Source organism: Hylobates moloch, unplaced genomic scaffold (assembly GCF_009828535.3).
Source record: "Hylobates moloch isolate HMO894 unplaced genomic scaffold, HMol_V3 SCAFFOLD_21, whole genome shotgun sequence".
In the NCBI taxonomy this organism is placed as follows: domain Eukaryota; kingdom Metazoa; phylum Chordata; class Mammalia; order Primates; family Hylobatidae; genus Hylobates; species Hylobates moloch.
In genome coordinates, this window is record NW_026652296.1 from 16,672,166 (window position 1) to 16,932,283 (window position 260,118).

At 46.2% G+C, this 260,118-nt stretch overlaps 1 protein-coding gene, 1 long non-coding RNA gene and 1 pseudogene across 7 annotated transcripts; 1 reads left to right on the plus strand and 2 right to left on the minus strand.

Annotated features, from left to right (window-relative positions):
* Positions 1 to 1,523: 1,523 nt before the first annotated feature.
* Positions 1,524 to 155,586, minus strand: TOX2 (TOX high mobility group box family member 2). Of its 6 annotated transcripts, none has more exons than XM_058433117.1 (9): positions 155,451 to 155,586; positions 97,012 to 97,077; positions 63,784 to 64,029; positions 19,347 to 19,586; positions 16,563 to 16,790; positions 6,284 to 6,364; positions 5,034 to 5,429; positions 4,284 to 4,411; positions 1,524 to 2,487 (listed from the first exon to the last, which is right to left on the minus strand). In XM_058433117.1, the coding sequence occupies exons 1-9, from the start codon at positions 155,547 to 155,549 to the stop codon at positions 2,451 to 2,453; spliced, it is 1,521 nt and encodes a 506-aa protein (XP_058289100.1). In that variant the 5' UTR covers positions 155,550 to 155,586; the 3' UTR covers positions 1,524 to 2,450. The 6 variants fall into 6 exon arrangements, with proteins under 6 accessions (XP_058289100.1, XP_058289099.1, XP_058289102.1 ...); XM_058433116.1 differs by having other exon boundaries at positions 1,524 to 2,287; positions 155,451 to 155,573; XM_058433119.1 differs by lacking the exon at positions 155,451 to 155,586 and adding an exon at positions 154,229 to 154,307.
* A 19,385-nt stretch (positions 155,587 to 174,971) lies between these two features.
* Positions 174,972 to 175,717, minus strand: LOC116461405 (uncharacterized). The gene is made up of 2 exons (XR_004246054.1): positions 175,638 to 175,717; positions 174,972 to 175,416 (listed from the first exon to the last, which is right to left on the minus strand). It is a non-coding gene; the product is annotated as an uncharacterized LOC116461405 (long non-coding RNA).
* A 22,354-nt stretch (positions 175,718 to 198,071) lies between these two features.
* Positions 198,072 to 199,432, plus strand: LOC116461228 (Y-box-binding protein 1-like; annotated as a pseudogene).
* The last annotated feature ends 60,686 nt before the right edge of the window (positions 199,433 to 260,118 follow it).

Sequence of the window (260,118 nt, forward strand, 5' to 3'; positions counted from 1 at the left end):
GAAGGTGACTGAGTGGAGCCCTCAGGATTGGGGTGAGTGCTGTTAAATTCTGGAGAGCGCCTTCCCCTCCTGCCCTGTCGGACACAGCGAGAGGATGGACATTTATGAACCAGCAAGTGAACCCTCACCCAACGCTGAAGCTGCCAGCGCCTTGATCTTAGACCTCCCAGCCTCCACAACTGAGCAGTAAGTTTGTGTTGCTGTGAGCCACCTGGCCCATGGCACTCTGTTATGGCAGCTGGGATGGACTAAGACAGTCGCTGTCCACTCCATGTCCCTGAAATTGGCCTTTAGGCTCTATTCTCACTCTCCGGGCCCCAGAACACACCCATGCGACAGTCCCTGATATCTGCAGGCAGGGTGCTTAGGTTCTGCTTGGGTTATCTGCAGGCAGAGTGCTTAGGGATATCTGCAGGCAGGGTGCTTAGGTTCTGCTGAGTGTCCCGTGCAGCCTAGAAGGAGTGACCTTGGTGTGTGGATGCTTGGAAAGGACTCCTGAGCTCCTGGTGCAGCTGTGAGGGGCGGCAGCAGGCCTCCGCCTCAGCACCACTGTACAAGGAGGGCCTTGTACTCTTGTCATTGTGGGCTGTCTGCGTGGATCCCAGTGACGCTGTTTTCACAAACATGGAAGCAAGAGTTGAATATTAAACTGTCTAAGCCGTCGTGTTACTGACAAGCCCCACATAGAAAAGGAAATTGTAACCACATGAAATATTTATGCTGCACATTGCAGTGCTGCTGCTGACGGGACGGCAGGTGGCTGGTTTGTTTGGGGTTTTCTTTTTTCTTTTTCCAAAGTGGATTACAAAATGCCCTCCAGTGGGGAAACTGCACTCCAATCCTGGGCTGTCATCTGGAAGGAGAGGGTTTACCGTGATTGGAGGGTGAGAGGCTGGGAGAGCTGTCCTGAGTGTGGGGGCTCCTCAGTCTGGGTCCCGAGCCTGGCTGGGAGCGGGGACACCTGCCCCACCTCAAAATGGCTGCATCACAGGGTGCAAGAGTTGCAGCCTCCCACCAGGCAATTGGTATTTTTCCAGATGTAGTTAAAACAGTCAACTATTATTTGCCTTTTGTTGTTGTTTGTTGTTGTTAGTATCACCATCTAAGGTCTGCTGGGAAACCTGGTTTAAAGAATCCCCTGTCTGGGATGCTTCCTACACTCAGGTTTGAAAAACCGCTTGGCCTCCTCCCTGGATTCCCACCGCTCACCTCCACAAGCCTGGGAGGCCCCATCCTCTAGAGGAAGGGCTCGCCACTGTCACCAGCTCTTGCAAGTTCCTTTGTGGTGGCATTCTTGCCCACACCCCTTTTCATCATCACAAGAGCCCTACGGGTCTGTACCACTGTTACCCCCTTAGAGGGCAAGACTGAGGTCAGAGTGGTCCCATCACCCACACAGAAACCCACACGGGCTGGTAAAGGTCAGGCAAGACTTCGACCCGTGTCCGTCTGGCCCAAGGGGCTCTATGCCACTTTAGAGGGTTCAACCCTGGCTCACCAAGGGCAAGGAGACACAGACTTGCTTTCAGCTTTTCAGAAGTTTTATTATAAAGAGATTTGAGAGAAGCACTGGGCACCAAGACAGACACTCGCCAGGGCCAGGAAACAGCTGCAAACGACGTCAAGAACCCAAACCCAAACCAAACCCCAAAACCACGCACACGGTAGGATAAGCTGCAACTTTGTTCTCAAGGTTTCTTCATAAATAGACAAAAGTCGTCGCCGGCAATTTAAAATAGATGAACACATGATTAAAAGGAGAGCGGTGCTCTGGGGGGGCTAGCAAGCGTCCGGTCCTTGCTGTGAGGATGACGAAACGGTTTGGCAGCCGCTTTTGTGCACGTCTCCCTTAAGATAAAACTTAAAAATGTGCTAAGGATCATATAAAATGCTTTTTACCTTAAAGGAAACTACTTTTTTCCCCCACAAAATAATCTTACAGATGTCTTCAGCACAGTTCTAAAACACGTAGTCAACTACTTACACGGAACCAACAGTTTCTAGGTTTCGTAATCTTTTGTTCACACTGGAAAACCAATGTGCACGTCTATGCCGGGGGCCGGCCCTCTGGCCCATGCATCTGGGGTGAGTTCCGTTGGTGAGCAACCCCGCCAGGGGCAGCCCACGTGAGCTGGGGCTGGGGCTGGGGCCGGGCGTCCAGACATAGGGTACCGTGCGCAGGGCGAGGACAGGGTCCACAGTTACCCTGGAGCAAGCAGGTCAGCGGGCAGAAGGTTCCTGCAGGTTCTTTGGGCTGGCGGCGGGCAGTGGGCTGCCTCTGCAGAGTCTGGTGGGAGGTTGAGGAAGAGACTCAGCCCCCGGGCAATGGGTGTCTCACTGCTCTCTCCGATGGGCCACCTGCCTCTGGCTAGGGCCTCTTTTCTGCTGTCAGCCCTTCAGGCTCTGAGCAGTGCCTTCCAGCGAGCCTCAGGGATGGTGGGGAGGTGGGATTAGGTGAGGTAGAGCGATTTGTCCCTGGGGAGCAGGCTGTGAGAGAGAGGAGGGGCTGTCAAAGCTGTTGGGTACCTCCCCAGGCCAGGGGAGCATCAGGACCCCTGCACTGTACGCCCCCACCCCAGCCACTGGATTCAGCTGCCCCTCTGTGGCTGAATGAGGGACTTGCAGCTGCTCCCCCACCCTCACCCACCTCTGCACCAAGCAGAACCAAACCCCTCCTGGAAACCCAGCAGGGGACCACCCGGTCCTCAGCTCTGGGTGAAAGGGCAGTAGTGTGTCTGTCTTTCATCGAGGTGCACGCCGATGTCACCATTGCTCTCACATGGGTTTTTAATCACAGGAATTTGTAAATCTCAAACTGAATTAAGGGAGGACAGGTGCTTTTTATGTTTTTAAAATAGGGCCCTGCTGGAGTCCGACCTCCATGCTGGATGTGGTGGGCCAGCCTCAGGAGGCTTGGACATTGTGTGACACTCCCCTACATACCCTAAGTATTCTGACTTTTGAGAAGGAAACTTGGGGACAGGAAGGGGCTGGGGTAGGAGGGTCTGCACCTGCTTGGGATGCAGGGAAGGGATTCTTGCTGAGCTGAGTCCGCCCACCCACGTAGAATCTCACTTCAGGCATGTCAGAAATGGGCATGCGCAGTGGTCACTTGTTCAGCGTCCAAGGGCGCTGGCGGGATCAGCAGAGGAACGAGCCCTGTGCTGGGAGGCCGAGGCTAGGGCTGGGGGCAGCGGTTCTCAGCAGCAAGGTGGCCACCCGACAAGTGTGCTGTGCCTTCCAGGGTGTGGCGCTATTGCTGGGACGGCTGCTTGGCACTACGTCCCCCAGGTGTGGCTGCGGGACTCGTTTTTGCCAAGGGAATGGGAACCCGGCTGGCGGGTTTAAGAAGCAAGTGTCCCTCCTCACTGCATTCTCCCTCTCCTGCTGGCTGCAGTGAAAGGTCACTCTTCCCCGGAGTTGGGGTGGCGTGGATCCAGGAAGACTTTCTAGAGGGAGGTGTTAGCATAGGTTTGAAAGGTTGAGTGCAGGATAGGAACAGAGGCCTGAGACAGGAGGACCACAGGAGGACTAGGGAGGACACTGGGGTGCAGGGGGAACGGGTCTCTAAGGTGTCTGTAATTCCTTGGGATAAACAGTGGGTCCCTTCTCCCACCATGTCCCACTGAGGTCTCCTGTCCTGCATTCTTAGCTGTTCTAGTCTTGGGAGCTGCCCTGCCCAGTGGGCTACACTCCCCCCGGCCCGGGGCAGCCCACAGCCAAGGTCTGACTGATGAAGGGGTTCAAAAAGCCAGTTCCCTGCCCTCCAGGTGGGAGCCACTCTAGCACCATTCATGCTCCAGGGCTCCTATGGGATGAGGCAGAAGCAAGTCTTCAGCTGAGGCCACATCCCCCCTCAGCTCCTTCCCCCACCCCATCCTGCCTCCCTCACTCCCTTCTCCTGCAAGCTTTCCCCAGTGCATCCCCAAAGGCACCCAATCCCTGTTGCCTCAGGCTCTGCTTCTAGGGAACCGGCCTAAGATGCAGGACTCATCTGTGAATGTCATGTGGAAGCACTTGTGAAAAAAACAGAAGCAAGGAAGAAGCAGCAAGACTGAAGACTAGTCAGTTTCCCAAGCAGGCCTCAGCATCAGGCCAGCAGAGTCCTTCTGGGGCCTGGCTCTGCAGTGTCATCTGAGATATCGATTCCCCTTGGCAGGGCTGACAGTGACTGCAGGGTTCTCCCCTGTCGGCGTTGCCCTTGGCCATTTTCCCATCCCTGGCCATCCTTTTCCCACTCTCCCTGGCCGGCAGGACAAAGGCAGGGACGGGTGAGGACTAACCTGCAGGTGCTGATGCCACACTCCCCACTGGGGTAGCTGCTGTCCCAGTCCCCGCTGCTGGTGGGGTTGGATGGGCCAGGTGAGCAGGATCCCGAGCTGCTGGGGAACTCAGAGATGTGCGGGAAGTCCTACAGAGGGGGAAGGAGGGGGCCATGAGCCAAGGAGAGATGAGGCGGCAGACTGTCCCAGGCCTCCCGGGGTGGGAGCCCATGTGTCCGGGGGTGTCCACATGGAAGAGATGCTGCCTCCAGGGCTGCTGCCTTGCTCCCAGTAGAGCACCTTCCAAAATGTTCAACCCTTGTCTTGGCTGAATCAGGGGCTGAAGGACTTGGCTTTCAGGGCCTTTCCCTTTCTGGGCCTCAGTTTCTCGATCTGTAAAATGGAATTACTGAGCCCAGTGACCTCTAAGGGCCATGTGAACCTTGTAGCAATCTCCGTGGAACAATTAGCAGGAGTAAGGTCTCGAAGGCTTTGGGAAGGGCCAGGGCTAGGGCTGAGGATGCAGGAAGAGGGGACTGGAATATCCTAAGAGTCAGTCTGGCAACTTGTGAACTGTTCACTGCAGCCAGTGCATTTCAGGTAAGGTGTGCGAGACCCACTTCCTAGATGTGGTAACTGAGGCTCAGAGAGGTCGGGTGCCAAGGCTGAGGTTGTATCACTGGTGAGTGGCAGGGCCAGGGTTTGAAAGGGCAAAGCTGCTTCCCCTCCCCACACGGTCACAGAAGGGCTGTTCTGCTCTTCCCTGCTTACCTGTGGCCCTGGAGGTGAGGGGCTCATCGCCAGCTGCACCTGGAGTGCCATGGGGGTGGGCAGGACAGGGGGCTGGGGGGCTGGGGACATGCTAACAGGTGGACTGAGAAGGGCGCCCTGGGCATGAGGGGTCAGTGACAGCTGCTGGTGCAGTGTGGGGCTGAGTGGGAAGGAGGGTGGCGGCGGCGGGGACGCACTGAGGCCTGGCAGCAGAGTCTTGGAGCCCAGCGTCCGGGCGAGGCTGGCCGGGGAGGCCCCGCTGCGGAAGGCCTGCAGGTCCGATGGCGTCAGGAAGGAGGCCAGGCCTGGCATGGCATACATGGGCTGCTTGGGTGGAAGCATTTTGGCTGGCGGGTTTGCCTGAGTGCTCTTGGTCTCACCTTGATCCGGGGAGCTCTGGAAGGAGACAGATATCAGTCACTGGAGAACAGAAGAGGGATGAGCCAGAACTTGGGCTGTGAGGCCAGGAGGCTCTGCAACCCACTGAGACGGCTGCTGGCTGGATCTCTTGGGAGAGAGCTTGGACTAACCAGAGATAGCACCGGGTCCTTAGTCCCCTTGGCTCTGACCATCCAGCCACCCACTGCTTTTATCTTTGGGGGGCTCCCCTGCCCATGGGGGAATCCATGCTCCTCAGCCTGGCCAGTGAGACAAGCACCATCCCACTGAGCCAGCTCTAATCATGCTCCTTCCAGCCTCTGTGCCTTTGCAGATGTTGTTCCCTTGACTTTGGACCGCCTTTTACTTGGCCTTTTATGGACCAATTTGGATGCCATCTCCTCTGTAACAGGAACAACACCCACCTCCACTTGGGCCACGCATCCACAGCCACACTTAGCTTCCTACATTGCTGGTGTTGACAGAGGAGGCCGATGGTGTGGTGAGGAGGTGCCATATTTTGGGGTAGCATGTCCCAAGCCCCATCAGTGGTCAGAAGTGAAGGCCACATAAAACTGGCAAAACTGGGTTTGAATCCTGGTGCAGCCACTTTAACAAACTCGATCTTTTCAGGCAAGTTGCTCAACCCCTCTGGGTGTTGGGTTCTTGTTGGAAGAAGCCAACGAAATGCATATAAAGTGCCCAGAATGAGCCTGGCACACTGTAGGTGCCCTGCAAACATGACCATTTAGGTCTGACCCATCCTTTCTAAGACCTGGGGTGCTGGCCCTTCCCACAGGCCCCAGTTATTGCTCCATTCCTCAAGTGGCCCCACTCTGATCAGGGCTGTGCCTGGAGATTCCGGGTGTTACCTTGGAGACGAGGCTAGCCCGGTAGGCTGCCAGAGCCTTCAGATATTCCTTCTTTGCTGCTTCTGTCTTCCTCTTATAGGCCTGGAAGAGTCAACACATGAGCAACACTGGAGAGAAAGTTACAGAGGGCATGCGGTGCAGGGTCCTGGGGTGGGAAGGTATGGATTCAAGGATCATGAATGGACGAGGGTGGTGGGGTCAGAAGCTGAGTCAGCCAGCCACTGGCCCCTTTCTGGGAGCGCTGCAGAGAAATTTTGGAGACCAGGCCGTATCCCAGTTCCTCAGCCAAGTCACTGTGTGGCCTTGGCCAACATGCTTCACCTCTCTGGGCCTCCAGGTTATATCAGTACAACTGATCACAGAAAGACAAGGCCCTTTGAAGCCCCCATTCTGAGCCAGCACAGTGCAGATTTCTTAATGCTGAACCACCTTCACAACCTAGAATGAACCTACTTGTTCATAGTACGTTAGTCTGGATTCGGTTTGCTAATATTTTTTATTAAAAATTTTAGACCTAGGTTCATATGTTATTGTAGGATTGGTCCCAATTTGTTTGCACCTCCTTGTTTTCCATGGTTTTTGGTAGAAACAAGGAGGTGCGAACGACTTGGACCTTAGCCTTATGTGACTTGTGTTGGCCAGTAAGACAAGCACAAATGTGATGCACGCAGAGACAAAGTGATCACATATTGGTGAGCCCTCTTGCTACTCTTGGAACTCTTAATTAAAAAAATTTTTTTGTACGTGAATAAGTTCTTTAACGGTGATTTCTGAGATTTTGGTGCACCCACCACCTGAGCAGTGCACACTGTACCTGATGTATAGTCTTTTATCCTTCACCGCCATCCTTTTCCCCAAGTCCCCAAAGTTCATTGTATCATTCTTATGCCTTTGCGTCCTCATAGCTTAGTTCCCACTTACGAGAACATACAATGTTTGGTTTTCCATTCCTGAGTTACTTCACTTAGAATAATTGTCTCCAATTTCATCCAGGTTTGCTGCAAATGCCATTATTTCCTTCCTTTTTATGGCTGAGTAGTATTTCATGGTGTGTGTGTGTGTGTGTGTGTGTACATATATATATATATGTGTGTGTGCCACATTTTCTTTATCTACTCGATTGATGGGCATTTGGGCTGGTTCCATATTTTTGCAATTGCAAATTGGGCTGCTACAAACGTGTGCAAGTATCTTTTTTGTATAATTTCTTCTCCTCCGGGTGGATACCCAGCAGTGGGATTGCTGAGTCAAACAGTAGATCTACTTTTAGTTCTTTGAGGAATCTCCATACGGTTTTTCATAGTGGATGTACTAGTTTATATTCCCACCAACAGTGTAAAAGTGTTGCCTTTTTGCCACATCCATGCCAACATCTATTTTTTGATTATGGACATTCTTGCAGGAGTAAGGTGGTTTTGATTTGCATCTCCCTGATCATAATGATGTTAAGGTATTTTTTAATATGTTTGTTGGCCATTTGTATATTTTCTTTTGAGAATTGTCTATTCATCTCCTTAGCCCAGTTTTTGATGGGATTGTTTTTTTTCTTGCTGATTTGAGTTCCTTTGTAGATTCTGGATATTAGTCCTTTGTCAGAAGTATAGATTGTGAAGATTTTCTCTCACTCTGTGGGTTGTCTGTTCACTCTGCTGGTTATTTCTTTTGCTGTGCAGCTTTTTAGTTTAATTAAGTCCCATCTATTTATCTTCGTTTTTGTTGCATTTGCTTTCGGGTTCTTGGTCATGAAGTCTTTGCCTAAGCCAATGTCTGTGGAAGGGTTTTTCCAGCGTTATCTTCTAGAATTTTTAGGGCTTCAGGTCTTAGATTTAAGTCTTTGATCCATTTTGAGTTGATTTTTGTATAAGGTAAGAGATGAGGATCCAGTTTCACTCTTCTACATGTGGCTTGCCAATTATCCCAGCACCATTTGTTGAATAAGGTGTCCTTTCCCCACTTCATGTTTTTGTTTGCTTTGTCAAAGATCAGTTGGTTGTAAGGATTTGGCTTTATTTCTGGGTTCTCTATCCTTTTCCATTGGTCTATATACCTATTTTTATACCAGTAACATGCTGTTTTGGTGACTATGGCCTTATAGTATAGTTTGAAGTTGGGTAATGTGGTGCTTCCAGATTTGTTCTTTTTGCTTAGTCATGCTTTGGATATGAGGGCTCTTTTTTGATTCCACATGAATTTTAGGATTGTTTTTTCTAGTTCTGTGAAGAATGACGGCGGTATTTTGATGGGAATTGCACTGAATTTATAGATTACTTTTGGCAGTATGGTCATTTTCACACTATTGATTCTACCCATCCATGAGCATGGGATGTGTTCCCGTTTGTTTCATCTATGATTTCTTTCAGCAGTGTTTTGTAGTTTTCCTTGTAGAGGTCTTCCACCTCCTTGGTTAGGTATATTCCTAAGTATTTTATTTATTTATTTTTATCTTATTTTTTTTTTGCAGCTAAAGGAGGTTGAGTTCTTGATGTGATTCTCAGCTTGGTCACTGTTGGTGTATAGCAGAGCTATTGATTTGTGTACATTAATTTTGGGTCTTGAAACTTTGCTGAATTCATTTACCAGTTCTAGGAGCTTTTTGGATGAGTCTTTAGGGTTTTCTAGGTATATGATAATCCCATCAGCAAACAGCAACGGTTTGATTTCCTCTCTACTGATTTGGTGCCCTTTATTTCTTTCTCTTGTCTGATTGCTCTGGCCAGGACTTCCAGTACTGCATTGAATAAAAGTGGTAACAGTGGGCATCCTTGTCTTGTTCTAGTTCTCAGGGGGAATGCTTTCAACTTTTCCCCATTCAGTATAATGTTGGCTCTGGATTTATCATAGATGGCTTTTATTACCTTAAGGTATGTCCCTTCTATGCCGATTTTGCTGAGGGTTTTAATCAAAGGGATGCTCAATTTTGTCAAATGCTTTTTCTGTGTCTATTGAGATGATCATGTGGTTTTAAATTCTGTTTATGTGGTATACATTTATTGACTTGTGTATGTTAAACCATTCCTGCATCCATGGCATGAAACCCACTTGATCATGGTGGATTATCTTTCTAATACACCACTGGATTCAGTTAGATAGTATTGTGTTGAGGATTTTTGCATTCGTGTTCATCTAGGTATACAATCATAACATCAGCAAACAGCAACACTTTGACTTCCTCTTTACAGATTTGGATGCTCTTTCTCTTGTCTGATTGCTCTGGCTAGGACTTCCAGTACTCTGTTGAATCGAAATGGTAAAAGTGGGCATCCTTGTCTTGTTCCAGTTCTCAAGGGGAATGCTTTCGATTTTTCCCCATTCACTCACTATAATGTTGGCTCTGGTTTATCATAGATGGCTTTTATTATCTTAAAGTATGTCCCTTCTATGCTGATTTTGGGCATAGAAGGAATATTGGCCTGTAGTTTTTTTTGTTATTATGTCCTTTCCTGGTTTGGGTATTAGGGTGATTGACTGGCTTCATAGAATAATTTAGGAAGGATTCCCTCTTTATTTCGTGGAATAGTGTCCTTTAAAAGTCTGATAGAATTCAGCTGTGAATCTATCTGGTCCTGGACTTCTTTTGTTGGTAACTTTTTAATTACCATTTCAATCTCACTGCTTGTTATTGGTCTGGTTTAATCTAGGAGGGTTGTATATTTCCAGGAATTTATCCGTCTCCTCTAGGTTTTCTAGTTTATGTACATAAAGGTGTTCATAGTAGCCTTGAATGATCTTTTGTATTTCTGTGGTATCAGTTGTAATATCTCATGTTTTGTTTCTAATTGAGCTTATTTGGATCTTCTCTCTTTCCTTGGTTAATCTCATTCATGATCTATCAGTTTTATTTATCTTTTCAAAGAACCAGCTTTTTGTTTATCTTTTGTATTTTTTGGTTTCAATTTCATTTAGTTCTGCTCTGATCTTTGTCATTTCTTTTCTTCTGCTGGGTTTGGGTTTGGTGTGTTCTCTCTCTTTAGTTCCTTGAAGCGTGACCTTAGATTGTCCATTTGTGCTCTTTCAGACTTTTTGATGTAGGCCTTTAATGCTATGAGCTTTCCTCTTAGCACCACTTTTGCTGTATCCCAGAGGTTTTGATAGGTTATGTTACTATTATCGTTCAGTTCAAAGAATTTTATAATATCCATCTTGATTTCATTGTTGACCCAACAATCATTCAGGAGCAGGTTATTTAACTATTTCTATGTATTTGCATTGTTTTGAGGGTTCCTTTTGATTTCCAGTTTTATTCCACTGTGGTCTGAGAGAGTACTTGATATAATTTCTATTTTCTTAAATTTGTTGAGACTTGTTTTATGGCCTATTGTATGGTCTATCTTGGAGAATGTTCCATGTGCTGATGAACAGAATGTATGTTCTGCAGTTGTTGGGTAGAATGTTCTATAAATATCTGTTAAGTTCATTTGTTGTAGGGTATAGTTTAAGTTCATTGTTTCTTTGTTGACTTTGTCTTGATGACCTGTCTAGTGCTGTCAGTGGAGTATTGAAGTTTCCCACTATTGTTGTTTTGCTATCTTATCTTTCTCATTTCTTAGGTCTAGTAGTAATTGTTTTTTAAATTTGGGAGCTCCAATGTTAGATGCTTATAAATTTAGGATTGTGATATTTTCCTGTTGGACTAGTTTTATTATATAATGTCCCTCTTTGTCTTTTTAAACTGCTGTTGCTTTAAAGTTTGTTTGGTCTGATATAAGAATAGCTATTCCTGCTCACTTTTGGTATCCATTTGCATGGAGTATCTTTTTCCACCCCTTTACCTAAAGGTTGTGTGTGTCCTTATGTGTCAGGTGAGTCTCTTGAAGACAGCAGATACTCAGTTGGTCAATTATTATTCATTCTGCCATTCTGTATTTTTAAGTGAGCATTTAGGCCATTTACATTCAGTGTTAGTATTGAGATGTGAGGTACTATTCTTCCATTCGTTGTGCTATTTGTTGCCCAAATACCTTGTGGTTTTTTAAAAATTGTGCTATTATTTTAGAGGTCCTGTGAGATTTATGCTTTAAGGATATTCCATTTTTGTGTATTTTGAAAATTTGTTTCAAGATTGAGCTCCTTTTAGTAGTTCTTGCAGTGCTGGCTTGGCAGTGGCAAATTCTCTCAGCATTGCTTTGAAAAAAAGAACTGTAATGAAGCTTAGTTTTGCTGGATACAAAATTCTTGGCGAATTGTTTAAGGAGGCTAAAAATAGGACCCCAATCCCTTCTAGCTTGTAGGGTTTCTGCTAAGAAATCTGCTGTTAATCTGATAGGTTTTCCTTTCTGTCTTTTTGTGATAAATTTCCCAGGTGTTCTTTGAACTTCTTGTATTTGGATGTCTAGATCTCTAGCAAGGCCAGGGAAGTTTTCCTCAATTATTCCCTCAAATATATTTTCCAAACTTTTAGATTTCTCTTCTTCCTCAGGAACACCAATTATTCTTAGATTTGGTCATTTAACATAATCCCAAACTTCTTGGAGGCTTTGTTCATTTGTTAAAATTCTTTGTCTTTGTTGAATTGGGTTAATTTAAAAGCCTTGTCTTTGAGCTCTGAAGTGCATTCTTCTACTTGTTCAATTCAATTGCTGAGACTTTCCAGTGTATTTTGCATTTCTCTAAGTGTGTCCTTAATTTCCAGAAGTTGTGATTGTTTTTATTTATGCTATTTCACTGGAGATTTTTCCATTCATATCCTGTATAATTTTTTTTATTTTAAGTTGGACTTCACCTTTCTCTGGTGCCTCGTTGATTAGCTTAACAATCAACCTTCTGAATTCTTTTTCTGGCAATTCAGAGATTTTGTCTTGGTTTGGATCCATTGCTGTTGAGCTAGTGTTATCTTTTGGGGGTGTTAAATAACCTTGTTTTGTCATATTACCAGAATTATTTTTCTGGTTCCTTCTCATTTGGGTAAACTATGTCAGAGGGAATATCTGGGACTCAAGCGCTGCTGTTCAGATTCTCCTGTCCCTTGGGGTTCTCCCCCTTCCCCTAGGGATGTGGTTTCCTGAGATCCCTGCTGCAGTGATTGTTATTTCTCTTCTGGATCTAGCCACCCAGCGGAGCTACCGGGCTCCCGGCTAGTACTGGGGAGTGTCTGCAAAGAGTCCTGTGATGTGATCTGTCTTCAGGTCTCTCCTCCATGGATAGCAACACCTGGTCTGGTGGAAGTAGCAGAGGAGTGAAGTGGACTCCGTGAGGGTCCTTGTTTGTATTTTTAAGTGCACCAGTTTTGTGTTGGTTGGTCTCTAGCCAGGAGGTGGCACTTTCTAGAGCACATCAGCTGCAGTAGTAGAGGGAGGATACAAGCTTGCCCTAGAGTCAGGTGGTGGGCGGGGCCATGGAGTTCCCAAGAGAGATTATGTCCTTTGTCTTAGGCTAACAGGGCAGGTAGAGAAAGACCATCAGGTAGGGGCAGGGTTAGGTGTGTCTAAGCTCAGACTCTCCTTAGGCGGGGCTTGCTGCAGATGCTGTGGGGGTTGTGGTTCCCAGAGTGATTATGGCTGACTCTGCTGCATCACACAGGTCGTCAGGGAAGTGAGGGAAAGCTGGCAGCCACAGGCTGGTCTCATTCCCACCATGCACCCCCAACAGCACCAAGTTTATTTCCAGGCAGCCAGTGAACAGGGCTGAGAACATGCCCCAGGCTACAGGCCTCCCAGCTGAGAAAGCAAGCCAACTCACAATTCCTTGGCTATCCCAGAGAGCCTGCAGTAGCAATCTCCACATCCTTCAAAGGGTCTGTGGATTCTTCTGGCTTTCCTAGTATGTTCCTGTGGTAGTTCTTGGAGCAAAAGTTCACAATGTGAGTCTCCATGCACTGCTCTGTCTGTCCGAGTGGGAGCTGCAAGTTAGTCCTGTCTCCTTTCTGCCATTTTTCTGCTCTAAAACTGCTCTTGGAACTCTGACTTGCTATGTGAATAAGCATGAGCTAGTCTGCTGGATGATGAGAGACACATGGCCCAGTTTGGCTCCACTGCTCCAGCTGACAGCCATCCAACTCCCAGAAGCAGAGATGCCTAATTTACTGTAGTTGACCACTGATGCAAATGGGTGAGCCCAGCCAAGAGCAGCAGCAGAACCATCCTGCTGAGCCCAGCACAGTTCATGGACCCTCAGAATCATAAGTTGAATAAATGATTATTATCTTAAGCCATTAAATTTTGGTATTGTTTATTACACATTCAAAATTAAATGATGCAGTTAGCTTCATTATGTTTTAGTGTCAAGGTTACATTGTATATAAAGACTTGTGAAGGTTTTCTTATTTTTCTAAGTCTTAGAATTATTAGCTCTTTGATGATTTGAAAGAACTTTCCTATCCATCACCTAGGCTTGAAACTTTTGGGGGCTAGGCGGGGGTTTTTTTATTTCGTATAATTTTCTCAACACTACCTCTCTTGGTTATTAGTGTATTCATAGTAAAATAGGAATATAAGTCACACTTCTAAATGTGATTTCAAAAACCGACACAAGCTAACATCCCAGCTTTATGCTTAATAGTGAAACATGACAGGTAATGCAAAGTAAGAAGACTACTATCCCAACCATTGCTGAACATCTCTTAGAAGTCCTAGTCAACATAACTGGGAAAAGAAAACAAAATTAGAAATCTGAGAAGTGAGGAGACAAAATAAGGAGACATGGCTGGATGTAGTGGCTAATGCCTCTAATCCCAGCACTTTGGGAGGCCAAGGTGGGAGAATCATTTGAGGCTAAGAGTTTGTCAGCCTGAGCAACAAAGCAAGACCCTGTCTCTATAAAAAAAAAAAAAAAAAAATTTTGTGGGGCATGGTGATGCATGGCACACCTGTAGTCCTGCTACTTGGGAAGCTGAGCTGGGAAAATTGCTTGAGCCCAGGAGTTCAAGGCTGCAGTGAGCTATGATCATGCCACTGACCTCTAGCCTGGGTGACAGAGCGACACCCTGTCTCTTAAAAAAAAAAATAACAAAGGAGACAAAATTATCATTTGTAAAAGATATATGCGTGCAAATATGTATATATAGACACATCTTTTTTTAAACCTAGAAGACTCAGGAATTAAAAATGATCAGAAATGATACAATAGTAAGCTTGGCAGTTACAAAATGAATTCCTAACTTTTTATACATCAACAACAATTTGCTAGGAAAATGGGGAGAAATGTGCCATTTATAATGCATTAAGTAAAAGGAGAGAGATGCCCATTATTGGATGGAAATAAATATATGCCAAGTTCTTGGATTAGAAATAAAACGCCAGACAGGTAAGCAGAAATGAAACCGACACAGGAGCTGGAACTCTCAACCACCTTTGCTTGCCTCTGGGCTGTGCTGAATGAGGTCAGAGAAAGCATCGGTGGAGGGAGTGCCTGGGGACACAGCACTTGAGACCACTGTCTCCCCAGACTGTATAAAAGGGCAAGGAAATCCCCCCACCAAACAAAAACAACCTGAAGTCTTTTGAAAGAGACTTGGTTGCCAACAAAACACACAAGTGAAAATGACAGACGTCCCTATAGCAAAAGCCGCAGTGCCCTGCCAATATCCCCCAGTCCTTACCCCTGTCCTACAAACATGCTCTACTTCCAGCTGCCACCAGCTATATTCCTTTGCCTGAGGGTCCCTCTGGTGGCAGGAGCCTGGCATGAGTAGCAGGCCAGAGGTGCTGCAGAAGTAATGTCCCCTGGAGCAGCTCTGAAGGAATGCTGGTGTCCACCCCAGCACGCTTGCCCCTCAGACGGGATGACCCTGAGGCCTGGCACGTTCTAAGCAGGCTCCTGAGTTCCCAGCGGGATTGTGCTTCAGTTGCCCTTGGTGGATTCTCCTGGGACAATGTGCTCTTTCCTGGCTGCCCTCCTTTCCCTGTCTCATTTCCCCGCTCCCCTACCAGAGGTGGGGGGCTCACAAAAAAAAAAAAACTCCACCTTATAACATATTCCAAAATTAGCTAAAATTTTAGAATATGGTAAAGGAGATGTTTCAAATAAGTCAGCAATTCATCTCTCTGCCCCAAGCCTGCTACTTTCCCCGTATTTCCCATCCAGTGACTGACATCTCCATTTACTCAGAGTGGAAGCCAGATGCAAGGAGGCTCCCAGGACATGCTCTGTGTCCCCTACCCCAAACCATTCTGGAAGATGCTCCAGACCCTACCTTCCCCCACCTGGATCACTGTGCACCCTCCACATCCACTTTTACCTGCCTTATGCTGCCGTTCCAGTCTCTCCTCTGCATAAAACTCTTCACTGGTTTTCTCTCCTCTTAGAACAGGGCCTGACTACTTCCAAGGTCTGCAAAGCCCAGTGTGGTCTGGCCCCTGCCCTCCTTTCCAGCTCCATCTCTGCCATGGGGACTCTTATTGTCTCCTCTCTGGCCATCCTGGTCTCCTTTCAGTCCCCTGTGCTTTTCCAGGCTCTTTCCCTTACCAGGCCTCCCTGTCTGGAACACTTCCTCTCCTCCAAAGAGAACTCACTCTTCAGGTCTCACCTGGTGACCTGACCCCCGGGACAATGTCCGTCCCTGCTCTTTCCACTCTCATGAACCATGTACCCTCCTGGTACATGGCACAATCACAATTGTCATTTTACATTTACTCATCTACTTATTTGATTCATGTCTCTCATGCCAACAACTCAATTGAGCCTCCTGCTTCTACAGATGTGAGTTCAAATCCTGACTCTACCTGGATTCACACTGGTGACCGTGGGTGAGTCACTTTACCTCTTGGTGTCTCTACCAAACAGGAAAGCAATGGCTACTCCACAGGGTGTTGTAAGGATTCAGTGAAATACCAGAGGGAGAGCCCAGCCCAGACATGAGCTCAGAGAATGAGTAGCCAGCACCCCTGTTTTATGACATGAAAACTGAAGCTCAGAGCGTTTAGGTGGTCAGGCTGAGGTCACACAGCTGGCAACTCCATTTGCCTACCAGCTAGTTCTGCTCTCTATTCTCCCTGGAGGCCTTTAGAGGAGGCCACAGGCAGATGGCCAGTGGGATAGGAAGCTCTGGCCTGAACTGCAGACTTTTAGGGTTGGAGGGACAAGATGGTTGGAGATGCTTGTTCTCATTTTATCAATGGGGGAAGCAGAGGTTCAGAGTGGTTAAGTTGCTAGTAAATGCAGTTGGCTAGTAGAATTGGAAGGCAGCTAGCTTCCCAGTTTACAGATGGGCAACCTGAGCCCAGGAAAGACCTCTGCAAGAGTCTCTAGTTCCAGAGCTGGGCCTGGTTTCAGACCTTCAAAGTGTGTCCTTGGCTCCAGGACCACAAAGCCTCAGGGGATGGCCCAGAAAGAGAGGGAGGCTCACCTGCTTCTGTTCCTCTCCCAGGCTGTCCCACATGGAGGCCACGATTTTGGACACGTCACCGAAAGTGGCACTAGGGTTCTGACCCTTGATGGCGGCCTGAGTGTCTCTGAAGAAGAGTGCGTAGGCCGACACAGGCTTCTGTGGCTCATTGGGGTCCTTCTTTTTCTTCTTCTTTGGGTTCTTGGCCTTTTTTCCTGGGTCGGCTGAAGGTCTCTTTTCTCCCGAGATCTGCCCGAGTGAGAAGAGTCAGAAAACCAAAGAAGCCCAAGGGCCTCCTGCCAATGGCGATCAACACAGACTCAGGCCGAGCTGCACTTGCCAGCCTGCTCACACACAGATAACCACTCGCGCGGTGGAGGGGGCAATGGACACAGACACACACACACACACACACACACACACACACCCCGGGTGGGTGTTTAACTCATTAAAGAGAATCAGCCTGATGGTAAAGTTGATTCAGAGAAATGCAGGAGAAGATGACTGTATAGTCACTGAAAGAATGGAAAGAATGCTGGAATTAGATTACTAAATTACACGTGAGACTGGTTAGTGCCCAATAGTGCGCTAAAACTATCACCTTTGGGACTTTTAATCTTTTCTACTGGACAGAAATTTGCATTTCTACCAGGCAAAGTTAATTTGCCTTATAATCAGACAAAAATCACTTACATCTCTTATCACTTTTCCCCCCCCAAGGTAACATCTTCTTTTACAGAATTGTAAAATCCCCTAATCAATAATGAATAACGAATCAAAGCAAAGGTCCAGTTTCCTAGAGAATCAGATAATTATTGAGTGAGCCAGTTAGCCAATGCTTTGGTATGACATTGAAAAAATGTGCAGTCATTTGGGGACCTATTTCCAAGTTTGGAGTGTGTGTGCATGTGTATATGTGTATATACGTGTGTGTGTGTTTGTGTGCGTGTGTGTATATATCTGCCCTTCCACTTGTGATCACAATCCCCAAAAGGGATCCTGCATTACAAAAGGCTGGCCTCCACCACCATGTTTCAGCTGTGCAGCTTTGAGCAGGTGGCTTAGTCCCTGGACCCTGTGAAGTGGGGAGGGCATGAGGCTAAAGCGACTGTTACTGCGTCAGCCCTGGAGCCAGTGGCTTCACGCGGGACAGACTGCAGGACCACGATCCTGTGAACACTTGACTTAGGGCTTCCAGGATGGGGTGGTGGTTGGGATGCCCACCACAGACCTCAGTGGGTCTCTGTTGGGTCACTCAAGCCATGCAGCAACAGGGGACTTTGGTCAAAAGCCAGTGAAGACTCTGGCTCTAGGAGCCAAGAAGATGGAGGTGACATGTTGAACTGATGATAAAGCCATGGGCCAGTAAGCATGATCAGGCATCCATGTCTGAAGGACATGGTTCTGTTCCTGAGGCGTATTCTCTGCAGCCACTCCCTTCTCCAAGCCCCAGTTGTGTTAGCACTGTGGTGTGGCCTTAGCAAGATCAGGGATGAAGAGGCATGTTGTCATTGATAAAGTCCTGAACAGGCACAGCAGGGCAGGGGGTTGAGGGCACATATACTGGACTGCACCTGCAGCCTCCTGGGTTTGAATCCTGGTTCCCCCCACTTACTAGCTGTGTGACACCAGATACATTACTTAACCTCTCTGTGTCTCAGTGTCCCCATCTGCCAAACAGAGATAATAACAGTCCCTGCCCCACAGGACTTTTATGAGGATTACATGGACGTATACTTGTTATGTGTTTAGAGCAGTGTCTGGCCCATAGGGAGTGTTTGTTGAATAAAAACCGTTCCTGCACGGACTATAATAGAGGTCGAGTCATCCTTAGGATGAAGCTGGGCCAGGATCCAAAAGTAAACCCCCTCTTCCCCCGAAGTCCAGGGTTACTGCCCCAGGCCTTAGGAGGCCACCACGTGGAAAGGACACTGGATCGACAGAGGTAGGAGGCACAGAGGGAGGTAAGTCTTGATTCTGCCACTAGCTCGCTGGGAGGCCCTGGGCAAACACTTCTGTCTTTGGCCTTTCTGGGCCTCTGTTTTCCTCCCTGGTAAGACAAGATGTTCTCTCACTGGGAGGTGGATTTGGAGTCAATGCAAAGAAGGGCCAGAGCCTGGACAGGTGGCGGGCTCTCATCCCTACCATGTTCTGGAGGAGGTCAAACCACTCTAGACTCCAGGAATGTTGGGAGAATGCATGTTCCCAATGGGGGGGTTCATTTTTGCACCCCACCCTCAAGGTCAGTGAGTACTCTAGGCCCAGAGGTGCTGTCTTCTGGACCACACAGTTTTGTCAGAATATTTTCTCCTGAAAGGGCCAAATGCGACCCCGATGGCCTTGCTGAAGCCGTCCTTCAGGAGTCAGGCTTTGCCAACTTTCACAGGATCTTCTCACCCCGTCCCCTCAACATTTGTTGGAATTTTCTCTGCTTTACGCACAAGGCTGTGGGAGCCCCGAGGGGACACAGCTTGTCAAGGACGCTCAGCACATGGAGCAGCCAAAGCCCGATGCCACAAAGCCCCATAGGTGCCATCCCCCCTGACCAGGTGCTCCACCTGCCAATGTGCTTTATCCTTGGCTTCCAGCGTGGCCCGGGTGTCTTAACAGAAAACCACTGAGCTCTGCGGCGGACATCCCAACCGCCACCAGGAACGCCTGCTCGGTGGGGGTAGCACCTACGGGGCCTTGGGACATCGGCCTTTTCTAGTCTTTACTAGAGGGAGGTGATGCCCATTTCCCCACAGGACCCCTTCCCTGCCGACAGGAGGGCAGCTTCAGGCTCTGTTACTCCACCGCACATACCTTGAAATGCGCTTCCGACTCCTCTTCCTGAGTGGAGCTGGAGGGAGAGGGGGTCGCTGACTTGCTCCCCGGCGGTGATGGGGAGCTGTGGGCGATGCTGCTCCGGATGCCCATCTGCGAGATGAGCTGGGACTGGCTGAGGGCACTCATGTGGCTGGCCAGCATTGCCGGGCGACCCAGCAGGGGCCCAGGCCGGCCCGAGTCATAGGCGGCCACCTCCGAGTGGACCATCTCCTGGATCTAAGAGAGGAGGAAAGGGGGTTGAGTTAGGAAGGATCTGAACTGCCACTCCATCACATCTGTGCTAGCGGACTTGGAGGAGGGAATGCAGAGGAGAAGTGATGGGTGCAGATCCTGCTCGGATCCCCGACAGGTGAATCTCAAGATGGAGCCTCATGCTACTTGGGCCTCGGCGTGATTAAGTGCACTCGTGGGAAACCGGCAGCTCCGTGGCTGTGTGCCATTCTACTGACATTCACCTCGGACAGACGCTTTGCATTTCAGCCCCTGCCAGAGAGCTCAGTCCGGTTCTGTTGGATCATTTGATGAGACTGAGTCTTCCCTCCTGGAATGTGATACGTCTCTGCATGAACCGAGCAGTCAGCGTGATAGCAACGCACACAGATGCTGGACGCTAACTACATTTTGAATCCTGGTCCTGCCATCTACCAGCTGGGTGACTTTGGCCAAGTTACCTAACCTCTTTGTGCCTCAGTTTCTTCATCTGTAAAATGTGAATATGAGCAAACCTACATTCTAGGGTTCTTAAAGATCAAAGTACCTGGCATACGGTAAGCCTATATTGTATAAGCATATGTTAAATACATTGAATAAATAAATTTCTTGATAAACTTGAGCACTTTTAGTCCTACAGTCAGCAGTTTTGTTATTAACTCCATTCCCCATGATATTTTCTAACTGGTTACTTTTGGAAAGTTATTGGTTTTTACATATAAGCATTTCTCACACAAAACACACATTGAGAATAGGACTTTGGACCTAAATGTGTGTCCACACCCTGTTGAGTGAAGCATACCTATTTGCATACTCTTACGATTTTTATTTCCTCTGCATCTGCGGTTATTTCCCCTTTCTAATTTCTAACATCAAGTATCTGTTTTTCTCTCATTTTTTCTTCATTAGGAAAGCAAATGGGTTTTCAGTTTTACGTGGGTTGTTTCTTTTCTCCTCAAAAGAATCAAATCTCAAGTTTATCACTTCTGCTTCTCTGTTTTCTAATTCTTTAATATCTCATTTTATCTTTAGCTATCCCTTCCTCCGCATTTTAAAGATTTATAATTGCTGCTTCCCCCTTAATTTTGAGTTGTATTTTTTAATTGACAAATGACAAATTGTATATATTTATATGTACGATATGTTTTGATGCATGTGTACACTGTGAAATAATTAACATATTCATCACCTCACATAGCATTGCTTAGATGAGAACATTTAAAATCTACTTTCTTCTTTGATCCAAGAGTTGTTCAAGGATACCATTTGACCCAGCAATCCCATTACTGGGTATATACCCAGAGGAATATAAATCATTCCATTATAAAGATGCATGCACATGTGTGTTCATTGCAGCACCATTCACAACAGCAAAGACACGGAATTAGCCCAGATACCCATCAATGACAGACTGAAAGAAAATGTGGTACATATATACCATGGAGTACTATACAGTCATAAAAAGGAACGAGATCATGTCCTTTGCAGGGACATGGATGGAGCTGGAAGCCATTATCCTCAGCAAACTAACGCAGGAACAGAAAACCAAACACCTCATGTTCTCACTTACAAGTGGAAGCTGAACAATGTGAACACTTAGACACAGGGAGGGGAACCACACACTGGGGCCCGTTGACGGGGCGAGGGGAGGGAGAGCATCAAGAAAAATGCTGATGCATACTGGGTTTAATACCTAGGTGATGAGTTGATGGGTACAGCAAACCACCATGGCACACATTTACCTATGTAACAAACCTGCGCATCCTGCACATATACCCTGGAACTTAAATTTAAAAAGGCTAACAAAAAGAAGAGTTCTGGAAATTCTAAGTGGCTCTTTTTCTTTTGGCTACAATTTCCAGTAAAAAAAAATTATCAAAGTATGGGGTCTGTACTATTCACAAGTTTGAGATTTTGTTAAGGTTTTCTTTGAGACCCAAATATGATTAAATTGTGTACATATTCCACAATCCTTACAAAGAAAGAATAGGCTATGTTTGCAGATGAATACAGCAATGTAATATTTTTCCATTCCATCAGTGATTATTCTTTAGATTCCTTACCTTTTTGGCTCTTTAATCTTACACAGACTTGTCTAGATTGCCTGCAATTTTTCTGCTTCCATAAAAAAACCCTTTTAATGCTTAAAGTGTTTGTTTTGGGAATCTGATGTCGGTTTTGTTTCGTTTTTGAGACAGAGTTGTGCTGCATCACCCAGGCTGGAGTGCAGTGGTGCGATCTTGGCTCACTGCAACCTCTGCCTCCCAGGTTCAAGCGATTCTCTGGCCTCATCCTCCCAGGTAGCTGGGACAAGAGGTGGCACCACCATGCCTGGCTAATTTTTGTATTTTTAGTAGAGATAGGGTTTCACCATATTGGCCAGGCTTGTCTCGAACTCCTGACCTCAAGTGATCTGCCCACCTCGGCCACCCAAAGTGCTGGGATGAAAAGCAGCCACCACACCCAGCCCTGGTGCTGGTTTTTATTGCAAAAAGAAGACAGACAATTGTGTCTTCATTATGGATTAAACTTCTTATTAAGTGTCTTTTTTGTCTCATTTTTTTTTGCCTTGAAATCAGTGGAGTCTGATATGAATAATGCTGTCCTTGCCTGTATGTTTGTTTGACTATGTCTGGCATATCTTTTTTTAATTACAAATCTCTTAGTTTTTATTTTTTAGGGTTACTTTTGTCAAATGTTTTTGTTATGATCAGCTTTAGAAAATGAACTTTTCCCTTATGCCCTGGAACAGTATAGATAACATATAAATTACATTATCCTTAGAGAATGAAAGAGCTTAAACAGAAAACCATCTGAGGCCCAGTGCTTTTTGTTTCACAATATCCTTCAGGCCAAAAGGTCTATTTTAGTTTCCATTTTCTCTTGAGTCAGTTTTGGTAAATTATATATATATAAAAATTCATTTTATCCAGATACTAACATGTACTAGCATATAACTGGATAATATATTTTTAAATATACTCTGTGGTTTTCATCAGTTCCCATTCAAAATTGTAATATTGTGAATACATGTTGCTTTTTAAAATTTTCCTTCTCAAAATTTATTTTTTTGTGATGCAGTCTTGCTCTCTTGCCCACACTGGAGTGCAGTGACGCTATCTCGGCTCACCACAACCTCCGCCTCCACCTCCCGGGTCCAAGCAATTTTCCTGCCTCAGCCTCCTGAGTAGCTGGAATTACAGGTGCATGTCACCACACCCGGCTACTTTTTGTATTTTTAGTAGAGACGGGTTTTTGCCATGTTGGCCAAGCTGGTCTCAAACTCCTGACCTCAAGTGATCCACCCGTCTCAGCCTCCCAAAGTGTTGAGATTACAGGCATGAGCCAACACACCCAGCCAAAAAGTTTATATATTTCAACTGTCTAGCCAAAGAAGCAGCTCTTATATTTTTTAAAAAATTGACAACTTTCATGATAATTCATTAAATCCTGCTTTCTTCTCTATTAATATTGACTTGAGGTATCATATGTTGTTTTTTTACATAGGTTTTCAAAGTAAGCTATTTTCACATTTTCTTTTTTAGTAATAGAAACATCTAGGGCAGGAGTTGAGACAAGAGCAATTTTACCTTGCAGGGGGCATTTCTCTGAAGACATTTTTGGTTCTGACAACTGGAGGGTGGGAAGCTACTGGCATCTGCTGGGTAGTGGCCAGGGATGTCCCCACTAAACAAAGAATTATGCATCCAAAAATGTCAATAGTGCTGAGGTTGAAAAACTCTGCTCGTAACTATGATTTTTCTCCCAAGGAGAATTTTAGCTACATCATATAAGTATTTTTAAAATATTCTACATTGATGATTTTATTTTCTTTCTTACCCTAAAACTATTTGGAAGAGTGTTTTTATTTAATGTATCCTTTGTTATCATGATCAGAGACCATGACTCCTAGAATTTTATCTTTTTGGAATGTACTGAGGTTTTCATTATAGCTTAGGATATGATCAATTTTTTTTTTTCCTTTTTTAAAACTTTTAGGTTCAGGGGTATATGTGAAGGTTTGTTATACAGACAAATTGCATGTCACAGGGGTTTGGTATACAGACTATTTTGTCACCAAAGTATGATCAATTTTTGCAAAACCGTTCATGTATATTGGAAATAATACTGTATATTGTATACATTTCTCCATATGTCTATTAAATAAACAGTTTTGACTACTTCAGGTGTAAAATCTCAAAAAAATTGGCTTATTTCACTTAGCTTAAGGTCCTCAAGGTTCATCCATGTGGTAGCTGAATTGGAACTTTCTTCCCTTTTTAAGGCTGAGCAATACACCCTTGTATGTATAGACTACATTTTGCTTATCCATTCATCTGCTGGTAGGCGCTTGGTTGGGCACTATGAATAATGCTGCTAGGAATGTGGGTGCACAAGTATCTCATGGAGACTCTGCTTTCAATTCTCTTGAGTAGACACCCAGAATTCCAACTGCCGTATCATATAGTAATTGTTTTTTAATTTTTAAGAAACCACCATACTGTTTTCCACAAAGCCTGACATTCCTATTGTGTTTCCAGCAGTTTCTCTCTAAACTTTAAACAGATTTTCTGCATACATACTAATGTGAAGTTCTTTATTCTGTAAATGTCCCAGAATGTTATGTCTTTACTGTGGCTTCTCCTTGCTCATAAAAAATAAGCATCTTTGCCTTAATTGATGTTTCTGTCTTACCTCCTACTTCATCTGCTATCATTATCACTCTAATTTTTCACTGTTTTATTTTTGTCCTGCATAATTTTAAGTGTAAACAGTGTGTAGGTAGATATTGGTTTCTAACCCAGTTCTTAATATATTGTGACATATGTATTTGATTCTTAATCATACAAATATCTGAGAAACAGATTTAAAGTGAACTGTTTTATAGAAGGTATTAAAATGTATTCTCCAAACATCCCCCTCTTCCCACCCCACAGCTTATGCACTCTCACCTTCTATCAGCCTTAAACAAGAATCTGGCATTAGCTCCTCAAGGTCAAATCGGCCTTAGAGCTCTGTCTTAGGGCTTGTTTTCTTTTTCTTCCCAGAGGCCTGCTTTAGAATTCTTCCATCAGATATTCCTGACTCAGTGGTTTAATATTTTTACCAACTCTTGATAATGGCGGATTTTTGAAGTTTTGCAAACCTGCTAAGTGTGAAGTTCTCTCAAAGTCATTCTGATTTCCAGCATTCTGGTCACTAGTGAGGGTGACCACCTTTTCATAAGTTTACTGGACCATTTATGTCTCTGCGTATACTGCTGTTAGGAGTGTAGACTAGTATTTAAAACGCTTTAGAAAACAACCTAGCGATACTCAGTATATTGAAGATGCAGACATCCTATAACCTAGAATTCTACTCCAAGATGGCTACTATAAAGAACTTTCGCACATGCACAAGAAGACGTACACACAGTGTGGAAAACTGCAAAAGACTTCGAAATAGACAAATGAGTGTCATTCAATGAACTGCGGGGCATTGTCCAGCGGACCTCTGGGGTACCTGCTTCTATAGGAGTATACGTCTTTGTCTAGGCTATTTTACAACTTTGTAAGCTCTAAAAAGGTGGTATTAATGCAACTGATTTTTTTAATCATTCAAAAATTTAAATTGTGATAAAATACACATAAAATTTACCATCTGAGCCATTTTTAAGTGTACAGTTCAGTGGTATTAAATACGTTCACACCATTATGCAGCCATTACCAGCAGCCATCTACAGAATTCTTTCCATTTTGCAAAACTGACACTCCATCCCTAGTAAGTAAGAAACTCCCCATTCCTCTCTCCCCCCAGCCCTGGAAACCACTCTTCTACTTTCTGTCTCTAGAAATACGACTAGTCCAGGTACCTCAAACAAGTGGAATCACACAGTATTCTTTCGTGACTGACTTATTTCACTTAGCATAAGGTCCTCAAGGTTCATCCATGTGGTAGCTGAATCGGAACTTTTTTCCCTTTTTAAGGCTGAGCAATACACCCTTGTTTGTACAGACTACATTTTGCTTATCCATTCATCTGCTGGTAGGCACTTGGTTGGGCATTATGAATAATGCTGCTAGGAACGTGGGTGCACAAATATCTCGTGGAGACTCTGCTTTCAATTCTCTTGAGTAGACACCCAGAATTCCAATTGCTGTATCATATAGTAATTCTGTTTTTAATTTTTTAAGAAACCACCATACTGTTTTCCATAGTGGCTATACCACTTCAATTCCCACCAGCAACACACAAGGGTTCCGGTTGCAGTTTCTACACGTCCACGCCACTTGTTTCTCTCTCTCCCTCTTTTCAATAGAAGCCATCCTAATAGGTGTGAGGTAGAGTGAAACTCATTCTTGTCCATAAAAATGCAAACAAATTTTGTCTGGTAGGGATATAATTGATCCCACCCTCTAAAAAAGATGATTCCAAACATTATGTTTGGTTGCTCCATAGCCATTAAGCAGTTTTGCATTTCTTAGAAAATTTATTTCACCATTCCTGTTTGCCTGTATATGTGTCTATTCTTCAGATTCACCTTTGAACCTGTTGTCATATCTTACTGGATTCCTCATTAATCATGACTTAAATAAATTTTTGGCATGCTTTCACCTTACATTTGTATGAGAGTTATGATGTTACCTTTAGAAAGTTATGTGTTACAACAAAGATGATCATTATGGCATTTAATTCCAAAAAAAACCGGAAATAATGTAAACATTCACTAATTGGGAGATGGCAAAAACCTGTGGTGTATTCACATAATGGAATTCTTAGAGGGTTAACCTGACCAACCTGGACCTACAGCTGCCAATGCAGATGAACTCAAAGACAATAACCAGTGAAGAGAGTTTCAGAAGGACACATATAGTATAATGCCTTCATGAACACGTTTAAAATATAAAACATCACTGTCAGGTGTTCAAGGATATATGAAAATGTAGTAAAAGCATAAAAACACTCACTGCAGAATAGTGGTTATTTCTTTCTGAGAACAGAGAGGTACAAATGGACCTTAACTTGTACCTGCAATATTTATTTCTTCAAAAGCAGATCCAAAGCAGCAGCAACAACAATATGGGCTCTTCCAAGCAGAGTGTTAAACTTAAATGTGATGGGTTCCGGGAAGTCTGGAATGAAGGGAAATGGCTGGTACCTACATGACTTAATTGGCCATATTAGGCACCCTGAAATATCTGAAACAGGGTCAGCCTTATCCCCTCATCCCCAACCTGGGCTCCAGACTCCCACATCCAGTTGCCTGAGTGACATCTTCCCTCGGATGCCCCGCAAGCATATCAAACTTCACATGCTGCAAATGGAGCTCGCTCTTCTCCTGAAACCTGTTCCTCCTCCAGTTTTACCAAAATAGTAAAATGGCACTGGCGTTCTTGCTGTCACCCAAACCACAAACCTGAGCATAAACCCTGACTTCTCCCTTTCCCTTACAACCCCAACCTCAAGTCTCTGTGGAGAAGCTTCATTCTTGCTATAGTTACAAATATATTCTCAATATATGGTCGGAGCTTTCATGAGTCCATGCTTTGTGATGGACACAATGGCAAGCTTTGGGGGTGACAGCGCCCACTTCCCCAACTGCACTTCAGGGTCTCACAGTCAATTAGAGAGACAGTTCCCTTCATAAAGACAGTACATGACTGGCTATTCACAGATAAAAACCAGCAAGACATGGGGACAGCCACTAAGCAGCCCAGGTTTTCTAGGACATTTAAAAAGCTTTGTCCTAATTTCCCCAAGGGAAAGATGTGCCCCTAATTTGAGGCCTGCCAGTTGAGGACGCTCGCTGTAGGGGACACTGTCGGTGCCGGACCCCACCCCCTTTACCATGCTGCTGTAACCATTCCCCTGTGTGCTGGGAGCATTGGCACCTGCCCCCATCTCCAGAAAAGTGGCCAAATGGGAACTGCTTCCCCCAGGAGGCTATGACATCTCCTTAACGCCAACAGCCCACCTTGCAGCCGACCTCACTACTGCTTGACTGGCACAGGGGTGCTAAAGGCCACCCTGCTGGCTGTGCAGTGAAGCTGCGCTCCAGGGCTCCCTGTGGAATCAGGCTGAAGCGAGTCTCCAGCCGAGGCTACATCCATGCTCAGCCCCTTCCCTTGCAATCCCTGATTCCTGCAGCCCCTCCCTCAGTAAAAAACCTTCACAAGAACCCCATCTCAGGCTCTGCTTCTAGACAGCCCCCAACTCTATCGGTTCAGCTCCTGTCTCCCCTCTCTGTCGGCTGCATATCATCAATATCACTCCTCTCCCATCTTAAAATTAAAATCTCTCTTAGCTCCAGGTCTCTTAAAAACTTCTGCCCCAACTTTCCTTCTTCTCCATGCAGCCAACTGTGCAAAGAATTGTCTCTCCTCACTGTCCTTGGGCCACTCCTCCCACCAGCGACTCACCTGGCATCTGTCCTCATTACTACCCATACCGTTGTAATCAATGTCCTCACCACCATCCTCATCAGGAGGAACAGAAAGAGGAAGAGGAGGAGAGACTTTTATTAAGCACTTAATATGTGCCAGACACTGTGCTGAGCATGTCCACATGACTCATTTAATCACAACTACTACAGGAGGTGGAATATAATCATCCCCAGCAGAAAAAGCCAAGACTCAGGCCCATAATCACACAGCTACTAAAGGTGGAGCTGAGCTTCTCCAAAGTATCACCCTCCTCCCTAAGCTACGATGCCTTCCCCAAGACACTTCTCCATCCTCAACTCCTGGGCCTGCTGCCTCCCCTCCCAGCCCCCTTCCCTTTGTCCAGGGTCTGGTGCTTGACTGTCCAACCACCTCTCCAGCCAATCCTTCCTGCTCTTCTTCAGCCCGCCCACTAAACGCTGGTGTTCCTAAGGTTCTGTCTGACATTTCCTCCCAACTTACTTTCCTTCCAAGTGAGTCTGTGGCTCCTCCATAGACACCTACAGATAGGGGCATCCCCGTGATGATTCTAAAATTCCCAAGTTTCACCTAAAAACATGTTCTGCTTAAAGTCAATTTCAGCCTTTAGAAGAAGAAAGGTGAGCTCACAAGAGAGGGACACAGAAGTGGTGAGACCCTGTCCATCCCTCCATGCATTCTAGAATGCTCTACCAGCTCACGAGACCCCTACTCCAATCAGAACCCACACCCTGCTGCCCCAACACTTTTAGCAGCTAAGGCCTTTTGTCCTGATCAGCTGCAGCAGATGCAGTGGAGACCCTGCCCCCCGACCCTCGGCCCACCTCGGGGGTCCCTACAGAAGGTTACTGTGCGTGCGGACAGCTTCCCTCAGCACTCTGCCTGAGGGTGTTCTCTGCCCCAAACAGCCTGGAAGTGCTGACCAACTGGGGCCCCAAGAATGACCCTTAGCCAATGAGGAACAAGACTTTGTAGATGAAACCTTGACTTCCTCTCCCCTCAGTGGGATGATTCTGAGTTGTGTCCCGGAAGACTTGACATCCTTCCCAGATCACATCCACAAGTCTCTCAGAGGGTCCACAGCAGGACCCCGTTCCTGTTGCCCACAGTGGTAACAACCCATGACTTTCTTTCCTTTCAATCTCACTTGCCTTCTTCCCTCCAAGGGCTTCCTGGGTTCACCCCGAGACAAACTTCTTGCACCCAAACCTTTGGGTCAGGGTCTGCTTTCGGGGCTATCTCAAGCTACGCAGCTCTCGTCCCAGCCTCCAGCATGGCCTCCTGAGTCCCGGCACCATGCTGGCCCCTGCAGTGACCCTTCTGGGGCATGAAATGTCGCCTCCCTGTTCTCCATCTCTCAGCAGCTCCCACGTGCCCACTTAGCAACGGCCTAGCCATGTAAAATGCCCCATGAGGATCTATACAATCTCTCTCCTCCTGACCTCTCCAGTCCCTTCCCAGAGCTCCCTGGGGACATGTGGGCTTCTCTCTAGACTGGACACCTGCCCTCTGTGTCATCCTCCTTTATGGCTTACCTGAAACGTCACCTGCTCAGAGAAGCCCCCCGTCTCCTGCTCCATCCTCTGGCCTCGCCCTCTTTCCAAGCCTCTCACAGAGCTCTCCATGTTGCCTCCCGGCATCTGCTCAAGTGCGGAGACACCTGCCTCCCAGCACCAGGGAGAGGGCTGGGCAGGCAGCCGGCACTCATGAGATGTCTGGGAACAAGTGAAGCCAGCCTCCTGCTTCCCTCATGGAAACATATGGCCACGCTCCTGAGCCACATCTGCACCCGCCCCAGTAAGGAGGAGACATGGAGGCAGCAGGAACGAGGCGGCTGTGAACGTAATTAGGATCGCAGAGCTTAATAGCTTCACAGGGCTGCAGGAACACAAGGGCGTTTTTCACAAATTCCCTATTTGCAGTCTCTATGGAGAGCAGCCCCATGTGCTCAGCGTAACCCCACACAGTGAGGAGAGAACAAGAAAAATCACACCTTCCTCCTTCCCGCCTTCTGCCGATTCACAGAGCTGGCAGCCGCCCTGTGTCCTCCAAGGCCTGAATGAGCTGTCATTCAACACAGCCTCACACTCAGCCCAGGAAGGTGGAATGTTTTTTTTTTTTTTTCCGTTTTTCCACAATTAACTTTTTTTTATTTTCTTCAGCCCGGAAAGGTGGATTTCCCCCCACCCCCCAATTAAATTTTTTTCTTTTCTTTTTATTGACAAGTCATAGTTGTATATATGTATAGGGTCCAATCTGATGTGCTGACAGATGTATACAATGTGGAATCAATTTTCTGATGGCAACAAAGGCTCTGTTCAATTGTGCTCTTATTTAAGTCCCTACTTCGAGAGGGTTCAGAAACTTCTCCTTAATTCCTGGACTCTGTTGCCCAGGCTGGAGTGCAGTGGCATGATGACAGCTCACTGCAGCTGCCACCTCCCGAGGCTCAGGCAATCCTCCCACCTCAGCCTCCCAAGAAGCTGGGACCACAGGCGGAGCCAAGGAACCCGGCTAATTTTTTGTATTTTTGTAGATACAGGGTCTCTCTATGTTGCCCAGGCTGTTCTTGAACTCCTGGGCTCAAGCAATCCACCCTCCTCAGCTCCCCAAAGTGCTGGGATTATAGGTGTGAGCCATGGCACCCAGCACTTCTCATTAATTTCTGAGCACAATCAGAAATTAAAGCATAGCAAGAGTGACCTTCATTCCAGTTTTCAATAGGTTCCTCATCTCCATTTGAGACCACTGAACTTCATTGTCCATATCATTATCGGCATTTTGGTCAAAACCACTCAACAAGTCTCTAGGAAGTTCCAAACTTGCCCACATCTTCCTGCCTTCTTCTGAGCCCTCCAAAAGATTCCAACCTCTGCCTGTTACCCAGTTCCAAAGTTGATTCCACATTTTCAGGTATCTTTATAGCATTGCCCTGCTACTGGTACCAATTTTCTGTATCAGTTCATTCTCATACTGCTATAAAGAACTACCTGTCACTGAGTAATTTAAGAGTAGTGCTTTCCAATAGATCCCAATGTCCTTGTTTTATAAAAAATGGTAGCAATAATAATGATAAGAATATCCAGTATTACAGTGAGTGAGGGCTCACTACACCCCAGGAATCATGCTAGGAGAGTCACCAACAAATCTTTGATGTAAGCACTCTTATCACCCTGATTTGACAATAAAGACACCGAAACCCAGAGACGTTAAGTGACTTGCCTAAGATCACACAGCCAGAAAGTGGGAAAGCCAGAATTCTGCCTGTCTTCTGAGTCTGAGATGTTTTTCACTGCATCCATACAGATCTTAACAGCTTCAACATGGGGTAACAATGACCCTGCCCTCATGGGGCAGCTGTGAGGATCAAACGAAAAGGTAACTTTGTACAGGGTCAGACACCTAGCGGGTGTTCAAGACAAAAGTTTTCCTTTCTTCATCCCCTCATGAACTTAAGGTATGAGCTTGAACTGGATCTCAACTGGGCTAAGAAGAGGTGAGAAATGACTGGGCGCCATGGCTCATGCCTGTAATCCCAACACTTTAGGAGGCCAAGGTGGGTGGATCACCTGAGGTCAGGAGTTAGAGACCAGCCTGACCAACATGGTGAAATCCTGTTTCTACTAAAAATACAAAAATTAGCTGGGCATGGTGCCGGGCTCCTGTAATCCCAGCTACTCGGGAGGCTGAGGCAGGAGAATCGCTTGAACCCGGGAGGTAGAGGTTGCAATGAGCTGCAATTGCACCATTGCACTCCAGTCTGGGTGACAGAGTGAGAATCCATCTCAAAAAAAAAAAAAAAAAAAAAAGAGATGAGAAACAATAGAAGGTTCTGAAATCTGAGAGGAGAGGGATGCCAGGAGGGAGGCTCCAAGGACACCAAAAATGACAGCACACAGCCTGGTACAGGAGGGCACTTCACAAATATTTTCTATATTTGTCAGATCCAGGGGTTGGCAAACTCTATAAAGGGTCAGACAGTAAATATTTTAGGCTTTGTGGGCCAGATGGTCTCTAATCACTACTCAACTCAGTTCTGCTGCAGGAGCAGGAAAGCAGCCATAGATGAGAATGCAAATGAAGGGCTGTGGCTGTGTTCCAATAAAACCTTATTTACAAAAATGGGCAGAGGGCCTTTGGCCCAGGGCCACAGACTGGCAATCCTTCTGGTAGTGGAGTGTGGTAAGTAGAAGCAATGGTAGAAATGCTATCCTTTATGTGGCAGGTAGCACTTGCCAGACACTGACCTGTTGACCACAGTTTCTTCTTACTCAGGCATGCGAGAAAGGGGTGCTTATCATCAACATTTTACAGACGAGGAAACTGAGGCTCAGAATGAGAAGTCACGTGCCCGAGGTCATTTGGCTGTAGGCGGCACAGCTGGATTCACATGAATGTCTGTGTGGCTCCCAGGCCTGTGTCCTCAGCCCTACCCCCATTGCTGCACCCACTTGCCCAGCACAGCCTCAGTGAACACCTACTCAGTGTGCTCTCACTTGGCCAAGCCCGGCACTGGCCACAAGCTGAGCTCTTGCTCTGACCTTGCGTTGCAGCCTCTCTAAAATCAGTGCAGCTGTGACCCCTGCACGCCCCGATGGCCCCCTCAGGACCACAGGACTCAGTTCTCCAGCTGCCGAGCATATGGGCTTCTGACAGCTCACAGCTGCCACCCTCTCCAGGAATTGCCTGTGGCTGATGGAGCTGCTTCCCCCATGGTTACAAGCCCTTCCAAGGGGTGGTCTACATTCAGTGATGTGGGGGTTCAAAGGCCCAGCCCCGTTGACTCAATTTGGGACATCTCAGAAGGCACATCCTAGCATTCCAGAGCTCACTGGATTGGCTGAGGCCTCTGTAGCAATGCACGTTGGTTCAAGTTCTCTCTCTGCCCCAGGCTGCTTCCTTTACTTCTCATGGGTGACGTTCCTGAGAGTGCTCCCCTAAAACTTGCTGTGCACAATCTCCATCTCGGAGTCTATTTCCAGGGAACCTGACTGATAACAGCCACCTGGCTGGCCCATGTTACCCCATTACCCAGCACATTCAAGCTCTCTGCATCTCCCAGGCACTGAGCAGGGTCCCAATGCCTGGGAAAGAACAAGCCTCTCCCCATGCATCAGCCACGTCTCCCTCCAGCCCTTCAGCAACCCTTGTTGAGCATGTCCAGTGCCAAGTGCAGATGCTGGGTTAGAGGACACATGGCTGACCAGAACACAGTTCCTCCTTCAAGAGGCCTTGTGTGGTGGTGGTGGTGGGGGAACAGGAGTAAGACGTGTACAGAGACCTTCCCACCTAGTCTGCAGAAGGCAGTGGCCACCGAGAGGAAGTGGAGTCTGGCCTGACTCTTGCAGCTGCTCAGGAGTTAGCTGGTGAAGACGGTGAGTGTGTCCAGGAAGAGGAAACAGCCTGTGCAAAGCCTGGGGCTGACATGGACCTGGCAGGACCCAAGGTGGCTTCACTGAGGCTTCAGAGGCCAGCAGGGATGGACAGCAAAAGGCCTGAGAGCCAGAGTGGGGGAAGGTTCTCCCAGGCCCATGGGGAGCCATCAAAGGGATTTCAACAGGGGAGGGATGTGTTCAGAATTGCCCTATGGAACCATTCTGGCTGCACATGGATGAGGCAGTTGAGAGAGGAGACAAGAGGTCCCAGAGAGGGGGCTGGTACAGTCTATGGCAGTGGCCAAATCTACCAGGTAGGTCCGAGAGGCACTGAGGAAGATTGATATTGACAGGTGATTGAGTGGAATGTGTGGGATGAGTAGTGGCTGAGTCAAGCAAGACTCTTGGGATGAAATGGTGATAAGGGGTGGCTATTGCAGTTCTCTGAGGTGGAGACATAGAAGAAGGGGCAGGATTGGGCAGGGTGAAGGTGATGAGCACAGGCAGAAATGTGTTAAGTTTTGGGAGCCAACAGGGTGTCTATGGAAGCTAACATGTTCACAGGGTCTGGGGATTAGGATGTAGACATCTTTGGGGGGGATTCTTATCCAGCCTACCATGCTTGGATCAATGATATGAGAAGTCAAGACAAAGCTCCTGCATGCCAGTCCTGGAAGGAGAAGAAGAGGTCACAAGTCTGGAGTCCAGCCTAGAAGTCTAGACCTGGCAGAGAGGCCTGGACGGTGACAGAGACCCAGAAGTTGGCCACTGTTCTGTCCTCTGACTGTGAGCTTCCTTGAGTCACTGCCTTGAGCCTCTTTCTCATGTCTTCTGCAGGCCTCTGTCTTGAGCTGCCCTCATCACAACTCTTTCTGTGGCCATTTCACTTCTCTAGACCTCTCAGAGCTCCAAGCTGCTCCTGGTACTCCATTCATTCATTCATTCATTCATTCAATAAACATTCCCTGAGGACTGCTATGTCTGAGACCTTGAGCTAGAAACACCCCATCTCAGGAGTACACATTCTGCTGGGGGAGGCAGAAATGAACCCATAATTTTAAACAGTGCAGCAACCCAGGTGTGCCTGGGGTCCTGTGGGGTGCCAGAGAAGGAGCCCCTTCAATACCTGGACAGCCAGGAAGCCTCTCCACAGGAAAAAAACTGGGCTGACTCTTGAAGTCTGCAGAAGATAAGGAGGGTGCAGAGGGTGCACTAGGAGCAAGAACGGCACATGCAAAGGCACTGAGGCACAGGCCAGTGTGATGAGCTCTGCAAGCCGCCTGGAGCCTGGCAGGGCTGGAGTGATAGGTAGGGTGGGAGATAAGGATAAAGGGGTATCCAGAGGCTGGGACTTGATGGAGGGTAAGTGTGCTTGCAGGTGCTAAGGGGATGGCCACAGGCAACAGGTCTGGGCACTGACAACTGACAAGAAGCCCTATGATCTGCAGCATATCTGCCTTCCCAGTGAAAGTCGACACATCTCAGTCCTCTGAGAAGGCAGCAGAGACTCTGTGTATTAATTTCCTATCGCTACTGTAATAAATTACCACAAACTTAATGCTATAAAATAACACAAATTCCTTCCCTTGCAGGAGCAAGAACAGCACATGCACCTCCTGGAAGTCGGAAGTCCAAAACGAGTCTCACTGAACTAAAGTGAAGGTGTTGGCAGGGCTCGTTCTCTTTGGAGGCTCCAGGGGAGAAGCATTTCCATAATTTTTTTTTTTTTTTTTGGATGAACCGTATCCTCATGCCTTGGCTTGTGGCCCCACATCACACGACCTTTTTGCTCTCTGCTTCAGTGGTCTCATCAGCAGTCGTTCTGTCTGTTGGGCCCTCCCATCTCCCTCTTGTCTGAAATTACATCATTGAGCTCACACAAATAAACCAGAGCCATATGCCCATCACAAGATCTTTACCTTCAACACATCTGCAAAGCCCCTTTTGATATATAAGGTAACACAGTCACAGGCCCCAGGGATCAGGACATGGGCATCTGGTGGGGCATGATTCAGTTTACTGCAGCCCAGAATCAATGATATGGGAAGTCACAATTAAAGCTCTTCCATGCCAGTCTTCCCAGGGGAAAACTGCTCTCTGAGATGTCCCGGGGTTTTAAGCATCAAATAATTGAAAATTATCTCCTCTTTGGAAAAAAAAATCTAGCACAAAAGAGAGGAAAGAGAACCAATAGGAAGCCTCCCCCGTGCCTGCCCCTGGCCCCAAAGCCTCATCGGTACATATTTCTAATACACTTTCATGCTTGGTGGGAGATCCTTCTCACGCTGACAAATTTCTCCTGAAATTTAGATGTCTTGTTCAGAATAATAGCTGTAGCGCACAGGTGCCCAGCTGCTATTGTAAAATCAGTAAGCATTTAATTGAAACAAACGACTATAATAATAGTATATTATCCCTGCAGGCCGAGTGCCATCACAGTTTTAATTATTGAGTTAAGAGTCAGACTAATTTATCCTTTAAGGCAACAGCCCCATTCCTGGTGATACTGATCATCGTGTTATGAATATGAAGCCACCGGCGGAGAAGCAGAGAAATGAAAAGCAATTTGTCCCCTTTGGGGGCTGGTTTTGTCTTTGAAGAAAGGTTTGCAAATACGGGCCACTGAGCCCCTGGGTCTGGGATTGCTCAGCTGGGGGTGTGAGGTTTCTGTTCAGGTTGGGATGGGGCTGTGGGGGGTTCCCGTGCTCCCCATCTCTGCAATACAGACCCTCTCTCCTCTGCTCAGAGCCAGCTCTAGCTCCCTACTATATCTCAAGTAAAAGCCAAGGTCCTTACTGAGCCACAAGCCCCTATAACAATTCAACCACCACCACCACCTGGCACCTCTCTGGCCTCCCCCACTCCAGTCCCCTCCATCACCCCTCTCCATCACATCCACCCCCTTGCTCTTCCTTCAACACTCGAGCAGGCTCCCACCACAGGGCTCTCTTCTAGCTCAGTGCATTTTTGCCCCCAGGAGATATCTGGCATTATTTACAGACATTTTTGTTGTTACAACTGCGGGGACACTCCTGGCATCTGGTGGGTAGAGGCCAGAGAAGCTGGTCAACATCCTGCAATGCACAGGACAGCCCCGCAATGAACAATCCAGTCCAAAATGTCAGTAGTGCTGAGCTGGAAAACCCTGGGAGGTTAGCTACTGCCTCTGCATGGGATGTTCTTCCCCCACCCAGCAGGGGATACTCACCCTGCTCCCTCCCTCACCTCCTGCAAGACTTCCTTCAAACCACAGTTTTATCAGAAGGCCTTCCCTGACCATCCTACCCAATACTGCAACCCGCTCCCCTGCCCCACACACCGGGCAAGCATTCCGCATCCCATTATGCTTCTGTTCTTTCTTCCAAAGTACTTAACATCTGCTAACATACGCATGACTTATTTAGTAGTTTACTGTTTATTATCTCACTCCCCCTGCTAGGATGTAAATTGCACATGGGCAAAGATCTTTGTTTTGTTCACTGATGTATTGCTGGTATCTAGACCAGTGCCTGCTGGTATCTAGACCGCGACACCTAGCAGGCGGTTCAGTGAATGTTGAATGAGTTATCCACCAACCTCCCCCTCCCTTCACCCTCCGTGTCGGCTGGGCCTCCAAAAGCACATGCCACCTCCTCCTGGTCTCCCAAATCCACCCCTTCTTGCCAAGGTTCAGAGCCCACTTCATTTCCTGGACTATGGTAAGTCTCTTGATGGGCAGCTTAGGCATTTCTCCAGCAAGTGCTTTTGGGTAACTCCCACAGGCCACATGGTGCATTCTCGGTTGGTTCTTTGAGGGCAGAAACAGTGGCCTGTGAACTGTCACAGCCCCAGGACCTACACGGTGGCAGTCAATGAGCCACAGGACCTGAGACACAAAGAATGCAGGCACAGACCTTGCCATGCAGAAGGGGCCACCAAGTCCAGCGGGACAAACAAATGGAAAGAGCTAATCGCACCAATATAGCACAACCCATGCTACTAATGCACTCACCCACTCGACAAATGCAGCATGCTCCTGTGACACAAGTATCTCACCCCTTCCAGTGAATGGGGAAAGTGGCATTGCAGAGGAGTCCTGCTCAGTCATACAGGCTTCTTCCAGCGCAGTACTATTTTATGCTACCAAGGAACAGCGTCTAAACACAGAGGGCGCTAATAGAGCAGGACTCAGCAAACAGTGGAGGAAGCAGCCCTGCTTCCAATGCCCATTTGCCCACCTTCCCCCACCTGCTCTTGTGTACCACTTGGCCCACCTTCATACCACTTGGCCACCTGCTGTGGCATAAAAGCGCCAACTGCTTGCTTCTCCATCTTTGTGCATTTTGCCTTTGTCTCCATAACTCAGCAGTGAACCTTACACCTGCTTCCATCAAAATGCCTCCCCACACTTCCTCAAACCTCCTTCCATCAAAATGCCTCCCCAGTTGTTACTGAGGGTTTTTAAGGAAGAATTTAACAAATGCTTTTTAATTGTACAGACATATACATTAGGAATGTAATGGTTTTCTCTTAGTGCTCTGCTTACAAAGTTGCATAGACCTTGAGTAGTTTGTCCCAGCTCTATTTTTCCCATAAACTCTTGTTCTTAGGATTTTGCAGGTTTTTCAGGAAGGCATGTGTCACTTTATAGCAGGCACATCTGTATTTATGAAGTATCTGCTATGTGCCAGGCCCTGTGCTGAGCACTGGGACTCCCCTGCCCTGTGGAGCTCATCTACACCCAAATCAATACACAGTCACAGTGGTGGTGAGGGCCGAGATGGAAGCCACAGGCCAAGTGAGGCTGTAAGATCAGGGGTCAAGGGCACACTGGGCATCAGGAAAGACCCTGATTTGGCAGGAATGAAGGATAGTGGGAGGGCTGAGGAGGGTTGGGGAAGGAGGAGCTTAGACACACAGGCAGGGGCCAGGCTGGGTGGGCCTTGAACGCCAAGGGAAGACATTGGACTTTATCCTGAGGGTCACTGGAAACCCAAAAGGGTTTTAGGCATAGCAGTGACTTGTATTTCAGAAAGGCCAGCTTGGCTGCTAAGAGTAGGTGGCAACTTCCAGCTGAGAGATGATATAGCCACCATCTGAGACTCAGATAGATGGAAGGCAAGAGATGGAGGGAGAGACGTAGGACTGGGGACTGGTTCTGGCAGATGATTAAGGCTCACACCAGATTACTGATGAAATCCATGGGCTGCTTACGTAGGAGAAGAGACACATCCAGCCAGGCAGGGGAGAGTGGCCAGCTGTGGACAGCAGAGCTTGGGGATGACATCCAAGTGGGTGTCTCCAGGTGGGGGCCGATTGCATGGTCTGGTGCTTAGGAGAGGGGATAGAGCAGTGGAAATGGCCTGGACTCCCTTGTGGTACCCAGCCATGAGTGTGGAGCATCAGGAGAGTCCTATAAAGGAGGGTGCAGAAGGGTGGCCTGAGCAGTGGAGGACACCAGGAGCCTGGTCTAATACAGCCAAAGTCAAGGATGATAAAGACAGAAGGTGCCCAATGGGTTTGGCAATGTGGAGGCCATCGGTGCCCCTAACCAGAGGAGTTTTATAGTCACAGGGAGGCAGAGGCCAAGGCGAATGGGAGGGGAGGAAATACAGACAGCCAGAGTCAATGACCCCCCGTTGGAAGCTCTGCCGGGACCACGAGGGGAGAAAGGAGACAGTAAGCAGGTGTCAAGGGACAACTTTCTATTTAGATGCTGAGCAGAAAGCGCAATTGTGGAGGGCAGGTGTTCCCATCACAGCAATTCCCCATGGGGATCCCAACTGCAGAACCGGGTGACTGTAACATGGCTTTGCCACTCACAGGCCATGTTCTCATTTTGGGGGTCAAGTGGTTCTTTTAACAACCCTGTGAGGTCGCTGCTGCTGTTTCCACTTTACAGATGAACAAATGGAGCCTCCAAGAGGTGAGGTTCATGGCTCCCTGTCTGCAGCACACACAGAGCAGGATCAGGATCCAAACCCAGGTCTGTCTGACCCCAAAGTCTGAGCTCTTTTCACTATTGAGGGCAGAGGGGCATGGTATAGGCTGGGCTGGCCTCACCACATCCTCTTACCTACAGTTACAGAGTGCCTGAAAGGGTATGGTGCTTGTTATCGCCAAGCAGGTCAGCACAGCGATATCCGCCTTGTTTTGACAAATCTTTGTGACTTATCTTTCTGTATCTTTGTGAAGAACTGAGAGGGAACCACTGGTCAAAAACAATGACAAACCGCAGAACTGCTGTGATGGAAGCAGAGCTGGAGGGCGAGGCTTGCTGTTCAGCATCAGCACGGTGGCAACTCTGAGTGTCAGGGGGCTGCTAGGACTTCAGGGTTCACTGTGGCCAAGTAAGGGACGAAGCTTGGGGAGCCAGGAGGGGCAGATCACAAGGGGATGAGGACTTGGTCTGGCAGTCACTGGGGGGCCAGAGCAGTGTGTGAGTGGAGGATGGCCCAGCAGGTTTCCCTGTGCTCAGGGCAAGAGGCTAAAGGCAGGGTTAAGAGGCACATGGGGCAGATGTCATGGACAGGAGAGAGCTGAGGAGGCAGAACTGGCCGCCCTTGGTCACAGCAGGTGGATAACTAAAAATGACCTGTCCAAGCTGTGAATCCTCCAACTTCCTGAATTTGATCTTCAGTTTCTATTTCAAAAGGGGTCTGAGCGCCCTGCCCACAGCACCAGGGCTGGAAGGGGGCATCAGAGAATCTGGCAGGGAACCTTTCCTCCCCCATCTAAGTGACAGGGAGGGCACATCTTACTCCTTTGTGTCTTTGTCTGTTTCACTGGAATGTAAGCTCCATGAATCAGGGATTGTCATCAGTTTTGTTTACTGCTCAGGGCTTGGAAGAGTGCCTGGTACATAGTAGGGGCTCAATAAAAGTGTGAGGGCTGAATGAGTGTGTGAGTGATCCTGATGGAATGAAGCAGAGAAACTCCAATGTCTTGCTCAAGGTTTGCAGATCTAAGCGCTGCAGCGAGGGTTTGGGAGCAGAAAAGTAGGTAATTTCCTCCTCCAGCCATGAGCTCCCCATAGACAGATGCCCCTCTCCCAGAACCAGTCCAGCCCCACCCTAGGCTGCTGCTGGAGGCTCTACTAGACCCCCTCACCCCTCTGCCCAGCCACAGCACCCCCTCTGGGAATGGGGCAGCTCCTTCCACCTGGGACCAATTGGCCTCCTTCACCCCTACTCACTTTTGGACTCAGTTCAAATGCCCTTGCCTTCAGGAGGCCTTCCCTGGCTCCCCCACCTAAATCAGGATCCCTGCTGATTCTCTCTCCTGACACCCTGTTATTTTTTCCATTGAACTTGTCACAGCTGTAGTCGTACCTTCAACTGAGTGTGTACATGGCTCTGGTTGTGTGCTCCATTTATGAAAGCGGGAGCTGTGGCTGGTGCTTTGCTCTGAGCCGTTTCCCCAGTGCCCAGCCTGGGGCCTGGCATCTGTCAGGCACTCAACACATGCTGAGGAATGAGCCAGGTGGGCTGGGAGCTCTGGGCCCCAGACTGGCAGCCTCCATGATCCCCTAAGTGGGACCTCCCTCGTACATCCTCCACCTCGAAGCATTTGAGGCACGCCGCAGTCGGGCCCCCGCTTCCTCCAAGCCTCTGCTTGTCCTGCTCCCCACTGGCACCCCACACACTGAACATTCCTGCCTCCTCACCTGTGCCTGTGCACTTCCTTCTGCCAGTGATGCCTCACCCATCCCCAAGCACCTAGGCACTGGCTGAAGTCAACTAGTCTCTGGGACCTATTTGAGCTCGACCAGCCACTTCATCTCTCTGGGCCTCCTCAATTAAGGATCTCCAAATGGGGCAGAGATGGAATCAGATCTGCATCCAGTAAGTTCCCACTGGCTGCCCCCATGAGGATGAACTGGAGCAGGAGACACAGAAGCAGGGAGACCAGGTCAGAGGCTTCTGCAGCTGCACGGGCTATGGCAGAGAGGCCTAAGCTGGGATGGGGCAGTGGAGGCGGGACAGACTCAAGGCAGGAAGCCTGGTGGTGGGTTCTGGGTGGGCTCAGCATGGCTCAGGGATCCCAGGCAGGTGGTGGGACCTCCGCATGACGGGGAAACGTAAGAAGGAGGGGAGGGTGACCCACCCCCTTCCCCGAATGCTGAACATTCTCCATCCTGAATTGGCACATGTGCTAATTAAAACCATCTTTCCAAAGAATTTATTATAGGCTATTCTGAGCTAATTATAAATTCTCTGAAGCTGATCCTGAGCAGTTTGCTAATGCAGTGTTGAAATCTCTTTGGCCACCCTCGTTTAAATTATTCATCAGGCCCTGCAACAGTTGTGAACTGTAATTTAAACAGTCAGCTCATGAATATTCAATTAACACAACAAACACTGCCGTGTTTTACTGCCTCGCCGCTCAATATTTTGTATCCTCACCCGTGTTTACATGTTTTTATGAACTCTCGAGAAAAGTGTTGCCTGTTGAAGTGCCTGGTTAAGCCGAGATTGAAATGCCCAAAGTGGGGAGGAGGCGGCAGGAAAAGCTTCCCAGATCCTTTCCCAGGAGAGTTGTGGGTGCTCAGGGATGGGGCTCAGTGGCCTCACCCCACAGAAGAGGGAGGGAGGCTCAGAGAGGGTCAGAACCCGCCCTGAGGTCACACAGTGGACCTGAGGCATAGAAGGACTTGGAGTTCTGGGGTGGTTCCTACCGCCTAATTTACCACAAATTAATTGATGAAGCGGGTCTGGGGAGGTCTGGCCTGAGACAATGTCAGGGAGGCAGAAGAAGCCACACATTTCCTGCTCTCCAGCCCCCGCTTTTTAGGTTTATTATGGTTTATTTTTATTTTTGAGGTAAAACAAATTCCTAGGGTTTTTTAATCCATAATTTAAGAGGAATGCCCACTATTAATATCAAGGAGTAATTTTTAATTCAAAATATGCTGTTTATCTTCTTTTTCCCCCTCTTCCCACCCTTTCTCCCTGGGTCCCCAAAGTCCACTGGGTCATTCTTATGTCTTTGCATCCTCATAGCTTAGCTCCCACTTATGAGTGAGAATATACGATGTTTGGTTTTCCTTTCCTGAGTTACTTCACTTAGAATTATAGTCTCCAATCATACCCAGGTTGCTGCAAATGCCATTAATTCATTCCTTTTTATGGCTGAGTAGTATTCCATTGTGTATGTGTATATATATATATACACATATATATGTATATACACCACAGTTTCTTTATCCACTCCACCGATGGGCATTTGGGTTGGTCCCACATTTTTGCAATTGTGAATTGTGCTGCTATAATCACGTGGAAAGAAGTCATTATCCCCAGCCCCTTTTGGGCAATGGCCAAATGTTGACCAATCAGGTACAGCCATTCAAGGCAACAGGCCATCTTAGAATCCAAGCTGGCTTAAAGATCAGAGTTCCCCCTATCCCAGACTCCATGGCCACGTCAGAGGACTATATGTCCCCACCCCACCCCACCAGGAGCTTTAGGGCCTCTCAACCTGTAAACAGTTTGGAAGGCTCCACAAATGGCTCCTCATTTATCCTCACATCCCTCCTCTGAGGCAGGTGCTATGATGGTTACCATTTTTTACAGATGAGAAAGCTGAGGCTGAGAGGGTGAAGAAGCTTGCCCAGGATAGAGCTGGGGCTTGAGCTGGAATCTTCTAGCCCTAAGGTCCCTGCTCTCCTGATGGCATCAAATTGCTCCTCCACTGAGGATTTGGGCTCTGTCTGAGGGTGGGGGAAAGCTGTAACTCATTCCTCCCAAGGATCCAGACATGTGGTGGGAGGGGGGAAAATAACATTTTTCACACATAGGATTAGTTCAGATTTTTTAAAAGTTCTACAAAATTTAGTGCTGACACGGGCGGGAGAACTCTGGTATCTCTGGCACCATGAGCAGGGGTGCAGCTGATGCGCCCATTTGCTGGGTGGTGTGTAGGGATTCAGTGCAGTGATGCTGGGCAGACCCACCTGGTCCGAACATTTCTCCAGAACACACTGCACAGCTCCATCCCCTCAGCTGCCTCATCCATACAATGGGATGACAATAGAGTCTACCTCGAAGGTTTCATGAGAATTAAATAATGCATGAGGAAGCACTCAGCACAGGGCCTGAGAAATAGTAGAAAAGACCTCGATCCACTAGAGCTCCCACAATCACCACCATCTGTCATCCGAATCAAAATTACTTGGCAATATGCTTCAAAATGTGCATGTCGTCTAGCCCACAACTCATTCCAATTTTATTCAAAAGTAATTATTGAGTGCCTCCTGTGTGCCAGGCACTGATTTTGGTTCTGGGGATACAGCAGTGAACAAAACAGACCTAGTCCCTGCTCTCAGGGCACTGGCGTTCCAGTCAAGGAGACAGAGGTGACACCTGACACACAAATAAATATATCTTGCTTTAGACAGTGGCAAGTGCCAGGGAGGAAAATAGAGCAGGGAAGATGAGCTCAAGGTGCTGGGTGGGGGATGGGGTGCAATTTTAGAAGGGGTGGCTAGAAAGGCCGCCTGAGAATGACAACTGAGTCACTTTTTAAGAAAGACAGAGGTATGAGAATATACTCTGCAGATGTCTGCGGAAGAGTGTTTCAGGCAGAGGGAACAGAATGGCAAAGAGCCTGAGGCAGGCTCGTGCCTGGCACGTTCAAGGACTGGTGAGGCTGGCAGGGCTGGAGCCGAGTAAGCAGTGGGGGTGGGGTGGCATGCAGATTATGTGGGGTCTGGTGGACATTATAAATCACTGGCTCTCACTTTGAGGGAGATGTGAAGGCACTGGGAGGCTGTGAACAAGGTCCTCACCTAGAGCTCTCTCACTGAGAAGAAGGGTGGTCCGGGATGATGACCCCTAGCTGTGTGGCCTGAGCAACTGGGAGGATGGAGCTGTCTTTTGGTGAGATGAAAAGGGGTGCAGGGCAATGGAGGAGCAGGGCAGGGGAAGTGTTAGGACCTTGGTTTTGGAGAGAGTATGTTTCAGAGGCCTGTTAGACAACCACAGAGATACTTGGGGCTGGAGATAAAATTTTGGGAGTTCTCAGGATATAGAGGGTATTTAAAACCACAAAACTAGATGGGATCATGGAGCACCTGTGATAGATAAAAAGAGGACTGAGCCCTGGGGCCCCTTCAGTGCTCAGAGGTAAACTCAGGAGACTCATACGGAGGGCGCAGAGAGGAGCAGGAGAGTGTGAGTCCCAGCAGCCAGGTAAGGAAAGCATTGCGCAAGGCTGAGAAAGTGACCAGTTGTGTCAAAGGTTGATGCGTGAGCAAGTAAGTCGAGGGCTGAGCACTGACCCCAGAATTCAGCAACATGGAGGTCATTAAAAACCACAAAGTGGGAAGTGTCAGTGAAGGGCTTAAAACAAAAGCCAAGAAAGGGTGGGAGGACAGAATTTGGGAAAAATGAAGACACATGACTGTTTCAAGAAGTTTTGAAATCCCAAAGGAGATAAACGTACAAATAGAAAAGGTAAATCCACAAAAATGTTTGACTGTGTTTGTAGTGCAGGGTCTCACAGCCTTGGCATTAATGATATATGGGACCAGATAATTTTTGGTGGCAGGGGTTGGGGGCGCTGTCCTGTACATTATAGGATGCTTAGCAGCATCCCTAGCCTCCAGTTGTGACAATCAAAAATGTCTCCAGACACTGTCAAATGTCTGCAGGGGGGCAAAACTGCTCCTGTTAAGAACCACGGATGTAGTAGAAGTTCTTGGCCCCTTCCTGGGCCCCCTTCACTGGAGCAGCGCCCTGTCCCCCAGCTGCCAGGAACATCGGTTGGTGAAGGCTCTCAGCTGCCCCCTTCTTCAGGGGACACCCCTTGCCAACAGGTACTGCAGCCCCAGGAGGTCACTCCATCCCCCAATCTCTGGCCAATGACAAATGGACATGGGGGTGCAAAGGCTACCCCTTTACGCTATGATGGGATCAGCTGTGCGGGTGTAGTGCAGTTTATGCTCCAGAACGCCCCTGGGGGCAGGCAGAGGCTCGACGCATCCGAGGGAAACTTCTTTGTCTGCCTTAACATCTCTCCCTCCCTCTCCTGAGATCCCACCCTCAAAATATAATAATACTAAAATTAAAAAAAAATCCTTTTCACCACTCCCAAAGAACCCATCCCAAGAGGATTTATAATAGAAAAGATCAGAAATAGCCTAAATGTCCATCAACAGAAGGTTAAGTACATGATGAAACACCCATATGATGGAATGTTATCTAGCCACTAAAAGGAAGATCAAGACCTGTAATTATGCACGCGGAAGTATACACATGATACACGGCTGCAGAAAATTGGCAGGTCCTAGAACTGCTCCAATAGAACACACTGGAAAGTACAGGAAAAGGCATCACATTTGGGTCCCATTTATGTAAATTTTGTATATATTTGTATATATTGTGTATATTATCTTTGTATATTGTATATATTATTGTATATATTATCTTTGTGTATAATGCACAAAGACCTAAAAGATACTTAGTAAATGGTTGGGTTAAAAACGATTATTTTTTGGATGGTGCAGTTTTAACAATTTTTACTTCTTTGTATTTGTTGGTTTAATTTTTTTTTTCACAGTGAACATGGGCCATTTTTAAAAAATCAAATCCACAAAGCTATGCTTTGGGAAGAAAGTAAAAGATGTAAGAAGACTTCATTTCAAAATTTATAGGATACAGCCAAAGCCATACTAAGAAAAAATGTACAGCCATAAACTTTTTATTATTAAACAATAAACAATAAAAGTAAATGAACTAAAGAATTCAAAATAAAAAATTTAAACATCTACAGCAAGAAAGAAGGGATTCATAAACATAAAGGGGGAAAACATTAAGAGAAAAAAAGTAATAGAATTGGAACATAACTGTGATGCTTAGTCCTCTGAATAAAATGAATAAAACAATGTAGATAAAGCAATAAGACGGATAAACCCCGGGTAAAGATGAACAGAAAAGGGAGGGAGAAACCACCAATATATGACTTTAGCATTATGAATCAGGGTGTAATTATAGATACGAAGACCATAAAAGAGATAAGGTAATACTATATACAACTCCATGGTAATAACCGTATAGATCTCAATGTAATAGTCATCTTATGAAGATGGTATAACCTCAGTACGGAAGTATGAGATCTCAGTGTAATAGTCAGTAGATCTCAGTGTAGTAGATTACTCAGGAGATCTCAATGTAATAGTCATCTTATAAAGATAGTAGAACCTCAATACAGAAGTATGATAAAGCTATCTTATAAAAAGCCACCACCGGATCAGAGAGGGGACGGGCTAAGGGAGAGGGGATGTGGCTGAGGAAGGAGGGAAGGGGGTGAGTGCTGGTGGCAGCCCCAAGACCAGAGGCAGCAATGAGGTTGTCATTTGTTAAGGTTTCCCTGCAGAAGTGAGAGCCCATGGGACGTGGAGGTGCTGCTCACTGTCCTGCATGAGAAGCAGAGCTGTGTGGCAAAAGGGATGGACCGTGCTGGCCACAGAAATGTGGGACTCAGACCTTCTGCACCAGCTGGCACTGGTGCTGAGAGCACCAGCCGCAGCTCCTCGGCTCCCTGAGCATGCGCCTCCCAGGCCACGCTGCTTGTGGTCATGCCCAGTCAGTGTCTGAACACACTGGGGCTTAAGGCAGGTCCATTTGGGGAAGGTGTGCAGCTCTTCTGATGGGCAGCTTCGGTTTGAGGACTCCCCATTGGCCTGGCCAACCTTTCTTAAAACATGCAGTCCAAGATGCTTCCTGCCCAGTCCTTGCTACCCAGATCTTCCTATCCAGTCAGTCCTTCTTTCCCTCCTTTTTTTTTTTTTTTTTTTTTTTCTGAGATGAAGTCTAGCTCTGTCACCCAGACTGGAATGCAGTGGTGCGATCTTGGCTCATTGCAACCTCTGCCTCCCAAGTTCAAGTGATTCTCCTGCCTCAGCCTCCCGAGTAGCTGGGATTACAGGTGTTCACCACCACATCCAGCTAAATTTTTGTTGTTTTAGTAGAGACAGGGTTTCACCATGTTGGCCAGGCTGGTCTTGAGCTCCTGACCTCAGGTGATCTGCTCGCCTCGGCCTCCCAAAGTGCTGGGATCCCTTCCTTCCTTCCCTTTTGTCCATTCCTTCCTCTATCTTTCCCTCCTACCTCACTTCCTTCCTTCCTTCCTTCCTTCCTTCCTTCCTTCCTTCCTTCCTTCCTTCTTTCCTTTCTTCCCTCCTTCCCATCCTTTTTCCCTCTGGTTTCAGACCTATATCATGGTCTGAAGCTCCCCCCTCTGGCCTTCTCTTCCTCCCCCCATCTCCCTTTCCCTCTCTCCTCTTACATATCTAATCCCGTCTGGTGCCTGCTTCTTGGTAGACTCTAACTAATGTACAACTAGAATCTGTCTTTGGGAGAAAAATTGTACCTGTTTGATAGAAACACACTGAGGACCTGCTTGGGGTGGAGGGTGGATCCCAAGGGCACCCCGCTCAGGGGTCACTAAGCTAATTTCTAACGAAGGCAGGTCCTGCCCATGGAGGAGCTTTGGTTTCATGGGCACAGAGGTAAGTATATGGGAGATGCCAGGGCTGAGGGGCTCACAGTGTGACAGACAGAACCCAGAGAAGTCCCAGGCAGGGAACATGCCACAGGGCAGGGATACACTCACAGGCTCACAGTGACTGTGGCCACAATAAGACATGGAAACGCAAAAATGAGTAAACTGTTGGTGCCAGGTACCCCTGTGAGCCCACGTGGGCATCCACTGGCAGTTCACCAATGCTTGGGAAGGTGGACTTCCTGGGGGAACCAGGAAGGATACAGAGCCCTCTATGTGGTTGGCAGGGAAGAAAACAGAGACAGCTCACATGTAAAGTGCTTAGAGACAAATAATAGCATTGCCATGGCTCCCATGCTGAGTACTTTATAATCATGACAGCATCTAATTTTCAAAGCAACCCACAAGGTAAGGATGAATAACACATCTATTTTACACACACACACACAAACACTAAAGTTCAGAGGGCCTGGGTAACTTCCTCAACACACAGGTAGCTGGAGAAACTCAAAATCCAGTTCTCTCCAAGTCCAAGGCCAGTGACATTAATTCTGGCAACGTGCTGACCCCCTCTCAGCAGGGCCACGGGCACAGAGAAGACAGCGAGAGTCCCGGTTAAAGGGCTGTTCCCAAAGGACAGTTTTGTCTCCAGCATCATCGGGCTGGCCGTTGCTCACTTGCGCTGTGGACGCACGTGTGGGTGACGGGCCTTCCGCCACGTGCTGACGGCAAAGTGAGCCTGCTCCCTACCACATCTGGAATTCATTTTGCAGTGGGTTATGGGAAGGTACAGTTCTGGTTTAGTGTGATCAAAGTCAGTTAGGCCAGGTGTGGTGGCTCACACCTATAATCCCAACACTTTGGGGGGCCAAAGTGGGAGGATCACTTGAGGCCAGGAGTACAAGACAAGCCTGGGCAACACAGGGAAACCCCATCTCTTAAAAAAAAAATCAAAAAAATTAGCCAGACGTGGTGGTGTGTGTCTGTGATCCCACCTACTCAGGAGGCTGAGGCAGGAGGATTGCTTGAGTCAGGAAGGTAGAGGCTGCAGTGAGCCATGATTGCACCACTGCACTCCAGCCTGGGCAATAGAGTGAGACTCTGTCTCAAAAAAAAAAAAACAAAAAGTCGACCTAGTGGAAGCATGCAGGGCACAGCCAATGTATTGGCTAGAGTTAATCTGCTTTTTAGAGCAGGGATACAGAAGCAGAAGGTAAGAAGGTGTCAGGTTCACAAGGCAGACAAAAAGGGAGTGGTTGGGGGTCTTGTGTGCACAGGGACAGGGGCCTCAAGTCTGGGGCTCCCAAAGGAGAAGAGGAGTCCTGTGGGATGGGGTAGCGACCATCTCAGGCTGATCCTTCAGTCTTAGAATCTCGGCTTATGGCCCCATAATTTGCTGTTACCCTGTGCTTCTGACCAAGGTCCAGTTCTTCTGGGCCAGTTGCTACCAGTGCTGCAAATGTCTGAGTCTGTCTACTTGCTCACACTCTGTCCTCCTATGATCTCAAAGAACAGGCTTTGCTGATCCATCCCTTCCCTGGCATATGCACACCCCTCTCCCCCATAAGCAGTGGGAGGAATCTTGCGTTCTGGTCACACAGACGTCCCTGATACCTCGCCTGTCCTAGGCCCCCTTTCTCTTCCCTGTTGCATTTTGTTCCTGGTTCTTCTTAGACCCTTTGCACAATTGCCCATGAAGCACCCCAGGATGAGGCGTCATGCGATTCAGGAAAACCTGGAGTCTTTCTGATCACAGGCTGGGACTGTCATCATGCCAGAGGGTCCACTTCAAGGCCTGTGCCAATGGGAGGTGCACAGGGTAGGAAAGAACCAGGAACCACAGGCAGAGGTGTCGGTCCTCGAGTTCCTCTGGGGGGAAAAAGTCTGCAACCATCCCAAGTGTGATGAAATCCTCAGGGCAAACAGAAACACAAGTGCATCCCATGTGTCCTAAAACAACTGAGAATTCAGGGCTCAACGGAGGATGACCACAGCCTAGTGGTTCTGGGCTGGCATTAGAAGCCCCTGGAGGCGTGGTTAGGCATGGGCTGCTGGGCCCAGCCCAGTCTCCCAGTCACCAGGTCTAGGGAGGGGCCTGAGAATCTGCATCTCTAACAGGTCCCCAGGCAATGCTGCTGCTGCTGGCCTTAGGACCACGTTTCCCAAAGCAGCTCAGCAGTAGTCTGTCTTGCTGGATCCCCTGCTGGGAGTGTGGCTGCCAAAGGCACACACCTACCCCTTTCTTGAAAACTGCCCTTGGCCAAGAGGGGCCATCTTTTTATTTTTATTTTTATTTTTACTTTAAGTTCCGGGTTACATGTGCAGAAGGTGCAAGTTTGTTACATAGGTGTACACGTGCCATGGTGGTTTGCTGCACCTATCAACCTGTTATCTAGGTTTTGAGCCCCACGTGCATTAGGTGTTTGCCCTAATGCTCTCCCTCCCTTGGGGGGGCCGTCTTACGTAGGAAGTTATGCAGGAGCTCCACCTACTTCTGGCCTGTGACCCACGACTGATTCACAGTTCACACTGGGGAACAAATGCCAGCAACTCCGTGGCCTAATCCACGCTGCAGTGCTGCCTGTGGGACCAGGCAGACCTCCCTCTAGGGCAGCTCCGGATAGCATGTCTAATGTCTCATTTACTCTTCACAACAACCCTGGGAGGAAACTGTGGCACAGAGAGGTTAAGCAGCTTGGCTGAGGTCGCACAGCTGGTTACACGTGCAGCTGATGCTGCCTGACCTTGGAGCCCTACCTCCTAACCCTGTGGTTCTCCTGAGCTGGCTGTGATCCACACCCTCCAGAGACTTGAATCGCTTGAGGAGCTCATTCATGAAATGCTTTAGAGGCCTCCTCTCCCTTGATCCTTTCCACAACTCCCTGGGGTGATTTGGGTTTTGTCCATTCAACAGGTGAAGAAAGTGAGGCTGGAAGGAAAGTGACTTGCCTCCCACAATCTCTTAGTGGTGGCAGAGACAGGAAGTTAAACCCAGGCTTCCTGACTCGCGGTCTTGTTATCAGTTTCCGGGGTGACAGGAAGAACTAACCATGCTTAGTTAGTTAGTTAGAGATTCCTCAGGGCTCCAGCATCCCAGTCCCACAGCTCCGCCCATGACAGGTTCTGACTACTCACCTGATATTCCTTCCCTTTTTCCTTGCTACCAAGAGTTTGGAGACAGAGTCATTGAGCCAACACTTTTGCCCTCCTAACCCTGTCTGGCTGAGAGCTTTGACCAACACCCACACACGACAGGGAGACAGGGCCAAGGGTCCCACCTTTGCCCACCATCCCAGCTCAGAGGCCTGGGCCAAGGATAGGGTGAGGGATGTTTTTGTGTTGAGGACATAAAGCACTTGGGGTCAAGGAATCAGGATCCCATCCTGTCTTCACCACTTCCTAGCTGTGTGTCTTTGGACAAGCCACCTGCCCTTTGGGTCTTGGGAACACATCTGTAAATGAGCAGAATTTTATCTCCCTTAAAGTCGACGGGAGGGTTAGAAGACACGAAGCAGACTGCAGTGTAAGACAGAAGACGCTATAGGGTCCCCACACGACTTACTCTCCAAAAATGATGTAGCATTCTAGTTTGAGGTGTTTACAGAGGCATTTATTTTTCATTCATTCATTCATTCATTCTTCAGTCAGTCGGTCAGTCAACAAACCTTTTTCAGACACCTGCTATATGCCACACATGAAGCAAAGCATCAGAAATATTCATTGGCACGTTTGATTCTCACACTCTGTGGAGTAGACAGCATCAGCTCCATCTTACTTGAGGCTCTGAGAGAGACAGTAATTCACCCAAGGTCACCCACTGGGGTAGAACAGGGACCCAGGACCTCAGACTCCCAGTTAAGTGCTATTGCTTGGGCAAGCGGCTGCCACCACCATAGCCCGGGCCCCAGCCCAACCCAGCTGCTGAGCTGAAATCTCTGATGGGACGCGCTTGTCCTGGAAACGCTCCCAGCCTCCAGTCTTCCATAGTGCCCCGACACTCTCTCCTAGAGCTTTAATATTTAGATGAGCTGTATTTGTCTTGCTACCTTTTATAAAGACTCCGAGTTCTAAATGGACAAAGCCACAAGATGAGAGAAAGAGAGCTCATGAGACTGACTTTTTATTATCCAGGCAGAGCAGGGGGAAAATGACTCCAATAAATCTCAAGTTTTATGTGCTCCAGACATTCTGCCGAGCCAAAGATGGCTTCTCAGCAATGCCGATGGTACATTAAAAGCTCATTTTCCCAAACATGGTCCTGAATATGCACTCAGAGGAAAGAGCCATTACACCCAGTAATATCGAGGCTGCAGCTGACGAATGTCGCTGTGATTTTCCCTGAATTCTCCCTCATGACTCAGGAGCAGCTCTCAGAGTTCATACTCTGTTAGGCTGGGCATGCTGCCTGGAGTGGAAGTTAAACACCTGGCCCTTGCACTCAGCCTCGAGTGCTCTGATTAGGAGCTCAGCAGGGGATGGAAAGGGTGGGTACCACAGGGCAGCTGAGCAACCATAAAACATCACAAATTGTTTTATGAATTTCAGCGGAAGGGGTGGTGATCAGGTTTGAACAGGGAGGTCCATGCACATATGAAATTTCTTCCTCTCAGGCTTTCCCACTGTCCTCTGGCCCCCAAGGTTACCACCTTCAGGAAGCCTTCGGTGCCTGGACTGTCCTCTGAGCTCAGCACTTCTTCCATTTCTTGTTCCAAGCTGCAAGTGCCTCACATTTCATGTTGAGATTATTTATGAATATGAATGGCTCGACTCAGAGCTGGGCAGATAAAGTGGGTCTCCATCTTGTCCCGCTCACTGCCTTGCTCATTCACTCATTCATTTTGGAAGGCTACTTGGGCTAAATATGGAGAGCCCAGGCTGGGGATTTGGGCTGCCTGGGTTCAATTCCTGGCACCATCATTTTGATAGCTGTGTAGCCAGGTCATTTACCCCTCTGTGCCTCTGTTTTCTCATCTGTAAAATGGCAACAATAACAGTACCTCCTTCTCAGGGTCAAGGATTAAGTGAGATTATAAATAGAAAGGATTTAAGTAGGTGCCAGTTCCATAGTAACTGCTAAATAAATGTTACATGACAGTTATAAATAATTCACCCATTCGCTTAAGAAAAGTTCACTGAGCGGATACAAGGTCAAATAAGGTGTGGTTCTTGACCTCCAAAGGCCAAGGTGAAGCATCTGGCCCCACGGGCATGAGCAGTGCTGCAAGGGGCTGGCCATCGTGACGTTCTTGGGGATGCTCCACAGGTCACTGAGCTGCCCACGTCAGCTCTTGCCAGGCACAGAGGTGGTGAAGCTGAAATAATAGCCCCAAGGAAAGCTGGGTTGACACCAAGCTGAAATCATAGCCACTGTTCCCTGCTCACCACTTCTAGATGCTGTGCACCCCAGAGCATCTTTTAATCTTCCACAGCTTAGATCCCTACTCGGCAGACAACAAAGATTCACCCCATACTCATACTCAGCCAGGCGGGTGCAGGAAGAACTGGGCTTAGAGTCAGAGGTCCAGGTTCAAGTTCCAGCTCTATCCTTTTTCTGGCTATGTGACCCTGGACAAGCAATTCCCTTCTCCCATTCATTCAGTAATTAATAAACAGACATTGAAGGCCACCTGCTAACCAGGCTCTTTGCTAGATGCTGGGCCTAGAGAAAGACACAAGGCCCTGGCCCAGCCTTCAGGCTGTCCCAGGCCAGTGGCCCCTGGTAAATGCACAACCACACATTGCCATGAATTCAGACCGACCCCACCTTAATTTAAATTTCTGATATGTTGTTCATCATGATTTTCTGTGTTAATTTTGCCTTTTCAAAATATTTCATTAAAACGCTATTTTTATCTTGATGACTGAGTTTTTGGACACACCCTTAAATTTTATGGGTGAGGCACGCGTCTCACAAGGCTCACCCTAGTTCCAGCCCAGAGCATCCAGGCAGCCTCTGTGAGAAGATGACTTCTGAATTGGGTCCTCATACAGGAATAGGTGGACAACTGGGTCCAACTATATAGTGTTCACTGGGTGGACAAGGTAGAACAGCCTTCTCAGCAGAGCGAACAGCATGCGGAGGCTCTCAACCAGGGATGAATTTGCTCCCAGGGGACGTTTGGCAATGTCCAGAGACATTTTTCATTTTGATTTTGACTAGGGTAGTGCTACTAGAGGCCAAGAATAGTGAGTAGAGGCCGGGAATGCTGCTAGACATCCGACAAGGCACAGGACACCCCCAATAACAGAGAATCATCCCACCCAAAATGTCAGTGGTGCCGAGGTTGGGAACCCCTGTGCTAAAGAACACAGGTGGGAAACACCATGGTTTAAGATGCTACTTCAGGCCAGGCGCGGTGGCTCACACCTGTAATCCTAGCACTTTGGGAGGCTGAGGCAGGCGGATTGCATGAGCTCAGGAGTTCGAGACCAGCTTGGGCAACATGGTGAAATCCTGTCTCTACTAAAAATAAAAAAATAAAAAATAAAAAAGATGCTACCTCAGCCTGATCCCTTGGCCTCTCTAAGTCTCAGTTTCTGCATATGAAAAATAGGTACCCTAATGGTTCCTACCTTAAAGGGTGCTGGGAGGAGGGAACAGCACCAAGGTTCTGCAGAGCAGGTGCTCAGTGAATATCTGTGCCCCATCCTCTCCCAGTGTGAACACATCCCAAACTGCAGAGCAAACAGTTCTCAAAAGAGACAGCATCCCTGGTTCCAAAGAAAACTGGGACGTGGAAAAGAACATGTTTTGTTCCTTTCCGACCTTTCTTGTAGGGAAAACCCTGAATCTTATCTCGTCAACAAACGTGATCCTGTTCACAGAAAACCAGCCTGCGTGTTAGCTTATCACTGGCCTGAGTTTTAACAGGGAGTGAATTTTTATGACCGAGTTGTAAACCTTTGCAAAAACCATTTTTAAACTAAAGAACGCTGACAGATTCTTAAGTACTGTAGCTGCTAAATTAAGCATGAGGGATGGGATGGGGGGTTTACGAAAGAAAAGAAAAAGTACCCTAAAAGAGTTAGTGGAGGTAAAATAATGTTCATTAAAAATAGAAAAACAAACACATACGAAAAAATCTTTTGTGTTCAACTTCACACTCGTACATCATAATGTTCCAGTAAAAGGCCATTTCCCCCTGAGATAATAAAAGAATTGAATTTTTCCTTATCGGTCATCTATTTTTCTAGCCAAAGCTATTACTCCCGCTCTGGGGTTGCTAGGCAACAAGAAATATTAATAGCAGCTTTTATTAGCTTAGCTTTTGCAGCTGAGTACCAGAATGAGAAAATGGGAAACATAAATGTGTTACATAAATCTTTCAACCTTTCAGAGCCGGTGTTAGTCTCTGTTTCCATAATGATTTATTGAAGTGATGGTTCATTTATGAGAAAAAGGAGTTCAGGGTAAGAAAATGGAGCGGTCCCCTGCAGGAGTGTTTGAAAATAAATAATTATAGCAGGGGAGCAAAAGCTGTTTAAAGCCATTTTTCTGAGTTTTATAAAATGTAAAAAGACATTATTTCTTTCGCTTAATGTCTCTGAAAAACAGGGGCCAGGAGTTTCATCTGGACTCTGATAAATACAAAGGAAGCCCTGGGCCTCTAGTTACCACTGTTTAGGACCCTCAGAGACCTGTTTTGGAGATCAGTGCTCCCCCTACTTCCATCCCCAGAGGGATGTTAGACAAAAACATGGCATCTTGGAAAAGCCCAACTCAGAGGTGCCCCTGGTAACCCCCTGCTTCGACTAAGATGGATCCTTCCCTTGGTCACGATGCCAAGAAGCATTGCATCTTGGGCCCCCGCTTTCTTGGCAAGCAGTGGAACTGTCACTCCACTATTGCTTTTAAGCTCTGAGCCCTGACCGAGGTCCTAGTGTAATTAATATGCCTTCCCCTGCCTGTGCCCCAGCTGGGGCCCTCCCACCATCTCTGGCCACCTCAGCCCGCGACAAAGTTGGTAACCAGCAGGTCAGCCTGGACAAACTTAGAGACGAGGCTGAAGCCACCCCAACCCTGTCAGTAAAGTGGATAAAGTAATAAACAGAGCAGCTTACATTTACCGATTGCCTAGGTGTGACACTTCACCTGCATCAGATCGCTGACTCTTTATAAACTCCTATGAGGCAGGTAACAATATCTCCATTTACAGATGAAGAAACCGAGGCTCAGGGAGGATCAACCCCTTGATCTGGGTCACAGGGTTGGGGGTAACGAGGAGGGGAGCTGGGGTTTGAACTTAGGTCGGCCTGACCACATAGCCTATACACCTGACTGCTAGATGATGCCGTATGCCAAGAAATCAAAAATGCACAGAGAAAACCCAAAACGTCATCACGGTAGGTTACAAAATTAGCTACACATTCTTGCCTCTCTGCGTCCACACCCTCCTATGATGTGACTCTACCATTTCTCTCTTCGAGAGGTAGGATCTATTTCTCCACCCCTTACTCTGGGATTTGCCATGTGACAGGCTTTGGCCAATGGGCCAGGGGCAAACAGGATGCATGCAGAGGTTTGAAAAGTACTGCACATTGGGGTGTACCCTCTCTTGCTACCCTGGGCACCCTGTGTCCATCACCATGTGAATGATCCTAGGACACCAGAGAGACACACATCTCTCTTTTCCTTTTTTTTTTTTTTGAGATAGTCTCATTCTGTCACCCACGCTGGAGTGCAGTGGCGTGATCTTGGCTCACTGCAACCTTGGCTTCCCGGGTTCAAGTGATTCTCTTGCTTCAGCTTCCCGAGTAGCTAGGATCACAGGCGCAAGCCACCATGCCCAGCTAATTTTTGTATTTTTAGTAGAGATGGGGTTTCACTATGTTGGCCAGGCTGGTCTTGAACTCCTGACCTCAAGTGATCTGCCCATCTTGGCCTCCCGAAGTACTGATATGACAGGCAAGCCACGATGCCCAGCCTTGAGACATACAGCTGTCATCATGAGATATGAGAGTGGCCAAATCATTCCCCTTTGGTGTCAGCTGACCCTGGGCCAACCACTGCAATGTCAATAAGGCCATCCTACAATAAGCAGCTGCAGGCAGGCTGTAAGCTGGACCTCAGAAATCACCGGAATCAGTCCAGATCAAAAGAACTACATCGCTGACCTGCTAAATAATGAGAAATCATAAGAACACATTGTTTTAAGCCACTAGGTATTGGGGTAGTTTGTTACACAGCAAAAGCTAATTGATACATTCATAAGACATGACCAAACCAAAAATGTTATGCATTAAGAGTTATGAAATGACTGGGTTGGACTAGGGGGTCCCTACTGCCCCCTGTGTTTCAAAGACCAGAGGACCAAGGGTTGAGGGTCTTTTTTCCTTACATCTGCAACTCGGGAGGGGATTCCTATGTCTCAACTTGTGAGAATCCAACAGAGATAGACCATGCCTTCTGCAGGGAGGAGGAAAGTGGCAAGGAAGAGAAGAGGAGAGAGAAAGGAGATTGGAGGGGAATAGTTCAGAACAGGAAGAAAATGGGGGAGGTGTTAGGAGGTATATCAAGCACCTCCCAGAGTCAATACCCAGACCCTGTCCCTAACTCCAAGGCCCTTGCCCCTAGGATCAAGTCCCCACTCCAAGGTATATCAAGGACCTCCCAGAGTCAATACCCAGACCTTGTCCCTAAGTCCAAGGCCCTGCCCCCAGGATCAAGTCCCCACTCCAAGTTTTAAACCCTGCCCCCAGGCTCCGGGCACAGGAACCATCTCTAAAGCAAGGCAGTCAAGTGGCAACTAAGGTACAGCTCAGCCTCTTCCCCAACAGCCTAGTCCAGGGCACCAGCGTGGAAAGGCCCTTCGCTTGGGGCGGGGGACCCTGGGCCACAGCCCCTAGCCCTGTGTGTGCAGCATGAAGGGCCTATCCTGGCAAGATGCTTTAGGACGGGGACCTAGAACACAAAGAATCTGAAACGCAGCACTAAGTACTGCATTTGATAGGATTTGAGCCCCCTTAGGCCAGTGATATGTGTGACATTGGTAGTGGGAGGACTATTGAACTTCAGATCCATATACTTGTCTAGTATGTCACTGCTAACAAAACAATTCTACCCATTTTCCTATTTGTGAGTTCATCAGAGCTGAAATCCCAATCCTCATTTCATAGATACGAAAACTGAGGCTGGGAGAGAAGTAACTTGTCCAAGATCCCAAAGAAAGCAAACAGGAGTCAGAGCTGGGAGGAGCATGCATGAATGACACTGCATACCTCTCCTGCACTAAGTGAGTCCCACAGCAAGACCACACAGCTCCAGAGACCCACGGGGCTTGGTGCAGGAAAAACCCACATTTCCCTGATCACCAGAATCTATGGCTACTGTCGGGGGAGCTTTGCCAGCATTCGTTTCTGGCTGGGCCCAGCCTCCATCTGCCCGAGGCTCTCCCAGGAGTTTCTCTGGTCTCACAAAAGGTGCAGGTTCCCCAGGAACCTGTCTGGAAACGTCTAACTCTGTCATCTCCCAGGGTAATTCCTCTCCTGGGTAAGCCAGGAGCATAAGCTCAAACACTTCCCAAGGACGACTCCAAAATAAATGATTTCAGACTTAACAGAAGCAGCTTAATAAATTCCACTCTTCGAGTTTCTTTGGGTATTTTAGAAACTGATTTATACATACAATATCTCTCTCGAAATGAGACAATCAACACAGGATTAAATTATTGAGTTATGAAAATCAGGGTCAGACAGAGGTACAGCACTTTAAATTAAACCGGCAAAATATATCTTTCATACTAAATTGACTCTTTTTGTCTTGGAAATGAATGTTTAATCAGTTAAGACGCTGAAGTTGAGGGAGAAGCCTTAAGCATATTTAATTTTGTAAAAGGGGTTCAATTCCAATACTGTACATGACTCCTGCTAGCTGCCATACCTTTAAAGCAGAAGGCTAACTCCCACGTGTGCCCACAAGGCTGAACAGGCCAGGGCAGGGGACCGGAAAGAATCGGTGGCCTCCGGGATCACAGCCAAGGGGGCTTTGGCATTTATGAGATGGCTGTCAAATGCCTTGGCCTAGCCCGCCTCTCCAGGGATGACATCCTTAGTGTATCTCGACCTGTGCAGACAACGCCTGAAGCACCCTGGCCATCAGCGCATCCTCTGTGCCACCTGTGGCCCTGCAGCCCGGTCGCACCATCCCTCAGCCATCTGGTAAAACTGAGAGGTGGATGGCAGGGGATAGAGCTGGGTTTGCATTCTGGCCTTGCTGTTTAAGAGCTGCATGACAGTAATTCATTCACAAAGTACTTACAGAATCTACTCTGCATCAGGGGACACTTCCTCTAGGAAGTGATAACCCCACATCTAAGGGGCCTCTTCCGGGCACAGAGCACCACACACTGATGCTATTATTTACCACAGTCTTAGAAATAGGCTTCTTACCTTCTCTCCATCTGCACCAGGAGTCCCTCAAGGGCATCTTGTAGATCCCAAGCCTAGAACAATGCCTGGTACCTAGTGGGCGCTCAATGAAGGCTGTCACACAGCTGAGGATCATTGTGGTAGGTTGAAAACTGCCCCCCAAAGATACCAGGTCCTAATCCTTGGAACCTGTAAATGGTACTGTATTCAGAAAAGACGGTCTTTGCAGATGTGATTAAGGATCTTGAGATGGGAGATTATCCTAGATTATCCCAAATGCCCTAAATGCCATCACAAATGTCCTTAGAAGAGGGGAAAAGGGAGTTTTGCTGACAGAGAGAAGGCCATGTGAAGATGGAGGCAGAGATCAGAATGATGCAGCCACGAGCCAGGGAAGACCAGCAACCCCCAGGAGCCGGAGGAGAAGCAAGGCTGGATTCTCCCCGACAGCCTCTGGGGAAAGTGAGTTCCTCCTGACACCGTGATTTCAGCCCAAGGAGACTGCTTCTGGACTTCTAGAGGTGTGATAGAATAAATCTCTGTTTTTTTAAGCCCCCAAGTTGGTGGAAATCTCTTAAAGCAGCCATGAGACACTAATATAATCACCTGCCACCTTGGGGTCTCCATCCCTTCATGATACTATTATCATTATCCCTCGGTTTGCTTCTTGGGGTGATTATGCAAGAAAACATTTGAAAGCCCTCTGCATGGTGCTTGACACCCAGCAGGTGTTAACACCAATTCCAGCGTCACCCACGTAGCGTGTATGCCCACGCACACACAGAGCCACGCCCCTTTGTCCTGTGGTTCAGATGAATTTAAAAACTGTCTTGAAGAGTCCCTTGTCTCTCTTCACCAGATAGTCCCAATGCATGTACATCTTCTTATCTGGTTTTCCCAGTTGGTCCGGGTGCCCTCCCCTGGGTAATAGAGTTTGGCTTATCTTTCATGACATAAAGAGGGAATATGAAATTCAGTGAACCCTTGCAAATTCTAATGGAAGAATTAAGGCTATCTGAATTTGTGAAGCCTCTTAAACATGAGCTAGTTTTAAAGAAAATCTGGAAAACGACTGCAAGTGCCTATTTGGACAGAGCCCAACAAAAGCATTTCCTAGGAGGGGCGATTAGGGGGTCATCTTTGATAAAAAGATAACATGCTTTGTAATTATCAGAGCTATTATAATCAGGTGGCCCTACAAATGTACCTGAGGGTGCCTGCAGTCTGCTCCTTTAGGTAAATGAGACTTAAGGGAAAACACTGCCATTTAGTTATAGTGGGAATTCATTTTTATTACAAATAACAATAGCAAATGCTCACTGAATGTTCACTCTCTGCCAGACATTTGCTAAGACTTTACATTCATTATCTCTGATACACTTCATCGCAATCTTCAGGTGGGTACGATTATGACTCCAAGACAAGGGAACCCAGGCTTCAAAGGTGAAGCCAGGATCTAATTCGGGTGTCTGGGACCAACCACCACCCCACACTGTCTCCATTCACCCCAGTACCAAAGGTGGCAACACAGTGGCCCCAAACTGTAGCCATGCTCACTCCTGCACCACAGCCCTCATAGCAGATGACAAGGTGCCCACCTGGCCCTGCTTTTGCTTGTATTACCATAAATCCCAAACAGGGATGGTCCGGAGCAGTGAGGTTTCTGCTAGAAAATGAGCCTGGTAAGCAAGAAAGGCACAAGCATTCTAACGCACTGGAAACCCATTTATGCCTAGTGTTCCATTATTGAAACGCTAAGCCTGTGGGAGTTATTTATATCTACTGCTCAAGCTCATCGCCAAGGTCTGATTGCAAAAATTCAAAAAATTGCAACCTCAGACATAAATGGGTTAAAACCATTCCAGACATGGTGGTGTGAGTCTGAATCGCTAGGTTTGAGAGAGAGAAGAGGAAGCTGAGGACTTGCATTATTGATGGACCCACAAGGAAAAAATTTCTGGAGAAAAGGAGCATCCATTTTCATTGAACTCTTTTGTGAGAACCAAACACTATAAAATGGGGATCTCGAGTTGGTTTCCTCCCACCCTCCTTCCCTTCCTTGTCTCCTTTTATTTCTCACCTAACTTCAAAAACAAACCAAAAAATGGGACATGCCTTACAAAAATACACAGAGGACACCAGCTTTTTTAAACAAGGAAGTTTGGTGGCAATAAATGAAGAGTAAACAAAATACAGTTGAGATCATTTGACTATAAAGCCATGTCCTAAGGTCTCACGGGTCTGCTAGAATTGGGCCACAAATTTGACTGTGGCTTCTGAACAGTCATGGCAGAGGTAGACACAAGCCACCCCAAACCATGAGATTCTGCTAGGAAAATCAACTAAGCAGCCCTCCTCCTGTGCCACAGGTGTGTGTGTGACTCAAGCTGACAAAATAGTGAGCCGCTTCCTCCTAGACATAGTGGTCTGTCCAGCGATGCTGTCATGGTCCTCTCTGCCAGAAATGTCAGGGAAGATGCTGGCTGCCAGCAGCCATCAAGCCTGTTGTGTGGAAATGGGCCTTGTGACACTGGTGGAGTTCCTGGATTGAACCATGCCTGAAACCCTGTATCCACCCCCTGGATATTTCAGACTCTTTTGTATAAGTTTGGTCCCTGTCACTTAAAAATGAATGTAAGAGTCATGACTAGTATGTAATATTAAATGTGAAGGGAAAAAAAGCAAAAATAAGCACAAGTCACAGTTGTTCAGAAGAAGCACTAGAATTCCCTTAAGGAGATTTTTCTATGGTATAAAAAAAATGCTCTACTGTTCTACCATTTTTCTATACATTGTGATGGTTCAAATCAGCCATTATTTTTTTTTTTTTGAGACAGGGTCTTGCTGCGTGGCCCAGGCTGTAGTGCAGTGGCACCATCTCGGCTTACTGCAACCTTTACCTCCCAGGTTCAAGCAATTCTTGTGCCTCAACCTTCTGAGTAGCTGGTATTACAGGTGTGTGCCACCATGCCTGGCTAATTTTTGTATTTTTAGTAGAGGCAGAATTTGGCCATGTTGACCAGGATGGTCTTGAACTCCTGGCCTCAAGTGATCCACCCGCCTCAGCCTCCCAAAGTGCTGGGATTAGAGTTGTGAGCCACCATGCCTGGCCTCAAATCAGCCATTCTAAGGATATATATCTCTTTAGAATGGGATTCAGGACCCTTATGATCCAGGCCCTGCTGAGCTCTTTCATCTCCTCTCTCTCCTTGGCTCCAGGTCCTTCCTCTCCAGCCCAATAAAAAGAATGAACCACATGCTGTTCCCAAGCATGGCACAAGCACCATTGCCGCCTCCTTTTGGACCTGATATTCCCCCAACCTGGGAAAGGTTCTTTCTTGCCTTTGTCTGCCTGGTACATTTTTACCTATCCCATGAACTTTAACTCAGTAATCACCCTCTTCTCTGGCAGCTTAAGCAAGATACAATTTTTTTAAATTATATGATTCCATTTCTATGAAATGTCCAGAATAGGCAAATTTATAGAGACAGAAAGTCAATTAGTGGTTGCCTAGGGCTGAAGATTTCAGGGAGTGGGTTGGGAGTGATGGCCAAAAATATGATGTTTCTTCCTGTTTTTTTTTTTTTGAGAAAGGGTCTCACTCTGTCACCACAGCCTTGACCTCCCGGGTTCGAGTGATCCTCCCACCTCAGCCTCCCAAGTAGCTAGGACTACAGCTACATGCCACCACACCTGGCTAATTTTTTGTTTTGTAGAGACAGGGTCTTGCTACGTTGCCAAGGCTGGTCTTGAATTCCTAGACTCAAGTGATCCTCCTGCCTCAGTCTCCCAAAGTGCTGGGGTTACGGGCGTGAGCCACCATGCCCAGCAATAGAGCATTTTTCATTTTTCTTTTCTTTTCTTTCTGTGATAGGGTCTTGCCATGTTGCCTGGCGTGCAGTGCCTTTTCACAGGCACGATCCCACTACTGGTTAGCATGGGAGTTTTGACCTGCTCTGTTTCCGACCTTGCCCAGTTTACCCCTCCTTAAGCAACCTAGTGGTTCCCCACTCCTAGGAGGTCACCATACTGATGCCAAAGCTAGTGCGGCCAACTGATTTGCATAGTGCACTACAGCCCAGAACTCCTGGGTTCAAGTGATCCTCCCATTTAGCCTCCCAAGTAGCTGAGATTATAGGTACACACCATTGTGCCTAGCTAGTGTTTCTTTATGGGGTGATGAAATGTTCTAAAATCAATTGTGTTAATGGTCACACAACTCTGTGAATATATGAAAAGCTGTTAAGTAGTATACTTTAAATGGGTGGATTGTATGGAATATAAATTATACCTCAATAAAACTGTTAAAAAATAAAAATGAGATTATACTATTAACAAATAATGCAAACCAATACCAAGATATTGTACCCAGAGCTCCAGAAGGAAACAGCGTGCTGACATTAGATTTCTCTCCATGCCCACCCACCGTGTCCCACAGACTCCCATGCAAGCAACCAGGTGAACTCAGACCCTGCCCATGAGCAGAGGGTTCTTATCAAAGCATCAACATTCTTCTGCTTCCCTCTCAAACCCCTCCCTGCTGTCATCAGCAGAAACTGCAGCAGGTGACAGGGACTCACCGTGGGCAGCTGGCCCGACAGCAGGTGGCTGTCCTGTGCTAGCATGTTGGATACCATGATGGCTGGGAGGTCCATGGCCTGATAGGAGTAGGCAGGGAGCAGACCGTTGGGGGTGAGGCCGTGGCACAGCGAGTGGTAGCTGGCTTCGTGGTCCCCCAGGTGCAGGAGGGATGGCTCCGGGAGGTTGGGAGGTGTTATTGGGGGGATCTCATAGTCTTCGTTGTTCTCGCTCTGGCCGTTGTAGGTCTAAAACATCAAAAAGACATGTCGGTGGGGGCCAGTGCCTTACAACCACAGAACATACCCAACAGCAACAATAACGATAGCAACCCCTTGACAAAGGAGAGAAGCGATGATGCCTCTGCAAAGCAGAGGGTCAAGACAGTGCCCTGACTCGGTCAGACTCCTGCCCTATCCCCAAACAGATGCTTCCTCCCACCAGAGGCTCTGCACACAGAAGCCTGCCCTCCTGGAGAATGGGGGCCGGCTCCCCCTGTTCCTCTCTGGTTTCCCACCAGATCTAGCCATCACAGCCCACCTTGGATCCATCTTTCCTGCCCACCCATTTCACAGATGGAGACTCAGGTCCAGGGAGGAAAGCAGTCCATCTAAGGTTGGGGGAAGAGTTGGGAATGGAGCTGAAGTGTCCTGATTCCAGGCCTAGTGATCTTTCCAGGGAAGCCAGGCCATTTTCTCTTGTGCTCCCAACACTCAGCCCAAGGCTTCTCAGTCTTTCTCATCTTGGTAAATGGCACAAACATCCTTGCAGGAGCGCAAGCTAGAAACCAGGAGTCACCTGCGCACCTTCCTTTCCAATCCTTCCTTGTTTATTATTTCCCACCTCGCCAAACTGTCCAGGAACCTCCAGGACAACGCTGAATAGAAGTGGTGAGAGCAGACATCCGGGCCTTTTTCCTTATCTTAAAGAGCTCAATATTTCACCACAAAGGATACCATTTGCCACGGGTTATTGGAGGTATTCTTAAGCACGCTGAGGGACCTCCTGGTGGGTCAAAGTGTGTGGCTTTATTAAAATCATGCATGGCTTTTCGATTTTATCAAATTATTTCCCCCTGCATCCACTGACAGGCTCAAATGACCTTTCTCCTTTAATTCAGTTAATATAGTAAATATGTAATTTGGTTTTCTAATGGTAGATCAATCTTGCATTCCTGGAATAAGCCCTATTTGGTCATGACATATTATTCTTTCTATAGATTGTTGGGTTTTGTTAGCTGTTTTGTTTAGAACTTTTGTATCAGGTTCACAAGTGCGACTGGCCTATAGTTTTCCTGTCTCATTCTGTCCTTGTTGGGGTTTTAGTAACAAGGTTACTTTAGCTTGAGGAGTCATTCTTCCATTTCTACACTCTGGAAGAGATTAGACCTAGCAGAAGAGAGGTGTGTCAACTGGAAGATGACTCTGAAGAAATTATCCAGAGTTCGGCATGGACGGTCAAAAAGGAAATATGAAAGAGAGTTTATGTGCACAGTGGACAGAGTAAGAGTGTCTAATGGATGCCTGTTCAATCAGCATTCTGGAAGGAGAAGAGTGAGAGAATAGGTCAGGGGAGAACTGAGGAGATAATAGTTGAGAATGTTCCAGAACAGAGGAAGCATATCAAAGGCATTGGTAAATATAAAAGTAAATGTATTCCACACTTTTTCTTTCATTTTTTAAATGGACGTAAAATAATGGTACTTACTTATAGAGTACACAGTGATGTTTTGATACAAATAACGCATAACGGTCAGATCAGGGTAATTGGCATATCCAGCATCTTGAACATTTATCATTTGTGTTGGGAACATTCAATATCTTCCTTCTAGCTCTTTCAGACTATATAACTATGTAACATATATTGTCACCTACCGTGCTAAATCCTAAATCAATCAAGAAATATGCGTAGAGGTGGGGGAAAACCTAAACCACAATAGCATGTAAGAAATAACATCTTCTAGCATCATTGTATTGTTTGTTAAGTGCGTGTGTTAAAATAGTGAAGGTCACTGAGCCTGGCACAGGACCTGGTTGGTGGTAGCCAATTCCCTGAGTGTCTGCTGGATGAAGTTACTGAGCAGCGGGGATAGCTGGGTGTGTGTACTGCCTGTGGCAACAGCAGAAAGCACAAGATACCTAAATTCCATGGGGGAGAGCCCTAGACTATCCGTTACAGTCATAGAACAGACTGAGAGGGTAAGTGCCTTGCCACCCTAGGACCCACCACTGGGACCCAGAGCCCACATGGCCCCTTGCTCATTTCCTCCCTCTGCAGGGCTGCAGCGGGATGATCTCATAGATGGGCAGTCATCTGGGAACAGGCCATGACCATGCCCACCTTTCTGCTTCACCTTCTCCTTCTCTGTTCTCATGCTAGGATTCCTCAGGCTGTCCTGAACTCCCCTCTCTTCCTGTCCTACATTGCCTCCCCAGGTGGACCTCAACCAGTCTGGGTTTCGATTCTCATCTAAGTGCCACATTTACCCCTCCAGCCTTGGTCACTCATCTGAGCTCCAGGGCTGAGCCCCTCCATGCCCAGTCAATGTTCTCATTTGTTGATCATAAACTACCCCTTCCTCTGCCGTGTCCCTGTGTCCTCCCCATCTCAGCAAGTGACACTACCTTCCATCCAGTTCATAGAACCATGAACCTGGGACTCACCCCCTGACATCTCTCAAATCCAATGAAACGCCTCCGAAATATCTTTAAAATCTGTTTCTCTCCCACTGCCACTATCCTAATCCAGGCCACCACCACCTCTTACCAGCCCCTTTCATTGGCCACTCGGGCTGCTCTATTCTCTTTCTGTAGCCAGACTGATCTCTATCAAGATGATCATCACACGATGTCAATCCCACATCAAATGATGAGCTCCCTACTGCCTTCAGGATGAAGTCCACAGTCCCAGGTCCAGCCCCGGAAGTCCTTGCATGGCCTGGCCCTGCCACCCCTCTAACCACAGTGACCTCTCCTGCCTCTGGCTCTCCCCTACAGAGTTCCCCCTGCTGCACTCCGCCCGCCACACGTTGTCCCTCCCGTGGTTCATTCCTACTCATCTCTCCACAATAGGTTTTGTTTAAATGTCTTCCCTGATACTCCAGGGTAGATCAAACCCCATTTCACACCCCAAGATTGCCCAGAATTTTTCCTTGGAAGCACTCATCGTTATAAGTAGTTAACTGACTTCTTGTGTGATTACTTGTCTGATATTTAATGTGAGTTTTGCTCCCTATATCCCCAATGCCTTGGTCAGAACCTGGCACAGAGTCGGAACACAAAGTAAGAGCTCAGAAACAATGAGTTGGCCTATAATCCCAGCACTTTGGGAGGCCAAGATGGGAGCATCGCTTGAGCCCAGGAGTTTGAGACCACTCTGGGCAACACGGTGAAACCCCATCTCTACAAAAAAAAAAAAAATACAAAAATTCGCTGGGTGTGTTGCCATGCGCCTGTAGTCCCAGCTACTTCGGGGGCTGAGGTGGAGGATCATTTGAGCCCAGGAGGTCAAGGCTGAAGTGAGCTGTGATTGTGCCACTGCACTCCAGCCTCGGTGACAGAGGGAGACCTCATCTTTAAAAAAAAAAAAAAAAAAAAAAAGAATTGAACGTACAGCCAGGTCCTGGGGCAGACGCCGTAAACATGCATCTCACTCAACCTCCATGACTGCCCTGGAGGTGGGAACTACTGTCCCTATCACGCAGGAGGCAGTGCAGTGCAGTGGTTACGAGCCAGGCAGCTTGGGTTTGCATCCTGGCTCTGCAACTTACTGCCTGCATGTGACTCTGGGTGCATTACTTACCCTCTGATACAGTTTGGATATTTGTCCCCTCCAAATCTCATGTTGAAAAGTGACCCACTGTTGGAGGTGGGGCTGAGCCAAAAGTGTTTGGGTCATGGGGCAGATCCTTCAGTAGTGGCTTGGGACCCTCCCTTTGGTAATGAGTGAGTTTTTGCTCTATTCATTCATGCAAGAGCTGGTTGTTTAAAGAGACTGGCACCTCTTCCCCTCTCTCTCATTCTCCTGCCATGTGACATGCCTGCTCCCCCCTTCACCTTCTCCCAGGAGTAAAAGCTTCCTGAGGCCTCATCAAAAGTGAGCAGATTGGGTGCCATGCTGATACAGCCTGCAGAACCATGAGCCAATTAAACTTCTTTTCTTTGTCAAAGATCCAGTCTCAAGTATTCCTTTATAGCAATGCAAAACAGACTAAAACACCCTCTCTGTGCCTCAGTTTCCTGATGTGTGAGAAAGCGGGTAATGACAGTATGTATCTACAGGGCTGCTATGAAGAATAAATGAATCAATAACATGTAAGTTTCTCAAGGCAATGCCGAACACACAGTGAGTGATGTCAGCGTTAGTTATTGCTATCCTTGCTGCCCTCATCTGGAGTTTCACAGAGATGGTAGGGACTTCCTCAAGGACACAGAATAAGCAAACAGTAGCACAATGGGATATGGGGGACAGGGACACACGCAAAAGGTAAGTAGAGTCAAAATGGTTGCAGGTGGTCATGAATACTATGATACTATGGAGGACACACACAAGGGATTGTATAGGGAGCATCAAAGGAGTAGAGTCTTGCCTTAGAATGGGCAGAGGGGTTGGGAAGGCTTCCTGGAGGTGGCGACTCTGAACTGGAAAGCTGGCAGTGGGACTCTACTTTCTGGGGTGATATGATATCTGTGGCTTATTACCACCTAAAGGCAATCGGCCCCCAGCCCATCTTGGTGGTCAGGCTGAAGACACACGTCACCCTGTGGTGCTCAGACCTGTGTTGTGCAAGTTAGGAACACTCACGAATGACGATCCTGAGCCAATGAGCTACTGTTTACTTATTCTGTGTCTTTGGGGAAGTCCTTTAACTGTCTTGTCATCAGTGCCTAGCACAGTGCACAGTAATGACTCATTACAACACAATAAATGGGCATGGGAAATGGGGGAATGTCCCGGGCTCTAGTTTCAAACCACAGCTCTCCTTCCCAGCATACTACACGCCCCTCAGCCACCTGCTGTTCATGTGTTTTGACCGCCACCTCCCTCCCTGTCCCTCAGCACCCTTAAAATAGGTGCTGGCACAGAGCAGGTGCTGGCACAGAGAAGGTGCCCAGTGAATGCTAACTGACTGCTCAAGTCCATTCCTTTCAGTCAAAAAACAAAACTTCAATCCACTGGAACCAGCCCAATTGACCAGAAGCCTTTTGAAAAAATAAGCATATGCTGTATCAAAATATTGGAATCACACAATTATGACAATTCACTTAAAGAGGCAATTAGCACACTTAAAAATAACTAAGCATGCAAACATGAACATGCCGCTTCTGAATGCAGTCAAATCCTACATGCATGACACTAAACACAAAACAACTTGTCCTGAGTACCTACTATGTGCCAGGCACTGAGCCCAGCATGTCCATATACATTCTCCATTTAATTCATATGTGTTCTGTAGAGAAGTGATTATTATCTTCATTTTGCAGATGAGAGACATGGAGCTTAGAGAGTGGAGGTGTCACATAGCTAGTAGGTCCTGGTTGTGATTCAGACCCTGGTCTTGTGACTCCGAACCCAGCATTTTCCTGCAGTAGAATTGGCCGTTCCATGGTGCCTAATTTTCTCTATACCACTGGCATCCTCATGAAAATATAGAAAGAGATGCTAAGTCATAAGAGCTTTGCCAGTTAAAAATATTAGTAAAATCTTACAGGAAATCTGCAAAGAGTTACCTCTTCATTTCCATTCATTCTTTCTTAAACCCACTCCAATCATGTTTTCATCCCACTTCCACCAAAACTGCTTGGGAAGGTCATCAATGACCTCCATCTTCCTAAATCCAGTGTCCAATGCTCAGTCTTCATCTGGCCTTCATCTTGACCTTATCAGTGGAATTTGATATAATTAGTGCATCCTCCTCCCTGAGAACAAACTTCTTCACTTGGCTTCTGGGACACCAGAGATATTGGTCCTTCAACATCACAGGCCATTTCTTCTGTATGTCCTTTGTTGGTTCCCATTCCTCTCCTTAATCTATTGATGATGACATTCCCAGAGCTCAGATCTTATACCCTCTAAACACACTCATTCCCTGGTGCTCTCATCCAGACTTGTGGCATTATGGACCATCTGTATGCTGCTGAGCTCCAGTTCTTACCTCTAGGCCAGACCTTCCCCTGAAATGCAGACTTACATAGCCCACTGTTATTTGTCCTTCCCTTTGGATGTTAATTGATATTAACAACTTAACACATTTAAGAGAGAACCTACCCCTCCCACAGTCTTCTCCACCTCAGCTAATGGCCACTCCATCCTTCTGGTTGCTCAGGCCAGAAACCAAGGTGTCATCCTTGACCCCCTCTTCCTCTCACATCCTACAGGAAATGTGTCCAAAAATGCCATCAGCTCCACCTTGAGCCATCACCCTCTTTGCCCTGGATGACTGCAGCAGTCTCCTCCCCCTGGATGACTGCAGCAGTCTCCTCTCCCTGGATGACTGCAGCAGTCTCCTCCCTGGCCTCTTGGCCTCCCTGCCTCCACCCTTGCTAAGGTCCATTCTCACCCCACAGCCAGAATTACCCTGCTAAAATATAAGCTCTGCTCACAACCCTCTAGGGCTCTCCTTTTCACTCAGATAAGGAACAATGGCCCCCACACCATGCTATGTAGTCTTGCTCTCCCCAATCCCACATCCTTTTTTACCTCTCTGATGTCATCATCTCCTATTCCCCTTGTTCATACCACTCCAGCTACTCCAGGCACATTTCTGCCCCAGAGTCTTTGCAATGGCTGTTCCCACCCTTTATAATACTCTGCTGTCAATATCCACACGGCCTACTGTTCTTTCCCCATTGAATGGTCTTGACACCCCTATAGAAAATCAACTGGCCATGCTTGTATTGGTTTATTTCTAGACTCTCAATTCTATTGCATTGGTCTATATGTCTATCCTTATGTCAGTACCACATTGTTTTGACTACTGTTGCTTTATGGAAATTGGGAAGCGTGAGTCTTCCAACCTGTTATTTTTCAAGATTATTGGTGTTATTCAGGCCCCCTGGCAATTCCATATGAATTTGAGGATCAGATTTTCCATTTCTGCAAAAAAGACCAGTGGAAATTTGATAGGGATTGCACTGAATCTGTAGATGCTCAGATAGTATTACCATCTTAACAATATTAAGTCTTCCAATCCACAGACATGGATATCTTCCAATTTATTTAGATCTTTAATTTCTTTTGGCAATGTTGTGGAGTTTTCAGTTTAGAAGTTTTTCCCCTTCTTTGTTAATTTATTCCTACATATTTTATTCTCTTAGATGTTATTATATATGGAATTTTTTTTTTAGTTTCCTTTATGGGTTGTTCATTGCTGGTTTACAGAAATACAAATGATTTTTCCATGCTGATCTTGCCCTGAAACTTTGATGAATTCATTTATTAACTATTTTTTATAATTTTAAGGAAAAGCAAAAATTTTACACCATTGGAAGAACCAAAGAAAGTAGAATAAAACAGAACTTTATCAATCTAGAAAAATCTGCAAAGAAAACAGGAATGAACTATTAAACATAATATTCATAAAATGGCAGCATTAAGACTATTCATAGCACAATAGGAATGATTTCAATTGCTTTATTAAAAGACAAAATATTTTTATTAAAATACATACAGCATATGATTTATAATAGACATGCCTAAAATAAAATGACCTGTAAGGTAAAAATAAATAGATGTCAGCTGAGCATGGTGGCTCACGCCTGTAATCCCAGCACTTTGAGAGGCCAACATGGGTAGATCATCTCAGGTCAGGAGTCCAAGACGAGCCTGGCCAACATGGTGAAACTCCATCTCTACTAAAAATACAAAAATTAGCTGGACATGGTGGCGAGTGCCTGTAATCCCAGCTACTCAGGAGGCTGAGACAGGAGAATCCCTTGAACCTGGGAAGCAGAGGTTGCAGTGAGCTGAGATTGTGCCACTGCCCTCCATCCTGAGTGACAGAACGAAACTCTGTCTTAAAATAAATAAATAGATAGATGGATAGATAGATGTATCAGGCCAATAAAAAGCAGAGTGGCAAAATTAATTACAAATTAAGTACAAATCAGGGCAAAAAAGCATTAAAAATATCAAAAGGAACACTTAAGTCAATAAATGATATAAATCTACTAAGAAGAAACAACAAATTTTTATGTAAATTGATAAAACCACAGAAATATAAAATGTAAAAAACTGTTAGTACAAAACCATAAACAAAATGGGCAAATCAGTCAGAATGAGTGAGGATTGAGGATTTGAATAACACAATTCACTCTTTTGATTTATTCCTTTCAAATGTCCATAGAACACTTACAAAATATAACCAGGTAAGCAACAAAGAGAATCTCAAACTCTTCAAAAGGTAGAAATTAGATAGATCACATTCTCTATTCTAAGACCTAAATACACTGATATGCTTTGACTCTGCATCCCCACCCAAATCTCATGTCAAATTGTAGCTCTCAGAGTTCGGGCTGGGGCCTGGTGGAAGGTGACTGGATCATGGGGGCTGATTTCCCCCTTGCTGTTCTCGTGATAGTAAGTAAGTTCTCACAAGATCGGGTTGTTTGAAAGTGTGTAGCCCTTTTCCCATCTCCCTCTCTCTCCTGCTGCCATGTGAATATGTGCTTGCTTCCCCTTCACCCTTCTACCATGATTGTAAGTTTCCTGAGGCCTCCCTAGCCATGCCTCCTGTACAGCCTGCAGAACTGTGAATCGATTAAACCTCTTTTCTTTATAAACTACCCAGTCTCAGGTAGTTTTCTAGCAATGTGAGAACAGACTAGTACCTGCACCAACCTAGTTATTAACAAAAACAAACAAGCAGAAAAAAAAATGGAGGGAGGGAAATCCTCCTACATACTTAAACACTTTAAGAGCAATCATCTAAGTAACTTCTGTGCTAAAGAGGAAATTGCAACTGAAATGATGAAAACACTACCTGACAAAAGTTATGAAAGATGGACAATGAAAAACTATACTTTCATCGAAATGAATTTATTAGAAGGCAAGAACAACAAACAAACTCAGCACTCAACTCAAGAAGGTAGAAATAGAATAACAAAATAAACCGAAAGTCTGTAGGAGAAAAAGTAATAAAATAGAAAACAAATTTTAGATAAGAAATACAAGGAAGAGATGGTTTTTTTGAAAAGGCTAATAAAATAAGGAACCACTGACAAGAAAAAAGAAAAAGATACCCAAAAGGGAATGAAAAATACATTAATTCTTTAAAAGCCATTGAGAATTCCTTTGATACAGTATCAGGCTAATTTTGATCAATATTTATAATTTTCAGCTTGTTAATTCTATCATTTACATCTTCTAAACAACTATTACTTTTCTTTTTCTGCTTGATCCTTTGGTTTCTGAGAAATGTGTTAAAAATTTCCACTGTGATTGTGATTTTTATCAACCTGCTGTATTGCTTCATATATTTCAAAGCTATGTTGTTAGGTATTTACAAATCAATTGTTATTGTATCTGCTTGGTGAAGTGTTCCTTTTATTAGTGATGGCTTTCTACTTTATCCCAGTTAGTGCTTACATGAAAGTTCTCAGGCTGCCATTTTGACTATCGATCTCCATTTCCCACCACAATGCTGTATAAGAAAGAGGTGAAGATTTACTGAGGGAGTAGTGGGTGATTTGACCTTTCTCCAAAGAGCTTGTTGAGAGTTGGCATATAGCATAAAAGGAGAAGTGGCATTCACTCCCAGTGATGCATGGTGAGAAATGATTCTTGGGAGAACCCAACTTGTGTCCCCAGAGTTGAATCCTGATTATGTATTCCAACAACCTTCCAGCTTTGTTGGGAGGAATATTTGAAATACATGGAAACATGAGGTGCTGTAACTCTCATGTATTGAGAGTTACATTGTTGATCTGCAGAAAGAGCTCTGGCTTTGGAGTTACACTGACATGGAGAATCTTACTTGCTGAGGGCTTCTGGCAATTTATCCAAACTGCCTACTACTCAGTTTCCTTGTCTACAAAACCCCACCTAAGAGCTGAGAGAATTATACAAGGAAACAGATGGGAAAACACATTAACAGAAAGTCAGCATAAATCCCACACACACACCCAAGGAAGAAAAAAAGCCCTTGGATGACATGCAGAACAAGTAGAAAATGGCATTTCCATTTTACAGATGAGGAAACTGAGGTTCAAAAGGGAAAAATGACTTATCCAAAGTCATATGGGTAGCATTGATGAAAATGAGGACAAGAAGCCCTGCCTACCAGTAGCCAAAGCTTTGCTCTGCCACTGTTCAAGCTCCTCCCAACACACACGAGTCCTAGCTAGGCCAGGGCAGGCGTGCTCCACGCCTCTTGTTCCAGTGTCATGTTAATAATGTTTTCTTTCACTCTAAACAGTGTCCTGGTTTGGCCAATAAATTATATGGTCACCCTACCACCTTGCCATTTTAACAAGTAAAACCCACACCAGCAAGAACATCTCAGCTACAACATCACTGATCATTAGAGAAATGCAAATCAAAACCATAATGAGATACCATCTCACACCAGTCAGAATAGCTACTATGAAAAAGCCAAAAAATAACAGATCCTGGCAAGGTTGCAGAGAAAAGGTAACACACTGTTAGTAGAAGTGTAAATTAGTTCAACTACTGTGGAAAGCAATATAGCAATCACTCAAAGAACAAAAAGCAGAACTACCATTCAACCCAGCAATCCCATTACTGGATATATACCCAGAAGAATATAAATCATTCTTCCATAAAGACACATGTACGCAAATGTTCATTGCAGGACTATTCACAACAGATATGGAATCAACCTGAATGACCATCAATGACAGATTGGATAAAGAAAATGTTGTATGTAGTACATATACACCATGGAATACTATGCAGTCATAAAAAAGAACGACATCATGTCTTCTGCAGGAATATAGATGGAGCTGGAGGCCATTATCCTTATCAAACAAATGCAGGAACAGAAAAGCAAATAACACATGTTCTCACTCATAAGTGAGAGCTAGATGATAAGAACTCATCAACACAAGAAAAGGAACAACAGACACTGGGGTCTACTTGAGGATGGGAGGAGGGAGAGGAGCAGAAAAAATAACTAATGGGTACTAGGCTGAATACCTGGGTGACAAAATAATCCGTACAACAAATCCCCATGACACAACTTTACCTATATAACAAACCTTCACACGTACGCCTGAACCTAAAATAAAAGTTTAAAAAAAAACCATCTCGGCTAAAAGACTGTAGCGCAATTCCATGTTTCTCAATTCTGTTTTCACAACAGAAAATGGCATCTTATCCAAACTCCAAACCCCATCAACTGGAGCTGAGCTCCTAGCACTGTAACTTCTTATCACGGGTATAGTGATTTTATGAATTCTGCGGGGAATGAAATGCAATTTTGTCAGGCTTGTCTGTGTCCATAATGACCGAGTCAAATTAATCATCTCAGATAATACCCCTGTGTCACCCATCCCAGACATGTTTAATAGAATCTTTCTGATTCGAGTCTTACCATACATCAGATCTGGAGTATTGCAGCACTTCTGAAAATCAGGACAATTATGCCTTTTGCCTGGCCTGTCATTTTCCTGGACCAAAAATGCTTCTTAAAAAATAAAAAACTGAAAGTCCATACCATATATAAGCCAAATGGGAGAAAAAAGCCATACCGTTAAAATGAAGTGTGGATTCTGGAGGAGGTGGGGGAGGGGAATGTAATATCTTTTTTCAGCCTTTATCTACAGGCAGAACCTCCAAGCCGAGCCAGGGCACTCACACAGGAGCACGTCTAACACCCTCCCGCCGGCAGTCTGCCACGCTGCCGGCCACGGTTGCTCTGTGGCTGTTCTTGACCCTGAAATGCTTGGATCAGGGCAGAGAGAGGCATCATAATGGGACAATGACAGGCAGTCACATTAGACAAGAGTTTTGTTGACTAATACCCTATCTGAGAACAAACATGATAATCCCCACGTGTTCTATCTCAGGACACAATCTGACGCAAGCTAAGATTCCAGCAGCATCCTGGGTGATTCACCGTGCAGGGATGGGGAGGCTCTGGAAAGATACATGATTGGTGGGTGGGTTTGGGGGTCCTTTTCTTTAGGAAGAAGCAGTCCCAGCAGAACTTAAGTAGCAAAAGTGGCAAGGCTGGGGATAACTTGTGGGCAACAGCATTTGAATGAGAAGAGGCAGGCTGAACCAGGCATTGCGCCCCATTTTACAGATAAGGAAGCTCACTTTTCCAATAAGTGGTAGACTTTTTTTTTTTTTTTTTTGGAGACAGGGTCTTGCCCTGTCACCCAGGCTAGAGTGCAGTAGCATGATCTTGACTCACTGCAGCCTCTGACTCTCAGGCTCAAGCCATCCTCCCACCTCAGCCTCCTGAATAGCTGGGACTACAGGCACGAGCCAACACACCTGGTTAATTTTTTTTGTAGAGATGGGGTTTTTGCCATGTTGCCCAGGCTGGTCTCAAACTCCTGAGCTCAAGCGATCTACCCACCTTGGCCTCCCAAAGTGCTGGGATTATAGGCGTGAGCCACCGTGCCGAACTGTTTTTGTTTTTTTTAATTTTCTTTTTTGAGACAGGGTCTTGCTCTGTTGCCCAGACTGGAGTACAGTGGCATGATCACAGCTCACTGCAGCCTCAATCTCCCGGGTTCAAGCGATCTTTCACCTGAGACTCCCAAGAAGCTGGGACTACAGGCATGTGCCATCATGTCCTACTATTTTTTTTTTTTTTTTTTTTTTTTTTGCAGAGACAGGGTCTTGCTATATTAGCCAGATTGGTCTCAAACTCCTGGCCTCAAGCAATCCTCCCTGCTTTCCATTCCCAAGTGCTGGGATTACATGCATGAGTTACCGTGCCCAGCCTCAAATGACATTTTTATAGCTACATATCCAACTGCCTCTTTGATACTTTTCTTCCCTTGGATGTCCTACGCAAAAGCCCAGCAAACTTTTTCTGCAGATAATATGTATTTTTGGCTTTGTGAGTCATATGGTCTCTGTCGCAACTATTCAACTCTATTGCTATACATGAAAGCAGCCACAGGCAATATTTAAACTAAGGAGGATCCCATGTTCCAGGAAAGCTTTATTTACACAAAACAGGTGGAGGGTCAGATTTGGTCCAAGGGCCGTGATTTCTTTGACATGTCCAGAACTGAGCTTGTGGTCATCCTTGTACCCACCAAGTCCGTTTCCCCCTCAGTATTCCTCTATCGGTGGCTCAAGCTGAGAACCTGGGAGTGATGTTCAATTCCTCCCTCTCTCACCCCCATCTCCAATCAGTCACAAAGTCCTGTCAGCCCCACTTCCCCATGTATCTCAAATCTTCCCACCATTATCCGTCTGCAGAGCAACCATCCTAGTCCAAGCGGTCATCACCTCCCACAAGGACTGCTGTAATCACCTCCTCAATGATCTCCTAACTTCTAATCTCTTTCCTTCCAAATTGTTCTCTCCATAGCAGCCAGGGTAGAAGTTTACACACAAAACTGATGGTGACACTCCCATTAGCTGATGTCCTCTTTACGCTCAGGATACAGTGTGTGTGAAACCCTCTCTGCAGCCTGCAAAGTCCTGCATGATCCAGCCCAGTCTCCTTCCAGTCTCACCTCCTATGACACCCCCTCATCGCTATGGCCAGCCTGGATGTGTCTGACATGCCAGGTGTCTTCCTCATTCAGAGGGGACTCGAACATCACTCCCAGGTTCCCATCTCGAGCCACTGGTGGAGGAATACTGAGGGGAAAACATGCTTGGTGGGTAAAAGGACGACCACAAGCTCAGTTTTGGACATGTCAACTTTCCTAATGAGTTCGGATCAGCAAATCACAGGCCGTGGACCAAATCTGGCCTTCCACCTTTTTTTTTTTTTTTTTTTTTTTGTAAACTCTGCATGAATGTGTTTCATGTTCTAAAACCAGCATTACCTCTGCCATTTTTCTATTGTTTTATTCTATGTATTTGCATGTTACATGCTACAAATATTACTCCCAATTTGTCACTTGATCTTATTTATAACTTTTGCCATATCAAGGGCTTTACATTTATGTTAATAACATTAAACGTATTAATGTATGATTTCTGGCTTTCACATCGTGCTTAGAAAATGGCTTCTCCATGCTGGTATTACTAAGACATTCAACCATGACATTTTTCAGACATGGGCCTGGCTCGATCTGAAGGCCATGATCCTTCCTTACGCCACATGACTTTCCCACAGTGGCCTCAAAATGGGAGCTCTTTTGGCTCCAAGACATTGCGAGATACTGAGACTTCCCTTTAAATCACTGCAAGGGATGCCACACCGCATGCACGTGCCCTGCCCACATGCCAATGCTGGGAGGCCTTACGAGGGAGGTAGGGGTATCCTGGCTCCTACACGATCACTCCTGATGCTGTCCTGGGTCACTTACCTCTGTCCATGCCACACATGGTTGGGAGCTGCTCTTGACCATCCCAGCCGTTGTTCAGAAAAGTCTCCCAGTTCTTCCACCTCCCTCCCTCCACTCCAGCCACGTTCTTCAAGCATGCCCGGCACACTCCCACTGCGGGGCCTTGCTGCTGGCCGTTTCCTCTACTGCAATGTCCGTTCCCAGATCTCAATTCCCTCAACCCCCTTCAAGTCGTTGCTCAAATGTCACTTTCTCAACAGCACCTTCCCTGGCCACCCTGTTTGCAAATGCAGCTCCTGCTGGCACACCCAGTTCCACTACCTGCTCAGTTTCCCCACAGAACTTTTACCTGCAGACATACAGTATACTCTACTTTTTAAAAATAATGATTATGGATGGTTGCGGTGGCTCATGTCTGTAATCCTAGCACTTTGGGAGGCCAAGGCAGGCGGACCACCTGAGGTCAGGAGTTCAAGACCAGCTTTGCCAAAATGGTGAAACCCCGTCTGTACTAAAAATACAAAAATAAGCCGGGCATAGTGGTGTATGCCTGTAATCCCAGCTACTCAGGAGGCTGAGGCAGGAGAATTGCTTGAACCTGGGAGGCGGAGGTTGCAGTGAGCTGAGATCGCACCACTGCACTCCAGCCTGGACGACAGAGCAAGACTCCAACTCAAAATAATAATAATAATGATTATTGCCTGTCCCCTTCACTAGGATATAAATTCCACCATTTTGTCACTGATATATTCCAAGGGCCAAAGACAGTACCTTGCACATAGTAGGCCCTCAATAAACATTTACTGAATAAAAGAATGCAAGAACAAGTAAGGACTAGGAGTGTTTGACTGCTTTGTTCACAGTTTCATCTCAGCACCCACACCACTGCCTGGCACACAGTAGGTGCTTAGTAAATATGTTTTGGAGTGAATGAATGAATGAACATCCTAATGGTCTGCTATGGCATTGGGCTCAGCACTGCACCATCTTTCCTGCAAGCTCTAAGAAGTCAGAAAATGTCTGAAGCAGCCTCCTGCTCAGTGATGCTGTTCAGCATGAAATCATTCTAACTTGGCCCATCGGGGTCTCCTGGTTCCCTGTCCTTATCTTAGCATCTTCTCATGAAGATCTGAGCCCCTACCTCTGACAGGCTGTGTGACCTTGGACAAATCACTGACCCCTTTCTGGGCTTCAGTTACACCAACTGTAAAAAGAGGCAATTGGATCAAGGGATTTTTAAAATCAAATTCAATTCATGCCTGTGCTCCTTGTGTGCAGGTACCCAGGCACACACAAGGCAGTGCTGATTTTAAAAGCAGCAAAAATGATGAGTAGGCTCTCTAGTTGTTTCTGTCTTAAAATAAGCTTCTGGAAAAATGATGTCTATTTGCAGCTTTTTTTTTTCTTTCCCATTTCTACCTTCTGAAAATGACAGAAGTAGCATTGCCTAAAAATGTGCCACGCGCCAGCTGCCTGTGGATGAAGGCACTTAAGTTCTCCAAGAATGGTCCTCATGAGTGCCCTGAGATCCCAGGACACCAGGCTGAGCAGTGAAGTCCCCTAGCGCACACTGCTCCATGGACACTGCCCTGCTCAGACCCTTCAGAACAGGGTCCCAGCCTCTGCTTGGCATCCAAGGCCTCCTGGACCAAGTCCTGCAACCTTGCCTGATACTAGCCACGGTGAACCCACTGTAGCCCCCAGACACTGCATTCTGTGGTATCACCATGGCCTTGGGTGTGCTGGCCCCTCTGCTCATGCCATTGTCCTCCCAGGTGACAATGAGAGGACTTCCACAATATCCTACTGCCTTCCCAGGTGGTGGCACCACAAATGGGGCCCAGTGATCTGGGCAGATTAGAGCAAGGCCTGGTCCTCTTGCAGCCTGGACCCCATGCTCCTGTTACTATGCCCCAAATATCCCATCGGGGGCTGTCACCTAGAGCTCATCCACTCCCCTAAAACGTAGTGAGCACCCACTCTGAACTAGGCTTGTGCTGCAACCTACAGAGTTACTAGTAAAATTAAAAAAAAATAGCTCAGCCCCCATCCTCACATTGTTCTGACCTGCTTTTCTACAGCTTTTTTCAAAAAATAGCAGAAACCATTTATATAGCACTTACCATGTGTAGAGGTATCCTTATCCTATGTACTTTTCATACATGAATTTGTTAATCTTCACAACAACTCTATGAGGCAGGTGTTATTATTGTACCCATTTCACAGAGAAGCCACAGAGATGGGAAACTTGCACAAAGCCACACCAACTGGTAAGAAGGGATGGAGCCAGGATTCCAACTCAATGGTTCAGCTCAGGGGAGCTGAATCTGGCCAACAGCCAATAGAGGGAACTTGGAAGTAAATCCCCCTTCAGTCAAGCCATCAGATGAGACCACAGCCCTGATTGTCACATTGAGCACAGCCTCCAAGAGCTCTTAAGCCAGAGGCACCCCATGAAGCCATACGTGATTCCTGGGCTGCAGTAACTATGAGATCATTAATATATGCTGGGTGGGTTGTTGTTTTTTTTTTCTGAGACAGAGTCTTGCTCTGTTGCCCAGGCTGGAGTTCAGTGGTGTGATCTCGCCTCACTGTAACCTCCACCTCCCGGATTCAAGTGATTCTCTGGCCTCAGCCTCCTGAGTAGCTGGGATTACAGACACACACCACCATGCCCAGCTAATTTTTGTATTTTTAGTAGAGATGGAGTTTCTCCATGTTGGCCAGGCTGGTCTCGAACTCCTGACCTCAAGAGACCCACCCATCTGGGCCTCCCAAAGTGCTACGATTACAGGCATGAGCCACTGTGCCTAGCCCTAATATATCCTGTTTTTAAAATTAAAAAGCCTAGCTCATGAATTGGCACCCTTAACGACCATGGGATTCTGCTTCTTTATAAATAGAAGGGACTGGGCTCCCGCATGTGTGATGCTGAGCTTCCATGTTGATTCTGTTTGCATAGCTCCCGACTGCCTCCTCTCCCATTCTCTAACTGCTCCTCAGGGTGGGCATGTGCCTGTGCCCCACCAGCTTATGAACCCCCTCAGCATGGGCTCTCTAATTGCTTGCAGTGCTTGGGGAAGGCAAAGTACACTAGGCCAGCACTTCTCAACCTGTAATGTGCACATAAATCAAGTAGGGATCTGTTAAAATGAAGATTCTGATTTAGGAGACTCTAAATCAGACTCTGGGTGGGGACTGAGATGCTGCATGCCTAACAAGCTCCAGGGGATGCTGCAGGTCCATGGCCACACTGGGGATAGCGCGGCCTGAATCATTAAAAGCACTTTGACTCAGACTAACCATGGTTCAAATTCTAGTCCATCACATGCAGCTGGGAGTCCTTGACCTCTGAGAAGAGAGACTTACTCAAGGTCACATAATAAATTAGAGTTACCTGGAGCCACAACCAAAACCCAGTGTTCTCACTTCTAGTCCAGAGTCCCCAAACTGCAGATAAATCCACCCTCCTAAGTTCTGAGTCTGGACACATTTGAGTGTGTGCGTGTATATCCCTGTATGCACCCATACCCGTGAATGAGTGTGTCAGATGTGCTTGTGAATGTGTCTAAACAGCATCTGTACCAGTGGGTTTGTGAGAGTTGTTCATCACCAGATATTAGCTCACCAGGTACCAACTCCACTCCTACCCTGTTGCCAGGTCCCTGCTCACATGAAACCCACAGTCTAGGAGGAAAGCAGCCATTCAGCAAATAAACAGAAACTAAAATCTCATTTGTGTGTGCTTGTGCACATGTGAGAGTATTGCTCACACTAGCCCAAGAGCCAGGTGATTTATTATCTCCATTTCACTGCAGAAACTGAGGCAACGAGAGATTAAGCAACTTGCCCAGGAGCACACAGCAATGCTCAATGTGCCTTTCCATACACTGAGCATGCCTACAAGTTGTGTTTGCATTTGCTTGTATTTGTGCATGAATGTGTCTGTATACAAGCATGTGTGTGTCTGTGCCCAGAGAAACTTAGACATCTTCACATATTCCATTAACAAGATTTTCTGGCACCGTAGCACAGCATCACAAAAACCACACACACACACACACACACACACACACACACACACACACGTGCTTTAAGATGTTGATGTTTCGGCCGGGTGCAGTGGCTCACGCCTGTAATCCCAGCACTTTGGGAGGCCGAAGTGGGCAGATCACGAAGTCAAGAGATCGAGACCATCTTGGCCAACATGGTAAAGCCCCGTCTCTACCAAAAATACAAAAATTAGCTGGGTGTAGTAGCATGTGCCTGTAATCCCAGCTACTCAGGAGACTGAGGCAGGAGACTCACTTGAACCCGGGAGGTGGAGGTTGCAGTGAGCCAAGATTGTGATATCGCACTCCAGCCTGGCGACAGAGTGAGACTCTGTCTCAAAAAAAAAAAAAAAAAAAAAAAAAAAAAGATGTTGATATTTCAAACATTTCCTAAAACTCTGTCCACAGGGATATATAAGTGGAAGGCCAGAGCCTGCAGAGCTGAGCAGATCTAGGGAAGCCCGTGCCACCTGCTTCCCTGGGGCAAGCCACAGCCAGAGCAATTTCACAGCTCATCATCCATTATGAGGCTAAAATAATTCTTCTCCTCCCAGGATGTTAAATACATTGTTCAAGCAGTAAAAGGCTCGTCCATCCATGCTCCCAGTGGGAACTTACTACCCTGGTGACCGGATTAACACAAGATACAAATGACCAAACCTGGCTAGGTTCCCTTCCCTGCCTGCCCTGTCTCTAAAAATTGAGATACTTGTAAAAATACAATGCCTTGATCTTTCTTTTTTTACACCTTATTGAAGCATAGAATACAACAGAAAAGTGCACAAATCATAAATGTACAGCTCAATGAATTTTCATAAAGTGAACAGATTTGTGTAAACAGCACTCAAAGGAAGGGAGAAAACCTTCCCAGCACCTCTGAAGCCCCTCAAAGCCCCTATAGTCACTCCTCAACCCCCTCTAGGTAACTGCAATTCACATTCTATCTCCATTGATTAGTTTTGCCTGTTCACGTGCTGTATGTCAATGGCATTGTCTAGAATGTTCTGCCTTGTTGTCTGGTTTCTTTCACTCAACGTGTTTGTGAGACTCATCTGCTTGGTGGCATGTGGTTACACATCATTCATTCTCATTGCTGCATAGTATCCCACTGTGTAAGAATATTTCAGAATCATGTATCCAGTCTACTGTTGATGGGCATTTGGATTGTTTTCGGTTTTGAGCTTTAATGAAAAACACTCCTATAAACTTTTTTTTTTTTTTTAAGAAACGATCTCACTCTGTCACCAAGGCTAGAGTGCAATGGAGCAATCATGGCTCATTGCAGCGTCAACCCCCAGGGCTCAAGTGATCTTCCCACCTTAGCCTCTCGAGTAGCTGGGACTACAGGTATGTACCACCACACCTGGCTAATTGTTTCATTTTTTAAAACAGGGGTCTCACTAAATTGCTCAGGCTGGTCTTGAACTCCTGGGCTCAAGTGATCCTCCCACCTCAGACTCCCAAAGTGCTAGGATTACAGGCATGAGCCACCATGCCTGGTCTGAACATTCTTACGAGCATCTTTTGGTGAACATATGAAAGCATTGGTGGAGTTGAATTACTGAGTCACAGAGACATATGTTCAGCTTTAGATACTGCAAAATGGCATCTGTGGTGGTACCAATTTACACAGCAGTGGGTGAGGGTACTGGTTCCTCCAGATCCTTGTCAACTTAGTCTTTTACATGTTCTCCGTTTCGGTGGGAGTACATCATGTTAATAAATTTTAAAGCTGGGCACAGTGGCTCACACCTGTAATCCCAGCACTTTGGGAGGCTGGGGTGGGCAGATCACTTGAGATCAGGAGTTCGAGACCAGCCTGGCCAACATGGAAAAACCCTGTCTCTACTAAAAATACAAAAATTAGCTGGGCGTGATGGCACATGCCTGTAATCCCAGCTACTTGGGAGGCTGAGACAGGAGAATCACTTGAACCCGGGAGGCGAAAGTTGCAGTGAGCCGAGATCACACCACTGTACTCCAGCCTGGGTGACAGAGTGAGACTCCATCTCAGAAAATACATACATACATACATTTAAAAAGGCTTCCTCGTCCCTTCCCATTATATCTTTCCCGTTGCAATTGCCAACAATTGTTTATGAAGGCTAGCGGCAACAATAAAACTACAACTGCTCAGTTTACACATGGCACAAGTATAACCACTAGCCACGAACTTCCCACCCTTGAGGGCCATCCCAGCAGTCAATAGCCAAAGGTCACACTGTGCTAACTTTTAAAGCCTTTGGGTGGTTACAAAGAACTTCACTGAAGCTTTTCTTCAGGGGACTTATAAGAGGAAGATCCCACCTCCCAATGCACAGCAACCTTCCTCAGAGCCCCTCCTTCCCCATCTCTCTCTCCAAAGGCAACGGTCACTCTCACGGGCCCGCTCATCCTTCCCAGCTGGACACACACTCCTCTTAAAGCCATGCGCCCCAGCTCCTCACTCTGCTCTGAGCACCATCCCAACTATGAGCTCGGCGCTACCGGGTGGCTGTCGGCACAGACCCTGATACCTCGCAAGCAGATGCATCGTCGAAGGCCTGCATCACTGGCCTGACCCCAGGGCTTCCGGGCCTCTACTTGGGGCTGAGTATGTACCTGTCTCGTTTTACCTTACTGAAAATAATGTTTTCCATCTATAAAATGGGTATTTTAGTAGCACCTCAGGCTAACTACCATTTGCTATGTACCAAGGACTAGAATAACCACTTTGGATATAAACACACCTAATTTACTTCTGCATCACTCTGAGAAACTTTTAAAGACAAAATTGAAGCTCAGAAAACTTGGTTAACTTGTCCAAGCTTCCCCAGCCACATGTGTCAAGATTATCATTTGAGCCCGGTTCTGCCTTCTCATGTCATTACCTTTATAACCCAGCTCCTTATCATCATCCCTGGTGAGCTGAAATGTGACACACAGCCTCCAGCCTCATTGCGGGGCCCTCCCATCATTGGTGTGACTCAGCCAGGTGGGGAAGGCCAGTCTCTGACCTCTGGGACAGACCATTGTCCCTCCTGGGCGCTCAGGCAGTGGATGAAGGGGGCTGAGCCCTTGGCTCTAAGTCAACCCGGAAGGTCCCTCAGAGATATTCATCCAATCCCCATTCACAGATGTAAAAACCAGAGCCCAGAGAGGACAAATGGCCAGTCTGAGGGGACACAGGGAGAGGGGCTGAGGAGGGGCCAGAACCAGGATCCTGACCCTCCAGAAGATAAGAACCCAGTCCCATTCTGAGAAAGTCCCCACGTCTGGCCTCATTTCCACTTCTTGGTCACCGGTGAGCTCACACACAGCAATGAACAATGTATAAAATCTTCGTTCTCTGACCCTCCCCAGTAAAAACCCAGGTCCTACAGGGGATGCTAAGTTCGAGGTGGCTGGGAGGGGGAAGGGTGCTGTTTTTAAGAAAATCCTTGAAATCACGTGTCCACCCCACTGCTATCCCCTCCCCCAAGCCCCTGCACTTCCCACATCATCATCATTGTTTCCATCCCATTTAGAGAGAGTGAACATTTCCTGGGATTCAATTTCTCTCATAATAGTTGGAAGGAAACAAAACTATATGCCATAAACATTCACTGCATTGTATGAAAAATATCTTTATGACAGGGGAGGCACCATAAATGCAGACCAAAGTCCTCCCCCCATCCATTCCCCAATGCCTCCATGCCTGTGCCCTCAAATATTTAAACATCTCACAGGCAGGAATCAAGAGCTTTAAAATAAATATATTTTTGGCCATTGGGGTGTAAAATTAAGATTGGTGAGATGTAAGTACTCACTCCTCCTTGGTAGTTTTCTCTCAATGAAAATAAGAGAAGCTAGGCCATTTTTTCTGAGTATGCGTTTAGGGTTGATGGGGGAGAACTCATTAGTTCAATCTGACATATACTCAATTCTCTCCATATACACAGGATGGGCTTTTCCCCCCTCCTTGTATTTTATTCTCCAACTGTGAAGTTGATATTAAATTTCATCAGATTTGAACAAAATCTATGGTCTTGAAACAGTTTCCTTTAAGGCCTCCGGTATTTATTCAGAACTCATGAATCATGTTCTGATAACACAACCATAATTATTTTTAAAGTGTGATGTTTGTGGCTTTAATAGGAAATGCTTGCAAAAGGCCTTTTCTCTTTGATTGTTTGTAATCTTAGCGGTAATCACCGCTGTTACCTTCCCTGCACCACAGCGGGCCAAACACAATTTCATTTTAATATGAATCACGAGCTCTTCACCCAGGTTTTAATTAAAGCAATAAAAGCCTTGTCATCTTTGCCCTTTACAATGTACACAGACTCAGAGGCCAGAGTTACTAAGACAGAAATCTTAGATTTCAACAGCAGCAGGAGGGTCGCCTGCCTCCAATACATTTACTGGGGAGGGTTTTTATTTGTTTCGAAAAGCCTCACCCTCCTCTGCCTCTCTGTGCTGCAGTTTCCTCCTCTGTAAAATGGGACAGCAATAGTGCCTACCTACACAGTTAATGTGAGGATGAAATGAGACCACCCATGGAAAACATTTAGCCCCAGAGCCTGAGCCTAAGGAGGTGCAGGGCAAATGTTATTGATCATCGGTATCATCATTTAGTGCTGGAAAAAACAGACCATCTACCCTCATTATTCACATGAGGAAACAGGTTCAGAGTGATACCAGCACAGGTGAAGGCCTAAGAGCAGGGTAGAAACTCGAACTCAGAGCTCCTGGCTCTTTTTCCCATTCTGGACATCTGACACTGCCCCCTGCTGGAAGGAGGCTGTGACTTTGAGGCCACAAGAACCTCAGTGCTCAGGGAATGGCAGGTCTGAGCTCTCCTCTAGAGGCTGACCAGCACCTTGTCTTCTGGCCTTCTGATGGTACCATCTCCCCACCCTAGGTCTATGCTTGATCCAAGTGGTGAGAGAAACAGACCAGGCAAACTTGGGGGATCTGTGAAGGAAGGTTGCTGCACAAGCATGATGGTCATGCTGGAACCAAGAGCAAGAATCACGAACTCCAAGTTCTTGTGTGTCTGTTGCATGCCAGGTGTGGTGTGAGGCACTGAGAAGCCTCATTCCGTAGCATGAGGATGTTGGCCTGTATGACATGATGGCTGTACTCCAGCACACGTTCTGCTGGAGCATTGGGAAGGGATGCTACAGGGGCAGTGGGGCCAGGGGCCACACTGGGTGCTGTTCATGCCCTATGAGGCTCACAGCCAGCAGGTTCACATTTGGTGGCACATACTGCACCCCAGAGACCTGAGGGCTCCCCAGGGAGCACCTCATGTGTAAGTCCCCAGAATCTTCACGTTCAATTGTGCAGTGTCATTCCCCTTGCAAACAGCTCTGGAGCCACTGGGATTCTCACTCTAGGAACAAAGTACCCTATTCCCAGCCTTGACTTAGAACACGGCTTCTGCTCGCCTCCTGCCTCAACAGGAATTTCAGAGGAACTGACATCCTTCTCCCTCTCCACTGCCCCATCCACTCAGACCCCTGCTGATTGTCCCTATAAATCCCACCACACCCAGCCCCATCAGCATCCAGCCCCTCATTCTTCCAGCCTTCAGTTCTGGGTCCCACCTTCCCATCCACCCTACCCTGGCATCCTTCCAGGGCCCTTCAGCTCAGCCACCATGCTGTGCTGGACAGTGGGCTCCTCACCTCCCAGGAGCTTCTCCCCCATGCAGCTCCCTGCTCCCCAGGCACACCAGGCCCCTGCCAATGTCATGGCCTGCTCACTTCCAAAATCACCAGCCAGCTTCCTGCTCTGAATAAGGTGTCCTTGCCATCCAGCTGCTCCCCAGTAGCTCTTTAGCTGCACCAGACCCCGGGCCCTGGGACCCGTCTTCTCTCTCAACGCGGCTTAGATTCCCTGATCCTTTATATCAGTCTCTTTTGAGTAAAAAATGCTGTCGTGTCCTTCTGGTGCACCTGCCTGGCAGATCTCTTGCCCTGGATTAACCCACCTGTCTGCCCCACAGCACAAGCACTGGGAGCTCATTCTCCCATGCCCCACAGCAAATTTCCCAGACCTCCCCACCACCTCTCACCTGCAGTCCCCCGGCTCTTGGCCCACCAACTCTCTGAGAAGACTGACACTTTCAGGTGCAGACACCCTCTGCTTCCAGCCAACCCATCTACAAAGCCACACTCCTTTTCTCTGCTGTCCTCCACACCCAGCACTCGCAGCTAAGACCAGAGCCACCACCTCTGAGCAGGATCCAGACCCTCCCACTTTCTCTGAAATCTGAAAGCATCCCTTAGCCTTTCCCCCTCCTAAACCTAGAGCTTCACCCTCTCTCCTGACACCTTCCATCGATGACTAAACATTCTAAAGACTTTTCTTTAAAAAAAAAAAAAAAATCCCTTCTATGGAATCTTCATCTCATTGAGCTGGGCCCTGGCCCTTGTCCTGCCCAGCTAAACTTCTCACACAAGTTGTCTATATTTGCTGTTTACATGTCCTCACCTCACGCTTCTCAATCCGCCCATGGGACCTGCACAATGACCCTGCACATCAAAACTGCTTATACTGAAGCCCAGAGTCACTTCCTTTTCGCTAAGATGATTGGACACATTTCAACTTTCATCTCACCCAATCCCTCAGAAGTGTTTGAGCTAACTGACTCTCTCCTCCTTCTTAAATTTTATTTAACTTTCTAAAGTTATAATAAATTCCCATGGTTTAAAACTCCCTAAACATAAAAACATACAGTGAAGTCTTTTTGTATCCAGCACCTGCACAGTTCCCATACCACGCACACACGCACAGAGGTACATGCATGTACAACGTGCAAAGCCACAACTAGCGTCCACATATCCTTCCAAGGTTATTTAATCAAATGCAAGCACATAGAAATATACATTCTTATCACCTTTTTGTATAAACGGTAGCACACCGTACTGTTTTACATCTTTTTTAGTAAAGCAATATCAAAATGAATAGTCTTGAATATGTCATTTCTCATATGTACAAATATATCTGTAGGGCATATTTCCAAAAAAACGAATTGCTGGGTTAAAGGTCAATGTATTTGCAATTTGATAGATGTTGTCAATTTACCCTGCCCACAGCAATGTGTAAAAGTACCTGTTTCCCCGTAAGAACTCCAATCGAGTGTGTTATCAAACCTTTGGATTTTGGTCAATCCAATTGGTAAAAAATGGCTCTCTTGTGATTTATCTTATGAATGATTCTTAGCACTTTTCACATACTTAAGAGCCACTTTGTATTTCTTTTTCTGTAAACTATTGGTTCATATTTCCTTCCTTTTTTCCTACCAGGGTTTTGAACTGATCTCTAGCAACTCTTTATGTATAAGGGTGATTACTTCTTCAACTATGGTGTAAGTTGAAAATATTCTTGCCCAGCTTTTGTCTGCTGACTTTACTTATGCTGGTTTGGCCATACAAAAGTCATATGTTGATTTTATGTTTTTATATTAATTTAGTTTTATGTTAATTTATGGTCCAGTTTTGAGTCTTTTCTTCTGAGGCTTTGAATAGTAGAAATGCCTTCCCACACCAAAGTTGTCAAGTATACCTTAAGGTTTGTTTTGCTGGTGCCTTTATGGTTCCCTTGAGTATATTTAAATGTTTAACATTTATCAAATCATTTTTTATTTTTTATTTTTGTGTGTACATAGGTGTACATATTTATAGAGTACATGAGACATTTTGATACAGGCATGCAATAAGTAATAATTACATCATGGAGAATGGGGTATCCATCCGCTTAAGCATTTATCCTTGTGTTACAAGCAACCCAATTATACTCTTTTAGTTATTTTAAAATATGCAATTGACTATACTTTGTTGTACTATCAAATATTAAATCTTATTCATTCTTTCTATTTTGTACACATTAATCATCCCCATGTCCCCCTCTGCCCCACTACCCTTCCCAGCCTCTGGTAACAATCCTTCTACTCTCTATCTCCATGGGTTCATTGTCTCGATTTTTAGATCCCACAAATAAGTGAGAACATGCAATGTTTATCTTTCTGTGCCTGGCTTATTTCACTTAACATGATGATCTCTAGGTTCCATCTATGTTGTTGCAAATGGATCTCATTCTCTTTGTATGGCTGAATAGTACTCCATTGTGTATAGATACCACATTCTCTTTATCCATTCATCTGTTGATGGACACGTAGGTTTCTTCCAAGTCTTGGCTGTTGTGAACAGTGCTGCAACAAACATGGAAGTGCCGATATCTTCAATATACTGATTTCTTTTCTTTGGGGTATATACCCAGCAGTCGGATTGCTGGATCATACGGTAGCTCTATTTTTAGTTTTTTGAGGAACCTCCAAACTGTTCTCTACAGTGGTTATACTATTTTACATTCCCACCAACAGTGTACGAGGGTTCCCTTTTCTCCATATCCTCACCAGCATTCGTTATTGCCTGTCTTTTGAATACAAGCCATTTTAACTGGGGTGGGATCATGTTTCATTGTAGTTTTGATTTGCATTTCTCTGATGGTCAGTGATATTGAGCAACTTTTCATATGCCTGTTTGCCATTACAGATCTTCTTTTAAGAAATGTCTATTCAAATGTTTGGCCCATTTTTTAATTGGATTATGAGATTTTTTTTTCCTGTAGAGTCATTTGAGCTCCTTATATATTCTGATTATTAATCGTAGTGTGCAAATATTTTCTCCCATTCTGTGGGCTGTCTCTTCACTTTGTTGATTGTTTCCTTTGCTGTACAGAAGCGTTCTAATTTGATGTGATCCCATTATCAAAGGATTTTATTTATCCTTTGATAAATTTTAAGGAATTGTGGATCCGACATCCTCTTCCCCTAGATCCCCTCTCTTCTTGAATTACTCTGCCGTTGGTTTCTAAGACTCCAAGTTCTCCTCCTACTTCTCAAACCACTCCTTCTTAATCTACTTCACAGTCTTCTCCTCCTCCTCTACTTTGCCTTCAAATGTTGGAGCTCAACGTCTCAGAGTCATTGGTCCTCTGCTCTTCTCATTCTTCCCTCTCTCCATCAATCTCCTTCACTCCCAAGGTTTTCCATTTTACTTCTGAAGATTTCCAAATTTACTTCTCTCATGAGCTCAAAATTTGTACCATCATCTATCTACTTGAACATCTCCATGTGGAAGAGCATCTCAAATATAATACATCCAAGTCTGGCATCATCAAACCTGCAACTCCCCAGGGTTTCCCCAACTCAGAAAATGGTACCACCATGCCTGAAAATGGGCTCATGGTAGAAGCCTAGGAGTCATCCTTTACCCCTCCATTTCTCTCTCCCTCTATGTCCATCACTGTCAAGACCCACTAACTTTATCTCCAATGCATCTACTTCTTTCCATCCCCTCTGCCACAATCTAGATCTTGATCCTTTACTTGGCCTATTACCAACCCTCCCACTTGGTCTCCCTGTATTCATTCTTGTCATTGAGAGCTTTTAGTACTGCAAATCTGATGTCATTCATGTCATTCGGTCTGACACACACACACACACACACACACACACACGCACGCACAAGTTCTTTCAATAATTCCTGTAAAAAATGTGAGCTCTTTAGCAGAAGTGGTATTTAGAGCTAAGAGAGTGGAAAACTCTACACACAGCCAGGAAGGCTGTGATGAGGAGGTGACATTTGCAGTGCCCCTGAAGGAACAAATAGGCATTTGTTGGTTGAAAAACACTAGGGGATTCCCATCAGAGGAAACAATGCATACAAAAACACTAAGTTGTAAATGAGCGCAAGAGGTGACCAGAGGCTCTTGTGTGACCAAAGCATTATATATGGTAAAAAAAAATTATAAGTCATAGCTAGTTTTTCTGAACTCTGGTGCTTTACATAATCTTAGTTTAGCTTCCTCTGAAGTACAGCCTGAGATGGGGATGCCTGTGAAAGTGACTTGAAGAGGGCACTCAGAAGAAGGGAGGAAGGGAGGCAGGACATGACAGGGGAGGAGCTGAGTAAAGATTTGGCCTTGGCTGGAGTCTGGCTGGATTAGCTGGAGCCCATGAGGAGTTGCAGAGTTGGTCACTCCTTGAGATAAGGATATTGGTTTCCAGACCTCCCCTTCTATCCTCTCCTGGGTTCACAGTTCCAATTTTCCAAAGAAGGAGTAGCTAAAGCTGTGAATAGTTAGCAGCCAACACTCACAGCAGCTGAATGATGAGCAGGACTCTGGTGAGGCAGCAACAGAATCCACAATACACACACACCTCATTTACTTCTCATGACACTCTAGAAGCCAGGCGCTACTCCTCCCATTTGATAGGAAGCTGCTATCACTTGCATAAGGAAATCTGGCCCATGCTGAGGCATGGAGGAGCTGGAATTTGAATCCAGGTCTGCTGAGTCCCAAGCCCACTCCCTTTCCTCCTCACCTCATCCCAGAAAGGAGGAGACTCTTTCTGGGTCACATCATCAGGAAATATCCATTCCTGTAACTCCTGGACAGAGTCTGCTCTCAACAGGAAAGAAGTGACCTCTACCAGGTCCTCTACCCCCCGGAGCTGCTGATGGGGACACAGCCCTATCTGAGAATTATATCTCATTCTCAGGCCACCCTGGCAAGTCTGGTACAAAAGTAACCCAAGGTCCAAGGAGGGAGAGGGAGTGTGATCATTTGTAGAAGCTAAAGCAGCTATGCGAAAATTTCTGTGGAGACTTGCAAAAACCAAATAATGGAGAATGCATTTGCAAAAAAAACTTCAAGCCCATAGAGCTGCTGTGAAAGTTTTCAAAAAGGGACACAGTCAGCTAATACATACCCTAGGGGAACCTCTGTCTCAGCTGCAGTTTCTAAGTAAAGAAGATGGCATCTCAGGAGAAATGTTACATTAAAGAACAAATTTGTAATACGATTTGAATGTTCTGGGCCAGGCATAGTGACTCACGCCTGTAATCCCACCACTTTGGGAGGCCAAGGTGGGCGGATCACTTAAGGTCAGGAGTTCAAGACCAGCCTGGCCAACGTGGTGAAACCCTGTCTCTACTAAAAATACACACACACAAAAATCAGCTGGGTGTGGTGGCAGGCACCTGTAATCCCAGCTACACGGGAGGCTGAGGCAGGATAATCACTTGAACCCAGGAGGTGGAGGTTGCAGTGAGCCGTGATCCAGCTACTGCACTCCAGCCTGGGTGACAGTGAGAATCCATCTCAAAAATATATACATATATTGATTGGATGCTCTGGAAGCAAATGTTTTCCAGAAATGGCTTCCCACTGATATTCAGAGCCTTGCATATAACAGGTGTCCAATAAACCTTTGCTGATTGGGTGAACCTTGTATTTAACTGTATTTATAAAACATATTTTAAGCCATTTAGAGTGTTTATCCTCTGAATCCTCTAGTGGCTGTGAGAGCTTCATTTTACCCAAATGTTGATGTCAATCCTTAATCCAGTAATTTGGACAATACAATTCCTGCAGTTGATGAGACAACACATTGTGAGAGGGTGTTCGTGTGTGTGTGTCATGAGTTCAAGAAGCACTCCAGGGAAAAGAGGAAGGAAATATATAGGACTTTCAAGTCTAGAAGCCAGTAGGGTCCCACTGAGCTGTAGGGAGCTATAGGTACCAGAAAAGTCTAAGTTATTTTTCAACAAAATCATTATGAATCATATCCCATATGTTTCCTACATGTGGTAGTTTGTAAAAAGGCCACAATACTTTGCAGCCTTTCCCCTCAAGAGGTAGAGGCTATTTCTCCATTCCTTGAATCTAGGCTGGTCCTGTGACTGGCTTTGACCAACAGAATGTGTTGGAAGTAGATGTGTGTTTATTTCAAGCCTGGACCTCAAGAAATCTTGAAACTTCTGCTCTTGCTGCTCTGGGAACCCTTCTCCTGCCATGTGAACAACCTGGAGCTAGCCTGCTGGAAGCTGAGAGACCATGTGGAACACAGGTGAGCCTCCCCATACCAACCGGCCCACTGCTGATCTGGCAGTGTACCGCTGCTGCTAAAGTGATCCCAAGCAAGGCCAGAAGAACCCCCCAACTGAACTCAGTTAAACTGCTGACCCACAAAATCAGTAACTAGATAAACATTTGTTGTTTTAAGCCACTAAGTTTTGAGGTGTTTGTTATGCAGCAAAAATTAACAGATACACTATAAGAAATGTAACTGCAATTGCAAAATTTGTTCACATTAAGATTGGCTCATGCCACTGGCTAGACTTAATCTCAGAGAATTTTGATCTTCTTCTTCATAAAGTCCTAAGTTAGGGAGACCCTCTGGGCCACAGCATAAAAGATTTAGAAGGACCCTCAGGAAGTCCAACCACCTTGTTCCACTGTTAGGGACATTGACGTTCAGAGAAGAGCAGGGGCTACCATCACTCATTACACAAATATTTTCTGAGTGCTCTCGGTGTTCCAGATACTATGTCCCGCTGGGATACACAGCATTGGACCAGAGAGACCAGATCCTTTCCCCATGGTGGTCACAGTTTAGGGTGGAAATCAGGTATTAACTAAGTCATCACAAGGTAAGTAGATGACCACTGTGACAAACACTATGAATTAAAAAGACCTGGTGCCATTTTAATGAGAATCATGGAAAGGGGACCTAATGTGGGTTTGGCAGTCACAAAGAGCTCTCTGCGAAGTGACATTTAGGCTGAGGCAAGTCAGTGGACAAGGCAAGAGAGGCTTGTGGAGCTCCGAGTCTGAGCTTCACAAGTTTGAATGCCAGCTCTAGTGCTCCCTGGCTGAGTCACCTTGACTGAATCAGCCAACATCCTTGATCTTCAGTTGCATCATCTATAAAATTGACTGAACAATAATGTCTACTCATTCTCGAGGCTGTTGTGAGGATTAGCTGAAATAACCATTGAGAAAAAGGCTTTGCAAGCTGCAAAGTGCTGGGGGAATTGTTGAGGATATGACTGTTAATGTTTTGGGGAGGGTGACATTTATTTGTACCAAGTCTCCTCTCCAAACGACTGTGCTCTCCTCTGCCCAGGCCTAGAGCAGACACAGAGCCCCACTGTGTCCCACTTTCCCTTCTTGGTGGAAGGACATTGCTGATGATTTCCAGTAGGTTCCAGAACAGAATTTACCATAACATAGTTCTGAAAACCAGGGCTCAATATGTTAACAAAAATACTATCTAAACATTGTGAAAAGGCTCAGATGAGATGTCAGGGCTAACTCTGGTCCGCTGAGATGAGACTTCAGTTGATTATGTACAATTAAATGACATCAGTGTACTCTTCCAAAATAACCACTTCCAGGGCCTGGAGTCTTGCCCACCAGTCTTGCATGTTGGCGCATGTCAATGCAGTATAAAGGCAGCTTTGCAGCAGCAGCATGATGCTCACATGGGGACAGGCCAGAGAGGGGCATGGTATGGTGGCCCCGGCATGAGCGATCCTGCAGCGGCAGGGGAGGGGGCGCAGCACCCTGCAGCAGAGCTTCCATGCCCCACTGAGACTACAGTATCTTCCTCACTAGTAGTGCCCCCTAGGGCCACAGGCCCGTGTCTTACTCATCTATGGCCTCCATGGGACCTGTCACAGAATAGGGACATAAATATTTGTGAGTTAATAGGCTTCTATTGCCCCATCTGGAAAATATGTGCCCAGCCTGATGGCTGAGGGGCCATCCAGCTTGGACTGCCATAGCCCCCACAATGGCAGAGACAGAGGGTAGAGGTCAGCTTCAGGGCCGGGGTTGCCCTCCAGCTTCCCAAGTTTCTCAGCAGCTATAACTCTCCTCGGCTCTCCAATCAGTGTCCTGAGCTAGTCCCACCCAGCAAGCACCACTGCCTTAGGGAACGATCCTCCACGATGCCATGCCTGCAATGAGAATACTTCCTGGTATCACATTCTGCCGTGAGGACCTTCCCTGGGGTTCCGGCCTGTAGTAAGGACCCTCCCTGGGGCCCCCACCTGCAGTGAGGACCCACCTTGGCATCACATTCTGCAGGGATGACCTTCCAAAGGGTCCTGGCCTGCAGTGAGGACCCTCCCTGATCTCAGCCTACAGTGAGAACCCTTCCTGGGGTCCCAGCCTGCAGTGAGGACCCACCCTGCCATCACATTCTGCAGGGAGACCCTCCCTGGACCCTCAGCCTGCAGCAAGGACCCTCTGTGGCATCATAGTCTATAGTGAGGATGCTCCCAGCTGAGAGAAACATTAATTTTCAGAGACCAGGCTCTCAGTGGAAAATCTGATTCCAACTGGCAACTGTGACCCCCCAGAGAGCCAGGCTGGGGTTCGGACAGACTTGCCCAGGAATGACTGTGCTTCCTTTGCCACCAGTAAGACCCTCTGCTCTTCTTCCTTGTGCCCTATCCACAACCCTCCCCTGTGGCCTTCAACAACTCCCAGCGGGCAAGAGAACCATGCATGTCTATGCAAGGGCATGTGTGCATCCAAAACAGAACATGTCCCCATGGGTGCTGTGTGGTGGCAAGAGGCAGGTGGCACCAGACAGCAGCAGGCACCTCAACTCACTGCTGCTGAAAAGCTGCCCAAAGGGTAGGGAGTGTAGGCAATACATTTCAAGTTTCATCAAGTTCCCAATCCATTTTAAGCCAAGAGTAGCCAGGTAGTTGATTTACAGAGAACCCTATAGTCCCACTTTGATTGTACCTTTTAAGGAGACTATTGCTATTCTTGATCATTCAGAGAGAAGATAGCAGCGGGCTGTGCTGGCCCCACTGTGCACCCCCCACCTCCATCCAGGAACAGCTCAGCTCCAGCTAGCCCAAATCTTAAGACACCCGTTCAGGGAGGACGAGGCACCCACCTGGCTGGTTGACAGGAGTTCTGGGTTTCCGTCACTCATCCCCACGTAGGCACTGTCACCATCAAACTAGAATAGAGAGAGAGAGAGAAGCAGCTCTGATTAAAATGCTCTCAGGAAGGCACCGGGAGAAGCAGCCCGAGGAAGGCAGCAGACTGAATGCAGGGGACCGTGGGGACTGCAGAAGCCAAATCAGAGCCCAGGATGCCCAAGGCCCCATTTCAGCAGGGCTACCTCTAGGGTGGAAGGAGCAGCCCCTCTTCCATGGCCCTCGAGTGCTCAGGTTCATGCTGTTAATCACACTTAGAATGAAAATGGGAAAACCTTTCTGCCCTCTATAACTTGTCCATAAACACAGCAAGCTGCCTTGCCATATGCTGAGCTGCCCATCCTTGGAAGTATGCAAACACCTCCCTTGACTAAAATTATATCAGGTGATCAGCTAGAGCTGGAATCCCATGTGCTGGGGGAGGCCAAGAACACCAGAGCCTTGGGATCGTGACAGCCTTCCCCAGACATGCCCTCCGGGTCCTGCCATCCTGAGTGGTTTTGGCCCATCACCTACGCCATCACAGCCCCTAGGACCACGCCTGGCTACAGGCAGTGAGGATTATGGTAGAGACCATGTACAGGAACTAAATCCTGTGTGCAGAGAAGCTGCTAAGTCTGGATTCAGGAAGATTTCCCTATAAATCTGCCTAAAAATTCAGGAGCAGGTGCAGGGGAAGAAATGTGGGCTCTGGGACCCCTGCCTCCCTCTTTGCCCTGAAGTGTGATCTCAAGTTGGTGCCTCAACTTCTGAGATTCCTCATCTGTTAAATGGGGATGATGCCTGTAGGCCCCTCCTCATAGGATGTTGCACTGTAGAGCACTTGACTCAACACATTCATATGGAGAGGACTTAATTCCAGTTAGTTCCCTTCCTTTGAGCTAGGTGTCTTAGATAGGGTTCCCTAGAAGCAGAGCCTGAGGCAAGGGTTCAGATGCATGTGGTTATTAAGTACTCCTTGGGAACAACCTGTAAGTGTGGAAGGCAAGCCGGACAGGAGTGGGTACAGCTAAGCAAGGATGTGGTCTTGCCTGAAGACTTGCTTCAGCCTGTTCTGGTGGGGAGCTCTGGGGCATGAATTGTATGCAGAGTTAGTACCAACATGAAACAAGGGGTGGCTGTTGTAGCCCAGGGAAGGAAGTCATCGGCCATGGGCTGCCCTTAGGGGACATGGGGAGGCATAACCTTCTGAGCAAGGTGGCCCCCAACTGGCCAAGGACAAGTCTTCAGAGAACTATACTGGCTGTGAGCCATTTGCAGGCAGCTCGTGCTCAAGGTGGGTGGGAGATGTCTGTGCTGATCAGTAAAGGGTTCTGGGTGGGGCATTTTATTTTAATTGAACCATTTATTTATTAAGATATATTCACATGGTTCAAAATTCCAAGAGTACAAAAAGCAACACCACCCCACCTCCCAGCCATCAGCACTGCCCCTCTCCAGAGGCAATGTCTACCAGCTTTTTTATATCACTTCAAAGACTGTCTACATATACACATTTTAGAGTCATCTATTCTATTCATGACAGCATGCTATACAGTTTTACACTTTATTTTTCTCTTAGCAACACATCTTAGAAAATGTTTTATATCAGAACATAATTCTTTCTTCTGTACCCAGTATTCCACAGTGTTGATATAACACATATATTTAACTAGCTGAGCACATGGGTAGTTGCATTGTTTCTAGTTTTCTGCTATCCCAATATTGCTCCCATAAATATTTTTGTGCATCCGTTATTCCACATGGGTGTGAGTTTATCTGTAGGATTCGTTTGTATAATTGCTGGGTCCAACTGTATGTGCATTTGTAATTTAGACAGACATCACCCAGCTGCCCTCATGGAGGCCGTAGAAATCCAAACGCCCACAACCATGTGAAATGTCAGTTTACCCAGTCCCCTTCACTCAGAGAAGCTTTGCTTGACAACTGCCTCAGACGCCAGCCCCAGCCCCTGTGGGCTGAGAGCCCACCACCCTTTCTACCACCATTTTCGATGCACCCTCGCCCCGCCTTCCCTTGGTCTTTGTTCCATAGCCCCTGTTACCTTCTAGCATTCTCTATATTTACTATATTCATTGCTTACGATTAGATTCCTCCTACTAAAATGGAGGCTCCCAGGGATCAGGGATCTTTGTCTATCTGTACCTTGATGCCTCCCAAGCTCCTAGAACAGTGCCTGGCACAGAGAAGGTACTCAATAAATGTTTGTTGAATAAGTAAATAAAGCAGCCACTACCACATTCAGATCACCTCTGACCAGGCCTATCTTCCCATCTAGGCAGTTGGGTTGATGGTTACACCAAAGAGCCTCCCCAGCACAGGGACGGGGAGAGTCCTTCAGTGACTGCTGGATGATTAAAAGAAAAGGCTCTTCCATGCCTAGAGTTTGGGCACTGACCCCAAATGCAGGACTCCGTCTACCACACTGCACCCAGAGCTCATGCTGTAAGACCCTGCTGAGAGGTTACCTCCTCCAGGAGGCCTGCCATGCTCTCACCCTCCTCTGGCTGTTCCTCTTACAACATAGACTGGCTCCACATTTGTCATCTGTCCCAGAGTGGGAGCAACATGGAGGCTGGAACTGTGTCCTGGTCATCTCCAAATCTCCCAGAGCCTGGCATTAGGGATGGGGCTATAGATTAGGCAGGGTGGGGGAGCTTTCAGCAAAAGCTCCTGGGTACTTGACTTGATGTGTGACCATAGTCATTGATCATTTCGACAAAAGTAAAATTTTTTTAAAACTACACGTAACTTATAAGTAGACCCTAATAGAAAGAATAATTGGAGATGGAGGAACATTAAGTTTAATGAAGTGTTTGAAACATTTTATAAAGCAATAGTAATCGAACGGTATGATATAGGAATATGCATAAGAAACAGGGAAAGATGTCCAAAAACCTTTGAATGGTCACCATTTATTAAATGCTGGCGAGAACAGAGCCACTGCAAGGCAGGGGCCACCATCTGCTTCATTCCCTGATATGCGCAGTAGACAGACAATCAATAAATATTTGGTGACTGACTGAATATTCCTGGCACTGAGCAAAATGCTTTACATAAAGGACCTCATTTAATCCTCACAATGATCCAATGAAGAAAGTATTCTTTTCCCTGCTAAAACCAAGGAAATGGGTAGAGAGAGGATAAGTAGTTGTCCAGGATCACACAGTTGGGGAGAGATGGAATTTAAGAGTCCCTTATTGGATTTTTTCTGCTTGGGCTCTCCCACTAGCTGCAAGTGCATTCACAGCAGGGACCAATGCTTTTCTAAATCCTACTATATATAATCAATAGTCTGCCTTGGGCCTGGCGCATAACAGGTGCTTGATAAGTGTGTTAGAGGTTCAGGAGAGGGAGGAATTATCCACAGAGAGCAGTGGGAATGGCACTGGAGATGTAGGGTAAGGGGGCCTGGTCTCTGATGCGGGTGTGTTAGGGGCAGGCAAGGGGGTGGGCAGTAGATTCCTATGAGGTCACCAGAGCCTCATTCATTCACTCCTTTATTCAACCAATGTCTAGGAAAGAGCTGCCGCGTGCTGGAGTAAAGCTTGCTTCTGGCTTTCAAGGGGCACTTGAGAAGTTGGCAGAGGTTCCCGAGGCAGGGCCTGGGTCTCCTCAGTTCAGTTACCCTTGGGTACCTTGCACAGTGCCCTGGAGCCTGCTGGGCTCAGAACCAGCTGTTGAGCAGCAGTGAGCAGAGGCCCTGAGGGGGCGAGGAAGCCTGTTCTCTGCCCACCTCTGCCAGGGTTCCACCACATTGGAGCCCTTCGAGGGCATGAAGGAATAGTTGGGGGACACTGAGGGTTCCCAGGCTCCCCCTGGCTTGGCTTCCAGGACTCTAAGGTGTGGGACTTACCCCCTCAGCCTCTCCTCATTTGGGGCCTTTTCTGGGTAAATGAACTTGGAAGCCAAAGGGAGAGATCACAAAGTTACCTCTGCCGTCAGACACAGCAGGGCTACCTCCTCCTCCACATGTGCACAGACAAGATCAAAAACACCCACATCTACACCCACCGCAGTGCATACGCTGTGTGAACACAAAGGTATATGATGTACACCGTGTGCACAGCGTGGGCAGCACACACACGCACCACAAACCCATGTTTGTGTGGACCCATGTCATGCAGCACAGCGTTCAACATGGCAGTGTCCAACTCACTCATGTACCATGTCCATGGGTAACACAAAGCAACACACACACAGCACAAGCGTGAGTGTGTACATGTCAGAGACCCTTTATACAACTGGGCACAAAATAACCACAGCATGCACACAACAAAAGCAGAGTGTGCCCGTATGTGTACAAACATTCCATGCGTCTGCAGCCATTTAAATGTAACTTACATAAATGTGAACACAAACATATACTGCATGTGCATAGAGACATACAAAGCAAAGATGCACAAGAACTTCAATTCTACGCATATTTCACAGTTTATCAGTTCCTTGGCCAAAAATCTTTTTTTCATACCACACAGCCTTCCCTATGCTTTAAAATGTGAGAAAAAAAATGTAGGGAGAAACAACAGCTTAAGAATTTCCATGAACGCCAGGAGAACATCCTCTTACCAGTGACTGGAATAGATTAATTTTCCCCATTTCATATTCTAATTATAATTCCTTTTCCCATTGCCATCTTCAGTCCTCATTACAGCTGGAAGATTGTTCTGCAAAAGCCAGGCCTTCATCTTCTCTTCCCAAGAGTTTTGTCATGGAAATGAGTTTTGGAATCTGAAAGAACCCACATTTTTGCAAATATCGAATGTGTAGGGATAACCCTTTCATGACGGCCACCAGGGACACAGCTTACAGGGGCTTCTAAGGCGTCTGTCTCTCCCCTACCTCTCCTTTCCCTGTGTGGTCCCCTCAGGGAAAGGAGCTCCTCGGCCCCTATTCCAACAACCATCCCCCAACCTAAGCACACCATGCTTCTCCAAAGGATCTTTTAAGGAAACTTAACAAATAGGCAACTAAGGTGAAGAGCCCTGATCTTAGAGAGTCAGATCCCAGGTCCATCTGTGCCACCTTGGGCAAATTGCTTAACTGCTTTAAGCCTCAGTTTTCTCATTCTTATGACTACAGAGTCACTGATTTATGACAGATATAAATAAAATATTTGTGGGGTAAACAGATGTGATAACTGGGTAGATGAATGGATGCAAAGGAGGAAGGAGTAAAGGATGGGATGGATGGATGGGCAAATGGGTGGATGAATGAATGGGTGGACAGATGATTGATAGATGGGTGATGGATAGATGGATGATCGGCGGGTGATAGGTGAATGAACAGATGGGTGAGGGATTGTACACATTAGCACTGTCCAACAGAAATATAATATAAGTTACAAATGTGACCCACATATGTAATTTTACATTTTCTAGTATCCACAGTTTTTTTATGGGGTACATAAGATGTTTCAACACAGGCATGCAATGTGTAATAATCACATCATGGAGAATGGGGTATCCATCCCCTCAAGCATTTATCCCTTGTGTTACAGACAATCCAATTATACTCTTTTCATTATTTTTAAATGTAGTAGCCACAGTTTAAAAATATTAACAGATAAACTTAATTTTGATATATTTAACTCAATATATTCATAACATGATTTCAACATGTAATCGATACAAAATGATTATTAATGAATGGTTTATTAATGAGATGGATGGATGGACAAATAGATGGGTGGTTGGGATGTATGGATAGGATGGCTGGGATGAGAGGGAGGAGTGGATGAATGGATAGGTGAAAGGGGATGGCTGCGTGAGTGTGAACAGACAAGTGTATGGGAAGAGTATTGGGATGGTGGACGAGATGAACATGGATGGGTGAGATGGGTGTTGGGGATGCATGGATAGATGCCTGGACGTGTGGGTTCTTGGGTGGATAAAATGGGTTGAGTGGTTGGGTGGAATGGATAGGCACATAGAAGTGTGGGTCTGGTATTTCCTTCTCACTCGATTCACGCTTTCTCTGGAAAATGTCATGGCTACTCATGGTTGCAACATCACCAATTCTCAAATCCTCATCTTTAGCCAAATTACCTCCAGATTCCAATATGGATAGTTTTCTCCCTGGCTATCTCCCCCATTTGCTCATGAGCACCTCAAATTCAACACCTCCAGCACTAAACTCATAACATGTACATGGACTTGCTGCTTCTCCAGCACTCCCCTGTCATAACAGAAACTGTCACCTTCCACACAGTCCCACAGTCAGTACCCCTGGGGTGATTCTGGTCTCCCTGCCATCTACATCCCTCTGATCCAATCACCTGCAACATCCTTCTGCTCAGCTGCCCTAAGAGTATGCTGAGTGTGAACACAAAGGTATACAATGCATGTGGTATGCACAGCATAGGGGCACACGCAGGCACCACAAACCCATGTTGGTGGGTCCGTGTTACACAATCCATCTTACACCTTGGCTATCACTAGCAATATTTGGGCAATCGCTTCACTCCTCAGATCCAAACCCTGCAGAGACTCCCCATCACTTAGCCTATATCCAGGACCCTCCAGGACAGCCCCAAGTCTCAGTTCCCATGGGGTCCTCAGCGTAGTGGGAGCCTCCAGTAACACCACTTTTTTTTTTTTTTTTTTTTTTTTTTTTTGAGACAGTTTTGCTGTGTCGCCCAGGCTGGAGTGAAGTGGCATGATCTCGGTCCACTGCAACCTCCACCTCCCAGGTTCAAGTGATTCTCCTGCCTCAGCCTCCTGAGTAGCTGGGATTACAGGCATGCACCACCACGCCTGGCTAAATTTGTATTTTTAGTAGAGAGAGACGGGGTTTCACCATGTTGGCCAGGCTGATCTCGAACTAATGCTCTCAAGTGACCTGCCTGCCTCGGCCTCCCAAAGTGCTGGGATTACAGGCATGAGCCACCACACCCAGCAAGTGCTCCCACTCTCACACATCGTCCCACCATCAGCCTAGAGCACTCTCCCTTTCTCTATCCACTGAACTCTACCTCTTCCTAGGCCCTTCTTTATTTCTGGCTACAAACTCCAACCTTAACACTGTCTTGCTTGCTTTTATAAACCCATATTCTTGGACCTAACCAAAAGCTTCCATCTAAAATCAGCTTTGGACTTAATTCAACTCCTATGTGCAGTGTAACATACTGGGTAACAGCACTTATCTGACGACTGGTTCCACTACCTACGAGCTCAGTGACTTTAACTTCACTTTGCCTTCCTTTCCTCACCTATAAAACAACAATTATGACAGCTACATTCCTACCTCATAAGGTTCTTGGTATCTGTTATCAGACATCAGCTATGAGTTAGCATTATTAAGCATTATGTTACAGATATTAACTATTTTTGACAGGTGCTTAATAAATTTACCTATTATCATTTTTATGATATACTCAACTCCTATCCCCTTATCAGCCCCCATCTGCCTCAGTCTAGCAGATGACATTGTCTCCTCTGTCACTGAGGAATTGAAGCCATCAGATATTCCCTCAATTCTCCCAACCTTCCCTACATTATTTACATCATGCTCATCTTGACTTCCTTTCCTTTAGTCTGAAAAGGTATCTCCCTCCTGTTCCAAGGTCAGCCTCTTCACCTTGACCCTGTCCCTCCCATGTCTTCTGCCCATTCGCTCCCACTCTTGGTCCTGGGTCTAAGATCTCATTCAAATGTTCCGAGGCAAAACGAGACCAGGCAGTGCCTTTGTTGTATCGTGTACCAGGCACCTATCATGTGCTGAGGAATATGCTCCCAGCCACTGGGGAATCTACAAGTGAATTTTGCCACTGCCCCTTGGGAAATCTATGCAAATAGATCATCACAAAGGCACTGAAAAGAGATAAAAGCAAAGGGACTTGGAGGCAACAGTCACTGTTCATTGAACGATCTCTTGTGAGTGCTTACTGTGTGCCAGGCAGTGTGCTAGATGCCAGGCATGCCAAATGATGATGACACAGCCCCTGCCTTCAAGGAACCCCCAGTCCTTCGGAGAAGATGACAGCTATGGAGGGAGAATGAAACCTTCCTATTCTCCAAATCTACAAAGGAAGAGATGTTCTTTGACCACAGTCCCCAGCTGTAAACAATGAGTCCCCAAACCAGCTTAAAGCTCATTCTCATTGGTCACTGGGAGCTTTACAGCCCCACCTCTGAAAGTCAATCAATCAATAGTCTTACTCCTAATAGCCACATGTCCACCAGGGAGACAGCCAGCCTGTCTCAAAATCTTCTGCTCTGAAAGTCCTCCTATCCCAGGACTCCATGCTTCCCCAAACCCTGAAAAGATCAGCCTCTTGCTTGATTTGGGGAGACTACCCTTGCAAAGTATACCAATGAATTCAGCTTCTTGCTTTCGATATTGAATGATGCCCTCTTCTTTGACACATGTGACAAAGGCCAGGATAAGGTTAGCCAAGGGGAGCAGAAGCAAGGCAGAGGGTCTTTCCAGAGAAGCATCCTGAAAAAGTGACTTGGAGGCTCCATGATGTAGGAAGCACAGGAGGTGACTAGGCAAGGAGCAAGGAATATGACATCCAAGGCTGCTGTGAGCACTGGCCAAAGAGCACCTACTGTATACCAGCCCCTGTCCCAGAGCTGTGACCAGCCATCTCACTGGAACCCCCTAGAAATCCCCAGGTTTCCATAAGCAGCAGCCCCACTGTCGAGATGAGCAAGGTGAGGCTCAGAGTGGTTGGGAACTTGTCCAAAGCCACCCAGGAAGTCTGAACTTGGCCTTGATCCCAGGTACCAAAGCAGCAGCTGTTCTGTAGAAGCTGTTGCTCTTCCCCTCTGCACAGAGACACAGATCAAAGACCAGGGATGCACAGCCCTCAGCCTAGCCAGTCACAGGCACTGAGAGCTGCGCCTCACCAAGATCTAAAAAGGAAACAATCAAAGCAGCACACACTGCTCCCGCCTGCCCCACATTGGGCCGTGAGAACGCTCATTCTGCACAGATAAAACACAGCTCTAAAGAGAGAGGCAGCTGCAACCTAGGTCCTGCCGAGAGTGCGGTTTTATGTGGAAGTCTCATGGGGAAATACACATCAGGGCCAGGAAGATGCCAGGGGAGGGGTGCAGGCAGAGAGCCCGGCACAGATGGAAGAGGAACAGGAATAGAGCATGGCCCGGGAAGCCTCAGTCTCAGCCTGATCCGGGCCCTGTACACCAAATCCATGCCCATCACCACTTGGGGAAACATGATGGCACAGTGGATACAAACACAGGCCCTGGTCTGGCTGCCAGGGTTCAAATCCTGGACTTGTTGCTTTCAAGCTGTTGGGTTTTTTTTTTTTTAAACTACATACTGTGTCTCAGTTTTCTCATCTGCAAAATGGGTATGACTATTATTTGGATTAAATATACGGAAAGTGCTTAGCACATTGCCTACCTAGAGAAGGTACTCAATCATTATTAGCTATTTCTTATTTTATTATTGAATCCTCCTAAGAACCCTGCCAGTTGCTATAACTACCTCTCTTCTGTAGATGAAGAAACTGAGTGGGGCTTTGTGCAAATCTCTGAGGTCTTAATCATGGAAAAGACCCTTGATGCCTGTGCCCACTGTATGTAATTTGAAATAAAATTTGCAAATTAAAGTCTTTTATAAGAAAGTCCAACTGTGAGGGCTGATTTTTCCCAACAACGACAACTTTCATGCTTTGTTCCTAAAATATCAGATATTAACCTCTCTTCAAAAATGTTTTTCTCCTGATTGGTGCGCCTGCTTTGCTGGGCACAACGCACATTTGTATTCTGCCTGGTGATAAATCCTCCTGGTGACAGAGGCCCGGAAAGTTTAGGGGATCTGCCTAAGGCCACACAGCCAAGACCTGCCTGAGCTGAGTCTTGAAGTCCAGGCTGCTGACTCCTAAGAGTACACCCTGGCTTCCCACCCCCACTGCCTCCAAGCCACGTGAACCAGAGAAGGTGACCTCATGACTACGGGCCTGGGACCTTAACTATCAGAAGCAAGGACAACGCCTTGGGCACTGCCTGCCACAGGAGCTGGGAATGTCCCTTGTAAGCAAGCTTAGTGCTGTGGGCCCCTGCAGGACCCTTGTCCCCACCACCACCAAGAGTTGGCTTGGATGGTGCCACCTATTTCAGTCAATAAAAGACATCGATGAGTAGTGTAAAAATGGCAGTGGTCACTATAACACCAGAGATGAGGGCTGCCAGGCACCTGGGCTCCTCTGGGAGATGGAAATCATTGCCCCCTCCCACCTGGCTAACTGTACTCTTTCTAGACCTCCACCATCTAGAATGGTGGCCACTTACCACATGTGGCTTCTGAGCACTTGAATCGTGACTAGTCCAAACTGAGATGTGGGTAAATGTAAAGTCCACACTGAATCTCAAAGACTTCAGAGCAAGAATGATGACGATGACAACAAAAAGGAATGCAAAATACCTTATCAATATTTGTATATTGATGATGTATTGGAATAATATTTGGGATATACTGGGTTAACTAAAATATTAAAATTAATGTCACCTGTTTCTTTTCACTTTTTCTGAACATGGCTATTAGAAAATTTAAAATCATGTATGTGGCCTGCATTGTATTTCTACTGGATGGTGCTGGTCTAGACGCTTCCCTAGTCATTGTCTTCTTCTGACCCAGAACCCCAGAGACAGAAGAGTTGACATCATCAGCAGTAGCCGAATCCATTTCTCTGTGATAAATATGGGAGAAATGGGGTTTGCAGAGGAAGAGTGATGTGTTGAAGGCAAGAGTCTAGTAACGAGGCATTCATTCATCCAACAAATGTTAACTGAGGCCTTACTATGTATGCTCTGGGTACTAGGAAACAGCAGAGAACAAAGTAGAGGGCCACATCCCAGTCTAGGGCTCTGCCCTGAAGCCAGTTTGTAGGCTGGGGGTGAACATGGTGATGACGCAGGAATCTCGCCCCAGCCATGGGATCCTGGGGTCCTGGGCAGCTGGACTCAGCATCAGCCCCTCAGCCCCTCACAGTTGGCTGGATCACAGATCTCATAGGCTGCAGGCAGGAACTCCAGCTCCAACCTAGGGCAGATCTGCCCCAGGACCACCAGTAAGTCCCATCCCAGTATACTCACCAGCTGCAGCTGCCCAGAGGGCCTGGCCTGATGGGCAGGGCAGCCCCCTAACATAGATAGCATGGAGGCCTGGCAGGCCTGTATTTTTTCCTTCCCTGGTACTGCCACTGGTAGCTCACACACCGTCTGCATTACTGCAGATTTATGGCAAAAATTATCCTCTCTCTCAGCTCCATTTAAAGCCATTTGGAGCTCTCTCCCATCCCAGATTGTAAATCTAATTGCACATTCCAAACAGACAAGCGCTCATTAAGCTTTAATTATGCACATGTTGTTTTCAACAAACATTTTCATTTGGCGCTGTGAGGGGGAATGGTTCAAAGAGGGCTGCAGACGCTGCCTGGGGCTGGAAGGAGCTGGGCTGGGAAGTGGGTCAAGGTGTAATGAGATGAGGCCATCCAAGGGGCAGGGCCAGGACCTCATCTGATTGGGCTCACGACTTTGAGCCCTTGCCCTGGGCTTCTGCTGTGGGTGATGCCAATGTATATGCTCTCAGCTGGTCTCACCGGCACTCCCCAAGTCCCCAGAGTCTCATCAAAGCCAGGCCCATGGACCTCTCCAGTGACAGGAGGGAAGGTAGGGACCCACAGTCTGGCTCAGAAGGATAAAACCACCAACCAAGAGCCAGTTTCATCAGAGCCCGTGGGCTCCTCCCACCTACCCGCCACAGTGCAGCTGGAGGCCTCTTCTTCAGCACCATCTTCCCTTCCCTCATTCGTTCACTCATTCATTCCACAACCATTGACTGAGCATCAACTGGCTCAGGCAGTGCAGGGTCAGTGGGGACCATGATGTGTAAGGCCTCTGCGTGGCTCTCCCCAAGTCACTCTCCATCAAGTCCCATCCCCTCCACTGGGGAAAAGTTTTAATTCTTGGCCACAGCATTCACTTGAGCATCTGCCGCCTGCCAGCCTGACGGTCCAGGCTGCCTCCCACCCATCACATGCCCATCCCCTCTTCTGCCTTTCCAAGCTCCCTGCCCAGATCACACTCTCCCGCACACCTCATCCAGGCCTCTGCAGCAGCTGTGTCTCCACCTAAAACTCCCTGCTTTCTCTCTTCCACACCGTTCATGCCCATTCAACTCCCATGCTGTCCCCCTTCCAGAAGCCATTGCTGATACCCACTCCCGGGCCTGCCTGGCCACTCCTCTGCCATGGGGGCACCCCGTAAAACATGTATTGGACCCTAGCGCCACAATATCACAACAGCCGAACGTCTAAGACCAGCCTGCTCACTACATCCCGAGACACCATCACCTTCAAAGATGGAAAAGAAAGGTACCACTCACTGTGTGCCCTTGAAAAAGGCCTCCCCCTTTCTAGGCCTCAGTTTCCTCATTTGTACCTGCAAGGGTTGAATGGGTGATGCCCTCTGAGCCCCTGGGCTGTTCCATCAGTCTTGAGTTTTATGGTCTGCCCAGGAGCTAGGCAACATTCTTCCCACCAGGAGCCATGGAGCTGACCAAGGCATGCTGACAGTGCCCAAAAGGTGCACACACAGAGGGTGGGAGACAGGAGTGGTGGAGAACCCAAGGCCACCCCCCAAAAAGCTTCCAAAAATACAAGCAAGTGAAATCAGCATGTGCTTTAAAATGGAAATCAGATTCCATTCAGCGTCTGGATAGCTACCTGTTGTTTCAGATATGGAACAGACTCTGAGGGTGAAATCTACAGACAAGAAATGTACTGGGAAGTGCAACAGGGGATTGAGGGAGCAGGACAGGCCAGAAAGACAAGCCAAACTGTGATACAGTCACAACGGAGGCCTCCACCTGTCCCAAGGGGAGCTCTGGAACTGGGATGGCCCAGCAGAGGTGTCCCAGTTTGAGGCAGGGAGCTAAGCACTGTGTATCCCCACATGGGATGGCCATCGGATGCAGGATGCCCAGGGCGCGAGTGTTGATGACCTTGGCCAAGCCTTCCTCTTTCCACCAAAGGCACCATGGAGCTGCCCAGAGAGAGGCTCAGCTGATAGGGGCAGCAGCCAACACTCTAAGCAGCTGATAGAATGTGTGCCTGGATCTGAGGAGGGACTAGGGTGACACACAACAGCATCCACCTAATGGCTACAATCATTTACTCATTAGAACGAATGCGTGCAATGTTTACATCACACTAACGACAAGCCAGGCACTCTTAATTGAATGACAAACATCCATTCCTGTAATCCTCACGACAACCTCACGAGGTAAGTTACTGAGGCTCCCATTTTACAGATAAGGAGACTGAGGTCGAGGGAGGTTATGTAGCTTGCCCAAGGCCACACAGCTAGGAAGGGGTGGAGTGAGGATTCAAACCCAGGAAGTTCAACTCCAGAGCCTACACTGTAATGAGAAGGCTGTACTGCTGCCAGGTCTTGCCCCGTTACCTCCCATAACATGGAGCTGCCCAGCTCCCGGCTCTCCCCAGAGGCTGGGATGCGGTCAGCGGTCTAGAGCCTCAGGTTGCCCTGTGCTGCCAATATTTGTATTTGACAACTATCTATCATCCAAGCGGTTGGGAACAAGTCCCAAAACTGATTCTTGCCAAAGACAATTAACTAAAAGCCGCATGAGCGTACGTCGCGTGGCACTGTGGTGTGGGGGGAACGAGTGTGACTGAGACAATGAGCAGCAGATGATGTGGAAGATATTTTCTCCCCAGCACTACAAAACAAGCCCTCAATCATGCCACAAAGGGCTCGTGTTGTCGGAAGGGAAATATGTCAACGACAGTGTTCGATCTTGGAGCGGTTCAAAAAGAAGAAGAAAAGAAATCTTTGAAATTGTAATTTGACCTAGAAAGGTTTTTCTAGGTCATCTGAACTTGGCACTTATGCCTCTAACCCCAAACCTAACACAGAGTGCCAGGTTCACTTCCTTCTGTCAGTACCAGATAACACAGGAAATGGTATTTGTAAACACTGCTGATATATTTTTAAGCACTGTCTCAACGTCAGCCTTTGGACTGGGAGCTGCGAGAACACTGGTGCAGCACAGCTCTGGAAGCAGGCAGATCTAGGTTCAAGTCCAGGCTCTGCACTTAGCTGCTGCATGGCAGTGGGCAGGGATCTTACCCCTCTCATCCTCAGATTCCTCCCCTGGAGAACAGGAACGGAACAGGCAGGGTTTTGCATGCTACCTAGCAGTGTGCAGAGAAAGGCCAGCTCCCTGCTTTCACCCCAGTTGCCTTCCCAGGCAGAGAGCCACCCCTCTATTCTTGACCATTGAACCCTTCTGACCCAGATCTGGGCTCTCTCCTGGAGACCCAGGAGGGCAGTGGGGGGCTCTGTCCTAAGAGGCCTTTTCTCTCCCAGAAAACAGAAAACTGCACTCCAAGGCATAGCATGTGCCAATGAGTTATTCTAATTCATCTTCACTATGGACCCACTAAGATAAATAATGAGGCCTCAGGGCTGGGAGGGCTTTAACCCTCTGGCTTCTGCAAATCCCACTGGGGAAACTAAGGCCAGGGCTGATGGATGGCCCACCGTTATTGGCAAGAGCATGTCCAGGGTTACAACTGCCAAATTGTTGGGTCCCCTGAGCTTGCACCTCCAGAAGAAGCCAGATTTAGCCCAGTTACTGTCAAAAGCCCAAGGGCACGGTGAACATTCCTGTCTTCCCCAAGCCCTGACCTCAGCACCTACAATGTACCTGGCCACATGCCAGGTGCAGAGGGGCACTAGGGACCTAGAACCAATTCCCAAGGAAGCTCAGGTCCATAGGGAAAATGGGTATCTGCATGATGACACCCGGGCGGGGGTTGATAAAGCACTAAGGTGGAGATAGGCCAGGTGAGAGCAGTTGGTACGTACCTGTGAGGTAGTGGGTCCAGAGTGAGCAAAGGCTAGGCAGCCAGGTTGGGGGAAAACCGGTATGTGTGCTGGGGAAGGGGAAGAAGGGGTGTCTAGAAGTCACTGAGGTGGACTACAGTACAGAACGGGAGAGAGAAAATCAACATCCACTAAAGAAAACAGGTGCGTGTTTAAAGCAATATTCTTAAAGAAAGAGTAACGGAAGGATGTCCAATCTGGCCAGAGAGTGAAACATTCTGTGAAGCCACAATTAAAGTGGTGGGGCAGTAATAGAAAACAAGAATTGTAAATCAATGAAACAGAAGGAAAAGTACAATGTTGGACCCAACCAGGTATGGAAACGTATCAAGATTAAGGAGGGCATTTCAGAGGGAAGACCATGTAAGGACACAAGGGGAAGGTGTCCACCTGCAAGCCTAGGAGAGAGGCTGATATGATTTAGCTCTATGTCCCCACCCAAGTCTCATGTCAAATTGTAATCCCCAATTTTGGAGGAGGGATATGGTGAGGTAATTGGATCTTGGGGGCGGATATCCCCCTTGCTGCTCTCGTGATAGTGAGTTCTCATGAGATCTGGTTGTTTGAAAGTGTGTAACGCTTCCCTGCTTGCTCTGTCTCTCCTGCTGGCCATGTGAAGTGTACCTGCTTCCCTTTCGCCTTCTGCCATGGCTGTAAGTTTTCTGAGACCTCCCCCAGAAGCTTATACAGCTCACAGAATCATGAGGCAACTAAACCTCTTCATAAATTACCCAGTCTCAGGTATGTCTTTATATAAGTGTAAGAACAAACTAATACAGAGGCCTCAGATGGAATCAACCCTGCCAACACCTTGATCTCATACTTCTGACCTCTAGCCCTGTGACACAATATTTGTAAATATTGGTTGTTTAAGCCAAAAAAAAAAAAAAAAAAAAAGAGGGCATTTACTTTATGCCAGGTAACGTTTGATGTGCTTTACACATGATTTTCTGCTCAATCTTGACAATGGTCCTAGAAGGCAGATATCATCATTCAGTTTTACAGAGGAAAAAACAAGCCCAATTTAAGCAACGTGCTCATAGCTCACATAGAAAGTGGCAAAGCCAAAATCTTAATTCTGCTAAAGCTCACGCTTATAACAGCTACTCTATTTTGTCTCCCCTTTCGCAAACAAAGAGACAAGGACTAATTATTTAATAAACAGAATGGGGACAAGAGGGTTATCCTGTCCCTATTTAGGAACACTGAACTAGACACCCCCTGCAAGACACCCACCAAAATGCACTCCAAATGGATTAAAGAGTTAAACATAAAAAGTCATGTTACAGGGAAACAATCACAAAACAGAACAGAATGTTTATCAGATCTGTGGAGGCAGGATAACTTCTTCAGCCCTCGAAGCAATCACAGAGGAAGAGAGATTGACAGATTCAAATATATATGCATTAATATCTTCTGTGGAAGAAAACATAATAAAACCAAAATGAAAAGCACATCAGACTAAGAAAATATCAGCACCAACTATAAGACAGTTAATATATACAAGGTAGAAATGGCTCGGTCAAATTTAACAGAAAGCAAGATGCCAACAGACAAAAAGACATAGGATTCAAACAAAAGTCACACAAGAGGCAATATCTTAAGAAACAAATATGGAAGGGAAAAAAGGGACACCTGATTCAATGGCAAGTGGGGAAATGCACATAAAACAAACTTACTGCAATGCAACTGGGATATTTCATACCACTGCTGACACGGGAAACGGGTTCCGGCTTAATGGAAGACAATATGGCGGCCACTCTTAGGCAGACAGAGCCAACCAGAGGCAGGGGACGAGGACTGGAGGGCTTAAAACAGTCTTGCTTAAAACAGCCTTTTACTCTGAGTGCTGGGGATGGTAAAGTGATATACAGAAAACACAGTCTTTTCAAAAAAAAAAAAAAAAAAAAAAAGACAGATCCTTACCTCTCACCCAGGCTGGAGTGGAGTGGCACAATCTCAGCTCACTGCAACCTCAGCCTCCCAGGTTCAAGCAATTCTCCTGCCTCAGCCTCCCAAGTAGCTGGAATTACAGGCATGCGCCACCATGCCTAGCTAATTTTTGTATCTTTAGTAGAGACGGGGTTTCATCATGTTGGCCAGGCTGGTCTCGAACTCCTGACCTCAGGTGATCCACCCACCTCAGCCTCCCAAATTGCCAGGATTGATTACGGGCCTGAGCCACTGCACCTGGTGGACACACAGTCTTTGTCCTGGAGCTCATGGTCTAGGGAAGGGGACAGGACCAGGAATCAGAATATGGGTGGGTGATAAGCAGATGGGAAGCCAGGTTCATGGGACTTAGACAAGGACCTTGTAAAAAGACTTCACAGAAGAGGTGGCTTCTAAGCAGATCTACCCGCAGCATGCACAGAACTAGCCAGGCGAGGGCAGAGGCCAGTGGGAACAGCATTCACCAAAGCCTGGGAGCTGGAGGGAAGGGCCCATTCATGGAGTAGAAAGGCGGTGCAAGATAAGACAGAAAGGCAAGCAGGGCCTTATGACAAGGGAGCTTCAAGGGCCACACTGGGGAGCTGAGACTGAAACCCAGAATGTGAGCTGCACTTCAGAAACTGGCCTCTGGCTTCTGGGTGGAGAATGGGTTGCAGATGCTAAGATGGGGAAACGGGAGTCTGAGCAGGGCTTGGGCAGGGAAGAAACACTGGCTAACACAATAAGAAGTAAAACAGCGTGGCAGTGATTCAAAAATAGAAATTTATACTGATGGCTAGAATGAGAAGCAGGTTTGGAGCCAGAATAAAACCATGACAGCCCCAGCATGTTGTGCAGAATACAGCCTTGACAGTCTCAGAGATGAGTGAAAATTGCCAAGGGCAAGGGATCACCCAGGAGTCAGAAAGGGGGTGACTCATGCAATTTGCAAACGCTAATTTCCTCTCCTTGGTCACACACTTCCTTCTGATTTCTTTCTTCTGATGATTCATTAAAAAAAAAATTCTCCTTTTAAATTCACATCAGAAATGTTTGAGTACCTCGGCTCACCCTGCCCTAAGCTTTCACCCCTGCCCCTGAACCAGCAAAACCCAACATAAACCCAGGTAGCTAAGAAGACACTGGCTGCCAAGAAACCAGAAGCCAGCCAAGGGGAAACAAGGGGTTTCAGGCTCCGCGATGGCTGCCAGAGGCCCCCATGGGCCCTCCTGTGCCCCAGGAGGGTTTTCAGCAGCGACTCACATACACAGATCCACAGCTCTCAGCCAGAACTCGTGCAGTTTCAGAATTTGTTTGAATTTCAGAAAAGTAATGAAGTGCAAATTCTGCAAATTATGCCATAGCTTCAGTGGAGCCTCAGGCAACACCTGCAATGGAACACATTCATATTTCTGCAGTGGAACATATGAATATTCACACAAGTGGGGTAAGTAAAGATTACAAAGAGCCTCGCGTCAGCTCAGGTCAGATTTTGGGGGCCAAACGAGTTTGCAGCATATTGACAAAACAACTTCTGGTTGCAGGGCTTTTTGGATTGCAGATAAGGCAGTTTCGAGCTGAATCAAGCACCAGGACTCACGTGCTAGAAGGCTGTCCCTGTGTATGCCCATTTTACATAGAAGAAACTGAGGCTCGGAAAGTTAAAGGAAACAGTGCAAGGTCTCAGAGCTATTAAGTGGCTGAGCTGGGATCCAAACCCAGGTCTGATGTCTCTCCCCACACCTTCGTAGATCCTCCCAGAGGCTGAAATGGCAGGCAGAGCGTTTAATGTGACAGGGAATGTAGACAGCACAGGGAGTGGGTCAAGGCCAGGTGCAATAGGAATGGGGCTACCCGGGTGCCCAGAGAAACCACTGGCGCGCCTCCTCAGCTGGCCCCTGCATGGTGTCTGTCCTACGAGGCAGGTCCAGGAGCCTCCAGCCACCCTCAAAGGTCCAGAGCTCCCCGCATCCTCTGCACCCAGGACCCACCCTTCATCGTTCCGCAGAGGTTCTCTCGCTGAGTGCCCCCTTCATACCAGGTCCTGGAGGCTGGGACACAACGAGAGGCAAGGTAGACACAGTCCCAGCCCCTGCAGGCCTCAGAGTCCACTGCAGGAGGCAGGCAACAAACAAGCAAACACACAAGGGTGGTCACACATTGCATTGTGCTAAGTGCTGTGCAGCAAACACAGGAAGTGTGGAGACAGGGTCTCTCTGTAGAGGCAGCAATTAAACTGAGGGGGCCCAGAAGGAAGAGGAGGAGGCTGTCAGGCAACAAGTAGTGGGTGGGAGCATTTAAGGCAGAGCGAGCAGCAATGCAAAGTCCCTGAGGTCCACAAGTAGAAGCTCTCGCATTCGGGGGAATAACAAGCAGGACACAGTAGGCAGAGGGGCGAGGCAAGGACGTGATTTGGGATCCTAGGACCACTGTAAGGCACTCGGATTTCATCCCAAATGGGAAGCCCTTGGAGAGTTCTTGCAGGGGAGTAACATGCTTTAATTTATAGTTTAAAAGAGGACTCAGCTAGCCACGTGGAGGATGGATTCCATGAGGTTCCATTCCTTGAGTCTCAGCTTTCTCCTCTATAAAATGGATGCATGAGAAATCCTGTGAAAAGCATAGCTCAGGAGTGTCTGGCATAGAGTTGACTTCCAGAAGATAGGAGGACAAAGACAGTCTTCAAACCTAGTCACAAACCAGGAGAACCCAGTCATCAGTCATCCATAGTCGCTCCCCTGCTCAAAATCCTACTAGGCTCCTTTCTGTCCTCAAAACAAAGATCCACCTCTTTCTCTTGGTCCCAGGGTCCCAAGGTCCTGCTTGACCTGGTACCTGATGATTTCCCCAGCCCCATCCTTCACACCCCCACCATCTCCCACGAGGCCTCTACTGTCCCGCCAACTGGGCCACTCCTGGGGCATGCCAGGGCCCTTTCCCTAGAGACAAGTCCTTACAATGACCTTGCCACCAGCCTGCCCTGCATTCCTACAAACATGGACACACACCAACCCGGATCAGCCCGAGAAATGAGAGGCTCAAAGAGTGGCTGAGGGTGTGCGTATACATGTTGGAGCATGGGGGTTGGGAGTGGAAGGACTATGTTAATAGACACCTCTGCCTGTGCATGAATGTGATGACAGACAGGTGCAAGGGGCACCACAAGAGACGGGAGGAAGGGGTCAGTTCTGTCAGAGCAGACAGAGGAGGCTTCTATGCAGTGGGTCTCAAATGATTTTCTGACCGAAGGTGATGTATTAGTTTCCTAGGGCTGCTGTCACAAATCACCATAAACAGGTGGCTTAAAACAACACAAATTATTCTCTTACAGTTCTGGAAAGCCAGAAGTCTAAAATCAGCCTCACTGGGCTAAAACGAAGGTGTCATCAGGGCTGGTTGGTCTGGAGGCTCTAGGAGAAAATCCATTTCCTTGCCTTTCCCTGTGTCTAGTGGCTGCTTCTGTTCCTTAGCTTGTGGTCCCTTCCTCTATTTTCATAGCACATCACCCCAGTCTCTGCTTCCATCCTCACATCACCTTCTCCTGATTCTGTACCCCCTCCTCACTTATAAGAACCATTGTGATACTATAGGGCCCACCCAGACAATCCATGATACTCTCCCCATCCCAAGACCCTTAATCACATCTGCAGAGCCCCTTTTGCCATTTAAAGTAACGTACACAGGTTTCAAAGATTAGGACCTAGCTATACTCAGGGGTCATTATTCAACTGTCCACAGTGAGTCCCGTAAGTACTGACTAACTGTGTCTCAGTCTGCCTATATGTCTGGAGAGGACAGAGAGGGAAGTACCTGCTGTGGTAGACTTTACTACTGCTTTCCAATATCTGGCTCTCCTCTCCTTCCTGGCACATAGGACACTACACCTCAGGCTCCCCTTACCATTTATTGGAGCCATGTGTCTAGTTTAGGCCAATGGGTTATGAGCAGAAACAACGTGGGTCTCCTCTGGGTGGAAGTATAGAAAAGCAAACTTGAGATCTACAGGCTCTCTCTAGAGGACCAGCAAGGTTCCAGATGGTCGAGACTTGACCAACCTACAGCCCTGAGTGATCTGTGGAGCAGAGCCCAACCCCTACTTCTCTGCTGATTGTCATGGAACACGTAGTAAGAGCAAAAATAAGCCTTCCTCATGATAAGCAACTGAGATTCAGGGGGTTGTTACAGCAGCATAACCCTGACATGCTCAGTTAAGTTTAGGCCAGGGGCAGTGGCTCACACCTGTAATCCCAGAGCTTTGGGGGGCCAGAGCGAGAAGATAGCTGAGACCAGGAGTTTGACACCAGCCTGAGCAACATAGCAAGGCCCCGTCTCTTAGAAAAGGCGCGGTGGCTCACGCCTGTAATTCCAGCACTTTGGGAGGCCGAGGCAGGCAGATCATGAGGTCAGGAGATCAAGGCCATCTTGGCTAACATGGTGGAACTCCATCTCTACTAAAAATTAAAAAAAATCAGCCGGATGTGGTGGCACGCATCTGTAGTCCCAGCTACGCGGGAGGGCGAGACAGGAGAATCACTTGAACCCAGGAGGTGGAGGTTGCAGTGAGCCGAGATCGTACCACTGCACTCCAGCTTGGGCGACAGAGCGAGACTCGGCCTCAAAAAAAAAAAAAAAAAAAAAAATTATTTTTAATTAGCCAGGCATGGTGGTATGCACCTGTAGTCCTAATCAGGAGGCTAAGATGGGAGGATTGCTTGAGCCCAGGAGTTTGATGCTCAGTGAGCTATTATCATGCCACTGCACTAGAGCCTGGTTGACAGAGCAAGACCCTTTCTCTAAAAAAACAAACAAACAAACAAACAAAAAAACCATAATAATAAGTTTAATAGTAATGATCATTTGCTGATCATCTACCGTGAGTCAGGCACTTTACCTATATTGCATGTAACCCTCATAATCACCACCCAAGCAAGGTCAGAATTCGCTACTTTTGTTTTGTTTTGTTTTGAGGTGGAGTTTCATTCCTGTTGCCCAGGCTGGATTGCAATGGTATGATCTCGGCTCACTGCAACCTCCACCTCCTGGGTTCGAGTGATTCTCCTGCCTCAGCCTCTCGAGTAGCTGAGATTACAGGTGTGCACCACCATGCCCGGCTAATTTTTTTGTATTTTTAGTAGATACGGGGTTTCACCATGTTAGCCAGGCTGGTCTTGAACTCCTGTACTCAAGTGATCCGCCCACCTCAGCTTCCCAAAGTGCTGGGATTACAAGCGTGAGCCACCGCACCGGCCTATCTACTCTATTTTAAAGGTAGAAAACTCAAATACAGAGAGGTAGACGTGAAGGCTATCTACCTAGGAAGTGGTGGAGCTGGGATTCAAACCCAGAACAATGTGGTTCCAGAGCCAAACTCTTAACTACTGCAAGGGTCCCTCCTGAAAGTGACCACAGGCTTCCAGACCCTTCTCCGGCCCCAGACAGCTATCACCCTGAAGGTCAGCAGGGGCTTCTGGCCAATGCAGGTCAATCCTGGGGCCAGAATCCTCAATGACTATGTGAGCCCATCCCTGGGGCCTGGAGCCCAGAAACAAACCCTCCCACCCCAAAATCTAGCCTGAACCACTTCTGATTGCTGGGCTGGTTCTTATTCACGCACTCATACATCCATGCACCGAAAGAATATTTGCTGTGCATCTACTTTGTGCCAGGCACTATTCTGGGCTCCTGGGAGACAGCAGTGAACAAAGACCCCTGGAGTTTACGCTCTTGCATTGGAGACAGAAAACAATACACATAGTCAATAAGTGACTTACATGGTATATGGAAAGAAGAAAGAGTTGAACAGGTGAGGGGTATTGGGAATGTCGAGATGGAGGGTATGCAAGTTTAAACAGAGCAGTCAAGGTGGGCCTCATTGAGGAAGTGATAGTGAAGCCAAGACTGGAAGGAGGTGGCGGAGTGAGCCAAGTAGATGTGTTGGGGAGAGCATTCCAGGGCCCAACAGCCTGTGTACAGGCCCTAAGATGGGAGCCGCCAGCAGGTGTGACCTCGGTCAGCAAAGAGACCAGCAAAGACGGGCAGAGCAAGCAGTGGGGAAGGGTAGGGGAGGCCAGAGAGGCAACTGGGGATGGAGTGTGCCCCACAGATGGCACTGAGATTACCCCTCCCCAGAGAGAGGAAGCCAGCACTTTTTCCACCGGCCTTATCTGATGCTGTGGTTGGGGAGCCAGCGAGGGCAGGCGTGAGGGCTGCATAGCTCGGCACATCCGAGGAACCTCAGCGGGGCCTCAGAGCAGCTGACATCCGCTTGGCCTGCGGCTTCTTCCTGTGGCTTCTGCATCTCAGGTTGCCCTGATGGCTGCTATTTTTGCTCCTGTTTGGGGTTCTGTGGTGGGCTTGTCTGTGCATTGTTGAGTTTGCTCTGCTCAGAGCAAATGTGAGGGGTTAAACACTCCAAGTGTCTTTGGGAACACTTCCTATCCGGCAAGTGGGAAAGAGGAGGATGTTTGTTATACATGTCATCTCGTCAATCCTCGTGACCCTCCAAGCTCAGAAAGGCTAGGTGGCTTGTCCAAGGTCACAGCCAAATCAAACCAGTTTGAGGATCCTGTTCCAGTCTGTTTAGGTCTGAAGGCCCTTAATTTGCAGGGAGGTCTTCGCATCTACTGCCTAAGTTAACATTTCTGTGCTGTCTGGCCTTGCAGCACGTGTGAGAATAAAGGTGCATCATCATGGGTGATGTCCTCCCAGAGCATCACAGCACTGATGGGGAGGACAATGACAGAAGTGGGCACAGGGAAGGGGACCCTGGCTCAGATAGTTGTGGCTAGACAGTGAGGGCAATCAGAGAAGGCTTCTGGAAAGCCGTGGACGTCGTGACCACACCTGCAAGAATAAACAGCAGTCCAAGGGGTAAAAGAAACATTCTGGACAAAGGGGTCTGAAAGTAAAATTAAGAGGCACAATAGCTTGGTCAGTGGGGAAGGGGATTTAGGAGGGAGCAGAACAGTGATTCTGCAGGAGGCATTAGCTAGCTTGTGGACTGCAAAAAGTGGGATCAGACAGGTGCCCAGCTCCCCCAGGCAGGTATATTAAAGGTATCAGAACAGATCCAGCTGATTACAAAAGACACCCAACCACAGGCTTTAAGCAGGGAGGGAGGTACGCATCAGGTGGTTCTCAGAGAACCCACTGGCTGCTGCAAGAACAGCAGGGGAAGGGTGGAGGCAGGGAGGCCTGGGAGGAGGCTCCTGCAGTCACCCCGGTGACAGGTAATAGTGAAGCGGGGAGAAGTCATTGCACCCTGAAGGTACAGCCAGCAGCAAGTGCAGGTGGATTAGATGCAAGGAGTAAGGCAGAGAAAGGGGTCAAAGATGATCCTACATTTGTGGCCTAAGCCGAGGGGTGGACAGTCATATATACAAAGTGGGCACAAAGTAGAAGGGGCATTTTGAGGTGAGGGAGGGTGTGAATCAGGAAAAGGGCCATTGAGAGTAACTGTTTCCTTCTAGATGAGCCCCTGGGATGAGGACATGCAAATCAAAGCTGCCTTTCTACACCAATCCCCCCATGACTAGGGGGCTGCTGCTCCCACAGCCTCAATTGCTCTTCACAGCAAGGAAGACCCAGGGAGGTTAAGTGAGCTGCCTCAAGCCTCACAACTTGAGCCTCACAACTCAAGAGAGCAAAGGCTGAAAATCCAGGTCCACTCAATTCATACTCCGGGCTCAACACCCAACAGCAGGAGTTTCCCGAGGCCCTCCCTGGAAAATGGCTCCCCAGGCCCAGGAGAAGCTGGAGAATTCACTCCCCATCTCCCCATCTATATTTCATGCCTCTCTTTGCAACTGTCCAGATGTGTGAACATCTGCCAGGCCCCCTGGCTAGAAGGAGATGGCAGCTCCTGGGCAGCCCTGGGCCTCCCAGTGGGTGGCACAGAGGCTGCCCCAGCAGGCCCCCAGCTGCCTCCATGGGAAACCTCGCCTCCCTGCCCCTGCTCCCAATTTCATTAATTACCGGTTTGTTCATGCACAAGGCAGCAGGGGAGAGTCATCAGGGATGCCGCCGGCCGAGGAAAGGAAATTAATTTCAAACATGAAGCTCATCCTGCTCTGGAGGCTCCCACATACCCGATTTCCAACACAGTGGAAGAGCAGGGGTTGAAGCCATCAGCCTGGATTCCTCTTCTGAGGGAATCAAAGGTCCAAAAGGGATGAAGAACTGGCCCAAGATCACGCAGCAATTACTAACGGCAGGAAAAGCCCTGCAACTCAGGCCTCCCACTTCTGCACACCTTCATTCTTCCCATAAATATTCAGTAGGTGCCTGCTGTGTTTGGGCCCCTGCGTGCCAGCAGACACCCTGGTTTCAGGCAAAGGCTCTCCAGGGCATCTTCCCTCCCCAGGAGAACACGTTATTTACTGAGCACCAACAATGTGCTTTTATGTATTTTACTCCACTTAGTCCTCCTAACAATCTGTCATTTTATAGGCAAGGAAACTCTGGCTCAGAGAGGTTGCTGTGCTGAGGTCACACAGCAAGCAAGGAACTGAGCCGTGACTTAAAACAAGGTCTTAAACCTGGTTCAGCTTCTGTTCTCCAGGCAGGGAGCATGTGTGAGGGTGCAATTCTCAGCCACTCTCTCCCTTCCAAGACTCCTTTCCTTCCAGCACCTTCCTTCCCAGCCAGGGGCTCTCAGCAAACAGGTCGTCAGGTAGCAATCTGAACACTGGCTTACTGGCTGGCTGTTTTCCCAGGGCCCCACCAACACAGTGCTGATGAGTGGTATTCAGTAAGTTGTTCAGGGAGTGTTAACACTAAAAGGATCGGTTGGTTCTCTTTCAAAATGGCCAGTCAGTCCTTGCCATGAACTCCTCTCCCAGTCAAAAACCCATGGATGTGACCAGAAACACAAAGAATTCCTATTATCCAGGGCTGTGAAACAGACGTGGCCCTCCCTTCAAGCTCCCCAAACAGATTCCAGAGCCTCTGACTCTAAAGCACAAGAAGAGAGCTCCCTGGATCATACACACAGATGCACACGAACACATGCCCTTGTGAGCCACGCCCTCCTTATGAGCTGAGCCGACATCCTAGGTCATTTGTTCATTCATTCATGCCTCATTAATGAGGCCCTTCCACACACCAGGCAAAGTGTTACACAGTGTGTGTACACACGTGCATGTGTGCATATACACATGAACACACGCAAATGCTTATACACACACACACCATCATGACAACACAAGAAAGTAGGCATCAGTGTCCCCATTTTATGGATGAAGAGACAGACTTAGAAAGCTCCAGGAACTCGCCCTGTGTCACAGATTGTATTTGTGGCTGAGCTGAGATTTGTAAGCAGTGCCTAACCTAGACCCCAGTACACAGTAGGTGCTCAATAGCTACATTCTGTGTCCAGCTGGCTCCTCAGGCTTCCCTTGCAGACCTGGGCCCACTGCCTCTTGCAGGCTTTCAGACCCAGAGTAGAGAGGGTGGAAACCATGCCCGGAGGCACAGAAGCTGGTGTTTCCTGGTCTCTCCCAGTTCACCCAGGATGTTCCAAATGACTGAAAGCAGACCTGAGCGGGAGGCTTCTGTTGCTGGGACACACATGCACGATGCCGGATTTCAACAATGGCTGTGATAAATCAGAGCACCAGAAGAGGTCAGGCCTCCTGGTCTGCTGGGTGCAGCACCATCAACAGCAACAAGCCCCGCCCCCAGCCCAGTCAACTCCCATCACCAAGATAGCCTCCCAGGCACAGCTGGGACGGCCATTCACGTTAGGTTTCTGCATTTGAAATCTCTGCCACCTATTAAGGGCATGTGTGTCCCCTTAAGTCCCCTTAGGTCCTTTCTCATTTGTTGCTGTCCTTTCTTCTACGAAAGTATGGTGCGTAGAGATCCCAACTGGTTATTTTTCAATGTCCTTACTTAACAAAACGAAAAGGTGGCATTCACCAAATTTGGCGAGAAATTTTTATTGATTTCCCCAAACTCCAAAATCCAGTGGAAGAGGCAGCTCAGGTATTCCTGGTGACGTCCTCAGCTGCTTCTCACCCCTCTTGCCTTCTTGGAAGGCCCTTGTCACTCTTTAGCCCAGGTATCTTCTGGGCTCCTCCCAAGCCATGGGCCATCCCCATCATTGCTCCCATCATTTCCAGTCTGAATCAGCCCGACCCCCCAACCCACACCTGGCCAGGCCTACTGCAGGGTGTGCTGAATGAATGAATGAATGATCCTGAGCAGCCTGGGCACCAAGGCCACAGCCTGACCCTGCTCTCCAGAGGCCAGCCCCAACCGCCTCCAGAATTCCTCTCCAAGAAGGAGCTGCCAACTGCAGACCTCCTGGCCCCTCTAAAGCATCTTCATTCCAGAATGTGACAAGCACCAGTCCAGGTCCCTGCCTGCCCCCATCCAGACATCACCTGTCTTCATCCCACAGTGACGGCCTGACCACCTCCACCTCACGGGGCGGTGGGCACCCGCTGCTTACCTTCTGCGGAAACACACCTGCAATGCACCAGCGTCTTGCAAATAGAAGGAGCCCGAGTCTCATTCCACAGAAGCCCAGGCAGCGAGAGAACGCGCCCGCGACAGCCTCTGTGCGAGTCTGCTGCATAATCAGCAGAGAAAGAGGAAAAAATGCCAGAAATAGCAAGCTTTATAAGCCCTCCTGACAACTCTTGGTCCTCTATTGGCTAGAGGCCCAGCACCCCCACCCCCCATCCCATTCGTATAAGGTGAAATGGAAAAACCTGTTATTTAACCTCTTTTATCAAAATCCATCTCCTATTCCAATTTGGGCCTGCGTGTTTGGAGCTCCTGGTGGCGGTCTCCACGCCAGGTCTCGGGGAGCAGAAGGGGAGGCAGCCCCTAAGTACAGCGCGGCTCCACGTCATTTGTGGCTTAAGAGCCTTCCCCACTCACACACGCTGCCTTGGGAGGGGTGTTGCACTGGAAGAGCCTTCGGAAGGCAAATTGGCAGCACCTGTCAACGTGTGAAACTTGCATGCCCTTTCATTCAGCAATTATACTTCTGAGCATCCATCCTGCAGAAATACCTGTACTCAGTGCATGGATGCATGCCTAAGGATGTTGCTTGTTACAGAGAGAATTAGAGACAGCTAAATGTCGAAAGCCAGGGTCTGGTTGAATACATTGAAATACATCCGATGGAATGAGGAAGGTGTGTAGGTACTGACTTGGAACTGCCTGGGAGAAAAAGTCAAGGACACGGTTCCATTTTTATAAAAACAATAATGGTGTATATGTATGTGTCTGAACATGCACTATAAAAGATACCAGGCTGTTAATAGTGGTTACACTAGGGAGGAGGAGATATTTTCAGTTGCTGCTTTTTTTCTTTCTTGTTTCATTTTTTTTTCTTTACCACAAGCATGTATTACATTTGTAATTTAAAACAAAAAAATAAGAACCTCCCCTGGTTCCTTTCCACTCTTCTGAAGCCATCAGGCCAAAGGCCAAGGTCACCCACCACAAGCCTTGATCAGGCTTGGGATAAAGCTGGCCCCAGGCACTAAGGATTAACCAGCAGTCTCTCATTAGCTTTCGCACAAATGCAGTTAACTAGGGCTCCATGATGAAGGCAGACTTTGAAATAAGACAGAGCTGGGTTCGAATCCTAGCTCTGCCTGCTGGAATGGCTAACTTCCCTGAGCCTCAGTTTATTCACCTGTAAAATGGGGATAATAGTACCTATTAAGTGTCATGTACTGTGCCAGGTGCTATTAAAATAATTTTAATTTTTTGGACATTTCAGAAGCAGCAAAGGCTGCTGAGGAGGCATCACAGAGCTGAGAGGATCCAGACTAAGCAGGAAGAGCTCTGGGGAATCATCCTATTCCTGAACACTTGTAACAATACTAAAGTAAGTGACAGAGATAACGGCCTGGGAATAGCAAATTTCATGTGATAAAGGGGGCTGGTGCCCAGCGTGTCTGCAGGAGGAGGGAGAGGCTAGAAGGGGGATTACAAAAGGCTCCAGAAAGGAAAAAGTCTTGCTTCCCTGCCTCTGTACCTTTTTCATGCTGTTCCCTCTGCCTGGAATGCTCTTCCACTGACCTTCACACAACTGACTGCTTCTCATCCTTCCAGCTCTGCTCAAAGATCTCCTTCTTCCCCAAAGAGAGCTCCTCTAATCTCACCTGCACCCGAATTACTTTGTCCATAGCACACTCCTGCAGCCAGTGGTTTCTGTTCATGTGTTTGATGGCTTTTGTTTCTGTGTTTATTGTTCTTCTCTAGGCTCTGAGCTTCTTGCTGGTCAGGATCGTCTGTCTTGCTCATCTCTGGGTCCTGGATCCCAGCATGGGGCCTGACACACAGTGTGTGCTCACCAAACAGAAAGTGCACACAACACATAGATCCAAGGCACATGGCACTCGTCTCAAGGCAAAAGAGAGGTGCATTTTGCACCGTGATACAAAGATGGATGAAAATTTCAGACATACCAAAGATTTAGAAACACACACACACACACACACACACACACACAAAGCTGTAAGCATGCAAGAAGAAACTGTCCATGAATATCTATATAAGCTTAGGATGATACTTTCTAGGCTCAAATTCGTGTGGACAAGGATATTTATTGCATCATTATTTATAAGAAGATGAAAATGACAATAAAGTCCATTGATAGAGGATTGGATAAATAAATCATGGCTCTCCATAGGATGGAATACTATGCGGCCATGAAAATGATGGGCATTTGTTGATGTTGCAAGAAGCCATGTTGCTTGTTGAATGTTAAACTTGTTCATCAGAAACAAGAGATAAGTGAAAGGTAGAATTGATTGTCAGAGAGAAAACACAAAGGTAAAAATCTTTCAAGTCTCATTTATTTATTCATTCACTCAAAAAACCTTTTTTTGTTGTTCCCTCTGCCTCCTCCCTACTTCACACAGGTCATAATTCCAGAAGCTGGAGCAATGTGTGATCAGGACACTGTCCCTGTCCTCATAGGAAGCCCAGCTTACACATGGAGGTGAGTATGATGTAAGGGAGACAGTGCTCACGGGTAAGGGTCTCAGGGTGGTCACCTGGGTGAGGGCTTCATGAAAAAGGTGTCAGTCAAGCTGAGATTTGGAGAAAGGGCAGAGTTTGAGTATACAGAGAAGGAACAAGGCATTTTAAAAGGCAGAAGCTGGGTGATACCAGACAAGCATAGAAAGCCCCTGCATTCTTCATCAAACGCTTACTGAACCCCACCATCTGTAGGAGAGGGAGTTTACAGGAGCTAAGCCGAGGCCCAGATTCTGGACTGAATTCTGCCAAATGTACTGGGAGGAGGCATTTGAGGTTGTGAGCGTACCATCCACAGGTGTGCAGGTGAGAAAGCATCCTCCCAACTCGTGCACCCTGAGAGCACCAGCCTCACAGAGAAGGCAGAGCTGGGGCAGGTGCACCTGCCTGGCAGATTGGATGACTGAGGCTTAGCAAGACAAATCCCAGGGTGTAAGACCGGATTCCAGGTGCAGTGCTCTTGGCTTTGCAATATTCAGGTGGAGGTATTTAATGTGGGTTGGAGGGGGTCCCATCTCTGTGGCCCCTCTGCTCAGCTCCTCTGGGGTGGAGACAAGAAAGGCCTCTGCACCATGAAGAAACTCAGCATTTTTTTAAGTTCTTTTTTACTTTTTCAGATTCTGAGGCAACGTGATGGTTATGGTTCAAAACAAAGAGAGATGACTCAGCTTCCTGTGGAGGAGCTGCAGCCTTTTGGAAATGATCTTTCAGTTTTAATGCTTCTCTCTTCTTATCCACGGAGGCAGCTTGTCCAAGCTGCTTGTTTTCCTTTTTCTTTTCTTTTTTCCTTTATTTATTTATTTGTTTATTTAGACAGGGTCTCCCTCTATTGCCCAGGCTGCAGTGCAGTGGCATGATCATAACTTACTGCAGCCTTGAATTCCTGGGCTCGAGAGATCCTCCTGCTTCGGCCTCCCAAGTAGCTGGGACTACAGGCATGTGCCACCACACCCTGCTAATTTTTGTGTTTTTTCTTTTTTTGTAAAAATAGGGCCTCACTATGTTGCCTAGGCTGGTCTCTAACTCCTGTCCTAAAGCAATCCTCCCGTCTTGGCCTCCCAAAGTGCTGAGATGACAGGCATGAGCCATGATATTACTTGTTTCCTTGTTGTTCAGCTGTTCCCAGGGTGAGGGGGAGGGACAGTGGCCAGGCTCTGTGGCCAGAATGCCTGGGTTTGAATCCTGGCTGTACCCTTAGATCCTGGCCAAACTTAGATCCTCTTTGAGCCTCTATTTACTAATGTTAAGATAGGAATAATAGTTCCCTCCTGGTGGGGTTTTTGTGCAAAGCAGCTGTCATCGATGGAAAGTGCCTGGTCTGGTCCATAAATTTCACTGTTAATAGCCAACAGCCACCATGCTGAGGTCCTACTGTGCTTTGGTGATCTCATTTAATCCTCACACCTGCACAAAACAAGTTCCCATTATACAGATGAGGAAGTTGAGGCTCACAGCAATGAGTCAACTTCCATCTTCTTATTCATGAGGGTCAATGCACACAGCCCCGGCAAACTCATAATTGAATCGTTATAAGCTTTGTCCTTCGATTTTCACTACAGTAGCAACCAAGCCCATATCAGCCCCTTGGTGTCTTTATTCACAAAATGGGGACAAACATTCTGAGATTGCTGAGATGTTCCAGCCAAGGTTTACCAAAAACAATTCTGTGAAGGACTCAGGAACCTTCCATCGTATCACATCATTCCTTCCTCGGGGCAAGGAGGAACCCGCAGAGAGCTGAGCTCTTCCTGCACAACATCCCAAGGAGAGGCCTGAAGCGAGTCAGGAAACCTCCTCAAGTCAATAGAAAACACCAAAGCTGAGAGAGGCTGTGAGTTTACGCAAATAAAAAGAACAGGGCTTTAGGCCAGGTACAGTGGCTCGCGCCTGTAATCCCAACACTTTGGGAGGCCGACGTGGGTGGATCACATGACGTCAGGAGTTCGAGACCAGCCTGGCTAACACGGTGATACCCCGTCTCTACTAAAAATACAAAAATTAGCCAGGTATGGTGGCACATGCCTGTCATCCCAGCTACTCAGGAGGCTGAGGTAGGAGCATCACTTGATCCTGGGAGGCCGAAGTTGCAGTGAGCCGAGATCACCCCATTGCACTCCAGCCTGGGCAACAAGAGCGAAATTCTGTCTCAAAAAAAAAAGAACAGGGCTTTAAAATCACCTATTATCCAAATGGCCACCCTGCACCATGACATTAACACTGGGACTCTGGAACCTCTGTCCTAGAACCAACTTTTTTTCTTAAATGCAATGCAGGTGAACATAAGGTAACCCACAACAGCCCAAACCCAAGCTTCCACACCCCCTTCCCTCACATCACCCTGAAGCATACGCTGACAGAGCAACCTTAATAGTAACTGACTAATTTTAAACCCTGTGATTACCAGGGTTGATTTCCATGGAACCTTCCTTTCACAGTACTGAGAACCTCTCATGAGCAGTAATTGCCAAGTTCAATTTTAGCTCTGTCATGCCTAACCATCAGTGCTAACTAAGGCAGCTGCTTCATCGCCAGGTAAGCTGGTAATGAAGTCGGCTTCACAGCTTAATTTCACAATATTGTGATGCCCCCGTCAGCACCTGTTAAGTGCTGAGAAGCTGCAAGCTTCTATTAAACAAATCTCACCCAAGGCAAGTGACTAAAGCCGCTTTGCGCTTCTAAGGTGCCCTGTCTACATCCTCACGCCCACTGGGATTTTGTGTTTGCTTAATCCCATGTGCCTCCTCTCTGCAAAGCACTGACCACTGAAGTGCCATACCACACCCCTAGGGTGCCCTGATCGCTGCCTCATCCTCTGCAGTCACCTCTCCTTCTCCCTCCATCCCTGCGACTCTGGCTCAGCCTCTCACCCTTCTGGCCTGGATCCCCATAGCAGCCCCTTAGCTCACCCTCCCCCATTTATTTTCCAGGCCAATTAGTAGAGTTTTCTTGAGAAAAATTAAAAAAAAAAAAAAAAAGTTGCCAGGTGCAATTGCTCACACCTGTAATCCCAGCAATTTATGAGGCCGAGATGGGAGGATTGCTTGAGATCAGGAATTCAAGAGCAGCCTGGGCAACATATCGAGACCCAGCTCTGAAAAACAGACAAAAAAAAAAAAAAAGCTAGCTGGGCATGGTGGTGCATGCCTGTAATCCCAGCTACTCAGTAGCCCTCATGCAGGAGGATCACTTGAGCCCAGGAGTTCAAGGCTGCAGTGAACTATAATCATGCCACTACACTTCAGTCTGGGTGACAGAGTAGGACACCAACTCTTCAAAAAAAAAAAAAAAGTGACGTCCCACCATTTAAAATCCTTCAACGGCCCCCACTGTCCTCAAGGTAGAAAGTCTTCACATTGTGTTTTCTTTTAAGGTTCTTGATTGAGCTCTGCACCAAGCTCCTAGACCCAGTGCCCCATCCCTCAGCCACACTGTCCCAGGGACTTGCCTGCAGTACCCCAAGCCCCATACACCCCTGGACTGCACTATCCAGGTGAACAAGTCCCATGACTTCATTTTCCCTACGGAAAAATGTCTCATACAGGGCATGACTCCCTGCCCCTTAACTATAGAAGGAAACCTCTGCAGCATATCTGAGCATATCCCTGTGGTCACTCAGTAGCAGCACCGACTGAATCACATAAGCACCCCAAAAGACACTCTTGGGGTGCTTAGTAAGCATCTACTCTGTGCCAGGCACTGGTACTTTCTGTCACCTCTTTAATCCTTAGACAATCTAGCAAAACGAAATGAGTTGTTCTTCTTTTTGGGTATGCCAACAGGCTCAGAGAAGTTAAGTAAGCTCTTGAGGCCACACAGCTTCTAAGCTGCAGGGTCAGTTTAAACTCACGTCTGACTATACAAATGGTCTCACCAAATGAACCCTCACTTATCTTCCAACCTCACCGCACTTATTCATTTGTGGGACTTACACAATGCCACATTCCAGCCTCATTTTGTTAAAATGCCTCACTAGTCTTGGCATCCGTCCTATTCTTAATCAGTTCCCATCCCCTACACATATACAGTATATTCTTATAGAGTTCCCATCCCCTCCCCCTGGCTGGGTTCTGGCAGCAGAACTGTACTTTGAGTGCAGTGGAGCATGCTTGGGCTGACTTTGTGCTAACTTCAGCTTTTGCCCAGAAATTGGCAGAAGCTAGACCAAGGTTCTGTCCTTTCTTCTTACTCAACTCCTCCAGTTCCAATATGATGAAATCCCTGTGCAAACCTTACCACAAATTAAGTAGATGCAATTATTATCCCTATTTTACAGAGGAGGAAACTGAGGCACAGAGAGGTTAAGTAACTTACTAGATATGTACAGCTAGGAACTGTCACAGACAGAATTGGAACTAAGGTCCTAGGACCCAACATGCATGCCCAGCACCACCATGCTATGCTGTCCCTGAGTCACTGATCTCATCATTTTACAGATAAGGACACTGGGGCTCCAAGAGACAAGGGGGTTACCCAAGCTGGGGCTTTGGCATCCTGTCTGGATGGCTGCAGATGCAGGTGAAGCCAGCGACTCCAGGAAGCTCCACCCTCAACTTCCAGCTAAGGCAAGACCACGCTTCCAGAAGCAAGGGCACCTGTCCACTCCTGCCAGAGCTGCACAAGGAGGCCATAAGGCAGAAACACAAGGGCTGAAAACCCCCCCTGGCCTTCAAAGCTGCCTCAGATGCCCCTCCACCACCCCTGGACCCATTGTGCTGGAGGCAGGCATCACAGACCAGTCGCCCCCTCAATGCAGGGAGCGACAAATGCTCTTTGCCTGCCACGTGGTGGCTGGGCCTCCAGTTCAGCTAAAGCCAGTGGGGAAATAAGTCCTGGGGCATGAAGATGCAGGTTCGAATCCCAGCTCTGTCAAATATTAGCTGTGAACCCCAGGTAAAGAGCTGAGGCTCTCCATAAAGTGGGGTATTAATGCCACCACCTCGCTGGCCATCTGAAGACTGAAGGAGCTCACAGGCTCAGCGCCCTCCCTCTCAGAGTAGATTTGCTGCCATTTCAGTGCCCACCTCCAGCAGCATCCTGATAACTCCTAGTGCACCCATCAGGACATGGGGTGGGAGCCAGGATTGCTTCAACTTATCTCATTTGAGACATGCTTTCTGGGACAAGCATTTTACTATTAAGTAATAATAAAATCTAAGGTTGAATGGAAACCCAAAGTCAGGACTGAACTTCTCAGTCCTACCTCAGGCAGGAGGGGAGGACTAAGGGGTCCCAGTGGGTCATCCCACAGCAGGTGGAGTTGTGAGTGGGGCCCACATCTGTGCCAGGCCCTTCTCCTGGCCATCACTGGGACAGGCTGCCAGTCCACGTGACATATCCCGGTTGCCATGGTTTCTGTTTATTCTGGGGAAGAAAGTTCCACTGACATGGGTTCTGGTAAGAGGAGAGTTTGCTTCACTCCGCCGTGCAGTCACTGGGGTCCCCACATTGTCCACAAGCATTAGACTGAAGGTGCTGAGGTTAACAGCCCTCAAAGCTTCCTCTTCACTTGACCCAGGGAGGATGGGAGCTGGCCCTATTTCCAGATGAGAAAACTGAGGCTCAGGACTGGGCAGCTACTTGCACGGTTTCATGGAGACATTGGCGAGAAGCAGGAACCCACACTCCAGACTCCTCCCATTTTTCCAATCTGTGCTGGTTTATTTATGATCATTATTGTGGCAGCCAGTGATGCTAGGCATTTTCCAAAACCACAGCCCCTGATCTGCCTTGAGAGAAGCTGTTGAAGGCTCCAGGGACATCAAAGGCTGCTTATGGGACTGGGCAGGCAGCTCTGCAGGGGGACTCGATGCTACGGTCGCCCCCAGGATGGCCCTCCCAGCCCTGCACATGAATGTAGAGGCTGGCTTAGGGTTGGAGACCTGGGGTGTGGCTGGGGAGGGTCCCCAAGTCATTCCTCTGTGCACCCTCCCTACGGGCCTCCCCAACATCTGATCACCTCATTCTCAGTCCATGGTTCAAAGACCACCAGCCAGCAGGACTGAGTCCAAAATCCCTCACTTCCCTCACACGCCAGTCCTCCCGAATCCTCTGCAACTGACCCCTTCCTTGCTTCCTCCTCCCCCTTCCTCAAACTGAACCCTGTGCCCACAACACCCTTCCCAATGCTCAAATCCCTCCTGGGTCTCCTCTCCCAGCCCACAAAACCCAGGAGCTGCCCGTGGGAAGGTATCAGCCACCTCCCTCCTGAGACTGCATTGCACGGGAATGCTCAGGGGACCTTTGCAAACCGGAAGTTCCTTTCCCAGCCCAAGGTTGCTGACACTTAAAAGAAACTGGCACTTTCTTGGAGTGGTCAAGTGTGCCAGGCCCCTCCTTCCACAGGACCTTTGCACGTGCTCTTCCCTGTCTGGAATGCTTCCCCCGTGCCCATCATCTAGCAACTCCTAGTCTTCCCACAGTCCCCCCAGTGCTCTCCGTTGCCTGGTCTCCCGGCCCTCTGTGGCTCTCCTTCATCACACCTGTTCTGCTTTTGTTATGTTTCATTATGTGATTATTCACTGGCTAGACTAGAGGCCACATGCCCACAGCATGAGGCCTGTCTTGTTCACCCCAGAGTCCCTGCCACAGTGCCTGGCACACAGCAGGGACTCAATGAATGTCTGCTGTCTGAAGAGTGGGGGCAGCTGTGTAGATTACAAAGATGACCACTAATCATAATCATAGCCTCCCGTCCTGCATGCATGCCCTCGGCACTGTGAGGCTGCCACTCCTCTCATCATCTCTCTCTTTATGCTTTGAACGTGGGCTTGGCCATATGCTTGTATTTGACAAATGGGACAACAGCAAATGTGACACAAGTAGAGGCTTGAAAAGCACCAGGACACTGGGGTTTGCTCTCTCGATGCACCAGGGAGCCTGGGAGCCCCAGGTGCACATGCCCGAGCTAGCCTGCTGGAGGACAGGAGGTCACGCGGAGGGCTGAGCCAACAACCAGCCAGTCCCCAGCCAGCAGCGTGCAAACTGCCAGCCGCACGAGGGAGGCTGTCCTAGATCACCCAGCTCCCAGGCCACTGGCCAACTGACCACGATGCAGGGAGAGCCTGTAGAGATAACCAGCCTAGCCAAGAAGCCTTGCAGCCAACCCACGGAATCATGAGCTTAATGAAATGGTTATTGTTTTAAGCCATTAATTCTGGTGGCTTATTGTGAAGCAATACACAACCGATACAGGAGCTAACAGAAGAGCATTTGCGCTGATACGCTCACAGCCAAAGAACATGTGTCTGGTCTACTCAACATCAAGTTGAAAACAACAAAGCCTCTTGGGGGCTGGGAAGCAGCTGGGATCAGGGAAGTTCAGACCCTGAGTTTGAGCCTGCTGGCCTATGACATTGCCTTGAGCTGGGACAAGGTGGGCACTCACCTCTGTGGGTGGGTCTGCCCGTCTCTACCAGTAGGAATGACAATACGCCATGCCAAGCCTTCTCGGGTTGATGATCTGAGTCTCAATGAGGAACACACGAAAGGGTCTCCAAAAGGAAGCTAAAGACCCCTGTGCATGCAAGAATATGTGGTGCAGAATAAAGACCATGACTTCAGAGCTAGACAGATTCAGGTTCATGATCCACTCTGCTTTTTTTTTTTTTTTTGAGATGGAGTTTCACTCTTTTTGCCCAGGCTGGAGTGCAATGGCATGATCTTGGCTCACTGCAACCTCCTCCTCCCGGGTTCAAGCGATTATCCTGCCTCAGCCTCCTGAGTAGCTAGGATTGCAGGCACTTGCCACCACACCCAGCTAATTTTCTGTATTTTTAGTAGAGACGGGGTTTCACCATGTTGTCCAGGCTGGTCTCGAACTCCTGACCTCAGGTGATCCACCCGCCTCGGCCTCCCAAAGTGCTGGGATTACAAGCATGAGCCACCTCACCCGGCAGATCCACTCTGCTTCTTACAGGCTGTGTGACCTTGGGCAAGTTTCTTTGAGCTTCAGGTATCCCATTTGTGACATGGTAATAGTAATACATAATTTGCAGGGCTGTTGTAGGGGTTAAATAAGATAGTACACAAAAGACACCTAGCACAGTGCTTAGCACACAGTAAGTATTCACTAAACAGTAGTTCCTCCTCGTCCCCGCCCCAATTCCACTGGTACCTTTCATTCGACCATCTTATCCCCACATCGCAGCTTAGCACTAACAGTTTCCATGTTTGATATCAGCATATCGTGCCAGGTTCCAAGCTGTGACTATAGCTTATATAACATCCTACGCAGGAGAGGTTTACAGGGAAGATGACGGAGAAAGAGTTGGATGTTCCCAGCTTTGACTGGGAGAGAAAACTCAGGCCACAGAGGTGGGGACAGAGCGAAGAAGACTGAAGATAATTCAGAACCGAATCCTCCCCACAAGGTCCTGACGCACCCCAAGACCAATCTGTCTTCATCTGGGATAATGATTTGTGCTCCTCCCTCCATTCACGCTCAAGGCACCAGTGCACAGAATGGGGCTGGCTGCATGGGAAGGGGAGAGAAGGAAGGCTCACCACAGTGGCCAGATACCCAGCTGTCACCAAGATTCCTGGACAGAGCATGACTCCAGGGACGCTGTTGGCAGCTTAGCCTGGCCTCTGCCCCACAAAACACCTATAGCAAAAATAGATGACTCCTGTACAGAGTAGCCCAAATGTCCAAAAAATGGTCTACAGAAAGGGTCCAGGATGGACTCCACCCACCCCAACACACATCCCCACATACACACACACACACACACACACACACAGATGAAGTCTGAATCCAGGGAGGGTGGACAATGTGGAGAAGCTGGCTCAGAGTTGGGGTGGGAAGGGGGTCCCAGGGCAGAGGGCATGACACTGCACCATCACGCCTGCCCCAAAGCCCTCCATGGCTCCCCATACAGAATCCAAACCCCAGAGCCTGGCATGGCAGTCAGTGTCCTCCCAGCCCCTCTCTACGAGCCTCTGCCCACCCAGTCAGGTCTGCAGTAATTCCCAAGGCCTCCAGCTGCCCTCCCCTTTCCACACACCCCCTCCCTATGTGGTGTGGTCCCTTAGGAAGAGAAAGTATGTTCCTGGCAAGCAGGCTTGGGTTCCAATCCCACTGTGACCCCGGCCCAGTGCCCTCACCTCTCAAGCCTCAGCTCCTCACCTGCACGGTGGAGGTGGCTTTCTAAATAGGATTGTTGTGAAGATTACATAAATAACGTAAGTGAAATACTCATCCTGTGATGGATGCTAAATAAATGCCTCTGCCCTTCCCTATTCCTCTATGTTCTCCTCCTACGCTTCTTGGAGGTCCCGCCTAAAGGTTCCCTCTGCCAGGAAGCCCTCCCTGAACACCGTAGGCCTCAGGGGTAATCTCTGCCATTTCTGACTGAGGGCCGGTCTCTCTCTCTCTCTCTCTCTCTCCTTACCTTGGGTTCTGAAATAAGAGCTGCCTCTTCCTGTGCAGACCCTCCCCCCATCCCCACCCTCAGCTTCCATCACAGCCTGAGGACCAGAACAAAGGACCAACCAAACCATCACCTTGTGAACCTGCAGCACATGCAGGTCCTCTCCTCCCAGAGAGGAGAGGCGGCCACCCCAGGGGACACAGCAGAGTCCACACCGGAGCCCAAGTCCTGCCTCCCAGTCCACCCTCCTCAAGGCCATCCTTAGGGAAAGATACTGTGACTGGATGACCACAAGTTCCACCTAGAACCCCTCTTTCGGGCTGTGCACCCACTCCCCAGGGGCTGAGTGCTGATGCCCACAGCTGCCCACAGCTGCTCCCTCTGGAGAAATACCTGCTGGGAGGTGGCACAGGAGGCATGATACCTCTCCCCCTCCTGGGCAGCCCATGGCCAATGACTGATTGACATGTGGGCTGCAGAGGCGCCACCCCAGCCTCCAGGTGGGACCCGCATTCTCGTAACATTCCTGCTCCAGGGCCTTCCCCCTTTCTCCTGCGAGCACTCCCCACCAAACCTCTCGCACAAGAACCCTCGTCTCAGGCTCTGCTTCTAGAATCTCAGCCTAACACAAACGCCTTGATTCTCAAAGCATGGCTCCCTGAGCAGCAACATCTAGCCCTTGTTAGAAATGCCAGATCTCTGGACCCGCCCCAGACCTACTGAATCAGAATCTGCGTTCTCACAAGACCCTCATGTGATTCAGGTGCTCTTCAGTTTCAGATGCGCTGGCTTGAGGTAGGCAGTCACCAGCCCTCTGTGGGGATCAGCCAACTAACCTGGGTATTAACCAAACCAACCCCTCTGTCATGGCAATCGTATTGCTAATGTGCATGTTATCTGCTATGGTCTGAATGCTGTGGTCCACCCAAAATTCACATGTTGAAATCCTGATGGTATCGCAGAGCTCTCCTGATGAGGATCAGTGCCCTTATAATCAAGAGCCCAGAGAGCTAGCTGGCCCCCTCCACCATGGGAAGCCAGAGTGAAACAAGGGCTATCTACAAGGAAGTGGACCGTCATCAGACACCAGACTTGCCATGCCTTGATCTTGGACTTCCCAGCCTCCAGAACTGTGAGAAATAATAAATAAATACCAGTCTCTGGTATTATGTTACCTGAGCCCCAGTGAGCTGAGACATTGTCCAAACTTGACCATCAGCTACAGAAATTAGCTAGGTAATGGAGACATTCACCACCTGTGGGGGTCAACGTGGTCCCCTTTGCTCCAGGTGAGTGTGATCACCAACTTTACCCAGGTAGAAGCTTCTCACCCTTCTGGTTTGAGCTCTAAACTCTAGTGACCTTACTTGGTCACTAGAATTCTGTTTCTCTTTGGTGCCCCAGGGTCTGCATTAGTCGATTACAGCCTTTGCCTCTACTTCCTTCTTGAAGGGACTTTGCCCCTACCACCAGACAGCTAGGAAAGGTTCCCCAAAAGCAACCCCGGGGAAGGTGTCAGAAAGAGGGGCAGATGAGATTTGTCCAGGCCCCTGGAGGATGCACGGAGGGGAGCAAGGCCCACTGACGTCTCTGCTCAGAGGAAGAAGCCGCTGACCTGCCCTCAGTCAGAAATGGCAGGGGGGGCAGCAACCCCTCTCCAACCCCTTGCCTTTACCCAACCCAGGGTGTGGGCCCCCAATCCTGGTGTGAGCCCCTCAAAGCCCCTCCGAGGGGATGTTCATGACCTTTGCAAAACTAAATGCAATAACCAAGTCCTATGTGCAGAGAAGACCCCAGGGCCAGCCCCGAAGGCTGCAATAATCCAGACGTGTGTTTGGACAGGAGGCACCCTGCAAAGCTCCGTCAACTCTGCCTGTCGCCTGAGAAGGGAAGCAGTTCACCTTTTGCTAATCGTCCTAATTCATTTTTTATTACTAACTTTCCTGTTTTCTATTTGCTGTCTGATTGAAGATATTACCAAAGGCATTTAAACAGCATCAGACCGTACCACAATGGCAAACATAACTCTTTTTATTGAAATCTACATTAATATACATATAAGTCCCCGATCACAAAGACCTCAGGGTCCACATGCTAGACCCTAAATGAAGGCAGATTTGGCAAGAGGTATATACACAATGGAAGGGTGTTCAGAAGGTAATAAGCTGTGCCAGCAGGGCAGGATAAAATGGGCACTTTCTCATGCTTCTGGTGAGTGGGGATGACCCTTTTGGAAAATGACAGGTCGGCATGAATCGGGAGCCATAAAAATGCTCGCTCTTTTTTGACCCAGAAATTTTACTTCCTGAGTCTTCTTTGATACCCCACTCTCCACCGTACCCCAGATCCAACTCATCCCCAAACTGCATACATCTTCCACCTCCCACACACTTACTTCTCTTCATTTCCACTCCACCACCACAGTCCAAGCCAGAGTGGACCAACAGAACTTTCTGCAGGGATGGAAATGTCTGTATCTGCGCTGCCCAATAGGGGCTAAAATACCCATATGTGGCTAGCGAGTACTCGAAATATGTCTAGTGTGAATGAACTAAATTTTGTTTTATTTTCCTGTATTTTAAATGAAAAGAGCCACACGTGGCTACTGGCTACCTTATTGGATAGCATGGCCACAAGCCATCATCAATTCTCCCCTGAGCCACAGGCACTATCTCCCAACTATTCTCCTGCCCCCACTCTTGCCCCGTCCAATATTTTCCCCCACAGAACAACTGCAAAGATTCTTCTAAAACGCAGCACCTCCATGACTCCCACTGCTCTTAAGTCAAAGTCCAAGCACCCAGACGTGGCCTCTGAAGCCCATGTCTCCTGTGGACATTGGGCAGCCCAGCCCCAGGGAGCCCACAGTGTCAGAGATGCTGGATGGGAAAGGCAGTAGCACAGGGGAGGATAGCAGTGAAGGCCTCCAGGAGGGGGTGGCACTTGAGCAGAAATTTAAAAGACATGTGTGTTTAGCCAGGCGTGGTGGCACATGCCTGTAGTCCCAGCTACTTGGGAGGCCGAAGTGGGAGGATTGCTTGAGTCCAGGAGTTGGAGACCAGCCTGGGCAACATGGTGAGACCTCTTGTCAAAAAATTTAAAAATTATCAGGTGTGGTGGCATGTGCCTGAAGTCCCAGCTACTCAGGAGGCTGAGGCAGGAGGATCGCTTGAGCCCAGGAGGTCAAGGCTGCAGTGAGCCATGTTTGTACCACTACACTCCAGCCTGGGCAACAGAGCAAGCATCTGTCTTTTAAAGAAAAAAAAAATAAAAGATGTATGTGTAGGAGTTTGCCTGGTGGGTGGGAAACACTAAAACCAGAGGCCTGGCAGTCAGAGTTGCTCCGAAGGCTCCACCCATGAGCAAACGACAGAGATTCCCCACACTTCCAAAGCCGATATTCTAGTGAAGGGGATAGAGGAGGGAGGAGAGAAGGACATAAACAATAAACATCAGGAATAGGCAGAGAGAAAGCAATGGGTAAGAGGCTTCCAGTGAACCATGGTAGGGCAGTGCAGTTTGCAAGCCTTGAGTATTAAGAAGGCAAAGTGTCAAACGCTGCCCTTGAATGTGCACCGTGGGATCATAGCAGGTGATTTCCCTCATTTCCTAAACTTTTTGGCAGGTAACATAGTGTTCATAATTTACAGTTTAATTTTTTAAAAAAAGAAGAGTGATAACTTTAGGAGAGAAGCCACCAAAAAGTCCTGCTTGCTCAACAGAAACATTCCCATGGGCTGGAGAGAGATTTTATTATCTCCGAAGGCCAGGCCAACTGTGCCCCAGACACTCCAGCCCAAGCAACTGGGAGTGACGCTTCCCTCCTGACAAAGGCAAGGTCATCATTCCCAGGGAGATGGGAAGGGGACAAAACAGGGGCTGCATCTGCCAGCCTTGCCCCAAAGTGTCAAGCATTGATTAAAAGCCATGAGGACAAGGATTTCAAACACCATCTCTCTTGAGTCATATCTCAACTTTCCTCCTTGGGCTCAGCTAGAGATGGGCCTGGCATGTTTCTACAAGGAGAATTATAGAATTCACATGGATTAACACTTGCAGGCCCCAAACACTGTGTCCCTCACATATATGTGTTTAATCCTCCTGGCAACAACATATAAACAGGGTAAGTGAGGCCCAGAGAGGGTGAGTGGATTATTCTTAGAAACACAGCCTGGGCTATGTTACAGTGGTCATCTCTGAAAAATATAACCTGCCTCATTCATTCGTTCAATCTTTCAACAACTTTTTACTGAGCACCTACTATAGATCAGACACCATGGGGACGCAATGGTAAACAAAATAAGCATGAGCCTATTGCTTCTTAAAGTTTATTATCCTGAAGGGGGAACAACCAAGTAATTTCACAGAAATATGATGCCACGAAGAAAAATACTCAGAGGCAGCCGGGCTCGTTGGCTCATGCCTGTAATCCCAGCACTTTGGGAGGCCGAGGCAGGTGGATCATGAGGTCAGGAGATTGAGACCATCCTGGCCAACACGGTGAAACCCCGTCTCTACTAAAAATACAAAAATTAGCTGGGCATGGTGGTGTATGTCTGTAATCCCAGCTACTCGGGAGGCTGAGGTAGGAGAATTGCTTGAACCTGGGAGGTGGAGGTTGCAGTGAGCTGAGATCGCACCACTGCACTCCAACCTGGGCAACGGAGTGAGGCTCCATCTCAAAAAAATAAAGAAATAAATAAAAAATTAAAAAATAAAAATACTCAGAGGCTATGGTAGAGAAAAACAAAGACAACTGCACAGATGAGCAGGTCAGACTCTGGCAAGATGAGGATGAAGCTGAGGTCAGAGACTGGGCAGGAGCCAGACATGTGAAGAATGAGGGCAAGAACATTCCAGGCAAAGGGAACAGCATGTGCAAAGCCCCTCAAGCGCTAAAGAACAGGGTGGGGCGGGGGGGGGTGGTCTGTGAAATAGCAAGAAGGCCAGGTGACTGGAATGGAGTCACTGAGGGGGACTGACTCTGACTTTACTCATCACCATGTCCCCAGCATGAAGCCTGGTTCCTGGAACAGAGGCTGGAAACGCAGGCAGGGGCGAGCTCACGAGAGGACTTATGGGCCAAAGAAGGAGTTGGATGTTATCTACTCACCAGGGCAAGGCACTGGAAGGCTTTAAGCAGAAACCTAAGAAGATGTGATTTAGGTTTGTAAGAGTTCATCAAGCTACAACAGAAAGCCATTGAGCAGCTTTGTAGGGGGTTTTTTTCCCTGTTTTTTTTTTTTTCTGGAAGACTCAGGTCACTGCAACCCTCAGGTTCAATGATTCTCTGCCTCACCTCCAATATTGAGATTACAGGCACGATTGTTGTTGTTGTTTTTCATATTTTTAGTAGAGACAGGGTTTCACCATGTTGGCCAGGCTGGCCTTGAATTCCTGACCTCGAATGATCCACCTGCCTCTGCTTCCCAAAGTGCTGGGATTACAGGCATGAGCCACCATGCCCGGCCCCATTGAGCAGCTTTGTATGGAGAAGAGACAGGATTCAATTTATGCATCATAAAGACATCGATGGTGGCCACCATGGCTCCTCAGCTCATCCTGACCTTTGGTCACTGGATAGTAAATGTCTCCAAACTCCATGGAAAGCTAAGTTTCCCCAGCTGGCATGTGGGAGGTGGCCACCTTTCGGCAAAACAAGACAAAGAAGCGAATGACAGGGCATGTTGACAGAGTGTCAGACAGAAGCATGGCCATAGGCAGATGAAAAATTGTCCCACAGGACACCTCAACAGGCCATGACTTGCTGTTAGCATCGAGCCATTAAGAAAACACAATGATGTGCTTCGCTGATCCTGAAGGATGTAATCCAGGTCGGCATGCAGACATTTAGTGCTCCGTCCAAAGGAGCAATAAAGCAACCAACACAAGAGCAGCTGGAGGAAACCTGCACTGTGCAAGTGGGCGGCCAGGCCCTTCAGTGCTTTTTATTCCTTCTCTCATTTAAAATCAAAGCCTGGCTCTTAGGCATCTGTAGACAGATTTGGAAAGGGAATTGAAGCTAACTACACCAGGTGCTTAAACATACATCATTACCTCATTTAATTTCATAAACAAGTAAGCATTGCTCATCACATTTTGTATATGAGAAAACTGAAGTCAGAGATAATAAATAGCTTTCCAAATGCCCCTGGCTCCCTTCTTCAGCCTCACTTCTTAACACTCTCAGCCCCTCCTATGCCTTTGCAGATGTTGTTCCTTCTACCTGGAATGCTTTTCCCTACCTTCCTCACTTGGCCAAGTTCTACTCACCTTCAAGCACAGGCAAGTGTCCCTTCCTCTGAGAAGCCTTTCCTGACTGTCCCCAGCCTAGCCTGGTGGTCCCACACTCCCCTGTGCTACTTCAACATAATGCTTACCACACACATTTGAAATTGTTTATTTCTGTCTCTCTAATAAGATCATGCTTCTCAAGGAAAAGGACCATGTCTTAATCACCTGTTCCTGCCTGGCACCTACCACAAAGCCTTGCATACAGCAGGCAGTGCATGCTTTTTGGATGGCTGTATGAAGGAGGGAGAGACGGAGGGAGGGAGGGAGGGAGGGAAGGGAAGGGAAGGAAGGAAGGAAATTAACTCTTCATAGGTGGCAAAGCCAAGATTTGATCCCAGGCCAGTATGACTCCAAAGCATATCTCATGGCGTGTGTGTGTGTGTGTGTGTGTGTGTGTGTGTGTGTGTGTGTGTGTGTTACATAGATCATCAGAAAATGTAGACAGTGTGGAATATATTACTGAGGACTCCATTCATCCTTCCAAAAGAGATGCCAAAAATACCAGCCCACAGGGGAAAAAAGTAGGATGATGAATATGGGGGAAAGGGTTAACCAAACCCTTTTCCTTGTTGCAAGAGAATTGCACCTTTGTTAATTGCAGAGCATAACTCCCCTGGAAACCTGAGGAAAGTGGGACGTTAACTATGTTACCAGGCAACTCTGCTCATGGTAAAAATGACCCCTGATTGGTAAGTTGCATTTGAACTGGGAGGAACTATAAATAAGTTATAAATATCTGAAAAAGAAGCCATACTTTGGGTTTTCCTAGATGCAGTAACATTTGTACCTGACATGTCCCTGGGTCCTTGAAGCTAAGCCTACGGAATTGTTACAATGGATATGGCTGCTGGGAGAATAAGGCTTCTAAGCCAGGGTGGCTTCCACAGCCACCCATTGTGTATCTCATTCCTTTGCACTTGAACTAGATCCTGGGAGGGAGGGGGCAGCAAAGAGAATAGCTCCTGGCCACCTTCGTGGACCACTGCAGAGACTGTTGCAAGAATTGCTCATGCAGAAGAGAACAGCTCACGTGCCTTGCTGGCAGGCTGTGTCAGGCTGTTTCCCAAATCTTTCGAGGAGACTGGTGCCAAGTGTCCCGTGTTCCTCTTGTGAGTCTGAATGTTTCATTGGTCCTTAAAAACTCCCTGTGGGAATCGCAATGAGAAAGAAGGCAACTGATACAGGAGAGAAAAGAGACAGTCCCAATGGGAACAAGTGCTACACTGATCCTGAACTGAAAAGCTCCTTAGACTGTACAATGTATAAAGGCACCAAAACCTAGTATAAGGTCTATACTCGCTGTTCTACAGAGTGCCCAGTTCACCTAAACAGTGCCTTGGAGGAAGAAATGAGGGAGGGGAAGACTTACTTGCTCTCCCACAGACCTAACCACCAACCTGAGATGCAAATGTGATTATGTGAGGAAACCACGACTCAGATAGGCTAAGTGACAGGTCCAAAGTCATACAGCTTATAAGTGTCAGGATGTGAACCCAGGCACTTCCATCAAACTCAAAGTCACATTTGGATCCAACATCTGGGTTTGCATAAAAATGAACTTCCATCTCAGGTGGACATAGAGAACAGAGAAAGCATGGGAGTGGGGGTGGGAGACCTTCCTAAATAATGTAAACAGGAAATATTTGCAGAATAAATGAGACATAAAGGGCCCAGGGTCCATCTTCCACATCATAAAGTTCAGTTCAAGCCAAAACACAGCACGATGGAACAATAAAATGTATGCATGGGATTGACCCTGGGTTATACTACTACTGAGTCGATTCATTTCCAACAAGTTTCTAAATCATTCCTGCAAATCAGGCCCAGCTTCGAGATAAGCACATTTTAATCAGCTGTAATGTAAAGGCGCTCTAAGACAAGGAGCCAGTGATACACTCTTCCACCCCTGCAGCAGGAGGAAGTGAGCTCCCCCTGGCACCCTGACAGCTGCAGAGCAAGCTGGGGCCAAATTCCAGCTCTGCCTAACAACCCCCTCTGCCACCCTTCTGTTACTTGATTCATCTGGACCTCAGTCTTCTCACCTAACAAATGGGGACAAATGTGCCCAGCACAGTTCTTGGGAAAACTTAAGGCACATAAGAAAATAAGAAATGGCTGGGATCAGAAACGTTATGAGATTGCTAGAAACTAAGAAGTCAAAGAAACAGACTGACAGCGAAGCCTGTGAGCACTAAGGAACTGGCACGCAACACCTAACTGAACCCCAGAACATTCCCAGAGAGAGGAAGCCTGTGCTGGGACCTCTGTGTCCGTCCAAAGCCCTGGGAGAAGCTGTTTGTTGGTTTTGCCCCCAGGCTAATGCCAAGGAGAAGAATTCTCTAATTGAAAGGAGAAATCTGCCTGGGAGACTCCCTCCTGCGGGTGAGCACAAGGCTGGAAAAAGTGCACCAGTGCCCTGGGGGTAACTGCTGGCCTACCTGAGGGACAAAGAGGCCCCCAAGGACATCACAGGCTCATCCCACACTGCAATAGAGTCTGCATTCACACACCACACACAGGGCGTTTCTACTTAACATCCACACTGCCCACCCACGCAGTCACGGCTTCCACCCATGTTGAGGAAACTCACAACCACAGAACAGATCTAGACCGCCCCCCCTCCCATTTACAAATTTAAATGTCAACCAAGAATCACCAGGCATTTGTAGAAAATATCAGCATAAAAGAGAGGCCTAAAAGTGAACAGAAGAACCACCAATAAAACAGAGTTAAATGCAGGAAACAAAAGACCACTTTTTTAAAAATCAAATTGCCATCTTCAAAGAGATTCAAGATAGTCACATATCCATAAAAGAAGAATAGACCACGATGATATGAGATCAATCAAGAAACTCAGAATTCTGGGAAAATAAAAAAATGATTCCAGAAATAAAAACAACGAATGTATTAAAAGTAAGGAACTGAAGAAAGGGTTTGATGGGAAGTACACCCTCCACACCCTTTTCAGTGGACACCCCGGGACACAGGGCTGTGTGTGGAGAAGGGAGAGGGACAGAGAGTGAGACAGACTTCACTTGTGTCTTTCCTCTTTTAAAATACTTCTATGTGTCTTACAAAGACCAAAATCAATTTTTTAAAAATAAAAGAGTGGCAGGACTCAAGATAAAGAGGAAAATGGTAGAAAAGTGAGGTGCAGTTGGGAGTGAGTTAATGAACAGCAGCCACACCACAATAGCCTATGTTATGGCTACAGGTGACCCACTCCTTTGCCTCTGAGCTTCCTGGGAGCTCAGTGAAGGTGAAAGGCAAAGCCAGAGACACTGACCTGCATTGAGGCTGGGCAGGGCAGACGGCCTCTTGTTGAACTAGACAGGACTCCAGCCCAAAAAGAAAGCCCTGGCTCTTGCCCAGAGGTGACCTCCTTAAGCATGGCCCAGAAGCTCCTTGGAGACCCATCTGGAGTCCTCCCTAACACACAGGAAGATATGTGACAGCTCAGTGCAAGGACTCTGGAATCCCACCCTGGAGCATCTAAGAGCATCTTTGAGCCCCTAAAAACTCCATTAATTACCATTTGCCTTCCCTTGGACCCAAAAAGTGACTATCCTGCCTTTCCTATGCAGAACAGATGACACATCTCTCTCACTTCATGAGACAAAGAAGAACCTTGAGCAAGTGAGTGACCATCACTAAAAGTCATCCACATGCTGGCCCTTGATTTCCTGGGAACCAAAAGGAAGGTGCATTTTCTCCACACAATGCATCTCCCTGAGATGGTCACAGTGGTACTCCCCGGCCCTCTTCCATATGCTCATCTCCCAACCCCAGGAATATCAGCGGCTGGGCTTGCAGCTCGCCCTTCGGTGGGACTGCCCTCTACTGCAGTGAACTCCTTCACCCAAGGGAACTGCCTGCTGTTCACTTTTAGGCCTCTCACTTATGCTGAAATGACCGGATGATGCAGAAATCAAAGGCTTGGGCAGTCCCCTCACCTCCGTCTGGGGCAACACTAAACAGCCACCTTAGCGCCACAGCTCCCTGTGGGATGGCGTTTGTCAGAACCACAGGGCAGGGCAGGCCAGCTTCTCCCCGGCCCAAGAATGTTTCCTCCTGTGTCCCCTGCAGGTGTACCCCTTCCGCCCACCTCACCGCAGAGAACTTCCCCACATAAACCTTCCACGAGCAACTCTCCATCTCAGAGTCCATTTCCAGGCAACCCAATGTGAGACTTTCCCCATGGTGAAGAAGACTCTCCCCACAACCCACCAAGGGGCTTGAGAAGGACACCTAACCACATCCACACCAGGGCTCCATGCCCCAGGCCAGCAATACATCTCTACTGTCCTCAGTTAAGGCAGGACAATCCTGCCACGCTCTAGTCTAGACCAGAGGTTCTCTAAGTGTGGATCCCAGACCGGCACCATCAGCACCATCGACTTGCTAGTAGTGCTAACTTTCAGCTCCTCCCCAGGCCTGCTGAGTCAGAACTTCTGGGAGTGGAACACAGCAGTCTGTTTTAACTGTGCTCCAGGTGATTCTGGTGGGCTAAAGTTTGAGAAGCAGAGTATCTATCATGGGCTACTGGGGGAAATCAAATGCAAGTCATTAGACTTTCCCATCAGCAGAAGACCAAGAGACAGTCATTGAGGACGGTCAGAATCCAGCAACATGATGCAATCCATACTTGTGCACCGCACCCCTGGTTCCAGGCACAGTCCTCTACTTAAAGCCCCACAGTCTGGGGTGTAAGGCTCTTCATAACCATCTCTGCTGGTGTCCCAACTCCCACACAGGCAGGTTTCCCCTCCTTAGGCTGACAGTATCCCCAAAGCACCCCTGCAATGGCTGCTCCCTCTGCCTGGAACACCCCCCACCACTCTACATGCCCCCAGGTAGCCCACCTGGCATTCCTGTAAGACTCTGCCATTGTGAAACCTTCCCACACTGCTGGCATTGGCACTGCTCAGACAATTTTATATTTAATTATTACTCTGCATTTTGAGCCAATTGATTACAAATCCACATAGCCATTCACCCAGTAAATAAAACTTTTCTATGGAGTCACTGAGCCTCCAGGACAGGGCTGAATCCCCAGCACCCAGTAGGCACTCAATAAAAACCTGCTGAACATCTGAGAAACCCAGCAGTAAACAGGCCATTAAATATTGAAAAACCACAATCAGGTTGCTCATCCTAGCAGGCACCAGAATTAGCAACCGTATGGCAGCAAGTTTTAAATATCAGGGAAATTGATCAAAATGTATTATCCTGTGTCATACAACATCGTTTCATTAAGATATAAAATGACAATTTACCACAACTCATTAGGTTAATAATCACTTACCATATGTTTTTACTGTTACTCCCAAACCATGCTGAAAAATCACCCTGTAGGTTTGAATCCATGTAAATAAGATGACTGTCAACCCTGTGGATACAGGATTACTGAAGGGAGACAGTGGACTGAAGCCCTGGCCAGAAAGCACGGTCCCTGCCGTGGTGCTGCAATTCCCTTCGCCGCCATCTTCTAGTTTACCTGCGCTAAACTTTCTTCCCACATCGCTGGTTCTCAACCAGGGGCAAAGTCTGGAGACATTTTTGTCGTCACGACTGGGGGCAGGGCGGTGCTCTTGGCATCTACTAGGTAGGGGCCAGGGATATGACTAAACATTCTGCAACGCATGCAACAACTCCCACAACAACATTATTAGGTCCAAAATGTCAATAGCGCCAAGGCTGGGAAACACCATTCTAGATTAGACAGAATTTCCATACCTATTACTTTAATCTGATCTTCGCAGCAACAATAGAAGGCAGGCATTTCTGTCCCCTTGTACAGATAAGAAAACTGAGACCTGAACAGCTAAGTGATGTGCATAAGGTCACCTGCCCAAGCCAGTGGATGGTGCAGCTGTGATTTGAACCAGTTTCTCTGCCTCCAAAATGCATTTTCTCTGCTACACAGATTCAAGAAGGTAACAGAAGGTGGAGGAAATGAGCAACTCTCTCCCAATTCATAATCCTGGACACTCAAATAAGAGGCTCCTTCAACCCAGAGGCTCAGGAAAATCAGGTCTAGGGACCAAGACACGGAAGCATCCGGCTCTGGGACTGCCAGCAGCCCAGGGCCAGAAGTGGTAGCTCATGCCTGCAGTCCCAGCACTTCGGGAGGCCAAAGCAGAAGGATCATTTGAGCCCAGGAGTTTGAGGCTGCACTGAGCTATGATTGTACCACTGCACTCCAGCCTGGGCAACAGAGCAAGACTGTGTCTCTAGAAAAAAAAAAAAGAAGAAGAAGAAGAACATGGCAGGACAGCTGTGGAGTATCCTCCAGCAACTGGTTCAGAAAAGCAAGTTCCTCTCGCATTTTAACTTTCAGTTGGGCTGCTCTTTGTGGATGAAAATGAAAGCATTTCCTGCTGGGGCCAAGTGCTACACATACATGATCTCCAACCCTCAAGTTCCAAAGGGCAGGTGTCAATGTCCCCATTTTACAGATGAGGAGACTGAGTCCAGGGAGGTTAAATAACTTGCCTGCCCTGACGGTGGTGAAGGCAGTGTTCAAACCCAAGTCTGCCAGGTTCCAGAATCCATGCTGCCTTCCTATCCTGAGACCAACTCTAGGAAATCAGAGAAGCAAAATAGATTGCCCTACAGAATCACGTGGGGCAAGGAACCACGCAGCAGGGGGGTTGCTGGACCAAGGGGGAAGCACAGGACCTTGTATTTCATGCAGGCTCAGCTCCTCTTCCCGCCTACAGGCTGCTCTGTGTGCCAGGCTCTGTCCCCCGAGCCCACCTGGGGAAGCTCCTCTAGGAATGGAAAGTCCGCCAAAGACTGCGCCTCTGCCGGGTCCTGCCCTGGACTCCTTGTGCCCCACAAAGTCTTCAGATGACAACAGCCAAACAGATGCTAAGTTCCTCAAGCCACAGGTTACAACTGGCAAGCCCTAGATTCATTCATTCATTCAGCAAATATTTGATGAGCATCTATGTGTCAGGCTAGCACTGGGAATACAAAAGTAAAGGCAGACACAGTGGTTCCTGTCCTCTGAAGGATAACAGGCCCATCTCCTCAAAAAGCACCATTCCCACCAGCATTCCCTCCCAGTGCACCCTCCACAGTTAGAAAGGACATTCCCAGCCTTTATTTCATTATATTTCCACCCCCACACCATCCCTCTCGGCTGATGGTCACCGGTTTGCCTTCCCTTTGCACACAGGGAAACAGAGACCCAAAGAAGGGTGCTGACAGGCTCAAGGTCACCCAGCAGATCGGGGGCAGCAGTGCCAGGCTTGGGCTGCTGGTCCTGCCATGCAAACGTCCTGGGAGGGAGCCTCCAGCACAGGTTGGGGGAGGAGCTATAGGGAACATGTTTAGATGGAAAGTAAATGAGAGCTTCCTAGCAGAGATGCAGAGCTTCCTAGCATTCCCTGGGACCAGCCATCTCAGCTCTAAGCCCACCCATCCCAGGGTACCTTCCATGGGACCCACTAGCAGCCACCTGTGCCCCTGAAGAAAGGAGCTGTGGGAATCTCACCCACCAAGGATGCCGGGCAGGCTTCACATAGGTCAAGTCCAGATCAAGTCCATAGTTTACCCCACTTCATGAATTTTTGTCAAAAAGAGTCTTCAATCATTCATTAACCAAGCTTGTCCAGATCTCATCCTTACAAGATGCTGTGCCCAGACTCGTGTGTGTGGGAAGTTGAATCCCTCACCCACCAGCACATATTTACTGAGCAATTATGAGTCAGGCACCATGCCAGGTGCTGGGCAGAATTCCTGCCTGCCAGGAGCCCACAAAAGCCTGTACACAAACAACCAAACAACTGCTACACAAAGTGTGGTCCTTGGATCAGCAGTAACATCACCTGGGTAGCTCATTAGACATGCAAATTTCCAGGGCCCCATGCCAGACCAGCTGAATCAAATCTCTGGGGGTGGAGCCCAAGAATCTGTTTTTAAAATCTCGCCAGACAAAAGACACAGAATCAACCCAAATGCCCATCAGTGTTAACCTGGATAAAGAGAATGTGGTACATATACACCATGGAATACTATGCAGCCATAAAAAGGAGCAAGATCATGTCCTTTGAAGGGACATGGATGGAGCTGGAAGCCATTATCCTCAGCAAATTAACATGGGAACAGAAAACCAAACACTGCATGTTCTCACTTATAAGTGGGAGCTGAACAATGAGAACACAGGGATGCAGGGAGGGGAACAACACACACCGGGGCCTGTCAAGTGCCAGGGGGAGGGAGGGAGGGACAGCATCAGGATAAATAGCTAATACATGCGGGGCTTAACACCTAGGTGATGGGTTGACAGGTGTAGCAAACCACCATGGCACACGTTTACCTATGTAACAAATATGCACATCCTGCACGTGTATCCTGGAACTTAAAATAAAATTAAATTAAATTAAAAAAAATCTTGCCAGCTGATTCATGTGTACATAGATTTGAGAAAAACTATTCTAGACCACAAATCCTTCCTCAACTTCCCTATTTAAAATCACAAACCAGCCCCAGGCCTTGGGACTCCCAACTCTCTTTCCTGTTCCATTTTTCTCCAAAAGTCATATTCCCATCAATCATGATACCATATATTTCACCCATATATTTATGACTTCCCACACTGATAAATAAGCTCCAGAGGGCAGTGATTTGAGTGACTTTTGTTCACTGCTGCAGCATCAGTTGCCTTGCACAGTGCCTAGCACCAAGAAGTGCCCAATAAATACTGTTGGTAGAATGATGGATGGCAGAACATGCCACATCCTATGCAGTACCAGTTCTTGGGGAAGCCTGGAAAGAAAGAGAAGTTTGCTGGCTGTGAAGCACCACACGGGGAAGGTGGTACCCAGGTTGGCCTTGATGAAGGCCTTCATCCCTTCAGTCCAGGGATGAAGGATGCTGGAAAGGAGATGCTAAGCCTCTTCCTGGAATGGGCCCCAGATGGTTGATATTGTTGTTATCTAATTAGTAGCTGGTATGTGCCAATAACTGTCCTAACCTGTATCACCTCACTTAACCTTCCTGAAACTCAGAGGTAGGCAATGTTGTCTTTGAGAGAACATCAAGACTCAGAGATATCAAATGATTTTCCCCGCCCACAAAAAGACTTGTATAAGAATATTCACAGCAGCTTTACTTATAATAGCTCCAACTTGGAAACAAACCCAAATGTCCACCTGCAGGTGAATGGATAAACCAGTTGTATTATATTTATACAATATAATATTACTCAGCAATTAAATGGAACACACTATGGATATATACAACATCATGGATGAATGTTGAAGACATTACATTGAGCAAAAAGAAGACAGACACACAAATGTTTATGCCGCATATCAAATTCTAGAACTTAAACATGGTTAATATACCTAAATTGAACTTAAAGAAAGCATTGGGAACAGAAATCAGGTAAGTAGTTTCCTCTGGAAGTGAGGATAAGGCGTGCTGACCATAAAGGGGTGTGAGGGAACTTTCTGGGATGATGGAAATGTTCTCTATCTGGACTGGGATTTGGTTACATGAGTGTTAATATTTATCAAAACTCATGGAACTGTACACTTAAAATCTTCATGTTATTGTATGTAAATCATATCTCAGTAAAAAATGAGCTAAAAATAATTTGCCCTAGGTCACTAAGCAACAAATGGACATTTGAACCCAGGCTTGCCCAGTTCTGATGGCCAGTTTACACTAGTCTGCCATAGTTGAGCAGGGATCCCCCAGCTGTCCCCCAACTTGGTAAGATGCCTTGCCAAAATCTGAACCAGGAGTTCATAGTTACCCTAAGAATGATGTTACAGGCTCTAAACCCCTAAACCGTGACAGAGACTTGCAAAAAAGCCAAACAAGTGTCCTTCTGGGAGTCAAACCTGGGCTCAGGCCTCATCTTAGCTCCTTACTTGCTGTGTAATCTGTGAGTTACACTCCTCTGTGACTCAGTTTCCCCTTCTGTAATGCAAAGAAGGAGGAGACCAATGGTTCCCAGCATGGAGCCACAGATCCTGGGAGCCATGGGGCCACAAATTCCTATGCTCAAAAAGCACCTTTATTACATTAAATAGTAATGAGTCTTCTTCATACCTGTTAAGCTATTTTTCTAATGCATGCTAATATTGTGATTAATAAAATACACATCTATTTCAAAGCAAAAATAAAACCATAACAGCTTTTCATTAGTGTGTATTTTCTCAAACAAAAGATACCAAAAGAACAACCAATGTTCGTGACTTTGGTTTAAAGAGGCTGGGAATCTCTGTGTAGAGGATTGCTAAGGGGACAGTCGCCAAGGGGATAGTCGCCAAGGGGACGGTCGCCAAGAGCCCTTCCAGGTCAACTGCCCCATAGTTGTCGGGCATCACTTGGGCAAATTCTTGCCCTTATGTATATAAAGCCTGGCTCCCTGTGCAATGAGCCTCTTGTCTGGGGACAGAGCCCCCCATGTGTGGGTGTGTCCACCCCACAATGTGTGGATTCAGCCAGGCCTACAGGCCCCAATGTGGTCACTACTGCGCCCTGAGCCTGTTTCCCTCCAGCTTTGACAGTGACTAGTGTAAAGGTGGAGCTTGGGCATTTCCCTCCCCAACCCCTCCCCATCCACTTCTTGAGCCAGAAAAGGGGAGCTCCTGATCACAGCCTGGCCCTACCCCCCAACCACCACCACTAAGGCCATGCCCACTTGGGAATCCCTTATCAAAAGACCTCTAGCCCCTAACTGAGTACAGTGACCTCTGCCCTCCCGCCTCACCCTGCTCTAGCCTGAAGGACTGAGTAGCAGGTTTCACATCCAAGTGCAAAGTCAGACCTTCCTTTCACCTATCCAGTGGCTCAGCTGCATCCCCACCCCCATCCCTGCCCCGCCTCACTCTGGACACATCCTCAGCTATGGGCCGGGGTCCTACATCCCACACAGAAAGAAACCAGAATCGCCGGCTTCTCATTCCCTCCCTGACGGGCCCTTCCCGGCGAGATTCACACAGGTTCTGGTGCTGAGTCAGAGGTTTACAGAGCATCAGAATAAAGCAGGAGCCTCGGCTGAGTCCTGCCTCCAAAGGCCCCTATTTGGGACAGCCCCACCCTGGCGAGATTTATAGAAACACCACCCTCAAACGGAGCGCTCCAGGCTAAGCCCCCACCCACTCAGACTTTGAGGCACAAATGCCCAGCCCACCCACACCCGCAAACCAGACGCTGGTACCTACCTCGCCAACTTCACATTTTGAAAAATAACAAAGCCAAGGGCAGAAGACAGACCAGCTGCCCCCACACCCAACCTTCTCCTCCCTGAAAACTCCACTTGCTACTTTTAATCTATTTTCCTCCATCAGACTGGAGGCAGCTCCCGGCCTTCTCCTGAGGCTACCATCCCCCCTCATCGGCTTCTAACTTTGCAGGTCACTGGACAAAAGAGAACCACCGCCACTCTTCGCGAGACCTCACTTGTCGCCCACCACCGCCCCACATCGCGCAGGCCCTAGTGGCCTGGATGCTTGCCGCCCCTGGCGAATTGCAGGGAGGCTTTGCCAGAAGCCGCTCCCCTGGGGCCTGAGGGCGCACTCAGGGAGGCCCAGCCGGGGAGGCCCCGGGATCCGCGCCGGGACGCCCCTCTCCTGCCTCATCCCCACTACCAGGGGCCTGACGAAAAGCCTGCGAGGTTGGGGAGAGACCCTGGGGGGCGCCGATCCAGCCACTCGACGCGCACTCACCCCGCATTGCCACGGAGCCCGCGCGTCTGCGCCAGGGCCGCGGGAAACCCACGCGCGCTGTTCAATCCGGGCTCCGAGTGACGAAAAGCCGCTCTTGGCTGCAGCCGGCCCGGGACCGACGCACCGACTGGCGGACGCGCGGACAGTCTGGCTTCCTAACTAAGTTTGAAAGTTCCCTCCCGGGCGACCGAAGGGGACGCGGACTGCACAGAGGCACCCAACCCCTCCGGGCTGGGCCAGTCGGGGCAGTGGGACCTGACGCCTCGGGTTCGGGGTTCCAGGCACGCAAGCCTCCATCACTGGGAATGCGCCCGGCGAAGCGCAGCGAGGACCTGGCTGGGGTGGGGGTGTAGGTCCTGGAAACGTGGAGGAGGGAGGGTGTCCCGCACTACAGCCCCAGCCTGGAGGGACGCCGGCTCACCGCTCCCGGGAGGGGACAGGCCTCGATTGGCCGGCCGCAGCCTACTCGGAATCCGAGGCCCCGCCGGGCAGTGACGGCCAATTAGTAAACTGCCCAATTAGTGTGCTGCGGCGCTGAGAAGTTAAACCTCGACGCGCGAGTGTGGATGACCGAGGTGTGGCCGCCCCTGGGTGTGACCGCGTGTGACTGTGTGGCCGTCAGGACGATCTGTGTCTGAGGCTCACCGTCCAGGGGGGTGGCTGTGTGTGACAGCGTGCGCCTGGGTGAGGCGTTGTGGCTGCGAGCGTGTGACTGTCGGGAGACTTCTTTGTGTGACTGTCCCCCGTTGTGCCTGGTTGTGACAGCGGGTGGGGGCATGTCACGGTGTGTGGGGCATCGGAGCGTCTGTGGGTGACTCGTCTGTGGCGGTGAGACTGTTCGCGGGTGAGTGGTCGCGTGTCGTTGTGTATAAGTGACTGTCAGGGTGACTTGCGTGGGACGGCGGGACCGTGTAAGCAGTGCCTGGCCGCCTGCGTGTGGCCGTGGGTCACTGTGACGGCTTGTGAATGACTGCGAGGCTGTCAGGGGGACGCGAATGAGGGGCCACTGTGTCGTCGCAAGGGTGGCTGTCGGGATGACTTCTGCCCGCGATCCCAACAACTCAGGGCGTGAGCGTGGCCGCGAGGGGATCGATGTGAGCCGCCGGTGCCCGTCGGCGGGGCTGATGTGCGCGGCCCCGTGTGACCCCGGGAGCGCCCGAGTCCCGAGCTGCCAGGTGACTCCGGCCCCGCCCACGGGGGACCCCCGCCCGCCCCCGCCTACCTTGCCGCCTTGGTAATAGTCCAGGTGCGCCAGGCCGGCCGGCTCGGCCCCGGGCCGCGCGCCCACCGCGGGCGCCGAGGGGTACAGGCGGACGTCCATGGCGGGCGCGGCGGCGGCGGCGGCTCCCGCTGGCAGTGCCTGGGCGGGCGGCGGGTGGGAGCCAGTGTGCGAGCGGGACTGCGAGCGAGGGGGGCGGGCCGGGGGCGGTGCCCAGAGGAGCGCCCCGCCCCCGCCCCCGCCCCGCCCGCGCGCGCTATTGTTCCGGCCTCGGGCGCTGCCGAGGGCCGGGGGCCTGGGCCGGGGCGGGGAGGTCCTTCCTCCGGGCTGGGCCGCCTCCGGGTCCCCCGCCCGGCCCTGCATCCCTGAGGGGGGCGCGCCTGTCCAGACGGCGCTTTTCCGTCCCGCCTTTCGCCACCCACGGTGAGGAGAGAAGCCCGAACGGCACCCCTCCCCAGAAGTGGGACACTCCCTTGCCCTAAATATTTGAGCCGGCGCTAGCCCCCGCCCCGCGGCGTGGGTGCGGGGGGAGAAGAGGAAGGTGGTGACAGGACCACTTTGGAGATGGGTGCTGCCTTACCTAGGCGGACGCAGGCCAGCGCCGGAGGATACTCTTAGCATGCCCGCCCCCTCCTCGTCTCACTGATTTGAGTCAGCTTGAGAGCCCCCCCTGGAGATTGCCGCGCTTAAACTCTCACTCATATATGGGGAAACTGAGTCAAAGACTTGCAGCATCAGTAATGGAGCTCCAGGCAGGTGAGCTCCATTGCTCCCAAAGGATCCAGAGCTGAAACCACTTGGAGAAGGCAGCAGGACCCCACCCCTTTTAATGATAGGGAGGGGAGGGCTGCAGGAATGCCTAGAGCCCGAAGCTCTGAAGAGGGGGTCTAGGATCTGCCCGCAGTCACGGTCTCTTGGAGTGAGGAAAGGAAGAAAATGAGATTGGAATGGGATGGCTCTGATGGTGGGTCACAAAGGTGACTGTGAAATGGGGTTCCTCCCCAACCGAAAAACAAAACAAAACAAAAAAACCCTCTGGTTCTTGATATCACTTGCTGGTTGCTAGACTGTTGCACCCCCATCCCCCTTTTCATGCAAGAATTGTCTACACTAGCAATCTCCACTAGCAATCTCACTGCTCACTGACTGCTCCAGGTATCTCTGACTGGGAGAAGCCAGGAGGCAGGAGTCAGCCAGAATGGCATTCTTGTGTGGCACCAGGACATAGGATGCCATTGGGAGAAAAGGACTTGAGCTTCCTGCCCACTCAGGAGCTAGCTTAGAACTTAGTTCTCAACTGCTGCTTGGGCTTTGCTGGTCCTGGCCTAGAACTAGGACCATAAGAAAGATGCATTAACAAAAGATAGGTGTGGGAAACAGGCATTCACTGGAGGCTTGGGAACAACAGAGGGAAATTTTAGCTCAGAAAGGAAAGAACTTCCAAATAAATTTCAGCAGTCATTGTTTCTAGAAATACAATGCTATACCTCATCAGAAACAATTTTCCATTGTCCTGTGTCCATTTTTTTCATCTGGATATCCAACTGACCAGCACTCTTTATTGAAAAGATCACCACCACCACCACCACCCCCCTACACACACACACACACACACACACACACTCTTCTGTAATGTTAACATTGTCGTAAATCAAGTAGTCTATATGTACATAAGACTGTTCCTGAATTCTCTGTTCTGTTAGCCTATTTTTCTCTCCCTGTGCCATTATCACAATGTCTGGATTACTATGGCCTTATAAGTCTAAATGTCCCATGAAATAAGTCTAACCACTTTGTTCTTTAAGACTGCATTGGCTATTCTTGATGTTTACACTTTCACAGAAATTTTGGAATCAGCGTACCTATTTATATACATACACACAAACACACCAACACAATCTTGCTGGGATTTCAATTGGTATCACTTTGAACTTTTAGATCAATTGGAATAAAATTAACATTTTCAATAGTAAAACTTCTTATCCATGAACATGGTATGTCCCTTCATTTATTTTGGGTTTTTAAAAAAGTTATCTCAGCAATGTTTTGTAGTTTTCTATGTGGAGAACTTGCACATCTTTTATTAGATTTAGCCCTAGGTATTTTTTGTTGCTATTATGAATGGCTTCTTTATTTTATTTTCTGTTTGTTGTCAGTACAGGGTTGTTGTTTTACAACAAGTCCACAAATTCTTTGACACCCTTCCCAAGAAGTAGAGTCTAACACTCTTCCCCTTGGGAAGGGATTAGTCTTAGTGAATGGGTTTTAACAAAAAGAATGTGACAGAAGTGAATCTATGTGACTTCTGAGGCTAGCTAGATCATAAAAGTTAATAGGGCTTCTACCTGGCTCCCTCTCTTGGGACTTTTGTCTTTAGAACACTAAGCCATCATATAAGAAGTCTCTCTTAGGCTGCCATGCATTGAAGAAGCCCAAAGTAAGCCATGCAGAAAAATCATATGCAGAGACCCTGATACTAAGTAAAGAGGGATTCCTAGCTAGTGCCCAGCTGTGCCAGCTCCTGCTGTTTCTGTTCCGTCTGCTATCTGACTGCACCCACATGAAAAAGGCTGAACTGTGCAGATGAGCCCTTCTTGAATCCAAAATGCACAGAAACCATCAGAGATAATAAATGATTATTGTTATTTTAAGCCACAAAGTTTTGTAGTGATTTGTTACTTAGCAATGTAGGTCTGAAACATAGTATAAATAGATTTTTAAATAATGCTCTTGTATCCAGCAACATTGCCAAACTCATTTATTAATTCTAGTAATTCATCTGTAGATTCTTTGGCTTTAAAAAAAAATTTCTATCTCATCTGTAAAAATGAGAGTTTTAGTTTTTTCTTTTCAATTCTTATAAGTTTTGTTTCTTTTTCTTGCCTTGTTGCACTGGCTAATATCACCAGTATAATTTTGGAAAGAAGTAATAGTAGCAGACACTCTTGTCCCATTCCTGATTTCCTGATCTCAGAAGGAAAGATATCAATATTTCACCATTGGTTATAATGCTTGCTGTAGTTTTATTTTTGTTTGTTTCATTTTGCTTTGGTGGTTTTTGTTTGTTTGTTTGTTTTTTGAGACAGTCTCACTCTGTCACCAGGCTGGAGTGCAGTGGTGCGATCTTGGCTCACTGCAAACTCCGACTCCCTGGTTCAAGTGATTCTCCTGCCTCAGCCTCCCGAGTAGCTGGGATTACAGGTGCGTGCCACCATGCCCAGCTAATTTTTGTATTTTTAGTAGAGACAGGGTTTTACCATGTTGGCCAGGATGGTCTTGATCTCCTGACCTTGTGATCCAGTTTTTTTTTGCAGATACCTCTGTTGCAGGTTGGAGAAATCAGTCTCCACAGAAATACTCTGGGTCAGGAAATAATACTGCTGTGGCCATTTTACAGATGAGAAGAGTGAGACCCAGTGAGGAATGCACATCCTGACAGTTAATAGTAGAGCCAGGACTACACCTAAGTCTGGAAATTCCACCTGGAGCACTTCCTACTGCCCATATTTCCACAGTGTTGGTCCCACTAACTCTGGCCAGAGGTGTAGAACAATGACCACCAGAGTTTGAAGATGCATGTGCAATGGGTCAGCTACAGGCAGCTATTTGACTTCTCTGGAGCCTGCCAGCAGCAGCAACAATCAACCCTGCCAGTCACCTATATCCACTTTCTTTCCTGAGGAGGGAGCCAGCACCAAGGAGGTATCTAAGAAGTCCAGCAGCAAAGTCCAACAAGGCCCCAAAGCTTGATCTTGCCACTTCATGTTGGCAGTTGATCAGACAGGAAGCTGATGACTCAGTTCCCCCAAAGAAACACCACAGCCTCATCTGTTGTCTTGAAGATGGGAGTGGGGCTTCAGTTCTCCTCTCTTCCCTTTGACTGCAAGGAAAAATCTGTGAGAGAGGAAGCTCAGATCTCAGCCAGTAGCCCAGCTGGTCCAGTCTGGAGACCCAAAGTATCTATTTGTTCATCTTCCAGCTCTCAGTTTCTGATATCATAAATAGCTGAGATATCAGAATATAGATGGGTTTTAATATGTTTTATTAACCTTGAGGTATGGTAAGGACAACACATCAGGAGATGATTGCCATGGAAAAGACAGTTTGGTACTCCCAGGTGTCAGGAGGAGGGGACATACCATGCCATTGAGGGCACTGGGGAAGCATCAGGTCAGTCAGGAGGCAGAGGGAGAGGGGAGAACTGTGGGTAAGAGCCTTTACTGTGGTTTCCGCAGGAAGGGGCAGACAAGGCAGGGTAAGCAGGTTTAGGATTGGCTTGTTTGAATAATTTCAGCAGCTCTGGGGCATAGGGGCTGTCCCTAGTTGTCTGGTACTGGCCCCGGAGTAATTAGGGCAGGTAGATAGTGAGTTGGAGTGCGAGAGCCCAATAATACAGGTGGTTGGAGGTGTAGGCTCTGTATTGGTTTGCATTAGAAAATTATGCTAACAGGCTCATGGGTGAGTTGTCTACTATTTCTAGGTATTGGCTAACCCTAGAATGGGCAGTCCCTCCAGGGTCTGCAAGACCCCAGATGTCAAAGTATCAGAATACAGAAAATAAGACATGGTTAATACAAGATGTGTCCACTTACCCATGGGATCCAAGAGGGAAATGAGTCCTACTCCATCTATTGCTCCTTTACCTAGGAAATGTCTTGGCTTTAAATCAAAAGGACTAATCCCTAAAAAACAACTATGGCAGAGGAACTAAATACCCAACTGTGAGAGCACTTAGATCTAGTAATGTATCTTCTTCCTCTTTCTCCTTATAGGCACGTGGTAGACTTGTACTCCCCCACCCATTTGAATTTAGGTGTGACCATGTGACACTTTAGCTAATGGAACATGAACAGAAGTGGTGTGTGTCACTTCCAGGTGGAAGCTTTAAGGGCCTGAGCATACTTAATCCTATTCTCTGAGCCATAAAAATCCTAACAAATGTCAACTCATTTTTTAAGACCTAATTCAAGTAACATTTATTTGGTTAAGATTTCTCCAAGACTCCAAGTTAGTGCTCCAATAACCATCTGCACACAGGACTACTAGTGTGAATCTCAAAGAACTGCAAAATCACATTTGCCCAATGAGTTTCTCCAATTGCCCAGTGAGTTTCTCCAAGGCGAGGACAATAGCTTGCTCATCTCAGTGCCACCAGTGACTAGCACAGGGGCTAACAAAGCCTGGATGCTTCCTGCCCACCTCTGGGGAGAAGACCTTCGTACATACACACACACACACACACACACACACCTTCCTACACACACACACACACACACACACGCAAAGAATTTAATTGTTCAGATTCCAGCTCACAGATGGGCCATGTTTGCCAGTGAGGGAAGTCACAATTCAGCCTTCCGGTGAGGCCCTGTCTACATCTGTCTCTGTCCCCTCCTTCCCAGTAGCCAGCATGCATGTGGTGGGATATGTTAAGCTGGATTGAGGTGCAGAAAATGGAAGTCCACAGGGGAAACCTCACTTCAAAAGCTCAACTTATCTTAGTTGAGGTCAAAAGCAGATCCTGAGACACAGATTCTGGGGCAAGTAGTTTATGGGAACGCAGTTCCAGGACACACAGGTAGTGGTGTGGGAAAGTGAGACAAGAAAGGAAGACAGTCAAGAAAGGGCATATTATCCAACAAATTACTACTGTGGGCAACTGGAGCCTAACTCCACTGGGGAATTCTGGAAACAGCATGGAGCACATACTTGGAGTTATCCCCTTAAAGAACAAGGAATTGGGGTCTTTACCCACCCACTCTCTTAACACTCTTGGTTAAAGCCTACTATCTGGGGCATTCATTCCTGGCAGTTCAGCCTGAGAGGCACAACAGGGCTGTGGCAACCAGAGAAACCCCTTAAGCAAAAAGAGGCAGGTACAAGCTATACACATCTCCTCCAGGAACTTTGTTGGTGGGTAGCTGTTGTCTGAGGCAGCAGTTGGCATTCCTGGAGCCCTGGCCATGGTGCCCTCTGGCCAACAGCATGCCAACCTGTCCATTATTTCTGACAATGAGCCAAAGAAGCCCACAATTTACACTCAAAGTGTCTGCTGGACAAAAGATCTAATGGACCAACACGTGTGTGACAGACTTTGGCACAAAGTGACTTACTCTGGCCCCTGCATATAAGAATACCAAATGAGATGTCAAAGACTCTGAATGTAAGTCCTGGACTCTGCTCAACTCCCTTAGCCAACAATCCCATGAGGTAGGTAGTCCCTATCTTATACATGAGGAAACTGAGGCACAGAGAGGCCAAGTAACTTACCTGCCATTAGAACAAGTTGTAGCCAGGATGTGCAACTAGCCAGTTTGGCTCCCAAATTCACACTCATAACTATTACACCTCACTGCATCTTTCTGATCTGTCATACAAATTTCAGGTTAAGGTAAAAAGAAAACCCTATTAGTATTTTACTTGAAATTACATTTAATTATTCAATTAACTTGGGGAGAATTAAATTTTTTATTAAAAGTTGTTTTAATTCAGACAGATAGGAATACTATTAAAGTTTTCAAAGTTGATATTGTATTCAAGAAAAATTTTTAAACTCTCTTATTTGCTCTGTTTTTCTATAGGTTCCCTTTGACTTTCTGTGTAGATGGTCATGTTATCTGGAAGGGGGGATTGATTCTGTTCTTCCTTTTCGATCTTCTTACCACTTCTTTCTTTGTCTTTTCTTATTGCATTGTCCAGTACCTCTAGAATCAATGTTAAATAGAAGTGGTGATATCAGGCATTCTTGTCATGTTCCTTACTTCAGTGAACCTACTTCTTATATTTCACCATTAAGCCATTAAGATACTTACTGTAGCTTTTGGTAATACATTTTATCAATTAATAAAGTTTCTTTTTATTCCTAGTCTGCTAAGATATTTTTTTCTGGCATGAATTAATTGTAGTTTACAATGTGTTTTTTTTTTTGGCATCTATTGAAATAGCTATCTGGGTTTTATCATCTAACCCATTAATGATATGTATTATATATATAGATATTATTCATATTGAACCATCCTTGAATACCTTGGGTAATTGTTGGGACTTCTATTTGCTTCTAATTTTATTATTATCATTAGAAACAGGGTCTCACTCTGTCACCCAGGCTGGAGTCCAGTGGTGTGATCATAGCTCACTGCAGCCTCGAACTCCTGGGCCCAAGTGATCCTTCTGCCTCGGCTTCCCATGTGACTGGGATTACAGCCATGAGCCACTACCTCCAGCCATAATTTATTTTCTAATACACTGCTAAACTCCATTTGAAGTTATTTCACTTAGGGTTTTTTTTTTGCATCTATGTTAATAACCAAAATTGCTCTAAAATTCTGTGCTATTGTTGCCAAGCTTTATGTGTCAAGGTTATACTGGTTTTGCCTAATGAATGGGAAAGAAGAATTTTAATAACTGATTCAACTTCTTAAATTATAATTGGATGATCATATCATTTTTTCTTAGTAAATGTTGGTATGCTTTTCTAGAACATTGTTCATTTCACTTAGCATTTCAGATGTATTGGGTTAAGCATGTCTTTAGTATTATCTTATGATTTTTGAAATGCTCTTGTATCTGTTACATATGCCCTTTCTCTTATTTTCTTTTTTTTTTTAGTATTTATTTATTTATTTATTATTATTATTTTTTTTTATTATACTTTAGGGTTTTAGGGTACATGTGCACAATGTGCAGGTTTGTTACATATGTATCCATGTGCCATGTTGATTTCCTGCACCCATTAACTCGTCATTTAGCATTAGGTGTATCTCCTAATGCTATCCCTCCCCCCTCCCCCCACCCCACAACAGTCCGCGGAGTGTGATGTTCCCCTTCCTGTGTCCATGAGTTCTCATTGTTCAATTCCCACCTATGAGTGAGAACATGCGGTGTTTGGTTTTTTGTCCTTGCGATAGTTTACTGAGAATGATGTTTTCCAGTTTCATCCATGTTCTCTTATTTTCTTAATCAATCATACTTAAAATTTGTCTGTCATTAAACTACATTTTTATTCTATATTTCTATTTTCTATATTCTCCAAGTTTTTTATAGTAACTGGGAAGAAAAATTAACATTTTTGCAAACAAAGATAATACATGTAAAACACCTAGTACTTAGAAAACATTTGGCAATATTGGTTAAATTAATCTAAGAAAAATATTTTTTAGCACATGCCAGGGACTAGAGATTCAAACTATGATTGCGACATGATTTGTGTTCATAGCTGAATTGGGGAGACAGACAGATAAGTGGTCAATGAGGTATAGTATGATAAACATAATAGAGTTAAGTACAAAGTGGATTGAGAACACAGAGGAGTACTTCCTGAGCGGGGTGATGCTGAGCTGGGCACTGTAGGATGGGTAAGAGTTAGGCAAGTGAAAGAGATGGCTGTTTCTTGTCCTTGCTTTTGGACTCATCTTCAAGTGGCTCAGCTCTGAGCAAGGGTGAGCTGCCCAGACCCAGGAATTTGTGATCTTAGGCTCCCTCATTTTCACAAGAGAATGTCTACTAATGTTTCCCTCTTCTGAGGATGACAATACTCCACTTTGGTCCTACATGCCCCTCTGGTGCCATATTCTCTATCATCTGCTATAGCATGGGGGGGGCAAAGGAGAATAAAGATAGAGTCAGCTGCTACTTCTCACCTTGAAGAAGACCTTTGGCAAAGCCCCTTATGGTAACGGCCATTCTCCAACTGCTGGTAGCTTCGTAAGCAAGCCCACTTTAAGGGGCGCATGAAGACAAGAACATAAAAATAAAAGATGTGCTACTGTCTGGTCATTCCCTTCCAAGTCTCTACTGGGCCTTGGACAATCGTTCTGTAGAAGCCTAAATATCTTTGCCCAAAAACGTTCACAGAAGCAGGGCTTTTAATAGCCAAAATTAGACAGAGACAGTAGTCGAGTTAATGGCCATGAGAAAAATAAAGGCTTTTAAAGTCCTGGAGGGCTGACAACAATCATTCAGCTGTGGCCTCCCTCAAGACAATATGTTTACTGAGCACTTACTATGCACTAAGTGGTTGGCATGTATCATCTCACATAATCTACCCACTGTGAGGTTGTTGCTAATGTTACCATCCCCAGTTTACAGGTCAGGAAAGTGGAGCTCAAAGAGGTTAGATGGCTTGCTCTACAAAACACTAGGCCTGAGATTCAAACCCAGAGCATTTACATTTACACACCATCTCCTATGGGGACATGTCCCCAGTGCCTGAGACAGTGAAGGCCCTGGGTGACTAAAGAATGAATTGATTAAGTGAACCGAAGAATGAATTGCCATGAAGACTAGAAAGCAACATGAGAACGTTATTTTTGCTATAATGGTTGGTAAGTGGGGGAATTGACTAGGCAGGAACATGAGGAAACTTTCTGAAGTAACCCTAATGTATTATATCTCAATGAAGGCTTAGGTTACACAGGCAGTCACATTCCTCAAAACTCAGAAAATATACATTTAAGGTTTGTACATTGCACTGTATGTAAATTTCACATTTTAAAACTTGTAAACAAATATTAGACTCCAATTGATGGTACACATGCTGATGTAGTTTAGGGGAAGTGAAAGGATGTCTGCAACTGGAAATGCACTCCCAAAACAAGGCAGCTTGATGAATGGATAGAGAAACAGAGAGATGGATAGTAAGTATGTGATAAAAGCAGGAGAGGAAAGTAATGGTGGAATCCAGGTGGTGGATATACAGGTGCTTGCTGTCATAGTCTTTCCACATTGTTTATTAAACTGTCATCACAGAACGTGGAGGGAAAATACCTTGTGTGTTATGGTGGCAGTTGGATAAACATTTGTGCCTGCATCATGCTATTTACCATGCTTTCCACTATAGAAGAATGTAGAGGTAGCCCTTCCTCCTTGTCTTCCTTCCTTCCCTCAGGGTCTCCCTCATTCCATCCAGCGAATAGCAACAAAGGGTCAACACTGGGTTGGCAGCAAATCCAAGTTCCACTATTCCCTGCTCACCTCTGCTCATGTAACATCGATTCCTTCCTCTGAGGGGCGACTCCCTTGACCTCAACTAAAGGCAATGTAGCGTTGTATGGAGATCACATTTACATGGGACCGCACACTACCGTCCACCTTGGACGGCAGGAACCTGACGTCTGTTTGCACGCCCCAGCCCAGCTCTCAGCCTGGCATGCAGCAAATCATCCAGTAGTATTTGGTAAACACAGAGACAGAGACAAGGAAAAGTGTCCTGTGTCCAGTGACTGGAATTACAGGTGATTTTTTCCCCAAACTTTCTTTAATGATGTCTGATTGCCTTTGAGATAAGAAAAACCCTCAGCTCACCCAGGGCCTCCCACGATGCCCTGGCTTTTCACCCAACTTTTTCATCAGGAGAGGAGGAGCCAGCATGCTGAATTGCAATGTTCTGTTTGCTGCTTGACCGCGTGTTTATTGTTGGCTTATTTATTTTTTTCTTTTGTTTGCGATATGGTTCCTTTAAAATATCCAGAGAAGGAAACCACTCTACATAAAGAAATTTGAATTTCTGCATGCCCGGTTACCATCTGAAATGTCACTTGCACGTTAAGTCTGTGTCCCTGAGTTGCTGTGGCAACCTCAGCAGCACTCTTTGCCCGGGGTGATAAAGGGGCCCTTTGTTAGCCGGGAGACCAGGTCTGGGTGCAGGGACATCCTATTCAGCCCGTCCTAACAAAGGAGCACACGTCCCCCTCTCTGAGAAGGCCAGCCGCCAGGCCTGATTGTGCCTGTACCATTGACAACCTTCCATGGGGAGACGGGAAAAGAAACCCCCTATTATTGGCATCTTTGAACTAAAGTTGTTGGTTTTATCTCTTTTTCTCTCTGTGCTGCTTGCTGTACAAAAACCCCTGCAAAGGGCCCCACTCATGCTTTTGCGAAGAAAAACACCAATTGTGAGGCCTCCCTAGGAGAGGGATGAGGCTCCCAATCTTAATTGAATCTCCTAAACTTGGTTATTAAAATGGCAACTCTAGCAGCACTGGGTAAGCAGACGGGTTCTTCAAATTTTAGCAAGCACCTGGGCCTGGGCCTGGCCCAGAAAGTGGTCCTGGCTGTCTCTGGCTCTGTGGTGGCCTCTGTACCCAAGAGCAAGGGGCTTATGCCAAGGCCAGGCCCCCATGGACTGACATCAGACCTGGGGGCTCAAACTTCATTCAGCCATGGATTCTTCTCCCTCAAAGTTGCAACATAAAGCAGGGCAGTGCCTTGCTCAAACTCTCTGAGCCGCTCACATGAGAGAGGCGCCTGGGAGTCCAGGATCTTAACTTCCAGGCCTAGGCTCTTGAAGGTCACAGGTGGATGGGGAACAGCCGCCAGGCCTTGGCTGCAGCCCTGGCCCTCCTTCCACTCCCAGAATCATGGGCTTCCACCCACGGCCCCTGCCAGGTTAGGCCCAGTTTTTCCTTTCCTCTCACATTGCCCCAACCAGAATCATTATTTACACTTCTCTTTCTGGTACGATGATGTATGTGAGAGCTGAAGCTGGGAGCTCCCACATAGCCAGAAATGGTTGTTCACGGTGCCCCGGGGCCAACACAGCGCCTGGCACACAGCGTGTGCTCAAAAAGTATTTGTTGACCCAGTGGATCATGAATGAGTGAATCTATCAGAATGGATTCATTTCATCCTATCAAGCACTCTTTTAGATTAAAACCATTTTCCTCATTTAATTCCATTTCCTGCTGTCCTCTGCTGCCACGTCCAGAACTGGAGCAGGCTACCAAGGTTACAGATGTGATCCCTGCTGGAGAGAGGCTGTGTTCAGACAGATGTGTGGACAGAAATGGCAGTGGAGGGCAAGGAGTGCCAATGGGGGTTACCCAGGGCCCACGGGGGCTGGGAGTGGTGGCTGCAGGAGGCAAGAAGGGATGCAGAAAGACTTCCAGGATGGGGACACTCCCAAACGAGGTCTCAGAGATGACCAGGAGCTGGCTGAGCAAAGCAGAATTCTTTAGTCAGAAGACACAGTAAGAGCAAAGACAGGGTGGTCTGAAGTAGCCTGCTATACAAAGGGCTCCCCATGAAGCTGTCTATTGGTGGAGAATCCAGGGCATGGCAGAAAGGGCCTGGACACAGCTGGAGGGACAAGCCAGAGGGAGGACCCCAAGAGCCAGATTTAGGAGCTCAAAGCCAAGTCAACCATGTACAGTTGCACAGCTTGTGTACTGCGTAAAGGAAGTGAATGAAGTTGAAATCCAGCCTATGGTCTGCTGGCCAAGCCCTGTGGACACAGTTAAACCCTTCACTTAAAGAGGCAGCAAGGTCAGCTTGCAAAGGTGTCAGTAGCTTATGTTTCCATTTCCAGGGGTGGACAGTGGTGTCCTCAGCTCTAAGCAGTGTGTGTGTGGTATGGGGGAAGGAGGCACTACATCTGAAGGGAGGCCATGCAAAAGAATCAGGACAAATGAGAAGGCCCTGGAGAACTATTAGTAGCTCCTGGGGCTGCCAGGGATGACTGGACATGCACCCTGCCATCTGTACAGGGGGTGAAGACACAGTGAAAATGCTCAGCTTTCAGGTCGATCCTAGATTAAGAGTGAAGGGAAGGCAGGAGGGGGACAGATAATGATAAAAGGAGGGCGTTCTGGTTTTGGAGGTCTCCATGGGATGCAGTTGGAGGAAAGGTGAGAGGGCTGAGGGTGGAATGGTGAGGACTTCCAGTTGGATTTTTACATTAATGATGGGGAGTGGCAGTCCTAAGGGGAAGACAGTCTCTAGGGCAGTGGTCTCCAACTTTTTAGGCACCAGGGACTGGTTTTGTGGAAGAGAATTTTTCCACGGACCGGTGGTACAGGGGAAGGATGGTTTAGGAATGGAACTGTTCCACCTCTGATCACCAGGCATTAGATTCTTATAAGGAGAGTGCAACCCAGATCCCTCACATGCACTGTTCACAATAGGGTTCGTGCTCCTATGAGAATCTGATGCTGCCGCTGATCTGATAGGAGGTGTAGCTTGGCCAGTAATGCTCACTTGCCTGCCGCTCACCTCCTGCTGTGTGGCCCGGTTCCTAACAGGCTACAGACCGGTGGAGGTCCACGGGCCTAGGGGTTGGAAACTGCTGCTCTAGGGTATACTGTCCACAGTGAGTAAGGGCTGGTTTTTGAAGAAGGGAAAGTCCAGGATCAGGGGTCTAAGGGTGGGCTGGATCCCCATGTAGGAGAATGAGGGCCTCAGGCCTCAGGCCAGCAGCTGGACTTGGGAGTAGGCCTGGACATGACCTCCTCCAGGAAGGGTAGGGGCGCGATCTGCATTGTGTTGGGGATGCTTAGCCTTGCTCCTTGCACATTGCAGATGAGTTATAAATATTTGTTCAATCAATGACTAAGTTGATAACATCAGTGATCCAGTTCCCCTGGATCTGTGTGGATGTGATCTGTGAATGTCTGAGAGGTTTGAAAGGGCAGCTTGTGCCAGGGGAGGTGAGTATGTGGATAGTGTGTATCTTCTGGGTAACATTAGCTACTGCAACAAATAAGCCCTGAATTTCAGTGGCTTAATCTCAAAAGTCTGTTTCCTGCTCACTGATGACTCCAGTTCACTGAAAAGTCCAGTTCCTTGTTTGCAGACAGTTTTCCTCCGTGTGGTGATTCAGAGATCCAGGCTTCCTCTATCACTGGCTCCACCATCCCCCTGCTTCACATAAACCCCAGCCCAGAGGAGACATATCACTTCTGCTCACCTTCCCTTGATGAGAACTTCTCATATAGCTAACCCCAGATGCAAGGCAGGCTAGGAATGTAGTGATAGACTGGAAAGATGCCTCCTCAAAACAATTTTACACCATGGAAAAGCCAGCAGAGATTTTGGGTGCACTGACATAGGAAGTGACAGAAACAAGAGGAAAGTGGGGCCTGGAGGCACAAATTTGTGCCAGTGGCCAAGGACATGAGCAGCCACCCTGAATTCAGTTCTTGGCCTTGACTGAGATTCTAACTGGAACATGGAGATGATGTGTATGTGGGGAGGAAGGAGCAAAGCATGAGTGGCTCTCTCCCACTGATTGCTATATTTGATCCTCACTTAGTGTTGGGAGATGGAGCTCCTTTAGCTCATTATCCTCTTTTACAGAGGAGCAAACAGGTTGAGAGAGAGAGATAGCGAGCCTTGGGCAGGGTCACTCCCGTGAAGCCGGGACTAGAACCCAGGGCATCTGTTTCCCAGTCTTGCACTGGCTCACCTGATACCCTAAGTCTAAACTGATTCTCCAGAACACATTTCTGTGTTATTCTGGAAAAACAATGTATAGTCTGCCACATCACAATTTTGTTCCCAAGCATCAGAGAGTGGCACATGGCCATCAGGCAGGATGGTTTCTTTCAACTGACAGCTTGGAGGAGGAAGCTTTTATTCCCAGGGCCCCCACTGGAGGGGCTTGGCCAGGCCTCTGCTGTGTCAGGAATTCTTCCATTGTAGCTTACCGACTTTGTTACAAAGTATAAGATCTTTTAACATATTTTTAAACACTATCAATTCTGCTCTCTGTTCCTTGCATCTCTTTTTTGTCCTGAAGCTCAACTCGGGCAAAAACATTTTTCCCATCAAAAATTCAATGGGGCTCTTACAAAGTGACAGCGGATGAAATAGCTGCATTTATGATCCCCTCCCAGATACATCTCCCCCCTTTTTTTTTGGCCCAGCACCAAAAATCAAATGCCAAAAAGGCAACGGATCTCAGCTGTTTGGAAACAAGCTGTGTCGGTCCAAAGGTTATTTCATTTTGGACACTGTGTGACCCTCCCTGTGTTTGGGCCTCATTTTAAATTAAGAAACGCATGAGCATAGTCAGTACTCTAACCCCAGAGGCCAGCGTGCTGCCCGGCCCATGGCAGCCTCAGTAAATTTAGGAGGAAACCCACACCCTGGAGTTCTCTGACCTTGGTGAAAGGCAGTTGAGTAGACTTGGCAGAGAAACCTTGTCATTTATGGTTTTCCATTTTAAATCTAAGCATTCTCACACTGTCTTAAAATTTATAAATGCACGGGTGTGGTGAGTATTCCAAGTGTTCCCAGTGCCTAGCACAGTGTGACTCAGAGTAAACAATAAATTATTTTTGAATAAATGAACCAAATAAGTAATTAACATCTCAAGTGGGCATTCATGCATTGTGTTGTTTCCTGCAAACAAGTTCTGGAGGATACTTTCCATGTACCAAAGGGAACTCATTGCAAATTAGATGACTGGGAGAGGCGAAGTGGCAGCTCTGGGGCCTGGAGGGACACCCCCCACCTCAGCTGTCCCACCTCTGCTGCCCCCGACTGCCACCCCCATTCTAGCTGCCTGGGCTCCCATCTCTGCTTTTCCCCCTCCTCACCTCCCCTCCCTGCTGCTGCGCACAGCCTTCCATCTCCTCCCACCTATCCTCTGACCCAGAACCCACTCCATCCCTCCACCTAGTAGTCCTAGCCCCTGCCTTTAGCTTGGATGCCAGCCTGGTCTTGCTTTCTGAGAGAAGAGGTCTCCCGTGACTCCTCTTGTCCCCTATCATCACACCTGGTGCAGAGGAGGGGCAGGAGGGTCCAGGTGGGCCACCAGGATGGAGGAGTGGTGTACGTGGGGCTTTCAGCTCTAGGTGCTTAGGAACCTGGCCCAGCCTGCCCACCTGGATGTAGCCTGACCTGGTGCGGGTGCAGGGAGCCGATATCTGCAGGAAGGAGTTGATGGACAGAATTTAAGGCTCTTCCTTTCCTTACCAAAGTATTTATTTAGCTCCCAACTTTACTCCTATCCCAGAGTTAACATTAATGATATTAACCATTTCTCTCATATATGTTTAAAAGTTTTTTTTATTTCACAGTAGTATTTATCTTTTAGTTTTATGATTTATTTTGCTCTATAGAAGTTTTTTATTTTGTGCAATTAAATTGGTCAATCTTTATTTTTCTAAAGATTACTATTCTGTTGTGTTCTCTTTTGTACTGTATGGATTTTTTTTCTTTTTATCTTCCATTTTTCTGAAGTCTCTTTTGGAATAAGACTCAGGGACAGTTTCTAGCTTTTTTTTTTTTTTAATCTAAATGACTAGCTAATTTAAATAAAATTTAAGAAGTAATTCATTATTTCCTCCCCAAATGCGAAGTGTCAATTTCGTTATCCGCTGAACAGCCATGATGCTGGAGCCCAAGTCTGCACTTGGCGGCCCCCTTATTCATCATGCCGTGCGCCTGTGGTTTGGTTTCCATTAATTTACCTCTATAATATGTTTTGGTAAACAGGTAGGGCAAGTTCCACTTCTTATGCTTCCTTTTCAGGAAATTCAATTCTATTCTTTTATACCAATTGTCCCAGATTTATAATAACTTCGTTAAGTTCCTATCAGTTTGAGTAGGGTGTTTTTACTGGAATTACATTGAGTTAAACAGTCATGTAACAAGAACAGACATCCTTACTATACTAAAACTTCCTATCAAAGATGTGTCTTCATTTATTGAAGTCCTATTTCATATCCTTCAGTGGAGATTCAGTGTTTTTTTCTGCTAGCAGACCCGTTCCCGATCTTCTTTCTAGGAATCTTCCTCCAGGCACATTTTTATTTGCCTTCCAGGACACCACACGTTCCTGGTTTCCTCCTACCTCCCAGGTCACTTCTTTTTAGTGTCTTTTACTGGTTCTTTCTCTTCTCTCAGATCTCTTGTTTTGGTTGGTTTTGTTTTGAGATAGAGTCTCACTCTGTCATCCAGGCTGGAATGCAGTGGTGCAATCTTGGCTCACTGCAACCTCCGCCTCCCCAACCCCCAGGTTCAAGTGATTCTCCTGCCTCAGCCTGGGTGGCATGCGCCACCATGCCCAGCTAAGGTTTATGTTGTATTCTTAGTAGAGACAGGGGTTTCCTCATGTTGGCCAGGCCAGTCTCGAACTCCTGACTTCAGGTGATCCACCTGCCTCCGCTTCCCAAAGTGCTGGGATTACAGGTGTGAGCCACAGCACCAGGCCTCTTCTCCCAGACCTCTTAACATTGGGCTCCGGAGCTCAGACTTGTAATTCTCAAAGATTCTACTGAATAAACCAGCAATTCAGAGATAAATATCTTTTTTTTTTTTTTTGAAATGGGGTGTCGCTCTGTCGTCAGCTGGAGTGCAGTGGTGTGATCTCGGCTCACTGCAAACTCCAATTTCCTGGTTCAAGCAATTCTCCTGCCTCAGTCTCCCGAGTAGCTGGGATTACAGGCATGCACCATCACACCCAGCTAATTTTTGTATTTTTCATAGAGACGGGGTTTCACCATGTTGGCCAGGATGGTCTCGATCTCCTGACCTCGTGATCCACCCACCTCGGTCTCCCAAAGTGCTCCAATTACAAGCGTGAGCCACCGCACCCATCCCAGAGATAAATATCTTTGTGCAAATGATTCTTCCATTTTTCTCCTTAGGATTCCTCACAGGTGGAAACAATGAGCAAAAAAGCCACGGAGGATTCAGTTCCTTTTCAGGTCCAGTTGCCTGGATTACTGCAGAGTTGGCATGGCATAGCTCAGAGAGATTTGGGAGACTGGGATAAAAAAGCCTCTGTCTAGGCCGGGTACAGTGGTTCAAGCCTGTCATCCCAGCACTTTGGGAGGCCAAGGTGAGCAGATCACTTAAGGTCAGGAGTTCAAGACCAGCCTGGCCAACATGGTGAAACCCCATCTCTACTAAAAATACAAAAATTAGCCAGGCGTGGTGGCGCACACCTGTAATCCCAGCTACTCCGGAGGCTGAGATGGAAGAATTGCTTGAACCCAGGAGGTGGAGGTTGCAGTGAACTGAGATTGCACCACTGCACTCCAGCCTGGGCAACATTGTAAGACACTGTCTCAAAAAATAAATTAAAATAAAATTAAAAGGCCAGGTGCGGTGGCTCACGCCTGTAATCCCAGCACTTTAGGAGGCTGAAGCGGGTGGATCATGAGGTCAAGAGATTGAGACCATCCTGTTCAACATGGTGAAACCCCGTCTCTACTAAAAATACAAAAATTAGCTGGGCGTGATGGCACATGCCTGTAGTCCCAGCTACTCGGGAGGCTGAGGCAGGAGAATCGCTTGAACCCAGGAGGCAGAAGTTGCAGTGAGTCGAGATCACGCCACTGTACTCCAGCCTGGCAACAGAGCGAGACTCCGTCTCTAAAAAGAAAAAAAAAAAGCATCAGAGACATTGCCTTAATATGATGGCAATTATTCAGGAGAGAGGTGAAAGTGCCTTAGGATAGAGAGGTTGCCATGAGTATGATGAGAACTTTTTGGATTCCGGATGTTTTTCAAGGGGAGAGTCAGTGGAATTTGCTTAAGAATAGGATGTAGGGTGTGAGAGAAAGGGAACGTTTAAGGATATATTCAAAATGCCCGAGAAATCATAAGAATTTAATTGTCATTAAATAAGTTGCCATTGAGGTTGAGACTGGAGCAGGTTTGGGGGGAATCAGAAGTTCAGTTGGGACCAGCAACACTGGAGATGTTTATTCCCATCCAAGCGGAGAGATCAGGCAGGTAGCTGGATATATGGGTCTAGGGGCCTGGGGAGTAGCCCAGAGCAGCAATACAAATTTAGGATTAAAAAAGAGAATAAGTAAAGTGTTTAGCCCTTTGGAAATCTTAGAAAGGAGACAGACAAGTCTATGCTGGGTACTTGCCTAGGCTCACTCCCTGCTAACAAATTTGCTCTAACATTATCAGTGTGCACAATTTAAACCGGTGCCTCTGCAAAATCACACTTTTTTTTTTTTTTACCATGTCAAAGTCCTTCCAGGCCTCTCACAGATGAGTTTGAATAACAGTATGCATCAGGGGGCCAGGTATGGTGGCTTACATCTGTAATCCCAGCAGTTTGGGAGGCCGAGGCAGGAGGATGAGTTGAGGACAGTTTGAGGCCAGCCTGGGCAACATAGCAAAACCCACTGTATTAGTTCGTTTTCACACTTGTGATGAAGACATACCCGAAACTGGGAAGAAAAAGAGGTTTAATTGGACTTACCGTTCCGCATGGCTGGGGAGACCTCAGAATCATGGAGGGAGGCTAAACGCACTTCTTACGTAGTGGCAGCAAGAGAAAGCTGAGGAAGAAGCAAAAGTGGAAACCCCTGATAAACCCATCAGATCTCGTGAGACTTATTCACTATCACGAGAATAGCAGGGGAAAGACCAGCCCCCATGATTCAATTACCTCCTCCTGGGTCCCTCCCACAACACATAGGAATTCTGGGAGATACAATTCAAGTTGCGATTTGGGCAGGGACACGGCCAAACCATATTACCCAGTCTCTACAAAAAAATGTTTAAAAAATTAGTTTGGCATGGTGGCACATGCCTGTAGATCTAGCTACTTGGGAGGCTGATACAGGAGGATCACTTGAGCCCTGGAGGTCAAGGCTGGCTGCAGTGAGCTGCGATTGCACCATTGCACTCTAGCCTGGGCAACAGAGTGAGGCCCTGTCTCTAAAAAAAATAAATAAATAATAACGAAAAATTTAAAAATAAAAGATAAAAGTATGCATTAGGAAGATGTGAAGAACTTTCTCCAAATACTCCATTCCTGAGTCATGCCCTTACAAATTCCAGCTCAATAGACTCCATTCTCTATTTTGTAAAAGCTTCCCCCAGGGGTTTTCATGAACACCCCTGGGATCACTCATTGGTCAGAACCTTGAATGCTAAACTCATAATGCCAAGAATATGGTAAAAGAAATAAAAAAATATGGAAACAATCTAAATACCCAAATACTAAGGGTGGGTGTTCTTGTCTTCATTTTATAGATGAGGAATCTGCAGCTCAGAGGTGAATCCACTTTCCTAAAATCATATAGCTGGTGAATGGCAGCCAGGATGTGACTGACCCAAGTTTTAGGGCCAGATGTGTGTTCTTGTCACCACCTCCTGCTGCCTTCTGCCGCAGGGTCACCCGTAATCCCACTGAGAAGGCGGGAGGCTATTGTGATGGTTTGAGTGGCAGATGCATGCTAGGAGTAAGTCTTCCTGCCCTTTTAGCCAACTTGTCAGCCTGAAAGAGGTAAAGATTTGGTCAGTGAGTCTCAAATCCTAGTAAAATCAGAATTCCCGGGATTCCTGTGCCTCAACCCCATAAGTTATGCTTCGTTAGGTCTGAGTGAGAAACACAGCCTTAAATGCAAAGTGCTAGCTGCCCCCAGTACTCAGTCATTCCACATTTCTTTCTCCCACTTCCATCTGGATGCCTGGCATCAAATCATGAACCTCCCCCACCTCAGCACTGGCCCTGGGGGTCCTGGCAGGAGAGGGTTAAAGTCCTGAGAACTAGGGGCTCTTCTCTCATGAGATTGGAATGTGGTGGAGGGGAGTGAGCTGAGGGACGCTGGTGGTCCAGCACTGAGCCTGGCCATTGTTGCAGAACAATTGCCCCCCAGGAACAGAACAGCAGACGCTAATTATGAGACACTTGTGTCCTCCATGTAATTATGAGATCTGTGTGACCATTAGCATAAGAAACTAGCTCGCTGGCTTGTTTTGGTTATAACTTTCCCCAAACCGCTGTACTCAGGAATCTGAAGAAGTAAAACGATGAACTCAGGGCTTCATAAAAGACTCAGCCCAGAGATTGTCAAGTTTAGGTCACACGAGAATCACCCGGATGCTTGAAAAACATGCAGATTCTCAGGCCTCGATTCCAGAAACTTGGATTTGGTGGGTCTGAGTGGAAATGAAGGTGGTTTAGCCATTGAGATTCATAGAAGTCCAAACTTAGTTCTCCCTTGGAAGCTGGCAGAAGTCCTGGCACCCATCTCAAAGTTTTCTAAGTACCTCCACTCCCTGAGCAAAGGCTCTCACTGCCCTGCTGATGTTGCCTGAGCCTCGAGGGTTAAGCCCAAACACTGACTGAACCCCAAGCTGACTCAAAGGGAGGAGCAAGTCAAATGACTATCTCCCTGCCTAGACAGAGCCTCAGATCTCATGGGAAAGGTAAGAGTAGAGAGTAAGAACACAAACCTGGAGCAACGAGGAGTCTGGGAAGGCTCCCCCAATCCCTGACTCCTGAGTTCATCAGTCATGCGATGATCAGAAGCCTGTCTTAATCCAGCTTGGGTAAAAGGGTAATTGATGGGTGAGTTTGCTTAACGTGGAAAGGGCTGCATCTGGCTGCAGAAATAACCAGAACCCAAAATTAAATGCCGCCTGGACTCTCTCCATGCTTACACACTGGCTTTCTGGGCCACATAGGCACCACTGCCTCCCTACTTCACATCTTCCAGGCTCTTCCATCTTAAAGAGGCGATCCTTCTTTAACTCCAACTTGAAAGTTCCCAGAGAGATCCACTTCCTCACCTGTGTGTCCAGAGAAGTAAAAGTGGCAATGACTGGCCGCCCACAGAACCAAAGGGAGGGAGTAGGAGAGGGGGCCTCTTCCCCCAGGAAGGGGATGCTAGACTAGGCCAAATTAGTTCTCTAAGGCCCTTCACACGCTCTATGTCGCTTAAACCTTGTGACCACCGACTGAGACTGCTAGACCCATTCCTCATTTTGACAAATGAGGAAACTAAACAGAAGGTAGAGTGACTTCCCCAAGGTTACCCAGCTAGTCTTTGGCAGAGCTGGACTTCCTGACCAGGTCTCCCTGTATCCCAAGTCCAGTTTCTCAATGGCATTGTGCCGAATGGCATGTTCAATGCATGAGGGAGACGCCAGGTTTTCTGGAATGTTTGGTCAAGTGTCCTGCAGAAGAATGACAGCTACTGAGGGAATACTGCACAGGAGACTAGACAGATGGACTGGGATCACATTCTAGAAAGGGAATGTTAGACTACACTTAGGCTCTTATTTAGAATGCAATGGGCAGTCGATGAAGGTTTTGAGCAGAATTTGTAATATTATTAGATTTTTAATTCCAGTCTCTAAAAAAGCTGAGAATATTCTAGTCAATGCATAGAGGTTAGGGTCTCAGGAGCCATGCACTGTTCAAAGAACCATAGATTCTCATCTTCTCCATCTCAGGAGCTGTCAGTCAGTCACCCTCACCAGGACATCCACAGTCCCTGGGCTGGCCAGGTTCTGGGCTCAATATGTATCCCCTCATTAACCTCACAACAAGAAGGAAATAGGAGTGATAATTCTAATCACGGAATCCTAGCTAGTTACTGGGAATATAAAGAATAGAGCTCCCAAAGGGGACAGGAAGGAGCTTGTTGGGTGAACAGCTGGTCTTTCTATGTGTCTATATCTCTCTATATATTAATATTTTTGTCAATATAGATACTGGTGTCAATGCCAATATTGATGTTGATACCCTATTGGTTCTGTTTCTCTGAAGAACCCTGACTAATACAGGGACCAAGAGGGGTCAAGGTGATGGCAGGAGGGCCACTTAGACACGTCCAGGTGATAGAGGTAGGACATAGGAGGAAGTCCCTTGCACATTAGAGGTCTAGACACAACTCCATCCCATTTTTAAAACTGAGATATAATTCACACACTATAATATTTACCCCTTAAACTGCAATTCAGTGGTTTTTCATACATCCACAGAGTGGTTCAACAGTCACCACTATCAAATTCCAGAACATTTTCATTACTCTAAAAAGAAACTCTGTAACCAGTAGCAACCACTCTGCACTACCCCCTTCTACAAGCCCCTGGCAACCACCAATCTTCTGTCTCTATGGATATGCCTTTTCCAGACATTTCACATAAATAGAATCATACAATATGTGACTCTTTGTGTCTGGCTTCTTTCATTTAACAAAATGTTTTCAAGGTTCATCCATGTTTTGTATGCATCAGTAGTTCATCCCTTTTTAAGGCTGACTAATATTTCATTGTATGGATATACCATGTTTTGTTTATCCATTCATCAGTTAATGGACACTTGGGTTCTTTCTACTTTTTGGCTATTATGAATAAAGCTGCTATGAACATTTCTGTGCAAGTTTTTGTATGAACATAGATTTTCAATTCTGGGGGTCATATACCTATGAATGGAATCGCTGGTTCATGTGGTAACTGTATGTCTGACTTTATGAGGAACTGCCAGAATTTTTCAAAGCAGCTGCACCATTTTACATTTCCACCATCAGTGTAGGCATGTCCCAATTTCTCTACATCCTCACCAACCTTTATTATTGTCCATCATTTTCATCATAGCCACTCCAGTGGGTCTGAAGTACTATCTCATTGTTTTAAGCTGGGTGCAGTGGTGCACGCCTGTAGTCCCAGATACTTGAGAGGATGAGGTGGGAGCATCACTTGAGCCCAGGAGTTTGAGGCTACAGTGTGTCATGAATGTGCCTGTGAGTAGCCACTGCACTCCAGTCTCGGCACCATAGTGAGACCACATCTCTTAAGAAGAACAAAAACAAAAAATGTATTCATTGTTGGTTTTTTGTTTTTTGTTGTTGTTGTTGTTGTTTTTGAGATAGATTCTCGCTCTGTCGCCCAGGCTGGAGTGCAGTGGTGCGATCTCGGCTCACTGCAAGCTCCGCCTTCCAGGTTCACACCATTCTCCTGCCTCAGCCTCCCGAGTAGCTGGGACTACAGGCACCTGCCACCACGCCTGGCTAATTTTTTGTATTTTTAGTTTCACCGTGTTATCCAGGATGGTCCCAATCTGACCTCGTGATCCACCTGCCTCGGCCTCCCAAAGTGCTGGGATTACAGGCATGAGCCACCGTGCCCAGCCCATTGTTGGTTTAATTTGCATTTCTCTCCCTGCTGGCTAATGATGTTTGGCATCTTTTTATGTGCTTATTGTCTTTGTACATCTTCTTTGGAGATATATATATTCAGATCCTTTGCACAATGTTTAAATTGGGTTATTTGTTTAGTTATTGTTGAACTGTAGGAGTTCTTTATATATTCTAGACATAAGTCCCTTATCAGATATATAATTTGAACTTTTTTCTCATTCTGAATTGTCTTACACTTTCTCAAGTGTCCAATGAAACATAAAAGTTTTATATTTTGATTATGTAGAGTAATTTCAGATAATTGCTGATAAGATAGGCTTTATGTCTGCCATTCTGATGTTTATTTTTATGTTTCTTTTTTTGTTTCTTCTAGTCCTCTATTATTACCTTCCTTTGTACTAGATATTTTCTGGTATTCCTTTGTCATTTCTTTCACTATATATATTTTAGTTATTTTCTTAGTGGTTGCCCTGGAGATTATAATTAGCATCTTAATTTATAACAACCTAGTTATTATCTTCATTTCAGTTGTATACATAAACCTTTCTCCAATATAACTTCATTCCCTCCCCAACTTTTGTACTATTTTTGTCATACAGATTACATCTTTACACATTGTATGACAATCAACATAGATTTATAATTTTTGCTTCATATCGCTGTCCTTTAAAACAAATAAGAGGAAAGAAATTACAAAGAAAAAAATAAATTTATTTTTCCTTTTATATTTATTTTGCCCTTTGTATTTACCTATGTAGTTACCTTCATTTCTTTATGTCAATTTGAGTTACTTCCTATTGTCCTATCATTTCAGCCTGAAGGACTGAACATTCATTAGTATTACTTGTAGAAAAGCTTCAGGATGAAATACCTGACAAATTGCCTCAATTTTTGTCTTTCTGGGAATGTCTTAATGTCTCCTTCATTTTTAAAATATAGTTTTGTTTGGATATAGAATTCTTGGTTGACAGTTTTTTTTGTCTTTCAGGGCTCTGACTATACCATCCCACTGTCTTCTGACATCTATGGTTTCTGATTAAAAGTCAGCTGACAATCTTATTAAGGCTCTCTTATACATGGTGAGTCACTTCTCTCTTGACACTCTGAAGATATTCTCTTTGTCTTTGCCTTTTAACAGTTAAATTATGATGTGTCTAGGTAAGGATCTTTCTTAGTTTATCCTAGCTGGAGTTTGTTGAGATTCTTGAATGTGTAGATGAATTCTTCTCATCAAATTTGGGAAGTGTTAGCCATCCTTTTTTTTTTTTTTGAGACAGAGTCTCACTCTGTCGCCCAGGCTGGAATGCAGTGGTGCGATCTAGGCCCACTGCAAGCTCCACCTCTCGGGTTCACGCCATTCTCCTGCCTCAGCCTCCTGAGTAGCTGGGACTACAGGTGCCGCCACCATGCCTGGCTAATTGTTTTTTTCTTTTTTTGTATTTTTAGTAGAGACAGGGTTTGACCACGTTAGCCAGGATGGTCTCAATCTCCTGACCTCATGATCCAACCACCTCAGCCTCCCAAAGTGTTGGGATTAGAGGCGTGAGCCACCATACCCAGCCTAGCCATCCTTTTTTTTCTCAAATATTCTTTCTGCTACTCTATCTTCTCTTCTAGAACTCCCATTATGCATATTTTTGTATTTTTGGTATATCTCGGTATGATTGATAGGTCTTTGAGACTTCATTTTTCTTCATTCTTTTTATCTTTCTCTTCCTCAGACAGATAATATCATTTGACCTATCATCAGGTTTGCTGACTTCTTTTTCTTCTGCCTGTTAAAATGTTCCGTTGAGCTCCTCTAAGTGAATGTTTCAGTTCAGTTGCTGTATTTTCAACTCCAGAATTTTTGTTTTAATAACTTCTATCTCTTTATTGATATTCTATATTTCATGAAACAACATTTTAAAACTTTTCTTTAGTTCTTTAGACATAATTTCCTTCATGCTTTAAGCATATTTTAAATAGCTAATTTAAGGTCTTTGTCTAATAAATCCAACATCTGGGGTTCCTTAGTGTAGTTTCTCTTGTTTTTGCTTCTTTTTCCTGTTTATGGGCCATCCTTTCTGATTTATTTGTGTAACTTGTATTTTTTGTTGAAAAAGTTGACCTTTAAAATAATATAATATGGCAACTCTGGAAATCAGATTCTCCCCCTCTCCAGAGCTTGTTATTATTATTTGTTGTTGCTGCTGCTATTTTTTTTTTAGTGTCCTTTGGAATTATTCTGTAAAGTCTATATTCTTTGTTACATGTTGCCACTGAAGTCTTTGCTTGGTTAGCTCAGCCACTAATGATTAAAGAGAGATTTCCTTAAATGCCTCAGACCAACACATCTCCCATTCTTCACTTTGGGGTTCTGTGTGGATGTTGAGACACTGCTAAACACTCTGCAAGGAAGCAGAAGAAAAGGTCTTCTGAAGAAAATCACTTGCTAAAAGTTTAAGTTCCCAATAAAATTCAAGAAAATGTAGAGCCTATGAAATGTAAGATGAGAGAAGAAATAATACTGCAAAAGAATGGGATGAACAGAAGCCTGGTTGAGATTTTTACTGTGAGAAACTAACAATATAAGAAATAATGCCATGGCAGAATTTTAGACTGTGCCTACAGTAATAAAGTACTGCAGCAAAACAAATGCATATCAAGTCATTGATGTTGATAAGATGTCAGGAATGCAGTGAGAAAAGAAGAAGGGTGAAAATTATAAAACAGAAAGCAGGAATGCAGTGGGTAAAAGAAAAAGGATGAAAGGAGAACTAAATGTGTGATCTATCATATGGGAAACTGGTTTGCTCATTTATTAATTCATTTAACAAATATTTATTGAACACAGACTTGGTGCTAGGAACTGAGAATAAATCATGAACAAAACAAAGTTTTAGCCTTAACAAAGCCCACATTCTGGTGGAAAAACAGAAAATAAACAAACGAGTATAATGTAAATAATAAATATTTAAATTATAGTAAATGCACTAGCATGGAATGGTAAGTTTTATAAAGAAAAAGAACACAGAATGAAGGGTTACAGAGTTACTAGTGTGTGTCAGTGGGGTGGTATTGCAGTTGGGAAGATAACATCTTAACAGAGACCTGAATTAAATGATGGAGAGAGTCCTATGGATATCTGAAGGGAGAGTGTCTTAGTCTATTTAGTGTTGTTGCTATAACAGAATACCTAAGACTGGGTAATTTATAAAGAAGAGAGGTTTATTTAGCTCACAGTTCTGCAAGCTGGGAAGTTCAAGGGTATGGCCCAGGCTTATGGTGAGGGCTACTGGTCTGCAGCATAACATGGTGGAGAAGGTCAAATGGGCAGTGGATACATCCAAAGAGACTAAACCCAAGGGGCATCTGGCTTTATAAAATCCAACTCTTGGAGACTAATTCTGTATTGGACATTTCAAGTTTGAGATGCCTATTAAACATCAGTTTAGGTTTAGGCTTAGGAGGTGTTGATTTGATAGATGAATATATAAACTGAAGATCAAGGAAAATGTCAAGACTGGAGGTACAACACTGAGAATCGTCAGTGTGTAAATGATGTTTAAAATCATGGCACTTAAATCCCACTGGCTATTAGATCAAAGTGTTGGACCCAGAAATGAGAAGATCATGATAAAAGGGGATCAACAATAAGCAATAAAACCGAGTGTGGAATCTACTCCAAATACAATAATTTCTAAAAATTAACTCTCAGAAAAGAATTACTCTAAACTTGCGTCCTTAAAAAAATCTCTCATATTATGGAGAGAGTCCTGTGGATGTCTGAAGAGAAAGTGTCTTAGTCCATTTAGTGTTGCTATAACAGAATACCTGAGACTGGGTAATCTATAAGAAGAGGCATGAGGGAAAAGACATGGACAGCCCATGAAAAAAATCAAGGACCCATCTCCCTACACAGACAGCATTCGGAGCCATGGCAATAAGGCTGAACAAGAAGGCCAATTTGGAAAGGCACCATTATGGAAATGCACCTTCAAAAACAATTTTTTTTTTGAGATGGAGTCTTGCTCTGTTGCCCAGGCTGGAGTGCAGTGGTGCAATCTCGGCTCGCTGCAAACTCTGCCTCCCAGGTTCAAGCGATTCTCGTGCCTCAGCCTCCCGAGTAGCTGGGATTACAGGTGCCCACTGCCACGTCCAGCTAATTTTTGTATTTTTCAGTAGTGATGGGGTTTCACTATGTGGGCCAGGCTGGTCTCTAACTCCTGGCCTCAGGTGATCCACCCACCTTGGCCTCCAAAAGTGCTGGGATTACAGACATAAGCCACCGCACCTAGCCTCAAATTCTTTATTTTGAACAAAAATCTTGTTTGGCAAAGAAACATCAGCCTGAAATGACCTCAATCAATACTGGTTTGCAATGATTAGAGATGTCACCTGACAGAATCAGTAAATAAGGAAGGCAAAGAAATTTGACACAGATTTAGTAATTATTGCTAAAGGTATCACCTCACAATTGCAAGTGTCTAATGTCTTTGTAAACAATCCTTCTAAAGCTCACTTGAAAATCAATACAGAAAATGGTTGTCTGTGGAAATCATGCACATATACCATCAGGACAAATTAAACAACCAAAAATCTGTCCCTATGTAATGGGCTATTGTGGCTTGGGATAAAAGTTTCCGTGGGAGCAAACATATAGATACAAACATAAATGTGTCACAATGCCTCAAATGGAAATGAATACAAAGTACTGTGGAAAACTGTGTTGGAAGATTTTTAAAAATGGCTCTACTGATGACAAAGATACTAATGTCCAAGACGCCAGTGAGGAGTTTGAATAAAATTGTTTCTTACAACTTTATTATTATATGAGTAGGAAAAAAGCAGTAAATTAAATTACTTTTATAATATATATTTTTAAATTGTGTATATAATGAAACTACTCCAATAAAATTTGTAAGTAAACATCAATTTCAATAAGGTTCTAAAGGTTATTTATACTTAAATTGGCCAAAATTCTGGAGAATATTCTCAACTGGAAAAGGAATGGAGGTGTTTTATGTTCTGGGTTATCCTGTATTTAAACATATATAGTGCTGAATATTCCTATGGCTATAAAACTAAATGCAAAGTTATAGCATTATCTTCAATTTGGTGGCATGAGGGAAAGACATGGACAGGCCATGAAAAAAAATCAGGGACTCGTCTCCCCACATAGACAGCATTCTGAGCCATGGTAATAGCTGAACAGGAAGACTAAAGCCCTCCCTATCGTTCTGAGTCAGATTCTTAATACTGATAAGGGTACACTCCAAAAAAGGAAGAAAATGTGAGTGTGTGTGTCTGTGTGCAAGCACACACAAGTGGGCACACACATGGATGTCAGGAAGGCAAAGGCAGAATCAGGGAGGCTGGAAAATATTATTTGGGAACTATTTTCAGAGTGATAGACCAATATCTTCAACAAATACCTGCTGGGTTGGGAATATTATTAAGTTGGTGCAAACATAATTGTGGTTTTTGCCATTAAAAGTCATAGCAACTTTCAACACAGAAAGCCTATGGTTATGAGCTTTTCCTTTAGTTTGACATCTCTTTGGTATGTTTGGTGCACCCCAAAAAAGGAGAAATACGTCAGTCAGAAGAGGCATCCACAGTGGGACAGGGCACTTCCGTGGCTCACGTTGCACAGTGGATTCAACAAATATGGAACAATGTACCAACTTCCAGTTAAAAAAATAATGAATTGAGCCCAAGCTTTGAGCTCTGCTTTCTTTGGAAATGCCATTATAGCAACAATAAAGGGTTTTAAGAAAAACCAATAAGGCATCTATTAACAAGGACCAATAGGGGAAAAAGCAACATCAAAATTTTGGAAACTGGAAAGCAGATAGACAAGCTGAGAACTGAGAAAGTTGAGTTACAAGCCAATGGAGGGCAAATCCAAGAACCAACCCAGTTTATACTAAAGAATCCCCCAGTCACTCAGCAATTGCTATCCAGGATCTCTGGAAGTAAAGGTGAGGATTTGACTAAAAATTCAAGAGTTGTTGAAGGTCTCTTTAAGAGACATTTGGACTCCCCTGCCCCATTTTCCCCTTGAATCTTTACACGCAGGCAGATGACTGAATGTCTAGTTTTTGCAAAAGGGATGACAGGTATAATTGACAGACACAAGAGAATTATTAAGTCTAAACACACACATCCCAGATCTTGAAATTCTTATTAAGCCTCTTCCCCTGCTCAGACAGTGTGACTTGGGTGGCCAGGCCTTCTGCCTCTAGGGAGGAGACTGTACAAGTCTTCTCTGGGGAATTGACCAGCCCAACAAGAAAGACCCTGAGATACTCACATGGGGGTTGCCCAGGGAAATAATCTGTCAAATAATCCACAGTTACACAGCCAATAAGCTCCACTCATGTTTTAGAGCTTCCAATAAACTTTTTAATCTCTCATTCCTAAGTATTTGCAGATAGCTAGAGATCATCAGATGCGTGAAGAAAACCTCCAAAGTGAAAATCAGAGAACAAAACTAAACAAAAAGAGAGAGAGGTTATGGGGATGGGGTATGGTAGGCAGAAAAATGGCCTCCCACAATATGCATGTTCGAATCCCCAGAACCAGGGAATGTATAATGTTACATGGCACTTTTGCAGATTTAAGGTTGCAAATGGAATTAAAGTTGTTAATGATCTGATTTTGAGATGAGGAGATTATCCTGGATTATCTTAGTGAGCCCAGTCAAATCACATGTGTCCTTAAAAGCCAAGAACTTTTCTTTGCCATGCTCAGAGGGAGATGTGGCAACTAGAAAAGAGATAGAGAGATGTGAGGAAACAGGCTATGAGTTAAGAAATGTGACTGGTCTCTAAAAGCTGAAAAAGGCAAGGAAACAGATTAGCCCTAGAACCTCTAGAAAGAAACATGATCCTTCCAACGCTATGATATCAGTTCAGTGAAACCCATATTGAACATCTAACCTACAGAACTATAAGATAATACACTTATATTATTTTAATTTTTTTACAGCAGCAATAAAAACCAGTACAGGGGTATTTAGAGAAACAGAAATTATCCAGAAAGAAGAAAATCTCTTTTTAAAAAGTATTAGTTCCCTCAAAGGGATGAAGTATTGCAAACACGAAATAGGAACAGGATTCTATTTTAAGAAAAGCAACATTCTGAAACCAAAAAAGTGCTCATAAAGTTAAAAATACGATAGAAAAAAATTTAAAGTCAGCAGCAGGCTTGGAAGCTATAGATGAGGAAATCTCCCAGAAAGTAGATCAAAAAGACAAAGATATAGATAATAGGAAAGAAAAGATTAAAAAAAAAAAAAAAACTAGAGAAACCATCCAGAAGATGCCACCCAAATAAAAGGAGTTCCAGTGAGGACAGAGAAACATAGGGGAGTACATCAGCAACAAAACAACAATAAAACATGTCCCTAAGAGAAGGACAAGAACTGCCAGATTGAAAAGGCCCATGAGTATCAAGTTAAGATGGACAAAAATAGACCCATGCTAAAACATATCATCGTGAAATTTCAGAACACTGGGAGCAAAGAGAAGATTTTTAAAAATATTTCTGATCATTTTTAGACTACCTAATCTGTCCATTCCTTGGAGGAATACAATAAAAGATTCAACTGCGAATAACGAATTATCATCCCCTCCCCGTGGCTCTGTCAATTGTTGCTTGATATATTTTTAGTGTATATTTTTAGGTGCATATATATTTGTATTGGGTTTTGTGTTATATTGTTCCTTTTATTAGGATACAACCTCTTGCTTTGTTCATTACGATGTTTTGGCATTAAATGCTATTTTCTCACATGTTGAAATTGCCAGATTATCAATATTTTCATATTTGCCTGGAATCCAGTCTGATTTTTCAACTTTCTTTGCCTTTTTGTATTGCTTATTTCACATAATGTCTCTTTCTTTTAAAAAATCTACTCTGTCTGTGAATTTAATTAGTGAATTTAATCCATTTTTATTTATTATTATTATTGTTATAATGTATTTCACAATTTACACTTACAGGGATTTCTTTTTCTTTTTTTCTTCTTCTATCCAACTTTCTTTTGGGTAGGGAGAATTTCCTTTTGCTGGTTCAAAATTTATTTATTTTGCTTTGGGCCTTGTGTCAGTTGCCCTTAATTTAAGATCTACACTCAAGTTTATTTATCCTTATTTATTTCTTGAACTTGACTATATTTATATCTAGTCTTCCGTGTTTTTCATATCACTTGTAGTACCCACTTGACATTGGTCTGATTCTTGTTTGTTGGCAATCTGCTGCAACTTCAAAAACATTTAGAATTTGTCTTTGATGTTCTTATGTTTCACTCTTATACAGGTACAGGATTTTTTGTGGGGTTTGCTTTGTTTTGTTTTGAGACAAAGTCTCACTCTATCCACCAGCCTGGAGTGCAGTGGCACGATCATGGCTCACTGCAGGCTCAGCCTCCCAGGCTCAAACAATTCTCCTGCCTCAGGCCTCCCACGTAGCTAGGACTACAGGTGCACACCACCACATTCAGCTAATTTTTTATTTTTTGTAGAGAAGGGGTCTCACTATGTTGCCCAGGCTGGTCTTGAACTCCTGGACACAAGCAATCTTCCTGCCTCGGCCTCCCGAAGTCCTGGGATTACAGGTGTGAGCCACCACACCCAGCTAAGTATCGGTTTTTCTTTATCTCTTTTCTTTGGTGTTCTATAGGACTTTTCAAGCCAGAGACCCTTGTCTTCAATTTTAGGAAGTTGAATCTTCACTGTTTGTTTAAATATTTCGTCTTCTCGATTTTTTTTTCCTTAGTGTTTTCATTTTTAAAATATTAACACTTCTACTTCTATCCTCCATATTTCAAAGCATTTTGAAAATATATAGTTTTTTCCCTCTTCATCATTTCCTACTGCCTCAGAATAATTCCTCTACCTAATCCTCCATTACATTAATTTGTTCTTCAGCTGCTTCTGTCCTGCTATTAATGCTATCACTTGTATTTTTTGCTTTAACTATTATACTTTTCATGCTCAATATTTCCACTTGGTTCTTGTCCACGATTTCTTACTTTTTCTTCATATGCTTAAAATCATCTCTTATTTTCTTAATTATTTGTATAATGTTTATTTTAAATTCTGAAGCCATCTCTCAATAATTCTGCTTCAGGTGGAATGCATTCTGTTTGTCTTATTTTTTTTTTAATAAGAGAGGTATTTCTCAGGTGTCTAGGTATCTTGGCCTGTGAATTCATTTTCCCACAATGGAATCAACTACTTTGTTTAGCAGAGTATGAATGAAACCTCAAGGGCCAGGCTCTCATCTGTGTCCCTGTGGATGAATGTCAGTTAAGTAGAGGGATGAGCCTCTGAGTAGAGAAGCTCAAGTACCACAAAACAACAGTTAGCCATTGCTCTTTGCTGCCATTGTAACTGACAACTCCTCTGGTTGGGATTTCATTTTGCATCAATTCCTCACTCAGCAGAGCACCCAGCTGTCCCATGTTTACTGGCACTGGAGGTTTGGACTGTTGCTTCCAATTTCTATGGTGAAGAGGAAGTCAAAGATGGTATCAAGGCACTTCAGGAGAAGCAGCAAGAGTAGAGCTTTTTAAAAGCTTCCTGCCGACCCCGTGGGTTTTAATCTTGGTTCAGCATTATATTCACATCTGGAACATTTTTCAAATGCCACTGCATCACAGACCAACGAAATCAGAATACCTGGGATGATGCTTGGAGGTGAGTATTGATTTTCTCAACACTGTATTTTGAAAACAAAAATCAAACCAACAAATCAGTCTTAAAAAAAATAGTACAGAGAACATCACTGCTGTCTTCACCTGGATTCATCAAAAGTTGCCACAGTTGCTCTCATTCTCTCTCTCTTATTCTCTGTTATGAGGTGTTTTGTTTTGTTGAAGCATTTGGAAATAAGTTGCAGACAGCTAGTAATTCAACATCAGCTAAGGAGGAGGACATTCTCCTATATTTCCCTGTTATCTGGTGTGAATATTTTTTAAAGCTTCTCAGATGATATATAACGTGCACCAGGATTGCAAATCACTGCTCTAACTCACCCTCCCACCATTGCCTTTGCTTCTCCCATCCTTTACTGCTCCCAAATACACGAGTGTGTGCACCCATATATATACACTCCAGCTCAAAGCAGCCATAGACCCTTCCAGGGGCTTCCAACAGTCCTTTGTTAGTTCCTCCAATCCATGTTTTATCCTATTTCTGTGGTTTCTCCAGAGTAGAGTTCATGGCAAGAAACATCAATATGGGCTTCTGGGTCACCTTGACAGGAACTTGAAGCCCTCGAGCTCTGTATATTTATTTTATAATGCTGATGTCAGGTCCAGCTCTTGATAAAGCAGTGAAGAAATCACATTTTAGGCAAAACATAAAAGTACAGAAAAACTGAAGGCAATCCTAACGCAAACTAAAGTCTGTGATTGAATTTGTTTATACGGTTTCTTAAACATACATGAAATATTTATTTAGCGAAAACAAAATACATAAAGACCAAATTAACCCACTTTGTCCATAGGCCCATTTCAGTCTGAGTTTTAAATGCCTAAAATTAAGTTACATGATCCAGTCTCCAAGTTCCCTTAAAAAAAAAATTTTCTTGAAATAGTGTATCTTTCTCAACATCTTTACCATATTGGACATTATAAAATTGTAAATCTTTTTCAATCTGATGTGCAAGTGATGATGTCTCAGTGTGGTTTTAGTTCGCACTTCACTGGCTATCAGCAAGGTCAAACATCTTTTTACATAGCAGATTAGTCATTTATACATTCTATCTGATATTCATAATGTTTTCCCATTTTTTAAGAGAGATTTTTAAATTAAAGGTCAATAGTATTTCCCTTCAATCTTACCTTAAAGTAACTAATATTTTCTATTGGTTTTGCATCCTTCTGAATCTCTCAAAACGCATCCAGATATATATTCACTTATAGAGTTCTAGTAAGACGATTCTGAAGCTACCCAAATACCTAAGGGTAGAGTGCAAAGTGTGAGGAATCACGAAGGAAAATCTATCCATGCCAGCCCAAGGCAAGCACAAATCCTAAATAGAATCCTATTCAAAGGTAAGAAGGGAATGAGAAGCAAGAACTTAGCAACCAATGACAAGGAAATGAACACAGCAGCGTAGAGAGATGAAGACCATATTTCTATAAACTGAACCCATAAAACAGATGAAAATTTGGGGCAAATCTACTTTCTATTCTCAGTGGCATGGGAAAAAGTTTAAGGACTCCAAAGAAAAAAACGGATGCAAAGTGAGCTCCTGTAACTACGGATTGGGTTTACAAAACAATGGGCAATGCTAAGAAAAAATGGTAAGAGGCCAAGCGACGCTCCTGCAACATTTTTTAAATGGGTAGGAAGGGAGGGAGAACAGATTCATCATTGAAGGAACCCAGGTTGGCAAGATGGAGGGTCCTTGAGAGAAAATAATGCAGAATGTAGAAGCAAAAGACAAAGGATTGAGGAAAACCACGGAAGAAAGAAAAAGAGATGGAGTATAGGATAATTGGTGCTCCTAAAGAAAAGACTAGAGGCCGGGCGTGGTGGCTCACGCCTGTAATCCTAGCACCTTGGGAGGCCGAGGTGGGTGGATTGCCTGAGCTCAGGAGTTCAAGACCAGCCTGGGCAACACGGTGAAACTCCATCTCTACTAAAATACAAAAAAATTAGCCAGGCATGGCAGCGTGCGCCTGTAGTCCCAACTACTCAGGAGGCTGAGGCAGGAAAATTGCTTGAACCTGGGAGGCAGTGGTTGCAGTGCGCCAAGATCACGCCACTGCACTCCAGCCTGGGCAACAGAGTGAGATTCCATCTCAAAAAAAAAAAAAAAAAAGACAGAAACAGTGTTCGAAACATAAAAGGAGAGATCTTTCCTAATATGAAAGAGGAACAAAGAAGGCAATGTCAAGGCAAGTTCTGATAAAAATTATTTCATTTTAGTTAAGAAAAATGTCTGTAAATATCTACACTGAAGAAAAAGGACTCTGATGTTTCTGCCATACAATTCACTGCCAGAAGACAAGGCAGCATTTAAAGGAAGAAAAGGAATATGGTCCCAAGTTCTAAGCCCCCAAATTCTAAGCCCAAAGTGCCAGTCACCTGGTAAGGAAACAGGCTGTTATTAAACATCAGAAAACTTTAGGAGGAGGTCACATAAACACTCTCTCAAGAACTAGTTGAATAAGTATATATTTCTGAACATGAAGGCTGTGTTGTAGAAAGCCTGCGGTAAGAGCCAAATCCATCCAAACTGCATCCAAATTCCAAACACGAAATGAAGACTAAATAGCCATGGGAAGTATTGTTATAAGAAAGAACAAAAACATTAAGTTCCTTGACAAAGAAAGACATCTAATACAAATATTAACGATAAGTTCCTTATAATAGGCTGGGGCAAAAATTCAGGATACACAAATCTGGTGAGGTGGATTTGGAATTGATATTGACAGAGGAGAGAATGAGAGGAAGCAAAAACGTGCAGTTGGCCTTCTCGTTCATAGAGAAAGACAAAGGGCAAGGCCTTACTTCTAACACTCATGAATTAGAGAATGGGGATTAATCAAGTTATTCAATTATCAATAGATCTAAAAGCAGAATCTATATGGGCATTCAATTACTTTAAAATTATGAACAGTACAGCAAAAGATACAAAGCAAATTATACTGCGATGAATCACAACAAACAAAATAACCTAAGAACATTTTTAAACAGAAATTATTATGACAATAAATGAAAATGGAATAAACACAGATTTTTTTAAAAGCTTAAATTAAAACATAAAATATAACTCCACAAACACTTAAGTAAAATAAAATGATTCAGAAAGACTATGAGTAAGAGGACCAGCAAAACTTGTTCAAAAAAATTGTTCCAGGAAAAACAAACAAGCAGAAAGCAGAACCATGATAACATCAGATGAAGTAGAACTCTTTCAAAAATCCAAACAACATAGAAATCTGTTGCCCTTTAAATCGTCCCAATGCATAATGAAAGAAAATTTTCAATTAATTTTACAAATTGTGCAGAATTAAATATTTAAAAAGTAGACAAGCACAAAATGGAAGACCACAAACCCAATTATGAATATACACGCAAAATAACAAAATATTAGCAAATAAACTAAATAGAACATTAAAAGAAAAATTGTGAGAATAAGCAAGGGTTATTCAAAATTTGGTAGGCTGTTAATATAAAAGGAAAAAAGTTTCAATAAATACCTAAAAAACAATTTTTTATTTTTTCTGAGACCAAGTCTTGCCCTGTCACCCAGGCTGGAGTGCAGTGGCATGATCTTGGCTCACTGCAACCTCTGCCTCCTGGGTTCAAGCCATTCTCCTGCCTCAGCCTCTCAAGTAGCTGTGATTACAGGCACGTGCCACTACACCTGGCTAATTTCTGTATTTTTAGTAGAGGTGGGGTTTCACCATGTTGGTCTTGCTGTTCTCGAACTCCTGACCTCAAGTGATCCACCCGCCTCGGCTTCCCAAAGTGCTGGGATTACAGGCATGAGCCCCACACATGGCCCTAAAATACAATTTTTAAAAGTAATATCTATCCCTGATAGCAATGTTTCATAAAACAAGAATAGAAGGATAGTTCCACAACAAAAACATGTGCACATGTACATCAAATGAGTGTTGGCATCATTCTCAAAGGGAAGACACACATGAGATTCCCCTTAAATCTGAGAAAAGACTAAGGAGATTGGTGCTACCACTGCTTTTGTTCTCTCTTCTGGAGGTGCTACTGATGTCACTAGATAAGAGAATGAAATTAGAGATACAACTATTAGGAAAATAAGTATAACAATTAATATTTAACCATTTTATTATTTTCTACCTAGGGAAAAAAAAAAAAGAAAATGAATTGAAAGCCTGTTAGAAATCATAATAGATTCAGTAAGAAAGGCAGCTTAAAAATAAATATGCTGAAGTCACCCTCCAAGATGGCCGAATAGGAACAGCTCCAGTCTACAGCTCCCAGCGTGAGCGACGCAGAAGACGGGTGATTTCTGCATTTCCAACTAAGGTACCAGGTTCATCTCACTGGGGCTTGTTGGACAGTGGGTGCAGCCCATGGACTGTGAGCCGAAGCAGGGTGGAGCATTGGCTTACCCGGGAAGCACAAAGGGTCCAAGGGGTCAGGGAATTCCCTTTCCTAGCCAAGGGAAGCCGTGACAGATGGTACCTGGAAAATCGGGATACTCCCACCCTAATACTGTGCTTTTCCAATGGTTTTAGCAAACGGCACACCAGGAGATTATATCCCACGCCTGGCTCAGAGGGTGCCGTGCCCAAGGAGTCTCGCTCACTGCTAGTACAGCAGTCTGAGATCGAACTGCAAGGCGGCAGCAAAGCTTGGGGAGGGGTGTCCGCCATAGCTGAGGCTTGAGTAGGTAAACAAAGCGGCTGGGAAGCTCGAACTGGGTAGAGCCCACCACAGCTCAAGGAGGCCTGCCTGCCTCTGTAGACTCCACCTCTGGGGGCAGGGCATAGCTGAACAAAGGGCAGCAGAAACTTCTGCAGACTTAAACGTCCCTGTCTGACAGCTTTGAAGAGAGTAGTGGTTCTCCTAACACAAAGTTTGAGATCTGAGAACAGACAGACTGCCTCTTCAAGTGGGTCCCTGACCCCCGAGTAGCCTAACTGGGAGACACCTCCCAGTAGGGGCTGACTGACACCTCATACAGCCGGGTGCCCCTCTGAGACAAAGCTTCCAGAGGAAGGATCAGGCAGCAACATTTCCTGTTCTGCAATATTTGCTGTTCTGCAGCCTCCGCTGGTGATACCCAGGCAAACAGGGTCTGTAGTGGACCTCCAGCAAACTCCAACAGCGCTGCAGCTGAGGGCCCTGACTGTTAGAAGGAAAACTAACAAACAGAAAGGACATCCACACCAAAATCCCATCTGTACATCACCATCATCAAAGACCAAAGGTAGATAAAACCACAAAGATGGGGAGAAACCAGAGCAGAAAAGCTGAAAATTCTAAAAATCAGTGCCTCTTCTCCTCCAAAGGAACGCAGCTCCTCGCCAGTAACAGAACAAAGCTGGACAGAGAATGACTTTGACAAGTTGACAGAAGTAGGCTTCAGACAATCGGTAATAACAAACTTCTCCAAGCTAAAGGAGGGTGTTTGAACCCATCACAAAGAAGCTAAAAACCTTGAAAAGAGATTAGACAAATAGCTAACTAGAATAAACAGCATAGAGAAGACCTTAAATGACCTGATGGAGCTAAAAACCATGGCACGATAACTACGTGATGCATGCACAAGCTTCAGTAGCCGGTTCAGTCAAGTGGAAGAAAGGGTGTCAGTGACTGAAGATTAAATGAATGAAATGAAGCGAGAAAAGAGTAAAAAGAAACTAACAAAGCCTCCAAGAAATATGGGACTATGTGAAAAGACCAAATCTACATCTGATTGGTATACCTGAAAGTGACAGGGAGAATGGAACCAAGTTGGAAAACACATCAGGATATTATCCAGGAGAACTTCCCCAACCTAGCAAGGCAGGCCAACATTCAAATTCAGGAAATACAGAGAATGCCACAAAGATATTCCTCGAGAAGAGCAACTCCAAGACACATAACTGTCAGATTCACCAAAGTTGAAATGAAGGAAAAAATGTTAAGGGCAGCCAGAGAGAAAGGTCAGGTTACCCACAAAGGGAGGCCCATCAGACTAACAGCTGATCTCTCGGCAGAAACTCTACAAGCCAGAAGAGAGTGGGGGCCAATATTCAGCATTCTTAAAGAAAAGAATTTTCAACCCAGAATTTCATATCCAGCCAAACTAAGCTTCATAAGTGAAGGAGAAATAAAATCCTTTACAGACAAGCAAATGCTGAGAGATTTTGTCGCCACCAGGCCTGCCTTACAAGAGCTCCTGAAGGAAGCACTAAACATGGAAAGGAACAACTGGTACCAGCCACTGCAAAAACATGCCAAATTGTAAAGACCATTGATGCCAGGAAGAAACTGCATCAACTAACAAGCAAAATAACCAGCTAATATCATAATGACAGGATCAAATTCACACATAACAATATTAACCTTAAATGTAAATGGGCTAAATGCTCCAATTAAAAGACACAGACTGGCAAATTGGATAAAGAGTCAGGACCCATCAGTGTGCTATATTCAGAAGACCTATCTCACGTGCAGAGACACACATAGGCTCAAAATAAAGGGATGGAGGAAGATCTACCAAGCAAACGGAAAACAAAAAAAGGCAGGGGTTGCAGTCCTAGTCTCTGATAAAACAGACTTTAAACCAACAAAGATAAAAAGAGACAAAGAAGGCCATTACATGATGGTAAAAGGATCAATTCAACAAGAAGAGCTAACTATCCTAAATATATATGCATCCAACACAGGCGCACCTAGATTCATAAAGCAAGTCCTTAGAGACCTACAAAGAGACTTAGACTCCCACACAATAATAATGGGAGACTTTAACACCCCACTGTCAACATTAGACAGATCAACGAGACAGAAAGTTAACAAGGATATCCAGAACTTGTACTCAGCTCTGCACCAAGCAGACCTAATAGACATCTACAGAACTCTCCACCCCAAATCAACAGAATATACATTCTTCTCAGCACCACATCACACTTATTCTAAAATTGACCACATAGTTGGAAGTAAAGCACTACTCAGCAAATGTAAAAGAACAGAAATTATAACAAACTGTCTCTCAGACCACAGTGCAATCAAATTAGAACTCAGGATTTAAAAACTCACTCAAAACCACTCATCTACATGGAAACTGAACAATCTGCTCCTGAATGACTACTGGGTACATAACGAAATGAAGGCAGAAATAAAGATGTTCTTTGAAACCAATGAGAACAAAGACAACATACCAGAATCTCGAGGACACATTTAAAGCAGTGTGTAGAGGGAAATTGATAGCACTAAATGCCCACAAGAGAAAGCAGGAAAGATCTAAAATTGACACCCTAACATCACAATTAAAAGAACTAGAGAATCAACAGCAAACACATCCAAAAGCTAGCAGAAATAACTAAGATCAGAGCAGAACTGAAGGAGACAGAGACACAAAAAACCCTTCAAAAAATAATGAATCCAGGAGCTGGTTTTTTTGAAAAGATTAACAAAATAGATAGACCACTAGCAAGACTAATAAAGGAGAAAAGAAAGAAGAATCAAATAGATGCAATAAAAAATGATAAAGAGGATATCACCACTGATCCCACAGAAATACAAACTACCATCAGAGAATGCTATAAACACCTCTACACAAATAAACTAGACAATCTAGAAGAAATTGATAAATTCCTGGACAAATACACCCTCCCAAGACTAAACCAGGAAGAAGTTGAATCCCTGAATAGACCAATAACAGGCTCTGAAATTGAGGCAATAATTAATAGCTTACCAACCAAAAAAAGTCCAGGACCAGACGGATTCACAGCCAAATTCTACCAGAGGTATAAGGAGGAGCTTGTACCATTCCTTCTGAAACTATTTCAATCAATAGAAAAAGAGGGAATCCTCCCTAATTCATTTTATGAGGCCAGCACCATCCTGATACCAAAGCCTGGCAGAGACACAACCAAAAAAGAGAATTTTAGACCAATATCCCTGATGAACATCAATGCAAAAATCCTCAATAAAATACTGGCAAATCAAATCCAGCAGCACATCAAAAGCTTATCCACCATGATCAAGTTGGCTTCATACCTGGGAAGCAAGGCTGGTTCAACATACGCAAATCAATAAATGTAATCCATCATATAAACAGAACCAAAGACAAAAACCACATGATTATCTCAATAGATGCAGAAAAGGCCTTTGACAAAATTCAACAACCCTTTCTGCTAAAAACTCTCAATAAACTAGGTATTGATGGGACGTATCTCAAAATAATAAGAGCTATTTATGACAAACCCACAGCCAATATCATACTGAATGGGCAAAAACTGGAAGCATTCCCTTTGAAAACTGTCACAAGACAGGGATGCCCTCTCTCACCACTCCTATTCAGCATAGTGTTGGAAGTTCTGGCCAGGGCAATCAGGCAGGAGAAAGAAATAAAGGGTATTCAATTAGGAAAAGAGGAAGTCAAATTGTCCCTGTTTGCAGATGACATGACTGTATATTTAGAAAACCCCATCGTCTCAGCCCCAAATCTCCTCAAGCTGATAAGCAACTTCAGCAAAGTCTCAGGATACAAAATCAATGTGCAAAAATCTAAACGTTCCTATAAACCAATAACAGACAGAGAGCCAAATCATGAGTGAACTCCCATTCACAATTGCTTCAAAGAGAATAAAATACCTAGGAATCCAACTTACAAGGGATGTGAAGGACCTCTTCAAGGAGAACTACAAACCACTGCTCAATGAAATAAAAGAGGATACAAACAAATGGAAGAACATTCCATGCTCATGGATAGGAAGAATCAATATTGTGAAAACGGCCATACTGCCCAAGGTAATTTATAGATTTAATGCCATCCCCATCAAGCTACCAATGACTTTCTTCACAGAATTGGAAAAAACTACTTTAAAGTTCATATGGAACCAAAAAAGAGCCCGCATTGCCAAGTCAATCCTAAGCCAAAAGAACAAAGCCGGAGGCATCACGCTACCTGACTTCAAACTATACTACAAAGCTACAGTAACCAAAACAGCATGGTACTGGTACCAAAACAGAGATATAGACCAATGGACAGAACAGAGCCCTCAGAAATAATACCACACATCTACAACCATCTGATCTTTGACAAACCTGACAAAAACAAGAAATGGGGAAAGGATTCCCTATTTAATAAATGGTCCTGGGAAAACTGGCTAGCCATATGTAGAAAGCTGAAACTGGATCCCTTCCTTACACCTCATACAAAAATTAACTCAAGAGTTCGATCGATAGCGGGAGCGGAGAGCGGACCCCAGAGAGCCCTGAGCAGCCCCACCTCCGCCACCGGCCTAGTTACCATCACACCCTGGGAGGAGCCGCAGCTGCCACAGCCTGCCCCAGTCACCATCACCGCAACCATGAGCAGCGAGGCCGAGACCCAGCAGCCGCCCGCCGCCCCCCACCTCGCCGCCCCCGCCCTCAGCGCGGTCGACACCAAGCCCGGCACTACGGGCAGCCGCGCAGGGAGCGGTGGCCCGGGCGGCCTCACATCGGCGGCGCCTGCCGGCGGCGACAAAAAAGTCATCGCAACGAAGGTTTTGGGAACAGTAAAATGGTTCAATGTAAGGAACGGATACGGTTTCATCAACAGGAATGACACCAAGGAAGATGTATTTGTACACTAGACTGCCATAAAGAAGAATAACCCCAGGAAGTACCTTCGCAGCGTAGGAGATGGAAAGACTGTGGAGTTTGATGTTGTTGAAGGAAAACAGGGTGCGGAGGCAGCAAATGTTACAGGTCCTGGTGGTGTTCCAGTTCAAGGCAGTAAATACGCAGCAGACCGTAACCATTATAGACGCTATCCACATCATAGGGGTCCTCCACGCAATTACCAGCAAAATTACCAGAATAGTGAGAGTGGGGAAAAGAACGAGGGATCGGAGAGTGCTCCCGAAGGCCAGGCCCAACAACGCCAGCCCCACCGCAGGCGAAGGTTCCCACCTTACTACATGCGGAGACCCTATGGGCGTCGACCACAGTATTCCAACCCTCCTGTGCAGGGAGAAGTGATGGAGGGTGCTGACAACCAGGGTGCAGGAGAACAAGGTAGACCAGTGAGGCAGAATATGTATCGGGGATATAGACCACGATTCCGCAGGGGCCCTCCTCGCCAAAGACAGCCTAGAGAGGATGGCAATGAAGAAGATAAAGAAAATCAAGGAGATGAGACCCAAGGTCAGCAGCCACCTCAACGTCGGTACCGCCGCAACTTCAATTACCGACGCAGACGCCCAGAAAACCCTAAACCACAAGATGGCAAAGAGACAAAAGCAGCTGATCCACCAGCTGAGGATTCGTCCGCTCCCGAGGCTGAGCAGGGCGGGGCTGAATAAATGCCAGCTTACCATCTCTACCATCATCCGGTTTAGTCATCCAACAAGAAGAAATATGAAATTCCAGCAATAAGAAGTGAACAAAAGATTGGAGCTCAAGACCTTAAGTGCTTGCTTTTTGCCCGTTGACCAGATAAATAGAACTATCTGCATTATCTATGCAGCATGGGGTTTTTATTATTTTTACCTAAACACGTCTCTTTTTGGTAATAACAAACGTGTTTTTTAAAAAAGCCTGGTTTTTCTCAATACGCCTTTAAAGGTTTTTAAATTGTTTCATATCTGGTCAAGTTGAGATTTTTAAGAACTTCATTTTTAATTTGTAATAAAAGTTTACAACTTGATTTTTTCAAAAAAGTCAACAAACTGCAAGCATCTGTTAATAAAGTTCTTAAACAATAAAAAAAAAATTAACTCAAGATGGATTAAATACTTAAATGTTAGACCTAAAACCATAAAAACCCTAGAAGAAAACCTAGGCAATACCATTCAGGACATAGGCATGGGCAAGGACTTCATGTCTAAAACATCAAAAGCAATGGCAACAAAAGCCAAAATTGACAAATGGGATCTAATTAAGCTAAAGAGCTTCTGCACAGCAAAAGAAACTACCATCAGAGTGAACAGGCAACCTACAGAATGGGAGAAATTTTTCACAATCTACCCATCTGACAAAGGGCTAATATCCAGAATCTACAAACAACTTAAACAAATTTACAAGAAAAAAAAAAACTCCATCAAAAAGTGGGCGAAGGATATGAACAGACACGTCTCAAAAGAAGACATTTATGCAGCCAACAGACACATGAAAAAATGCTCATCATCACTGGTCATCAGAGAAATGCAAATCAAAACAATGAGATACCATCTCACACCAGTTAGAATGGCCATCATTAAAAAGTCAGGAAACAACAGGTGCTAGAGAGGCTGTGGAGAAATAGGAACACTTTTACACTATTGGTGGGACTGTAAACTAGTTCAACCATTGTGGAAGACAGTGTGGCAATTCCTCAAGGATCTAGAACTAGAAATACCATTTGACTTAGCCATCCCATTACCGGGTATATACCCAAAGGATTATAAATCATGCTGCTATAAAGACACATGCACACGTATGTTTATTGCGGCACTATTCACAATAGCAAAGACTTGAAAGCAACCCAAATGTCCAACAATGATAGACTAGATTAAGAAAATGTGGCAAATATACACCATGGAATACTATGCAACCATAAAAAAGGATGAGTTCATGTCCTTTTCAGGGACATGGATGAAGCTGGAAACCATCATTCTGAGCAAACTATCGCAAGGACAGAAAACCAAACACCGCATGTTCTCACTCATAGGTGAGAATAGAACCATGAGAACACTTGGACGCAGGGTGGGGAACATCACACACCAGGGCCTGTCAGGAGGTGGGGGGAGGGGGAAGGGATAGCATTAGGAGATATACCTAATGTAAACGATGAATTAATGAGTGCAGCACACCAACATGGCACATGTATACATATGTAACAAACCTGCATGTTGTGCACATGTACCTGACAACTTAAAGTATAATAAAAATAATAATAATAATAAAATAAATAAATAAATAAATATGCTAAAATCTATAGTTTTCTTAGGTTTTCAACAATGACCAACTAGAAAATATAATTGATTTTTAAAATTTCATTCATGCCAGCAATAAAACTCAAAAGATACCTAAGAATAAAGTTTATAATATGCATGATGTCTACGAAAAAGGAACAACAATTTAACTCTCCTGAAGTATTTAACAGAAAAAGAAAGAGAGAGAGAAATAGTGTGTTTTTGGATAAGAACATTCAATTTGGTCAAATACTTTTAGAAGACAATTTGGCAGTGTTATCAAAATGGCAAATGAACATAGCTTTTTATGTCCCACTTGAAAGGACCCTACAGAAATCCAACCACAAAGTACAGAACTATTATACACAGAATGACTCAAGAATTTTGGACTGAGCAATTGAATAAAGTCATGTTGTTTCCAAAGTTAGCAAAGTTTATCAGATTGGCAAATTATCAAATAAATGCCTTAAAAAGTGCTTACCCTTTGAGTTGGCAATTCCATTCCTAGGGATTTATTCTTGGGAAATATTCATGGTCATGCTCAGAGTGAATTTCTGGGAAATTCATTGCAGTGATATTTATAATAATGAAAACCGCAAACAATTTCAGTGTTTAACAACGGAATATTGTGTGGTCCTAGACATTTATGCAGAAAAATATTCATTAATATGAAAAGAGAAACATGATTATACTGTAACACGAAAAAATCATGTTAGAGGACAGTATGTACTATTACATATAATGTAATTGAAATTTTGTTAAAAAAACTATATGAATACACATAGGCTTAGGAAATAGACTAGAAAGATACAGATCCATTGTTGACAGTGGTTGTCTCTGGGTTACACGTTTCTGTGTGATTTTAAATTTTCTGTCTATATTTTCTAGATTTTCTCTAATAATCATGTTTTACTTTTGTATACTAAAAATTGCTTTAAAAGTTTTTTATTTTTTCTTCTGTGCAAGGTTCCAAAGGAATGTGATCTGCCATCCTGACCATGCTAAGAGTGATTTTAGAAAAGTGTCTTTCTTCTGGGGGCCCTATAGTTCACGTCATCTGTAAGCCAGTCTTGAGGCCAGGAGTCCAAGACCAGCCTGGCAAACACAGAGAAATCCCATCTCTACGAAAAATACAAAAATTAGCTAGGCATGGCAATCTGCGATGACTAAGGTCCTTTGACCTTATGCTTATGCTCTTTGGTTCACTTTAAACCAATCACCATTAGCCCTGAGGGATCTCCACTTACTGCTGGTTAATTCACCAGAGCAGATGTTCGCAGGGTCCCACCCACGACCCCTGGCCAGTACCCTTTCCTTGCTGCCCCAATGCTAATTGCCCTCATCTGCATGGCTGGGGCTTTCTTGGGGAGCAGGGCTGGAGGCAGAGATTTGACCTCTCAACCAGGAGCAACCTTTAAGCAAAAACCACCCCTAGTTGGAATGTAGATCACTCCGGTCCCCTCCCATCTTGGGTGGAACCCACGATAGCCCAGTGGGATTGACCTGCATTCAGCTGCCCACCATGGTAATGGGCTTGGCTCCTTTCCCTTCCTGCCTCACCCCCCTAGTCCCCTACCTGGCTGTCCTGGGATCACCTTTCAAATAAACGACGTGCTCTGGGATCCTTGTCTTGGGGTCTGCTTTTGAGCAACCAAAAGTAAGATAACCTGTATTCCTTATCTCCCCTCCCCTCAAATCTCCAACTCCCACCCCCTCCCATTCTCAGCTGTTGACCTTGCTTTTCATGTTGTAAAAGAAAGAAAAACAATCAGAAGAGAGCTTCCCATGCCCCCACCTCTAATCTGTCCGTCTTCTCTCCTGTTACTGACCAATGTCTAAGGGGGTGCCTTAGGGGGCAGGTCTGAAAGGGGCATCAGAGTTATTTTTGTCCTGGAGTTAGGCAATTGAAAAAGGAGAGGTCACTGGGTCAGAGAAACAGCACAGGCAAAGCCTTCTGGTACCCTTGGCCCAGAGCAGGCCTGTGCACTGGTAATGAGAGGCAGAAGTGACAAGGAAGCCAGGCTTCCCTGATCACCTGCAGCCTGGCCCAGCCTCTTCTGTTGGCTGCCTGGGAGGGGAAGTCCTTTGCTGGGCAGGGTGCTGACACTAGCCCCAGTCCCTCACCCTGCCACCCCCTTATCAACATTACAGGAGATACCTGAATCTGGTCTTTCAGTTACAACCACAATTGTATTAATAATAATAAATAAAATTATTATCAAATAATTAGCTTTTCTTCAGCACTTACTATGAGTTTGGCATATTAGTCTGCTCAGGCTGCCATAAGAGAATACCACAGACTGGGTGGCTTAAACAATAGAAATTTATTTCTGTCCTGGAGGCTGAAAGTCCAAGATCAGGAGTCAGCAGGGCTGGTGTCTGGTGAAGCCTCACTTCCTGGCTTGCAGATGGCCACCTTCTTGCTGTGTCCTCACATGGCCTTTCCTCTGTGCACACAAGAAAGAGAGGGAAAGGTCATGGGGGGAAGAACTAGCTCAGTTGTTTCTTCTTACAAGGACATCAATCCTATCTGATTAGCCCCGCCCCCATTTCCCTTATGACCTCATTTAACCCTATGTATTAGTCTGTTCTCACTCTGCTAATAAAGACATACCCGAGGCTGGGTAATTTATAAAGAGAAGAGGTTTAATTGACTCAGTTCCAAATGGCTGGGGAGGCCTCACAATCATGGCAGAAGGCTAATGAGGAGCAAAGTCATGTCGCACATGGCGGCCTGCAAGAGAGCCTGTGCAGGGGAACTCCCATTTATAAAACCATCAGATCTCATGAGACTTATTTACTACCATGAGAACAGTATGGGGGAAACTGCCCCCATGATTCAATTATCTCCCCCTGGCCCCACCCTTGACATGTGCGGATTATTATGATTCAAGGTGAAATTTTGGTGGGGACACAGCCAAACCATATCACCCTAATTACCTCCTTAAAGGCCCTGTCTCCAAATACAGTCAAATTGAGAGTTAGGACCTCAACATATGAATCTGGGGTGGGATTGGGAGAGACACAATTTTGTCTATAATTACATGGTTCTTTGTGTTTCACGTATATTAACTTTTTTCATATTCATGACAATGTCATAAGGTAGGCATTATTATTAACATAATTTTTTAAATGAGGAAATGTGGCACCAAAAAGCTTAGTATATTGCTGAAAATCACACAGCTAGTCAGGGTGGTGGAAGGATTTGAATCCAGGCACTCTGGCTTCAGAGCCTGTGCTCTTACCCACCCCTCCATTCCAGGCCAGGCAGCCCTGAACTCACATGGTAGAGCAGAGGCAGCAGTCACAGACCCCACGGTAAACTGGCCATGGAATCATAACCACAGGCTTGTTCCTCTCAGTTAACCTTCACAGCAGTTTGAGGAGTTGAGTGTTCATTGTGCCCATTTTATACATGAAGAAACTGAGGCTCTGAGAGTTAAGTAAGATGGCACAGGACTCAGACCAGGCCACACATCACCCTGACTCTCTGCCCAGTTAAAATTAAGTGAATAAGTGATGGAATGAATGGATGAAAGTAGGACATTCCCTGCCCACTCAGTCTGATATGGGAGTGGCAAAGGCTGTGTGTGAATGGGCCATGAGCTGTGAAAACCTCCTTGCTTTAAGACAAGAGACTAAGCTGGGCACGGTGGCTCACACCTATAATCCTAGCACTTTGCGGGGCCAAGGCGGGAGAATCATCTGAGGTCAGGAGTTTGAGACCAGCCTGACCAACGTGGGAAAACCCTGTTTCTACTAAAAATACAAAAATTAGCTAGGCTTGGTGGCACATGCTTGTAATCCCAGCTACTCGGGAGGCTGAGGCAGGAGAATCTGGGAGGCGGATTGAGGCTTGAACCTGGGAGGCGGAGGTTGCAGTGAGCTGAGATTGCACCATTGCACTCCAGCCTGGGCAACAAGAGCAAAACTCTGTCTCAAAAATAAATAAATAAATAAATAAGACAAGAGACTGAGTCAGGGTTTGAGGCTCTGAGACACCGAGGAGAGGCTCAGGGCAGAGGTGACTACGTGGGGCTGGGGACACAGGTTCTCTAACAGTTGAGGGTCAATCAGAGAAGGAATTGCTTCTCCATTGTTGACTCAGTCACCTCCAATACAGAGCAGGATCCTGGGTCACACAGGATGAGCTTTGGAATCATGGGGATCAGGGTTTCCTGCCTCTGTGTGTAAATTTGGCCAAATCAATTGCCCTCTCTAAATTTCAACTTCCTCCTCTGTAAAATGGAGGTGACAGTTGCCAGCCCTAAGGCTGCTATGAGGACAAAGTCAAGGGGCAGATGTGCAGTCACCTGGCAGGTGGCCTGTGTCCTCCCCATTGGTGACTGCTGTTGCCCAGTGGCCAGGCCAGGGTGGCGAGGCCCAAGTGGGTTCAGAGTGGGAGCCAGGCAGTGCTGGAACTGTGCCCCTTGGCAGATGGGATAAGCCACAGGCAAGTCCAGAGCAACTCTCTCCCCCAATCAGGGTCTCAGTTTCTCCATGTGTAACACACGGCCCCAAATCTCTTCCAAAGCTGACCTTCAGGAACTGAGTATTCACTGACACGTCTGGCAAAGGGAAAGTCGTGAGCCTCCCTGACCATAGGACTACCAAGAGGAGCCACAGAGAGGGGACATGGTCTGCCCAGTGTCCACCCACCACAGGTCAAGACCACACTGAACCATGATCATCTGATTCCCAGATCCGGCTCTCAACGCCAGGGCCCCAAGTGAAGGAAAGCATGCTGGATTTAGAATCAGCATACAGTGGGCCAGTCCTGGATCTGCCACCTACATCCGTGGACTTTGGACAAGTCACTTCTTCCATTTCCTTATCTGTCAAGTGGGAAGAATAACCCTTATCTCTTTTAGAAGAAAATGTAGAAAATGTTGTTGGAGTAGGGAAGGATTTCTTAAACAATTCACAAAAAGCATAAACCACAGAGAAAAATTTGACTGCATTAAAACTTAAAATTTCTGTGACCAAAAAGCACCAAAGCCAAAATTAAGAGAGAGGCCACAGGCTTGGAGGAAATATTTACAATACACATAACTGATAAGGGATTAATATCTATAATACATAAAGAATTTTTACAATCCAATTTAAAAAGCAAACAGAAAAAGAGAAAAAATATCCACAAGCATTCACAGAAGAAACTCTAAAGCCCAATAAATTTATAAATACATGCTCAGCTTCACTGTTGACCAGGGAAATGCAAATTAAAGCAACTAAAAGACTATTTCATAAACATCAGAGTGGGGGAAAAAAATCCAACCAAAGGTTGCAGAGGAGATGGGAAAGACAGGAACTTTTAGGAAGAGGGTGTTGATACTCTTACCTGGGAGAGCAATTTGGCAATATCTAGCAAAGCTGGAGAGGTTCGTGCCTTGGGGCCTTCTGAGGCAACAATTCCACTTTCAGATAAATATCCTGAAAGAGTAATTCCTATACATGGGGTCAGGATTTGCACTGCAGCACTGATGTTATTGGAAAGAGAAACAGAACAGCCTAAATGCCTATCAGTAGGGGATTGGGTTAGTAAATTTTAAACCTTCTTACACTAGAATACTAATTTAAGGCAAATGAACTAGATCTACTTGTAAAAAGGTGAATGAATCTTAAAAGCACATGTCAAGTTACAGTAAGTTACAAAAGGACATGTACACCATTATTGTACATAAATGTCAAAGGCCCACCTAACAAAGCTGTATATTTTTTGTGATCATGCACAGTGCAGTAAGTTTTTAACCTGAGTAAGACATGTCCCTTTAAAACATGGGTAGTGACAGTAGTTATCTATCAGCATTGGGATAAGGAAGGCTCTGACTGTACTGATAATGTTTCATTTCTTTAAAAGAGTTTTTATTTAATTTTCTTTCTTTCTCGGAGTGGAGATGAAGGGAGGGAGAGAGAGAGAAAGAAATGAGGACAAATCACAGCAAATGTAGCAACACAGTAACATCTGCTAAACCTTGGTGCTGGATTTGTAAGCATTATTTCATTATATTAATCTCTGAACATTTCTGGATGGTTGTAATATTTCTGAATTTTAAATAAAAATTATTGGGGTGATAGAAATGTTCTATGTTTTTATTGTGGTGATAGTTCTATGAATGTGGACATCTGTCAAAGCTCATTGAATTGAACACTTGAAATGGGTTTTTATTTTATTTTATTTTATTATTTTATTGAGACAGAGGCCCACTCTATTGCCCAGGCTGGCGTGCAGTAGCACGATCTTGGCTCACTGCAGCCTCCATCTCCCAGGTTCAAGTGATTCTCCTGCCTCAGCCACCTGAGTAGCTGGGATTACAGGCATGTGCCACCACACCCAGATAATTATTATGATTATGATTATTATTATTATTATTATTATTATTTCGTGTGTGCGTTTTTAGTGGAGATGGGGTTTCACCATGTTGGCGCTGGTCTCAAACTCCTGACCTCAGGTGATCCACCCACCTCACCTTCCCAAAGTGCTGGGAATACAGGCATGAGCCACCATGCCCGGCCTGGTGCATTTTATCATTCATCAATTATACCCCAATAAAGTTGATTCTAAAAGAGGAAACAATTAAATGTGGCTCGTCACTGCTCAGCGTCTCCAGTGGCACCTAGTTCCAGATGGAAGTAGAGGGAGGGAGGGAGAGACGTCATAGGCTCTGCTTCAGTCTTGAGGGTCTGTCCCCTAGACTGAGGCTACCCAAGACCTCATGGCAAACAGGACACCCTTTGCTTTGGGTTCAAGAGTGGGCTGAGCTCTCCTCACAGGGTTTGCTGAGTCTAATTTTAGAGCTTTGGAGGGTAGAGGAAGAGCTGGCTCTGCTTCTGCAATGAGTTCATCATGTTCCTTGGCACCTCAAAGTTCTCTCCATTTAATTTTTCAGAAGTACTAACAAATCAGGAAAGAAGTGTGCCCTGAAATTGCTATTTGGATGAACGTGACATTTGTAGGCCAGCGACAGAAGCTGGAGGAGCTGTTGTGTTTGCAACTCACAACCTCATCTCACAGCCCGACTCCCAAACAAGGCACACACTTGTGGGGAGAGTAGTTGCCTGGGTGGAAAAATACAGCCAAACAGGCTCTCAATGAGGCAAGGAAGGAAAGAGGAAGGGAGACGGGATGGAGGACAGGCACGCTGGCTAACATATACCAAATGCTTACTGCGTGCCAGGCCCACTGTCATTTCTTCCTCAAAATACATATTACCACCCCCGTTTTAGAGATGAGGAAACAAGCTCAGAAAGGGAATGTGTTATTTTGCCAAGAGCACAAAACTAACAAGTAGCAAGGTTGGATCTGAACCAGTCTGGTTGGTGTCACATTCCTTGCCTATAGCAAGGAGAAGGAGCTCAGTAAACGTTTCTTCCTTTTTATCTTTCTGTACCTCCTTTTCTTGCTGAGGAAACTAAGGCCCAGAGAGGTTAAAGGATGTGCTGAAAGTTATCAAGCTGTCTTGGGGACAGAACCAGGACTGGCCAGGGTAACTAATTGGATGGCGAAGCTGAGGAAGATGGGAGAATCCAAAATGAGTCACGGGTTCCTGCCATGCACAGAGAGGAGAAGGCTTCGCAGGAAACAGGCTGTCGGTGGGGAAGTGAAGGGAGGGTGTTCGATTGGAGGTAATCTTTGGAGTAACCAATAAAGATGTTCTGAGACGGCCGGGCGCGGTGCTCATGCCTGTAATCCCAGCACTTTGGGAGGCAGAGGCGGGCGGATCATGAGGTCAAGAGATCGAGACCATCCTGGCTAACACAGTGAAACCCCGCCTCTACTAAAAATACAAAAAATTGGCCGGGCGTCGTGGCGGGTGCCTGTAGTCCCAGCTACTCTGGAGGCTGAGGCAGGAGAATGGCGTGAACCTGGGAGGCGGAACTTGCAGTGAGCCGAGATTGTGCCACTGCACTCCAGCCTGGGCGACAGAGCAAGACTCCGTCTCAAAAAAAAAAAAAAAAAGATGTCCTGAGACAACTAGGTTTCTGGCTCTAAATTTGTGGAGAGAAAGGTAGGCTAGGAAGATGGGGAGACTTCTTCTCAGAGCCTAGGAGGACCTCTCAATGCCAAAAGGAGTAAGGACTTCAGACCGCCTATAGCCATGGGGTAAAGAGGGAGTCACAGAAAACAGTATACAAACTAAAGAAGCATGCTTGGCAGGCGCGGTGGCTCACACCTATGATCCCAAAGTTTTGGGAGGCTTAGGTGGGGGGGACCCCTTGAAGCCAGGAGTTCGAGACCAGCCTGGGCAATATAGCAAGACTCTGCATCTCCAAAAAATTTACAAATTAGCCAGGTGTGGTGGCACACACCTGTAATCCTAGCTACTCGGGGGGCTAAGCAGGAGGACTGCTTGAACCCAGGAGTTCAAGGCTGCAGTGAGCTATGATTGTGCCACTGTACTCTAGTAACAGAGCAAGAGGAAGGAAAGAAGGAAGGAAGGAAGGAAGGAAGGAAGGAAGGAAGGAAGGAAGGAAGGAAGGAAGGAAGGAAGGAAGTCATGTGGAGACAGTCATGGTAAGGGCTGAGGGCCATTTTCACCTGCCCATGTCTTCAAGACATCAGAGGGTCATGTTGATATTCAAAATAGCAATCCTTAACAGCAAGAAAAAGTTAATGTTCAGTGCCTTACTGTAAATAAGGCAAGATGTCGAATTCCACTTTATATTGATTTCCATTCAATATCAAACCAAAATTGTGCTTAAGGTAGTAAGTTTTAGTTTCTAAGAATGTTCACCTGGAGGAATCTCCTTCAGGGAGAGACTGTACGGGAAGAAATATCTCAGAACAATTTTTTCATTTGTTAACAATAGAACACTTTTTACAAATGTAACCTTACCCAGAGGTGGACTATATAAAGCACAAGCCTAGTCTTTCTGTTTCCACCTCCACAGTTCCTAGTGTTCCTTGGAACACAGTTTGAAAACCACTGAGCTGGCCAGACATGGTGGCTCACGCCTGTCATCCCAGCACTTTGGGAGGCTGAGGCAGGTAGGTCACCTGAGGTCAGGAGATCAAGACCAGCCTGGCCAACTTGGTGAAACTCCGTCTCTACTAAAAATACAAAAATTAGCCAGGCATGGTGGCAGGCACCTGTAGTCCCAGCTACACGGGAGGCTGAGGCAGGAGAATCGCTTGAACTCAGGAGGAGGAGGTTGCAGTGAGCCAAGATCATGCCATTGCGCTCCAGCCTGGGTGGCAGAGCACGACTCTGTCTCAAAAAAAAAAAAAAGAACAGAAAAGAAAACCACTGAACTTATCTAACAAGGCTATTTTACAGATGGGCAAACTGAGACCCAAAGAAAGGAAGGAACTTTCCCAAGACCGCCCAGCAATATAGCAAAGCCCATGCTGAAGCTATGGTCTGGAGTCAGTTCCCAGACTTGGATTTCATGAAGTCTGAAACCTTAAAGGTAGGAAGAGTATATGGCCATATATTTTCATTACCAGCAGAGAGAGATGAAGACCAGAGATGTTAAGTAACTTGTTCTGGTCACACAGCCAAGACAAGGATCACAGTGTTTTTTCCTCTGCATAACAAGAAAGTGGTCCTTCCCACAGTGGAACAGAAAAAGGAGGCAGGCTGAAAATCTCAACCCAATGGTGAGTCAGTGCTTTTGTTATATTTCTCCTATTTCCAACAGAGAAGAACACCACATTTATATATAGTTGAACTTATAACAACACCTGCTTTAAATGATGGTGAGTTTTTGGCTTAAGAGTGAGCTAGTAAAAATGATAATAAAAATTTAAAACCCTGGGTAGTTGTTCCAATTAAGTTCAATTAAACATGCCCTTAGGTAGAGTAGATACAGTGAGTGATGCCTTGTAGACTCCAATTTCTCTGACAAACACGCTCGCCAGCATAGAGCAAGGAGGTTATTATTTCATTTGTTGAAAAGGAGTGCAGTGTAGTGGAAAAGACACAAAATTTAGACTTGAACAAATCTAATCCACATCAACTCACTGCTATGGATGAGTGAAAGCCACTAGAAAATGGGCATAATAATTCCTATCTCAATAGGCTGCCAGAGGATTAAATGAGGTAATGTAAGGAAACAGTGATATGAAAATGTGCTGCAAAGAGTAATTACAGCTACTTTTGAAATATGGAATTGAATAACTAAATTATTTTGTGAGGTTTTCTCTAAAATTATCTGAAACATCTGATGAAAATGGTAAAGTAAATGCAGGCTCACTCAATGTCTCTCTCCCCAAATTGAATAGAATGACAACCACAAATAGACATACACTTTTAAATGACCAAGAATAGCAGTTCTGAAGCTAGCAATGGGACCTGCTATGCTTTGAAAGTATGTGTCCCTCCAGAATTCATGCAATGGAACTTAACCCCCAAAGTGATGGTATTAAGAGGTTGAGCCTTTGAGGGGTGATTAAGTTATGAAGGCTCCACCACCATGAATGAAATTAGTACCCTTAGGAAAGGGCTCAAGGCGGCCAGGCGCGGTGGCTCACGCCTGTAATCCCAGCACTTTGGGAGGCCGAGGCGGGCAGATCACGAGGTCAGGAGATCGAAACCATCCTGGCTAACATGGTGAAACCCCATCTCTACTAAAAATACGAAAAATTAGCCGGGCGTGGTGGCGGGCACCTGCAGTCCCGGCTACTCGGGAGCCTGAGGCAGGAGAACGGCGTGAACCTGGGAGGCGGAGCTTGCAGTGAGTCGAGATCGTACCACTGCACTCCAGCCTGGGCAATAGAGCGAGACTCTGTCTCAAAAAAAAAAAAGATTTCATTTTGGAAGAAGACATTTTAGAAACATTTAAAAAAAATTAGACCACAGATGTATCATAGTCTCAAAAAAGCCAAAGATGAGATGAAAATTTAACAGGATAAGATTGGAAGAATTGCAGACCCAAGTTAATAAGTTGTGAACCAGAATAATTGGATTATGTTCCTATTAAATAGATAAGAAACAGGCAGGACAGAACTGACAACAGCAGGAATATAAAGAGGGAGAATTCAAGATAGGATAATAGAAAAATCACCCAAAATGCAAAGGAAAAAGGTCAAAGAGTCAGAAACAATTTAGAGCAGATGATTGTTATGTGTGACACACAATGGAAGTAAACATACCGATAAGTAGCATCCTTAAAGGAGAGAACAGAAAAAAAGTAGCATGGAAATGATCCATCATATAATAAAGAAAAAATACTGAATGTGAAGATTGAAAAAGTATATGGCTTTCAAAAAAACATTAGTAGAGAAAGATGAAAATCTAGATATATTGTGATAAAGATTTTCAACTTAAGGCATTTAAGAAGGATAATGAAGGCCGGGCGCGGTGGCTCACGCTTGTAATCCCAGCACTTTGGGAGGCTGAGGCGGGCAGATCACAAGGCCAGGAGATCGAGACTACGGTGGAACCCCGTCTCTACTAAAAATACAAAAAATTAGCCAGGCGTGGTGGCGGGCGCCTGTAGTCCCAGCTACTCGGAGAGGCTGAGGCAGCAGAATGGCGTGAACCCAGGAGGTGGAGCTTGCAGTGAGCCGAGATTGCGCCACTGCACTCCAGCCTGGGCAACAGAGCAAGACTCCATCTCAAAAAAAAAAAAAAAAAAAAAAAAAGAAGGATAATGATATAAGTGCCTTGACAGTAATACCAAGTTATCGATTAAATGGAGAATACCAGACTGCCCCCACTGATTTCTCCATATTAATATTTGATATCAGAAGACTAGTGTAACATCTGCAAAGGTTTGAGGGAATAAAAGTATGACTTAAAAACCTCATACCCAATAAACAGATGTGAGGTTTATTTTTGTCATTGTTTTTAGCTTTTTTTCTTTCTAAAAAATTCATTGTATGTATTTAAGGTATACAATATAATGTTTTGATGTACATGTACACAATGGAATAACTACTACAGTCAAGCAAATTGTTAACATATCCATCATCTCACATAATCTTCTGTGTGTGCAGTAGAAGTACCTAAATTCAGGGACTGTAGGATTCACCGACGTTTCTTTTAAAAAATGCTTTTTAATAATAAAACCCAGGCCGGGCACGGTGGCTCACACCTGTAATACCACTACAGTACTTTGGGAGGGTGAGGCAGGCGGATCACCTGAGGTCGGGAGTTCAAGACCAGCCTGACCAACATGGAGAAAACCCGTCTCTACTAAAAATACAAAATTAGCCAGGTGTGGAGGCGCATGACTGTAATCCCAGCTACTCGGGAGGCTGAGGCAGGGAAATTGCTTGAACCCAGGAGGCGGAGATTGCAGTGAGCCAAGATCACACCATTGCACTCCACCCTGGGCAACAAGAGCAAAACTCCATCTCAAAAAAAAAAGAAAAGAAAAGAAAAAAAAAGAAAAGAATAAAACCCAGAAAACCAAAAGATAATTCAAAATAAAGAAGTCAAGAATAGGAAGGCTATTGAAGGAAAGGTAAAGAAGAGGTTAAGAAGTGAATCTTGGGCCCAGCACAGTGGCTCATACCTGTAATCTCAGCACTCGGGGAGGCTGAGGTGGGAGGATCACTTGAGCCCAGGAGTTCCAGACCAGCCTAGGCAGCATAGAGAAACCCAGTTTCCACAAAAAATTTAAAAATTAGCTGGGTGTGGTGGTGCATGCCTGTACCACCAGCTACTCAGGAGGCTGAGATGGGAGGATCACTTAAACCACAGAAGTGGAGGCTACAGTGAGCTGTGACTGCAAGAATGCACTCCAGCCTGGGGCAACAGAGTGAGACCCTGTCTGGGGGGAAAAAAAAAGTGAACCTTGAATCCTTTTAAATATAAAATCAAGCCTCAATAACTGTGAAATTTAATTTTAAGTCAAAATTATAACTCCTCAAAGAAAATCTATATTATGTAAAAATAAACAATTAAAATAGAATACCTACAATGGCCTATGATAAAAATCTCAGATCATAACAAAGTTGAAATGAGGAAGTATGAATCCACAGATCTTGTAATTTTTTATGGTAGAGAGTCACTATACACTATTATACATTGTTTTGTATCTTGAGCTGAGAAATCAAGAAAGAGAGAAATATATCTCTTTTTAGAAAGTAAAAATACGTGATGAACTATATCAGTAACTGGATAGTTAAGATGGGGGCAGGAGGGAGTGAGAGAAAAGGAAAGGACTGGGAAGGAATTTTTTAAAAATGATTTTTAAGAGCCTGCCAGGTAAATATGAACTAAAAGAAATTAGGATTCATGACATCAATATCAACAAAGTTGAAATGAAACCAAAAAATTATCAAATGAGACAAAGCATTACCCATGCTTATAAAGGATGTAAAACACAATGATTGTCAATGACATCATTCCAGATAATGTAACATCAAAAGATATGAAGCAAAAACTCTTGGATAAACACAATGTGAAATCAGGAGAAACACAAGAATAGAAAACTTTAACTCCCTCCTCTCAGAAATAATTAAAGCTATAAATAATTTAAATAATATAATTAATGACATTGATCAAATATGTGTGTATATAATATGTTAAACTCTGTCCACAGAAAACAGAGAATATTCCTTTTCTTCACATGCCAGTGGAATATTTGACATGTGCTAGGCTACAAAGGAAACCTAAAAAAATCTAAAAGTAGATATAGTACAGTTCACAAGCTCTGAACTTGATGCAGTAGAAGCATAAATTAATAGTAAAGGCAAACCAAAAAATAAAAATTCAGACATTTTCTCCCCACCAACAACTCCTGGCTGAAAGCACAAATAAACAGCTAAAGCTGTATTCGGAAGAAAATTAATAGGCTTCAACAGTTACTTCCAAATAAACATTCACCAATATGTTCTCAAGTTTCAACAGTCTTTGACCAGAAAGTAATTTTAAGATCCAAATTACTATGACTCTTAGCCTTCCCAACCATAATCCATCCTTCTGCTAGGTTCCCCATAAAAACAATTCTGGGAACCCCTGAGGAATGTTTGATTCTGTTCCACAAGTTCCTTGTGATCATCATCATCTTCTCTCCGCTTCTCCCTTTCCCTCTCCCTCTCTCTCCCCTCCTTCCTCCCTGCTTCAGCCTTCCCTTCCTCCCTCCTCCCTCTCACACACTTTTCTCTCCTTCCCTTCACCTCTCTTTCCATTTTTTCCTCCCCCTCCTTCCCTTCCTCTCTTTTCCCCCCCTTTCCTCCCTTCCTTTCTCTCTCTTTCTCTTTTCCCCTTTCTCTCCCTCCCTCCATCTTTCTTTCTCCTTCTTCCTCTTACTCCTCTTCCCTCCCTTCCTCCTCTGCCTTCCCTGCTGGTTAGCAACCACAAGAGAGCTTTATGTAATGATGGAATTGTCCTATGCCTTGATATGTGCTGATTACAAGAATATATATATATATATATATATATATATATATATATATATAATCTGTCAAAACTCATAGAACTGTACACTCTCCAAATAAAGTCAATTTTACTGTATGATAAAATATAATTTTAAAAATATAATTAAGGAATAAAAATAGTGTTCCAATGCATTTAGAAAGAAGAATTTTTTTGAATTTTAAATAAAGCAGGCATAAAAGTAGCACTAAAAGCTGAAAACAACAAGAAAAAAGTAAATTGATCCCAAACATTAAATAAAATATTAATGAATCACTTACAACAGTACATCACATAACTACCATAATATGTCCAAGCAGGGGTTTGCACCAAGACTACAAGGATGGTTCAATATTAGGAAATCTATAGATATGATTTACCATATCAATGGGTTAAAATAGAAAAATGACAAGGTCATCTCCTTACGTGCCCTCCCGAAAGGTATTGGCTAAAATGAAATATCAATTTATAATGAAGAAGTTAAAAATAATTTTGTAACATCATTAAATATCTAGATAGCTAAATACCCAGATATTTAGCTATCTATAGATAACTACTGGATGGAGACATACTTATGTCTCCAATAACTAACATCTTACTCAAAATTTCAGCCATAAGAACATTTCTTCTGATAAAACAGAATCAGGGCATCCACATGTAAATAAGAAAATAATAAAAGAGCGGCCAGGCCTGGTGGCTCATACCTGTAATCCCAGCACTTTAGGAGGCCGAGGCAGGATGATCTCTTGAAGCCAGGAGTTCAAGATCAGCCTGGCCAACATAGTGAGACCTCATCTCTACAGAAAAAATAAAAAAGAAAGAAGGCAGCAAAATATATAATCACCTTCCTAAAAATCTAAGAGAGTCAACTAACAAACCATTAGAAATAAAATAATAATTCCATATAATATGATAATACAGGAATAACAATATAATAAGTTAGAAAAATATATACAATAGAATAGCTCACTAAAATGGCTCATTACAAAAATTTTAAATAATAGCTAATATTTGTTAAGGACTTACTATGTAACACGAACTTTTCCATGAAATGGGTATTATTTTTATCCTTATGGTAAAAATGAGGACATAGGCTCAGAGAGGTGAAGTCACCAGCCTGCATTCACACAGCTTTGAATATCAGAGCCAGGATGAAAACCCAGGTGGTCCTCTTCCAAAGCCCATGTGTTTAACCACCAGAAACTACTTCCTCCCACTATACTCTGACATATATAAGCAATAGCTAGTTAGAAAATATGATGGAATAAGAGATTCATTTCCCAGTAGCAAAAAAAAAAAAAAAAAAAGAAAATTCTTACGGATGAACATAATAGGAAATGTGCAGAGCCTGTAATGCAGAGAAATGTAAAGCACAGCTTAGAGACATAATATATAAGACAAGACTGCGTGAATACTGATAGCTACCTTGTATGTAGATCTAACACCATAAAAATATATATTCTCCTCAAAATACTCTAAAATTTAATGCAATCCAAATTAAAATATCAAAAACAGTTTTTGGGATTTTAACAAAAAATAATTCTAAATTCTTCCCCCCAAAATAAATGTATAATGCTGTAAAAATCCCTTAAAAAGAACATTAAAAGGGGATTTTCCTTACCAGATATTTAAAAATTACCATAGTATTATAAAACTACAGTAATCAATAACATATTGTGTTGCCTAATGAGACAAATGAGTGAAACAGAATGGATAATCCAAATTAGACCCAAGTGTATACCAAAGTTTAATTCGTAATAAAGGCAGAGTTCAAATTAGTCAGAAGTTTATGGATTATACAATAAAAGATAATAGGGGCTGGGCGCAGTGGCTCACACCTGTAATCCCAGAATTTTGGGAGGTTGAGGTGGGTGAATCACTTGAGGTCAGGAGTTCGAGACCAGTGGGGCCAACATGGTAGAACTCCGTCTTTACTAAAAATACAAAAATTAGCCGGGCATGGTGGTGGGCGCCTGTAATCCCAGCTACTCAGGAGGCTGAGGCAGGAGAATCACTTGAACCCTGGAGGTGGAGGGTGCAGTGAGCCAAGATTCCACCACTGCACTCCAGCTTGGGTGACAAAGTGAGACTTCATCCGAAAAAAAAAGATGTTGAGATAAATGGCTACACATTTGGGAGGAAAAAAAAATTCCAAACTTCCTTCAAATACCAAAATATATTCCAGAGAGATGACTGAGTTATGTATTTTTTGAATGTTTAAAATGGTAGGAAAAATATATCTATATAAAACTTGGGGAATATAAAACCCTAAAAAAGAAGTCTTATTTTATTACATAAAAATGTTAAATGGTAACATATACCATAAGCAAAATCAAAAGATAATTAGTTGCAAGGAACCAAGATCCAGCATCTCTACAATACAAAGAACTCTCATATCAGGAAGAGAATAGTTCAACGCAGTAGAAAAATGGGCAAAATAAATGAACAAGCCGTTCAAATAAGAAACAACAAGAAAAGATACTCAACCTTGATGATTAAAGAGTTCAAATGAGGCCGAGCATGGTGGCTCACATCTGTAATCCCAGCACTTCAGGAGGCCGAGGCAGGTGGATCACCTGAGGTCAGGGGTCTGAGGCCAGCCCAGCAAACATGATGAAACCCTACCTCTACCAAAAATACAAAAATTGCCGGGCGCGGTGGCTCACGCTTGTAATCCCAGCACTTTGGGAGGCCGAGGCGGGCGGATCACGAGGTCAGGAGATCGAGACCACGGTGAAACCCCGTCTCTACTAAAAATACAAAAAATTAGCCGGGCATGGTGGCGGGCGCCTGTAGTCCCAGCTACTCGGAGAGGCTGAGGCAGGAGAATGGCATGAACCCGGGAGGTGGAGCTTGCAGTGAGCCGAGACTGCGCCACTGCACTCCAGCCTGGGCGACAGAGCAAGACTCCGTCTCAAAAAAAAAAAAAAAAAAAAATACAAAAATTAGCCAGGCGTTGTAGCACATGCCTGTAATCCCAGCTACTTAGGAGGCTAAGGCATGAGGATCGCTTGAACCTGGGAGACGGAGGTTGCAGTGAGCTGAGACTGCGCCCCTGCACTCTAGCCTGGGTGACAGAGTGAGACTCTGTCTCAAAAAAAGAAAAAAAGTTAAAATGACAACATTGATATTTTTGTTGAAACTGTAAGATTGGCCAAATTGAGTGATTGGAAATAATGCCGGAAGTGGGCTGGTGGAGGCACTAGTCAGTGGCAAGGACACAGGGCTGGAGGTGGGGGGTCATGCCAAAGTGTGAGGCCCGTGGGCCTCATGGCTGAAGAGGCTGGCTGGGACAGTGGTGTGGGGGGGCTTTGTGGAGGTGTGGGCTGAGAGTCACAGCAGCTGCAGATGCAGGACGGTGAGAGGATGTTGCGGTGGTGGAAGATAGGTTATATGAAACAAATAAGCAAAGCAATTGAATAAATTAGTACATATATTGGGGATAATGAGAGCCAAGATTCTCATTGCCTAAGATACTTACAAATGTGAAACGAGAAGGCTAGAAATAACCTTGAGGTATTGGATTGGATTTGGAGGTTTTGGTATAAACTCATGATTCGTGTGTGTGTGTGTGTGTGTGTGTGTGTGTGTGTGTGTACATATATAGAGAGAGAGACACATGCAAATAATTTTTAGTTGAGTAAGCATGAGTATGTGTGAACACACATGCGCATGCATACACACACACATATACCTACATCCCAGGTGTAATGAGTATACTGAGTGCCCAGATCTTGGTTGTAAATATCACCCTTCACTGAAATGAATCAGGGCTACTCCAAGAAATGACTAATGGCATGGCTGAGGCAGAAAATGCATGATGACGAGATGAAGCTAGAATATCTCATTATGCCAGAAAGTAAGGAAATGGTGAATGAAAGATGAAGTCATAGCAAAAGGACATGGCAGCCACTGTGTTCTTGAAGGGGTCCCTGCCATCTGGGAAAAGATTTGGTTTTTTCAACAGAGTCTGGCTCTGTCACCCAGGTTGGAGTGCAGTGGTGTGATTCTGGCTCACTGCAGCCTCCACCTCCTGAGCTTAAATGATCCTCCCCACCTCGGCCCCCAAAGTAGCTAGGACTATAGGTGCACACCACCACGCCCGGCTGACTTTTGCATTTTTTGTAGAAACAGCATTTCATCCTGTTGCCCAGGCTGGTCTTGAACTCCTGAGCTCAAAGGATCTGCCTGCCTCAGCCTCCCAAAGTGCTGGAATTACACGTACAAGCCACTGTGCCTGGATTTTTATTTTATTTTTTGAAACAGGGTCTTATTCCATTGCCCAGGCTGGAGATAAGATTCTGATCGTCAAACTAGGTAATGATAGAAATGAATTATAAAATAGAAATCCATGAGCTCCTGCTGATATAAATACACCCATACATACAAAAAGGAAAAGGAAAAGACTTTTTTACAATAGAATATCAACTCATAGGTGTAGAAGGAATGATGAGAATACAAAAATTACCATTTGGCCAATATCACAAAGGTGACTGATCCAGAAGTCATCCATGAAGGGGGTTTAACAGGGAACAGAAAATATTGGCATCATCTCAGAAACTTCCCCACAACATACCGATCAATCACAAAAGGGAAATGGTGAGTTTATGGTGGGGAAACCTAAGGCCGGGCACAGTAGCTTACGCCTGTAATCCCAGCACTCTAGGAGGCCGAGGCGGGCAGAACACTTGAGGTCAGGAGTTCGAGACCAGCCTGGCCAACATGGTGAAACACTATCTACTAAAAATACAAAAAATTAGCTGGGCGTTGGTGGCGGGCGCCTGTAATCCCAGCTACTTGGGAGGCTGAGGCAGGAGAATCGCTTGAATCCGGGAGATGGAGATCACAGTAAGCTGAGATTGTGCCATTGCACTCCAGCCTGGACAACAAGAGCTAAACTCCGTCTCAAAAATAAATAAAATAAAATAAAAGTATGGTGGGGAAACCTGGCAGGCACCAAGATGACCTGGTGGTCGAGATTAACACCTCCAGAGGTGGCCACCATCTTGTGCCTCCTGAGATGAAACACTGAAATCATGCAGCATCATCCTGTGGCCTCCCTGCCCAGGAACATGAGCTGAGTGTGGACACAAGAAAACTTCAGATGGATCTGAGTTGAGTGTCACCCTAGAGAATGGAACCCTTTAAAACCGTTGAGGATTCAAAAGACCAGGCAAAATGAGAAACTGTTCCAGCTTGTAGGAAACTGAAAATACACAAGAACTAAATGCAATACATGTTCTTGGAGAAGGTTCTGGACCAGAGGGGAGAAGACAAATTGTTGGGACGCTTGAATGGGGTCCATGGATTGGGTGGTGTTGTTTGTACTGATGTTGATTTCTTGATTTGGAGGGTTGCATTGGGGTTAGGTAGAGAATGAACTTGGTCTGGTGAAATACACACAACCGTGTTTAAAGATGATGGAATATTATGTGTGCAGCTTGCCCTCCAAAGATTCAGAAAGAGAATAATGGAGGGAGGGAGAGACAGAGAGAGAGAGAGCACACACAAAAGCCAGAATGTGATAAAATGTTAAGAATTTGATGATCTTGGTGAGGGGTATATGGTAGTTCTATGTATTGTTCTAGCAATTTTTCCAAAAGCTTGAAATTGTTCAAAGTATATTATCTTTTGAAATATTCAAAAGAATAAAAATCCAATTAGAAAGATTAGTAGAAAGAATTATAGAAGCACCTTTGGCATATTTGAAATAGGCCTCATTTTTGTTGAATAAAGTGTGTTCACATCCACTAAATAAATAAACACTCAGTATTGGTGAGGGAACAGATAAAAAAGATTTTGTGGTGATAGGTTTGTAATTTGGTACAATCTAAATAGGCCTTTCTTTGAGTCTAAAAAATGCATAAAGAAGCATGCAAAGATATATATATGTTTTAAGGATGTTTGGGGCAGAACAGGTTTGAAAAATTGGAAACAACCCATGTACCTGAGTGGTCATTGAAAAATTCAATCACATCCCTAAACTTAGCTCTCAGGCACCCTGAAACAATGAAGTATTGTTTAATGAACATTCAAATGTGTTCACAATTTATTTTTTGAAAAACAAATTTATGTATTTATTCATTTGGTCATTAGCTCAGCAAATATTTGTTGAATCCTATTACGTATGAATTGTTGGGTAAGGCGCATTAGATTTAAAAAGATTTATAAAGCACTGTATTTCCTTTTCTGAAACTCCAATTTCTAATTGAGGAGACAGACATATCAACAAATAATATTTATGATACCTTCAGTGAAAAGTACAAGTTGAGACCAGGCGCAGTGGCTCACGCCTGTAATCCCAGCACTTTGGGAGGCCGAGGCGGGTGGATCACCTGAGGTCAGGAGTTTGAGACCAGCCTGGCCAACATGGTGACACCCCGTCTCTACCAAAAGTACAAATATTAGCCAGGTGTGATGGCAGGTGCCTGTAGTCCCAGCTACTTGGGAGGCTGAGGCAGGAGAATCGCTTGAACCCGGGAGGTAGACGTTGCAGTGAGCCGAGCACTCGAGCCTGGGTGACAGAGCGAGACTCCATCTCAAAAAAAGAAACAAAAACAAAAGAAGTGCAAGTTGTAGAACAATTTTCACAGAATGCCATTTGGAAAAACAAATCATATGAATGGTAACGTGTGAGTACAGGCATGGAGACGAAAAGCACAGTGGATCGAATACATTATTAGTGGTTCTCTCTGGGAATGAGTTAATATGGGGAAAATTTTACTTTCTGTAGTGTTTTGAAATTTTTACAATGAGCATGTATTGCTTGTACAATCTGGGGTGATACAAGCAATAAAAATATCTATGACTAGGGAGAAATAATGTCACGTTGCCTGAACACAAAATAAGGAAAAGATGAGTCTTTGTCTCTAACATGAAGATGCAGCTCTGCCCTGGGAGCGATGGGCCTAAATTATTATTAATTGCAGTTGTAGGCCTCAGCACTTTGCCATGTATGCAATTTTAGAAAGTAAACAAACATCTTGTTCTCAAGATAATCCTGAACTGTTTATATTTGGTTTTCCTGAGAAAGGACGTTTTGTGACTCACCAGGGCCGCAGGGAGGAAGGGCAGGCCCTTCCCAGATCTCAGGTTTGCCTGCGGCGGGAGGCCTGCCCTGGGGATCAGCTCCTGTTGCCCCCCCAATTTTAGCCATGGAAGGGCCTGTGGTCATGAGCACTTCACCCTGGGGTCCAAGCCCCGTCCTGTTCACCCCTAACCCCATGAATGACAGGGGATCTTCACGGAGGGAGTTGGTAAACTTGGGAGGTGGAAAAAAATATTACATCTGTCCCTTCAGCACCACTGCCCTGAAAGAGCATTTCCTTCCCTTGCGAATGTCAACAACAAACCACAGTCGTATTAGCGGTGTTCTTGGCTTTGTCACCAAAAGAAACACAGATATTTTCATATCGCATTACAGTCATTGCTACTATCTCCACAGATCGTTTACACCCAGTACCACTTCAAAGTTAAGATGCTAATTAGACCTGTCCCTAGAGCTTGTTATTTAGTGCATTAATAAAGAAGTACATTTATTACTATATCAAAAGTGTTTTTAATATTTTGATAACTATGTTTCAACATAATTGGAATCCTTTATAATCTAATGTATTTTTATTTTGTGCATTTAAAAGATGTGCTCAGAGAAGAGGCCCATGGCTCAGAAAGGTCAGGAGTGTTTGATCATGAGAATTGCAAAGGGTTGAGAGTCCCAGGAGGCCTAAGGGATGGCTCCCAAACCCCACGAATGGCCAGCCTTTCACAACTCCATACTGCTGGAAAACCTGAGTTTTAGCCAGGCACAGTGGCTCACACCTGTAATCCCAGCACTTTGGGAGGCTGAGGCAGGCGAGTCACCTGAGGTCAGGAGTTCGAGACCAGCCTGGCCAACATGGTGAAACACTGTCCGTACTAAAAATACAAAAATTAGCCAGGCATGGTGGCGCACACTTGTAATCCCAGCTACTCAGGAGGCTGAGGCAGGAGCATCACTTGAACCCAGGAGGTGGAGGTTGCAGTAAGCGGAGATCATACCATTGCACTCCAACCTGGGAGACAGAGTGAGACTCCATCTCAAAAAAAAAAGAGAGAAAGAAAACCCGAGTTTTCACTTTCTCCAAAGAAATGCTGGAGCTGGGCATGGTGGCTCATGCCTGTAATCCCAGCACTTTGAGAGGCAGAGGCGGGCGGATCACTTGAGGTCAGGAGTTCAAGACCAGCCTGGCCAACATGGTGAAACCACATCCTTATTAAAAATACAAAAAAATTAGCTGGGCATTGTGGTGTGTGCCTGTAATCCCAGCTACTCAGGAGGCTGAGACAGGAGAATTGCTTGAACCTGGGAGATGGAGGTTGCAGTGAGCCGAGATTGCGCCATTGCCCTCCAGCCTGGGCAACAGAACAAGACTCTGTCTTAAAAAAAAGAAAAGAAAAGAAAAGTAAAGAAAATAAAAGAAAAGAAAAAATGCTGGCAATACTGCACCTGCCTTCCCTCCTGGGACCCAGCTCCCAGCATGAGTAGAGGCTGCTCCTTCAGCCAGGGCATCATCTCTAGTGCCTGGGCCCTAGCATGCCCCATCACCACACAGTGCCCCAGGCCTGCCATCCACAAAGTCTCAGAGCCATGTACCAGCCAGATCTACTTGTCTCCTGGGTCCTCTGTAGCCATTTCTTTTTGTAACCCTTAATCTAAGTCCACCCACCCATTTTCCAGGTGCCATAGCTGTGGCCTGAGAGGTGGGGAGCCAGGATTGCCGAGCTAAGTTAGTGGTACCCCCAGAATCACCCCGACTCCAGGCCCCTTCTGCTCATTAGCCAGGCTGCCCTCCCTGGAGGACCCCATCCCGCCTCCCTTACATTCCACAGGAATCTTCGGAGAAGGGACACAGCTGCAGGTCCTGTGATCTTGGACACTCGTTGCACTGCCCTGAGCGTTACTTTCTTCATCTGTAAAATGGGTATGATTTTGCCAGGTCTGGGACAAAGTGCAAAATGTAAGGAGGTGCTCACTAGCCTGACCCTGGATGTTCTCTCTTGCCCAGGGATGTAAGAAGGACCACGATAAAAGAAGAATAGGAAAGAAGTCCGCATGGGGTGGAAGGGAGTGACATCCACTCCGCTGCACTGTCTTTGATACATCTCACCCCCAGCATCCTTTCTGCAAAGCAGAACTCACGCCAGGCACGGTGCCTCATGCCTCTAATCCCAGCACTTTGGGAGGCTGAGGTGGGTAGATCACTTGAGCCCAGGAGTTCGAGACCAGCCTGGGCAACATAGTAAGATCCTGTCTCTTAAAAAAAAAAAAGGCAAGCCGGGTGCGATGGCTCACACCTGTAATCCCAGCACTGTGGGAGGCCAAGGCAGGCGGATCACAAGGTCAGGAGATCAAGAGCATCCTGGCTAACACAGTGAAACCCTGTCTCTACTAAAAAAAAAATACAAAAAATTAGCCAGGCGTGGTGACGGGCGCCTGTAGTCCCAGCTACACAGGAGGCTGAGGCAGGAGAATGGCGTGAACCCGGGAGGCGGAGCTTGCAGTGAGCCAAGATCGTGCCACTGCACTCCAGCCTGGGCGACAGGGCGAGACTCTGCCAAAAAAAAAAAAAAAAAGGCAGAACACGCCCCCATTCCTCTTAAGCTCCCTTGTGCCTCCCTACTCATCCACTTCCCTGCCTGGACTGACGACCACGTGCAACTGGATCCATTCACCCACACGGAGGGAGAGTGTGGCTTGCTACCATCATAGCAAAAAATAACTCGGCAGCAGCATCAATTAGAATCTTAAATGTCCTTGCCCTTTGATCTAGCAATCCTACTACTTGTGTAGGAATCTACCTACACAAAGTAAATGTTTAGTGTGTAAAGATATTGATAATAGCCCCAGTCTCCAAACATGCAAGGAGAAGATCGGAACCACGTGGGGATCCATCCCCGGGAGGGAAGCTGGATACAGTGTGACCTGGTCATCCTGTTGAATTCTATGAAGCCCTCACTCACAATGGGGTGGACCTGTACATTTCCACATGGAGAGTGCTCTAAGATAAGCTGATGAATGAAGGAAGCAAGACACAGGCCAATACTCAAGTGTGATGCCATGGCCGGCTAAAAATAAAGTAGCATGTGTGCGTTGCAAGAGAGGACTATTAACACGCCCATCCCCAGCTCCCCGCTCTCATCTCTGATAGAAAGGGCTGCTTTCCCCACCACGACCTCCCTGGAGAGCCCACACCTGCTCGTGGGCTTCTGTAGAGGCTGGGAATGGGTGGGCGGGGACTCCCAGGTGAGAGAGCTGGTGTGCAGAAAGCAGCTGCTGCTCTGCGACAAGGCATGCGTCCCTCCCCACAGCGCTGTTTGTGTGTATATATGTGTATGTTTATATAGACAGATCATGGTGAGACTAAGATCAGACACACCAGAAAAGGTGCACAGTAAACTGGTCTCCATAGTTACTCTAGGGTGGGATGAGGTGGCCCTAAAGTGATGGAAGAAATGACACAGATCTTTCAATAATGACATGGAAAGATGTCCACAGATGACTGGGATTGGGGAGGTGGAACAGTTGCGGGATAATAGGATTCGTGGACTACCACTTTCAAAATGACGTAGCTTTGTCTCTCCTTATATAGACACACCATGCTACACATCAAGCTTTTCCTGCTAGTTACTTCCTGGAAATGGGATCAGGAAGTGGTGAGGGGCCGCACTGTTTACCTGCCCCTAGACCCCATGGAAAGGGTTGGTGGGAAAATCACAGCATGAAGCATAGCACAGGGCTTGGCACTTAAGGCGTCCTCATCCACAGAGAATGTGAGAGTTTGGCGGAACTAGCTGAATGGGTCTTTCGTTGAATAAATATTGTGGCTCACAGGTAGGCCATGCCAATAATCAAATCCCCGAAAAAGTTTTATGCAATAAAAATACATTAGCATTACACCTAGACTTGACTCATTTTTACAATGGATGATTCAGAAGTTTCTATATTTTTAAGAAACACTTAATTCTCTTGGCCTCAGAGATACCATGTGCTCCTGGCTTTCTTTTCTCCTATATCACTGGCCTCTCCTTCTGAGTCTCTCTCTCTCTTTTTTTTTTTTTTTTTTTTTTTTTTTTTTTACAGAGTCTCACTCCATCACCCAGGCTGGAGTGCAGTGGCATGATCTCAGCTCACTGCAACCTCCACCTCCTGGGCTCAAGCAATCCTCCCACCTCAGCTTCCTGAGTAGCTGGGATGACAGGCATGCACCACCACACCTGGTTAGTTTGTTGTTGTTTTTTTTTGTCTCTTTTGCTCATTCATTCATACGCCCACTCATTCATTCATACGCCCACTCATTCATTCATACGCCCACTCATTCATTCATACTCCTACTCATTCATTCGGCGTATGTCTATTGAGTTCTCATTACATGTCAGACATATTCCTTGGTGGTGGAGATACAAGTGTAAACAAAAGAGACTATATTCCCTGCCCCTGTGGAATTTAATTCTAATTGGAGGCACAAGACAATGAACAAATTAGTTAAATATATATATAGTGAGTGATAAGCACCATGGAGAAAAGCAAGGTAGGGGAAGGGGATCAGGAACGTGGGGCTGAAGAGGGAGTTGCACTTTTAAAATGGTCATCGAAAAGTTCTTTGGGTAAAGACCTAAATTTAATGAGGAAACAAACCATGCCTATTTCTGGGATGAGGAAGTGTGTTCCAGGCAGAGGGAACAGCAAGTACAATGGCTCAGAAGCTTAAGAGAACATGTAGCAACGGAAAATTGCATGGAGGTTATGGAGCATAAGTGGTGGGAGCCAGTGGTGAGAAATGAGTGTGGAGACTGCTAGGGCTTTTTTTTTTTTTGAGACGGAGTCTCGCTCTGTCGCCCAGGCTGGAGTGCAGTGGTGCAATCTCGGCTCACTGCAGGCTCCGCCTCCCGGGTTCACGCCATTCTCCTGCCTCAGCCTCTCCAAGTAGCTGGGACCACAGGCGCCCGCCACCACGCCCGGCTAATTTTTTGTATTTTTAGTAGAGACGGGGTTTCACCGTGGTCTCGATCTCCTGACCTCGTGATCCGCCCGCCTCGGCCTCCCAAAGTGCTGGGATTACAAGCGTGAGCCACCGCGCCCGGCCTGACTGCTAGGGCTTTATCAGGAAAAGCCTTGGGCTTTGGGCTAATGAATGTGGGCTCCATGCAGAGGGTATTAGGGACGGAAGTTACCCCATCAGGCTCTGTGGGGAGGGCAGGTGCTGGGGCAGCCTGGAGGCAGCAGCCTGGTGATGAGGCTGTGACAATTGTTGGATGAGGGACAGAGGATGACTAAGGAGGGTGGGAAGTAGGGGACCTGATCCCAGAAGGGGCGTGTTTGTTTCCTGTAGCTGCTATGACACATTACCATAAATATGATGGCTTAAAGCCACAGAAATTTATTCTCTCGCAGCTCTGGAGGCCAGAAGTCTGAAGTCATTATCACTGGGCTGAAATTAAAGAGTCAAGAGCACTGTGCTCCCTCCAGAGGCTCCAGGCCAGAATCCATTCCTTGCCTCCTCCAGCTTCTGGTGGCTGTGACACTTTTTAACTTATAGCAGCATGACTCCAATTTCTACCTCGGTGTCACATTGCCATCTGTCTGTCTGTGTCAAATCTCCCTCTGCCTCTCTCTTATAAGGATTGTATGTAGGGCCCATACATTAGCAGATAATTTTCCTATCTCGAAATCCTTAACACAGCCACAAAGACCATTTTGCTATATAAGCTAATATCAATATTTAGGGGCTGCAGGGATTAGTGCCTTGCACCTCATGGGGGCTGCTATTCAGCCTGCCACACGGATAAAAGGTAGATTGCTCAGACCCGGGATCCCCTGCCAGGCCTCACCCACATGGCCCCTGATGACCTCCACATCGCTAAGTCTCCTGGGTGATGCTCAGTCCTCATCTTACCTGACCAGGCACAGCTCAGCTCTCCTAGTTCTCCTCCAACCTTGCAACTACTCCTTCTCATTGCCTCTGTTCATCCCTCCTCTTCTCCCCAGGGCCCTGGGGGCCAGCCCTTGGTGACCATATCTACCCACATGCCAGCCACTCTAGCCCAGACCTGTGTCCCCATCTGGAAGCCCATAAACCTGACTCTCAACAGCTCACTGGGATGTCTAGGAGGCCTTTCCACCTCACAGCTCCAAAGCTGGACTCCTGATCTTCCCCCAAACCTGCCCCACCTGCAGACTCCCCTTTCTCAATTGTCAACCTGTCCAACCCATCAGGAGGCCTTGCCAGCTCAGTCTTCACAACACACTCAAATCTGACCCCTTCTCCCGGTCCCAGCCACCCTCTCCTTTCTTAACTGAATTTGGCTGCAGCCACCTCACTGGCCTCCCTGCCTCTCCTCTCCAAGTGAGCCTTTTCGAAGGTAAATCAGATGGCATCATTTCACCCAGGGTCAAAGCCAGGCCTTGCATTGTTCTACAAGGCCCCACATGATCTGCCCGCTCCCTGTCTTCTCTCTGACCTCATCTCCTGCTAGTATCTCTCTCCTCTTCCTACTCCTTCCTCTTCACCCACACTCTGCTATTCCTTGAGCTTGCGAACGCCATTTCTTCCTAAGGACCCCTGCACTGGCTGTTCCCCTTCTTTGGAATGCGCTTCCCTTCAATACCCCCATGACTCATTCTCTTGATCCTTTAAAATCTTGCTCAAGGGTCAGCTTCTCAATAAGGCATCTTCCGACTACCCCAATAAATACTGCAACCTCCTCCAAGATTCCCAGTTCCTCACCCCGCTCCACATCCTCCAAGGCAGTCCCTGGGGCACATCATTTGCTTATTCATGTTTCCTCTTGAGTCAGCCCCTGCGAGACGGAATGTAGAAATGTTTGTTGATTTTGTCCACTGGTTTCTCCTTTGAACGTAGATCAGTGCCTGGCACATCATAGGTGCTCAGTGTATGTTTGTTGCACGGATCACTGCGTGTGAGGTTGAGGGAGCAGCAGGAGATCAGAATGGTTTTGGGAGTCTAATTCCATGCGAAGAGTCTCCTGTCTCCATGAGGCGGGCAGGGCAGGGGCAGGTCAGGGGGGCTCAGGTTTGAGTGTGGAGGGCATGAGGCACCCAGGACCTACAGAGATACCTCCCAGTGCAGCTGGCTGTCTGGAACAAGAGCTCAGAGAGACATCTGGCTGCATGAAAGAGCCTGGCCTAAATGAGCCTGGCTTTGACCCTGGGTGAAACTATAACAGAAAGTGCACCTTCCATCCCTGCCCCAGAGTCAAGCTCACTTGGGTGTGAATCCCAGCTCCTCCCATTACTGACTGTGAGAATCTGGGCAGTTTCCCTCCCCTGGCTGCACTTCAGTTTCCTCATCTATAAAATGGGGACAGCCACTGTACAGCATCTCACACCATGTTGTTGAAAGGGTTAAATGAGATGATACTCAAAGCATTGAGTATGGGGCATATGCCCTTGTCTCTTTTCCAAGGGCCAGGTGGCAGGGCAGGTAGCAAGTCCCCAGGAAGCTAGCCTGGGACTCTGATTCACCTGCAAGCCCTGGGCCCCTCAGACATTTGAGGCTCCATCTTCAACCCCTCTCTCGAAGGGTCCAATCCCCCAGCTCTGCCTCGTGCTGTAGGCATTGCCATAGTTAAAGTAGGCTCTCAGCCACATCTGAGCCTGAGTTAATGGGCCTCTGACCCATTTTTCTAGCGGACTCATTACCTCTTATTTAGCCTTGAAGACTCTGGTGGCTGATTGGCAGAGAAGCTTTCACAGCTGGGAAGAGATATGGGATCTGGGTCAGCCGCCCACTGTCCATGAACTCCGGCCTCAGCAGCTAATGGCAGAACCAAGGCAGGCAGAATGAATTCCCTGACCCCAGGACCGGGCCCACCAGGGAGATAGAGTCACCATGTTCCCCTTGTCTCAGCCTTGCCTGGCTTCCACGTGGTCGCATTCCAGCCACCCCATGTGGAGGCTGTAAGAAAAGGGGGAGGACTCAAGTGTTCCCTCCCTGCAGGGAACCCCGATGCTTCCAGGTGATGCACCCCCAGGAGAGGATGACAGACGAGTAGGCTTTGCAGGCCACCCCCAGCCTGATTCATGCGTGGGCAGCACCTCTTCTGGAAGGCCAGGTATGGAGCTTTGCCGGGGCCACTCTGCAGACAGCAGGGGTAGATGGGGGCCTTGGATACCTTACACAGTAGGGTGTTGCAGGATAAAGCGGCCAGGCTGCATTCTTCAGGGCCAGTCACTGCCCCACTCAGGTCCTCAGTCTCCCCATCTGTTGAATGAGGGTTCTGAGTAGATAATCCCCAATTGTGCTATCCAGTGTCATAGCACAATCTACACGTGGTGATTGTGCCCTTGAAATATGACTTGTCTTGTAAGTGTAAAATACACATGGATTTTTAAGACCACACAAAAAATCCCACCAAGAATATCAAAATAAGTTTGAATAAGTTTCAAATAAATTTTGTTTTGATTACATGTTGAAATGATATTTTAGATATATTGGGTTAAATGAAATATCATATTAAAATTAATTTCAGTGTTTCTTTGTACTTTTAATGTGTACTTTTACTTTGTATTTTTAATGTGGCTACAAGAAACCTTAAAATGATATATATGGTTTGCATTGTATTTTCATTGACAGCAATTGGGGCTCTAGAGACCTTCTGAGTTTGAATTTTTCAAGGGATGTGTGGAGGTGGGTACCATGAGTATGTGTGTAAGTGTGTGCATGTATGCGTGTGTTAAGAAATTGGCAGGAGGAATGTGTGAGCACAAGTGTGTACATGTATGTTTCATGCACATAAATGTACATATGTTAGGACCAGGCACAGTGGCTCACGCCTGTAATCCCAGCACTTTGGGAGGCCGAGGCAGGCAGATCACTCGAGGTCAGGAGTACAATACCAGCCTGGCCAACGTGGTGATACCCTGCCTTTACAAACAAACAAACAAACAAAAAATAGCGGGAAGTGGTGGCACACACATGTAGTCCCAGCTACTCGGGAAGCTGAGGCAGGAGAATCCCTTGAACATGGGAAGCAGAGGTTGCGGTGAGCCAAGATTGCATCACTGCACTCCAGCCTGGGCCACAGGGTGGGACTCCAACTCAAAAAAAAAAAAAAAAATTTCTGTTAGGGCATGCTGCAGAAGAGAGGAGGCAGGAAGGGGAAACGTCTCTCACACCCAGGCTCGCCCACAGCCCTTCATGCACATAAAGCGTCATTCTGTAAATCTCATAGAAACCTGTGGGTTAAGGGCCCTTGTCTCTATGGTATAGATGAGGAAAACAAGATCCAGGGACTTGGGCGTGAGTGATATTTACCTTCCATTCCACCAATGCCATGGTAGGAAGGAGGCAGGTCCCAGGTGATGAGTCTGGGGGGAAAAGACACGTTGTGGGGGCTGCGCTGACCGCTCTCTCATGCATTCTCTCACTTAATAATCCCCACCACAGGCTGCCAGCACAAATAAGGAAGCTGAGGCTCAGAGAAGTAATCTCACCCCCCACACCATCATTCTCAGGCACCACTACCCACGCAGTGGCTACACAGACCAAAAAAGAGGGGCATTGCCCTTGTCCCCTTTCTCTTCCTCACCCTTCACAACCACCGCATGCATCACCAACTCCTCCGGGGGCCACGTCTTAGACTCCTCCCTGCAGTCATCTCTCCATCCCTCCCAGCCCCACCCCACCAAAGCCCTCATCTGCCATCCTCAGCCCTCCCCAAAACCGCTAGAGGGAGCTTTGCAAATCGACAGGGAGACCTTGCCTCTCCCCTGCCTACAAACCCCTTGTTGGCATTTATTGCTTTCAGCATAAAGACTAACAGCCCTAACAAAAGCCCCCAGCTAATCTCTCCAGCCTCAGGTCTCCTCCCACTCCTCTTTGATCACTCTGCTCCAGTCCCACTAGCCCTGTTCGGCTCCCCAAATGTACCACAGTCTGTTCCCACCATAGGACTTCCGTACATGCTGTTCCTTCCGCCTGGAATGCTTATCCCTCCATTGTTGCCTTGCTACTGCTGACTCATCTTTCACAGCTCAGCTCCAAGTCATTTCTTCTGGAAAGCCTTCCTTGACTAATTATGAGAATAATAGTGATAATGATTTTTAAAAATAGGTAACATTTTTTAGCTCTTACCATGTGCTCAGAACACTCTAAGCACCTTTTACATTCATTCATTTAAACCTTACAACAAACCTATGAGGCATATACCTTAATTGTCTCCATGTTGCAAATGAAGAAACTGAAGCACAGAAAGGGTAAGCAGCTTGCCCATGGTCACACAGCAATTTAGCTCCAGAGCACTCCCTCTCTGAGCCCTCATCATCATCATCACCATAGCTAACCTTTGTTGGCCACCGACTATATTCCAGTGTCTTAAGCATCTTATGAATCTTATCACTGTTGTAATTTTACATGTGTTTGTAGGATGTTGCCTGTTTGACAGTTCCAGTTGCTCACATTCTTACTCATATCTGTTTCATTTATACCCACAACAGAATATTAGCTAAGAACAGGAAGCCAGGGACAGTGAAGTTGAAATACAAGTGAATGGGCACCACTGAAATGATAATTCACTGGATGTGCCTCGTGCTACCTTTCACTGGTGCCATCTGATCAGAATTCTTATAAAACACATCCATATGTTTCCAGCACCACAAAAAACAATTACAAAGAGAGAAAATACAGAGATGGGCACAACCAATTTAACTTTTCATTTATTGGAGGGGAAAAAAGCTATTCACGCCACAACGGGTTCCCTGAGTGGGTCTTACTAACATCAGCTTGGAGCCTTCTCTCCTATTTATAGTCAATTTGAAACAAAATCTCCAAATTCACCAATAATCCCATGGCTTTTATTTTAGGCACAAAACACACAAATCCCTCTCATCCGGCAATGAAAGCAGTTTTTCAATTACATACAGAATGAAACACCAATCTACACTTTCATATGCATTTATTCCCCCAAATCAATCATGAGATGTCCTTCAAAGATAAATTTGTCAACAAATTGTACCGTTTATTACATAATTAATTCAAAAGAAATTAATTCACAAGAAATTGTGCGTATCTCTTTCAAGAGACAAGATTATAAAAATGTTTTTCCGCATTAAACATGAACTTTGTAATACCGTCTTTAACAGTATGCTATCTAAATAATTAACTACTTTTTAACATATACCATATGAAAGAAATGAAAGAAATTACAGATCTTCCAAGAGGGTTGGAGAGATTATTTTTACCATGAATGGGGAATGCTTGTTTTGCCACAACCAGGCCCCCCTCAAGGCTCAGTTAGGGGGAAGGGCTCTCCACAGGGGATGTGACTGGCCACTCCAGGCAGCTGATCACTCAGGGAAGAACTGGGGCCACAGGCCAGGCCTCCTGCCTCCCAGCCTAGATGATGAGGCTTCACCCTTAATCCTAAAACACTCACACCCCATCCTCTCACCTAAAGGGTCTCTCCCATCCAAACCCACCCTCCACCCTCACTGGCATCTCTCACACCCTGTGGGCCACGTCTTTGGTCTGTGGTTTCCTCACCTCCTCCAGGAAGGCCTCTCTGATCACTCTTCCTACCCCCCGATCCTCCCCACCTCGCCACCACCACCACTGTCAAAGCTGCCTGTCCTCAGCTGCTGCTGTCATTATATAACTGTGCTCGGGCCTCTCATCTTCTTCCCCCACCTGACTGCAGCCTCCTCCCAAGCCCCACTCCATCTCAAGCCTCTCTGAGCCCTCCTTGTCCAGTCCAGAGGAGGGGTTCACTGTAAATCGGGGTTGTGTCTGCCCTGAGCACCTGCAGGGCTGGGTTCTCTCCTGAGCTGGACTCGCTTACTTCTTGAAGGACAAGATCCCCGGTCCAGCCAGGCCACAAAAGTGGGCAGAGGCCTTGTGCAGCGCTGCACCTGCCGGAGAGAACTCAGGCACATCACTTCACTTTGGAGGCCTCAGTGTTCCCACCTATTGAATGGGAGAAAAGTCCCTGCCCTGGCCCAGAGGGAGTCTCCAAATACCCGGAAGTCAGCCTGTGTAGGTGCGCTCCCTGCACTGGATATATCTGGGTCTGCCCTTGGCTCCGGCCTCATCCCTCCTTCCTCAGACCAAGCAGCCAGCACCTCTTACCTGGGCTCCCTGCAGCCACCCACAGCCCCTCCCTGCCCCCACCTGCAGTCCACACTGGAGCCACAAGGCGCTTACACATCCTAAGTCAGCCCGTGTCACTCCTCGCCCCCACCCCTCCATGGCCCCCCGTTTCCTAACCCAGGGATAAAGCACCCTCATGTTCCAACACTGCTTCTCAGCTGGCCAGGACCACCTCGCCCCGCTCTCCCCGCATACCTGCTCCTCCTCCTTGGGGCAGGAGTGGCAGGAATGCAAGTCCTCTTTTCGGTCCACAGTCCACAGTCCACAATCCTATGGCACTTTTCCCCCACTCTGAGCCTCAGCACACTGTTCCCCATCTTCCACAGCTGCTTCCTCCCCAGCCTTCAGCTCTCAACCTAAAATGTCAGCCCCGCACAGAGGCCTTCCCTAACTGCCCTCTCTACGGCGCCCCCAACACCCTGGACCTTCATCGCACGGGTGACAATGGGTAATTAATTAATGACAGTCAACTCTTGGACAACACGTTTCAACTGTGTGGACCCACTTATACGCAGATTTTTTGCAATAAAATTACACCAAATGTGTCTGCCTCTCTTACCTCCCCTTCCACCTCCTCCACCTCTTCCGCCTCTGCCATCCCTGAGAGAGCAAAACCAACCCCTCCTCCTTCATCCCCTGAAGAAAACGAGGATGAAGACCTTTATGATGATCCACTTCCACTGAATGAATAATAAATAGACTTTCTTTTCCTTATGATTTTCGTAATAACATTCTCTTTTCTCCAGCTTTATTATAGGAACACAGTTTATAATGCATAAAACATACAAAATATCTGTGAATCAAATGTTTATGTAATCAGTAAGGCTTTGGCCAACAGTAAAGCTGTTAGTTAAGTTTTAAAGTTATACAAGAATTTTCAACTGCATGGGGTAAGGGGTCGGCACCCCAACTCCCGCGTTGTTTAAGGGTCCACAGTAATGAACTTGCTGCTGCTTTATTGTCTGTGTCACCATCGAAGGTCCCTGCTGTTTCCCCAGTGCCTGAGACAGTGCCTGGCACATAGCAGGTGCTCAGTAAATATTTGTTGAACGAATATGTGAGTGAATGAACAGCTAGGGGTGGTTGTGTGTGGTACCCCCATGAAGGCTTTGATGGGTGTGAGGGGTGGTTACTTAGAAACAGCACAAAACAAGCTATTTGCCTGGAGGCAGGTTCTCTGCAGCGTGGCCTCTGTCTAACCCCAGACCCCAGCTCTGCTGACCCTTCCTCATTACCCTCCTGGTGCATCCCAGGAACACTCACTCCACTCCTCTCAGCCACGCTGACCAAGTGTGGTCAAGCCACGAGCAAAGCGTGTTTTAAAACCAGCATAGGCCAGGTGCAGTGGCTCATGCCTGTAATCCCAGCACTTTGGGATGCTGAAGCAGGAGGATTGCTTGAGGTCAGGGGTTTGAGACTACCCTGGGCAACACAGCAAGACCCTGTCTCTACAAAAAAATAAAAATAAAAAAATTAGGCAGGTGTGGTGGCGTGCACCTGTAGTCCCAGCTACTTGGGAGGCTGAAGTGGGAGGATCACTTGAGCCCAGACAGTCAAGACTGCAGTGAGCCATGGTTGGACCACACTGAACTCCAGCCTGGGTTACAGAGCAAGACCTCTAAATAAAACAAAACAAAAAACAGCATAGAACAATCACCACCCTGACCTCAATTCGTGAGAATGTGATGAGTTCTGTAACACAGATTTGCCACCTCCTTCAATGCCACCAGGCTGAAGAATGCCACCTTGGGTGGTCTGAGCCTCCATTGCCTCTATTTGTAAAATGGGGATAATTCCACGTACCTCCCAGTGTCACAAGACTGAGATGTGAGAACATATGAGAAGCAACTTGCACACTGCCTGGTGCGTGGCAGCCCTCGGGGCCATGTTAGTCTCTCTCCAGTCCCATCCCCTTCTCAAATCAGGTAAATTCTAAAACGCAGACTGTGTCTCTTGGTATTCGGAACCAATTACCAAGTTTCTGCGGGTGTCTGGCTACCTCTTGGGGACATCAAGAGTCTTAATTAATTATGATCTGAAAGGGTTTGATGTTCCAGGAATAAAAAAGGCATGAGGGAGCCCAGACTATTTTCAGGAACATTAATTATTTAATGGACATTATTCGTAGAAAATTGGGACTGGAAAATGTAAGTTTAAGATGGGACCAATATGATTATTTTTAACCCTAAATTCCATTCACTCTCACCCATCATCAAGAACAGGCTGTTGGTCTGGCAGACAAAAGAGAAGGTTCTAGTCTGAGCTGTGCCATGGATTTGCTGTGTGACCTTAAGTAGGTCACTGTCCCCCTCTGGCCTCAGCTGCTGCTTCTCTCTTTTTTTTTTAATATAACAATTTTCTTTCTTTTTGTGAGACAGAGTCTCACTCCATCACCCAGGCTGGAGTGCAGTGGCACGATCTCAGCTCACTACAACCTCTACCTCCCCGGTTCCAGTGATTCTTGTGCCTCAGCCTCCCAAGTAGCTGGGATTATGAGCACGTGCCACTATGTCCAGCTAATTTTTTTGTATTTTTAGTAGAGATGGGGCTTCACCATGTTGGCCAAGCTGGTCTTGAACTCCTGACCTCAAGTGATCTGCCCACCTAGGCCTTCCAAAGTGCTGGGAATGCAGGGCGTGAGCCACTGTGCATGGCTGGCCTGTTTCATCATCTGTCAGGGTCTGTCTGAGATGGTTTCCCAGGGGCCTAAGCTCGGATAAGAGTGCTTCAGAAATGTCCCATCCTGGGCCCCACTTCTGAAGTTCTCATTCAATGGGTCTGGGGTGAGCCCCAGAATCTACATTTTAAAAAGCTCATGAACCTGCCTCCACAGATCTTTGGGCCACACTTCAAAGAGAACTGGCTGTGACCCTGGAACATCCATGGAGGACCCTTCAGAGGAGATTTGCACATGAAAGACATCCATTTTTATTAGCTGCCTACATGCTGAAAGGACATATTAAACTAAATTTAAATGAATTCACCCAGTCCTTGATTTTCCTCTTGATCAAAGTTCATGTGGTTAATTCTGGGGTCAAAACATAAAAATGTCTTGTAATTAGCTGCTAATCAGTTCACTACAGTGATTCCCCAGAGAAGTCATAATTCCTGTCCACAGGAACTGGAAATGAAACACATACATAGCTCACCTCTCTGCTGATAATCTACATATAAGGATGTCCTGAACACACAGAGAAGTTTACACCTGAAAATATGTGAGCTGGAAGTCATCCATCCACCCACACATATATTCATTTATTCATTCATTCATCCATCTACTCATCCATCCACTCATCCATCCATCATTCGTCTATCTGTCCATCAGTTCATCTCTCCATCCATCCATCCATCCATCCATCCAAGAAATGCTTACTGAGGACCTGCTATGTCCCAGGTATTGGAGGCACAGCTGGTAAACAAGACAACAAAACAAACAGAGACAATTTGGTCTCTACCTTCCTGCATCTGCAGTCTTTTGAGGGCATTCAACATCAAACAAGTAAAACAAACTAAATAATTACAAATTGTGGAAAATCCTATGAAGGAATTCAATAGGTCTCTGAAATAGAGAATAGTGGGGTGGGAGAGGAAGAAACCTACCTTGAGTGATCAAAGGAGACTTCCTTGAGGAGGTGATATTAAAGCTGAGACCTAAAGGATGAGAAGGCAGTACCTGGAATGCCTTCCAGACAGAAGGAACAGTAAAAGCAGAGACTCTAGGCATGAGCTGCGTGGAAACCTGAGACGCTTTCTAGTCTGACATGCCTCCCAAGTGCCCCAGTTAAATGATCCTCTAGCTTCTGCTCACACACTTTAGGTGACAAGGAACTCACTGCCTCTAGTAACTGCCTCCCATTACTGAGGATTTTGATAGGTCAAAGTTCATTCTCAGAGCTCTGTAATGTTCACTATCTGGTCCAAGTTATGACCTTAAGGCCCCCCAAGTTCCTTGAAGTGAGTCCACAAGACACCCTTGGGCAGCTGAAAACAACACTGATGCCCCAAATAAGCTGCCTCTTTGCCTGATGCACCACCCCAGCTCTTCAGCCAAGGCCCACAGGCCATCCTAGCTGCTTTTGATATCATCTGTTCAATGACCCCATGTTCTCCTTATCGTGGGAGTGTAGAACTGATGAGATCTGATCCAGATTGCAACAAGTGGGACTCTCACCTCCTTTATTCTGATTATTAAACCTCTATTAATGCAGTCCCAGTCACCCCAATCTTTTCTTCCTTCTTCATTGATCAAGCAGTCATCAGTACCCAGAGAAATATTTGGCTCTTGTTTATTTTTTAACTCTTCAAGTTCCACTTATACCTGTCCATGCATAGCTCAGCTGACCCTGTAAATAATGCTTGCCCAGAAGATTTGAGGCCTGACATTTCCCCTGCTCCTGAGGCAGCGTGCTCTTGTAGAAATCCAGGAACGGCAGGCATCATATCCGTGTTTCTCTGCAGAGTATCCCTAGCACCTGGAACAGTGCCTGGCACATAGCAGGTCCTCAGTGCCAGGTGAATGGCTGGAGATGAGCAAATGAAGTAACAGCCAATCCGGGCTCTGATCCCGGCTGCCTCTTACCAGCTGGGGAGTTTCTCAGCATCTCTGAGCTTCAGTTTCTTTACCTGGAAGTGGGTCTCATAATTATATTCCTAAAGGCTGGGTGTGGAGAGAGCCGATGACAAAGCCTGGCACATAAGGGGGCTGGAGAAAGACCGTCCTGGACCCAGGCCTGGCCTTCTGTGCACAGCTCACAACCTCAGGTCCCTTGTTGGTGCCAAGCAGGGATCTCTGGCTCCTGGGGCTCAGCGGGTTCACTGGTGAGAACAGTAGCTAACATCTACTGAGCACTCACCGTGCGCCAAGGTGCTTGGATTTACTCATTGCATTCTCACAACCAGCCCAATGAGACAAGCACAGCCTATATCCCCAATTTACAAATGATGAAACTGAGACACAAAGAGATGAAGTTCGATGGCCAATGAGTGGCAGAGCTGGATTTCAACTCTAGTTAGTTTCTGGTTCCAAGCTCTGCTCAGCCTCTTGATAACTGCGCCCTGGGGCCTCATTTGGGGTCTTCTTCCCTAAGGGGCTGAGTAAAGGAGCAGATGTAAAAGCCTCTGGCCCACAGGGTTTGCTGGCGCTGACTGTGCCGCCACCCCACCAGCCCAGAGCACAGGCAAGGGGACAAAGGTGGGCCTCGTGGGGGGATCTGGAAAAGGTGTTTTTCATGACCTGATGGCATCCTGTGCCTGGAATATTTTTGTGCATTCATCAAATGCTTACTGTGCACCCAACTCTGTTATGTGACGCCACAGGTAGGCTCTTGCTTATGCTCATAGCAGTCACGTGAAGGAACCGTCTCTTGCCCCCATTTTATAGTTAAGAAATCTGAGGCCCCAAGAGCCAAAGGATTCCATGCTTGCTGGATCTTTCCATCTTTTGTACTCAGATCATTCTGCCTCAGTTCAACACAGGGCACTTGGAAGGGAGGAGGTATGGGGAGGGGGTGTGCAGGAGGAGGGAGAGAGAATGGGATGAAAGTCAGACAATGTGCATAAGAGAAGCAGGAGGCAGCAGGGGCAGGTATGACATTAGCCAGGTGTGGCTATTTAGGCATTGGCCCCCTGAAACTCCAAGCAGATTAGTCAGCCTCCCTGAGCCTCAAGTCCTCCACATGCAAAGCAGAGCTTATACTGACAACTCTTCATTGTCAAACGAGGAAACGGAGCAGAGATCCAGGCAGCAAATGGGAACTCAGTAATTTTCAGGCTGGTTTTGGGTGGGGTGAGGGGGACAATGAGAAGACAGGGGAAGCATTTACCATGGTTCAGGTGACCACAAAAGTACAGGCAAAGGCTGGGCAGCTTCAGGGGTGGTAGTGGAGGGTGAAGGTGGTGCCTTGAGGTTGTACAGCATCTGGGGGTTGCAGGGGTGAAGGGGATGGATGTTGGCATGTGACCTGAAATTGTAAAGGGAATTGACTTTGGGATTGTGAGGGATTGTGAAGCAAGAGGCTGGGGTTTGATGGCAGTTGTAGGAGAGTCTATGAATGCATTGGGGAGACAGTGGGAATCTGTCAGGATGGCTACAAGGGTGTGAGTGACAGCAAAATGTGAGGGGAGGTGAGAGGACAGAAATGTGGCAATGAGAGGTGTCGGTGAGGTGATGCTGGGAAATGCAAGGTAAAGAGGGCCAGCAGAGAAGACCATGAAGATGGCAGACAGGCTGAGCAAGCTGGTGTCTCTATAGGGATTGCCCCGTGTCCCGCAGAGCCTCCCGACCTCCTAACCGTCTCCACCTGGCAGCAGGAGAGGGCGAGGAAGAGGGGTTTTCTCTCTGAGAATCACAGCCCTGTGTGTGAGCAAAGCAACTTTATGAACATTCAATCCCAGCCCCTGTGTATTAAACATGTCTCCAGTGAGGTCCAGAACAGGGAAGGGACTTGCCCAAAGCCACACAGTTGGTGGGTGCTGGAAGCAGGATCCACCCAGGTCTGACTTGCAGGCCCACACACATCCCCACCGGCTGCTGCCCCCTCTGTGCTGTCTGTGCTTAGCTTCGAAGCTGAGGTTCGTGACGGGCCCCAGGGACAACTCTGCTATCATCCTAAGCCCTCCAAGACAGTTATCAATAGCCACCAGCAACCCCTCCTCCCAACTTGTTTTTCTATTGATGCCATGCTGAGGTCACCGATTAATAGGAAAAAACTTTGCTGTTTTCCCTTAAAAATATTCACCAAATGATTTTTTTTTTGAGACGGGGTCTTGCTCTGTCACCCAGGCTGGAGTGCAGTGATGCGATCATAGTTTACTGCAGCCTCAACTTCCCAGGCTCAAGCAATCCTCCCACCTCAGCCTTCCAAGTAGCTGAGACTACAGGCATGTGCCCCCACACCCAGCTCATTTTTTTAATTTTTTGGAGAGATGGGGTTCCACTACGTTGCCCAGGCTGGTCTCAAACTCCTGGGCTCAAACAATCCTCCCACCTCAGCCTCCCAAATAGCTGGGACTACAGGGATGAGCCACTATGCCCAGCCCGCAGAATTTTTTAGTTAGTATCATTATCACTATCTCTCACGATTTGGGGACTGATTGGGTTCAGCTGGGCGGTTCTCTGCTCTCTCCTGCAGTTGTGCTCAGACAGGAGCTGGGGGCTGGAATCATTTAAAGGTTCACTCATGCATTTCTGATAACTGAGGCTGGTTGTCAGCCAAAACACCTACACATGGCCTCTCCTGGTCACCTGGGCTTCCTCACAGCATGGTAGCCGGGCTCCTAGAGCAAGTGTGCCTAGAGAGGGAGAGCCAGGCCAGGCTATATTGCCTATCATGACCTCCCTTTGGAAGACACATTGCGTCACTTGTGCCATACTCTGTTGGTCAAAGCAGTTGCAAAGGTCTGTTCAACTTCAAGGGTCAGGGACATAGACTTGACCTCCTGATGGAGATGTATCAAGGTCACCTTGTAAGAAGAGCACATGGGATGGGAGCTATTGTTGCAGCCTCCTTTGGAAAGTACAATCTACTAGAGTTGGGAAAGAAGAGATCACTAATAGCAGTGAAGCTTTACCTAAGAGTTTCTTATGTGTCGGGTACGGGGCTGTGATCTCTTGCCAGCTCCTCACAACAACGCTTAGGGGTGGACACTTGATTGCCCCCATCTCACACGTGAGAAACTCAAAGCTTGGAGAGTTTAAGTGGCCCACCCAAGTTGACACAGCCAGTGAATGGCAAAGCTAACTCCCGGAAGACTGGCTGCAGAATCCACTCTCCCAGTCACACTGCTGGGCTGACTTATGTCAGAACTGAAGCCAGACCCGCACTGGGCATGGAAGGAGGGAGGAAACTGACATTCACGGAGCACCTGGACATTGGGCACTTTGCAAATGTTAACTCATCAGTCTCCGTGAGCTCCCCCTGTTACCCACCTAAGGATCAGAGGAGAGGAGTGACTTGTCTAGGGGCACCCAACCTGTGAGTTTTAAACCAGGTCTGTTTGAGGCCAAACCTTTCTTGTGCAACACCCTGGGCCATCTCTGAGAATAAAGGCCAGAAGCTTGGGGGCAGAAACCAAGACAGATGGTGTCAGGGAGGGGCTTGGGAGCAGGTGGTCTTGGGGCAGAGTAGACAGAAGCCTCAGGTAGTCACTGGTTCAACCCCATCTTGCCTAATAACCAAGACAAACAATGAAGTAGTCCCAGCTGCCAACAGGGCAGCCTCTCGCGTCATGTCCTTCCTACATATGAAGAAACTGAGGCACAAGAGGGAACTTGCCCAAGATCACAGTTTGGAAAAGCTGGAGCCACCGAGGCATGGGAGTCATTGCCTTGGTGGTAGACTAGACTAGGTGGGTGTAATGTCAGGAATGGGGTAAAAAGTGCAGTCAGAGAATATAATGAGGAGGTGCCAGGGGGCGGAGCCAGGGAAGACATCAGGAAAAACGGTTGGAGGTCATTATGGGGGCCTTGAATGCCAAGCTAAGAAGCATGGCCTTTATCTTGTAGGCAGGGGAATGGCAATGGGCAGAAGCAACAGTCCTGGAGTTACTTTTCAGGGTGAAAGTGGTTCCAAGGCCAGGCACAGGCATAATGCAGAATCCAGACACAGCAGTCACGTTAGCCACATCACATGCCACCCAGGACACAGAGGGAGCAGGCACCAGAGCAGGCCCCCAGAACCCTGTGCAGTGTGCTATTCCTCCCCGTCCCATGCCACTATGTGGTCCCCACCTCCAGGGTGAAGATGCCTCTCTGTAGCCAAGATACAGTGTCCTAGGAGGGAATGAATTCACTAACTCAGCCAGAATATGTGGCATCACTTTCCCACATCAGGAATGGATGTCTCCAGAAGCTTGGTGATATGGTTTGGCTATGTCCCCATCCAAATCTCATCTGGAATTGTAACTCCCACAATTCCCAGGTGTCATAGGAGGAACCTGGTGGGAGGTGATTGAATTATGGGGGTGGGCTTTTCCTGCACTGTTCTCATGATAGTGAATGATGGGTTTTACACGAGATCTGATGGTTTTAAAAACAGGAGTTTCCCTGCACAAGCTCTCTCTTTGCCTGCCACCATCATGTAAGATGTGACTTGCTCCTCTTTGCCTTCCACCATGATTGTGAGGCCTCCCCAACCATATGGAACTGTAAGTCCATTAAACCTCTTTTTCTTCCCAGTCTCAGGTATGTCTTTATCAGCAGCATGAAAATGGACTAATATACTTGGCTTCCTTCTGCAAAGCTACCTCACTGTCTGACCTGATGTGGTATGTAGCCTGTCTCTGAACCCAGCTTTCAGGCCCCAGACTTAGAAATTACCTCCATCTTCACCTCAACCTGAGGACATCACATTAGGGGATAAAAGTTGAATCACATCTGTTATTCCAGGAATTCCTCACAACAACCATCAAGTAGGTGTTGTTGCACTCCCATTTAACAGAGAGACAAACTGAGGCAGAGAGAGACACAAGGCTCACCCCAGCTGCCTTGGCCAACAGAGCCAGGGCAGCCTCTCTCCTGCAGGATGTGGAGGAAATCCTCTGAGGACTTGGGCAGTGGTGGTTGCCCTATCGTAGGCCATGGGCAGGGATGACTTGTTCTCCCTTGGGCACCTAATGACTGTCTTTCCTCCTTCTCCAGCCTCCTTCCCTTTTCCTCCCTCTTCTCCACTCCCTTTGGCTACTCTATCAACTGCTTTCTCATTCTCTCTGCTTTCCTTCTCTCCTCACTACACCTGGAGGCCCCCACTGGGGCTTTCAGCAGAACCCTCATCCCTCACTCCTGCTCCAAACTCCACTGGGGCTCCTCATTGCCTGATGGACAGATTCCCAGCTCTTCAGCTCCTGGCCTGTCATGAGTGGCCATCCCATACCCTCTTGGCTTTGGCTGTCCTCTGTTTCAGCTGCAGCTGCCTGGTCAGGCCACTCTCCTCCAGCCTCTATGCCTGAGCTCATGATGTGCCTTTGGCTGGACGGCTACCCCTCCCTTGTCCACCTGGAAAACTCTTCCCTGTCCTTCAAGAGCCACCTCGGATGTCCCCTCTGCTTCTGTAAGGCCTCCTGCAGGGTATCACCTATGTCAGGGGTCCCCAGGAACACTTCCATGATTTTCTGGAGGACTCACAAGACTCAATGCAGAGTCATAGTAATGGCTGTGATTCATGACAGCAAAAAGATATGAAACAATCAGCCAAGGGAAAAGGCACATGGGACAAAGTCCAGAGAAAACCAGGTGCAATCTTCACAGGGTCCTCTCCCAGTGGAGTCACACAGTATGCACTTCATTCTCCCAGGGACAGGTGCTGACGTGTTAGGTGTTGCCTACCAGGAAAGCTCATTAGAGGGTCAATACTCAAGGTTTCTACTGGGGCAGGTCATATAAGCACCCTCTGCCTAACATGTACCGAAATTCCAGACTCCCAGAAGGAAAGCAGGGGTTCAGCACATGGCTACAAACAGTTTAGGCACAGTGAGCCACTATTATCAGTTACGGGAATGGTAGAATCCTCCTGAAACCCAAGTACCCAGAAACCAGCCAAGAGCCAACTTTGCAAGTAGACATTTCTGCGGATGCAGCCTCAAGCCAGCTATGTTGACTCTCCTCCCTGCTATGCCTGGTCCATGCCACACTGTTAGAAATGCACTGATCACACCATCTGGGCTCGCATTATCACTACTGCAGCAGTGGCCCTAACAGCTTAGGCTTACTCTTGGGCTAGCCAGCTCACCGGACTGAGCTCTCCTTTTTTAAGAATGTCCACTAGCACAGGTGCTTAATGAACACATTGAATAAATTCACTTAAAAATGAAGCATGTCCACAAAAAAACTAAAAATAGAATTACTCTATGATATAGTTTGGCTATGTCCCCATCCAAATCTCATCTTGAATTATAGCTCCCACAATTCCCATGTGTTGTGGGAGGGACCCAGAGGGAGGTAACTGAATCATGGGGGTGGGTCGTTCCTGTGCTGTTCTCATGACAGCGAATAAGTCTCAAGAGATCTGATGGTTATATAAAGAGGAGTTCCCCTGCACAAGTTCTCTCTCTTTGTCTGACACCCTCTGTGTAAGACGTGACTTGCTCCTCCTTGCCTTCTGCCATGATTATGAGGCCTACTCAAACATGTGGAACTGTGAGTCCATTAAACCTCTTTCCTTTATAAATTATCCAGTCTCAGGTATGTCTTTATTAGCGGTGTGAGAACATACTAATATACTCTATGATCCAGCAATCCCACTTCTGGGTATATACCCAAAGAATGGAAAGCAGGGTCTCCAAGAGATATTTGTATACCCATGTTCATAGCAGCATTATTCCAAACAGCCAAAAGGTAGAAGCAATGCAAGTGTCCATTAACAGATGAATGGATAAACAAAACATGGCCTAGACATACAATGGAGTATTACTCAGCCTTTAAAAGGAGGGAAATTCTAATGCATGCTACAAAATGAATGAACCTTGAGGACATTATGCTAAGTTAAATAAGCCAGTCACACACACACAAAATATTGTATAATTCTATATGAGGCACCTAAAGTAGTCAAACTCCTAGAGATGGAAATTAGAATGGTGGTTGCCAGGGCTGAGGGGAGAGAGAAAAGGGAATCATTATTTAATGGGTACAAGAGTTTCAGTCTTGCAAGATGAAAACAGTTCTGGAGACTGGTTGTACAATGCAAATGTACTTAACTCTACTGAACTATACATTTTTAAAAGGTTAAGATGATACATTTTATGTTATGTTTATTTTACCACAATTTTCTTTTCAAATGAAGCACAACTCTCCCTAGAGGCAGGTGTCTGTTCTGTTTGACCTAGAGTTCCAACAATCATGTGAAAATGCACTAAACTACAGTCCAAGAGCCAAACATGCCTTTTATTCACAATTGGCAGAGAAGAGGGTTCATTAGATATCTAATGATTGATTTTTAAATTCTTCTTGAAAGACCTGACGTGTATATTCAGAATCAGTTTGCCCTGCGATCCACTAAAAATGACTTATGACAGGAATTCATACATAATTGCTATCAGTGGAGTCGGCTTGTAAGAATATTCCAAGCATTTAATTGACTTTTAAAAGAATAGCTACAGCAAGCTAATTAAATATCACGTTAGGATATGTGTTAATTGATATTTAATGAGGATGTCAATTGATGTCTAACTAGCCAATATGTCTCTTAAAATATGTCAATTAGGTATCCAAAGATCCTTTTCAAAGGGAATAGGAGTTAAACACATTGAGGATGTAGTTTGTTAATTTTTCATAATAACAAATCACAACCCTCCCTGCTGACTTTCTCTGGATCGTAGAGCCATTTGTGAGCCACCTTCCCTGGTCTGGAAACAGGAAACGCTGCCTGTTTCACATGAACACTCCCCGCAAATTTGCACATGGGGTAGCATGGAGAGAGAACTGCGCATGCCTGAGGACTTTCCAGACCTCCCCTTTCCTTCCACCAATCACCCGCTAATCCCAGAATCTACCCCCTCAACCTTTTTTAATGAAATGACTGTCTGAAAGCCAGCACAGGGAGACAGATTTGAGCTGGACTCCTGTCTCCTTGTTAGTCAACTTAAAAAGCTTTTTGTTTCTCAAAAACCCAGTGTCATAGTATTGGCTTCTAGTGCACTGGGCAGCAAGCTCCTTTGGCTTGGTAACAAACGCAATAGCCTAAGCGCCTCCTTGAAAGTGATCTGGAATTCACTCCTGTGGCCAGGTCTGCTCCACCGCCTATCACTCCCCAGGATAGAGGGAGAGTGCAGAGGGGAGAGCAGGAAGTTTGAGGCAATGGCCTCAATGAGCATGACCCTAATAACTCTAGGGCTACAGCATTTTAAGGTCCCACTGACCCCACTGCAGGATAATCAAGTAAAACAGCTTCTAGAATAGCCTTTGTGCAGACCGTGGATCACTGTAAGATGCTACCTGTCCTCACAAATAATTAGGCAGCTCATGGTGTCATGAGAGAGGGCTAATCAGGTTTTCATGAGATCTCAGAGGAATGGGACAGAGTCAGAACAGCCATGTGGTCACGAGCACGGGTTTCAGAATCAGACAGGGCAAAGTTCAAGTTCTAGATCTTGCTAGCTAAATGCCCTTGAGCACCATTCTCAACCTCTCAGATGAAGCCAGAAAATAGATATTAAGTCAGTTTGTCCCACCCTCTCTGCTGGCAGAGGTCAGAGGTGAAACAGAAAGGTGGCTTCACCTTGCCCAATATCAAGTGAAGATCCCAATCAGCAAAGAGCTCAGCACTCAGGATCAATCAGCAAACAGCCTGGCTCCTCTCACTTCCAAGTAGAAGGGAAAACCATCAGCAGCTCCAGCTGCTGTTCTAGGAAATGGTTATTCAGTTACCAATAACAACAGTTGCTATGGAGACAGGCGGTCCAGCCTGCCAGCCTGGAATTACTCTCAGGCCAGGGCCAGATTAGCCACCTCCACACCCTTTCCAAACCAAGAGGCAGCTTGAGCCCCAGTTCTCCTTCAAGTACCTGATCAAGGTGTTTTTCCACTTGATTTTTCCTTCTTCTTCCTATAAGAAGTTCCCTCTATTTGAAAGTTAGTTGAGATACAGGGCAAAGGCATTGAAAGTCTTGTGGACTGTGCAATCCCTAAGTCTTTGTAAAGTCCGAGGACAGCTTATGTTGGGGTGGGGTGGTAAATGAAGCAGCTGTGTTTTTGCTCAGGGCTGTAGCAGCACCAGTGAATCCAGAACCTCTTGAGAGGTCTGTGTTGGGGTCAGGCTCCATGCAGAGGCCAGGGGCAGACTGGGATGTTTTTGGGTGGGCAGCTAGAGATAGTGCACCAGGAGGGATAGTGAGGGCCACACTTAAAGAGTACTCGGTTTCTCCAAGCCCTTCAATACTGCTCCTCTAGAATAGGTGGCTAAATTAGAAAATACGTCAGAATGTTAGTGGTGAAAGGAACCAGAGATAAGCGCTCTTCGCAGGGAAGAATTTGAAACCCTCCAAGGGGATGGGGCTTAACCACAGTGACCCCAATCTCATACCCAGGAATCTCAACTCCCAATCTGAGTTTTTCCCACCACGGCGTAAATCTGGGTTGTTCCTACAATGTTATGCAATGTGAGTGGAGCTTTCTAACAATAAGAGCACCATCTATGGTCTGGCTGTCTGCTGAGGTAGGTAGTGAGTTCCTCGTCACTGGAGGTATACAAGCAGAGGTCAGATGACCTTTGGGCAGCACGTTTTAGAGAGGGTTTCAGTCTTGGGAGGCAGTCAGGACTGGATGACCTTGGATCCTGTATTGTGTGGACTCCACTAATTCAACAGTGAGTAGAGGTGTCTCCACTCATGATCCAGATCCAGTCCAAACAAATGATCCAGAATTGCTTCAAACAGCAGCATCCAGTTCAGCCATCTGTCCAGCAGCCTGCACGAGGCCTGGCTAGAGGGCTACTCAAAAACCTACCAAAAGAGCACCCACATGTGAGAGATGGAGGCAGGGAGGAAAACAAGAGCTTTTCCTAAAGTCCCAGTGGGAAAAAGACACAGACAGAGGGCCAACCCAATAGTGCTCACGGTCTGATGTCAAGTTTAGAAAACAGTATAATATTGACCGGGCATGGTGGCTTATGCCTGTAATCTCAGCACTTTGGGAGGCCAAGGCAGGTGGATCACTTGAGGTTAGGAGTTCGACTCTAGCCTGGCCAACATAGTGAAACCCCATCTCTACTAAAAATACAAAAATTAGCCAGGCGTGGTGGCAGGCGCCTGTAATCCCAGCTATTCAGGAGGCTGTGGCAGGAGAATCACTTGAACCAAGGAGGTGGAGGTTGCAGCAAGCCAAGATTGTGCCACTGTACTCCAGCCTGGGCATGAGAACAAGACTGTCTCAAAGAAAAACAACAACAAGAACAAGAAGAAAACGGTATAATGAAGATCTGACCTGGGCTCCAGCCTGTGTGCCCTCAGCTTCTCCAGTGTGAACCTGGGAAAATCTCATAATGTTCCCAAGGCCTCGTTTCCTCGGATGAACAACCAGATACTCACAGCTGCTAATAAAGTGGATTTCTTATGACAGTTAGGAAAAGGATGCAGGACCGCGCCTAATGCAATGCTGATAGTAACTGATGGTTTTAGGTTTGCTCCAAACTAATGAAGAGGGGAGGCAAGAGGGAGAAGAGATGAAATGAGATGGATCCTGAGTTGATAATTAAAGCTGAAGTCCACAAAATCAAAACTATCTTTCTGGCCGGGTGTGGTGGCTCACACCTGTAATCCCAGCACTTTGAGAGGCCGAGGCAGGTGGATCACTTGAGGTCAAGAGTTTGAGACCATCCTGGCCAACATGGTGAAACCCCATCTCTACAAAAAATACAAAAATGAGCCAGGCATGGTGCCTGTAGTACCAGCAACTTGGGAGGCTAAGGCATGAGAATCACTTGAACCCGGGAGGCGGAGGTTACAGTGAGCCGAGATCGCGCCACTGCACTCCAGCCTGGGTGACAGAGTGAGACTCTGTCTCAGAAAAAAAAAAAAAAAACCTATTTTCCTAATAATACTAGCATGTCATTTGCCTTTCTCCCTTTCCTTCTCCCATGAGGGTACTGTGGAGTTTTCCAGAGGCCACACAGCATGTGATGTCACAAAGATTAAATGAAAAAGCAGACATGAGAATCCAGTTGCCCATTTAGTCAGGCATTCAAGATTTACAAAATGTAAAACAATGTCTTTTTGTCACGAATTTTTTTGTTTGGGAAATATTGGGGTTTTTAAATTAAGAATGTATTTAACATTTATTTGGATTGCTATTAAGGAAAACAGAAAACGTGTGTTGGAGTGGATGTGAAGAAATTAGTACACATGCACACTGTTGGTGAGAATGTAAAATGCTCCAGTCACGATGGAAAACAGTGGGATGATTCCTCAAAAACAGAAACGTCAGAATTACCATGTGATTCAGCAATTCCGCTTCTGGGTAAACACACAAAAGAACTGAAAGCAGGGTCTCAAAACTATCTTTATACACTAAAGTTTGCATTCGCGATAGCCAAAAGGTGGAAACAGCCCCAGTGTCTTGTCAATGGAGGATGACTCGGTGGTGTACACATACAAGGAATATTCAGCCTCAAAAACGAAGGCAATTCAGACATGGGCTACAGCATGTGGATGAATCTTGAGGACATTATGATAAGTGAAATAAGTCATTCACAAAAGGACAAACATGACATGATTCCACTTATATGAAATACCCAGAGTAGTGAAAATCATAGAGACAGAAAGTAGAACAGTACTCATAAGGGGCTGGGGAAGGCGGATGGAGAGTTGCTAATGGGTACAGAGTTTCAGTGTGAGATGATGAAAAGGTTCTGGAAATGGATAACAGTGATGGTTGCACAATGGGAGTGTACTCAACACCATTGAATGGTACATTTAAAAATGGTTAAAATGGGGCGAGGCACAGTGGTGCATACCTGTAATCCTAGCACTTTGGGAGGCCAAGGTGGATGGATTGTTGCCCACTCCAGCTTGGGCAACAGAGCAAGACTTTGTCTCAAAAAAAAAAAATAAATAAAAATAAGAAGGTTAAAATGGTAAACTTTCTGTTATATATATTTTACTACAATAAAAATGAAATAAAAGTAAATATAATGGAGAATGTATAATTGTCATCTGAAAGCTTATAGTAGACATAAAGTGTCAAAAACAAAAAAGTTACTGGTGTTAACATGTAATGGGATTCTTGTTTTTTTTAAATGAGTTCACATGTGTAAGTGTCTGAGTTTTAATGTCTAATATGGTTAATATCAATAGATGCCCCCAAATAAACAAAAGCCCCTTGAGGTCTCAATAACTTTTTGAAAGTATAAAACATTCCTAAGACCAAAAAGTTTGAGAATGTCTATATGATATCAATCTCTGTCTACTTCTGTAAATGTTTTTAATTTTCCATATGAGAAAAGCTTTTAAGTTTTTAAAATAATACTAATTGACTATTCTCTTTCCTTCTACCTGTCTGGGCAAATTGATTCACCTTGATGGAATTCAGCAGCCTCATCTGTCAAAGGAGCAGAAAATTCCAAAGCATGATCCTATGAATCAAACCTGACACCCACAGACACAGGAGCTCCCTCCTCCCCCACCGCCAACCCCCGAGCTTCCGCAGAGATCTGAGCCTCTCTGGGTTGAGGAAGAGAGGGAGTGTTCTCCCGTATTAATCAGATCCCATTAATTTTTCAAAGTAGACAACAGCCCACTTACTCATCTGCTGTGGAGCCTCATCCATAATTGATCCTGAACTGCACTTACCCAAACAGACCGCATAGATGCCAGTTGCACGTAGAGCTCTGGGAGGGTTGTCTGCTGATGAGCCTACTCCAAGTAGCGAAGGCACTCACTGCCATGACACGTGGTAACTTCAGCGGGCCTGACACTTTTCCTTCCATCAAAAACAACAAGGAAGAAGAAAGGAATGACTCCCAGATGCTCTGAGTGGTTGTTCTGAGGTCATTTCTATGTACAAGTCAGCTTGAGGGGAATTAAAAACAACTGGTGTAAGCCAAACTCATACCTGTGTCTTGATCCTTTTGGGCTCCTAGAGTAAAATACCATAAATTGGTTGCCTTATAACTGAAATTTATTTCTCATCGTTCTGAAGGCTGGAAGTCCAAGATGAAGGCACCAGCAGATTTGGTGTCTGGTGAGGGCCCACTTTCTACTTCATAGATGACACCTTCTTGCTGTGTCTTCATGCGGTGGAAGGGGTGAGGGGTTCCTCTCAGGCATCTTTTGTAAGAACACTAATTCCATTGATGAGGACTCTGCCTCCATGAACAAATCACCTTCCAAAGGCCCTACTTTTTAATACCTTGGGGCTGAGGATTTTAAGATACAAATTTGCTGGGAACATAAACATTGAGACCATAGCAGCCTGCCAGGTCAATCACCCAGGTCCATGAAGACCTCAGCAAGTTCAGCGCCAACACCCCTATAATCACTTTGAACCTCATGCCCTCTACCTGAAGCCACATACTTCTCACTCCATCCCCCACAAATGGCAGCTAGATTGAATATTTAAATGTTTAAAAAAAGAATTGGACCAGGCATGGTGGCTCACACCTGTCATCCCAGCACTTGGGGAGGCCAAAGCAGGAAGATCGCTTGAGACCAGGAGTTCAAGACCAACCTGGACAACATAGCCAGACGTCATCTCTACTAAAAATAAATAAATAAATAAATACAAACTAGCCGGGCGTGGTGGCTCACGCCTGTAATCCCAGCACTTTGGGAGGCTGAGGCGGGCAGATCACGAGGTCAGGAGATCGAGACCATCCTGGCTAACAGGGTGAAACCCCATCTCTACTAAAAATACAAAAAAATTAGCTGAGCATGGTGGCAGGCACCTGTAGTCCCAGCTACTTTGGAGTCTGAGGCAGAAGAATGGTGTGAACCCAGGAGGTGGGGCTTGCAGTGAGCCGAGATCACGCCACTGCACTCTAGCCTGGGCAACAGAGCGAGACTCCATCTCAAAAAAAAAGAAAATAAAAAAAATATTCATGGAGCATGTTGACACTCATCTATAGTCCCAGCTACTTTGGGAGGCTGAGGCAGGAGGATTGCTTGAGCCAGGGAGATTGAGGCTGCAGACAGCCATGATTGCTTGAGCCAGGGAGATTGAGGCTGCAGCAATCCTGGGCATAGAGTGAGACCCTGTTATAAAAATAAATACATCAATAAATAAATTAGTTAAAACCCTTAAAGACAACATAAAAGGAACATTTATCTGATGAATAAAGACTTTGTAGTGAGAAAGAGAAAAGCAGCCCCTGGCATTGGGAAGCTTACCTGGCACTCATGGTTGGGCCCTGGTGTTTTCTTGTTGGACATAGACAATCTTACAGAACACCAACATCAGACAGGGCCATTATGTAACTGCACTGGAGCAAGACAAAAGCTAGACCACAAGGTACTCATATCTGAACCGTGTTACACCTGTAATCTCAGCACTTTGGGAGGCTGAGGTGGGCAGATCACCTGAGGTCAGGAGTTTGAGATTCAGCCTGGCCAACATGGTGAAACCCTGTCTCTACTAAAAATGCAAAAATTAGCCTGGCGTGGTGGCACACACCTGTAATCCCAGCTACTTGGGAGGCTGAGGCAGGAGAATCGCTTGAACCCAGGGGGTGGAGGTTGCAGTGAGCCAAGATCACACCATTGCACTCCAGCCTGGGCAACAAGAGCAAAACTCTGTCTCAAAAATAAATAAATAAATAAATAAATAAATAAATAAATAAATAAATATTATTATCTCACAGCTCTGGAGGCTAGAAGTCTGAGATCAAGGTGTCTTCAGGTCCACACTTCATCTGAGAGTGGTAGGAAAGAGTGTGTCCCAAGCTCCTCTCGAGATTCTTGTACTTTCTTGGCTTATAGAAGCATAACTCTAATCTTCGCATGGTGTGCTCCCTATGTGCATGTTTCTATGTCCAAACTTCACCCTTTTTATAAGGATACCAGTCATTGGGTCAGGGACCCACTCTACTGACCCTATCTCAATTAATTACATCAGCAACAACTCCATTTCCAAATAAGGTCACATTCTGAAGTACTGGGAGTTAGGACTTCAACATACGAATTTGAGGAACATGATTAAATCTATAACCCATTAACTAATGCAAATATAAGGACATTGTCCAAACCACAAAAATGAACAAACACCCTCTGTATTAGTTACCTAGGGCTGCTATACCAAATTACCTCAATCTTCATGGCTTGAAACAACAGAAATGTGTTTTCTCACAGCTCTGAAAGTCAGAGTTTGAAATCAGTATCACTGGGTCAAAATTAATGTGTCTGCAGGTCTGCACTCCCTCCCCAGAGGCTCTTGGAAAGAATCCATTCCTCACCTCTTCCAGTTTATGATGGCTGTCAGCATTCCTTGGCTTCTGACCACAACTTTCCAGTCTCCACCAATCAACGTTTTCAAATCTCCATTGTCTCTATCTTCATATTGCCTTCTCCTGAGAGAGACAGAGAGACAGAGCGAGACAGCGAGAGAGAGAGAGAGAGAGAGAGAGAGAAGTTTCCTTTTGTCTCTCTTATAAAGACACTTGTGATCATATTTAGGGCCCACCCAGATAATCTCCCCAATCTCAAGACCCTTAATTTAATCTGCAAAGACAACTTCTCCATCTAAGGCAGCATTCACAGGTTTCAGGGATTAGGACCTGATATCTTTGGCAGCCATTATTCAGCCTACTATACCCAATATGCTAGCTAATGAGGGTGGCTGCTGCTTCTTTACCAATTTCAGCTTTAATCGCACCTCATTCTTCCCACTTTCTAAATAAAATTTATTAAAATATCTAATCACAGAATTTCCTCCACTTCCAGAAAGCTTCCACTTCAGAGAAAAGCCTTGCTTCTTTGAAATCTCAAAATCACTTGACACAAATCCTATAATGGATCTTTTGTGATACCTCCCATGAGGTGCCTCACAGTTCCCCAGGGTGTGTGGTCTCTCTTGTCACAAGTTCAATAAACTCAACTTTGTTCAAATATAGGATATGCATGGTGGTATTTGGCTGGAGAATATTAACAGTGGCATTAAAAACCACGAGATGGGCTGGGCACTACTGGCTTATGTCTGTAATCCCAACACTTTGGGAGGCTGAGGTGGGCAGATCACTTGAGGTCAGGAGTTCGAGATCAGCCTGGCCAACATAGTGAGACCTTGTCTCTACTAAAAATACAAAAATTAGCCAGGCATGGTGGTGTGTGCCTGTGATCCCAGCTACTCAGGAGACTGAGGCAGGAGAGTCTTGAACCCAGAAGGCAGAGGCTGCAGTGAACCAAGATTACACCACTGCACTCCAGCCTGGGAAACAGAGCAAGACTCTGTCTCAAAAAAAAAAAAAAAAAAGATGTCACAAAGAAGAAAATACTTGTCTACAAAGAAGTGACATTATCAAAAAATGGCAAAGTAAGAACTTCCAAAAATTCTTTCTTCCATAAAAGCAATGAGAACACTGGCAGAATTTGTCAGAACCAACTATTTCAGAACTCTAGAAATGAATCAAAGCTTACAGCAATCTGAGAAGCATTTATTGAAGAAAAACAACGAATCTTCATAAGAACCTTGAGCTTTGTGACATTTTAACTTGACCTCATCCCATTCCTGTGCTTCAGGCCACAGTAACCTTGAAAGCTAACAGCCTATAATCACAGGAATAACCAATAGCCTACCAGCCCATGGAGAAGTTAGAAGGGGGTTGGAGCTCCTTTAAGCCTCCATTCTCAGAGAATTGTCATTATTTGACCTGTCTGGAAGCCCCCTGCAAAATTCCGCTCACAAGCCATGTGACCTGACTTAGAGTTCATCCATTGTGAACATTCTTTTTTCCCCCTTTGGGGGCTTTTGTCAAAAACAATATGCAGAATTATTTAACATTGTAGATGCCTGAAGGGAAGACAACAATTTGGGAAAACAACAAGCTAACCAAAAAGCTTAAAAGGAAAACCTAGAGAATGAAATTCCATAGTGGGTTTTGAAAAGAAGGCCATACACATGTGTAGGGCTGTGTACATGATCAAGAAAGACATGAGAAGGGCCTAAGCACTCACCTCTGGCTGACCTTGAGGCTCTCTGCAACCAGACAGTGAAGACTAAATCAGAGTTGCAAATTACTTGGCCGAGTATTGAAAGTGTGCCCCAGCATGCATACAAAGCCCCTTAACAAAGACTGGGAGACTTATTGGTTCTAGACATTTAAGGAAATTTCTGCCTGATCAATAACTGATCACTAAGCTAACCTGAGCAGAGGCTTCAGTGGTCACACACAATAAAAAATACAGACTTTAAGAATTAGTCCAGGGGGAGCCAAGATGGCCGAATAGGAACAGCTCCGGTCTCCAGCTCCCAGCCCGAGCGACACAGAAGACTGGTGGTTTCTGCATTTCTGCTTGAGGTACCGGTTTCATCTCACTAGGGAGTGCCAAACAGTGGGTGCAGGACAGTCGGTGAAGCGCACTGTGCGCGAGCCGAAGCAGGGCGAGGCACTGCCTCACTCGGGAAGCGCAAGGGGTCAGGGAGTTCCCTTTCCTAGTCAAAGAAAGGGGTAACAGACAGCACCTGGAAAATCGGGTCAGTCCCACCCTCATACTGCGCTTTCCCAACGGGCCTGGAAAACGGCACACTAGGAGATTGTATCCCGCACCTGGCTCGGAGGGTCCTATGCCCACGGAGTCTCGCTGATTGCTAGCACAGCAGTCTGAGATCAAGCTGCAAGGCGGCAGCGAGGCTGGGGGAGGGGCGCCCGCCATTACCCAGGCTTGCTTAGGTAAACAAAGCAGCCAGGAAGCTCGAACTGGGTGGAGCCCACCACAGCTCAAGGAGGCCTGTCTGCCTCTGTAGGCTCCACCTCTGGGGGCAGGGCACAGACAAACAAAAAGTCAGCAGGAATCTCCAGAGACTTAAACGTCCCTGTCTGACTGACAGCTTTGAAGAGAGTAGTGGTTCTCCCAGCACGCAGCTGGAGATCTGAGAACGGACAGACTGCCTCCTAAAGTGGGTCCCTCACCCCTGAGCAGCCTAACTGGGAGGCACCCCCCCAGAAGGGAAAGACTGACACCTCACTGGGCCAGGTACTCCTCTGAGACAAAACTTCCAGAGGAACTATCAGACAGCTGAATTGGTGGTCTCACGAAAATCTGCTGTTCTGCAGCCACCGCTGCTGACACCCAGCCAAACAGGGTCTGGAGTGGACCTCTAGTAAACTCCAACAGACCTGCAGCTGAGGGTCCTGTCTGGTAGAAGGAAAACTAACAAACAGAAAGGACATCCACACCAAAAACCCATCTGTACATCACCATCATCAAAGCCCAAAAGTAGATAAAACCGCAAAGATGGGGAAAAAACAGAGCAGAAAAACTGGAAACTCTAAAAAGCAGAGCACCTCTCCTCCTCCAAAGGAACGCAGTTCCTCACCAGCAATGGAACAAAGCTGGATGGAGGATGACTTTGACGAGTTGAGAGAAGAAGGCTTCAGACGATCAAACTACTCTGAGCTACGGGAGGAAATTCAAAACAATAGCAAAGAAGTTAAAAACTTTGAAAAAAAATTAGAAGAATGGATAACTAGAATAACCAATGGAGAGAAGGGCTTAAAGGAGATGGAGGAGCTGAAAGCCAAGTTTCGAGAACTACGTGAAGATTGCAGAAGCCTCAGTAGCAGATGCGATCAACTGGAAGAAAGGGTATCGCAGATGGAAGATGAAATGAATGAAATGAAGCAAGAAGGGAAGTCTAGAGAAAAAAGAATAAAAAGAAATGAACAAAGCCTCCAAGAAATTTGGGACTACGTGAAACGACCAAACCTACGTCTGATTGGTGTACCTGAAAATGACAGGGAGAATGGAACCAAGTTGGAAAACACTCTGCAAGATATTATCCAGGAGAACTTCCCCAATCTAGCAAGGCAGGCCAGCATTCAGATTCAGGAAATACAGAGAACGCCACAAAGATACTCCTCGAGAAGAGCAACTCCAAGACACATAATTGTCAGATTCACCAAAGTTGAAATGAAGGAAAAAATGTTAAGGGCAGCCAGAGAGAAAGGTCGGGTTACCCACAAAGGGAAGCCCATCAGGCTAACAGCTGATCTCTCGGCAGAAACTCTACAAGCCAGAAGAGAGTGGGGGCCGATATTCAACATTCTTAAAGAAAAGAATTTTCAACCCAGAATTTCCTATCCAGCCAAACTAAGCTTCATAAGTGAAGGAGAAATAAAATACTTTACAGACAAGCAAACGCTGAGTGATTTTGTCACCACCAGGCCTGCCCTAAAAGAGCTCCTGAAAGAAGCACTAAACATGGAAAGGAACAACCGGTACCAGCCACTGCAAAAACATGCCAAATTGTAAAGACCATCGAGGCTAGGAAGAAACTGCATCAACTAATGAGCAAAATAACCAACTAACATCATAATGACAGGATCAGATTCACACATAACAATATTAACGTTAAATGTAAATGGGCTAAATGCTCCAATTAAAAGACACAGACTGGCAAACTGGATAAGGAGTCAGGACCCATCAGTGTGCTGTATTCAGGAAACCCATCTCACGTGCAGAGACACACATAGACTCAAAATAAAGGGATGGAGGAAGATCTATCAAGCAACTGGAAAACAAAAAAAGGCAGGGGTTGCAATCCTAGTCTCTGACAAAATAGACTTTAAACCAACAAAGATCAAAAGAGACAAAGAAGGCCATTACATAATGGTAAAGGGATCAATTCAACAAGAAGAGCTAACTATCCTAAATATATATGCACCCAACACAGGAGCACCCAGATTCATAAAGCAAGTCCTGAGTGACCTACAAAGGGACTTAAACTCCCACACAATAATAATGGGAGATTTTAACACCCCACTGTCAACATTAGACAGATCATCTAGACAGAAAGTTAACAAGGATATCCAGGAATTGAACTCAGCTCTAAACAAAGTGGACCTAATAGACATCTACAGAACTCTCCACCCCAAGTCAACAGACTATACATTTTTTTCAGCACCACACCACACCTATTCCAAAATTGACCACATAGTTGGAAGTAAAGCTCTCCTCAGCAAATGTAAAAGAACAGAAATTATAACAAACTGTCTCTCAGACCACAGTGCAATCAAACTAGAACTCAGGATTAAGAAACTCACTCAAAACCACTCAACTACATGGAAACTGAACAACCTGCTCCTGAATGACTATTGGGTACATAATGAAATGAAGGCAGAAATAAAGATGTTCTTTGAAACCAACGAGAACAAAGACACAACCTACCAGAATCTCTGGGACACATTCAAAGCAGTGTGTACAGGGAAATTTATAGCACTAAATGCCCACAAGAGAAAACAGGAAAGATCCAAAATTGACACCCTAACATCACAATTAAAAGAACTAGAAAAGCAAGAGCAAACACATTCAAAAGCTAGCAGAAGGCTAGAAATAACTAAAATCAGAGCAGAACTGAAGGAAATAGAGACACAAAAAACCCTTCAAAAAATTAATGAATCCAGGAGCTGGTTTTTTGAGAAGATCAACAAAATTGATAGACCGCTAGCAAGACTAATAAAGAAGAAAAGAGAGAAGAATCAAATAGATGCAATAAAAAACGAAAAAGGGGATATCACCACTGATCCCACAGAAATACAATCTACCATCAGAGAATACTACAAACACCTCTATGCAAATAAACTAGAAAATCTAGAAGAAATGGATAAATTCCTCAACAAATACAACCTCCCAAGACTAAATCAGGAAGAAGTCGAATCTCTGAATAGACCAATAACAGGTTCTGAAATTGTGGCAATAATCAATAGCTTACCAACCAAAAAGAGTCCAGGACCTGATGGATTCACAGCTGAATTCTACCAGAGGTACAAGGAGGAACTGGTACCATTCCTTCTGAAACTATTCCAATCGATAGAAAAAGAGGGAATCCTCCCTAACACATTTTATGAAGCCAGCATCATCCTGATACCAAAGCCAGGCAGAGACACAACCAAAAAAGAGAATTTTAGACCAATATCCTTGATGAACATTGATGCAAAAATCCTCAATAAAATACTGGCAAACCAAATCCAGCAGCACATCAAAAAGCTTATACACCATGATCAAGTGGGCTTCATCCCTGGGATGCAAGGCTGGTTCAACATACGCAAATCAATAAATGTAATCCAGCATATAAACAGAACCAAAGACAAAAACCACATGATTATCTCAATAGATGCAGAAAAGGCTTTTGACAAAATTCAACAACCCTTCATGCTAAAAACTCTCAATAAATTAGGTATTGATGGGACGTATCTCAAAATAATAAGAGCTATCTACGACAAACCCACAGCCAATATCATACTGAATGGGCAAAAACTGGAAGCATTCCCTCTGAAAACTGGCACAAGACAGGGATGCCCTCTCTCACCGCTCCTATTCAACATAGTGCTGGAAGTTCTGGCCAGAGCAATCAGGCAGGAGAAGGAAATAAAGGGTATTCAA

Excerpts from the sequence above, each read along its gene's own strand:
- TOX2 (XM_058433116.1), bottom strand. The coding sequence starts at position 155,549 with ATGGACGTCCGCCTGTACCCCTCGGCGCCCGCGGTGGGCGCGCGGCCC. Across the intron at positions 64,030-97,011 it reads AACTCCTGTCAACCAGCCAG|ACCTACAACGGCCAGAGCGA; the intron begins GTGGGTGCCTCG and ends TTGATGTTTTAG. Across the intron at positions 6,365-16,562 it reads TGGGAGAGGAACAGAAGCAG|GCCTATAAGAGGAAGACAGA; the intron begins GTGAGCCTCCCT and ends TGACTCTTCCAG.